This window comes from Xyrauchen texanus, chromosome 3 (assembly GCF_025860055.1).
Source record: "Xyrauchen texanus isolate HMW12.3.18 chromosome 3, RBS_HiC_50CHRs, whole genome shotgun sequence".
NCBI classification, from domain to species: domain Eukaryota; kingdom Metazoa; phylum Chordata; class Actinopteri; order Cypriniformes; family Catostomidae; genus Xyrauchen; species Xyrauchen texanus.
Genome location: NC_068278.1, coordinates 49,442,586 through 49,687,783, shown reverse-complemented (window position 1 = coordinate 49,687,783; position 245,198 = coordinate 49,442,586). Strand labels below are relative to the sequence as shown.

Below are 245,198 nucleotides of genomic sequence, written 5' to 3'. Positions count from 1 at the left end.
TCCCTGGAGGGATGGAGTCCGTCTCTCTTTAGCAGGTCAGGTCTACCCCAAAAACTCTTCCAATTGTCTATGAATCCTATTTTATTCTTCAGACACCACTCAGACATCCAGCCATTCAGTGACACTAATCTACTATAAACTTCGTTACCACGACGAGCAGGGAGGGGACCAGAGCATTTTACAGTGTCTGACATCGTTTTTGCAAATTCGCACACCTCTATAACATTATCTTTAGTGATCTCTGACTGGCAAAGCCGGACATCGTTAGTGCCGACATGGATAACAATTTTAGAAAATCTACTTTTAGCATTAGCCAGCACTTGTAAATTTGATTTGATGTCAGACGCTCTGGCCCCTGAAATGCAATTAACAATAGTGGCTGGAGTCTCTATTTCCACGTTCCTTACAATTGACTCACCAATAACAAGGGCTCTTTCAACATGATTCTCAGTGGGTGTATCACTGAGTGGGGAGAATCGATTGGAAACCCTAACAGGAACGGGAGAGCGGTGTCTCTTTGCTGAGCGAGTATGCCGCCAAGACATCACCCAAATGCCCTGCTGCAGGGGCTCTATAGCCGGAACCAAAGTGTGTATGTTGCTCTCTGTACTACTCTCATCCGAAACAGTATCTACCGGCTTCTCTTTCTCACTGAACTCCACTAGCGTTTGGATGTGAGTCTCTAACCCATTAACCTTCTCCATTAGCCTGACTAATTCCTTACATTTATCACATGTGAATCCCTCACTGCTGACGGAGGAGGCTATTGTAAACATGTGACATGCAATGCAGGAAGAAATAACATGAGCGGATGCCATGATTTACCGCAAATTGTTTGTTGTTCCTGAGCGGTGAGGGTTTGAGATTGATGTGAATCCCTCAAAAAATAGTTTGTTGTTGTTGGTTGTTCTTGATAAGTGGTGCTTTGAGATCGATGCAATAATCTGTGTACCGCAGAGGAGGAAAAAAACGGGTTATGATGGGACAAATGATGGCCTAAATAATGCATTTCATTTTTTTTTTTTTTTTAAAATATTATTCATTTTTGAAAAACTTTTGTTTTAAACTCTTATATTTAAATTGTTTTATGAAAGGCACATTTTATTCAGTTCAAATGGAGTAACACTTAGGAGACTTTTTTGATATTCGTGACTCAAAAATTCATTTTTGTAAAAAAAAGTTTTATCTTAAAATATGTTTGAAAACTTTTTTTATTATAAATTATTAAGTTGGGTACTTAACTTGCTTACCTTTAACCTTTTGCATCACGTTACTTTTTTTACCGTATATTTTTTTTATTATTTATAATTTAATTTTTTTAGAAAATGCTTGTAAATGTTTTTCAAAAATGTATGAAACCAACATGGATGTAAATATTACATTCCTACAAACTTAATATATGTTTTAAACTAGATTTTTAAAACATTACTTGTTTTTATCATCTCTGAAACTTTATTTTAAAAACAACACAAGTACACATTTTTAAAGGGCATAACTAAAAACACAATCCTGTTTACTTATAAATTACTGCCTCAAAACAAACAAAACTCTTGAATTGATTTAAAAGTTTCAATGCTTGAACCTCACAAACATATATTACTTCAATCCACCAGTAGAGGGCAGCTATTAAACATTTATGCAGTACTACATTAAAGATCTGTTTGGACATTTATAACATTAATCAAATTAATTGGCAATATATCTTTATCATTCTCAATAATTCAGGTGATCATACAACCATAATCTTATAGTTTTCTCTTTTTTTTTTTTTTTTTTTTTTTATCAGGAAATTCAACCACATATGTGAGCAGACCCGCTTCAAGAACTGAGATTATTGGAACAGTGTTCGATTCGGCAGCAGTTTTTGTGATGTTGAAAAGCTCTGTGGCTTCGTCATTATTCCAGTTTTTCATAAAGTGATGTTTTTTGGGTAACAAACCTGCGGTAAGCAGGTGTTATACCTCTTTTCTCCTCTAGATGGCAGTTTGTTGTCAAGCCGTTTACATATGTAAAGTCAATCAGCTGTAATAACCCAATTATTTTCGAGATAAACAGGTTGAGATATGGTATCAGCATATAGAAATACTTTATCTTGATCAGCACTTTGTTTCATTCCACTATGCTATTGATGTTGTTTCATGTTGCATCTAGTTTTAATTGTGAAGCACGACAAAGCAGGCAATCAACACAGTAGCTGATGCACTGTAAAAAAAAAAAACCTTTCATGCAAAAAGCTGTTTTGGCTTTAACATTGTACAGTATACAATTAAGAAATATTTGAATCAACTAACCTTTGGTGCCTAAGAATTGACTGTCATATAAAACTAGTGCTTCCTTTAATTTCAGGGTTTCACTTTACAGTAAGGTTGTATACATGATCAGTTGTTAATGCAGTAGTTCACATGAAATAACAAAGAATTGTTTACAGCATTTATTAATCTTGGAAAGTAAATTTTTTATAATATGTTCACCCAAGAATAGTTCACCCAAAAAGGATAATTGTCTCATCATTTACTTACTTACCCTTATGCCATCTTAAACTTGTATGACTTTCTTCTGTCTAACACTATTACAAAGACTATTTTGAAGGACATATAACATGTTGTCCATACAATGCAAGTCAATGGGGTCCAAATTTTCAAACTTCTAAAAGGATATAAAGTCTGCATAAAAGTAATCCATATGACTCAGATGGTTTAATCCATGTCTTCTGGAGAGATATGACCCATTTTGGGTGAGAAACTGACCTCTGTGCACACGTGAAGCGCTAGGATGTGTGAACGAGTTTCTCTCGCGATCACTCCAAGGAGACTGTGGATGTCAAGAGTTATTGTAAACTAGGATGTCAATTTTGATCTGTTTCTCACCCAGAAATGATGTTATTGCTTCAGTAGACATAGATTAAACCATTTAATATGGATGACCTTTAGGCAGCCTTTGTTCTTTTTGGAGCATGAAAGTTTTGGACACCATTGACTTGCATTGTATGGACAAACACGTTATCCATCCTTCAAACTATCTTAATTTGTGTTTTGCTGAAGAAAGTAAGTCATACATGTTTGAGACGGCACAAGGGTGAGTAAATGATAAGATAATTATTTGGGTCAATTATTCCTTTAAACAGATGTATATGTTAACATTGCTTATTGTAACATTAACTAATTATGAATAGTTTATGTAAAAACTTTAACCATAATTAAAAAATGCTGTATAAAATTATTAATGGTTAGTTCATGATACCTAATGCATTTACTGTAGTAATTTAAACAAATAGAACCTTAATGTTAAGTCTTTCCATTTTTGGTGTCTCATTGTAACACTATTATAGACTTGTTTTATGCTATTGAGGTGATGTGAGGTTGATGCATGTTATATAAAAGGGATGTTTGTGGTAAAGATATTGACCAGTATCTTTATGACAGTGCACTAAACTATCAATGCTATTTAGTATTCAGCATCACTGGCTGCTTTTTTTTTTCTGGCTTTTTCTTTTCTTCTTCTTTTCCTTTTTTACCATTAAGGGCATAAGCCATGTGAAGTTGGAGAGAGCAGGTGTTTATTTGCAGGGCTGTTCTGAAGGCATATGAACACAGTGCAGAAAGATTGTTATAATGCAAGACTGCATTACACTGCAGGGGATAATCATGTCAAATCTGATTTATAATAAAGTCTTAGATGCTTTCCTACATCCTGTTATGATTATGGCATTTTGCTGTTGGAAAAATACTCTGTGCTCCCCTATTTTGCAAATGGGTGGAAAATTGTTTTTAATTCTTAATGTCGATAAATCCAAAAGAGGCCAGTTAAATAGTCAAACAATTTTTGAGGTTTTTTTACCTGTATGCTTATATTAATAATAGATAATGTTTTCCTTTAATGAGATTTCTTTAGTGTTTTTGCCGGGACTATAGGTAGATTTGGCCATATAATAGCTTTTATTTGTAATATTTTCTAAATAAACTAGAGCTGCAATTCTGACCTACTGACCTCAGTTTGGATGTTTTAAAAAAAAATCTCTTGATTTTGTTAACTTGTAAGCCACATTGGTTGTAGCCATAGTCTTTTTTGTTTTAATTGAAAAAAGTATAGTTGACTTAAGCCATTGTGATCAATTAAACTGATGCCACGACCAGTGTTAAAAACATTTGAGGACTGAGGTGTCAAGCCTACAAATTCTTAAAGTTCAGCAAATTATTATAATTTTTTTGGCTAGTTTAGGAAGGTTTCTTTTAGGGATGGGCATTTCGAGTCATTTTGTAGTACTCTAATACAAAAAAACGAGAAATCAATTACTTGAAATTTAGAATTTAAATGCAACCTTTTATTTGTTATTTATTTTTTAATAAAGAAAATGACCGCTATGCATAAACTACAAAAATGACAAAATAATTACAGAATAAAATTTTTTGGGTAAACTATTCCTTTAACAGATTATTTTGGCAAGATTGAGGTGAGAGAAGCATTTTTATTGTTTACCATGGTAGGTAAAGTCACAAAGGAAAGTCAAATTGCATTTTTGTACTAACATTTAAAGCTCAACGAGTACTCCTTTAATAAAAGGTCATTTTTTCAACTTTAAGAGAGAACACTTCTAAGCTGCTGGCATGGACTAAAAGCCATAAAGCTCAAATGCATTAAAACAAACAAAAACTATTAATGTGTCATTTTTTTCCAAGTATCTAAACATAGCCGCACATACTAGCTCATTACATTGTTGTATTCCAGAAATCTTGGAGGCCAGAGACCTTTCAGGGAGCAAAAATTATGTTGAGAAATGGAGGAAAGCCCTTTGTAATTGCCATTTGCATGTGCGATTTCTAATATGTTGTCCTTCACACAATGGCATTCCTCAGAGGCTCAGATTAGATTTCCACAACCCCAGAGGCCAATCCTCTTCCACCCTTACCCACAGCCTCAACTGCTTTAATGAAGGTGGACACCAGGGCTCAGCGCACTAAAACCTCAGACACTGACCTAATGGCACCTGACAAACAGCCACATTTGCTGGATTTGCTGCACATCATTAGTTTTAGTGTATCTGATTGTACAGTATATGACACATTGTAGTGTTTCCATTTTAGTGCAAAATCCTGCTCTCTAAATTGTAATTTGTCTATACGTTATATAACGTATAGTGTTTTATTGATACATATATCAAGATATGTCAAGGCAAAGGTTATAACGTTTTAAAATGTGTTCTCAACAGTGTTGGGAAAGCTACACAAAAAAGTAATACACTACTAACAATTAATTCTAACATTTTAATTGGAATACTGATTTCTTCCTTAAGGAAGTAATTGCATTAATAATTAAAACAATTCCTAAAACACTTGTTTTTTCCGCTCATCAGATTCAAAATAAGGTCTATTCTTCCTCCTCCATTGTCCACATGTTTTCCGTACAATGACTTGTTAGTGACTCTTTTATCTGTATCAGAAACGTAAACGGATGGTACATTTGTACATAATTCATGCTTAAATTGATCCTGCATAATATTTTAGAAATATGTGAAACCCAGAAAATGTACTTAAAAGTAATTTATTGAAAGTCTTCAACTGTAATCTAATTATAAGAATACAAATTGTAACATACTACTTTTTAAACTAAAAGTACAGTAATTAATGACTTTGGAGTCTTATTACACCAACACTGGTGCTATAAGAGGCTTACTTGTGTTTCACGAGCAGACCAAATTTCTGAGAAATTTGAATGCAACAATTCGATGCAACTCTTTATGCAAGAATGGATTTATACATTTTATTCTGCTCGTGTTTCATGAATTAGGCCCAATAATATTGCTTTAATATCCAGATGTCATCTAAAGTCTGTAAAATACCATTGTGGCATGGGGACGTGGTCATTTGTCGGTCACTCTCTCCCCCTGTAACTCTCTGGCGTGCCTTTTATGTCGCCCTCCGCATCACTATAATGAGAGACAGTTGTTAGGGGTAATTATGAACCAGGTGACAAGCCTTACCGCGCTCTCTCTCTCTCTCTCTCGCAGACTGACAGATGACCACGTCCCTATGCCACAAACATTAATATCGGTTGGCTGAGGTACTCAATGTTTTTTCACAAACCACATACAGGCTCTGGCCTTAAAGGTGATTTTAGGTCACTTGAATGGCTTGAGTTATATGATGTGGCCTAACCTTTAAAGCGGGGCTTGTGTGGTGTTCGTGCTGTGAGTCTAATACAATGAACTCTTAATATCTGCAGCAAAGGGTCAATGGAAGGGTTGAGGGATTTATTCTGGACTGGTCCTGGCTGTTAGATGAGCTTTCGAGGCTGTGTTGCATTTGCTGAATGGGAAATGTTGTACTCCACAGCAAATATTTACTCACCTGGGGTGGGATGGAAATCAGTTTGGAAGGTTTTTTTTTCTTTCTTTTTCAGAAGAGGGGGTGTTTATTCTACCTCATCAAAATTTAAGCTTTAGGGTTTACTAAGTTCTTGAGTAGTTGATAACTATAGGGAAGCACATATAATAGCACTGTTCAAGTTTCATAGAGTTGATTTAGAGCTTGCTGTGTCTCCTTTGTTAGTAATGCTTAAAAATAAATCTGTTGCTCAGACTAAAACCTTGTCTGATTTACTGCACTATTAAAAAAAAGACATGCATCAAATTATCTTTTCATCACTGTCTTTTGTATGTTTTTGTCTGTAATATTTGAGTTTGCATTCATACAGCACCTGAACAATTTCACTAATGTTTATTTGCATAGTGTTAGTTACTGTATTTTAAAGGTCTGTATAGTGATCAGTTCCCTTTATATTCCAAAATCAATAGACAATTGAAACACTGTTGCAGCATATGCAAATGTACACATTATAAAAATATGATTGTATACCCTTTCAATTATTAAGCAGCATAGATTATTGCCACAAGGCACATAGTAATAAGTGAATTACATGTGGAAAAACAGTTGTGATGTCATTGAACAGTTCTATCAAAAACAGTTGGGAAAAATATTTTTAACTGTATAATTAAAAAGCATATTGGACCCATGGTGAATTGCAAAAACACACACACACACACACACACACACACACACACACACACACACACACACACACACACACACACACACACAAAAGAATGGAAGTTGCAAGAGATGCCAAGCATCTTTCTACCAGACCTGCTAATTGGTCTTTTACGTGTTACAAAGAGATTAGGAACAAGCAGTATTGTTCATACAGTCAATCTAAGGAATTTCATAATGAAAGTAACAATGCAGTAAGCCTACAACTTCTTAAACTCCCACTCATGAGAGAAGCATTAAGTGTTCTTGGTTAAACTTTTATCATGTACAAGTTATTTCAAAACAATTGCTAAATATACTGTTAGACGTTATATACTTAAATGAACTGTGCGAATACAAAACCGATGAACAATAACAAGTGCTTTAACAAAACAGAATTTTCATTGATCACGCCAACATTTATAATAAACACCTCAAAAAATCAAACACCTGCTTCATGTCTTGCTATCAGAAGACACTGAGAGCATCTCATAAGTCGAAAGCCAATCAGTTTTCAGTCCTGCTGACATCATCTATTGGCTGAAACGGCTTGACACAGGTTAAAATAGCAAATTGCTTCTCTACATGGCAGACTTTGTATTTCCAAGTCTCTGTTAACACGAGAGAGTGGTACAGCCCTGCTTTTCAAGAGGTAAAGTCCCACCATGGCTTGGGCCTCCTCCACTCACTAATGAGCGATCTGTTGGTTGGATGTTGGGTATCTGGCTTTTTGATAGCAGTGGCATTTTTGGGCCTTCACACGTGTGCCCATTGATTTTCAAAGACTTTTTGTGATGTTCTCCTATTACGAGAGGCTGACGATCTTCCTCTTCTGAAATAGCAAACACTGGGACAGTGACATGGTCATCCTCTGCACTCAATACTTCACCCTGGGCTTGCTGTTGGCCAGAGGCATCGTTGGTGGTCTCAGTGAGCTGGTTTATGGTCTTAATTCCATTCACAATAGTGGACCCTTTTGGCTTGGAGGACTCAGAGGCTCCAGAGAGCAGGCCAAAACATGGTGCGTTGAATCGGGTGCATCTGAGGTTGCTGGTAGAGTTAAGCCGCCGTTGTCGCTGGGCAGGTTGAGTCAGGGGGTACGAGGCATTACTTATGAAGGAGTCAGATTGGCAGCTATGGTCAGGGCTCTGAAGTGGAGCATCAGAAAGGGCCTTTGCCCTTCTACAATTGTGAGCATCGGTAGATGCATTTGGGAGTCCCTGTGGGCATAAAAGTTCACATAGTTACACTAAGACTGAAGCACAATTTGCTCGATGAATAGGTTTAAACTGATCTTTTAAGGGATAGTTTACCCAATAAACATTAAATATAAAACATTGTCATTTTCTCACCCTCAAATTGTTCCTAAGCTGTATGACTTTCTTCTTTCTGTGGAAGAAAGTCATACGACAGTGAGTAAATGATGACAGAATTAAAATTGTGTGAACTATGAACTATGAAATGGTTTTTCGAATGCAAATTTCTGTCCTGTGTTGAAATAATTCCCGTTGAAATAGGAAGCTGACATATTGGGATTTTTTTTTTTTTAGCCCTTTAAAAGTGTTTTTAAAGATTCCCTGTTTCAGTGGCATGCACAAAATGAAAGGTTTATAACTCCAAAGAGAAGTATTTTTTTTTGGTCTAAAAAAATAAATAAAAGTTTTCTTAAAAATGATACCAAACAATTAGCCCTCTATTTTTTTTATGATATATATATGATAAATATATGATAAATTATTAGACTCAGCCTAAGAAACTACTGAAAACAAAAAATAAACACCAAAAAAATTTTTTTATTATTATTTTTCTGATTTTACATTATATACTGTATCTCTGGTTGTAAATAAGGTAGCTCCAAAAATTTGACGCACAAGCTACGTGGACTTCTTAAGTGAGTTACTATCAATTGCCATTGTATTGAAATCAGCTAGCAGGACATTGATTAACATTAATGAATATAAACATAAAAAAGAAAGTCATGAAGGTGAGTAAATTATGACAGAATTGTCATTTTTATGTTTATGTCGATGACATCAAATATCAAACCTAATAGTCATGGACTAAAATCCAGTCCAATTTTGTTTTCATGTTGTCTTTAAATCTCTCACTAGTGAACTTTTAATAGAGATCAAAAGGTCTTGAGAATAAATACTCACATGGTCCACCAGTTTGGTAAAGGGACTGGTGGAGTTCCAGCTGCACCATTTCTTATGGAGTTGAGGAAGGAGATCCTGGAAAGTTCGGACGCTCCACGCTCGTGGTCGTGCACTATTGGCCGATCCAGTGCGACTGGGTCCCGTGTCACTGTGTCTCAAGAAACGCTCACGTTGCTATGAGAGACAACAAATTGAGAGAATAATTTTTTTTTTTTTTAATTGACAAAAAACCCTCAATGGTGGAATAAACTTTCAACTAAACACCTGAATCAATCAATCACACACACACACAAAAAATTTAAGACACCACTTTGGGGGTTGCACTTAACTAATAAAGTTATTTCTCTGTTGTCTGTATTTACACTGCTCTAGCATTGATATAAAATTTGGTATGGTACCACTACTGTTTTCTCTCTTAGATTAAATCGATTCTGCTGGTTTTATTTCATTATTATTCTCAATTGTAAGTCATTTTGGATAAAAATGGTTCTGCATTTTTATAGTTCACTTGCATAATTCTGGTTTCACGGTGTATGGACATTTAGGCTGAATATATGATTAACAACCCTAAAGACTAACATTCTTTTTAAATGGACATAAATCATGTTTCTGCACATGCATCTGCATTTTTCACTATAATTCTACAAAGATTACACCAATCTTAAATAAATTGTGTTTGCCAATTACATCAAGTATAAACATTCACAGGAAATAAATATTTCCAAATATGTGAGAAAAGACATTATTTTGAATGGATTACTATGATACTATTCTAATGAGCTTGATAATACAAAAAAAGTATCTTACAAAGTCCCCACAGTAAACTCATTGAAGAATTCACTGGAACAGGAACCAAAGACTTTGGGGCTTCATAATGGTACATTTACCATTTACATTTACATTTATGCATTTGCAGACGCTTTTATCCAAAGCGACTTACAGTGCACTTATTACAGGGACAATCCCCCTGGAGCAACCTGGAGTTAAGTGCCTTACTCAAGGACACAATGGTGGTGGCTGTGGGGCTTGAACCAGCATCCTTCTGATTACCAGATTACCAGTTATGTGCTTAGACCACTACACCACCCCGTGAGTTTTTGGTACAAATTAAATTGCTTGAAGTAAATATATACCTGCATTAGTGTATATTAACTTCTTAAGTAATGCATGTGGGGCTGAGGCTTGGACCTTAAACTTTCTGTTCAATAATACCCTGCTACTGTAAAGTCAGCGTAGCTGTTCAGAGAGAAAGTTCCTTACAGGGTTGCTTTAGTAGGATTGAAAAGAGTCCCAGACACGATGGAAGAAATTGAAATCTATACGGGTGTCACAACAAGGAAAAACCTCTAAATGTATCAGTCAGCTGTTAATCAGGCATATGCAAAGCGTGTGGGTGAGTATCAGAATGTGTTTTCTCATTGGTTGGAGTTTGACAGTTCTTACTCGTGATCTCTCACAGCTCTGCTTTAGACAAATATTATGAAGAATTTAATCTTGAATTGTTCTGGCATTGTTATACATTTCAGTCAAGACAATACCAAATTGTCTGGCTTTGGCCAGAGGCTAACAAGGATAAAGAAACTCCAGCACCAAACAGTTAGTGGGCACTCAGTTGGACACAACAGAGATGCAGGTTTCTGATTCCTCTAAAGCCTCTTGGCAAATTGTTCATGCCACATTTCAGAGCCAGTTCAGCACAGACCACACGCACATACACTTGCACAGAAAGAGAGTGCTGGAGCTGGGAAATTGGCTACGGGCAGAAAGCATTCATTAGTCAGAGTTATTAGTGGGCCAGCTCCCCCTCTGGCTGCCAGAGTCTCTGCGTCCCTGCAGCCTCTAGTGAAGAGCCGCTTTACACACCACGAAGCTTGACCTCCATCAGCGTACTACACTGCTATTCATGCTGGGAACAATTCAGTTTAATGAAGAATGCTTGAAACTACTGAGCAAAAATAAACAGAGATTACAAAACCTTTAAAGTATAAAGTGATAAATAAATGGTACATTTTTTAAAAACATAAAATTAGATCAGAGTAATACAGTGGCCACAAAAGTGGCAGAAAACAAACAAATACAAAATAAAATACTAGACAATGCAAGATTCTCAAAAATACCGTAAAACTGTAAAGTATTGTTCATTGTTTGTTCATCTTAACTAATGTTAAAGGGGACCTATTATGCAAAATTCACTTTTACATGGTGTTTGAACATAAATGTGTGTTGGCAGTGTGTGTGTGCACACAACCACCCTATAATGATAAAAATCCACCCAGTCCTTTTTTTTTAAAATCCCCATTAATCACAAGCACTGTCTCAGAACAAGCCGTTGGCAGATTCTGTACAAAGTGATGTCACTTTGTACAGGCCCTGCCCACGACTGTTGACGGACACTGCCTACGGACATGTTTGTTTGTGTGTCGTTTCGTTATAGCGCATAGAAAACGTTGTAACAGTATTTGTGTATGTTGCTCGTCCATCGTTGCAAAACTCTACAACAAATAAATACATTTATCAAATAACCATTTGGAAACTTCCTGGTTCATTCTCAAAGTTGTTACTTCTGATGGAGTCTCTCCCTCATCAGTGTCTGACTCCGGTTCAAACATATAGGGCTGAACACCTCTATTTTCATACTGCTTATAATGTCTAGTAATCCGAGGGAGAGATGTCAAAACTCCGCCCTATTCTGGATATGGGACGGGGAGCACCAGCTCATTTGCATTTAAAGACATACACATAAAAACAGCTTGTTTTTACTCACCCAAAATTGGCATTTTCAACATGCTATAATTAATGATCTGTAGGGTATTTTGAGCTGAAATTTCACAGGCACACTCTGGGGACACCAAAGATTTAAATCACATCTTGTGAAAAGTGGCATAATAGGTGCCCTTTAACGAATACAACCTTATTGTAACGCGTTACCATTATCATTTAAAACCCAACAAATTTTTGGGGCATTTTTTGCTTAAAAAGTGTTCTTGTGCTGCCTTTCTTTAAAATAAATGTCAATTGGTTTGATTTTTTTTATCTAATGAAATAACGCAGTTCATTCATTTTAAATGAGGTTTAAAAATTCCAAATACTTTTGGGATCACTGTATACATCAAAGTTGTATATTAAACACAAATATCAGAAACTATTTATAGGGGATATTGTTAATCTTGAAAATACTGAGACCTATCATTAATTCATGTCACGAAAGGTTATCTTAAAAACACAAAATCAATGTTCTAAAAACACCTACATTTACTGTCTACTCACAGTGTGTGGAGAGAAGGGCAGATTAACTGAAGTGGGTGTAGAAGCTATCACAAAAACTTCATCTGTGCCCAGCTCTACTTCTGTCAGGCCACTGGAGAACATCTCTAGAGCAGCTTTCTCTGATACATCGCATGCTCCATTGATTGATGACCCTTCAGAATGACATAGGATGTCATCATATTAAAGAAATGACTGTAAATGCAACAGTTTCAGCAGATGTAAAAGCTGAATAACATTGAAGTTCGCATTTGTGATGGTGTCACACAAAAACTTCAGCTTAGTGACCTGGTGATTAATTGCATGTTAAACGAGAACATTCAATTCTGTAGCCATTATGATTGAGTTAAGACAAAAAGAGGGATTTTACACTTTATCATAATGGGAATTCATCAAATATAAAAGGCTAGTCACTATAATAAAGAGATATAACATATGTGGCTGAATTCAAGGATTTCTTTTTGTCTCATTTCATTTGAAAAGATAAAATATATCTTAATTTACTGGTAAAAAAATCATATTTTAGCCAATCATGCTATATCAGCCAATCATGTGGCAGCAGTGCAATGCAGAAAAGGGTCAGGAGCTTCAGTTAATGTTCACAACAACCATCAGAATGGAGAAAATAATTTGATCTCAGTAACTTTGACCGTAGCATGATTGTTGATGCCAGACGGGCTGGTTTGAGTATTTCTGTAACTGCGGATCTCCTGGGTTTTTCATGCACATCAGTCTCCGGAGTTTACTCAACAAAAACATCCAGTAAGCAGCAGTTCTGCAGATGGAAACTAATTTATGACAGAGGTCAACGGAGAATGGCCAGAATGGTTCGAGCTGACAGAAAGGCTATGATAACCCAGATATCCACGCTCTACAATTGTAGTGAGCAGAATAGCATCTCAGAATGCAAGTTGAACCTTGAGGTGGATGGGCTACAACAGTAGAAGACCACGTCGGGCACTTTATTAGGACCATAGTGTTCCTAATAAAGTGCTAAGTGAGTGTGGATTTTCAATCGGCAATTTTTTAAATATTACACCCAATCAAAAATATGTGGTTACAGCCTTGCAAAGCACCAATAGGTATTTGTCATAACTAACCCCAAGCCTAAACCTAGTGATACATTAAATCATGTCACAGTAAGTGTAAAATTAATATAATTTGAAATGATAGAGAAAAATCTGGTAGTACCACTTTGGGGTTCCTTGAAATAAATCAGGCATTAACCACCAAATTATAACTAAAACTTCAGGGTTGAATGTCAACGCAAAAATGGCTAATGGACTTAACTAGCAAATATCATCACACATTATTCACAGCCAATATGCACTTTATGTCAGTAAAAACAATATGTAAAACTGATCAAAGTTTTGTTTACCCATAACAAAGATGAAATGTTTCACAAGGCCAATTTGGTCAAAAAGACTTTTATCATGTCACACAAACCATTATTTTAAAATGGGGGAAATGTCACAAAAATAAGGGGTTAAGAAGAAAGTGAGGGACAAGGACAAATTCAAAATTTTCAAATACATACATAAAAAAAAAAAAAAAAAGAACGATTTTGAAATGAAAACCGAGTGAATTCTGGGTGTATCAATCAGTTTCAAAGTGCTTTAATAAATCAATCATACTGTATCTACAATTGAGGAGTTGAATTTGGGTTGAAGGTCAATGCAATTATGGCTGATAACAGCCTTAAGCAAATATCGTTGCATTTCATCACCTTAATCGCAGTCAATCGCAGTATAAAACTGATCACTGATCACTGATTTTTGAAGATTAAAAAGACATTTATGATGTCAGACAAACCATTATTTTCAAAGGGGAGTTACAGTTTGTCTGTTTCAACAGAAACATTTGAAACAAATGTCATCATAATGCTTCAGTGTTGATTTTTATTTTTTATTTTTTTGCATCAAACTGTGAACCTATATTCAAACCAGATTCATCAAAAAGATTTTAACTGGCAATGATTATTACATTTTAAAATTATTTCCATGTTGCTTGAATGTATGGGGCAATTACATTTTACACAAGCTTCATCATAATGGAGCTCTTGTAATCTTGTAGCTTTGTTCTTGAATTAATTTAGTCTTTTATTTGTTCCTAGAACAGACTAATGAATCTGAATGTATAGGTTCAGACAGGGGACAAATGAACTCATCAACATATTTACGAAGAGGAACCCAATGTCCCTATTGACTAGGACTATGTCAATGGAGAGAACAATAAATCTGAGAGTGAAGGAGAGGGAGAGGGAGAGGGAGAGAGAGAGAGAGAGAGAGAGAGAGAGAGAGAGAGAGAGATATGCAGGGTTGTGTTCAGGGATTGAGGAAGTGATATGATAGAGAAAAAGAATGAGACCGAGAGTTAGAGAGGGATAAAGAGATATTGAGCACCTGTGTGGGACAGACTGCGGTGGAGGGAATGGTTGTTGTTGTCGTTCAATGTACTATGCTCCAAGTGATTAGAAGAAACCATCTGTAGTTCACAAACATCTGGTGCTGAATTCATCACTCCTTCTGGAACCTACAACACAAAACCTGAGCATGAATTCTACATGAGCTACAGCAGTGAATTTCAACCAGGCATATATGGAGAGTTTTCAGTTTTGCTTTGTTAAACCTATTAAAAATAAATTACAACTTTAAAATGATTCAAAACAAGTTTTCATCTGATTTTTTTTCAGTTACTTGTTAAGAAAAGGAAACATAATAATTAAGGGGTACGTGAGCCTTATTGATGGGGGCTTTGTGAGTATGTAAGACAAAAAAAGGTTTGGGCTACAGTATAAACTCATAAAGGTGAGATACTCCTATCTAATTTTTTGATGGTTTACCTCTGAGCAGATGGATGAGGAAGCATTGACTCCTTTTGCACAAAGTTTAGGTCTGTGAAAACAATAGAGCACAACTAACATCAGTTTGTTTGGATGTATTTATTTTTATAGGTTCATCAAGTGTTCCATTAAATAACTGTTTACTCTCAGCTCAACAACATTCCAATATCTGATATTAAATCTGACACATATCCAAACTCATGTCTGGTGTATTCATAGAACTTGAATTTTGTAGGAGTGAGTTGAGTTGCTTTGTAAAATATGTGCCACATAAAAACATCAAAATACATTCTGTTGGTGAAGGACAATAGATCACTAGCATCCTTAAAGATGATCCTTACAGAAAAACCTCTCAGTAACTTTGGCCATCACAACAAACAGCATTCAGTGCAGGGAGTGTCAAAAGCCACACACTCATTCCAAATGGATCAACAAAGAATGAATCTTACAAGATGGATATTTTGATACGTCATGCTTGTGTTTAAACAATTGAAACAACTTTGTGGACAACAGGTCTCTCCTTTTCTCTGTTCTTCCCTTTCACCCCGCTTCTTATATTTCTTCCTCTGTATTGTGTAGCTGCACTTCAATTCTGTGCATTCAGATTAATGCCAGGTGCGGCAACATGAACATGCTCAGGTATGAATGCGTTTTAACATCAAAGTGTTTACTGTAAATGGAGAAGAAAAACTTGGTTTAAGTAGACAACAATAGGGAAAAAATACATTCAGCTGTGTCAACACCAACTTAACCAAGACTTTCACATATATAAAATAAAAGTACAATTTTCTCCCAAACAGATGAGGATTTTAAGTTACTGTAATGTAGATTTAAATCAACAAATCTACCTCCCTACCCTAAACATTCAACCTAAACCTAACCGATGGTGTCATAAAAAGCAAATGTGGTATGAAAACTGCAATTGCTGAAGTAACATAATTTTTTTTGGTGCTTTTATGACTCTTTCGGAGGCCTCATACCTCAGCCCTTTGCATTAAAAGTGCAACACTCTATCAGTTGAGCTATTGCACAAACCAATTGCATGCAAACAAGCTTATAAATGTAGTTGGCTATGCAATGCAAGCCTTAAAATGTATTGCCTTAGAAGCCATGCACTAGAGTAAAATTGTTTTGATGTCATATGTGTTCATTAACTGCTACTCTGCCCTTTTACTCATGATTTGTGTGAAAGGGAATAAAAGTCATTGTTGTAGCACCTCTAGTGTTCATTTCACCAGATAACAAACAAGCCAGGTAAACATAATTTAGCGCAAATGTAGCTAGTAACGTGATTCTAAGAGTTCAGGTTGGAAATTTAGGGCCCTATGATTTCTGTGATTTGGAATACGTAGACTGAGTCGCAGAATCCAGTCATAAAAAACACGGAATGACCATGTTGAGCAGCTACATCGCCCTGTAGCTCTAGACCGATTGCCCACTAAAGCTAAGCAGAGTTGAGCCTGGTCAGTACCTGGATGAGAGACCTCCAGGGGAAAACTAAAACCTAACTGCCGCAATAAAATCAATAAAATTGGCTATCATGCCAATCTTATACAGGGAACAGGGAGATTAAATTAACCGTCAGTTTAGTTTTACCGTCCGCAATTTATTTGTTTACAAAAGAATGAATGAGTGGGCTTCTCGAAAGAAAAGATGTGGTTATCAGTTATTAAGATGCTGTACACTAGATGTCACATCGTGATGTCACTTTGGTTATTATGATTGTCCCAGGATGTGTGTGATTGCGAGCTTAGATTACGGGAAAGCCCTTGCAGTGTGAATGAACACATTTTGCAGTACCAGAACAATTTTTGCTGGAACGACTTTTCCCAGGTTTATACTGGGATCTGTGTGAAAGGGGCTTAAGGCTGCAGCTGGATGAGGTGTTAGTGAGGCCAGCAGGGGGTGCTTTCCCTACAGTCTTTGTGGGTCCTAAAGCCTCAATATACTGATGGAACAGTACACTGTAAACATTTTCCCCATTGGCCCTTACCAATCATGGCCTTTTAATAAAACCCAACAATGAATTGGCTCTGTCACTCTACTCCTTCCTCTCCACCAATAGCTGGTGTGTGGTGAGCATACTGGTGCACTATGGCTGCCGTCAGATCATCTAGGTGGATGCTGCACACTGTTGGTTGAGGAGAGTCCCCTGTTCCCTATGTATAGTGCTATGAGTATAGTGTTAGAAAAGTGCTACATAAATGTCAAATTAATAATAATCATACTGTAATTCAATTTGACATCTGGGACAAAAATGACTGTATTAATGCTTGAAATTAAAATTGTGATATATTTCATATTGTGATTATTAAACCACAAAAGGCTGAGATTTAATTAAATAAACATACAGTCTGAATGTGCTGCATACTACCAAGGAAATGTGTGAAGTCGGCCGCTCATACACTGAAAACACTTCATAAACATCATAATCATGTAATAGATGACATACAGCAGAGAGTGCATTAACCTTGAAGTGCACAGCGCATGCAGACTATACAGTTATACAATAAAAACACAGCCATTTGCGGTTTAATAAACTCATTAGACCATATAGATGTGAAGTGCCTTAATTATGTAATAATGTGTTTAAAAGTAACTGTTTTGTTTTTAATTTGATTAAAATGTAAATCCTATGAATGATATGACAAACATTTTTTGAGGAAAATATAAAACGGAATTTTGAAAAAACTAAATAGGGCCTTAGAAATGTAGAATACTATAATATCTACTACACTACAGTACATGAACAAAAGTATGTGGACACCAAAACACCACATCCATTGTTGAACTTAATTTAAAAATCAAAAAGCATAAATCCATCCCATTGCTGCTATAATAGAACCACTCTTCTGGGAAGGCTTTCCACTAGATGTTGGAACCTAGGATTTGATAGGATGTTTTAGCTGGGTTTTTAGGGCACCTGCCAAAAAACATTCACCTGTAGAAGAACCTTCTAGTCTTACCTGAAAATCACACAGAGTGTGCCAGCAAGGGCCAGAGAAAACACGACAGCTCCACTTACTGCACAGAGCAACGCACCAGTGCTGCCATCTGAGGTCAACACCGATCTCTGGTGTCCAATTGTGGCCACATGTGTTTTATTCTGGTAATGGAAGAGCAGAGCGAAACCACGACCCAAGTGGGTTGTGGTTATAAACTCCATGATGACCTCCATCATCTCATTGTCTGACCCAAACACCAACTGGCTGCTAGAAGGGCGTCTAGAGCCACAGAATCGGGAGGAGAAGGTGATGAGGTCAGATATATAGAGGACATCATAGGGACAAGCATCAATTAAAGGTTGTTGGGTATCAGGGCTCATAGTTTCATCCATTTCTGTGACTGTACTTGGGCTTGCAGAGACAAAGTGACCCATTTCATCTGTAGGGTCACTACCTGCTCTGGATGCCTGTGGTGATGCAGAATTCCTGACCTTATCGTCCACTGCCTGAGCTCCAGATAATGAGAGAGAAGGTTGTGAATCTAAGGGTACTGCAGATAGGGAAACTGAGAGCATTTTGGCATAATTGGAAACTTTAGTTTTCTCTATTTTTGTGGACTGCTCCGGGACAAACACTTGCTTGACTTCCTCGGCAGAGTGGGGTTCTTTGATTGGACTCCCCATGCTCTGACTAATAGCAAGGCCTTTTGATAGCGGTGTACCTTCATCATTCAGTACCTCTTCCACAATGTCTGCTGATGTGGTAGGACTGTTGTGACTCTCAAAGACATCGAAATCAAACATCTCCATGGTCAGCTGGTGGCCGGCGGGCACAAAAAACTGCCAAACACAGTGAGTGCCAGATGAGTAGTTATACGGGAAGCCGGGTGACAGAATGAGGCCCTGTACATCCACAACATCCACCTTCGCTCCACAGTCAAAGTATACCTAAAGATCAAAGATAAAAGAATTACAGAATGTATTTTAACATGGAAAAAAATGCCCCCAACACATTGAACTATATGGCACAAAGTTTCAAGCTAGCGCAGCCAGTCATTACCAGACTATTTGAATGATGGGCCATGTTGGAGTGAAAATCAAAACAAAATGTAACAATATATGACTTACAATAGATCAAAGTCAAAAGGACATTTGCGTTGTGAGATGCGTTGAAGCCATGAAATAATTTAGCTTTGCATGGGAGCGAAGGAAAGGTATAAAAACTTCCCAAAATGGAAATTTACCAGCCTGATCGCATGAAATTCCAAGACTGTGGTGAAAGTTTTGGAAAATTATATTATGTGGTTCATTACATGTATCGCGGCATTTCCCCGGTGAAATGTCCACTGTGAGGCACTAAAAGATTTTTAAATGTTCTCCCAAATAAAAGATGTTTTTAAGAGAGGTGCTTTAAAACTACAATACATACCTCCCTATCCTAAACCTAATCGATATTCAAAAAGGCGAATGAGAGATAACAAAAAAAAAATGTGAGACAAAAACGCAAGTTGTTGAAGCAACCACAGCATTTTGTAGTGATTCTATGGCACTTTTGGCTTACGTGTCAACTACGACGGTATTCTGAATTCGTACCCATGTTCTTCATGGTCAAGTGCAATGCTCTATTGGTTGAGCTACAGTGAAACTTTAATGCAATTGAATAAGACTGTAAATGTAGTTGGTTATATAATGCAAGTGTTAAATTGTATCGCCTTATAAGTCATGCACTATAGTAAAACATTTTGACATCATAAGATAGCACTGTGTTAAGAACAGGATGAAAGTGTTTATGAACTGATCTGATCTGCCGTTTAAAAAAAACATGCCACTTTTAGTGCCTCTGGTTTTTATTTCACCAGAAAACAGACATACAACCAACCACTTACACTATTTTTGTTCAACAAGTTAGGTATATTAGTAAAGTGGTACTATAAAACCAGGTTGAAATTTAGACAACCCTTAAGTTTAATATGATGAACATGTTCAGCATGTACACAAATTATAAAACACTCATAATCAGTAGGAACACAGCAGATTGTTCAAGGAAAATGTAATTCTTCCCAGTACCTGCACTACAGGGTTTATACGGTTTTAAAACATCTTATTAGCCTGTTGTAGTTCTACCATTGAATGTTCAAGAGGATGGCAGGAGTCCAACAAACCTAGAGGAAAGTCCTTCATGCTGTTCCAGTTCATTGGATGCCACATAAACATAGGTAAACAATTTTGGCAAATGTTACTAGTCTGACGGTAAGTTGCTAGATGCTAGAAAACTGAGTATAGAAAAAGCATTGACCCAATTTCAGCTCAGTAACACCACACAGCTGGAAAGGAAATCCATTTAGCAACAAAACTAAATATTCTGTTGAGAAAATTAGCTTCGTCTGCCTCTTCCAAACCTGAACTATTCAACCTTTCCTTGTTCATTAGGTATCAAAGCTGGATATGCTGGCTGCTTTGCTAACCCCAGGGAGATATTTCTTCAGACATGCCATTCATAATATCTCGCAGGTGTGCAGGATATGGGGACCTCGATATAATTGGTGGCAGATGGCAATCAGGAGCGGACCACATCGAACCAGACCTTGGCAGGGGCTTGTTTGTTTATTTGGCCTCCTGTTGGCACTGGTTCTGGACTGTGGGAAGGAACAAAAGACCTGCAAGACCTCGACAATGCCAGACAGGTAACAACCCTAGCCCCAAGTGATGGCATTATGATACAGAGCAAGTGAAATTAAAGCCAACTTAATTTAAGAATTGACCCAATTTGCTCTCTTAAACGAATAGTTGATCCAAAGAAAATGGAAATTCTGTCTAATGTCGCTATAAAACAGTATGACTTTTTCTTCCGTGGAAAATGCAATTTTAAAAAGTCTTCACAGGACTTATTAATGTAATGTAAGTGAATAGTGGCTTAGGTTGAATAGTGTCAAGTTCAGGAGAGAAAAAAAAGCACAGTATAAGTAATCGATACCACTCATGCACTGTATTCCAAGTGTTCTGAAGCAAAACAATTACTTTTTGCCACGAACAAAACGAAATGCCATTATTTACTTTCAAACCATATTAATAAAGTAATCTAATCTAATCCATTTAGATTAGATTAGATTAGATTATATTGTGCACAATTCCACATTAAACATTCCAAAATAAGGGTGAAAAGGAAAAAAACAAAAACCATGCTTGTCTTCGTAATCTTTTATTGAAGTTTAATAACTTGCTCAACCCTTGAAAAAAACATTCCTTTCTTACTGGCAACTATAGCCAATAGCGAAATAGCCATTTAGGCATTGTTTTTAAGTTACTGTTGTACGTAATCAGAGACTATTTAGCAGTTATTATTGACTATTAAAATGAACAGGCAAAATTTGAACAGCCAAAGGTCAATGGGTGTAGAAAAGGAAGATCCGCCTTACAGGTAAAAAGAGCCACATGTCAATCAACTCCAGAACGTGCATGTGCAAAATCTAGACAAGCCGGGAATTTTTTGTTTTTCGTAATCAGAGCTAAAAGCAGCACAATTTATGATTACAGTGTTGTCAGATTTTACTGCTGATTTGAAATATGTTTTTTGATCATAATCTTGACAAACTGTTTTGGAGATTTCTGTCTTTTTCCATTCAAGTATATCGGAGCTGAACTTGTATGCCGCTTGTTTACATAGAAAAATAGCTGCCCAGCCAAACCGAGGGTTCCAAAGATGGCCGCCAAGTGGACTGACTTGCTAAAAAGACTTCGGAGTGGAATGGAGTCTCTCTAACATCTTGACAATAGATAAAGCAATAATTAAGTAATAAAGGTTACAGCAGCAATAGCAAATAAAAATGTATTTAAAGAAGAAACTTTAGCATTGGGATTAGCTGAGAAGGGGTAATTTGAAGTTCAGCCTTTATGTCCCTGTCACCATCTTGTTTCCCAGGAGGCAGAGTCTCAAATAAATATGGCCTGACTTCTACAACAAATTTTAACCTCTCCACAATTGACTGCAAACTTGCAACTACCCAACTTCTGGTAAAAAAATAAAAAAAATAAATAAAAATTCACGATCCAATGACTTCCTAATTTTGTCCCAAACATTTTTGTTTCTCATTTTATAGAAGTAAATTGGGTTGCAGATGCTGTTTAATGTTGGTTTCTCAAAGAAATTTGCCACAAAAATATCTGCAAAAAAAAAAAAAGTCTGCATGAGGAAAAGTTTTCTGCTTTGATTGTATTGCCCACCTGTAACATTCCATAGACCGTTTATTTTAGCAACATTGTTGGTCTGCTGATACCCAAAAAAAACAACTTCAAAAACATATCAGTTTTTAGGGCAAAATCAGTGCAAAAGCCCCAATAATGAAAAAAATTAAACATGTAAAAAAATACATCAGATCAACATGGCCCAAAAAAAAAATTCTTCTCTGTTACGCTTCAACTCTTTAGTCTCGCCCCATGTTTTTTCCCCACTCAGTTTGTTTATCAAACGCAGCTAACAGAGATCAGTTGCCCAAAGTCTCAGGTTGTCCAGGATTTACCTCATGCTCATTTGCTATAACACTAGTAATTGCATGGTCGGTCAAATGCCACTCAATGCATGTATGCATGGGGGATGTAAATTAAACAGATTTCATGGTAACACTAAAGGAAAATTGAGCAATGCACACTTGTCGCAATTGGTCACAAGACACACGACAGCCAATGGCAACTGACATCAATGACGTAGAAATTGTCAAAATGCTTGTTGAGCGGTAAGTTCTGACAGTTTAAATGAGTGTGAGATTTAAGCGTTATGGCAGAAGGGATGATTATCAGTGAATAAAGACTTACATTTAGGTCTGTTCCTAACACAAAGTATTGCATGGCTACAGAAGACTTGGACCAAAGAGCATGATAAGTATGGGTAACTTACATTCTGGAAAACAAAAACAAACAAGCAAACAAAAAAATGTAACTTTCTTTTGTGTTCCACAGAAAACAAAGTTACAATTTAAAATTAAAACAAAATAAAAATAATTAAGTAATCAATAAATGATAGCAGACTATTCAGTCATTTGTTTATTTGCTTTTTATCCCCTTTTTTTCCCAATATGGAATGCCCAATTCCAACTACTTAGTAGGTCCTCGTGGTGGCGCGTTTACTCACCTCAATCCAGGTGGCGAAGGACAAGTCTATCTGTCAATCCACACATCTTATCATGTGACTCGTTGTGCATGACACCGCAGAGACTACACATGTGGAGGCTCATGCTATTCTCCGCGATCCACGCACATCTCACCACGTGCTCCATTGAGAGCGAAAACCACTAATTGCGACCACGAGGAGGTTACCCCATGTGACCCTCTCTAGCAACCAGGCCAATTTGGTTGCTTAAGAGACCTGGCTGGAGTCACTCAGCACGCCCTGGATTCAGGGTCTAGGGGTGGTAGCGAGTGTAAATACTAAAACTTTCAGTAATTTTATACGTTTAGTCTTGGGTAAAATTATTGCAATCCTCAGAAATAGTTGAATATGACATCAGAAATATGTTACAAGAGTGTTGTTTAGAAAATGCTATTGGCTAAGTAAGGATGTTTATGTTCTCTCCATTTATAGTGTGCTGAACCCATTTGTGATTCAGCTCAACTACCCATCTACAAAGATCTGTGCTTTGGAAAACCATTTGGTTCAATAAGTCCAACACAATCGCTTTTAATTCCAAAAGACAACAAAAAAGAAAAGTTTGGCAGTGATTTGCGCAGAGATTTTTTAGGTACCTCCCTCTCTGAACGAAAGGAATTGGCTCATTACTGTGGCTCCACCATAATACTGGACTATCTGCTGGTACCATGCATGGTAGACTTCACATGAATGGTGTACAAAGTACCACAGTGTGGACAAGGAAATTGGACATTCTTATAATGCCAAACATCCCAGCGTTGTTACATCATAGTCCTGCACTGGCATGGCGTAATTAGTAAAGCTGTTTTTTCTCTCATAGGGGACATTGGAAGGTTTTGGCGTTTGGATAGATAGCATTTTAATGAAACAGGCTTAATAAGTAGAAGACATTTACATAAGGTTCCTCTGTTTTTTGTGCCCCACGTGGTATATCAAAAGAGATTTGATATACACTTCTCCACATGGAATATTTTGACAAGTCATTGGGTATCATAACATGTTTTCACTGCCAACTAAATGTTGATTACTAATAGCCAGAACTCAAATTGCTTTTATATGAAAATTAGGAGTTACTAGCTGAAGTTAAAAGGGCTTCACTTGTGTTGCTTTGAAATAATGGTCAAATTGTATCAGTCTAAAACTAAGCTCAAACAAGCCTACAGTTTGTGACCACGTAATATACGTCTAGGGATGTCCTTGCACAATTTACCGCACTATATCAATACTAGTTCATATAGCACAACATAATTCAGGTGTGAAAAAAAAAAAAAAGAATCTCACCTTGATATATTTGAGTTTATAATGCTTAAAATATAAGCTTGACAAATGATACCACATAAAAACACATAAAACTATAGTTTAGACTGTAGTGTTGTCACCTACCAAAATGTAGATACCAGTGAAATTTCACGGTTATCAATACCAATTTTGGTGCCACAGCAAAAATATGCTAATGTGATAATGTGCTATTGAAAACACTAGTTTAGTTATTTTTTTATAATTTAATAATTATTTTAATATGTTTTAAAGTTTAATTTAATTTAATAATCAAAATGTTGCCTAATCATTTAATTCTTAAAAAGTATTATTTTATATTACTTTTTAACATGTCACTGCATTGTCATGTCTTGCTTGTGATAAATACATTATTATTATTATTATTATTATTATTATTATTACAGAGAAAATTACATTTTACTAGTTGTAATATAGTTTGTTGTAAATAATTTTGAATCGTGCTTTTATTATGACATGAGTTTTTTTGCCAGAATCTTTGCTTTTCTGGATAATCAGTTTGTGGGCCAGTGTGATCATTGAAGACTTTTAAATCACGTATGAAGTATCATCTCTTTACACTGCCCTTTGAGTCTGACAAATGAAATGTAGGACACAGTTTTGGAGTGTTTGTATTTTAGACTACTGGTGTTTGTGTAAGTGGTAATTTTGAAATGTTATGTTTTAAATTGTACTACCGTGAAGCACTTTGGTCAACTCTGTTGTTTTAAATGCTATACACGTTGAGTTGAGATTAAAGCGCAAATGCAGTGATTTAATTATATAAATAGATAGTTTACATTTTTCTAAAAAATTTTTATAGATAGATTGTTTCACTTTTAATTGACTATATCACGATTCCATTGGGTCAAAAGTTTAAATATACCAAGTTAACTGTGCCTTTAAGCAGCTTGGAAAATTCCAGAAAATGTTGTCAAGCCTTTAGGCAATTGGCTACTGATAGGCTAATTGGCTAACTGGAGTCAATTGGAGGTGTACATGTGGATGTATTTTAAGGCCTACATTCAAACTCAGTGCCTCTTTGCTTGACATCATGAGAAAATCTAAAGATATCAGCCAAGACCTCAGAAAAATTATTGTGGACCTCCATAAGTCTGGTTCATCCTTGGGAGCAATTTCCAAATGCCTGATGTTACCACTGTACAAACAATAGTAAGCAGCATCATACCGCTCAGGAAGGAGACACATTCGGTCTCATAGAGATGAATGTAATTTGGTGCGAAAAGTTCAAATCAATCCCAGAACAACAGCAAAGGGCATTGTGAAGATGCTGGAGGAAACAGGTAGACAAGTATCTATATCCACAGTAAAACAAATCCTATATCTACATAACCTGAAAGGCTGATCAGCAAGGAAGAAGCCACTGCTCCAAAACCACCATAAAAAAACAGACTACAGTTTGCAAGTGCACATGGGGACAAAGATTTTACTTTTTGGAGAAATGTCCTCTGGTCTGATGAAATAAAAATTTTACTGTTTGGCAATAATAACCATTGTTATGTTTGGAAGAAAAAGGGTGAGGCTTGCAAGCCGAAGAACACCATCCCAACCATGAAGCCTGGGGGTGGCAGCATCATGATGTGGGGGTGCCTTGCTGCAAGAGGTACTGGTGCTCGTCACAAAATAGATGGCATCATGAGGAAGGAAAATTATGTGGATATATTGAGGCAACATCTCAAGACATCATCCAGGAAGTTAAAACTCACAAATAACCCAATCATATAGAGCAAATATAGAGAGTGAAAGAGTGAAATAGAGAAAGATAGAAAGAGAAAAAGAAAAAGCAAAAGTGAAATAAAGAGAGAAAGAAATGTTTTAGGGTATGTTCCAATATAAACCATCTAATTTATGTTTTGTATATTTATTTACTTAAATACATATATATATATATATTTATATATAAACCAAACAAACTTTTGTGTTGTTTTATTCAATTTGAATGACAGAATCTATTCATGCTTTATATATTCCTGCTTTAAACTGCTGGTACAAAAAACAGCTCTTAAAAAACAAGCCTCCTAACAAACTGTAGCCAACACATTGCATGAGTGTGAGTAAAACAGTGCCAAATAAACTCACAGCTGTTGCTGGTAACAACAGATTTCACAGTAAGGGCTGCAATGTGACAAAAACACCACGCTGAAACTTCCACCCGCATTTGATTTGTTATGCACATCTGTCTCTTCTTTCCCCCTTTAAGTAAACATGGTACTTCAAAATCCTTCCTACTTCCATTTTTACAGAAATCATTCTCATCTTTTCTTCTAAACATTATTTACCCTCAGAGGCTTTAAACAACAGAAATATGTGACTCAATACATAACGTGAGAAGTCAAATAACCTAATAAACTGAAAGTTTATAGTGACTCCCTTCCTGGTCTTTTTTGTGCTTCATATTACTTTCACAACTGAAAATGCTGAGAAAATATGAGCTGACAATATGACTACCAAAATTGAACGAGCAGAAAGCTAAAGCCCCTTTACCACACACACACACACACACACACACACACACACACAAACACGCTCAAATGCACAAACACCCCTGTGAGTCCCTCATAAACATGCTATGGGCCCCTGTAAGGGGGCTGGGAGAGGAGTATTAGTTGTGTAAAGTGAGACTGTTCCAAGCATTATTGAGCCCAGAGAGCCCACGATGATGTTACAACCAGTTTCATCAGTCATAATCTTCAACTGCAGTGAGCTAGCAGGACAGGAAGATGACAAACACACCAATATTTCAACTTTGAAATTTGATGAAGAGACCAATGCTAGCTGTTGTGCAATAACTGACACAGCCCAAAGAAACCGCCTTTCTTCAAACCCATAAAGATTTATTGAGACAAGTAATAACTGAATATTGATGGATTAATATGATTTTGCTTTAAGTCACCTCCTCAAAAGTAATGGAAAGCTGGGTAAGCAGTATAGGCTAAGTGAACAAGTAGTTCTCTTAAGACAGGAAACCTTTTTATAAATCAGCTATACACAAGTACAATATGCTGAAATACTCCATATGCCACTAAGTTTAATTAACCGTATATAATATAATTTAAGATGCCCACCATTTCATAAACACTGCTTTTTGTTGTTTCTTATCTCTGTCTAGCACTGTAAAATCTAATTATGGTAGCAGACCTTACTTAGATTTTTTTAGGGCAATCGGTTTGCATGCCGGTAAGCATACTTACTTAATTATACTGAACTTAATTTTTAAGTAAAACGTTTTAAAAGTAACTAACTAGTTACAAGTAGATTTAACTCATCTGTGATTAAAGTATAATTGTTTTTATATAAATATAAAAAATTTAAAAGCACATTTTATGCATTATAAGGAAAATTGTGACTGGACTCTTGGTTAGCTAAAAATGAGCTCTATTGCCAGGTATGCTTACACATACAAGGAATTTGTCTTGGTGACAGGAGCTTCCAGTGCACAAAAATACAAAACAGCAACAAGACATAGATGATAATACAAAATAATTCGACATTGAATAAAAATTAATAAATACAAATTTAATAGAAAAAGTATATATAGAATACACAATAAGACAATTACACAATAATATATATACATATAAACAAATGGCACATTGGATATTAGTACTTCCTAGTGCACATAAATCTACACTTTCATAAAGTACAATTGAGTAAAGTAGAATGGCTTAAATTGAACAGGCTTCAAGTTCACCAAGTTCGAGGAAACACTAATCACCCTCATGGTGACTTCACACAAATCAGAACTATTAACCAGCTACAACAAAACAACGACAACAACAACAAAACAGTCATAAGAATGAAAGCTATATACAGTACATTTTTAAATAACAATCATTACTTTTCTACACAAGTTCCCTTGTTTTGACCAAACATACATCATTTATTGAAGCGCAAGGGCTTTTGAGTATTCCACACAGCTGCGATTTTGTACTTGATCATTTTGAGTTAGTAGTACTTGAAGCCAAAGTTTAAAGAGCATACAATGTATACTTGAGCTATGATTTCAAAATGACATTTCAAGTACAGTTCAGTTAGAAGCACTTAAATATTTTATTAATGACAACTTTAGGATTTAGAGAGTAACGGTAACTTAATTAAAACTAGTAAGAAGAGTAAAAACATAAGCTTAAGTTGTGTGAACTACTTTTTTACTATTTAAGATAACTATTAGTGTTTAGGTTTTTCATTAATAATGCAACGCAAATGTGTCCTGAATACTACAAAAAGGCAAAATAACATTATAAAATTGTAAATTAAATGGTAAGACTCTTCTGAGAAATGCATTTGAAAGCATAATAGATTAAAGGGATATTCCAATTACAATAAGATAAATCGACAGTATTTGTAGCTTACTGTTACCACACAAAAAATTAAATAAATACAAATTCTACAAATTCTAAAATCTTTTCTTAAAAAAAGCAAAATTCTGAGTAACAGTGAGGCACTTACAATGGAAGTGAATGAGGCCAATCGTTAAAAATACTCAGTGTTTCAAAAAGTAGTTTTAACAGAAGAATTGAATTCAAGTGGTTTATAAACTGATAAGCTTCAGATTTCTGCCTTTAAATGCTCCACAAATTGGCCCAATTCACTTGTAAGTGCCTCACTGTAACCTTGATTTTTGCTTTTTTTTTTATAAGAAAATAGGGATGAGGTGAAAATATATTTGTGGTAATAAACGTTATGCAAAAAATGCTGTTAATTGTGCTTAAATTTTATTAATCTCAGAATATTCCTTTAGTCAGTTTTCATCAGGGTGACTGAGAATAATATTTTAATAATAGTTAAACAATTAATAATAATAATAATAATAATAATAATAATAGACAATAATAAACAATGACAGTTTTCAAGAGAGATCCTAACAATAATATTTCATTTTCATAATCATTCACACTCAGATCAGATAAATCATTTGACAATTTCTGCAGCATTTCTGAGGGTTGTCTCAACAAATCATTTAAAATTGGTTACTGTGAAATTCTTATTTCCAAATTCAAACAAAATGTGCTTTGTTGGCAGGAAATGCACAGTGGTTGTTAGTTCCCATTTAAACTAAGTGAAAATCTCAGAATTGTGTGGATGAGATGCAGCAGTATTTGAGAGCTCAGGTTAAATAATTAAGAATTATTCACGGAGTTGCAAGTTCTTTGCATAGTACACAAATACATGCATACATGCAGCATTTTCCAAATCACAAATGAGAGCAATTCATTCTCCAAAATATTGATAACTAGGCAGTCCTTTACTGCTGCTGACACCAAACCCATGACAAGTATCTCAACCTATCTTATATGAAATGATATGAAGTTTATTAAAAAGTTCCTCTGGTTGGGAGGGGCAAGCAGCAAATTCCAAACTTGATTAGTGCAGTTCCGAAAATCAAGTTAATACAAAAGAGGACAAAGAGAGCATTTAGAGGGGCCAGATAATTGCCGAGACGTTGAGCACCTCTGCATACACTCAGTAAGCTTCGCACATCAACAAAGCAATAAAGCCTTTGTTAGTGGCTCACAATTCTCAGAATTCTGAAAGCTGCCTCATTCACAGAGAGAGTCGTGACTGAATCTGACAGCTTCTCACCTCAGAGAAATAGCCCTTGTCCTCATGTGGCACAACCGTTATAGTGACCACAGATGTCCTGAACTTTCCAGCCCAAAAATAAAAAGACCAGTTTGTGCATCATAGTACAAATGTATTTGAGGTAACATGATAATGATCTACAGTCTCTGCCCATATCTTTGTATGGTTTAAACTCAGCACTGTATCGATCAATACATGATATCCTGCCTTAAGAAAGTAATACGTACTTGTGAAAGAAGGCATGTGGAAATAACCACCAAGCAATGTGTTTAATTGCATAAGTGGAGCATGTCTTCCACAGGAATCTGGTAATCACCTCAAGTATACAGTAAGCCTCCCCTCAACAACATATTTCCCAAACTCTCTGTTTCCAGGCATGCAAGGAGCTATATAAACAGTTTACAGCCTCCATAATGAGGTGATGACAACGATTCTGACCTATATATTGACTTGTGCATGCATTCAAAAATTGCAAATTATTTAATCAACTCCAGGTTATTCAGGTACATTGCCTGCATAGAGTATGCAAAGGAGCTAAACTGGAGATAATACAGCATGCATATTCTGTAGTAAAGAACAGGAATGTTTATAAATTGATCTGAATTAGTACTGGATGGATTTCAAGCTCTGATAACAAGCAAACCTTATTTGTAGACTTCTGTCATATTTCTTTTTAATTGAATTTCTCAAAATGCCAATGTTTACTCACTTAACATAGCTTATGGGTTGGTTTTAGAGGCTTTGGGTCACCAAAATGTATGCAAAATCACTTGGGGTATTCCAGACAGATATGCTCCTTTATAGGGCATATTTCTTAATTATACAGGAATTATCCAGAATAATCCAGTAATGAATGTGCTCAGCCTCAGAGAAATCACATGTAAAGAATTACAAATACATACAAAATGATTTATTTATTTCATTAAAATGTAATCTCATTTAATAATTAAACGTAATGTTATTCCATAATGTATTATTTTATAATAAATATATATTGATACATACATATTAATACATATCTATCATAAATATTACAACATAATATTAAATTGATATTGTATAATACACTTAATAATTGCCTTTTTTCGATTTTTTTAATTGTGAAGAAAAGCATGAATTCAAATATATATTTTGCAGATGTATAACTGTAATATACACGACTGTATTATTGCAATGTATGATATTGCATATATTATAAATATAAAAGTGTTTAGATTTTATTATTTATTTAATTTGTGAAGAAACGTATGAATTCACAAATAAAAAAAATGCAGATGTATAATTATAGGATAATATTTGTGCATAGCTACTTGAACCACAGAGCTAACGGAACCATCTGACGCGGAACCGCTGGCCCGGGCTGAAGTGACTTTCAGCCAGAACCGTGCGGGGACCACACAACAAGCTGCTCCACATTTCACACAAAACACACACCATCCTCGCGCTTCCGAAATAAATACACTTAAAACCAAAGGGGAAAATGTGTATAAAATACTTTTAATTACTATATACTCTGTATTATTTACTATATATTACATTACATTTTGCAACATTTAACAAGCCGAAACAAATCGCAAAAAAACACAAGGGAAAGTGGGCTGCTGCTGCCACAACACTTGTACTCACTTTTTGCGCGAAACATCCAGTCATCCAAAGAAGGCAGACTGTCATGTACATCCACGTTCTAGTTAGTCCGCGAAGCCCCATTGTAATCACTTCAGCTCGGGCAGAGACGCTCTCAGGACTTGTCCTCTCTCCCCATTCACCTGAGGGAGCGCGGAGGCGCGCGTCTACATAAAGCGTGGACACGCGCGCAGCAACCGCGGAGGTCTGGCGGTGCGCGTGCACGACGGCGGTGGTCAAATGGACATCAGCGAAGAGAAAGAGAATGGAAACAATTACTGTCATTGCACAACGCTGCTGGGGGAGGAATTACCTTTAATGTACCCCATAATATCCTAAAATTCAAGAGAGTATGTTTTCATTTTAGGCTACTTAGTTTTGTGAGGCCTTTCTCCGTTTCCCTGATATTAATGACAGAAGTCTTTAGAACCACTTTAAATATTTGTTGAACTTAAAATTGAGTATCCCAAAATTGTTATCTTTTGTTATTTGTACTTGTGATGGATTTATACAATGGTCTGTTTCTGTTTATAACGTTTGTTTACAATGGTGTGCAAAGTGTAATGACATTAACCAAACATTACTATTACTAGTATCACTATGTTTTTTGAACATGGTAATAGCTTGTTTTTTTTTTTTAGCACATGTACCTTTATAATATAAACATAATATCAATAACCAGTAATTTTGGAAATTAATAATTTTGTCTGTCTGTCAATCTACACTGAAAAAAGTAATCTGCTCTACTGAAAATACTAAACCAGCACACTTGAAAACAACTTAATACAATTTATGTTTGAGATGAAAACATAATTATATTGCGTATAGTCAAAGTGATATTCAACACCTTCAATAAAAAGTGATACAATCACATTGCTATAAAATGTTCAAATGGATTCAGACTTCTTATGGATGGTGTTCACTCAACTGATTTTTACTGCTTGCTCAGTTAGCTTATTTAAAGAGGTCATGACATGAGGAATAACATTTTCCTTGATCTTTTAACATATATGAGGTCATTGTACTATAAAAACATACTGTAAGTTTCAGAAATGAAAACTTCCTCCTTGATAGAAAAAAAGCATTTAATTAAACCAAGCTGCAAAAACGTCTCGCTTAGAATTTGTGGAACTTGTGACATCACAAGGACTAAATACTTCTGCAGACGCAACACCTATTTTTCCACCATTGCACCCTTGGCCCACTGGTGCTCAGTCAGTAACACAGGTGAAGATGAGAGAGATGGGGCCTGTTATGGGAGATTGCATCTAAAGCGGACTTATACCAGACACCATGTGCCTCTCTGGATTTAAATGTTTTTCTATATAAACATGTAGAGGCGGACATCTTTGACAGCTTGATACATATCTCGGGCCTCTTTTAAAAGATGCAATGTCAAGTTACAACTCTGAATTGGAGAAGCTCTCTGTCATTCAGCTTGCACTTTTGAGCACAAACATGAACGAGTCTTTCACCCATCTGTGCTATTTTTAGTTGTTGGTGTATTAAAACATTATGGAATGATACTGAAAACTGGATGTGGATGTGTCTTCAGCGTATTTTAGAGTGGATGTATGTTCGGCTCATATCCTACCAGTCATAATACGATTCAAGCTTTGCAAAGGAATTGTTTTTGAAGGATGGGGCAGTTAAAAAACACTTGGATGCGATCGCAAAAACTGTGAGTAAACAGTTTAATTCATGAATATTTCATACGTCATGACAGTGACATCCTGTTTACACCGGTCACATCCGTTAACTCTACTTTATGCAAAAGCTTGAGGCTGTCTACAATGGGCGCATCAACACTAAACCGTTTGTTTTTGATGTTGGCAGTAGTAGCGAACACAGAGTGCAGCACAAAATGGAACATTACATCGGTTTACTGTCGGCGCAACGTGACACGCTGCAACAGACGATTCCATGGTAGACAGCATCATTGATTATAATGGGATCTATTGCTTTTGACAGGACTCTGGCATACAGTGTAAACGGGGTGTGCGTGTTAACAGTTGTTCTTGAGATTAACAGTTCAATATATTTGGATGCAATGTGTTGGATGTGCATAATGTGTAAACGCTGACATTTAGATTTATGTTTTGGTGCTTTGGTTAATTTTATTTCGATTGAGTTTCAAAAATGGCTCTATTCGAGGGCCTGAACGATGTTAGCCAATCAGAACAGTTGGCATTTACATTGACGTTTTAAGAAGGCACTTATGCCAAAACCGAGCATTTCAGACAGAGGGCCAGAGACAGGGTGCAAAATCATCATATATTACAAATTATAACTGTTTAAATGCAAAACAAAAAAACTTTACTAACATTCTAAGTTGACCTCAGGGAAGATAATAAAACTAATATATATATATATATATATATATATATATATATATATATATATATATATATATATATATATATATATATATATATATATATGTATATATATATATATAAAAGAGCATTATATGACCCCTTTCAAATGAGATAATGCAACATAACTCTTTAGCATTTGGTTTCAACTTAATTTCATTGTGTACAGTCCATCTATGTTCACTTAATCCAGTTGTTTTGGGACTATGTGAATAATATTTGTTGCATCAATGATTTGCTGAAGCCAGGCAGGGGATTTCCTGTCTGTCTTTAATGTTCTGTTATGTTGATATTTAGATGAGTTTCTGTCATACTTAATTTTTGGAGGTTACCATTATGGAGAAGAGTGGAGGTAAAGGTAGTGAAGGTTGGGTACATTACTAAACTAATTTTCATTGTGTGGAACCAATGTCTCGTTTTGTCTTGTCTGTCTGTCTACCTACTCCATGTCCTGCTTTTTGTTGTTCAAGGCATTTGACAGATTTAGACTTTGTACACTTTATCTAATAAGCTACAATTGAGAAGTTATAAGTTTGCCCCCCAAAAATAAAATAAATATTAATAAAAAACTCTTAATTGCACAGTTTTAAACATACTGAAACCTTTTTATCTCCTGCCAACAAACTAACTGGTTATGATGGGCAGTGGAATTAATAAAGATAAGGCAAAAGTGAATGTTCAAGTTATATTTATTTTTTCCTTTGATGAACAAAAATAATCAAATGTACTGTACATTGATATGAAACTAGAATGTCTGAATTTCATCTGAACACAATTATTTCATCACACAAAAAAGTCCCGTAGTTGTTCTTTTTCTTAAACTGTACAAAGATGATGACGCTGTGCCAGACAGCGGCAGTGAATGACACAGAGTGATGGTGTTATATGGCCTAACAAAGTAAAACATTCACAGAAATGGAGCCTACCAAACTGTGAAGGCCTTTTCATACCCAAATGAATTGTATGTACAATTTCAAAAAGCTGTAAAAATGGAAAAAATATTATGGCCCTTTTCACATGGATCAAAATCAAGTTTTACAGTCTGTTAGACATCCAAGGCAGATCTGTGAGGAAATCACTGAATTCCTTGAAAAGATTTTTGATGAGCAGCAGAGAACTTTGGGTTGCTCCCATAGTCTGATGCTTTATCAGTCTGCAAGATCACATGGTTCTCTTTCATATATGCTGTCAATAATACATAATAACACTTCACTACAAAATGCTCCTTATAAAATTGTTATGCCTTTATGACCACCTAACATAATGAAACAGGCCACAGTGTTGTTTGTTAAAAAAAAGCCCATTTCACCTGTGCTGCTCATTTTAATGAAACAATAATAATTACATTTGTTGAGTAGTTGGTATCTTCATATATGCCTGTAACTATTAAAATTCTAATCAGAATGTTTTCAAACTCCAAGATCTGTTTATTGAAAAAAAAAAAAAAAAAAACCACACACTTTAAAATCACTCAATCATTTTATGTTGGTTGAAATGTTTGGGGTAACATTTTAATTTTCTGAATTCCCCATTCCATTATATCTTGAATGATTCTTCCCTTGCCTGTTATTATTACAAGAGCATGTTAGATATTGCAAAACTGAATGACATTAAAGGGACATAAGAAGCAATTAGCAATTAATAGCTTTTACTTTTTTTAAGGACCAGTAATCACGTTTAATATGTATTCAATTAAGACAACTTGAAAAAAAGTTTAAAAAAAATATCAAATGGATCCAGCATTTCAAATTTCAAAAAGGTATTTTCACTTCATGTATAATTTTTTTAAACTAATTTTCCAAAACTGTTGTACATATATCAACATTGCTTCATTCTCTTTCATCATTATTTTACTATGATCATAAATCTTAACCAGAAGTACTACTTTCTACAACTCAAAATGGCAATGAATACTAACTAATTTATACATATAAATTATAAAATATGGAAGAAACAAAAATCCACTCAAATTACAAACACCCACTTCTGATATATATATAATTTTTTTAGGATAAAAAAATATTGTAATATACCAAATTATTGAAGGTTGGGTTTTAAAAATATAATAATAATAATAATGCAACTTGGAGACTGTGGACCTTAATTGTAGTACACCTGGATCATTCATCTTTAACTCAGCACTTCCTTTATGTTATAAAAGATTGTTAAAGTGTTTGTTGAAAGACAAAGAATTTAACTGTAAAACATGGCATATGGCTTTAACATGTGGCCAGTACTGATAATAGAGGTGTGTTTCAGTTTTCATATTCACTTCTATATCTTTTCCACTATAAAATACTTTTCCAAAGTAAAACAAAGTTTAAAAGAAAATGTTAACAGACTGGTTATAATGGCCAGTATTCAGTCAACATACTGAACTTTGTCGTCCCCCCCACCCCTTTTTAATATTATATATACACATATATGTTTATTTCTATGGCAGCTTATAGTTTAACATGATCAAATATCTCAATGATCACCATATTGAAAAAATAAAGCTTCTGTAGGTTTTTAAAGTACACAAGTGCTGTTATGGTTGGTTTGGAGTCAGGTAGATTAACTGGCAAATTATTTGAATTGAAATGAGGAAAAACCCTGATTGTTAGATCAGTAAAATTATAGAAATGTAGTTGTAATAGATTTACTGACATCTACAAATACTTTACAACCACATTCAAGTGTGTGGAAAGGTTACTGAGACAAATAGATCAGCATACTGAGCACCTTTGCGTTCAATAAGTGACCTTTGACCTTTTATATACAAACAATTGGCCTGGACACTGTACATATTCAGCCCTTGATGGTGTATTTTCTACATTTCAATATTAGGCTTTAAAACCAGTATTTTATGGAGTGTGTGTGATGTCCTCTGATGACTGATACATACGAAAACACACAATGCTCCTTGGTCAAAACGGCTCCTGTTCTATTTTACATGGGGCCAAACGGAAATTTGCAGGACCATCTCTTTCAGATTAGAAGGGGCCAATGCAAAACGTTCTCTGATCAGACCAGCCAAAGACTGAGGGCCTCCTGATTGGCCAGTTCAAGTATATTAAAGAACAGTAAAAGGAAAGACAAACTCTTTCCTTGAGCACAAGTGGAGGTGGTGTTGCTATGGCAGTGCTTTTCCTCACAGGGAGTGGCTCTTCTACCTGTCCATCAAACGGAAATCTCATATGTAGTTCCACCCACGCCCGTGACCTTTTTGACATTGGTGTGTCTGCTGGGACTCAGTGGAGTACCAGTAGGTGTCCCTAGATGGCAGTCACGTGCTTGGACCTTTAGTTGCCCATTGAGTTTACCTTGACCCAGGTCCTCTCTATGTAGAGAAAATATCAGAAAAGTTTAAGTTCAAGTTCTTTTATTTATATATTTAGAAAAGATGTAAATATATTTGAGGTGTGCATGCAATGGTCTTGGGCCAACAGTTCCAAAATCTAATTCTAATATAGACTGAATTAGTTAAAATAGCTTAGCTTCAAGACTTAAAGAGACAGAACAGAAAAATGTTAGAAAGGGACAGCTATGTTACATTTGGTATACATATTATTAACATTATTATGTCATAGAAAATATAATGATATAGGTATAGTGGTCAAACCATAATACCTAATGTTATTCATTCTTAACAAAACCCTCAACCCAGCTGTTCAGGGATCAATACAAGTTAAGCTCAGTCCACACAGAGTTTGTGGCATAGTGTTGATTACCACAAAAAAAATGTATTTTCTTTAAAAAATTCAAAAATCGAGGTTACAGTGTGGCACTTACAATGGAAGGGAATAGGGCCAATTTTTGGGAGGGTTTAAAGGCAGAAATGTGAAGCTTATAATTTTATAAAAGCACTTACAATATTTTTCTGTTAAATCTCATGCATTATTTGAGCTGTAAAGTTTGAAGCGTTATGACGTCATTGAAATGAGTATTTGAACGTTTACAGATTGGTCCCATTCACTTCCATTGTAAGGGCCTCACTGTAACAGATTTTTGCTCTTTTTATTTTTTTTTTTTAAGAAAAGGACGTACAAGCCAACATTAGCTTTTGTGGTAAACAACATTATGCCACAAATGCTGTCGATAAATCTTCAAGGGGTCATGAAATGGAGAATCTAACATTCCTTGACACTTAGACATACTGTATAAGAGCTAACTGTTATAAAAAAACATAATGTAAATTTCAGAACTCAAAACTTCTTCCCCAGTCTAAAAAGAGCATTTATTGTTATCACCCTGCTGAAACATCTAGTTTATAAATCTGTGTGTTTGTGACGTCACAAGACATTGCTTATTTGTAGTTATACATTCCACACCACGCCCACTAAAGCTCAGTTCGAGAGAGCAGGACAGACAGCCCTAGTGTGGCTAACTATTCCTGAACATACAAGAGGACCCATCTGGACTATTTATGAATTATTTTTGTAAATAAACATGCACTACACAGACGTCTTTGACCACTGTCATGTATCTCGCCTCTTTTAAAAGATGCAGTGTCAATTTACAGTTCTGAAGAATAAATGCCATTCTCTATCATTCAGCTGCTCTGCCTCTTGTTGTTTTAAGCATCATGGACGCATTCTTTCGCACATCTGTGCAAAAGGAACTGTTACTAAAGGATTGGAAAGTTAAAAACACTTGGACCCAGTCACAAAACATTAAGTAAACCATTTCATTAATTAATATTTTAAATGTCATAACTGTTTGATAGTTAATGGAGTGTTAACAGTTGTGCTTGAGATGAACATTTTAATATATTCGGATGTAATGTGTTAGATGTACGTTATGTGTAAACCCTGAAATGTAGTTTTATAATGTTGTGGAGCTTTGTTCATTCTCTTCTGACTGAATTTCAAATGTGGCTGTTTTTGAGCCAATCATTACAGTGGGCGTTTATGTTTTAAGGAGATGCTTATGCCAAAACAGAGCGTTTCAGTCAGAGGACCAGAGACAGTGTAGAAAATGATAGTATATTACTACAAAATGACTGTTCTGGTACAAGAAAACTTGAATAACATTATTAGTGGACCTCAGGGAAGATAAAGAAAAATTATAAAACAAATAGCATTTCATGACCTCTTTAACTTGTATTGAACCCAGAATATTTCTTTAAGTAGAGATAATCATGATGCAATCAAATGTATTGTACCCTAGAAGTAGATGCCATTCAAACAATGTCATAAGAAAGCTCATGAATCTAGATGAACAGGCATTCACAGTGAAAATGAAAAATTAAAATGTATTTTTAAAAGGTCTCTTGACCCAATTGGATCAGAGAATACATAACTCATCTAACTTTATTAGTCTATACACTATGCACCTTTCTTCAGTCTCTGTGCTGATTGGTTAAAGTGGATGCTATGTGTCATACCTTGTACCCAGACGTGGCGAGTCTGCCCTCTCCAGGGCGCTTATGAAGGCGACCTTCTGATGTGTGTATGAGGGAGAACGGGGTACAACTGTCGGTGAGTGATGGGTGTGGTGCACGGGGGAGTAATATTGGTGTTCAACTGTTCTTCCCTGCATGTTTCCCCCATTACCTCCATCAGTGTGGAGGGACGTAGTGGAAGATTTCTGCACTCTTGAGAGCGAGGAAGCTGAAGAACGAAGAACAGGAGTTCGGGGACCATATCCCACCACTCCAACCCCCATCAAGTTATCTCGAGAGCCACACACAGGTGGAGTGGGCTCTCTGGAACCAGGCCCTCTGGGGCCATCAGGGTAGCACACCCCATGTGGGAGTCCATAGGCAGTTCCACTGCAGGTTTCAAACACACCCGAATCATTGCCGTAGGCCACTGGTCGATGCATGAGCTTCTCCCTCTCCTCAAGCTCTTTCCTCTCCTGAATGGAGGCCATAATGGTTTTGGACAGGTTGTCGTAGCGGACGGGTGAGGGGTCTCGCTCATGGTCTCTCAAAAGTGGCGACTGCCGCCCATACATTGCTCCTACATGAACAGGGCTGTAGGAAGGTGGGCCGACATGCCGTTGAAGCTCTGGCCCTCGCACATGGCACATTTTAGTGGGCAGGTAGGGTGAATGGAACCCCATGGAGGGCACTCCTGGGTGGGCAGCACACTCGCCCACAGAGGGAGTTATACTGGTGGTCAGCAAGCTGTCATATGAGAGACTCCCATTGCGGCCGGAAAGTGTTCCAGGGGAAAAGACTCCTTTGTGAGGGGTGGAAGTGACTCTTTCAGATTTGCTGCCCTCTAGTGGTACACGATCAGCCCTGTTTACTCCCTGTTTAAGACTGAATGAGCGAGATGTTGTGCTGAAAGAGTCCAGCTGGAACGGGGAGGACTGGTATGTTCGATGGAGTGGAGTGCTGCGGTAGTCCGGCAGATCCAGATTTGGTTCCGAGCGGTAATCATGACCTCTCTCTTCTAAAACTGCTGAGGGCTTACCATTCTCAGACATTACGATCTGAGGAGAGGGCAAAACATTTTTTGAAAAATGGCAGCAAATATGTACCTGATAGTTGTTGTTTTTTTTTTTTAAATAACAGAAGAAACTTAGTCAATGTGAAAACCTGTTTACAACCCATTTTAAAACAGAGCAACATGCCAGTTTGGTTGTGATAACCGAAAAAAGTCAAAAATCTCTTGCAGTCTTATGGCATGGATATTTTGAGTTGAGTGCACAGCAAATTCTTAAATTCAATTTAATAATAGTTAAATTATTATTGTTTTAGCCCCAAAAGTGCAGTTACCAATATTGCATATTTTGGTTATATGAAATACATTTTCAACAGTAAACATAAATTTTGAATTGGGAAGCAGATGTAAACTTACTGATATTAAGAACAGTTACATCTGTAAAAAGTTAATTAATATATAAACAGGGTTCATAAAGGCATCCCTGAATGAAAATCAAGTCTAGGACTTCCAAGTACTTTTTCCAGCACCAATTTTAAATTTTCAAGGCTTCACAGAAGTAAAAACTAGGAGCTTTCACACACACACACACACACACACACACACACACACACACACACACACACACACTTAGTGTTTCCATGTTTTATGGGGACTTTCCATAGACATAATGGTTTTTATACTGTACAAACTTTATATTCTATCCCCTAAACCTAACCCAACCCCTAAACCTAACCCTCACAGAAAACATTCTGCATTTTTACATTTTCAAAAAACATAATTTAGTATGATTTATAAGCTGTTTTCCTCATGGGGACCGACAAAATGTCCCCACAAGGTCAAAAATTTCGGGTTTTACTATCCCTATATTTGGTCCCCACAAAGTGATAAATACACACACACACACACACACACACACACACACACTATAGTGAAAATGTATAATATATATATATATATATATATATATATATATATATATATATATATATATATACACACTACACACACACACACACACACACACACACAATTTATCTCATCATTATTATAAACACATTTTAGTTTTTTTATTATTATATATTCTGCACTGTACACATCAATTAACATGATGTAATAAAACTACATATTATTAATGATGAGTTGTCACTGTTTGCAATAATATTTACTATTTGCAAATATTTTGCTTTGAGTTTACATTCATTTGTTTGACAAGTACAAAAATGGTACTTCTCTTTAAGAAATCTGGCACTTCTGACAGAAATGTTCTTGGTTGCAAATGAACCCTAACGAGAGAAGAGTTGCACAGTTTGTTTATCGCATCTGCGCTACGTCTGACTAGAATTAATGCTTCTTTTTACTTTAAAAGACATTATTCAATGAAAACTGACTGCTTAGATCTCATCTTTGATGGAGCACTGTCACAATACACTTGTCTTTAGAGGCATATGCGTAAAAAGGGAGAAGAATCTTGAAAAGTCTGGTAAAGATGAATCAAAATCAGAGATGACCTCATTAAATGCAGTGTAAATGTAACTGTCATATCACGCCTCAAACTAAAGAGATGGTGACATTACATGCATCCAATTTAAGGTACAATTCCTTCAGAGTACGCATTCATGCGACACAACACATAATGAAAGTATTTTAGTTGAAGTTCTTTGACACTACACAACTCAATCACTGGCCAGTGGCTAATGACGAGTGGCTAGCGAGTCTGTGTTTCCACATTGATATTTGGCAACAACAAAAAACACTATGGAAAGCTCTTTCATTTTTTCATATTCAGATTTGACTATCCATAATCATATTTTGACTAATCAAAACCTCAATTTCAGAAATCTGTTGTGCATTTTTGACTAGTAGTAATTCGCATTTAAGATATCTACAATGCTTTTTTGACTTTTCATAATTAACATTTAAGATATGTTAAGACTGTGTGAGAGTTTCTAAACTGCATTTACTAAACTCTAAAATTATTTCGTTTATCAGCTGCTTGAGATAGATTGTTGCTCCCACCTTCTCTCCTGTTGCATGATACTGCACTTTGGGCATGGTGCCGAAGGAAGGTCGGTATTTGTACATGGCTGGGGTGGACAGATTGGCAGGTTTGCTGGACAGGGAACTCTCTAGAAAGTGAGACACAAATTAATTAAATGACTCAACAGTGCTGTAATAAGATGCACCACCAGATGGCAGCAGAAGTGCAGTTTATACAAATTCAACAACCAGCTAAAGGTGGCAAGTCTAATATATTTTTTATATTAGAGAACAGAAGTTGTAATTACTGTTTTTAAATGTGGTGCTCACAAACAAAATCTTCTAAATTACATGCAGTAAATGTTAAACGCTTGACCATGACTGACTGCAAAAGTTCTTTAGAGCTACTTGCCTTCGCTCGAGGTAAGTTGACTCTTGAGTTTGTTGTAGCGTTCTGCTTTGGGTGGCAGAGGTGGCTGTGAATCCATAACTTTATCATCCACACCATCCAGGCTTGTCTTAGACTGAGGCAAAAAAAAAAAAAAACGTTTCCATTTACATTAACATTTTAGAAAGCACGTAAACATTCTTAAAACTGTTCCTTTAAAACGGTCGGCAATTAAAATCTTAGTTATGCGCCTGTATGGATGCAATTATGAACTGCAATTATTGCATCCCCTAGTACAATAAATGAAATGATTAAAAACATTGAAATTCCAGGATGTAGGCAGACAGAGAATTAAAAGCTTTTGCGGACTCACTTTGGTTCGTAGGATGTTACTATGGATACCATTATCAGTGACTTTTACACTAATGTGGCAGGTAGAGAGGTCAGGACGGAGGAATGGTGGTTTGATAGTGATGGGAGTTTTTTTCCTGGGATCAGAGATGTACCTGCACAGCAGAGATTCATTGTCAAACAACAGCAGCTGACATGATGCATGTTGAAACCCCAAGCTTTTCTTTGATATCTTCCTTCTAAAACATTACAGCTCGGTTATTTGTTTTATATAAAGCATAAAAGCTGAGTACACCCCTCGGAGCAAAACCATTCATTTTAATACATCTTGTAAGACCAAATCAATGCCACAATCAGACCCCTGCAGGTGGGTTATACAATACTTCAAGGGATAGTTCACCTAAAAATAAAAATTCTTTCATCATTTATTTACCCTCATGCCTTTCTTCTGCAGAACACAAATTAAGATTTTTATAAGAATATCTCAGCTCTGTAGGTATATACAATGCAAGTGAATGGTGGCCACAACTTTGAAGGCCCAAAAAGCACATAAAGGCAGCATAAAAGTAATCCATAATCCATCTCCAGAAGCGATATGATAGATTAGAAAGAGTTTAATATTCAAGTCCTTTTTTACTATAAATTCTCCTCCTTGCCCAGTAGGTGGTGATATACACAAAGAAGGTGAATCACCAAAAACAAAAGAAGAAGAATGTGGAAGTGAAAGTGGATATTAATCGCAAAGAACTTAAATATTGATTTGTTTCTCACCCACCTATCACTTCTGAAGACATGGATTTAACCACTACAGTCGAATGGATAACATTTATGCTGCCTTTATATGCTTTTTGGACCTTTAAAGTTCTGACCACTATTCACTTGCAGTGTATGGACCTACAGAGCTGAAATAGTTTTCAAAAAATCTTCGCTTGTGTTCTGCAGATGTAATAAAGTCATAAACATCTGGGATGGCATGATTTCATTTGTTTTGTGCCTGACCTTAAAAAGATTGTCCTCTGTTTCTTTTTTGAAGATGCCTTTACATGTCATAAATCATTATCCTTGGCTGCGATCTGTGTTTATACGGTAATCACGTTCTCTCCCCATTGTTTCATGAGCTGATTCAAATCTTCACTGCTATATGGTCTCCCTGCTTGAGTTTTTTAGTACAGGCGAGAAAAATCCTTCCCTATGGACCCCTATTCTTCTCAAAACCCCTCAGACTATCCTCTGGATAGTTTGTTTTTGCAGCACTAAGTTATCTGCTGTTAATATTTATTGCAGTACTTTTTAATGGCTTCAGATATAGAATATATTTTTCTTAATCAAATATGTTTGCTACATATGACTAAATATATACATTATATACTGCAAAGAATATTTTCCTCACTCTGTTAGCCCTTATGTTGTTTTTAATGGGATGAACACTCAATTAATTCCCTGTTTTATAGCACTTCCATTAATGTTCCTTACATCCCATCTGTTTTGCAAATGAAAAACAACACAACCTAATGTAAATTCATTTAAAGTGAAATAAAACACCCAACTGTCTGCTCCAATATGACGAGTCGAAGCATCTAGTATCACTACCAACTTTCATACATTTCTGGTATGTGTGCGAGAGTATGACAGTGCTTATATGTATGTGTAGTAGCCAGTATGTGCCAGAATCTCCTTTACCTAGAAGCGAGCGAACTACACAAGATGTATTTCACGTTGCCACAACAACCCCGAGTAAACGGATTCACTCCTCCTCGAAACTTTCCTGTCACCTGAGAACAGAGAGATGGGATTAACTCTTTCAGCATACTGAGGAGAGTGGAAAACAACTAACCTTGACCCACAAGATTATAATGTGTAATAATAATAACAGGCTTTGTAACAAATGTTATGCTCAAACAACAGTAACCAATCCAGTTAGAAAGACATAAAGGTGATACTTAGGGGTGTGAAAACATTTGCTCACGATTCCGCCTCTATTTGTGTCCAAGTTGTATGCAGATTAGCATATTGCAGTGTAAATATGTACATATGTGCTTTACCTGTTCATTTGTGGTGCGTCCTCTGGCAACTAGAACCATGTGGAATCCAGTCAGGCCCATAACTGGGATGAAGAACAGCCCAGTCACACACATAACCACCAGACTGGAGGAAGGAAGAGTCAAGGAGCCATTAACATTAACATCTAGTTCTAACTAGGTATGACACGACAAGTTTTCAGCATCCTCACTGAAAGCAAATTGTAGCTTGAAGCGACAAAGTCATAGCCAATCACAAAATTTTTGATGTTCAATATAGCCATGTGGAAACGTGATTTTGGACCAATGAAATCTCACTGTGGGTGGGGCTACACAGTGCAATGGAAAAATACAGCGATGGGAAGAAGGTGCCTCAGGTTGTTCCTGGCAGGGTACAAGCCTTACAGGCTCCATATGGTTAGGTTTTTGGATTAGGATAAGGTTAGGGTATATGCTGCCTGACAGGAACAAATACAGGCACCTTTGTACACTGCATTACTACACTGCATATTTTAAACTTTTTAGACTAGCCCCATACAGCTTCCATTGTAAGTACCTTACTGTATTCACGATTTCTTCTTTTTTTAAATAAACGAGGGACGAGTTGAATATATATATTTTTTGGTAATCAACATTACACTACAAATACGGTCAATAAAGCTTAACTTGCATTGAACCCGTAATATTCCTTTAAAAGAGCCAATCAACTTTTTGTTACAGACATCACCTGTTTTTTACTCAAGAATGCACTTGAGCATTGGCTGGTCCAGCCTTAAGTTTTTTAGCATGATTAGATCTAAAGAAGCTACATTTATGATACCACTGTGTCTCGTTTTACTGGTGATTTGACAAATGTTATTGAAATGTAATTTTAGCCAACAGTTTTGGAGATTCCCGTCTTAGTAGATAGGTTTGTACTTGCATGATTAGAAAAATACCTGTCTGGGGGCGATGCAGACTAAGTTGACTTCCCATAAAGGGATATTGGTGTAACAGTCTCTTTGAACTTATTCATTTAAAATCTCTGTCAAAAATTTCCAATGACCAAGCTTGTATCATAGTTCTGCTATTTGTTTGTCTTTGCCGCAAGGTCTCTTTTTGAATTAGCTTCTCTTTTGGAAGGATACGTCACAGTAGTGTGGAGTGCACTCAGCCTCTCAAGGTGGTGCAACACAAACAGCAAGCCAAAGGAAAATACGCCCACCATGTGAGCACTTAGAGACAGTAGAAACAAGAAGAAATAGCGATAATTCCTCCGGCCAATGCAGTTGTTCACCCATGGGCAGTGATGGTCAAATTCCTGCAATGAGAAAGAAAGTATATGTGTAAGTGCTTGCCATTTTTGTAATCATTTTATATTATTAGCTGGTATGGTGTGTGTGTGCTAGTGTGTCTCACCTCTACGCAGTTGTCACACACACTGCAGTGAGAGCAGCGTGGAGGTCTGTAGAAGTGGCATGTGGCGCACCACTTCATCCGCACCTGAATTCCCTTTATCTCCACGTTTTTATAGAGCGGAGCTCGGAAATCATCGTCTTTATCCTCGTCCTCGTCCGCTGGGATTGGAGGAAAGATGGATATCAACTAGCGAGTGTCTTGCTTAGAAATATACACTCACTGAGCACTTTATTAGCAATACCTGTACACCTACTTATTTATGTGATTATCTAATTAGCCAATCATGTGGCAGCAGTGCAATGCATAAAATCATTCAGATACGGGTCAGGAGCTTCAGTAAATGCTCACATCAACCATCAGAATGGGGAAAAATGTGATCTCAGTGATTTCGACTGTGGCATTATTTTTGGTGTCAGACGGGCTGGTTTGAGTATTTCTGTAACTGCTGTTCTCCTGGGATTTTCACGCACAACAGTTTTTAGTTTACTCAGAATAGTGCCAAAAACAAAAGTGCCAGTTCTGCGGACAGAAACACCTTGTTGATGAGAGAGCTCAATGGAGAATGGCCAGACAGATAACCACTCTGTACAATTGTAGAGCAGAATAGCATCTCAGAATGCACAACACGTTGAACCTGGAGGCAGATGGGCTACAACAGCAAAGACCATGTTGGGCATTATATTAGGACTATAGTGTTCAAAATAAAGTGCTCAGTGAGTGTAGTTTGCCTTAATTTATAACAACACAACCTGCAAAGATACTTTCATCTGTAGGCACCGTACCTCTGGGAAATACTCCTGGATCCATGAAGGTGGCCATGCTGAAGTTTGCCAACACAAAGATAAAGACGATGCCATTGTATAAAGGCACAACAGGGGAGATGGCCTTGGTTAACCACGGACACCTGCGAGGGTACAACACAAAGAGAGGAAGAGAAAAAAATAAGGATTATAAACTAGAATGCTAGTGTTGACAGTTTGAATCACAGCCTGTGATTGTTCATTCTATTCTTCTTCAATAAATCGCTGCATCTCAGCGATGTTCAACTTTATGCTGAGCATCAACAGAATATCAAATAAAGTAAAAACAAATATGTACTCAAACTAATTTCTTAAGCTCAAAAAGCACAATAGGGGAATGCCTTCTGTGTAACCTGCTTTTGCAGGAAAGCAAATGGTACCCAGCACACACAAACAGCTAAAGTGAGAAAATGGTGATTTTTCCAAACCAGGACCAAGGTTATACATTGGACTTCAAGTAGCTACCAAACACAGTACCAAACTGTAACAGGGTTCAAGAAAGGAGGAGGCGGGAACCGGATCAACAATCAACAAGACTTTAATTATAACATAACATCAAACTGGAACATAATAACAGATGTCGACCATGAACACAGCTCCGTGTGTGTGTGTCTCTCTCTCTGGCATGCCCCGGTTCTTCCTCTTATCTCTCTCCCGCTGATTTGGCTACTCAGCGCCAGGTGTGCACCCTCACGGCCCGACCATGCCCTCCTCCCGGCAGACATCAGTGGCTGCTCCACCTCCAGGAGGATGGCGGCGAGCTCCCCCGCCCCCTGGTGAACGGTAGTGGCTCCTCCGCCCTCAAGCGACCGGCAGTGGCTTCTCCTCTTACAGGTGGACGACAGGGAGCTCCCCTGCCCCCCTGGTGGATGGCAGCGGCTCCTTCGTCTCCTGGAGGATGGCAACAGGATCCTCTGCCTTCGGATGAACCGCTCCTGTACCACAGTATTATACCTCCTCGGCGTCACAATCCTCCGCCAGCGGTGGGAGTTCTCTGGCAGCGTGTCTTTCTCCATTCCCGGGTATTGGCACCAGTGTAACGGAGGTTGGGAAAGGAGGAGGCGGGAACTGGATCAACACACTTACAAGACTTTAATTATAACATAACATCAAACTGGACCATAATAACAGACGTCGACCACGGACACACACACAGCTCTGTGTGTGTGTGTGTGTGTGTCTCTTTCTCTCTCTGGCATCCCCGGCTCTTCCTCTTATCTTTCTCCTGCTGATTTGGATACTCAGCGCCAGGCGTGCACCCTCATGGCTTGGCCACGCTCTCCTCCTCGTCACACAAACATAACACGTATAAAATGTAGTCTGGGTTTTTTTTTTTTTACATGGATTTTAATGATGACAACGGCCTACTTTGGCTTGCTTCTAGAAAGTGACAGATGAATTTGTGCCAAAATATACCTTATTTTGGCACAAATATCATCTGATATTAATTGGACCTTGACATAGAACTGTCTTTGATGATGTCAACAACAAAAGATATGGGAAGGGTTTTCTATTCCCTTTTCAAAGCTGATAAGCCGATTTATTTTGCAAATCATAATTATATGCAAGTATATTGGCTGTTGTGTTTTATTATTTGCATAACGCATTTTTCCCCAGCTGTCTATGACCAGAACAGACCACCGATCCATTTTTGGGGTGCGACCCACCAATTGAGAACCACTAGATTCCATGGAGGTTAACAGAACATTTAGCAGCAAGAATACATGTTGTTAGCCAACATTAAGTCCTTTCATAATAACAGCACTCTTGCTGGGCCATGCTCAGGTCTTATTTAAGCTGGGTTAACAGGCAGATCAAAGCTTATATTTGAGCAGTTCTATACTTGGACCTGAGGCAACGAAGTTTATTAAATTTCTGGTAGTCTGCCAGAACCAGAATTTCTTGCCATGAACCACCCGCTTGACAGACATGTGAAACGACTAACCACAATTTTTATGGTAGATGTGCAAAACCTGTCAATAAGGTCCTGGTCCTATTGTCCTCCAAAATCAAAACAAATAAATAATACATTATTTTTGCATGTAGAAAATAAAGCCATTTTAGGGCCTTTAAAAATTTTTACAATGTGATATTATTTTCATGTTAGGTACGAGCTCTTTACCCTTTAATCTCATTACCACAATTCATAAAAAGATGGTCATTATGATATTCTTGTTATTGCAATGTGAAAAAATGATTTATGCATTTATACTAGGGCTGTCAATCGATTAAAATTTTGTATCGGATTAATTACATGGTGTCCCGATTAATTAATCGCGATTAATCACATATACAAATACTTGCAGAGAAAGCCCCTCATATAACAATAATTCAATATATAATGATATTTATATCAATATAGCATTATACATAGTTATCTTTAAATATTAAAAATTATATATATATATATATATATATATATATATATATATATATATAATAAAAACATTCAGAAAATTAAAATGCATTACATTCTTGTAGCAGAAGAGTTAATCATTGATAAGACAATACAAAAAGCGGCTTTAGAATACAATGTATTGTTTACTACCATATTATTGAACATAAGCCAATCATTGGCATACAGTTCACAGCAATCCATTTCACAAGTGAATTTGTCAATCAGTTGGAAATTTATTATGAGGGCTCATTTATTATGAGACAGATGCTTGTGTAGCGTCTCGTGTGCGTCGCATCATAAACACAAAATGTTTAGGTCACTGTGTCAAGTTAAATATAGTTTAATACTCAATCTTTAAAAACATCTTGAGATCCCTTAGTTCGCATGTGCGCTGCTTCAAGTGTTTTGAACGCAAAAATGTAACGCAAGTTTGCGTTGTTCTGCCTACTGAAGTGTTTTCTTCTCTGTATAAACTGTGCATTGCTCATACAGCTGAAATTTCACTTACTGCCCTCTGGAGTAAACAGGTGGTACTACAAGCTTGCATTTCTCAGGAATCTTCCTTATTATGGTGCGATTAATTGCGTAAATTTTTTAATGCGTTATTTTTTGTCAAATTAATCACACTGAATTAATGCGTTAAATCGACAGCCCTAATTTATACATAATAGTAGTAGACCCTGGGTTTTAGAGGTAGACTGATATATCAGTTTTACAGCTTAATCGGTGCCAATAGTTGTTTGATGGAACAATCGGTTACCGGAAAAAATCGATGCCGATAGTTACCAATATCTTTTTATATATATATATATAAACATTAATCTGGTGAAAATATAGGCTATAAAAAACTTAATCTGGTAAATACTTACATATAGAGCAATATAATGCAGCAAAGTCTCTGTCATTTCAAAATAAGAGTCCCAGCTTGTTTATAGTTAAAAGTCCCCGCATTATGCACCAAATTTTAATTTTTCTGGTTATTATTGGGATTTTGCTTTACACAAAAAAATTACTTTTGGGATTTATTTACTTTGGGAATAATGGTGTGGCAGTCTCAATGAATGCTGGTACTGAAAACACAGGGAAGAAATTGCAGAAATATTTGCAGACTAAATGTTTGTATGATCAGCATAACTGTATCTCCAAAAGTAGTAAGTGGTGATTATTTCACCAACAGAAAACAAAGTGGAATTTGCAATACTGCACATGAATATCTATTTTACTTGCTTGGTTATATCAACCCGGTACATTTTAAACACTTTTTTGTTCTTAGGCAGACTGCTAAAAAGTAATTTAGTCCGTTGGTCTAACTGTAGACTTTTTATTGTTTCCAAGCAATTGTTTCCAATTCCTCTGTCTGCACAGGAGGAATGCCAGGCTCTTTGGAGAGGTGAGGTCTATCATCTCACATATACACCTAATCTCTCTAAAGCTATACACTGTGCTCATTCCATTCAGTTTTTCAGTCAGTTCATTTTTTAATGCTTCATTTTATTTGAAGACCTAAAAGTGGGAGTCTTGAGAATACAAAGCACTATTGTAGTATGTTATAGCATTTAGACACAGCAGTAATGAAGTGGAAGATAAGAATGATAAAAGGGCCAGATTCACCACCTTCAGACAGAACAGATCAAAATAAATGCAATAACTACTCCATCATGTATAATCTAATCACGAACAGACGACCTTAGAATCAATCCATGCAGTGGGCTGAAAAATTTAATCTAGTTTTATCGCCCGTGTGAACATCTCCTTGGGGGTAAACAAGAACGTCAAGGAAATTATGGAATAATCACATCACCTGTGAAATGTAATAACCCTTGATCTACGAATATCTGTGAGACAGACAGCAGGAGGCACTCATGAAGCAGTGTGCTGAAAAGCTTGATGCGCCCTGCCACCCTTCATCTGAAAAACAGGGTGGAGATTTTATGAATATGTTCAGCAACTACTTAGTGTGTAGCTTTCTGTTTCTCTATATAAAGAGGACACATTTTCTGCAGAAGGTTATGGGAAATGAAGGCCACCTATTATCCATTTAAGGAATGGGACAGGATGAATAACTAGTACAATAACCAACTCCATTAGTACTTACATTTACATTTATGCATTTGGCAGACGCTTTTATCCAAAGCGACTTACAGTGCACTTATTACAGGGACAATCCCCCCGGAGCAACCTGGAGTTAAGTGCCTTGCTCAATGACACAATGGTGGTGGCCGTGGGGATCGAACCAGCGACCTTCTGATTACTCCTGATTACAAGTTATGTGCTGTAGCCCACTACGCCACCACCACTTGAGTCAAGTCAGTTTGATTTGCCTTAGAGAAAGTAGTGTCATAATCTCAGTTTGGCATTTGGCCTGCGTTACTATGTAACGTTAAAACACTGTTTCAAAAGTATAGCTACAAGACGTCATCAATATGCGTGTTAACATGACTTTAGTGTGATACAATCGCTTACTAACCTTTTCTGTGTTAAATGATATCCAATTTTGCTTTGCAAATTTACTTTGTTGCCATGATGACGTAATAAACCATAAAATCCCCATGTAAACAATAGCTCTTTTCACACATACAGTATTTTCCAGAAAATGTACTGCAATTTTCAGGTTAGAGGTAATGTGTGAACACGACCCTTTTGAAAATATAATTGTGGTGAGCAGTTACTTGTAATGTGGTTTTAGCATGCTTTTATCCACAGTTACTATCATTACACTAACTGCCTTCATGAAACTATCTGGGGTTAAGTGCCTTTTGGTCTGAGCTACAATGCAGATAAAGGATCTTGCCAACTCCCTACTTTATGGGAGATCTAAATAAAGATCCTTGATAGGAGCAGCCCAGATCTTTTACCCTTATGCGCAAAGTATACTTTGGTCAGACGCGAACTCTGAGTGCCAGCATATAGGATGCGTGCTGCAAATTTCGTCAATCACAGAGTGCTCGAGCACTGAACGCATGCACCCCGATTTTTCTAACCGTGCATCTTTGAACGTGTGAATGCGCATCCACATGGAATTATTTGCACTAATTAGTGGGTGACGGTCCACAAGGTGGCGACACTTACAGTCAGGGTTTGGAGGGTTACTTTTTTAATGTAATACATTACATATTACTGATTACTTAATAATAAACGTAATCAGTAACATAATCCAATTACAACAATATGAAAGTAATGTAATCATATTACTTTCCATTACTTTTGGATTACCACAAGGTCATATATGTAAATAAAGTCAAGATAAAATCAATATGATCTCTAAAACTTTAAATTATGCCTTAGTTATGAAACAGAACATGTTTGAGGAAAACTATGAGTACTATTGTTGCTGTTATTAAAAAGAAACATGCACACTGTACCCTGAAATTGAGCTGTTAATGTAGAACAACTCAGTATTTTTTTTTAAATCAGGTGAGTTCTCTGTTTTCTACAGAAAAAAAACCTTTCTCATAAAGCAAATATAATCAGAACAGATGCACTGAATTACAGTATGTCTTGGTTAATATTAAACTAAATCTGATATACCTCAGTTAGAAAAAAATTTGCAAAGTGTAATTCTACCATGTATTGCAGTTAGTGTGTATAGGCACATGTATTTACACTATTCTTTAACATCAGACTGTATTCAATAGGTAGATTACACAATATCATCATCATTATTATTGTTGTCATAATCATAGGCGGAAATTGCGGGGGGGTCAGGACCCCCCCTATCTGAGGGTTGTCCCCCCCCTAAAATATCATTCAAATATGTGTATTGTAAATAATATAATGATATATTCTTAAAATAATTGTTTAAGAAATAAAATAATACAAATGCAAATGGGGCAACAACAAAAAACCCATTGGTGTCCCCTTGAAAAACATTTTCGCCCCTGGTCATAATTAAATGCTGGAGAGTGTCTTTCCTCTGCTTGCTCATGATCTAAAGTCACCAGCTAACAGTTTATGGCTGACTTATATTTTTATGTTTCTGTTTAAGGAGGATTTTAAAGGAGCCAAAAAGTGTTGATTCCAAAAATCTAGTTTTAAAGAATAGGTCAAAACAGATTTAAACTGTTTAAACTGTTAAAGTGTGTCTTTTCAATGACTTATTTCTAATTAAGTGTTGAACATGTTACATTTGCCAGAATGTCTCCCTCACCCAGACATTTGAACTGTTAAATGATCAAAACCAGATAAATTCTTTATTGAACTTTCTTTCCTAAGAACTTAAAACACATTTTCAATGAATTTGGTATTTATATGTACAATTTGGATTTGTTAATAATGATCAGGGATGCAAAATCACGAGAGGTGAAAAAGGAGAGAAAGCCATTGCTGGTTTTCCAGGGGTATTTTTTTCAGTTGATTTTTGTATTGTTGTTGTATTCAAAACATTTGTTTTCCTAAATGATGAAGGTTAAAGTACTGTTCACCTGGGGGAGGGGTCATTATTTCAACTTCAATACGGAACAACATACAGGACATCCTGGCTAATATAGTACAGTTCGCATTTGCAACCATGCAAACCATGGATTTCTATGCCGTACCAGCAATGGTGCGCAAATCGTGTAAGTATTGGTAGCTACTACTGCTCCAGCCAAATGATGATTCTTTGAGCACTAACGCTAACTCATTTTAACACATTTTAATACTAAATAATTTTAACTAACCTAGCTAATGTGATTTCTGTGTGGCTCTTATTACCTTCAAATTCTCAGGTCCTTGGATGATGAGAGCATCTTCACAGCTGGAAGGCATAAATTCCACTGAACTTTAATGTTGTTTAGTTTTTCTCTTTTAAAGAGCGAATAATGCATGTTCTTCTTTAGCCATCACAGTGAAGCATCTGTTTGCCTCGAGAGCAGAGTGCTGATGTGAGACGGCTGTTATTTGTGCGTGTGATAGTAGGAGGTGCTCCTGACTCATGAATGAGTCATGAGAGAGAACCTGAAGAGAATGCGAATCTAAACCATCTCTCACTCTAAACAAACAGCTGTCTGTATCATTTTAAGTCATTCTCTCGTCGGAAATTAAAACTTGTAATCCTAACCGTAACCCCAATATTTTTAAAATATGACTAATCTGATTACAATGGGGTTTGTTTGTAACTGTAATGGATTACAGTTAGCTAATTTCTGTATCCTGATTACCAAACACAATTAAAAGTAATCCATTCCTCCCCAAGCTTGCTTACAGTTAAACTGTTGCTGTCACAAAGAAGCACACCCGTAAACAATAGGAGACAAATGTGGAAACAATAACAACAGTGGATGTGCACATCACAAACACTCTATGAGGAGGTCAGGAGATACCTGCATTTGTATATCTCCAGTCTGAAGGACTGTAAAGACATCTTTGTGTCTCAACTCCTGAGGAGAAAAAGTCCAGTATCTCATAGCAATCGTTGGGAGCATACGCCAACTACCTGTGGATGCGTCCACAGTTAAAGTAAGTATAATCCGACTGTATGCAGACGCTAAGCGTTAGCGTCAAAACCTAAGTATGTTTTGGGCATTAGTCTACGTCCACTCATCTACAATAAGCCCACCATTTTTGTAAAAGACCACACTGCCATTTTAACAGCCAAAGGGCTTTACTGGAAGTGTGTATTAGGTTTAATACAGTAGGTTATGACTTGCAGGGTGTCTAACGCCTAGCTGCTACCATTATTAGCATATCTGTGTCGGAGGCAGCTGTTCTAAGGAGCCATCTATTCATGAGGATTATGATATGTCAGTAAGAACAATATAAATAACAAAAATGACATTGTCGACAACAGCTTTTAGAAAGCTTTTAAACTGGGGCTAGTTAATTCACAACACAGTGATTCTTGGATAAAAAGAGAAACAGCTTCAAATAGGTTCTCCTGGAGGTTTGTTCAAATCCCCAACCAACCAATAAATCCTTAAAAGCACAACTAATAAAAATGTAGGCTACCAATAAACATTTCATGTATTTATTTTTTTTTTGCTAGGATCTGTCAGTGTGTCATAAGATATCAAACTCATTTTCCCTGTATGGGAGTGTGGCATCATTGATATGCAGCATACATACCCAACGATACACACCTCACTGGTCTGATGGATGTATTTCAGCAATCCACATCCCATTTGACTACACAAATATTACATCTCTTTTCCAGCTCTTTATTTTCAATCCAGAATAGAGGCTTTTGAAGCTTTTGAAGTCCAACCATAGCTGCCAGTGTGTGTCTGTGCTGAAAATTAAACCCCAATGCTTGGCTTATGTGTAGTACACATTATGGATGTATGCCAACTTAGGTATTTAGAGATAACAACACCTCCATTCGTTCCCTTTTCTACACTGCTGCTTGAGTTATTACAAAGCACTCTAGACCAATTAGTGAACCTTAGGAGTTCTGTGTCTACAATAAACAACATTCCATTAATCAACATGTGCGAAATCTCCATGATATATAATGGAGCTGATGTGCTGAGTCCAGAAAAAGAGAAAGATGGTGACAGGTTTGAATGCAGAAGATTATTAATCAATCAGACAGGTTCTTATTGATGATGCAAAAGAGGGAATGCTGAGGTGCTAATGTCGTGCGGTGAACAGATCCACCCTGGAGCGACCGAAATCATTCTCATTTTTCATTAGGAACATGTCCTGCATTCTGTACAGCCACACTAAAAGAAAAGTGTTTGGCCTACATCTGCTTCATTAGAATCTTATAACACTAAATTACTATTTTTCAGCCTATGTAAGGCTCATTTTAATTACCACAGAAGCACGTCAATTCTTAACTATAAGCAAAATGCAGAATGAGACATTCTGTGTGCAAGCGCTCTTTATGTGTAGTTCAAAGTGCCGCTGGCGTTGATGCCCTGACGTGAATCATGAACACGGCTTCACGATTGCTGTAGGAAAGCAGATAGCCACAGTCTACTGGCAAATAGTGGAGGAATTGAGTTTAAGAGATTTAATGCCCATGTGGGAAATATTTCTTTCAATTAGTTAAACTCCCAGTTAGACTTTGGGAATCGTTTAATGTTGAATTGGTGCTATTTTAGTACATTTCTATCTTTATACTGTGGAAGGCTTTGTTTGAAAAATGTTAATAAAGCATTATATTGTTAGATATTACTTTATTTCCTTTCCTAAAAGGGAAATAAATGCATTTTCACAGGAAATGAAGTATATACAGTGTCAAATTTCAGCATTTTCAAAACTTCTGGTTTTGAATAATGTACAGTATAACATTTTATTATCAATAGTCAGGAACTTATTCAAACAATGATTTGTTTATAATATTTGAATTTTTTTGCTGAACTGCATTTTGTTCTGGACACCTGAGACATAGCAGTGGAATATTTACCCAGACAAAGCTGAGAGACAACCTAAGGTAAGAGCTGATAGAGTTTGTGGCTATTTAGGGCTTATAGAATTATTGATCGGTGCAAAAGTTTGATTTTTTAATTCTCTTTTTTTATTCTCAATTTCACTTTCAAACTCTTTTGATGATTATTTGAACAAAATAATCCAATGACTAATAACTTTAATTTGCATTTATTCCACTTTTTTAAAAGGTGTTTACTTGTTCATCATATCTCTTTTGAACATGTCGAACAGTTAATTAACATTTAACGAACACTGAATTAACAGTAAGATTACTTGTGAAGAAATTTATATATATATATAAACATTATATACTGTATATACACTCACCTAAAGGATTATTAGGAACACCATACTAATACTGTGTTTGACCCCCTTTCGCCTTCAGAACTGCCTTAATTCTACGTGGCATTGATTCAACAAGGTGCTGAAAGCATTCTTTAGAAATGTTGGCCCATATTGATAGGATAGCATCTTGCAGTTGATGGAGATTTGTGGGATGCACATCCAGGGCACGAAGCTCCTGTTCCACCACATCCCAAAGATGCTCTATTGGGTTGAGATCTGGTGACTGTGGGGGCCATTTTAGTACAGTGAACTCATTGTCATGTTCAAGAAACCAATTTGAAATGATTCGAGCTTTGTGACATGGTGCATTATCCTGCTGGAAGTAGCCATCAGAGGATGGGTACATGGTGGCCATAAAGGGATGGACATGGTCAGAAACAATGCTCAGGTAGGCCGTGGCATTTAAACGATGCCCAATTGGCACTAAGGGGCCTAAAGTGTGCCAAGAAAACATCCCCCACACCATTACACCACCACCAGCAGCCTGCACAGTGGTAACAAGGCATGATGGATCCATGTTCTCATTCTGTTTATGGCAAATTCTGACTCTACCATCTGAATGTCTCAACAGAAATCGAGACTCATCAGACCAGGCAACATTTTTCCAGTCTTCAGCTGTCCAATTTTGGTGAGCTCTTGCAAATTGTAGCCTCTTTTTCCTATTTGTAGTGGAGATGAGTGGTACCCAGTGGGGTCTTCTGCTGTTGTAGCCCATCCGCCTCAAGGTTGTGCGTGTTGTGGCTTCACAAATGCTTTGCTGCATACCTCGGTTGTAACGAGTGGTTATTTCAGGCAAAGTTGCTCTTCTATCAGCTTGAATCAGTCGGCCCATTCTCCTCTGACCTCTAGCATCAACAAGGCATTTTCGCCCACAGGACTGCCGCATACTGGATGTTTTTCCCTTTTCACACCATTCTTTGTAAACCCTAGAAATGGTTGTACGTGAAAATCCCAGTAACTGAGCAGATTGTAAAATACTCAGACCGGCCCGTCTGGCACCAACAACCATGCCACGCTTTAAATCACCTTTCTTTCCCATTCTGACATTCAGTTTGGAGTTCAGGAGATTGTCTTGACCAGGACCACACCCCTAAATGCATTGAAGCAACTGCCATGTGATTGGTTGATTAGATAATTGCATTAATGAGAAATTGAACAGGTGTTCCTAATAATCCTTTAGGTGAGTGTATATATATTGATGAGACTGTACTGATGAGACAAAACTGATGCACTGTGGGAAGATGACAATCCGGTGAAGGAAGTGTAATGCTCTGGGCAATGTTCTGCTGGGAAACCCTGGGTCCGACCATTCATGTGGAGGTAAATTTGACATGTGCCACCTACCTAAAAATAGATGCATACCATGTACACCCCTCCTTGGCAATGGTATTCCTTTCAGCAGGATAATGCGCCCTGCCACACTGCACACATTGTTCGAGAATGGTTTGAGAAACATGATGAAGAGATCAAGGTGCTGCACTGGCCTCCAAATTCCACACATCTCAATCCAATTGAGCATCTGTGGGATGTGCTGGACCAACAAGTCCAATCCACGGCAGCTCCACCTCGCAACTTACAGATCTGCTGCTAATGTCTTGGTGCTAGATACCAGTTTTGTTGAGTCCATGCCTCGGAGGGTTGGTGCTGTTTTGGCGGCACACGGAGGACCAACAGCATTTTAGACATGCGGTCATAATGTTTTGGCTCATCTGTGTATATATTTATTTACGGTATACAGTATACAGAAAAGCAATGTAAATAGGGTCACAGACCCCCACACAGACAGTTTATTAATCAAGCTTAAAAAGGACAATAAAAGCAATGCCATACTCTTTCCTCATATAGATCTGCTAAAAACAGTAGAATAGCCCCAACAACAAGGGCTCAAATGGATTGGAGCTAAACAGAGGGCTGAACTTGAACACTAAGCGATCTTGAGCTGGATAAATATGACCATGTGGCCAGGTCAGATTTAGAGCAGAGAGAATCTGTCCTCAAACACCTTCAGAGCTGTTCGCAAGAAGTTTCTGTAAATATCTCGACACATCATATCCTGGTAGACTCAAAGCAAGTTTACACATACATCCACAGGTGCGTCCACAAAACACACAAATATATGACCAGCCACATTTACGTTCGGTCCTGACAGTGCATATCTGAGTGACAGTTGTTGGCTAACCACTCATTGCATTCTTTACCATGCCTATTTTAAGGCCAGACTGCAGCAGCTGCTGTGGTTAAATGCGTGGCAAATATCTAATAACCAAAACCAGGCCTAACATACAGCACAGAGCAAATTCATGTAAAAACTGGGAAATAAAGAATCTCTGCATAATCTAGAAGCACTATCATACTCGTTTTTGAGTTGGTATTATTTATTTACGTACTCTAAAAATAAATGTTCATTAGTGCAGGTTATTCTAAAGGAGGAAAAAATGATTTGTCTTTCACCAAATTGATGTCCACTGGAAAAAAATGGCTTTTTGATTTCACAAATTGTTTTTATGGTAAGTGGTTGCACGAAACTGAATTATCTACTTTTAAGGTATTGATTAAGATATAGGCTATCATGACTCATGAGTAATTTTTTTTAGATTATAACAGCTCAATTGTATTATGTGACGTGAATAAATTCAACCAGATATAATAATGTTCATTCTACTTTGAGCGATAGTTCAACCAAAAATGAAAATTCCCTTATTTACTCACCCTCATGCCATCAGAGATGTGTAGGACTTTCTTTCTTCGGCAGAACACATATGAAGATTTTTATAAGAATATCTCAGCTCTGTAGTCCATACAATGCAACTGAATGGTGGCCAGAACTTTGAAGGTCCAAAAAGCATACAAAGGCAGCATCAAAGTAATCCATATGACTCCAATGGATAAATTTATGTCTTCAGAAGACATTTTTTACTATAAATCTCTACTTTCACTTTCACGTTTGTTTTAGGCGATTTACATTCTTCCTGCAAATCACCACCTACAGGGCAGGGAGGACAATTTATATATATTATATATTATATTTGTCTTCATTTGTGTTCTGCAGAAGAAAGAAAGTCATATACATCTGGGAAGGATTTTCATTTTGGGTGAACTATCCCTTTAATTAAAATACACACAAGGCTCCAAATACATTTTTTGAGGTAAACTCCGTAATTTCCAATCTGCCTTCATGACTGCATCCCATTTTGCATTTCATTCGTCCTACATTTATTCATTTAATAATAATAATATTTTTTTTGCTGTTGTTTAACTGCACTTTGTGGGTCTAAAATATATCCTTCTCAGGATAATTTCCTAAAAGCAGTGATGCTATAGAATTTATCAGCTTAATGCACGACAAGCCAGTGATAAGATGAAGTACCATTCATTCTTCTGACACCAAGGCATTTAGATGGGCTTGGAGAGTGACTAAGCTACACTTTAAGCAGTTGCCAAGTACTGGGACTATATAATATCAACCTTTTCCTTGAGCTTAGGAGACACCAGAGATGTTCAAAAGTCTCTCATCGGAAGTCTGAGACAAGTCTGAAGTCTTTAGGTTGGAGTCCGAGTCAAGTCTGAAGACTCCGATTGACAAGTCTGAGTCAAGTCTCGAGTCTTTTATCACGAATCGAGTCTTGAGTCACCAAACATTACATCTTTCATTCAATCTTTAAGTATTTATTTATTTTATTTTACATAAAAATCCTATTTGCAAAAATGCACTGCACAGCCAAGAGTAAATACTGGACTTTCTGAGAAACTTCTGAGAAACCACAATAATTCTATCAACAATCCACTGAGAGCATCATTGTAAATAATAAGAAGGGCTTTTATAGGTAATTGTGTTTCCTACCAGTAAAAGTGATTGATTGTGAGTCTGAAAGCTTGTCAAAAAGCATTTTTTTTAGTTTTTTTGTAAAATAGGACTATGCATCAGGAATACTATGTCAAGGTGATTCAGAGATTATACATGATTCCCATTAAGTGACCTTCCAACAGCACTAATGACTTCTATTATCATTATATTTATTACTATTTATTATTTTTAAGCTTGTTATACTTACTAGTACCCTATTGATTAAATTCTGTAACACCTTGTATTATTATTATTATTAGTATTATTATTAGTAGTAGTAGTAGTAGTAGTCATAATATATTGCAGATTATAGTTGTTGTTTTTTTTTAGTTTTTTTTTTACAATAAATATATATTTCTGTCCCTGATTTCATCACTCCATGCGCATTGTTTTTATTTAATTTGACTAAAGATCATGGCTTATAAAAGCATTGTTACCTTGTTTTTCATTTACTTGTATTTGGTATAACGCAAATGTGTAAATAATGTAGCACAGTGTATTTCATGATCAGATTTTCATGGACTAAAAGATCTCCTGAAAAGTCGTACATCATTTACGAGTTGGCCATTTCATATGGTCTCGCAGGATGTTGTTTGCTTAAATTCATATGACTTAATCAAATACAAATTCCTGGATGTGTAATGCAGAAGTAAGTGCGAGTTCCGCTCACGAGGCGTTAAGGACATACTTATTAATATTATGCCCAAACCCCTTATCTAAACTTAACCAATCAGTAGAGTAAGTAAACATGATAGGAATCTGTTGTTTGTGACAGAAGCAAGTAATTGTTACGTATTAGATGCCATTGGCTGTAGTGAAACTCGTAGGAATTCAATCAAGTGCAAATTTAGAGTAGTCGTACGAATCCTGATGATTTCACGGTGAGTGTGTTGGACTAAAACCGACTGAGATCAGAGGGGCATTCAGTGAACCACCGCAAACAGCGTGCGGACCTCAAGGCTCGTAGTCACGACAATCAGGACGCCTCTGATGATTCTCGGTTCTCATCTCGCACCTGATCTGCACCAAAAATCGCACGAGATATGCAACTACCGAACGCAATACAGATGTGCAAAAACTCAACAATAAAACAACTTAAGCCACACTTCATGGACGTATATGAAGTTATGTATAGATGACGGTGGCAGGAAAGTGCCCTGCTGTTCGTGTTTCTATAGATTCCACTATTAAAAGAGAGTAGCTTGATTGTAGTTTAACTACTTTAAGATGTGAGTAGCTTGTAGCTTGGAAAGATTCTGTTTCAAAGTAGCTTTCCCACCAACCATTAGTCCACAGGCCTTTTACTAGCTCAGTTTCCACAGTCATGTTTCAGTCTAGCAGTTCTTTTCCTTTGCCTCTGTTTTACATTCCAGCTCGGCATAGCTTCACATGTATTAAAAGCACATTATGCCCACTTTACACACACATAGCACACACATACACACACTCCACACGTACAAGCAAACACAGTGGGAACCCAATCATTTAAAGCATGTCGAATGCATGAGCCTGATTTGTTTGACACGGGTCATTTCAATGGCCCGAAAACAGCACGATATCATGACTCTGGGTGGGTTATGGGAATTTGTACCATTATATTACTGACACTGCATAAGGAAAACAAATGTGACAGAACAATATACCTATTGATAAATATGTTTGTAATGTCAAATATAACATGCTCATATAGAGGAAACACATACACTGAAAAGAACCACAAGTTATAAAGATGGCAAGTTGAGGATCAAAGCAAAATCATGTGACTTTGGGTAATATTACCTTCCTATTCCATCATCTCAGACTGATCACTCGCAAACAAGACCCAAAATTATATATAACAATGTAACACAGTTGAAGGATGGGCAAGGAGGAGGCGAGAACCGGCTTGTCAACATAAATTATATTTTAATGAGAAACTTAAACTCAAAAACACATAAACAAACACACATGACGGACATGTCCGTAATTCTCTCTCTCTCTCGAACCATCGTCACCGGCCGCCTTTATCCCTCGCGCGCCTCATCAGGCTGATTGGGGACCGGGCGCGCGATATTCCGACCGGCCCCGCCCCCCTCCGCTCCACACTCCTCCCGGCGTTATCTCAGGCCGGGGTGCCACCGGCATGACGTACACCCCCCCTATCCCTGGGGCGGGGTGTATCTTGCGTCCCCGTGGTCATCCCCGCCTTCCTCGCCCTGGGAGGAGACAGGAGGGGAAGACAACAACAACAAAAAATAGGTGCGGGAAAAGGCCAACACGGTGCGACAGGGAGAGAGAGAGGAGAGAGAGAAAAAGGTCACTCACCGGTTCTCTGATGTACCGTCGCGTGGTCCTCGAACACTCCTCCACACTCAGGCGGACGACAGCCGCTCCAACACCGGGCGAACCGGAGTGAAACCGCCGACCCCCAGCGGGCAGAACGCGCCTCCGCTTTTCTGGCGGCAAATGGGGACACTCCTCCGCCCCTGGCAGCGGCTCTACCACTCCGGGCGGTCGGAGAGTTTCTTCCCTCCTCCCTCGCGGACGGCGGTCTTCCCTCGACCCCTCCGCGTCTCTGGGGACGGCAGGGCACTCCTCCGCCCCGGCAGCGGCTCCCTCGCTCCAGGCGGTCGGGGTATCCAGTCCCCACTTGCCCCGCGGACGACGGCCGTACCCCGCATCCGGGCGGTCGGGCTACTCCGTCACCCGGCAGATGGCAGCGGCGCTCCCCTGGGTGGACGGCAGTGTCGAGGACTCTGCGACGGGCATCCCTCCTCCCTCCCGGGTTTTGGCACCAATGTAACACAGTTGAAGGATGGGCAAGGAGGAGGCGAGAACCGGCTTGTCAACATAAATTATATTTTAATGAGAAACTTAAACTCAAAAACACATAAACAAACACACATGACGGACATGTCCGTAATTCTCTCTCTCTCGAACCATCGTCACCGGCCGCCTTTATCCCTCGCGCGCCTCATCAGGCTGATTGGGGACCGGGCGCGCAATATTCCGACCGGCCCCGCCCCCCCCTCCGCTCCACAGACAATATAGAAGCTAGGATGTTTCCGTGTATAATGAAAAGAGTCCAGAAAGATATTGCCAGTCATGGGCTGCATTATCACAGCAGAGCGAACCGTTGGGCAGAGAGAGACCCTGAGAACAGTGTGAGGCTTTCACAGGCTGAGGGTTGCAAAAAGATACAACAAAAACTCCCTTTAGCAATCAGAAATGAACCACAATAGACAATCTATCTATCATGAACTGCAGAAGGATGGAGAGGGTAAATGTCAGAGATTAAGAGAGAGAGAGAGAGAGAGAGAGAGAGAGAGTTGAGTACAAAAACAGAACTGTCTGTGTTTGAATACACATTGAATTTGACTGTAAGCTGAACCCCCCCAAAAAACACTTAGTTATATTATTGGTGCTGGTCTAACAGATTCGTCATCCCACCAGAAACACCAAATAAAAACAAAGCATAAAATGCGATTTCCTATGTGATTTTCTAAAGCAAATTTGTTGTTGTTTTAGGAATTAAAGTTCATTTACACTCATGTCAGCCCAAACCTGCACTTTCTTTGCTCCGTGAAACACAAAAGTAAATGTTAGGTAGAATGTTGGTGCAGCTCTTTCCGTTACAACTCAAGTAAACAGTGACCGGAGGATGTCGAGCTCCAAAGACGACAACTCGCACAACTTGAGCCGCATCTTTTGAAGCCATTCAATAACTTTGTGTGAGTAACAAATATAAATTTTGCAATTAAAATAAAAGTGTTCCTCTCTGCAATAGCACTGAAATGTCATTATCGCACACACATTTTCCAAATTGTCATGTTCAGTTACAAGTTCACGTCTTCATGAAACAAGTTTGTATTAGAATTAAGAGCTACAGTGGAGGGGAACACTCAATCGAAATGGACTTGAATCCAGTCTGTTCCTCACACAAAGCTAATATATGGCTTCAGAAGACTTGAAATCTAGCACACAAGTGGAGGAAAGCAGACAGTCATTTCAGATGAGCAGGTAAGAATTATAATTTTCTGAAAGCGTTAATGTTTTTCTGAAATATTAACCCTAATGCTTATTCTGAATGTTATACATAGCATACAAAATATTTAAGAGTAATGAATACAATTTTCTATTTATCCTATTTGACTTTATTCTTTAGGTTAAATCAGTTTGTGCTTACCAAAATGTAAAACACTGCCACTAGCGGCCAAAGCAGTAAGTGTTGTTGGACCAATGGGCACTTGTGAGCTCTATTTTCAGAGTGGTGCCTCAAGAGAGTTGTAAAGCAAATTTTTTCAGCATTACAGGCTGGATTACAGGCAGGCAAATTTTATAAACTGCACACCCCAACCCAAACCTAAACCTAGCACTCAGTGGAGTAAAAATGTTATGCTAGAGGGAAAAATGCAACCTCTGAATTTCGCTCGTCACCGATTATGCAAACACGCTTACTTCTTGGTTTCACCTTGGGATTCGAACCGGTGTCTCCCACACTACTGACGCAACATGCTTCCAGTCGTGCCAGAAGGGAAGGAGATGCTGCTTGTCAGTGGCTGAACCTCCATTGGCTCATTGGAGTTTAAAATCCAAATGTAAAAATAAAAACACGTTATATGCATTTAAGCAGGAGGGACCGACTATTGGCAGTGCACTATTGTGGTTTGGAAAGATATTTTAAGGGTTAATTCACTCACAAATTCTGTCATATTTACCCACCCTTATGTTGTTCCAAAGCTATATACATTTCTTTTCTCCTTGTAACACAAAAGGAGAATGTTAGGCAGAATATACAGGCTGTTCTTTTACATACAATTTAAATAAAACATAAAATGACTGGGGACTATGGGTTTCCTGATAGGACAAAAGGAAAACCACCATAAAAGATGTGAATGGAAATCCTCTTCTGCACATCTATAAAAGCATTTTTAAAAATCCTCATCCAGTAATAATACACTACTGTGATTGGCCCATCCTAGCCAGTGCAGAGAAAAGTAACATGTACCACGTGACACCACCTACCATGTTAGAATGGGATTTTGCGACAATAGTTTGACGATACCAACTTGTACAATGGAGGGGGGACTTCAATTTTTTGCGTGATTATGACAGGACTCGCAGTCACGCAATTACAAGGTATCTCATACTGTCTACTGTCATCCCACCACCATCCCCAATTCTATGCTAATGGCTATAAACTGCAAAAAGCCAAAAGAAACCCTTTACACATTTACACATCCTCTTATTAAAAGGTATATGTCCAGTGGCTTTAGATTTAAAGCCAATTATTTTAGGTAATTGATAAATAGCTTCTTAGATCCTGTTCAACATTATTTAAACTCTAATACTAGCAACAATATACTATGCCAGAGAGAAAGACAGTGTGAGAATGGCATAAACATTTTTTATCCATAGCAATAAAACTCAAATTATCCTGAGATAAATAACTTCTCTCGTAAAGCGATGTACAATCCACTCTTATAATAATATTCAATATAGTTTTGTTAAACAATCACTGAGTACAAATGCAATGTGCTAGCTATGTGCTTGAATAGTTAAAAAAGCTACAGAATAAATGGGATAAAAGGGAGTTTTCTAGAAACCTTAATACAATTATAACCATATGAAGTTCAAAATTCAGTCTCAGATGTATTAAATGAGTTTTTAAAAGCCTGGTGGCATGGTTCCTTATTAAACTGAATACAGTGTGGTGTGTAAGTGTCTGAAACAATAAGACAAAAACCCAGACTAAGCAATGTTGACCAAGAGCAAGAGCGAATGAGAGAGAAAGAGGGCAAGTGTGTGTGTGTGCATGCTCAAACCAGCTTGATATTATTAATGAAAGACTGAGGCATTGCTGCATGTCTGCAGTGTGATATTTGAGACCTGATGCTTTTTTTCCTAACTTTCTGACAGTTTAAATGTGTTGGATCAACAGTCCAGCAATACCTCTATAAATGCTCTAACAACCACAGATTATAACACTCAAAAATGTGAACTTGGTCCTGTAGGTGGTAAGGCTTGCAAATGGCTCAACTCAAGTGCAAGCCATGAGCTGAGTAACTAGCAGAGAACTGTTACACTAAATGGTTAAATAGATCACCACACGTGCCTTTTCAGACACAGACTTTTACATGATAGTGTGCCGAACACAATGTGAGTTTCACAAATGTGTGAAACTCAAAAGGTCCAAAATATGAGATCCCCTTTCACCTAAATTGTCACACTAGATTTCTAGAATTAATCACATTACATGTTTTAAGGATTGTATCAATGGCCATACTCAACCATTTAAACATATGTCCACCGTCTGGCATCAATAAATGGCTACAGTCACATTATGATGCTCTTTTAATGTACAAAACCTCCCCATGTGTGCTCTCCTGTAAGTACAGAGACATGGAGTCTCTCCCAACCACTCTGATCTTCTAACCTCTAACCTGTTCCAATTCCAGGCAGAACACACACACACACACACACACACGCACACACACACACACACACACACACACACACACACACGTTGTGTTTCCATGTTTTATGGGGACTTTCCATAGACATAATGGTTTTTATACTGTACAAACTTTATATTCTATCCCCTAAACCTAACCCTACCCCTAAACCTAACCCTCACAGAAAACTTTCTGCATTTTTACATTTTCAAAAAACATAATTTAGTATGATTTATAAGCTGTTTTCCTCATGGGGACCGACAAAATGTCCCCACAAGGTCAAAAATTTCAGGTTTTACTATCCTTATGGGGACATTTGGTCCCCACAAAGTGATAAATACACGCTCACACACACACACACACACACACACACACACACACACACACACACACACACACACACACACACACACACACACACACACAGAGAGAGACAGACAGAGACAGACAGACAGATGACACCTCCTTATGCCCATAATAACCCTTTGCTTCCTGTTAATCTCTGCTGAACATGTCCTGCTATTTACAGCACACAAATCCATTTAGTCCAACAGAGGAATAAGGGATAGAGACAGATAAATGTTGTGAAAGATGAACAAAGCAAAAGAGGGAAAGTCCTGTAACTGACTATGGAAATAGACAAAACATTCATCACTCTAGCCCTCATGGCATTAAACTATGCACTTCAAACAGAACAGAATGGAGGTGAGAGTCAAACATAAAGAAACAAAGACCGTTCCCACTGTAAATAAGAATGAAACGTGTATATGAATGTGTAAAATTTGAATGGGGTATGTCCTTAAACACATACAAAAGCAACACGTGCCACTCAGAAGAGTGAATTAATTTAGCTAAGACCATGTCCACACTAATATATTTAAATTTACACATATTTTTCTCAATGTTTTGGCCTTACATAGAGAAAAAGACAGCATTTTTTTCTCACATTTTGAGACGCTCTCACAAGCGGATACATTCGAAAACGATATCTTCACATGGTAGTGTGGACAGGGGAAACGGAGATATATGAAAACAATGATGTACATGTATTTGTTGTCATGTGACATAGTTATGTGATCCATTCAACCCAAAACAATCAAGATGGTGGCCCATGTTGTAGCGGCGTTGTTGGGCCTGCTCTTTGATAACGTTGTCAAAGATAAATGTTATTTTGTACAACCTTCACATTGCATTCCTTCCAAAGCGATGGAACGTTTACTCAGAATTGCTATAACCACTATTTGAATACCACTACACTGAATTTTGAACTTCAAATGGTTATAATAGTGTTTCAGACCATACATGGAACAGTGATTAAAGAGTTTTCATAGGTTTTAGTGTGGATGAGCAACTTTTGGAAAACGCTTGAAAACGGCAGTGAGGACAGAGTGTGTTTCGAAAACAGCATTTTCAAATGTATCCTGATTAATCTGGTAAAATTATATCATGGTAGTCAATTTTACACCGGTGATCTAAAAGTGTTTCTAAGCCTTAAGGCTTGGCCTGTATGACTCAGTGAGAGATTGACTATTATGCGAAATAATCTAACTTGATGCTGGGTAATGTACATAGGATGAAAACTTAAAACAAAACAAAAAACTAATATCAAGCACCAGTAGTTACACATAGGTCATATACATATCAAAGTATGTACCAGAATTTTTTTCTAATATATTATTAATATAATCTTCATATTGCAAGATTTTAATAAGAAGAACATCTAGATAGAGGAAGTACTTCCCTTTGAAGTTTTTGTTTTTAATTTAAATTTGCATTTAAAACCAACGCTGCCAGGATATCATTTTGCATGATAAACCCATATTCTCATTAAACAAACCCCAAACACACCAGCCAATCTAACAATGCATAACAAAAGCATATAAACAGGCCCACTGCAATTAGTACAGAATACGAACTGATTGCCTCTTGTAGGGCGAGAGAATAAAGCCAGAGATGAGAATGAATGGATGAGGAATAGACATAATCTCTATCTTCCTTCCTTTCTCTATATCTAATCTAATCATTAAAAAGTGTCAGACATTTCCCAACATAAGAAAGGTGGGGAATCAGTTAGACTGCCAAGTGGAATTCTCTCTAAACTTTACTGCCTCTGTTTCATGAGGAGTTGTTGAGAGATGAAAGTGTGTGTGAGAGAGAGAGAGCGAGAGAGAGAGAGAGAGAGAGAGAGAGAGAGAGAGAGAGAGAGAGACAGAAAATATTGTTTACTTTAGCCCTCATGATATCACCTCCCTTCTCTCCAGCAGACAATGACTGACATCTCCTTGAGAGCAATGACGAACAACTAAAAAAATGTATAACTCATGTTAAGGACAGCTGGGCACAATAAACTCTGTTTAACTTAAAAAGTGTGGAATAACATCAGAATACTATCAACAGCAAGTTATAGGATTTGAAACAAAGAAACATGATGACATAACATGGTAGGTTCCATTTGATAACATGAGTTAACAACATAAGTTAACATGAAGTAACAAAAGTTTCATATGCTTCTGTTGAAGGCATCATTGCAACTTTAAAAAATTATGTTTAATAGTGGAATTCCTGGTTAAGAACTACACTATCTACAATGCTGAAGAGAAAAGATCCATCAATCAGTATAATGTCAAAAATAAAAACAGCGGTAAATGAGCTGCACAGAGATCGCCCACTCCTATGAGACACTGTTTAGTTGGTCTCAAACTACTTCTACTGTACACTCACCCACCACTTTATTAGGAACTGTACCTGTACACCTGCTTATTCATGCAATTATCTAATCAGCCAATCGATTGGTAGCAGTGCAATGCATAAAATCATGCAGATTTGGGTCAGGACCTTCAGTTTATGTTCACATCAACCATCAGAATGGGGGATAAATGCGATCTCAGTGATTTCGACCGTGGCATTATTTTTGGTGCCAGAAGTTTTCTGTAACTGTTGATCTCCTGGGATTTTCACATAATGGCCAGACTGATTTGAGCTGACAGAAAGGCTATGATAACTCAGATAACCACTCTGTACAATTGCAGTGAGCAGAAATGCAGCTGGTTGGTTGGGATTATGGCTTAAAATTGTATTATTATTATTATTTTTAGAAACCTGTAGGTAAAAGCCACAAAATTCAGTTTTCCAAAAGCTGTACTGTAATAATTAAATGCCACGTGAATATCGCCACTGGTCCAAGAGTAGGACTGCAAAATCTCCCATAATCTCTCTTTGCCCGTGGCATCAGTCCAATTTGTCTCAATTCTGACATTCTGTAAAGTTCTCCGCTGCATAAAGAGCGGCCTCAGTGCTGCTCAATAAAACATGATGAAAATTACAACACCCCCTCTGTGAGAGAAGAAAATGACATTTCATGCTTTGGTTTGCCTCTTTTTTTCAGTTTGTGACAGGATCAGTTTTGGATCAGAGGACAAATGGCAATAAAATTCATTTCTGCTGCCACACAACAGACATTCTGACACTAGCAAAAGGGCCAGCATTTCATTCAGGATCACTAGAGCTGAATTCATTTACAAAGAGTACATTTCAAAATACAACTATAAACACACACACACAATCTGTTTTAATCAAACCATACAGAATATATATATATCTCATCTAATCAATTGTCATTCCAAAATAGCACATTACAGATATGAGTCATATGAGATAAAATATTAAAGCATTATTTAAAATCTCTATTCAGCTTTGGCGCCTGGTATCTTTCCATTACTCACTAATCGCTGCTGTGCTTTTCTTTGAACAAATGCAAATATATTGCCATAATTAAGAGCCAGATTTAGCAACACCTATACTGAGGGATAAGATACAATCTCAGGAATAGAATCAATATCTCAGACACACTCTCCTCATGGGTTTGCTTCAAAATACTTTGTCTGTGCATTAGTACTGCAAAAGTAAACATTGAGCCTCTCGGACATAAGTGAGCAATTTTCCACCACATTCAACAGTGTGCAAAGACCAACCAACCTATTAAGTGTCTGCATTCTACACTTTTGTAGCCTTTTATTAAGTGCATTTATAAGTTTCTTGCAAAAAAAAAATCCCAATCATATATCACTTATGCTATCATGAGTTCAGAATCAAAGTGAGATGTCATTATGGACCTAAGCAGATGCAAAATGTTCAAAAATGTCTTTCAAAAATGACAACTGCTGCAAAAGAAAGTCTTTGGCATTGTGCTGATGCTTCAGTCATTATGGTAACAACCAGTGTAGATACCAGATATTGACTATCTTGTCTAAATAACTGTATTCGCTTATAACACACAACACAGTCAAAAGCAAAGAAAGAACAAGGAAAATACTGTTTTACATAATTTGACCCTTTTAAAAAACCCAAGATGGTAACTCTTGATAAAACTAACACACTTCCTATCCAAAATAAATAGAAATTCTAATAATTCTTTCATTTAAATTTTTAAAGCGCACACTTTCAAAAATATATGTCTCAAAGACACACATAATTGTGTAATGAATTAAAAAACAAATAGTTATGAATTAAAAAAAGAATAGTTAACCCAAAAATACAAATTCTAGAATTTACACACCTTAGAGGCCCAGATATACTTCATTCGAAAATGAAGAACGAATGTATATGACGACATTTAGAACCAAATTTGGCCAAAAAGAAAGATATGCCTCTCTTATCATCCATCTTAGCAGTTATATCAGTGTCATCATAAATACAATATACCTCATACACTAACTGCATCATTAACATCACGTGCGCTCTGTGTGAATATTAATGACAAAGAGCAAAGCGCTTTATTCACTGTGATGTGCATAGAATGTGCAGCACATGCAGGCTATATATTTATCTAATCATAGATAAATTATATATTTATCATAGCCTTTTGCAGTTTAATAAGCACATTAGACCATATAGCTAACTGCTTTTCCAGAGGTAAGAAGCAAGAAGAAAAAACATCTATTTAACTAGGCACGCGAAATTGAAAAAATGCGACAGAAATATATTACTTTTGTATAGTAAAATGTAATATTCATTTAAGAAGTAAAAGTAATAATAATAATAATAATATTAAAAATAATTACATGATATAAATCAACAAGCAAGAGTTTCATCACTGCTTAAATGAAAACTGTGATGCTCTACTACAAAAATAAAATAAAAAAAATTTTATTTTGGGTTTTGGATTGTGCTGTGAGGATCAGTTTTGAAGCACATAATTTGATAAAAATAAAGCAATGATATGCTGACAAGTAATTGTTCTGTTCATAGGGTTCATAGGGCCCTACAATCACTTCCATTGTAAGTCAGTGTGACGAGGCAGGCGAGGAATGAGGATCTATGTGCAGCTTTATAAAATAAACAAGAAAACTCAGAGTAAAGAAAAACACAGGGAACCTAGCACAGAGCATAACAAAACATGCAAGAACTGACAAACTAAACTGGGGGAAACAAGGGCTTCAATACACAAGGGAAAACAAGGAACACCTGGGGAAACAATAAGGGAATGAGAAACAATCAGGGAGAACCAATCAAGGAATAGAACTACAAAGAACTACAAAACTAACAGGAAACAGGAACTAAACAAGAATTTCAACATAAAAGCACAAAAACAAAAGACAACAGGGAATGTGACAGTCAGTTCCTATTATTCTGCATAATAACTCCTTTTGTGTTTCACGAAGGAAAGAAAGTGATACAGGTTTGGAGCGGCATGAGGGTGAGTAAGTGATTTACATTTTTGTGTGAACTATTCCTTTAAATTTAAAACTAAAATCAAAAGTTTTAAAGTTTTAGACTACTACGAAATAGGCATTCCATTGGGAACTACAGATCTGTGTATAAAAGCAGAGTATACGTTCATCAAAATGCTCCCACCCTCATAGAGCAATAGAAAGCCCACTAGACACTCAACACTCAATGCTTGAAGTTAACATACACAACTCAAACTGAGAGAGACGGATACTATGAACAGAACAACATTATGCAAGCTAGTGAAGGGTTTGAAACATGCCTGAGAACAGAAAAAGGAACGGAGACATTGAAATACGTCTATGTTGGGAGAGAAAACAGGAGAATAAGAAGGTAAAAAGGGATGACGGAAGTATTCCTCTGTGAGGGACAGGCAGGATGGAAAATAATGTCTTCCCATGAGAGGAGATGAATTAGGTGTTTGTCGAAGCAGCTCTCTGCTTTCTCTCCCCACAGACACACAAAAATGGGATGCAAATTCTGAGCACTTTTTCTGTTTGGTCTGCAGAAATTTCAGTGAATGCTGAGGTGCAGAAACAGAGAAACAGTAACAATGTTTGTTCACACAGCTTAATTTGCACAAAATCTGAGCGAGACAAAGAAGAAAACTTTCTTTTCTCTTTTAAACAGAATTTTACAGAGTTGAAAACTATGTCAGTGTTCGACTGCAGTACAAGAATCAAGAAAATCAGCAACATTCTGATGGAAATGTATCTAACCAGGTTTAAATGCCACTATTACATATTTATTATCAACATAATGGGATAGAAAATTATGAGAAGAAGGACCACAAGGATTCTGCATTTTTGGGGGAGTATCTGAGCAATTCTGTGGAATGGATTTAAATATGGTAAATTGTGTTAAAGGAATATTACGAGTTCAATAAACATTAAGCTCAATTGCCTCATCCATCAGTTTTTCAAGAAATTTGTGTATATTTAAGCTGTAAAGCTGGTCACATGGTCGTTGTAGGGTTTACGGTATTACGTTTTCATGGCAACAAATTTGTAAAATTAGTTAGTAAGCAATATTATTACACTGAAATCATGTTAACATGCATTTTTATGTCTTGTGGCTATACATTTGAAACAGTTGAGTATTTTAACATTTATAAATTGGCTCCATTCGCTTCTATTGCAAGTGCTTCACTGTAACCATGATTTTTGTTGGAGGGGCAAGTCAAATGTATTTTTGAGGTAATCAACAGTATGCCATATATGCTGTTAAATTAGCTTAACTTGTATTGAAGCCAGAATATTCTTTAAATAGGGACAAGATTGCTACACTCTTATTGGTAGCTGAAAGTATTATCAAATTAGTCGGCATATTTAATAAAGAAACACGCAAGGGATGTTTACATTGATTTTTTTAATGAATGACTGGCTTTCGAAATCTGTGGAAATCTGCTGAGCTTTCTACAGAGATTCCATGCTGGTCTATGGTGCAGGTGATCTATGGACAATGGATTGCTTACATGTAAACAAAACCACGATATTCTGTGCTTGAAGAAGTCGTCTAACATTCAGATAGTGTCTCACTAAGCACAAATAATTGAATCGGTTCCACGTTGGCTAATGATAAAAGATGACATTTAAAAAGCCTATTTTCTCTTGCTTTAATTTCAGACATGGTAAAACAAATAAACCTACACAAAACTGGCAAAATCTTGTGTCTACTCTTGATTTGAAAAAATCTGGTCCCACTTTATGCTAGTCTATTACTGTCTATTACTGCTATGTACTACCATTAAAATGCATACAACACGATGTACTAATTGTGTTACTACATGTTGTTCTGCAAAATTCTCAACACATTCACATTTGCTGCTACTGAGATTAAGGTACGGGTAGGCACTTTTACAGTGTAGATGGAGGAGATTACTAAAGCATTTGTAGGGATCGTGGGACCACGGCTTGTAGAACAATCCCTCTTCTGCATGGGCACAATGGGAGGCAAAGACTACTCACAAACAAAAGAACAAACATTTATTGTTAAAAACAAATCTGCCCATGCTGTCAGTCCAATTTCCCAAACTACATGTGGTCCAAACCTACTGCACTTCGCAAAAAATATTACAAAATGCCTTATATCCTCATCTAAAAATCAAAACATTTTGTTTCTCTTCATTTTCGACGTGCCTCCAAAATCCAAGTGTGACATAGGAGTACTATTTGCCAAGAATACACTATTTCACATGTACAGTTCATTGGCAAATGATATGAATTTCATATTTGTATTACAAAAATAATGCACCATGAGTCAACCATTATTCTGTGACTTTCTGAGGATCTTTGAATTCCTACAGTTGAATTCCTACAGTATCCACCTGGTGTTAATAATATCAATAGGTTGTGGCAGGTACTATTTACAAGAACCCTGATTGACAGCTGCAAAACACAACAACATGGTTACATACATAAGACAAATCACAGAGTAAATGACAGGGATCAGAGACACAGGGGTCTATCCTACCTACCCTAACCTGCAAACAATGAACACTAATCTATAAGCATTTAACATTGTCAGAGCTCGAACCTCTCTCTCCCTTTCACCGCAGAAATGTTTAGTGTATACTCACAAGCAGGGACTCCACTTAGAGTCATGCAAACAACAAGGTACAAACAGTTATAGTGTAGTGAGGGCATAACTGTGCTACTTATAAAATGAACAACGAAACCAGGGTTCAGATCTTGCCCACACACAGCATGTGGATGAATACAGTGATAAGGGTTTAATTAGGGTTTAATTATCATGTCCAAAAAAGATCCAAGGCCAATGGGAGCAATACAATAGCATTCCGATCAACATGCACAAATGATCCAAAGATCAACTAATTTATAATTTAGGCTTTTAGAATTGGAAATACTCCAGTGCACCTGCAAGCATAATGCCCAGTGAGTGACTTGCACTCTCTGCTTCAATTCCTTCAACAACTCTGCTTTCAGCAGAACCAGGACACTTAGATGATTACTTTTCTTATTTAGTAAAGCTCAGCAGATGTTCAGGAGAGTGACATAGAATAAAGCTGTCTTGAGATGAAAGGGGGATGGATGGATGGACAGACAGACATAAGGGGAGACAGTCAGAAAGAAGCAGACAAATGGATAAATTGAATCAGGATCTATCCAGCATGGTAGAACTGACAGACAGAAACACAGACAAATGGATAGATGGGATAGGATGGAATCAGAAACTGTTCATCCAGGATCGATGGATGGATGGATGGATGGATGGATGGACTGAAACAGACAAAATGGATGGTCAGACATAAATGCAGACAATCAGATATAGGATGGAAGAATGGATGGATGGACTATCAAATGGATGGATGGATGGACAGACTGAAACACACAAATGGATATGATTGAATCAGAATCTATCCATCCTGGTAGAATGGAGACAGAAACATAGACAAATGGATAGATAGATGGGGATGAATTAAATCAGAAACTGTCCATCCAAGTGGATGGATAAAATAGAGAGATAGAAATGGATGGATGGATGGATGGATGGATGGATGGATGGATGGATGGATGGATAGGTGAAGAAATACTCGTTTTGAAGATGCCATAGTATACCATTTTTCAGACACAAAAAATTCCATTCCAAACCATTAATCATAAAACCATCAGGTGAAGAGCAAAGGCACACTGCACTTAAACACGCTTCAGAGACCATTTACTGCTGAAATACAATGTTGTCCATTACAGAACCTGTGCAGTGTATGACAACAAAACTGCTGCTGGTCAGCCAACTCGCCTCAAACTGAAGTATAAAGATTTATAGCCAATATCATTTTGAAATATAAAGGAAATGTATGATCTCTGAATGAAACTTTTATGAGATTGAATTCTGATTACAGTGGGGAAAACATCACTCAATGTGAGCATTCAATCATTCATGTTATCTCACAAAGGGGCCCACACTGCATTTTAACACCCTTCTTATCTCTCAAAGTAAAGACTGCACAGCTAACACAAACCTCCCTACATCCGTCTCAAAAGGGATAGCATGAATAAGGTTCTTTTGAGTGAGACAGCATGTGGAAACTATGACAGGCAAGAGCTAACAGCAAGTAGGAGGCTAGCTTGGAGCCAGTTAGCCTCCCCAGTGATTACATGTTGAAATAACCTTTTGGCTGTTTTCATACTAAATAAGAACTGCAGTAAGGAGAAGGAGGAGAGGTCAAAGATTAAAATGTTTAACACTGTGATTAATATCATACTGGTTATGATTTAGGGCTGTGGGTGAACATGGCAGGTTATACAGTATATTGCATGTTACGAATGTTTAAAAGGAAAGAAAAACATGATCTAAAGTTCTTGAGGTCATTATGGCATATAAGCAGCAGGGTTGTGACTTTTGAGTAGGTCCTTGTTTAGGGTCAAGTCTAAAGGCAGACTTAATTTATATATATATAAAATATATATATATATAAAAAGACATACATACAATTTTACATTGAAGTACACTGTAGAGGCCTGTTTCGGAGAGCTGCACAGGAATCCAAGTTTAAACCTGATATTAAGTCATCTCTGAATCACTGCCTTTAGTGCCCCATACTAGTAGCATCTGTTATTAAATAAAAGGACAGCCATCCATGTGACGAACATAAAAGCAGGGCTGGAAATGGGTAGAACGTGGGGGAATGGAGTTCCAGGAGTGAATTTCATGGGGGAATGGTGTTCCCATTCAAACTGGCTACATTTGTTAGGGGAATAAACAGTATTTCTTTTCTCCACTAAATAGCCTATGAAAGCTTTGCCGGTTCCGCACATAAATAAGTGGGATCTTCTGTGTCTGTGGTTGCGCAGTGTTGACTATCGTGAGTGGCCAGAACACATTCACGCAACAGATCAACAGATGAACACGGGAATCCACTGGCAACAGATCCACACGTGCTCAATTTACAAATCCACACACCAGAAGAATGCACAAATATACAGGTTTCTTTGCTCAGAATATCATCCACAAGTACATAAGTGTATGAATAATTTATTGCACAAATAAATGCTGAGCCCTTTGTATTGGTATTCTTCTTCGAGGATGTCTGTTCTGCAGTCAGATATATACAAACGCGCAATGCTGGGGCCGTGGTTTAGCGAGGCTGACAGCAAATACCCATTCATTAAAATAAAGGGAATTATCCAGTAGATTTGTCTATTTGAAAAAAAATTCATTTTTCAAGTGTAATGTGGGTAAAGATTAAAGGGCGGCACGGTGGCTCAGTGGTTAGCACTGTCGCTTTACAGAAAGAAGGTCTTCATGTTCTCCCTGTGTTCGTGTGGGTTTCCCAGGGGGTGCTCCGGTTTCCCCACAAGTCCAAAAACATGCAGGTTATGTGAATTGGAGACTCTATATTGCCCCATAGGTGTGAGTGAGAGTACCCCAGCCACTGGGGGTTGCATCAGTAAGGGCATCCAGTGTAAGCTCTGTGCCAAGTCAAATGTGTGGATCACGGATGGTCTGTTGTGGTGACCCCTAACGGGAGCAGACGAAAGAAGAAGAAGAATGTAGTTATAGGTTACAGAGATATAATCTCTGTAATCTATATATATAAATATTATTCTCATAGTCCAAGAGAGGGAAGAGTCTCCATAAAAATGCACTAAAATTCTCCCTTGCCTCTCTCCATTCAAATCTGATCTAAACTATTCTTAGAGCAGACCACTATTAAAGCACTACACCCAGTTTTATATTTAAGTTTTGGGAGTCATGCCTTCCCATGTGACCACGCTCCCAATGCAAACAAAACTGGTCAATTTTTAGGAATGACAAGCAAGGGAAAAAATGCACACCCTTCAAACATATTAAAAACCTTCAAAATACACAGCCTATACAGTTCAGTGCATAAGTTTGCATCCCCCTTGTCTTATAAGTTTACACACCCCTTTCAGGATTTCCCCAAATCAAATTTTTTTTTATTTAGTACTGCCCTTCAGAAGTTAAAAAACAGATATTTGTAACCTAATCTCAAAGAATGAATGTAACTATAACTAGGCCTACATTTGAATGTAGTTTCCTGGTGAAATTAACACTAGAGGCGCAACAACAACCCACTTACACACAAATAACGGGTACTATGGCTGTTTTATTCTATCACTCTATTACTCACACCCTGCTATCTTATTACATCAAAACACTTTTACTCTAACACATAAATTGGATTCGGAGACCGGAGACCGAAACCAAGCCCAGCCAAGTACGCTCGAAGCTAAACTGAAGTGAAAGCCCCAAAGAAGCGACATGCTGGATGTGGTTGCATCAGTAAATGTGCTTTTCATGTCAAATGAGCTTTTAAAACACTATTGGTTAGGGTTACGCGTTAGTTAAGGGTAAGATGAAGGTCTATTCACCTCTTATTTATCTTTTAGGACACTATTGGTTAGGTTTAGGTTAAAGTTTTAGGTTAGGGAGGTAAATTTTACTCACTAAAATGTCCATCTAATATTCACCTTAAAACCCTCGACTGATTACATCAGCATTTCACTCACTTTTGGTTCCCCCTGCTGGACACTTCACTGAGAAACTGCAGAAAAACATGTGATGGAGCACATTATTTAGGTTTGCAAAAATGTTGCAATTGCCACGTAAATTTCATATTATCAGGCTGGATATTTACACTTATCCCATAACAATAATAACAATTTTATCCTGCTTAAATCATCCTGTTTAAAGTTCATATACCATTGTTTCTTAATGTTGTGTGTTGCCTTACTGATTACAAATGAATGTTTGCACCTTAGTAATATTTGTATACAAGTTCCTCAACTGTTGGACTAAGTGCCAAAAGCTGGATCGCAACATCATATAAGGCCCTTTCCCACTGCAGGTACTAAAGCCCATTTTAATTACCTTTCCCTGGGACTAGTAATTGTCTTCGATTTCACCCCTAAGGAACTAGAGTTCCACGGAAACGTTATATGGGGATTTTTATCTCCTACTCCAGAGTAGGTACTTTCAGACTTTGGGAGACTGTGGGACGTGCTGCAGCCTGTGACTGGTCAACGACCTATGACACACAAAGCATTGAGAAAGGTTTGTAAACAACTAGCCTCTAGCCTGCTTCTCAGAGGACAGCACTAATTTTACAATCCCCCTAACAGAAATAAAATAAAACCAACATAGTATTCAAAGAGGATCACCCATTTCACCCATTTGTGTGTGTGTATAACTTCATCGGGAGGCACGATTTGAGTTTTCATCACACTGTTTGTACTATGTGTCTATACAGAAAATAAAGTGATTTCTGGATTAGCACATCTAATTTTTCCTGGGATGATGGATATAAATAATCAGATGTTTATTGAGAATGGGCAATTGAACTCTATTATACACTAAAACGCCATCATGAAATCTAGTTTACATGGGGGAAGTATTGGGTGCCTGTTACTGTGTGGTAACTTGCATCAAAATGTATTTTGTCAATTAGTGAGTATTTTATAAAAGTCATAAAAGCTTGTATTGTAAAAGATTGTGTTGATAAATAGGTTTATAGTGCATTTTCAACATGTTGTCCACTAAATTCAGTGTGTGCTGCATGGTAGTCTGACCATTTGTCTCTCCTCTCACTCCGTCTGCAGCAGCATGGTGCTCCACATGCACAGCTCTCTCAGCCAGTTAAAACTATAACCTGAAGACACAGACTACTTTGGAAAATGGGAAAATGTTGCCTTCGGGGGCTATATAAGGAGGTAGGATGAAATAAAGTGCTCTTTAAACTGTTCAGAGACCAGTTTTCTTAAGATATCCTTTCATACAAAAACACTGTCGTTTAAACCATTAACTGATTATACAGCTGCCTACATTTTTGGATGCAGCCAAAGCTTGTGTAAAACAGGCCTAACACAAGTGTAACTCAGATGTTGATTTCATTGTTGTTGTTACTATTGAATCACATGTTCCATACATTTAATTTACATTTACGCATTTGGCAGACGCTTTTATTCAAAGCGACTTACATTGCACTTATTACAGGGACAATCCCCCAAGAGCAGCCTGGAGTTAAGTGCCTTGCTCAAGGACACAATGGTGGTGGCCGTGGGGATCGAACCAGCGACCTTCTGATTAACAGTTATGTGGTTTAGCCCACTACACCACCACCACTCCATTTCAGAAGAAAAATGGTCAATACTAGATGACGTCATAGGCGGAAATTGCGGGGGGTCAGGACCCCCTCCATCTGAGGGTTGTCCCCCCCCTAAAATATCATTAAAATATGTGTATTGTAAATAATATAATGATATATTCTTAAAATAATTGTTTAAGAAATAAAATAATACAAATGCAAACGGGGCAACAACAAAAAACCCCTTGGTGTCCCTCTTCAAAAATTGCTCTTGAGAATTGTTATGTTTATTGTCCCCCCCAACATTTTGATGAAATTTTCGCCCCTGGATGACGTCACTATGGTGGTAACGTTTGGGAATGCGAATGCAACTGTCGAAAAGTCTCCTTGTGTGTTCCGTTCCTAGTAAGAGTTCTCATCTAGAAAGTTACTAAAGGGAAAGTACCAGGTCTATAGGTAGAAAATGGACTATAGTCACTGTTGCAAAGAACTCCAATATGCAGAAGATGATGGAAAACCAAACATTGTGCAGTACCTGGAGGATTTAATACTGCTCTGGTTTAAGTAGGAACTCATGCACAACTATAACAAAAGACAAAATAATGAACTGATCATCGAGAAAACAACACACCATATTAAGAACCAAGGGGATGCAATCTTTTGATCAGGACCATTTGTGAAAATTCTGTTATTATTTTGTGTTGTGGAATATATGTAAATATATATTATGTAAAATAGCTTAATCAGAGCAGTACTAAATTAAAAAAAACATGCAATTCAGTGTTTCCCCTAGGATGTTTTTCATGTGCGCGCATCCACAAGCCTGCAAAGCCTGACCCATATTTACGCACGTCAGTGGAGTAATAGCTTAAAAGGACCTTAGAATCATTATACATTGGTTATTCATGTTCACCTTGACATGTGTGTGCTTATCATTTTACTGGGAGCTTTTGACACTTGAAGTGCTCGAAAATCACTTTCACTATTTGTATTAAAATGAAACACCAATTGAAAATATAATCCTATCTAACAAAACATACATGACACCACAGGGCTCCAGACTAACATATGACAGTGATGGCACAGGTGCCAACAAGGTCTATATTTTGTCCTTAATTAAAAAAAATTAAAATAATAATTAATGATAAAACTAATAAAAATAGAGTCATTATTATATATTTTATATTATTTTGTGCTGAAATGCACATTGGACAGTATAGCATTGATTTTGACTTGATGCAACAGTAACATCTGTATTTATATATAGGCCTACCTTATTTACATGGAGCTAAATTGAAATATTCTGTGTGCGATCTTACTGATTAAGAGTAATCATCTCTTTGAATTTCTTAAGGAAAACATAGCCATTTACTTTTTCCTACAATCAAAGAGCAGATTCTAGAACAGATTTTACACCGAAGAAAAACTGATTGCTTGGTCCATAATAATTATGAAAAGTTGCCATAGTTCCTTCATTATTGTCCATAGTTTTAAGATTAACTAGATCACAGTTAATCACTGGTAAAATCAAGCACGTCTCCTTACTACGATAGTAAGTAACTTCAACAAAACAAACCATGGCTTTAATGACATGACTAAAATGAAACTATACATTTAGAAACTATGAAAACAAAATAGAAACTTTTTGAAACAGAAATTAATTATTTAATAGGACTATATAAATAATATAGAAATATTTAGCATGAATATAACACATTGCACATCTGCCAAAATCCCATTGTTAACACAGTAAAGCTGCTTACACACTGCCAGCGACTTTGTCGCTGCAGGTCGCCAGTGGCTGGCGGTGAAGTCGCTAGTGGGCGTTCCCACTACTGGTTGCCTAGTAACGTTTATAAATGACATTCACAGATGCCATTCCATTGCTGTTGACAGCGAATCGCTTTTCTTGCCACTAAAAAACAAACATTTTGGAGGGAAAAGACTAAATATAAATGGAATCAGTACATAAAATGCTTTATATCAAAGATGAAGGAGAAAGAAGGCATGCTCTTTGCCATAGAGGCTGTTTATCTGCGGCAAAAACGCAAACCCATATCATAGAGCACTGGAAAATTGCTAACAGCAAGAATTAGCCTTTCATCCATCTTTCCGTTACTGCAGGAGCTGAGAGAGAGAGAAGGATCACGTGAGCTCTCCCGTCTTCTCTCCTATTGGCTGTCGCTTCTGTTAGTCGTTCTTCACGCCCACATCTAGTTGCCAACGGTCACGAAAGCTCGTGTCGCCGGAAGTCGCTGTGCTCTCATTGAAAATGAATGGGATGTTGTCGCTGACAGTGTGTACGCAGCTTAAGTGTTCCTGTAGTAAATCCAAGGTACAATTTTGTTACAGTGGTGATATGGATTGTACAGCCTTATAATTTATGTTCTGGTCAGTGTTGTTTATAATGGTGTGCCGTTAAATATGGTTTTAAACTCGTTAAATCACCAAGGCAAGAGACACTAAGGGTTTTCATAGGGTTTATCCACAGTTAAATTCAAATGATCGTGCCACGATTCTCACAGTGCTGTTTATAATGATTTCATATGCACCATCTATTTATTTATTTCCAAAGGTGAAGTTTCATAAGCCATGCTGAATGCGAGATCTGCGTGTCTGTTTACAATGTACCGCTAAGAAAGAGAGAATGCTCTCTGACAAGAACGGAGAGACTAATATATTTATCATTTTGTCAAGATGCATGGAAAGTAGACGCAGCATTTTCCCGGTATCTTCTCTCTGTTGGTTGTGTAAAGTTTGTGGAGGGCGGCGTGTCAGACGGCTCGGAGGACAGTCCATGTCAGCGCCTGGTTTGATTCATTCTGCCAGTGCAACAGTGTGTGATTAAATGATGGTAAAATGTGATACTATATGCTATGCATATATATACTATATGTGCTCAAAACCAATGAGTTAATGAAAATCTTTATTAATGATAATAATATGTTGACATTTATTGCCAGCCTGTAATATAAAGCAGCATAATGTAGTATTTTTGTATAGCTAATATAGCTGGAAGTGGCTAATACTGGAAGTGGTCCAAATTCAATGTTGATAATGCCAGCGCCCTGGTTTTGATGAAAAATAAGGTGGATATGGTCAGGTCCCTTTGCTTCATACAGGTGTCCAATTTGACTGCACGCATTATAAGCATGCAACTGACTGGTGCTAGCAAGTGCTATATTGCATCATGGATATTAATGAACCATGTGAAATGTCAATAGATAATAGCGGCGCTCATAATGCAGCGCCACTCCTGAATGCATACAGGAGAAACAATGCAATTTTTTATTGTTTTTTTTAATTTTTTTTTAATGATAAACATCTAAACATTCTGCAAGGGGGTGCAAACTTATGCACTTAATGGTCAACAGCTTATATTGGTTTTGTAGAAAAATGTTTATGTTTGATTTAAGTCACAGAACGATTTATTTTAAAATAAATGTACTAACTTTAAAAAAAGAGCTGGATTAAATGAAGTTATTTTTTTGTCACTACATAGTTCTCTCATAATTCCATTTGTGTTATTTCATAGCTTTTATGCCTCAGTGTGGAAAATAGTACAAGTAAAGGAATGAGTAAGCATGTCCAAACATTTCAGAGGTGCTAAATGGAATCTTTTAATATCTGTATTTTATCACCTATACAGAAATAAAAATGAAATTTGAGAACTTTAACACTTTAGCACTTCATATTTCATGTTGGGATCTGGGCCTTATATAAGGAGATAAGTAATATATTTAATATAATTAAAACTTTTACACAAGGAGTGTTATTTTAGCTAAATCTGCTCATGTATGTAATTTCCAGAGCCCTAAGCACATTCTGCTTGATAAGGCTATGTCTTGATGCTAATTAAAGATGTGAATTTTCATTCTCTACCTTCTGTCTTTCCTCATTCACAGATTACTAACCATCTCTCGCTCTGTGGTCTCGTTTCAAGGGGATAACATTACACTACCCATAACATAATTAATCATTATGTGACGTTGCTTTGTTTGAGTACTTGTGTTTTGTTAACACACCTGATAAGGGTCACATATGATTATGACTTGTCCACAAGTATTGCAGTAAGAGCAGTATGGTAGAATGATATTCCAAACATACTGCAGCCTTCAGTATTGATGCAGTTTTTTAATCAAATTCAAGACTTTAATAACTGTTTTTAAGACCTTAACAAATACAATTAATACCGAATGTCCATACAGAACAAACTCACACAATCTGAAAGTAAATAATGTACTTTTACTTTGTTAGGGAACACATTTAGCAAGGCTTTAGAACTCATAACAGTGCTCATCAGCGAAACAGGTTTCTACTAGTTTAAAATACTCAAGACATGTTTTCCCCACTTACAGTTTTTCACAAAGTTCATAGTAGAATTACATTTAATCATATATCATATTAAAAATGGTTTTGTACCAATATATCAATACATTAGAATTAGAGGTTGACCAATACTGGATTTTGCTGATACCATAATAATGTGTTGAAAAAGAAAATGAAATTTTTAAAATCGATATTTATATGGAATGTGTTAAAATTTTCCTTCCTATGTGAGGTCGGCCCAGACAGATGCTACCAGAAGAGTCAACTTTTGTTAAATCCCTGATGCAGATTACTGTGCATCCAACACTCCAACAATAACCAGAAAATAAAATATTTTATGCATGAAGTGGGACTTTTAACTATATAAAAGCCAGAAATACACCAGGGACTCAATATGAAATATCTGTGCTGCTTCTAGCTACTAATTAAAACACATAAGGGAAATTAAATATGCAGTCTTACATAATTCATCAACAGTAGACCATTAGCGATCGCTTGCCATAAATGTCCAGTACTCACTGATTGCGAACCACTCTGAAACCACTGGAAATACTGTATCACGAGCCCCCGCATGCTTGGGGAATATATGCAGTGTTGCTTATTCACTTTGAACCCTGCAGCGCACAAAACAATGTTTATTTAATTAAATAGTATTTTTTATTAAGTTTAATAATCCCATTAGGACATATTGCAATTCCTGTCTTTACATCCCCAAATGTAAGACCTCTTTAAAGGTGCACTCGGGCATTTTTTCCTCATTAAAAAACGTTTTTTTGCAATATAGGAAATCATGACCACTCACATTAAAATGAAGACTCCAGTCATATCAGTAAACGTATAAAAGGTGTTTAATTCTACATGGAGTTGGTCCGCACATGGGGGCTGCCATGTTAAAATCACATTACCAGCTGCTTAATCTCAGTAACCACCCTGTTATTTGACACTTTTATTCATTGATTAGTAATCATGGCTGACTGAAAACAAAATTTCTACAATCTGAAACTGAAAAATACTGATTTTAAATGATGCTGCATCCAAGCCGCTAGGTGTCAAAATCACACCAAGACAAAAGTTACTGAGTGCACCTTTAAATGATAATACAGGCATAATTAAGCTAAACCATATAAGACCTTACATTTTATAAAACCGAATACAAGACATTTTAAGACTTTAAGGACCAACGGGATCCCTTAGTCTGAGTCTGGAATGGCATACTAATATACTACTCTTACCATATTTGCCATACAGTATATAAAGATATGGCAGAAATGGGCCACATCCACACTAATACATTTTCGGTTGAAAGCATTTTCCGTTTCCTAACATCATTGCTTTCCAAAATATGTGGCACTAGGGAGTGTTTTCAAAAGTCTTATTTTTTTGTTGGAAGATGCCATTCAGGGATGAGAGGCATAACATAGAAAATCAATGCATTTCAACCAAAAATGTCAGTGTAGATGTGGCCTTAAGGTTTGGTAATATTGACCTTTGCACTGTTACATTCTGCAGATGAAATACAGTCATCTCAATGGGAATACGCACAATCATGAATTTCGCATGATGGACTTCCGGTGGCAAAGAATTTCTCAATATATGCACATGCCTTCTTCGCCCGGGGAATTTCGCCATGCAATGGTAAATGTGAACGCTCATTTAGTCTTTACTGCAGAACAACTCAATAAATTAGACAAGCCATGAGATGAATTGAACCAATTAACACTGAGCAAATTATGGAGGTACAACATGAATAACCAATCAGAAGACCCAACTGTTTTTCCAGCAATATCGGCAGTAAACCCCAGTCTGCGGTTTTCTATGGAATCCTGTCATCAAGCAACTGCTCTATTTGTAGAAACATGTCATATTTAGTTTCATTTTAACTTTCCATGTCATACATTAATCTTCAAATCATTCAGCCAGCTGAGATGAATTATCTAAAGAAGTGGTATAATCACTCCTACACACGTAGCCTTCTAAAAGCATTAATTCATGTCATTGTTAAGCATACAAGCAAAATATGCATAATATGTTTAGATATAGGCCTATTAATACATAGTAAATCTACATGTAAACGTAGGTCACCACTGCTACCCAGTAATGTTGTAGGTAATGGAAAAACTAGAAGACAGAAAATGAGGGTGAAGAAAACATGAAAAAGCTGATAAAATCTGTTCACTCACTGCATCTGGTTTTCATTATAGATAGAAAATAAAAAAACAAAGGACCCCCTATACACACAAACACAAAGAAACGACATGAGATTGCATCTGTGACCATTCTTTATCATATGTAGGAGGTTTGACACAATGATGAATGTAAACTAAGACTTTCAAGGGGCTGTCTAGAGATTTTAATTAGTGACCCAAAAGCCTTGCACTCCACTTCCGTTCTGAATTCATCCATCATCAGGATAGAAAAAGGGAGAGAGAGAGAGAGACATAGAGAGAAATAAGAGACATGATTGAGGGGATCTGTATTTAAACCAGCAGCATGAATGAGCAGTAAGCATTATAAATAAAAAGGGTCTTAAAGGTGGTCTAATTTTTTTATGTTTAAAAATGTTCCTATTTCAACTTAATACCTGTGTGTAGAGACAACTACAGTACATATAAGCCATTCTTATGTGCTATAAAAAATTGCACTTTAAGCCTTCAATAATTTTTCATATATTTTAACCTCTCTGGGAACCAGCACCTTAACGTGGTGGAGAGGTTTGTGTGCCCTTATGATCCTGAGGGTTGTGTTGTCTGGAGCCATGTGCTCCTGGTAGGGTCTCCCAAGGCAAAGTGGTCTCAGGTGAGGGGCCAGACTAAGAATGGTTCACAATGACTCATGGATAAAACGGCAAGAGGAGGAGTTACCCTGCCCGGAGGAAGCCCGGGGCCCCCGTCTGGAGCCAGGCCCAGATGGAGGGCTCGTCGGCGAGCGCCTGGTGGCCGGGCTTGTCACGGAGCCCAGCCGGGCACAGCCCGAAGAAGCGAAGTGGAACCCCCCTCTACATCCCTTGGGCCCACCACCCATTGGAGGAACCACAGGAGTCGGGTGCGCTGCCATATGGGCGGCAGTGAAGGCCGTGGGCCTCGACGGACCAGACCCGGGCAGCAAAGGCTTGCTCTGGGGACGTGGAATGTCACCTCACTGGGGGGGAAGGAGCCGGAACTAGTGAGGGAGGTGGAGCGTTACCAGTTGGATCTGGTGGGGCTTACATCGACGCACAGTTTTGGCTCTGGATCCGTACTCCTGGATAGGGGATGGACTCTATTGTTCTCTGGAGTTTCCCAGGGTGTGAGGCGACGGGCGCGTGTGGGGATACTCACGAGTCCCCAGCTGAGCGCCACTACGTTGGAGTTTACCCCGGTGGACGAGAGGGTCGCCTCCCTACGCCTACGGGTTGTGGGGGGGAAAACTCTGACTGTTGTCTGTGCATATGCACCGAACAGCAGTTCAGAGTATTCGGCCTTCTTGGAGACCCTGAATGGAGTCCTGAATAGGGCCCCAATAGGGGACTCCATAGTGATGCTGGGTGACTTCAACGCACACGTGGGAAATGACAGGGACACCTGGAAAGGCGTGATTGGGAGGAACGCCTCCCTGATCTGAACTCAAGTGGATGTTTGTTATTAGACTTCTGTGCTAGTCATGGATTATCTATAACAAACACCATGTTCGAACATAAGGATGCTCATAAGTGTACGTGGTACCAGAGCACCCTAGGACGAAGGTCGATGATCGATTTTGTAATCGTGTCGTCGGATCTGAGGCCATATGTTTTGGACACTCGGGTAAAGAGAGGGGCAGAGCTGTCAACCGATCACCATCTGGTGGTGAGTTGGGTCAGGGAGTGGGGAAAGACTCTGGACAGACCTGGGAAGCCCAAGCGAGTAGTGCGGGTGAACTGGGAACATTTGGAGGAGGTCCCTGTCCGCGAGATCTTCAACTCACACCTCCGGCGGAGTTTTTCAGGCATCCCTGCGGAGGTTGGGGACATTGAACCGGAGTGGGCAATGTTCAAAGCTTCCATTGCCGAAGCCGCGGTGGAAAGCTGTGGCCTCAAGGTTTTAGGTGCCGCAAGGGGTGGTAACCCTTGAACACCGTGGTGGACACTGGTGGTCAGGGAAGCCGTCCGACTGAAGAAAGAGGCCTTCCGGGATTTGTTGTCCCGGAGGTCTCCGGAGGCAGTTGCAAGGTACCGACAGGCCCGAAGGGCTGCGGCCTCGGCCGTGAGGGAGGCAAAGCAGTGGGTGTGGGAAAAGTTTGGAGAAGCCATGGAGAAGGACTTTCGGTCCGCACCAAAGTGCTTCTGGAAAACCGTCCACCACCTTAGGAGGGGGAAACGGGGAACCATTCAAGCTGTATACAGCAAAGATGGGACGCTGTTGACCTCAACCGAGGAGGTTATTGGGTGGTGGAAGGAACACTTTGAAGAACTCCTAAATCCCAACACGCCCTCTATGGTAGAGGCAGAGCCGGAGGATGATGGGGGATCAGATTCTATTTCCCTGGGGGAGGTCACTGAGGTAGTCAAACAACTCTGCAGTGGCAAAGCCCCGGGGATTGATGAGATCCGACCAGAAATGATGAAAGCTTTGGATGTGGAGGGGGTGTCATGGATGACACGCCTCTTCAACATTGCGTGGAAATCTGGGACAGTGCCTAAGGAGTGGCAGAACTGGGTGGTGGTTCCCCTCTTCAAAAAGGGGGATCAGAGAGTGTGTGCCAACTACAGGGGTATCACACTTCTCAGCCTCCCTGGTAAAGTTTACTCCAAGGTGCTGGAGAGGAGGGTTCGGCCGATTGTCGAACCTTGGATTGAAGAGGAACAATGCGGTTTTCGTCCTGGCCGTGGAACGACGGACCAGATCTTTACTCTCGCAAGGATCCTGGAGGGGGCCTGGGAGTATGCCCATCCGGTCTACATGTGTTTTGTGGATCTGGAGAAGGCGTATGACCGGGTCCCCCGGGAGAGACTGTGGGAGGTGCTGCGGGAGTACGGGGTGGGGGGATCCCTTCTTAGGGCAATCCAATCCCTGTACGTCCAAAGCGAGAGCTGTGTCCGGGTCCTCGGCACGAAGTCAAGTTCATTCCATGTGGGGGTTGGTCTCCGCCAAGGCTGCGCTTTGTCACCAATCCTGTTTGTGATATTCATGGACAGGATATCGAGGCGTAGTCGGGGTGGGGAAGGTGTGCGGTTCGGTGGACTGGGGATCTCATCGCTGCTTTTTGCAGATGATGTTGTCTTCATGTCATCATCGGTCCGTGACCTTCAGCTCTCACTGGATCGCTTGGCAGTTGAGTGTGAAGCAGCTGGGATGAGGATTAGCACCTCTAAATCTGAGGCCATGGTTCTCAGCAGGAAACCGATGGAGTGCGTACTCCAGGTAGGGAATGAGGTTTTGCCCCAAGTGAAGGAGTTCAAGTACCTGGGGGTCTTGTTCACGAGTGAGGGGACAATGGAGCGGGAGGTTGGCCGGAGAATCGGGGCAGCGGGGGCGGTATTGCACTCGCTCTATCGCACCGTTGTCACGAAAAGAGAGCTGAGCCGAAAGGCAAAGCTCTCGATCTACCGGTCAATTTTTGTTCCTACCCTCACCTATGGTCATGAAGGTTGGGTCATGAACTAGGTCGCGAGTACAAGCGGCCGAAATGGGCTTCCTCAGAAGGGTGGCGGGCTTCTCCCTTAGAGATAGGGTGAGGAGCTCAGTCATCCGTGAGGAGCTCGGAGTAGAGCCGCTGCTCCTTTGCGTTGAAAGGAGTCAGTTGAGGTGGTTTGGGCATCTGGTAAGGATGCCCCCTGGCCGCCTCCCTAGGGAGGTGTTTCAGGCACGTCCAGCTGGAAGGAGGCCTCGGGGAAGACCCAGGACTAGGTGGAGAGATTACATCTCCACACTGGCCTGGGAACGCCTCGGGGTCCCCCAGTCAGAGTTGGTTAATGTGGCTCGGGATAGGGAAGTTTGGGGCCCCCTGCTGAAGCAGCTGCCCCCGCGACCCGACTTCGGATAAGCGGTTGAAGAAGAGAGAGAGAGAGAGAGAGAGAGATATTTTAATCTTTACCACATGACCAGAACCAGTGAAACTTGTTTCCTTTCACTTTATATTGCCAAAGAACGGCCATGAACATATTACAGGAACAAGTTCCCTGGAGCTACCTGGGGTTAAGTGCCTTGCTCAAGGAAACAATGGTGATAGCTCATGGCTACTTGAGGGAACAAACCATGGTAACCTTCTGGTTGCCAGCCCTGAGCTTTAACCTCTACACAACACCACCCACGCTACTTTTACCAAAATGATGACGAGACCATGAATGAGGCAGTAAAGTAAAAGTTCATGTAAAACATTTGCACTTGCTATCAATCGGCCGCAATCGGTCCCATGACATGCAAGAACCAATTGCATTCAGCATCAATGACATAAAACATGGCACAATGCGTCTTTATGTGACATAACTGTGGCAGATGGAAAGATTTTCAGTTAATGACAGCTTAAATTTTAGTCTGTTTCTCAAATAAAGCTATTGTATGGCCTGTTTTAATGGTGCTTTTTTGTTCTTTTTGGAGCTTGACAGTCCCTGGTCACTGAATGCTTTTATTGTAGGGCATTGTTGGGCACTTTCCTGACCCTGTTACACCTCAGGAGTTTTTTCTGACCATAGACAACCAAAACACACATACCCTGTGGTGAATTTTGACAACCGCCAGCCCTTGACCCTTTGAATAGAGGTCAAACATCATGGCATAAACATAGTAGAACAGAATTAGAACATAAACAACAGAAAAGAGGAGAAAGCACTTTCCATTTTCGGGCTGCCTTTATTCTGCCATTATAGCTCTGAACTCATGTCACCGGAGGGCCTAGTCAAGCTTGTTTGATGTAAGAAAACTCACTCTATGAAAAGTGCTGACATGGGAGTTAAATTACAAGAGGGCAGCAAACATAACATATTAACCATTAGACATGAACAAGATTTGCAAACTGTTGCAAAATGACAATCAAGTAGTAATAAAACAATACTAGATGATGAACTATAGTGAAAAGTTGGACAAAAGCAAATCAGACCAGAAAATACTGTAGAACAAATCCCAGTAAACCTATATTACCTCTGTGTGAACTGTGTGTTTTTCTGTTTCAGAAGTTCTGCAGCCTCCGTTCCAAAAGGTTGCCGGTTTAACTGTTAAACAAGCAGTTCATTGACAGTTAAAGCTACACTATGTAACTTTTTTCTTTTTTTAAAAAAAGAAAACTGCATGCATCTTGCGGAAGAACATTGTTTTGGTTGTGCTTCGGCTCTGCACCTCTGTGCGGATGAATGTGGTTCGAGGCACCAGTGAACACATGAATACAGTACATCTTATCAGAGCAAATGGAAAAATAAATAACAAAAGAATGGAAAAGTCGGATATCCGAAAACATGTCATCTGAGCAGGTAAGTGCCATATCTTATGCTGTTGTTTTGACTTTTGAAATAAATTACGTTACAAAAGTTAGGCAAAGTTCGTTAACATGAGACATATCGATTGCTAGTCTGATAAGGTCAAACATTGTACGTTTTTATAACTCCAGGATATTCTGACCAAATAGACCACGGTAGTAACTAATTCATAGATTCTCATTGTTACCAACCAGTAATCAACATAATTTCAAGACTCACATGTCCTTGGCAAGACTAGGACAAAAGTATTTATTTATATAAATGATTGCCAATATAAAGAAAAATACACACGTATGCTAGCAAGTTCTGCACCTATTACAGTATATTGTATTTCACTACACACACAGACGTGTGTAATTTGTTTACACAAACCATATCAATAAAAATATCTTACCTGACCTTACTCTGGTCGCTTTTAAATCCTTTCAGATCTCGGAGTTGTCACCACCTCTGAAAAGCCAAGCCGATGTTGATTCGAGTTTTATTACGGACTCTGTCACTTTCCCTTTTTGTTTGTTGACTGTGCTCTGTTCTGGGGTTTCTTTGTTTTTACAACCGCTGATTCCCCCGAGGTTTACCATTTTGAATGATCAATGGTCAATTTTCTCATTCATTGTGACAACAAATTTTCATCTTCAGCTACTCCCACACCATACATGCGCTACAGTAGCCGGAGCTTATTTTCCCTGTGTACGATATGACGTCAACACGCACGGGCGAATGACATATGTATGTATTTTCCTGCTAAATCCATCCCAACAGCTCTAAAATAGAAATCATTATTATAGGTTTATCAAAGGTTTTCAATCGAAAATGACTTTGTTCCAATTTTGGTTACGTTTTGCTAAACATTACATTTGTTTTTGGTTTTCATTTTCCTCCCTTGAACTGTTTTTAATCCCTGGTTGAAAAGACTCCTTAATCTTGAAGGATTGGTACTATTAAATTGTCAGAGGCTGCATGATTGTGAAACTCTTAATGAAAACAGTTGAAGCAAACTGACTAGAGTCTCATACTCATGGTCCACACATGCTACTTTTTTATGCCCACATCTGCAATTTAGGTGGTGGTGGTGTAGTGATCCAAGCACATAACTGGTAATCTGGTAATCTGTTGATCAGAAGGATGCTGGTTCGAGCCCCCACAGCCACCACCATTGTGTCCTTGAGCAAGGCACTTAACTCCAGGTTGCTCCAGGGGGATTGTCCCTGTAATAAGTGCACTGTAAGTCGCTTTGGATAAAAGCGTCTGCCAAATGCATAAATGTAAATGTAAATGTAAATGTAGATGTAGGTAAAAAGATAATTAGCATATTAGAGCCTTAAACTATATATACTTTTTTAATCTAAAAGAAGAGCTTTTTATCTATATTTTAGGATTGCCTATTTGAAAAAGGTGTATATTGTTTGATAATGCATTGTCTAAGGCAATCTAGTGGTCAACACAAAGGGTTCGCCACATCAGCACAAACCTTCAGGTTTACCATGGGAAAAAGAAACAACAGGTGTGTTTCTGATGGAGCAGCTAAAATCCCATTCCCATCTGCTTCATTCATTAGTCAGTAAGGCTCATAAGGCACACAGAGGCATTTCTGAATGTTGTTTTGACAGCAGGTGCTGTGACATATGTGGCGGACTGGAAAAAGTCCCATCTCCAAGGGAGAAGCTCAAGAGGTGTAGCAGCTGCCTCAAAACCACACACACTTCACCCAAGACATGTGCCTGTGCATGTGTGTATGTTTCTACTACGAGTACATTTTCTAATCTCAAAATGGGCTATCAGACTCCAAAATCAGAGAACATTAAAAAGGCCTGTTTGCACCACATCGGTGACAAATTTGTGAAATGAAATGCAGATGAAGGTCTAAAAATGAAAATGAAAACAATTTCACCAATGTACAGTAGGTGGTACTGTTCTACAAACATATTTATTCTGATTTCCTACACAGACCTTTAAGCGTTCAGCAGTGGTTGCTTGAGATCAATATATTTAAGGCTGTTAAGGCATTTATTTACTTAGATAAATTTTTAGGAATATAGAATCTAATTTTTGTGTGCAAGTGAGATGAGTAAAGAGCACTGTTGCATACATCCCGTGTACTTATATTTATGCATATATTTTGCTACGAGTATATTCCAAACAGACTCTTGAACCCAGCTTTTCTTTTTTAAAGCCTGAATAATATAACACAAGATATGAAAACAAATCGAAACACATGGAATAATATACATTAGGTAAAACAGGTAAAGCACAACAAAATAATGCATCAGCCTACATTAAAGTAATATAAAAGAAAAAACAGCCTCGGTGGCATGGATCCATCTAACCCGCCTGCCACTTTCACTCAACCCTCTCACTAACCCTGAATACTGATCACCCACATCTGCCTCCAAACACTGCATCAATCAGCTCCTCTATTTAAACCTCGCTCCTCATCCATTCGTGTGTTTGGTCACAACTTTGAATACGGACTCACTTTCCTATATCTACAAACGTCTGCTCCTAGCGATTCCATTACAGCGATCCCAGTTATCCTTCTCCTCAACGTAAGCGTCATTGTTGTGTACCCACCACCTCTAGGAAAATCATCACCAAAGTCAGCACCTGTCTTCATCACGTTATTGATCTTCACATCAGCCCTGTACTGTTACCCTGTACTGTTTCGTTTTGTTTCAATAAACACCTGCACTTGGTTCAACACCATCATCGAGTCTGGGTATTCGTAACAGTCACGGTCTTTATTTAATTATTGCATATTTGCATTGAATTCAAGGTTTCTTGTGCATGGTGATATTTCCGTTTTTGACGGTAGTTTCTCAACTCCAGATAAGCAGTTTCCTCCATGGCCCAGTGCGATTATTAATCCCCATAAACTGTGATTCAATTATATAATTACATAGTCTGTATGTGCTCATGTCATTTCACACACAAGACAATCATGATAAGGTGTTTTCAGTGTATGAACAACCGTCTATACACATTCATTTTGAAGCAAGCATCACTTGCAGATTATTGATTCAATTAATTTAGAGACTTTTTTAGTTTAATTATCACACTAGGACATATCACAATTTTAATTTGACTAATTGTACATTCAAACATTCATTTGTCCAAATAGGTCACATTCTACGACATTATGCTTTTTATTGGTAATGTCATTTATATGACTAGATTCCATGTTTTCCACATTCTACATGTGGTAACCGCAGTATAAGCTGACTCTGATTGTTGAATTATTGAAAATCTATTCACATCCCGAGGTATTAAGGCTGAATCCCCATGCTCACCAAATTCATGAGCGTCGAAAAAGTTGAGACAATCACTGATCCATGTGATTCCAGGGTTATTTATTTATTTTTGAATAAGTTAAAAGCACCAACTTAAGCTATTTTAAGTATAGAAAATGCAGAATTGGCTGCAAAAATAAAGGGTATTTTGGTGTGGCTTGCTTCTGTTTCACAAATTTGGGCAGCAGAATATTTTGAAACTGAATTTACAGAACGCTTACAGTCAAAATGCTATTTTTAGAAGAAAACCAGCTTGCAAGTTTAAACAAATGAATATGTAAATACAGACAAATTTTCATAAAAGTTATTCGCATATGTTTAGCAGACTATAAAGTGCACAGCATCACTCGTGTGATTGAATGAGAGCGAGAGAGCCTTCCTCTGCCAGGCATGGGTAGGGAGATAAGAGTTGGCAGACTGCTGACAAAAAAGTAGCGACAATCTAATTCATGCAGAGTCATCTATACACCATACTATGTTTGGGGGTTTGCTGGTGTGTTTGTGTAACACTCTGATAAACTCCTCTTGTTTGATCAGTGTTACTTCTGTGAGACATTATAAATTACCTGACATATTTCTACATTTTGTACCCTATGAATTTCAGATCAGCAAGAAAGAAAGAGATGATCATTAGCTGACAGAGAAGAGACATTGCACAGGAAACATTGAAGGCAGTTAAGGTGTCCCATGGATGACCGTTGTCAGCAGGCCTGGTTGCTCCTATATATTTTAAAATGGAAACGTGTCTTGCTCCCATTCTGTGAGGCTTAAACATAGTGTGCGCTCAACCAGCCACACAACTACCATGGTGTTCCAAAACTAAACTCCTGAATGGTCTCCAAGGGTATGACTGTCCTTGTCATGCATCCAAGTAAACACCTTTGTCCAATGCCTCTGTTAGACCTTGGGTTAAACCCTCACTCTTCACTGTGGGAGGTATTGAGTCACTAATGTTTAATCAGGTTTGCAGAAAAAAAAGACATTGGCACTCTTCAGGTAGAACAAGGACACAGTAGGCAGTAAGAATGTATTATTTGCAGTGTTATAGAGTAGTCTACCCAGCAAGACAAACTGAGAACAGTGGCCTATTTTCCTCCTCGCTGCAAGAATATTAATGCCAGAGATGCATCTAAAAATCAAAGACTATGTTGTACATACACAACAATCAGAGATAATATGTGGCATATATTTTCTAGTCAGTATTCTAGTTTCTAGTGTAGCATCATAATAAGAGATTATGGTGTGTATATTCAATAATCAGAGATTATATAGGAGCATATACCTTCATAAAAGTCTACAGGGAATATATACTATAATCTGTGATTAAAAGTGCATATATACCATAATCGGAGAAACCACATATTATTTACCTTAATCAGAGACTATTGGAGAGTATGTGCTATAACATGAGATTAAAGGGGTATAAATACCACAATCAGAGACTATATAGGTTTATATGTTAATAAGACCCTATAGTGATGACATAATCAGAGACTACTACTGTATGGTATATGTCTTATTCAGACACAACAGGGCTGTATACACACTTAGGTCCCATACAGGCCATTTCACTTTACTCTAGGGGGCCTGTATGTCTCCTTAAATTATTTTAGCGTTGGCATAAATAATGAGGAAAAATCTGTAGAGCTGAATGGGATTTTTGTTTGACGTGATTACAACTGGGCGGCAGTAAAGAGTCCATAAATTGTTTAAATCTATCCTAGCAGTTTTGACATTCACATTCATGAGTGGATGTGTTCCTCAGAGATGAGAGAAATGTCTCATACATCTGCATACATAGTGTGACAGCTTAAAGCTATAGCTATATGGAATAGAGGCAGCCATTTAATCAATTTTTGTCACACATACTTGTGTTGCAGTGCATGCAACAATGAATATATAGACAGATAAAAATAGTGTTTTTATGTTTTAATTCAGGATTGCTATAGGGCCATTGTGTACCAAAACTGCACAAAAAACTGTAACTCACTGCTTTAGAACAACTGCTTTTCCTAACTGGTTAATCCTTCAAATAAAACAATATAATAGGAAAAACAAAAAGATAATACTCGTGATGACATGCTAACCAGCACTATATGCTTAAGAAATGCCAGGGTCAAGGATAAGCACAAGCATAACAGATTACACAGTGTGACAGACAGAATAACAAGAAATTAATATCTGGAAAAATTACATTAGATCGTGTTGTGAGAATAAAAGTAATAAATTACTTACAGAAGTGTTGTACCGATTATACAAGGTTCTGGGTTTTGTTTATTTGGTTCATATGATTCAGGCAATGAGTTAATAATCAATAATAATCTCTCTCTCTCTCTCTCTCTCTCTCTCTCTCTCTCAAACATATCTGATTTTAATTAGCATTAATTAATTTAATTAATCTATCCATATCCATAACCTAATTCATAATGAGGAAATCAACACACACAAAAAAGAACACGTTTCATTTTTTCCACTCAAAGGAACACCACTTTTTCATCCTGAGCCAGCCCTCCTATTAAATCTCATTAAAACACCAGCATTTAAGCTCAAATGCTGCGAGGGGCTTTTCTAACTAGTGACCATAAATTGACTAAAATTAGAATAGAATGACCTCATAGTGAAATCGGAAACAGAAGGTTGACTTTTCCTAAGGTAAAATCAGTCTGTGCTTCCCGAGACTAGAAACACTATCGCCAGTGGCCAAAACAGTAAGTGTTGTAGGACTTATGGTCAAGTGTAAGCTCCATTTTCTGGGTGAAATGTCCACAGACTGGCACAAAAAGCAGTTGTGAAGCAGGGTTTTTTTTTTTTTCAGCTGTAAACTTTGTAATGCAGTGAAGAGGAATGCATATTTTATAAACTCTACCCCCCAACCCAAACCGAAACCTAACCATCAGGGTCCAGTTGCACCAGCTGTACGTAAGTTACAACTTCACCTAGTTGTGGCGTAAATGGGCTCTAAGTCACAATTTATGCACAACTAAATATTTGAGCATTGCACTATAAAACTTAGGTAAACCTACATATAAACTTAATATTTACGGAAGCCTCCGACCAGGAGTAACAGATGGAATAAAAAAAGCAGACTCAAAAGCAGATTTAATGACATCATTGAGCTCATGTTTTGGTTGACAGGTTCCAGTACTTTTGACATACATGATGATGTTGACATTTACACTCGTTCACATTTAGGGGAGAAAACGTTATGTAAAAACTTACTTCTTCAGCATGAAACCGATCTAACGGTGCACTTTCCTGTGTACGCCGCACGGTGTCAAGTTTCAACATGTACGAAATGTATAAAATATTCAAATGAATAAATGTATATTTTTCCAGCCTGTTGTATAAGTAATTCTATTATTATTGTCCTTTATTCGTTTCAGATACAGCTATTAAATATTGTTATTTACATAAATATACCATTAATGAAATACGTTTCGTATTTTAATGGGGGATTACATTTTTTACAGCTGACAGATACATGAGCAAACAAGGTTTGAACATCAATAAAACTTAAATTCACAGCTTTTTAACACTTCTGTGTCAAATTTGAAGGCTATTTATTGGATCAATGCAAGTAAACATCATATTATGCGACTACGCATTACTTCACAGTGAGCTTACGACCTCCTAGCTAAGTCTTGCCTTAAGAACAGTTGGTGCAACCAAATTAAGCACAGATTTAGTTACAAACCAACTAGTTACTAGGTACTAAGCCCTTAGTGTGAACTTATGCACAGCTGGTGCAACCCTGCCCAGAGGAGTAAAAATGTAAAGGGAGAGAAAAACACAACACCTGAACTGTGCTTGTCACTGATTATGCAAACACAACTACTTCCTGGTTTCAACGTTGGATCAGAACATGGGTCTCTCACGCTGCTGGCATAATATGCTTCCAAACGTGCCACAAGGAAAGGGAAACACACAGGAGCTGATGCAAGAATGTCTGATAGGAAAACTCGCCTAGACACTTCATTAATTGATTACATCAATGCCATCTCAATTAACAATCAAAAGCTTCCACTTTAAAATACAAATAAAAGGGCTAAACCCAAGCAATGATGACCCTCTCACTCTTGTCTAAATAAAGCAAAGTGCAGTGTTTATTTTCTATTATCAGGTTATGGAAGGTAAACACATTATTGTGTTGTCCTATATAGAAAGGCCAATAGCAGGACTCTTGAATATATCTGACGTTTGATTATCTTTTGACAGTTCTGTCAGCAACACTATGAGTCTCCTCTATTTGTTGCAGTGAACAACTACAAAAACAACCACACACGACTGCAGATTCGGTCTGTTTCTTTAGCTGTTGTTTATACTTATTTAGAGCAATCTTAACACTCATCCACCACAGGGGTCAGCTGTCAACACTATCCTTTTCCCACCAAAATGATCTCTTTTTGAATTTGGAAACAGTAGGTTGACTTTTCTTGAGCTAAACTCAGCCTGTGCAAACCGAAATGCAAAGCAGTGCCCCCGGTGGCACTTGTGAGCTCCAGTTTCCAGATGAATTGCCCACAGAGGGGCACCAAAAGCAAGTTGTTTTAAGCTGTAAAGAATGTAATATAGTGAAGAGAAATGTTTATTGTATTAACTCTACCCTGAAACCTAAACCTCGAGCCTAAACCTAATTGACAGTGGAGTAAAACATTTTATGGAAAATAGAACCTATTGAACACGGTTGTCATTCATTATGCAAACACGATTACTTCCTGGATTTAACGCAGGATAAGAACCTGGGTCTTCCGCACTGTTGACGCAACATGCTTCCAGTTGTGCCACAGAAGAAGGTAAACACACTTGAACTGCTGCAAAAATGTCTGATGGGAGATGTTGCTTGTCAGTAACTCGGCATGATGTGGCAGGTGGCAGAGTGACACACACTCAAACACAAACAAACAGAAAGTACTTGTTTAACACCTTGAAACCTTCAAGCCTCTTTACATAACACACAATATTTATTTTACATAATAAATATGCCATAACAACAACAACCCCATACAGTCAGAACTTAGAGCAGGTCTGGTTATCAAAGTAAATTAGTGTAGAAGAGGTAAAGAGAGGAATGTCATATAAGGACAAGAACAGTGATAAGCTCTATATTGCAGGCGGGGGTGCATAAGTGCTGAGCAAATATCATGTAGACACTTGAAACCAGATAAGACCAGTGACGTGCGGTGATGTCTTAAAGAGGCTAGGCACTGAGTTATGAAAGCCAGATTACCTGATTTATTGTTTAAGCTAATAATACGTAATAACAGTGAACGTTACGCACAAGCACGGCTATCAAGAAATGTACAAATCAGGATGTTTATCGTGTGTACTCTCTCTCTCTCTCTCTCTCTCTCTCTCTCTCTCTCTCACACACACACACACACACACACGCGCACGTAAACAGTGAACGTTACGCACAAGCGCGGCACATCATCGGCAATATCCCGCTGAAGTCCAAACAGTCTGACTGGTTGAAAAAAAGCAGGCAGGGATAGCAGTACAGCCGCTGATTGTTAGAACAGCCACATAGCCAATCTTTTCTTACATACCAATCAGTTTGAAATGATCGGATACTTTTTAGGCCCTTTTGCTGTACTAGTCCATCTAAGGCTGGCGTAGACCTCCCTCTTGCAATTAACTCATATTTGGAATTAAAATCGAGCTTGGAAAAATTTCTTAATTCCGTGATTACGGCCGGTGCTGTCATTTTGATTTTGAATTTGCGGGGATTAGGCATGTACGCTAGCTGTGGTGTAATGACGTTACCTACGCAAATGTCCAGGAATATCTCGATTTTAATTGGTCTATGTCTGATACGTAACGGAGATGATTACGGGCATAACATATTTACGTCAAAAGGTTGTGCTTTTTGCCGTACATGTTAAAGAATACAGGATCGAAGTGTGCATGCGCAACATGGGTTTTCCGCTTGTCGTCTGTAATGAATGGACCTTAAAGCACTGCTTATTCTACCATTTGTTTTTAGTTGATTATGCGTAACTGCTACATTTGTCATCATAACATCTAAACAACTGGAATAACACACATATTGCATATATAAATCACAAGAATAAAAAGTAAAAATACAAATACAAGTTTATTATATATTAAACATTTTTATTTTTGAATTTTGGCAGGGTAGGCAGTGCCTAGTTTGCCTACCCAGACCGCACGTCAGTGGATAAGACATGAGTGGAACTGAATCAATTAATTATGCACAAACAGAGTCAAGCTCTCTGAACTCTGATAGCGACTTTCTAAAGATTAGCCCAATATAAAACACAAGCACATAAACACAGAGACATAGATGGAAAAATCAATCAAATCAATCCAGTCAGACATGTATAAAGTGCCACTTAACCCAGGACCTGCTCATCAATTCAGCAGACCTTGAAAATATTATGGCATGACAGACATCTTCCAAACATCTGCCTTCAGATGTTGGATGTTGGCCACTACAAATGGATGTTGGCCACTATAAAGCCTAAATTATACATCGGTCAGATGCTAATGCTAGGCGTCTGCGTACAAGACACGTGACGCAAACTTCTTCATTAGCACCGAACCCAATTTTTATAACCACTCATACGCTGAGAGTGCCATATGCGCATACACCTGGAAATATTTGCACTAATCAATGGCTCCACAAGGTGGCAACACTCACAGTTGAGCCGTTGCTACCAAAAAGAAGCACTAGAACAGGGGTTTTCAAAGACTTAAACAGTTATCAACCCCTCTGACAAAATGTACAGGACCGCTCCCATCCTAACACCCCCTTATTTGTTGTTGTTGCAGATTTATATACATACAATAATGTTATATATAGGCCTATACAATAGCCTATAAGTAAATAATAAATACAGTGGGTACGGAAAGTATTCAGAACCCCTTAAATTTTTCACTCTTTGTTATATTGCAGCCATTTGCTAAAATCATTTAAGTTCATTTTTTTTCCTCATTATTGTACACACAGCACCCCATATTGACAGAAAAACACAGAATTGTTGACATTTTTGCACATTTATTAAAAAAGAAAAACTGAAATATCACATGGTCCTAAGTATTCAGACCCTTTGCTGTGACACTCATATATTTAACTCAGGTGCTGTCCATTTCTTCTGATCATCCTTGAGATGGTTCTACACCTTCAATTGAGTCCAGCTGTGTTTGATTATACTGATTGGACTTCATTAGGAAAGCCACACACCTGTCTATATAAGACCTTACAGCTCACAGTGCATGTCAGAGCAAATGAGAATCATGAGGTCAAAGGAACTGCCTGAAGAGCTCAGAGACTTGAGAATTGTGGCAAGGCACAGATCTGGCCAAGGTTACAAAAATATTTCTGCTGCCCTTAAGGTTCATAAGAGCACAGTGGCCTCCATAATCCTTAAATGGAAGACGTTTGGGACGACCAGAACCCTTCCTAGACCTGGCCGTCCGGCCAAACTGAGCTATCGGGGGAGAAGAGCCTTGGTGAGAGAGGTAAAGAAGAACCCAAAGATCACTGTGGCTGAGCTCCAGAGATGCAGTCAGGAGATGGGAGAAAGTTGCAGTAAGTCAACCATCACTGCAGCCATCCACCAGTCGGGGCTTTATGGCAGAGTGGCCCGACGGAAGCCTCTCCTCAGTGCAAGACACATGAAAGCCTGCATGGACTCCAAGATGGTGATAAATAAGATTCTCTGGTCTGATGAGACCAAGATAGAACTTTTTGGCCTTAATTCTAAGCGGTATGTGTGGAGAAAACCAGGCACTGCTCATCACCTGTCCAATACAGTCTCAACAGTGAAGCATGGTGGTGGCAGCATCATGCTGTGGGGGTGTTTTTCAGCTGCAGGGACAGGACGACTGGTTGCAATCGAGGGAAAGATGAATGCGGCCAAGTACAGGGATATCCTGGACGAAAACCTTCTCCAGAGTGCTCTGGACCTCAGACTGGGCCGAAGGTTCACCTTCCAACAAGACAATGACCCTAAGCACACCGCTAAAATAATGAAGGAGTGGCTTCACAACAACTCCGTGACTGTTCTTGAATGGCCCAGCCAGAGCCCTGACTTAAACCCAATTGAGCATCTCTGGAGAGACCTGAAAATGGCTGTCCACCAACGTTTACCATCCAACCTGACAGAACTGGAGAGGATCTGCAAGGAGGAATGGCAGAGGATACCCAAATCCAGATGTGAAAAACTTGTTGCATCTTTCCCAAAAAGACTCATGGCTGTATTAGATCAAAAGGGTGCTTCTAATAAATACTGAACAAAGGGTCTGAATACTTAGGACCATGTGATATTTCAGTTTTTCTTTTTTAATAAATGTGCAAAAATGTCAACAATTCTGTGTTTTTCTGTCAATATGGGGTGCTGTGCGTACAATAATGAGGAAAAAAATGAACTTAAATGATTTTAGCAAATGGCTGCAATATAACAAAGAGTGAAAAATTTAAGGGGGTCTGAATACTTTACGTACCCACTGTAAAACATAAAAAAAAATATTTCTTCCACTAAAAACAGCTATTACTTAACTTTTATATTTGTGATAAACTCGCATCACATGACTGTCTCTATTGAAAACAGCATCGAATGATATCATGTTGAACTTGTAACAATGGACATGTCGCGATGGATGAACAGAGGCAGAGCTACATGGCATTATAATAGATTCGCGAGTGCACAGGACACGTTTTGAGTGTGCACACGCACTCCATGAGTGAGAGCAGGGAGATTTCATAGAGCAGTATTTATTTGAAAGCACCCGTTCAGTGTTGTGTAAGAATGAAGTAAATCTGTGTGAAGCCAGCGGAGAGATTTGCGCTTGCGCAACCGGTACATGGATGCGCTCTCGAAAGATATGCATCTGTTCACAAAATGTAATAGTATTAAAACACCATAAGGCTACAGTCTACTAAGCTGGACTATGGTTAATTAAGTTATTCATTTTAATTTATCTTGACAATAAATTTGTATTGTATTTATGTATCTTTTGATTTTTCTTGGTGAATTTATCATCAATCTCCACACACCCCGACAAGCTCTGGTGCCCCCCAGGGGAGACGCGCCTCCCAGTTTGAAAACCGTGGCGAAAAACATGTTATCACTGCTAAACAACAGGAGACGAATGTGGAAACAACAACAGTGAATTTACATAAACAGCATTGCGCATAACATGATTTTGAGGAATATAAAGACTTTATGGCTATAAACACTTGAAGATAAGTAGTCCAGTCTCTCATAGCAGTCGTAGAGCGTATGCACCAACTGCCTGCGTATGCTCAAATAGTCAAACAAAGTATTCTTTGAAAGTCTAGCGTTCCACTATACAGATGCTAAGCGTTCACGTCCAAACCATAGTATACTTTGGGCTTAAAGCTTCTCCAGCTTATGCTGGCCAGAATACTGGATCATAAATGTATACATGTAATGTTTAGACTGAAGTTGTCAATAAGACCCACCCCAATGGGACGTTTATAATTAAGGGAGAGAGCAAGAAACTAAGGATAACTGTAAGGACCTGAACAGGGCTAGGCGATATATTGAATATTCACTATATTTTGGCAATGACTTAAAATTGATATAAAATTAAGCAATATCATGAATTTCTCAATGATTGTTGCGTGCTTTTTATCTGGCCACTATGTCTCCTATAGAGTGCATCATTAGACTAATTTAACTAACCTTCATGGCTTGCATAATCAAAATCTCACTATTATCTGTGATTTAATTTAATGAATACATGATCAGTGTGAACAGGTGACACACTGTTCTGTGTGCGTGTGCAGGGATCACGATACGCTCTTTTAAGCGGTCTAAAAGCAATTTGCGTGCATGGTAAAAACTAAGCACGGCATGTTCAAACATTCACGCAAATCCAAACATTTGTAACCACTATAATTTATTATACAAACACAGTTTCACAGAAAAGGTGACAACATTTCACCAGATTTGTAATTTCCAATTTGTAAAAATATATGTAGGTAAATATTGCTTTTTTTCACCGTATTGTTGTATTGGTGCATTTACATGAATGATTAGATTAGAATGATTACATTTTGTTCTTCCTTATGATCATTTAGTGAAAAACTTTGAAATGATGTTTAGATTTTATTCAACACATTAAACATTTTGAGTGGCTACAATGGATGTTTGGTTGAAATGATGGTGCCTCTGATAAAAATCGAAATCGAATATCGTCAATAAGATGAAAAATATTGAGATATAATTTTTTTCAGCTCTAGATCTGAAAGAAAAATAAGTGCTCTTTCAAGTTTCAGCCAACCTCTCCTACAATGATGTTCCAGAAGAGAGAAAAGTAAACAAACCAGGCCCAGATAAGACAAGATACTCCTTGTATCTGACCCCTTCCACCTATAGAACACAACCCTTGCTGTAATAGCAGAGACAAGCTCATGGCAAAAGATGCCTATTACACTCCATATAAAACCAAAAAAGTGCACGGAAAATCTATACCAGAGAAAAGACTGCCCTCACTTACATGCAAAGAGAGAAAGTCCTCAAACGAACCTTTTGTGACTGAGAATTAATGGGGTTCAGCTTGTGGCTGTGACAAGTGTGCATGGCTATGTGTGCATAGCTCAGAGCATCCAAACTGTTCTGGAGCAGGCGGTAAGATGTGGCCCTAGGCTTTTTCTAAGATAAGCATTCCTCATGTAGAAGGTAAATACAGGCTTCTATTCTTTTTATTGCCTGCATTTTCTATTGAAAGGAAAACACAAAAAATGTGTGTCATGATGTAGTGTGTTTTGACAGTGCCACAGAATCTGATTCTAGTGTGCCACATACAGTGCCCATCAAGGCCCAAAATATCCACTGTAAGTAAAGAACAAAAGGGGGATAAATCGGTCTACGTGTTACTATAGTTTCTGCAGTCCAATTCAATACAGTTCAATCCAATTGCAATAATGACACTAGACTACTGTACACTAAACCATACATTCAGAAATAATCTTTTCATTGTATGCTTTACATTCTGATTATAAAGTGTGTCAAACCAGTATGACTTCATGGAACACTAAAGGAGATATTTATCAGAATTTTCACACTGCTCCTTTTATATACAATAAAATGTTTAGGGACTGGGGCTGTCAAGTTCTAAAAAGGAAATAAATAAAAAAATGGATATCAAATCTCTCATGACATTCAAAACTTGCATGTCAAGATGTGTCATGCCAGTTTTGATCCAAGATGTGTGAGAGCCAATGAGGTTTAATTTCACTGACCCAATACTGCAGTGATGCTGTGATAAAAAAGCATTTATTGAAACTAAGCTGCAAAAACACCTCGCTCTCTACTTCCTACTAGGGGCCCCAATAATTCATGTCCGCCTCTACAGCGGAAAAAAAAGCCAACTTCACATAATCACATCTCTGGCCCGCCCATTGTTGTTCAGTTCATTCACAGAGAGAGAGAGCGGGACAAACAGGCCTAGTGTGTCCTAACTATTCCTGAACACCAAAGGGGACCCATCTGGACTATTTTGAATTATTTTTGAATATAAACACACTACACAGACGTCAAGTTACAACTTTGAAAAGACACCTTTACAGGCCCAGCTGCAAACACTGGAATCACGGGCGAGTCTCCAGACACAGAGCAGATGCTTACCAGTCCCGTTACCACGTGAGGACTGTCTGCTCAGCGTGCACGAAAGAGAGGCAGCCAAGTACGAGCAGCTCATTGGCCAGCACAGAAGGGCAGCCAGAAAACTACCTCAAGCACTGGAGAACAAGTTACTTTACAATACTCTCTCTCTAACCGCTCCTTAGTGCACCGCTTTGGACTTTGTGTGTGCGTTTTTTGGCACATATAAGCATGGATTGCTTGTGAACTAGTCATAATAAGATTCAAGCTTTGCAAAAGAACTGAAGGACAGGGCAGTTAAAAACACTTGGACGCAATCACAAAAAAATTTCTTTCATGACAGTTTGATAGTTTATGGTGCTGTGTTAACAGTTGTGCTTGAGAGGAACAATTTAATATATTCGGACGCAACATGTTGGATGTGTGTCAGGTGCAAACCTTGAAATTTAGTTTTATAAATGTTCATTCTCTTCTGATCGAGTTTCAAATATGGCTGTATTTGAGTGGCTGCACGATGTTAGCCAATCATGACAGAGGGCGTTTACGTTGACGTTTTAAGGAGAACTGAGTGCTCGAGCACTGAATGCGTGCGGCACATTTTTATCACAAAACCACACATACTCAGAACGTGAAGTATGCACATGCGCCTGGAATTATTTGCACTAAACAATGGGTGCACAAGGTGGCAACACTCACAGTTGAGCTGTTACTAAAATTTGTTTTGGTGCAAAAAAAACTAAATTCTTTAAAAACATTATCACTGGATTAGAAAAAAAGGCCATTTCATGACCCCTTTAAATGTCTTATCACAAAGCCATCGTTTGGCTTTAGAAGACTTGGAATATAGTGCACAAGTTTTATGGACTATAACTTAACTCATGCTTTTTTTTAAGCTTGTTGTGCAGATTTAACATTGCACTGTTAAATCTGTTTTGAAAGAAAAGACCAAACTCTGACTCATGATGCCATTCTCTGTTGGTCAGGAAAAATCTCGTTGGTGTCTTTACGAATTTTACAGTCAAATTAAATGTATTTGCACTGGTGGTTTAATTCCCTTAAAGCACTGGGCTAACAGAGAGCAGCACACTCTACTCTAGGTTCACTTCTCATTTTGGTGCAGAAGGTTTCCCTTTTTCCTTGGCTTCAAACTGGCTTGATTGAAAATGGCATAACATTGCAAGGTGACGAATACAGATGAGCCGATCAAAAAGGATATCTTACACAATCATAGATACACACGCACACTTCAAATATTTTTTTCCTTCAAACAAGACCAGATTTAAGAACAGATTTAGGGAGAAGATCAATGTGATTTCAAATCAAATCAGCTACTGCTCAATTTGAACATGCTTGAACAAGCTTGTAAATTTAGTAACACAAATGTTAATATGCATTGCCTTATAAGTCATGCTCTATAGTAAAAGTTTTTGATGTCATAAAATAGCATTGTGTGAGGTATAGGGTGAAAAGTTTATGAACTGATAACTGCCCTTTTATTCGTGACTTGTGTGAAAGTGTCATAGTTGTAGCGCCTCAAGTGTTTGTCACTAGGAAACTGCTGTGGTATGTACAACGAACCGCATAAAAATTATTTAGCAAATTTAGGTATAATAGCGTGATTCTGAGACAAGGTTGGAAACACATATATGGGCCGAGCTGGCCTTAACATCTCTGTCATCGAAGCACCAGAGACCAGCAGCACCTCTGACCTGCTTTCAACAGTTTTAAGTGACAGTACTATCTATCTGATGTGACTGTCTCCATATGGATACATCAACTGCTGGGTTTGTATTATCATGCTAAAACCATGCAGACCAAATGCAACAGATCTCTCAAAAACCACACAGACGTATGCATGTGCGTTGCTCTGATACCAAAATTTTTGCTTTGGTACGATACCAGCCCTGGTATCAATACTAGTTCAATACTATAATCAACAACTAAAAAGCCTCAGATTTTTTATGAAATTACACAGAAAATGGCCTGCTTAAAAGAACTGCATAGAGATATTGAGATATTAAAGACACTAATTATGCACTTTCTGTTTACTGGATTCCAGTTAAATGTTTCAATTCAATGTTATGATCAAATGGTGTTTAATCAAATTGATACATTCAGTTTTAATAATAAAGCTGTTTATTAATGGAAAAAAAAATCTGATTACCTGTGGCACAAGGCTCCTTGCGTTTGTGATATTGCTTACAGATAATAATAATAATAAACTTTTGAGACACCTGGAGTGGTGGTGGCGTAGTGGGCTAAAGCACATAACTGTTAATCAGAACTGTTCAGAAGTTTGCTGGTTCAGTCCCCACAGCCGACACCATTGTGTCCTTGAGCAAGGCACAAGGGGGGATTGTCCCTGTAATAAGTGCACTGTAAGTCGTGTGGGAATTATATGACAAAGCAGAGCGGCACCTATTGTTTATTCTGTGGTGTGCAGCTCATGTGACTATTTTATTTAAGTTAAATTACATCCTTCTGCTGTTTATTGATCACATTTGGCCATATCCAGAGGTTTTTTTAATTTTATTTTCAAATAGTCATTGATTTAATCTCAAATTTGTCACATCTCATATCATTTTGCTATGACAGCATACTGTAATATGGTTCCCGAAATCAGCAACAAGATGATATCATACCGTTTAAATTTTTTTGGTATCACGATACTTCATTAGTACCAGTAAACCACGCAACCCTAGTGCACATCATGCATTCTTTAGAGCTGTCGATTGAGAAAGAGTGTGAGCAAGTGAAGGACAATGAACGTTATGTATTTTAGACATAAAAATACTGACAAAAAAGACTGTATAAAAGACAAAAAAGCATTCAAATCGATACTTCAGAAAGCCAGCAAAACACAAGAGGTCTATCTATACCAGTGTCTCTAATTTATGGTACATTTTTGTCAGTGCTTTGAAATAGAGCAAACGGCAAAAGTCATGGCATACTCCTTTATTAATCAATCAATCCAAAAAAACGCAATACTGCAAATGCTGAGCAAAAGAGAAGTGCAAAGAGTGTGCAAGGGAGTGCAGAACGAGTGGAAAAAAGCGAGAGAAAAGAGGGTGGAGACAGCTCGGGTGGGTGCAGCTGAGGTGGTTAAATGTGTTCCACATGTTCTTGAAAGAGATGGAGGCTTTTCCAGCCAGTGGGCAGATGAATGGTTGGAAAGGGGGATAAGAAAAAGGAGTAGCCCTCCTCACTCAGCTCCCTCCCTGCCTGCCATCTTTCTCTCCTGCACCACTTCCTCCCCTGCTCCTCCATTGCTGCCCTTTTCACCTCAGAGATAAGCAACACACACACACACACACACACACACACACACACACACAGAAGGAGCTCCAGTTACCCCAGCCGGTCTGCACAGGCAGCCTCTGTGTTTTAGGAAGGTTTCCAGGCAGGCTATGATTACGAAAGCCAAACGAGGTGCGGCAGAATATTATTCCTGTGAACCGTATTTTTAGCTCTTGTGTGGGGGTCACCTAAGAACAGCAGGAGAATTAAGGAAGAGCTCACGCAAAATCAATAATTCTCTTATCATTTACTCACCCACATGTTGTTCCAAACCCAAATTACTCACTTTCATGAACCACAAAAGTAGATGTTAGGCAGAATTTTAGCCTCAGACACCATTCACTGTTATGTGAATGGTGACTTATTCTGACACTCTGGGTTTGGAACGATATGAGGGTGAACTATCCTATTAAGTTCAATATGAGGCACTGTACAGCAGGGATCTCCTACCTTTAATGAGAAGGAAAGCTAATGTGGGGAGATACTTGCCTGAAATTCCCTATAAATATCTTGTTACTGTCTTGTTATCTTCAAATTATGCACACAGTAATACAGAACATTACAACCTGCTGTAAATGTACAAATGTAATGTCACAATCATATTGGTAAATAATCTGTCCTTCAGATGAGATGTTAAACTGAGGTTCTGACTCTCTGTGGTCATTAAAATCTTAGGGCACTTCTCGTAAAGACCCTGGTGTCCTGGCCAAATTTCCCTATTGGCCCTTCTCAATCAACTCAATCTCTATACCTCTACTCTCCTCTCCACCAATAGCTAGTGTGTGGGGACCGTACTGGCGCACTATGGCTGCTGTCGCATCAAACAGATGGATGCTGCACACTGATGGAGGTTGAGGAGAGTCCCACGTTCACTGTGTAAAGTGCACTGAGTGTAGTGTCTGAAAAAGCACTATATAAATGTAACATTCATTCATTCATTCATATTTATGTCCAAGTCACAAGTTTCGAAAAACGAATATACTTTTTTTAACACCAGGGCTGTATTTGAAAACAGGAAAATGCTACTGTTGGAGGCTGAATTATTTAGGATAAATGCGGCCATGTCTTCTGACGTTATTCAATTAATACATAAACTAGTTAGTCCACTCCAGCCTACTCCCATTCCACCCGTCACTCATTCTCACCACTTCCAGTTAAAAAAAATGTGGAAGGGCTAGGTTTATAGAACCTTCTATGCTTGATAAACTCAGAATGCTGCATTGCATTCTTTAGAGCTGTTGATTGAGAAAGAGTGTGAGTAAGTGAAGGACAATGAACGGTATATATTTTAGCAGACGACAGCATACGTCAGAGTAGCATGAATGGCAAAGACAAAAAAGTATTGAAATCGCCAGCAAAACACAAGAGCTCTTTACCAGTGTCTCTAATTTATGCTAGTTTTTGTCAGTCCTTTGAAATAGAGCAAATGGCAAAAGTCGTGGCATACTCCTTTATTAATCAATCAAAACAAAAGAGCAAAAGAGAAGTGCAAGGAGCAATCAAGGGAGTGCAGAACCAGTGGGAAAAAAGCGACAGGAAAGAGGGTGGAAACAGCTCGGGTGGGTGCAGCTGAGGTGGTTAAATGTGTTCCACGTGTCCTTGAAAGAGCTGGAGGATTTTCCAGCCAGTGGGCAGATGAATGGTTGGAAAGGGGGATGGAGAAAAAGGAGTAGCCCTTCTCACTCACTGGCTTGATGAACTCAGAATCCAATGCTGCATTATTTAAAATGTAAACAATAAGGCGGTACCACAATATATCCTCCAGTGCATCTGCTGTGAAGTGTAAGGTAAGATTTTCATTATTTACAGCATGCATTAAAGAACTCAAGCTGGGGGATCCGTCACTGCAGAAAAAACATTTAACCCTGCAAAAGGGTTAAAAGTTGACAAATACAGCACATACCCTCCCAAGTGGTTCCCCCTTGAATGATTTTGCCATCCGACCAAGGTCCGTCTGGGCCTGGCTTAAAAACTAAGGGACAAATCGTGTCCCATATTGGTCCAACTTGGGACGCATAATTTCATCTTTAAATACGGGATGATCCCATATTGTATGGGAAGGGTGGCAACCGTACTCTCAAAATGGACCACTTATGTAAATGAACATACAAATTTAATCAGAAAATGCAGATTTATATCACATCAGCAATGCAAACACAAGTATTTTTCTGAGTCAACAAGGCTTCAAAATGATGGCCATTTTGACAGGCCATGATATGAATGTTTGTGGTCAAACATATTTGTGGTAAATAGCTCAACATATTTTATTCACAGCTGTCAAGGGTCCCAAATGCCAGATGCTAAGCACTGATGTGGACTCCAATATCACTTTGATATAATCCAAAAGTGATCAAATCTGTTACAAAATTGTTCTTCCGTTGAGCCATCAGTCTTCCGTGTGAAGTGATAGGTCCCTACGGTCAGCTGACTGCGCTTAAAGTATCTTGAACAACCTGTGCTTGGGAGCAGATGCTGTTTATAATTTTAACAACTGGTGTCAAGATGTGATCTAACCCTAATAAATGTCCTGCTGGTTTATGATACAACAGGAATGCAGAAACAGAGAAGTTAGCCTCCTTTACTATGCTTAGTCATAGTGGGGGGTCAGTCTGTCACAAATACTTTTGCAGTGGCATTTATTACAGATGTCAACACATTACACTGTTGTCTTCAAGAGCATAAAAAGTTGTTAGGCCATGGTAATAAAACCATTATGACACTAATTGGTCATACTGGATGGTGAACCATTTGAATGCACATGATCTCTTCTAAGCTGTTCCTTTAATTTCAGAGACACAGTTGAGATCTGTCCCTGTTATAGCACGCTTTACAGTTGTGCCATGTGAAAAAGACTATTTTTTTTTCACCAAATAAAGCTGTTCTGTAAGAAGATTCACTTTCAGCTTGAGTCTTTGTGTTTACTTTCAGCCTGCAGCTACTGCTACTTACACTATACACCTGGAGTAGGAGCAAACTCAAACACACTTTTAACTTTTATTTTACTAAACAGAAACTGTATAAAAACCCAAAAATAGAACATTTTAAAGAGAGAGAATTTAAACATGACTGGTATTTTTTTTATTATTATTTCTTTGATAATAGTTTCTTGAACTATTAGGGGCTGTTCACATCGAAGGAGTTTTTGCATTCATCCATGTGGTTTTTCAATTGTTTTCCTATGTAAGCCACTGATATATATATATATATATATATATATATATATATATACACAAATACGGAAATGCAACTGTCGTGTCCGCAGGTCAGATATGGTGAAATGGGGGTGTTTTCCCTGTCAGTCATTGGTGCTCTATGACAGTTTGGGCATACAAAGATGGCCGCTCAAACACTTACGGTGGATTCACCTCCTGCAGTCAGTTTACCTTTGCATCAGCGATCCAGTTTTGTGACGTAAACATGTGCTAGACGGATGTTTTAGACTGTTACGCCACATCTCGAAGGAATGCCACAATTTACGATGTGTTAAGGTAAAATAACTTTACCTGTTAAAAAGGCATCTCAAGACACCTGCGTTCAACTAGCTCTTTTTTTTTTAGCTTAAAGTATGCATTCTGTGTAAATGGCTCCTAAGATGTAAGTGTTATGTAAAAATGATTTAACAATGTGCACTCTCCAAAGTTTTCCTGAGCAACCACAGGGCGGTGCCATGATGATTCTAATTGCCTGTTTTCTGATTCTGGTCTTGAGACACAATGCAAATCTAACTAAAACGAGCGATCTAGACAAAGAACAATAACCATTCAAGTATTATTTGGAGTCAAAATTTATTTCAGGCTCAACTTCTGCAGTTGTTGGCTATCAAAGCATGCAAAATTAGGGTAATAGGCAAAAACCTATGTGTGCTGATCATTTATTTGCTGAATCCATTTATGACCTTAGCCTGATTAAGGAAAGGCGTTTAAGGCATATACATGACCTTACACATTGTTGACTTTTTAACCTAATTGGTGTAAGATTGTGCATGTAAACTCATTAATTGACAGGGATTTAGTAGCTAAAGGTTGTCAAGTTAGTACAGTAGGTCTTCCTACTTGACAGCAGAATCCAAATACTATACACTGACATGTACAGTAAAAAGTAAAAAGTTGCCATTTGGAATTAAAGGAATAGTTCACCCAAAAAGGAAAATTTGCTGATAATTTACTCACTGAGTCGGAGGCGTGTTTCCCCAGCCTCACATGCTGCTTCCTGTCAGACAGGAAGTCAGTGATCCACCTGCAGGTGGAGTCAGGCACCCTTAGCTTGGAGAGCTTCTCCTGGAGCAGAGCCGGGATGATGTGTTAAAGGCAGCTCTCATGAGAGTGATGATGCAAGCTTATTGGTAAGGTCACGTGGAGGAGGAAGCAAAAGCGCGTCATTGATTTCAAGAGAAACTTGCACAGACCACAGACCAAGCGCCGTTCACAAATCAAAACAGTCAAAAACAATTTCAAAACAATATAAAATAAAATAATGACATCGCTGCAGTAAATAGCATCCTTAATTTGGGAACAATGCCATTACGTTATCTACATGTGCTTGAACATTCACTTGCATTGTTTAAAGGAGGAGGCCTGAAATGAAATCCTAAAAATCTTAAATTCTGTTTTGATGAAGAAAGAAACGCCTATACATCTTGGATGGCCTGAGGGTGAGTAAATTATCAGCTAATTAAATTTTTGGGAGGACTATTCCTTTAAATTTGCAGATACTTAAGAGCCTATGATTTGATCATTATTGCAGTGATTCATGTGTTTCAGCTGGCAACAATTATTAATCTCTAACTGATGCAATGTGTAGTTTAGCGCTGGGCGATATGACGATATATATCACGTATATCGCGATATGTACAGTAAATATCCATTTGTGCAGCTTGGGCTGATCTATCAGTGGGCAGGGCTTCACGTGAGACAGAGTATTAAAGAGACATGAACAGGGTTTTTCCCAGCATTGAAAATTTTTCTGTGGCCACCCAAGCAAATTTAATGACCTTCATTGTGCTCTCATCTGACATGCGAATGTTTCACGTGATTGTGGCGCATGCTCCGACATGCACACGAATCCAGCAGGCTTTGCGATATTTGTGCTCCAGAGAAGGGAGAGCTCAGAGCAGGATCACTCGCGCTACTCAGTCATTTTGACCTAGGAAAACCCCTAATGGAGAAAGAAATCTCCACAGATCAGGAGGACTCCCAAACAAGTCAAGAAAATGAAGAGGAGCCAGTTATTAAAACAGGTGTGACATGGTGTACAGAGCAGTAAAAATGTATCTGTAAACTGTTTTGCATGATGATAATCACCCGTAATACAAGTGATCTGGTTTACCACCTCAAAATGAAGTAGGGGAGGGTAAAAATATTGTTTTTCCGATTAATCGCGATCTTCATTTGAACATATCTCGATACCGATTCTTTAGTCCCAAGATCTATCTTTCACACAGTGCACAACTCTCTGCTACAATGAAAGAAAATCGCTTGTATTTGCAACCAAATTTTGTGCTAGGAGACTAAAGTGTATATATTTGACAACTGGCTGGTAAATGTTTACATTTCACTCACCAGTAATTGTGTAGTTTAGTCATGAAGTGTTCAGCAGCGAGATCCTTTCACAGCGTGTTGGGAGTAAAAGTTGTTTTGTGTAATGTGTGTTCAAGGATAAGATCCACCCAACACATTTGTCATTGAATACGGTCTCTCTTAATACCCTTTCTCTTCTTTACAGTCAGTTGTTGATCAAAAACAACTAAATTGTTTTAATTCTAATCATGCATCACATAGATGAGATGAAGCCATTCGAATCCTCTCTAGTTAACATGTGCTCATTTAAAGGTGCCATTTACAGAAATGCCGTTTTTTTGTAAACAACACATTACCAGTTTTAGGGTGTGTTCAACAAATCAATTTAAATTGTAAATAGTACAAATTATGCAATTTAACAATACATTTTTTTAAATAATATATGAAATATAATATCTTATTTATTGATTGAATACATTTATTTGTTCATTTTTCTTTTATAGATGCCTAGAACGTAAGGCAGGCTGTTCCTTCAGCATTACCAGAACTCGAGAGTGGCATGATGACAGGGAAGTCTGGCTGAGATGAGATTAAATGACCTTTATTCATTGGTCTCATTCTCACAGTAATATACACAAAAATTGTGCTGTCTGTTACAGCGCATTCCTGATGGACTGGTTGAAAGTTACATCAAACTGCGATCAATGAAAACTGACTGTTCAGCCATGAATACAGAATCAACAGTTTTGCGATTGCCAGCCTCATTAGTAAAACAATTAAACTAATTAGGAAGCTGTACTCATACTGGATGGACCTATTAGCTAAGGAGAGTAAAAAGGCCCAACCATTCATCTATCAACAAGAAGCCAACAGCTGTGAGTGTCAAGATGTTACGATACAGATTTATGGTGACATATTGCTGTAACTGATAAAGTGGTATAATTAAATATCTCGAAGGGAGGAGAGACTGCTTTAAGCCTCAAACAATCTTCTTTCACCAATTTAACACTGCAATTTTTATCAATCTTGATGATCCCCTTTACTTAATGTCAACTAACCAGGGAAGATAGATTTGATCCCATTACTGTCATGTAGCCTCTGGCTAAGAATACATGAGCTATGACGTCCAAAATTAGATTTCCACATCCATTCAAAAATGAGTCCCACATAGGGTGAGAGTGAGTCATAGTTTTCTCTATTGTTTGAAACAAGAGGTCTAAAGGGGTATGATTTAAATTTTAGGTTTTGCAGTGTTTGAAATTAAGCAGCATTAATCATTTATATGAATAAAGCCTAAATAAATTAATGATCACAGTATGTTTGTGAGCCATGTAGGAACTGAATAGCTGTCAGACCAATTAATTGACATTTCATATGGATTAACTTGCACCTTAAAAGTGTAATATTAAATGCAGTTCTTGCACTCAGTAAACAGATAATGTCGCCACACAATGCATTGAACAGAAACTGCACAGATAAAATATATATTTCAGCCAAGAAAATGTTTTAACAGTTTAACAATCATCTTGCATAGTATGGAATGCAAAGAAATAATGAGACATAGAAAGTACGTAGCCAAATTCACAGACTGCTCATGGTTATAATTAAAATTTATGGCCTGTATTTACAGAGCTTTTATGAACTGTTACACATCTGATGTCAAGTTTTTCACTTTCTCTGACTTTCTGTGCAATTATATGATGAGAAATGCAACAATAACCACTATTACTGGCACCTGGCCTAATTCTTGAAAGTAACCTATATTCTTATCGAATAATTAGGCCTGCTAAAGCCCAAACACAAACTATACTTCGGTCAGACATACAGCATGCATGATGCAAATCTCTAACCACGCGTCTTTGAACCTACGAGTTATTTGCACTAATTAGTGGGTCCACAAGATGACAACACTTATATTTTGAGCGGTTGCTGTCAAAAAAAAGCACTAAAAGGAAATGTAATCACCGCTAATCATCAGGAGATGATGGTAAAACAACAACAATGGATGTGCAATTCAAGAGCGCGTGTGTGAGGAGGTCTAGAGATACCTATAACTTGAGTCTGAAGGAATATAAAGACATCTTTATGGGTCTAAACTACTGGGTAGGGGTGCACCAGCTATGCGTAAGGTCTCACTTAAGTTGAGACATAAAGTTGAGACATAAAGTTCACACTAACGGCTTAGTAACTACTAGTTAATTGGTAACTAAGTCAGTGCTTACTTTGGTTGCACCACCTGTTCGTAAGGCAAGACTAAACTAGTAGGTCATAAGCTCTTCATAAAGTAATGCCTAGTCGCATAATATGACGTTTACTTGTATTGATCCGATAAGCAGCCTTCTCATTTGTATACAGAAGTGTTAAAAAGTAATAAATCTTGTAACGTCGATGTTCAAACCTTGTTTGCTCACGTAACTGTCTGCTGTAATAAATGATATCACCATTGAAATACGATACGTAATAAACAAGATTTAATTAAAGGTATATTATGTAAACAACAATATTCAATAACTGTATCTAAAATGAATAAGGGGCAATAAATAGGCTGGAAAAAATAGACATTTATTCATTGTAATATCTTAGATATTTCGTAAATGTTGAAACTTGACATCATGCGGCGTACACAGGAAAGTGCACCGTTAGATCGGATTCATGCTGAAGAAGTACGTTTTTTACATAACGTTTTCTCCTGTAAATTTAAACAAGTGTAATTCAACATCATCATGTAGGCTATGTGGAAAGGACTGAAGCCTGTCAACGAAAACATGAGCTCAATGATGTCATTAAATTAGTCTTTTTTATTTCATCCATTACTCCTGGTCTGAGGCTTCTGTAAATATTTAGTTTAAACGTAGGGTTACGTTCTAACTAAGTGTAATGTTGCAACACTCACATATTTAGTAGTGTGTAAATTGTGACTTAGTACCCATTTACGCCACAACTAGGCTAAGTTGTAACTTATGTATAGCTGGTGCAAAATCATGTTTAAATACTTTCTCTTTTCTCAGTTTAATGTGCAGATTGTAAAGCACTAGGTATACAGTATGTCCATTTTGACGTGAATGCTCAGCTTCTGCATACAGTCTGTCAAAGTATACTCCATATAACTGTGCGTGCATTCCAAAGGTGCCGATTTATGTTTCTGCCCATGGATGCCCTAAAGCCCCATTCACACCGCCAGCGACATCATCCCATTCACATACATGAGCTTTCACGACCGCTGGTGACAGAGATCGCCGTGGGGAGCGACAAGACAAGTTGAGAAAATTCAACTTTTTGCAAATGACGAGCAACATTCGCGAGCATCTACCAATAAGAGTGAAGACAGACGTACATAGTTATGGCCTAATAACTATTCGCCTAATGGTCTTCCCTCTCATTGGTAGTCGCTCGTCATTTGCATAGTTTACATTTTCTCAACTTGTCTCTTGCCACAGCGATCTCGGTCTCTGTAAAGAGACATTGAAAATTATTTTTTAATCTTATATTCCCGTGGGTGCTTGAGCGCCCAAACTTTCTCTTCAAAAATGTAAACTCATAAAGCTGTCTTTATATTCCTTCAGACATGAGTTATACAAATGTGGGTATCTCCACACCTCTTCACACACGTGCTCTTGACTTGCACATCCACTGTTGTTGTTTTTCCCTTCATCTCCTGACGTTTAGCGGTGATTACATCCTCTATTACTTCATCGTGACAGCAACAGCTCAAAATGTAAGCGTTGCCACCTTGTGGACCCACTAATTAATGCAAATAACTTAAGGCCCATGAGCATTCTATGCATTCAAAGACACCCGGTAGGAAAAATCAGGCTGTTTGTCTTCAGTGCTCGCAAATGATAGTGATTATGAGATTTGCCTCACGTGTCCTTATAGGATACTTTGGGCTTAAGCCATACTGTGGCTCTGTGGCACTTTAAAAACGTAGGCATTTTTCTACACAATTGTGGAACTAGTACCTGAACTAAAATCAGTTTGTTGTGAAATTATACCCATTCCAATTATATTCTAAGTGCCGTTTATCCACCAGGGACCCAAAAGCAGGAACTATATTTAAATTAACTTTGACATAAGCATGCAATGCTGTTGTGGTGGCAACACCTGAACTTGAAAGAGCAGAGAAGAGATGGCTTTAATGCTACCTTCATCTGTAGTCAACTGCATTTTGTTTGTTGCTTTTTTTTTAATGATTTGTATGATCATACAGTATGTGTGCTTCCAATAAACAATGCCTCTTGAAACTATTGTGTTGTTTTCTAACTATTTTCTAACAACTGATTTCAACTAGCTTCCTATTCAATCAACTCTGTGATTCGTAGGATAATACTATGTACACATGGTGAGCATAAAAAAGTTCACTTATACCCTTGAGGTAAATAAAACATCTTGATTAGTGCACGAAGAAAGAAGTAAAGCCTTTAAAAGGTGATTTTATGATCCTTTATTCTCTTAATTTTCAATCTACAAAGTTTAATGCCATCAAAGCCTAACTGCACAAGGCAATCAGATTATTTGTACACCTCATTTCTGGTCAATATTTCAAACTCGTGCAGCATTTTTTCTTCTCCATAAATACTTAGCAGATCCTGCACAGCAGCGTATTTCCATATATCCATTTTTATTTTAAAATGACAGCTACAGCTCAGAAGGCTGATGGCGTATTTTTCTTGACCAACAAGCGTTTGATGTTCTGACTCCACCCATATAGTTCCACTTTGCACGGAAAGTACCATCTCAGGAGCAGGTACTAAAAAGGTTCCTGGTTTGGTTCAGGTTTTAGCTCCATGTGGAACTAACCACAAGAGCCTGAAATAGTTCCAGGAACTAGGAAAAGTTTCTGCACGTTTGTTTAAGTAGTCAGACAAGCAAACTTCTGGCTCAACTAATGGCAGTTGAGGATGGGGAGGGACCACCTGTTCGGGCAAACAATAGAAGACGAAGGGTTTTGAAAAAAAATTACAAATCCAGAGATTATCCAGTGTTAATTAAGTAGTTGTATTATTATTATTTGGCTCCTATGAATAGTTAGCCTACTTAATGTCCAAATATTTTATATGCCAAATCTTCTCTGTGATAAACTGTCCAATATCTCCATCCTCTAGTACACACTGAAAATCTCTGTAGTTTTACTCTGTTTGCATTACAAAAAACTAAACAAATGTTTGTGTGCATGCTTATAAGTGTGTAACATGAAACAATAAAAAAAAGTTTATTACAGGCCCACTAAAACTAAGCAAGCACAGCAGAGAATAAAGAATAATATGAATGGAGATAAGCATTTCATAAGTCTTTAAATTCAAAATATGGTCCATTATGTCATTATAATGTTTAGAAATACTACAGACCACAGTACATCTGCACACACACTAGTATTAATCCAATCTGTCCACCAACAAAGGGAAAGAGGTTTGACACATATTAAAATGGGGTCACTAGCTCAACAGTTCACACTGGATAACTGTAACACCAACTATGAAAAAACAGATTTTGAAATTACATACAGTATATATTAGGCCTATTACTTGGGGGTCATGACATGCCTTTTTAATTATTTTAATGTGTTTCCCTGAGGTTCACTTATAATATTATTCAAGTTGTTTGCACAAAAAACATATATTTATCATACAGTATATTTATAAAAAAACATAATTTTCTACCCTTATTCTGACCCCTTCACAGAAATGCTCGGTTTTGGTGCTGCCTTTCCTGTAAGATTGACAGTAAACACCTACTGTTATGATTGTCTCTCTGCTCTTGACTGACCTGCTTTGTTCTTGCTAACTCACTGCTCACCGTGCTCGATGTGTTGTTGAGGAGGCGTTCAGATGCAAATGTCTACCACAGTGTGACAACACAAAGCAGAGGAAGTAGCGAACGAGTCATTTGGCAGCTTGGTTTCAACAAATGCTCTTTTTGCACTGAGAAAGAAGTTTTGAGTTCTGAAGCATACATTATGTTTTTATAGTAAAGTAACCTCTTATACTGTATGTCAAAAGATGAAGGAAAATTAGACCTCGTTAATACATGTGTAACTCACATGTATTAACTCAGAAGCTCAGAAAGCATGACAAATTGTACACCATAGAGACAGATAACATCTGAACATTTCTTTCGTACTCAAGGTCACAATGCTAGAATACTATTTCCAGAAATTATATCAGCAGTGAGCATAGACCTTAAGACTAGGGATAAACAGACATTTCGGCAGCTGAAAATGGCATAAAATGCTATTTTCAGTTTTCAGCCAAACGAGAAAAAAAAAACTAAAATCATGACCAAAAATGTAAACACAAACCGTGGCTGATATATGATACATTGACGATAAAAGGTTCATGCTAACAGCTGAGACATGCACACATCTATACAGTATTTTGAATTATCCTTTATTTAGCCAGGAAAGTCCCATTGAGATGCTAGGTCTGGTAGTATATGTGTGTGGTATGACTATCGCAGAGAAATCCATTAGAATGAGCGCACCAGCATAAAAAAACTCACTAAAGTTCATGAATGCAGAATGTTGTATGCATTCCGTTAGTATTTGCATTTCATAAGTAGCACATTACCCCCTCTCTGACAGCAATAATAAATGGTGGACAGATACAATTAAAATATTAGAAATGTAAATATTTGTCCTTTGTTGTGCACTTTATTAGCACTTTGTAAATATGTGCTTAATTTATATTTGCCAAAAGTCCGTTTTTACATCTATAGTTGAGCAATATTTAATAAATATTATACAATATGTGAAAAGTTGTTTGGGCCTAAATTGTATGGTACTATAATGTGTGTTTGGCATGATTGTTGGTGCCGGACAGGCTGGTTTGCCTGTAACTGCTTATCTTCTGGGATTTTCATGCACAACAGTCTCTAGAGTTTACTCAGTATGGGGCCAAAACAAAAAACATCCGGTTCTGTGGTCAGAAACACCTTCTTGATGAGAGGTCAACGGAGTTGCCAGAATTAAAAAAAAAAACTACCCATGAAAGTAGACTATTTCAATTTTCCTGAACTGAAGCTGATGAAGACACAAAAGGATACATGCATAAGATCAAAAGGTCTAGGTCACATGTAAATTACAACACTACACAAAGCTGCCCTTGACACAAGAAGCAGTGATAAACTGAGGATATCTGGGGAAACCCACAAGGAAGCAACTTGTTCCTTGAACTGTGAAAATGCCCGACAACACCCAGATCCCTCATCACTTCTCACATTCATACAGGAGAGAAGGTCATCACACAGTCTCTGTTGCCTCAAAGGTCTACAAACTGTTCTCTAGCAAGCAGTCAGTGACCAAGGTGGCCATATGTAATGACATAAGCTAACAATGCTGTATATCTGATGGCATTGTGGTTTTTGAGGTCTGAGGTTGGACCTTCCCAATGACTTCCAGAGGAAAGGGACACCCAGCCTGTTCCATTATTTGCATAAGGCATTTAAGCCAGAGTATCAAAAAGTTGGTAGAGCTCATAATCAAGATATCCATCTGTTCAGGGCTCATACTCCTCAACCAGGCCCTCAAGAATAGTAAAGAGAGTTTGCTACAAAGTGTATAAGGGTAGGAAATAAATAAATCAACAAATGCAATTCACACAAAATCAATTTCTGGGCCTTAAATGTATAGCAATTCATCAGCCAATGCCAAGTATTATTTTCCCTCTAACAGTGTGCTAAACAATAGAAGCAATGAACACACACATATATGTACGTCTATGTGTATTACCAAAAACTCACAGTTGAAGTCAGAAGTTTACATACACCTTTGCCAACTACATTAAAACTAACTTTTTCACAATTCCTGACATTTAATCATTGAAAACATTCCCTGTCTTAGGTCAGTTAGGATCACTACTTTATTTTAAGAATGTGAAATGTCAGAATAATAGTAGAGAGAACTATATATTTCCACTTTTATTTCTTTCATCACATTCCCAGTTGGTCAGCTGTTTACATACACTTTGTTCGTTTTTGGTAGCACTGCCATTAAATTGTTTAACTTGGGTCAAACTCTTTGGGTAGCCTTCCACAAGCTTCTCTCAATAAGTTGCTGGAATTTTGGCCCATTCCTCCAGACAGAACTGGTTGAGATGTTGCTTCAATATATCCTTATAATTTTCCTTCCTCTTGATGCAATCTAGTTTGTGAAGTGCACCAGTCCCTCTTGCAGCCAAGCACCCCCACGACATGATGCTGCCACCCCAATGCTTCACGGTTGGAATGGTGTTCTTTGGCTTGCAAGCCTCACCCTTTTTCCTCCAAACAGAACAATGGTCATTATGGCCAAACAGTTACATTTTTGTTTCATCAGACCAGAGGACATTTCTCCAAAAAGTATGATCTTTGTCCCCATGTGCACTTGAAACAGTAGTCTGGCTTTTTTTATGGCGGTTTTGGAGAAATGGCTTCTTCCTTGCTGAGCAGCCTTTCAGGTTATGCCGATATAGGACTTGTTTTACTGTGGATATAGATATGTGTCTACCTGTTTCCTCCAGCATCTTTACAATGTTGTTCTGGGATTGATTTGCACTTTTCGCATCTCTTGGAGACAGAATGCATCTACTTCCTGAGTGGTTTGATGGGTTCGTGGTCCCATGGGGTTTATACTAGTATACTATTGTTTGTACAAATGAACGTGGTACCTTCAGGCATTTAGGAATTTCTCCAAAGGATGAACCAGACTTGTGAACCACAATATTCTTTCTGAGGTCTTGGCTGATTTCTTTTGATTTTCCAATGATGTCAAGTAAAGAGGCATGGAGTTTGAAGTTAGGCCTTAAAATACATCCACAGGTACACCTCCAACTCAGTACACCTCCTATCAGAAGCTAACTGGCTAATTGTCTAAAGGCTTGACACAATTTTCTGGAATTTTCCAACCTGCTTAAAGGCAGAGTTAACTTAGTGTTCTGACCCACTGGAATTGTGATAGTCAATTAAATGTGAAACAATCTGTCTGTAAACAATTGTTAGAAAAATTACTTGTGTCATGCACAAAGTTGATGTCCTAAACAACTTGCCAAAACTATAGTTTGCTAATGTTAAATCTGTGGAGTGGTTAAAAAATGGGTTTAATGACATCATCCTAAATGTATGTAAACTTCTGACTTCAACTGTATGCATAAAAAACATTTAAAGATTTACTTGTGAAACAAAAACAAATAGTCTCCACAAGAACATTAAAATACTCAATTTGCAAGTAGACTATATTTTGTGTGCATGCTTATAAGTATGTATCATGAACCTTAATAGAACAGCATAAGAATATTACAGGCCCACTAACATGAAGCAAGCACAGCAGGGAATTAAGATTAATATGAGTGGAGATCAGCAGGCTTTAAATTCAAACTATCGCCCATTATGTCATCATAATGTTTAGAAATACTACAGACCACAGTACATCTGCACACACACCATCCAATCTGTCCACCAACAAAGGGGGTCACTATCTTACAGTTCACAATGGATAACTGTAACATACCAACTATGAAAATAACAGATTTCAAATCACATACAGTATGTATTTTTACTATTTTGCTTTAAAATTAAAGGGGTCATGACATTTTTTTATTATTTTGATATGTTCCTTAAGGTTCACTTAAACTAAGTTTTTTTTTTTGTTGTTGTTGCACAAAACAAACAAACATATATTTGTCATATGTTTTAAAGCATAATAATTTTCCACCATTATTCTGACCCTCTGTCAGAAAGATTTATGGGTCTATAACGTAACGCTCGTTATTTTTTTCTCTAGATCTATTAAAATATTCAAAAATACATTACAAATGCAATTCACACAAACCAATTCCATTAATACATTGCTTCTATGACAAACACATTTTCAATTACTGTGTAATTGATATTACACAGTAATTTTGATATTTTTTTCTGGGGCTCAAATAAATAAATAAATAAATATAATGTTTTAACCACCTGGAGCGAAGAAAAAAGGCCCCTGTGGTATAGCCTAACCAACATGTAGGCAGCAATTTTGCTGTCATGTGACAACAACAAAAAAAACATAAAACAGAGAGGACCCCTTTAGAGCTTCAAGACTGGTTAAAAAAATTTTTTAGCATATAACTAAATATCAATATTTTGCTCATTTTGCTTGACATTTGCTCATTTGGTGTAAAATTGGGAAAACATCTTGATGTTCTAAAAATAAAAAAATATTTTTTCATGTGTTTGAATGCTTTTTTTAAACAAATGATTAAATTGCATACACTTTTATGTAAGATGCAAGGAATAAGTATTTTAATGCATTTTAATCGATGGTTACACCGCATGACATTTTATAACATTTTTAAATAATTTTTGTTGAAATTTCTATAAATGTTTTTCAAAACTTTGTGAAATCAACATGGAAACAAAGATTACATTTCTCATTTTAATCTTATTGGTCATTAACCCTTAGATGTCACAAATTAATCGAGAAATCTCTCCATAAAACCTATGAATGTCTATAATCATCTCTAAAATAAAACAGAACCATTTCATCAAGGTTACTGTCAATTTCCATAAGAGGGCATAAGACAAATACTTCCTTAAATGCATAGTTAATCCAAAATGAAAATTCTGTCATCATTTATTCGACCTTATGTTATTCCAAACCCTTATGACTTAGGCTACTTTCTTCCTTGGAACACAAAAGGAGACGAAAGGCAGAGGCTTGAGTTTCAGTCAAGTCTGAAGTTTTAGTTTTAGATTTTAAACATATGCAATGTGAACGGTGACTGAGGCTAGCATTTCATTTTTGTGGGAACTATCCCTTTAAAACTATTTAATATATATTTAAACAATGTAAGGAAGGAGGTATAATCTATCAGCCATGATTTAAAAAACAAAATGGTGACAGTCTTTTTTGAGAGACACTACTGGTGTATTTTAAAGAAAGAGTATGTGAATTTATGCCTAAAAGCTGATCAAATAAAGTGTACTCTGGAATCTAATCTGAAAGGGAATAGCTAAAACACTGTCTCTCATCTTCTCGTTCTTTGAACAACTGCTCGAGTAAATCAAAGCTTGACAAAGTCCGCACTTCTCACATCATTACGCACTGCTTGATGAACGGCACCATCTTAAAGCACTTTTCTAGTTATACAAAAATCTCTTTAGGGTGATCTTTTGAAATGATTTCAGACTTGCATACAGTGAGAAAACAAAACCAAAAGCATATGGAGCGAAAAAATATAACAGATGCCATTCTACTTGATGCAACACATTAAAGTAATCAAACACATGTACAAAATCATATGCATCTCTTTCTGTGATGATACAGTGTACAGTAACTTTGTGAATGCTCAGGCCAATCTGTGTGCATAAAACTCATAACATTTAAAGTAAATGAAGAGAACAGAGATCATGGGAATTTGGGCTTCCACTAAAAGGAAGCATACTGAAGTTCAGATCAGTACATAATGTACAGTTGTGGCCAAAAATATTGGCACCCTTGGTAAATATGAGAAAAGTAGGGTGTGAAAAATGTATACTTAATGTTTATCCTTTTGGTCTTTCATTCAAAATATTCACAAAATTCTATCCACAAATAGAAATCAAACAATTCCAAACACAAGTTTTATAAAATAAAATCTATATCTTTTTCTTATATATATATATATATATATATATATATATATATATATATATATATATATGTGTGTAGCACAATTATTGGTACCCTTGTATTCAATACATTGTGCAATCTTCCTTTGTCAAGATAACATCTCGGAGTCCTCTCCTATAATGCCTAATGAGGTTGGAGAACACATGGCAAAAGATCTGAGACTATTTCTCCATTCAGAATCTCTCGCTGGTGGACTCTTCTGTTCACCCCACAGGTTTTCGATGAGGTTCAGGTCAGAAGACTGGGATGGCCATGGCAGAACCTTGATTTTGTGGTCAGTGAACAATTTTTGTGTTGATTTTTATTTTGAATCATTGTCCTGCTGGAATATCCAACCACAGCCCATTTTAAGCTTTATGGCAGAGGCAATCAGGTTTCGAGTCCATGATGCCATGGATCTGAACAAGATGTCCAGGACCTCTTGCATAAAATCATCCCCACAACGTTAAAGATACACCACCATATTTAACCGTGGGCATGAGGTACTTTTCCATATGGCTACCTCTCTGTGTGCACCAAACTCATCTCTGGTGTTTTACTGCCAAAAAGCTCTATTTTTGTTTTATCTGACCAAAGAACCCAGTCCCATTTGAAGTTCCAGTAGTGTCTGGCAAACTGAAGACACTTGAGTTTGTTGTTGGATGAGAGCAGAGGCTTTTTTTCTTGAAACCCTCCCAAACAACTTGTTGTGATGTAGGTGACATCTGATTGCAGTTTTAGAGACTTTCTTACCCCAAGACCCAACTAATTCCTGCAATTCTACAGCTGTGATCCCTGGAGAATGTTTGGCCACTTGAACCATCCTCCTCACCGTGGGTGGAGACAATATAGACACATGTCCTCTTTTAGGCCAATTTGTAACATCTCCAGTTGATTGGCACTTCTTAATTATTGCCCTGATGGTGGAAATGGGTATTTTCAATGCTTTAGCTATTTTCCCATTTTGTTCACCGTCGTTCTCAACAACCTTTTGCTGCACATCATAGCTTTATTCTTGGGTCTTACCCATTGTGATGGATGACTAAGAGAATGTGGCCTGTGTGTTACCTCATATTTATACCCATGTGAAACAGGAAGTCATGGCTGAACAATTGCATGTTCCTTGTCACCCAGGTGTACTAAAATTTTTCAAATATGAATGGGAATATATTTCAGATATATTTTACTCATAAGAATTGATAGGGGTGCCAATAATTGTGGCATAAATATTTATTTGTATATTTTTGGCCACAGGGAATCAGTATTCTAAGATAACCACACTTTCCTGCTTAACTCTTGACTACACACTTAAAAGCGAAATCTCTATAGATCAATTGCATCTATTTAAGGACTGCACAATTTAAATAAATGCCCATAACTGTCTATGAATGAACGGATCAGGGAAATAGTTCAAGGCGTTTAGATAGACAGAGACCACTAGAGGCCTTGAGGCTATTATGACTGTCAAGAAACTTATTCCAATGATCCAAATACAGCTTAAACCAACAGCCAGCGTTTTACTAAATAGGGAATTGAAAATCCCCTCAAACTTACGTGAAAACGAAGAATAAAGTAGTGGATCCCACCAGCAGTGTGGCTGCAGTGGACACCGGGATGTATTTGGTGGGTTTAAATCTTTTTCCAACGCTGTTGGGCATTCTGTAAATCCCACATTCCTCGTTTATTTGATCCCTATCGTTAGACGCATGCAAACCCGAACACGATCCAGCACCGTTCAGCGCACAACCGGCAAAACGCGTTCTCTTATTCGCCCCTTCACGTACAACGTTAAATCGTGATCCTTGCATGAGCGCTCATTCAGAGCCCGAAAATCCCATCCAGCTCAATTCAGCCCACTGCTTAGGTCACTGCAATGCATTAAAGGTGGAGCCTCCGCTACGCAAAAAGAGGAGGCGACAACACACTCCATCAGTGGGGCCTTCTTGTGTCTTTAGGTTTAAGCGGCATAGAGACTTTGGGCATCGTGCTTGAATACTTCGCTGTGATAGAGATATCACATACGGAATAGAGTTGAAACACAAGTCTCTTTTTATTCCAGTGGATATCAGTGCATTTATATGTTCTAAAATAAACTCTTAGACCAATCTCACCAATAATATATGGGAATTCACTATGAAAGTTTGTAAAGCATTTTGGAAGCAAGGAGAACCCAATACAAATGCAAACTTCCAATATGTTGTAGGTTTGTGATGGGAGCACTAGCAGCGTGTGACCTCTGGTGGCAGCTTTGGAGAACTACGTTAGCCAGTGTGCTTAAAGGAACAGTACACCCAAAAATGAAAATTATATCTTTATTTACTCACTCTCATGCCGTCCTAGATGTGTATGACTTTCTTTCTTATGCTGAACACAAACAAAGATTTTTAGAAAAATATTTCACCTCTGTAGGTCCTCACAATGCAAGTGAATGGGTACCAACCTTTTGAAGTACCAAAGCAAATAAAGGCAGCAAAAAAGTTATCCATAAAAGTCCAGTGGTTAAATCCATAGCTGCGTCGAAACCCTGTAATGTCACTGTACTTGATGAAGGATGCACTTATCTGCCGGCAAAACAGTACATTCTTTTAGGTATGCATGTGAGTAGTTTGAATACATTTCAGACATACTTCACCCGAGCAGGGCCAGATTAGCCATATGGGAAATTGGGCACGTGCCCAGGGGCACCACGTCCAGGAGGGCACCAAGCAACGCATTTGTAAAATTGGTCCGTTTTTAATTGAATGGTTATTAAAGTTTTTCAATATAATAAATCAAGTGTTAATTATTATCCAGATATGCGGACCACTACCAAAACAGAGCATAGATGGCATTGTCATGTGGTACATGTTCCGTTTGTCAGCGCTGGAAAGGATGGACCAATCACAGCACGTTTATTAATACTTTTAGGCAAATTTACATTCACAGGTATTAATCCTTGCAATTATCAGTTTTATTGAAAAATACTATCCAGTGTAAAAATATCTCCAATGAGATATAGAAATCTGTATTATGAGCCGCAGAGCGCCCCCTGCAGGAATTAAGCTTTGTGTCTCATAAACAAGTGTATGAATTTAGAAAGCATAGAATGACATTTGGAGATAGGAATAAAGATGAGTAATTATGTCAACATTTGTGGTGAGGGGGGGGACACTACATTAATTTATACCCAGGGGCACTCATGATTCAGGGCACGTTGGCATCATATCTTGACCCGAATATATGATGTAAAAACAACAACTGCAAAAGCCATCTGCTTTGGTTTTGTTAAACAAGCACCATTCAAGCACAAGGAACAAATATCTTGTTATGTATAGCACTTAATGTTGAGAAGATTTGTCCGCCTCTCGATTCACCGTCGTTCGTTTAAATCCAGTGTTTTGAACATGACGTCGCCTCAGCTTGTTAATGTCCAGTTAATCAACACTTCAAAATCTCGCCGGAAATAGTAGGACATCTGGGTATTTCTTGCTTACTGCTTCATGTTTTTCGGCATACTATATAGTAGAGAAGTATGGATAGTCAGACGCAGCGCATGTCTTTTGAAGTGCTATGATAATTATTTTTTTTATTATTAAATAATTAATAAACAATGTACTTGAATTCTTATTTTATCGTGTCGCAATCTCTGGAGGTTTGTATTTTGGCGCCTATAGCTGTTGCTTGTGGTTGCCAGACTACCAGAAATGTTTTGGGTTTATTCATCATATTTTTATGACAAGTATGTATCTTAATTTTAAGTTTCTGTGATATATTTGTGACATGTACAGTTACAATAAAGTGAAAAACAATGACAGTGCTTATCTTTTGACGAGGTACCCGTCAGGTGTATACGCGCTCACAATCTAACTTTTTTGATTACTGTGAGTTAATAATTTTCTACATTTTATGCTGCTTCTATATATAGCAATTTTCAGCAAAAAGCTTGTTTTGCATATTAAAATAAGTTTTCCTTAAATTATTTTTGAACTTGCACTAAGATTATTTTACTTTATATTAGAATAAATTCACGTTTAGCTTAAAATATTGTTATTTTACTTTATTTTATTTCATTTCAAATCTCTGCAAAACTTGAACATTTTATGTTGAATTAGATAGGAATGTCTATCGATTCCATCCTGTTTTGATTGTCTTTTATTTTGAAAAATATTAAGCACGGATACACCGGATATCCACGCAGGTGGACTGGATGTCTAGTGTTTGGGCTTTTACTCATCTGTTTTGTATAAATTATGTAAGATTTTTTTTTATCATTTGACTTTTGGAAAGTTAATCACTGCTGTATTTACAGATAATTCTATTCATTATTGTAATTTAAACGTATAGAAGCTAACGTTTTGGAAGGATTTTCCTGTTGTGTTTCTTTGACAGTTTCAGAAGCAGAATTCGGCTGTGTATATATATATATATATATATATATATATATATATATATATATATATATATATATATATACATATATATATCGACAATATCAGTGAGCTCAGCAACATTAATAAAATGAAAAAGTTGCTTTTATTATCAACATATTATTTTAGTTTTATATATATATATATATATATATATATATATATATATATATATATATATATATATATATAAAACTAAAATAATATGTTGATAATAAAAGCAACTTTTTTCATTTTATTAATGTTGCTGAGCTCACTGATATTGTCGGAATTAGCTAACGCTATAGCCATTCTGTCTCATACACAGCTAACAGCCACAACATTAAATAAACAAGCGCAATGCGAGATGCTACTGGTTTTAGAATGTCTATCCCGTGTAAAAGTAGGTTTCTGGTGTTGTCAACCTTTCTGTTAAATGTGGATGTCAGTTCTTGTGTTGTCAACTCATTAGCTGGTGTTTTACTGTATAACTGACCGTCTATAGACAGTTAATATGCCAAAATAATCACAAATCAGAACACTTTGTTAGGTGCCTTCGATTGAGGTCCACGAATTAACGTGAACCAGCTCTTATCACGTCTCGTGAACAGACATTAAAATCCCGGTTAATCATTTACCATGCTGCTGACAGTATAAAAGAGTAAATCTTGCAATGACGAATTTAAAATCTAGTGTATTCAGAGATCAGACCTCATGTGGTTCTTTTCAGTCCGTCTGTGGCAGGTGGAAGTGGCAGGTGGAAATGGCATGCGCAAAAGTGCCTTTAGATGAACTGCATGTAACTGAGGCCTCTGGACCACAAAGCAGAGAACGCACCTTACCAGCACTGGTGAGAGAATGCATTCATTTACATCAATAATTTTATAGTATCTCTGAAGTAGCTTTGGGGGGGAAAACATACTATAATGGGGTGGCTGTGGCTCAGGTGGTAGAGCGGGTTGGCTGCCAATCGCAGGGTTGGCAGTTCGATTCCCAGCCCACATGACTCCACATGCCGAAGTGTCCTTGGGCAAAACACAGAACCTCAAGTTGCTCCCAATGACAGGCTAGCTCTGCTGCCATTGGTGTATGAGAATGAATGTGTGTGTGAATGGGACACAGTGTAAAGTGCTTTGGTAACCTCCAAGTTTAAAAAAGTGCTATATAAGTGCAGACCATGGTCCTGTTTTTGTGTCAACTGAAATGTGCCTGCACCTCTCCCATCAGCATCCTGACCGTAAAGAGGAGAGATGTTTCTTAACTTATAAACCTCCACCTGAAGATGGCACACCTGCGCTAGTGGAGGAGTTCCTTGAGCTTGGTCAGTTCATGTCTGAGGACCTGGAGTGGTTGCTTGCATTACCTCATGACAAGTTCTGGTGTCAGGTCAGAATATCTAAAATGAATTATTTCTGAAAACGTGGAAGAATTTTTTTATTTATTTATCTTACACAACATGTGACTAAGACAGACATATATTATGCTATTTTTAAAAAATCCTTTAATATTAAACATTTTAGTACAGTGCATGGTAACCCTGGGTGAGAATTTATGTTAATGTGGCCAGACAGCTGCTGTATTTCCTTTTTTCTTTCTCTCTCTCTTTAGGTGGTATTTGATGAATCATTACAGATGTTTTTGGAATCTTATTTGAGAGACACTCCCCGTGGTCTGGACCCGTCTGGTCTCTCATGCACCTCAGCTGTAGCCGACATGCAGAGGAACATTCACCGCTCTGTTTTCATGATCTTCCTCAGGATGGATACACACAAAGAAACTAAGGTGCCTAAACCCTCGCAGATGTTTTTTTTTTTTTTTTTTTTTATACAGAATGTGGCATTTAGGTATAGTACATGTATTAAACCAGCAGCATATCACCCGGCAAAACTTGCCTGGTTACCCACCATCGTAGCTAAGCAGAGTTTTAGCCTGGCTCATACCTGGATGGTGGGTGAGACCAGCAGGGGGTGCTCACCCTGCAGTCTGTGTGGGTCGTAATTCCTTAGTATAGTTATGGGGACATAAAAAGGCACCATCTTTTAAGATGAGATGTTAAACCAAGGAACTGACACACTGTGGCCATTAAAAATCTCAGGGCATTTCTTAGGGTCCATCATGTCTTCCTAATATAACCCTATATACACTCACTGAGCACTTTCTTAGGAACATTATACTAATACTAGGAAGGGCCTCCCTTTGCTCTCAAAACAGTCCTTATTCTTCATGGCATGGATCCACAAGATGTTGGAAACATTCCTTTGAGATACTGGTCCCTGTTTACATGACCGCATCATGTAATTTCTGAAGATTTGTCAGCTGCACATTCATGCTTCTAATGTCCCATTCTACCATATCCCAAAAGTCTTATATTGAATTCCGATCTGGTGACTGGGAAGGCCACTGAAGAACAGTACATTCATTGTCATGTTCATCAAACCAGTTTGAGATGACATTTTCTTTGTGACATGGTGCATTATCATGCTGGAAGTGGCCATTTGAAGATGGGTAAATTGTGGCATGAAGGTTGCACATGGTTAGCAAAAGTACTCAAATAGGCTGTGGCATTCAAGCGATGATTGATTGGTATTGACTGGCCCAAAGTGTGCCCACACCATGGCTGTGTCTCGTTTGGAAGGCTGCATGCTGGGTAGGATGCGTCCTTTGAGGGTTGCAGTATACAGAGTGTCCTCCTTTAAACAAGCCTCATTTAAACGAGACTGCGTTCATAGGACAAATGTAAACAGAACGTAACATGGTTGCTATGACAGCACGCCTCTCTTTAACAAGTGGGAGCACTTTGAGAAGGGAACAAAGTCCCTTTTGTAGGGAATGTACAAGGTACATTTTAGGAGAGTTATATTGATATAAAAAGAAAAGAAAATATATTTTACAGGTGAAATTTATTAATATATTAATATAATTATACATGTTATATACTCTGCACCCATCTACTGAGGTACTTCAACTTGGGAAGTAACATTCCTTACGTTAAAACATCATATTTGCGGGCAAATTGGCATAATTGTTTTTAGACATTTCCATTGAAGCAAAGAATTGTGGGTTGTGAGTGCCCACGATGGATATACCTCATGCATCCTCTAAATTCCTGTGAAAGAAGGTCACATTCGAAGGCTGCATTCGAAGTGTCCTACTGGCTTTTCTGAAATGAGACAGCATTTATGACGGATGCGGCCAACAAATGCAACCTCTGGAGGACGCATCCTTCCAAACGAGAGACAGCCCATTACACCACTGCCACTGGCCTGAACTGTTGACACAAGACGGGTTGAGTCCATGGATTCATGCTGTTGGTTCCAAATTCTGACCCTACTGACTGTGTGCTTCAGCAGAAATCAAGATTAATCAGACCAGGCTATGTTTTTCCAGTCTCAAACTGTCCAGTTTTGGTGAGCCTGTCCCCACTGCAGCCTCAGTTTTCTGTTCTTGGCTGACAGAAGTGGAACCTGTCATGGTCTTCTGCTGTTGTAGCTCATCTGCCTCAATTTTCAAACTGTTGAGCATTATGAGATGCTATTCTGCTCACTACAATTGTACAGAGTGGTTATCTGAGTTACATATCCTTTCTGTCAGCTCGAACAATTCTGGCCATTCTCTGTTGACCTCTCTCATCAACAAGGTGTTTCCAAATTGCCACTCACTGGATGTTTTTTATTTTTGTCACCATTGTGAGTAAAAACTAGGGCAGTGGTTCCAAACCCTGTTCCTGGAGGCCCCAACGTTACACATTTTGGATATCTCCTTAATCCAAAACACCTGATTCAACTCATCAGCTCATTAGTAGAGACTCCCAAGACTGATTTGTGTGTGTCAGATAAGGGAGATATTCAAACTGTGCAGTGTTGGGGACCCTCCAGGAACAGGGTTGGGAACCAATGCTCTAGAGACCATTGTGCATGATAATCCCAGGAGATCAGCAGTTAAAGAAATACTCAAACCAGCCCGTCTGGCACCAACAATAACGTCACGGTTGAAATCACTGATTTCCCCCGTTCTAGAGGTTGATGTGAACATTAACTGAAGCTTCTGACCTGTATCTGTATGATTTTATGCACTGCTGCTATACGATTGGCTGATCAGATAATTGCATGAATAAGTAGGTGTAAAGGTTTTCCTAATAAAGTTCTCAGTGAGTGTATATAAATTAGCTATATCCCCTCCTATATACACCGATAGCTGGTGTGAGGTGGGAGTTCTGGCACACTATGGCTACTTTCGCATCATCAGGGTGGATGCTGAACACTGGTGGTGGTCGATGGTCCTTTGCTACTATGTAAAGTGCTTTGAGTGAATAGAAATATGCTATATAAATGTAAGGAATTATAATAATTAATTATTTATTACTATTAATTACAGCCTTTAGTGTGGAATGTGGGTTTGGACACGTTCTAATCAGAAGAACAAGTCTGCCTCAAAATGAATGAGATAAATGTGTTTTTAATTTTGTATAAACATTTAAATAATGTTTATTTTCCCTCTTCAGGAAAACTTTATAACTCCTGCAGTATTTGCAGAGATTATTTACAATAACTACTTATTTGACATTCCCAAAATCCTGGATCTTTGTGTGCTGTTTGGGAAAGGAAATTCACAACTGCTTCATAAAATGATCGGTACGTTCAGAAATATCAAAAACATGCGTGCTTCCACATTAAAATTTTTAATATTTTGTATTTTATGAAGTTTCCTTTTTTTCTTCAGAGAACATTTTCTCATAACAGCCCAGTTATTATGGAGACCTAAATGAGACTATACCGTCCATAATCCACGTAGGTTGTGATGTCATCAGTATTTCTAAGTGTTTATTTGCCTGTTGAAAAAGTTCAAATGTGTATGTGTGCAATCTAGGTGTTCGATACCATTTTACAGAATTGTGGAATTCAATTAGAGGCAGGTGCAAGTCAACCCCTCAAACTGAATGCAAACAAATGCTCAACTGCCGTGACCATGCCAGAAGAGGTAAGCAAATCCTCTTATTTCACTCTCTCTCTGTCTTTGTCTCTGTCCACACTTTCTTTTCTTTTCTGAATCACCCTCTACTAACTAGTGTCCTCAGTTGAGTCTGGCTTAAAGGGATTATCATTACTTGATTGCATAGTGTTATTGTCCAGGTATGTTGTTTTTGCATGCATGCGTGCGTGCGTGTGTGTGTGTATATATATATATATATATATATATATATATATATATATATATATATACAGTATTGTGCAAAAGTTTTAGGCACTTTTTAGGAAAAATATTGCATAATGAGGATGTCTATAAAAATAATTACATAAACAGTTTTCAATTATCACTTAATATCATACCAAGTCCAGTAAACATAAAAAAGCTAAATCAATATTTGGTGTGACCACATTTACCTTTAAAAAAGCACCAATCCTCCACGGTACACCTGGACACAGTTTTTCTTGGTTGTTGGCAGATAGTATGTTCCAAGCTTCTTGGAGAATTCTCTTCAGTTCTTCTATCTATTTAGGTTGTCTCAATTGCTTCTGTCTCTTTATATACCGGTAATCACCGACTGACACAATGTTCATTGGGGGGCTTTGTGGGGGCCATGAAATCTGTTGCAGGGCTCCCCATTCTTCTCTTCTCTTTGCAAAAGTAATGTTTGGGAGTCTAACATTTATATTTCCTAATGACACACTAAAGCTGAAGATATAAATAACCATCTTAAGACAAATGCTTTTGTGAAACATCTTATGTGCCTAAGAATTTTGCACAGTACTGTATATATTGTGTGTATCTGTCTCATAGGAGCTTGCAGACCTGGTGTTTTACATGTGTGACACCTGCACCTCTATCCACTCTTTCTTGGACATCTTCCCTAAGGCTTGTTCTACCTTTAAACAGCACAATATTCTTAACAGGTGTCACAAATACATCTACAGTACATACTGTCTCTACTTTTATTTCATACAGTGTTAAGGGCAGAAACTCATCCCTGATATTACTGACACAAACAATATTAGAAGAAATTCATAGAGCTTCTCTCAATGCAGATTATCATCATTCTATGAGATGGCCATTCCAGACCTGGAGAAAGCAGTGAAGAAGAGAAATTTCAATAAATGGTTTGAATGGCAAACATATGCCTTGCCCTTTCTCACACATTCCTTTAGGAACGTGTACATGTTAGTGTAACTAGTTGCAATTTGTCTCAGTTTGCAGGAGGACATGTGGGAACGAGTGTCTCATTCCAGAAAGAAAATAGTGGAAATCACTTATCTGCTGCTCCAGAACACATGTTTACAGCCCATATTGGAGGGGTGAGGAAAACTCACACACTAATGGACCTCATTATTTGGAAGCAAAATATCCTTGTTCCTTTTGCATACTTTTTCAAAGTTGCATTCATTTTCACAGCTCTGAAAACATGCCATCCTTTGTAGAAGATCTTCTACAGACCTTCACAGCTTTCCTTCAAGAGAAAAGGTGAATTTGCAGAGATGTCTCACCAAATGTATGAATGTACTGTATACAGTTGAAGTCAGAAGTTTACATGCACCTTAGCTAAGTACATTTAAACTCTGTTTTTCACAATTCCTGACATTTAATTGTAGAAAACCCTGACATATATCAATTATATTTTTGTCTATACCCTGTCTTAGGTCAGTTAGGATCACTACTTTATTTTAAGAATGTGAAATGTCAGAAATTCTCAGAATAATGGTAGAGAGAATTATTTATTTCAGCTTTTATTTCACATTCCCAGTGGGTCAGAATACACTTTGTTTGTATTTGGTAGCATTGCCTTTAAATAGTTTAACTTAGGTCATACATTTTGGGTAGCCTTCCACAAGTTTATCACAATAAGTTGCTGGAATTCTGGCCCATTCCTTCAGACAGAACTGGTGTAATTGAGTCAGTTTGTAGGCCTCAAATCAAATCAAATCACTTTATTGTCACACTACCATGTACACAAGTGCAACAGTAGGTGAAATTCTTGTGTGCAGTTCCGAGCAACATAGCAGTCATGACAGTGACGAGACATATACCAATTACAGTAAACAACATACTTACACAAAACAATTTACAAATCAAATGTACACATACACAACACAATAATTATATACAATGTACAGTAAACAATACACACAATATACAATATACAATACAATAAGTAAAGAGTATATGAAATATACATATATATATATATATATATATATATATATATATATATATATATATATATATATATATATATGAAGTAGTATATTGAGGAGAATATGTTGACAGTCCAGTGTGAGATTATAGATGAATAAAGTGCAGTGCTAATTATTGATCGTGATAGATCAAGTGTTCAACAGTGTGACTGCTTGGGGAAAGAAGCTGTCATGTAGTCGGCTGGTGCGGGTCTTGATGCTGCGATACCGCCTGCCTGATGGTAGCAGTGAGAACAGCCCATGACTCGGGTGGCTGGAGTCTCTGATGATCCTCCGAGCTTTTTTCACACACCGCCTAGTGTATATGTCCTGGAGGGAGGGAAGCTCACCTCCGATGATGTTTCTGGCAGTTCGCACCACCCTTTGCAGGGCTTTGCGGTTGTGGGCGGTGCTATTGCCATACCAGGCAGTGATGCAGCCAGTCAGGATGCTCTCTACAGTGCTGGTGTAGAACCGTGTGAGGATGTGTTGGTTCATTCCAAACTTCCTCAGCCGTCTCAGGAAGAAGAGGCGCTGGTGAGCCTTCTTCACAATGCCCTCAGTGTGGACGGACCATGTGAGTTCTTCAGTGATGTGGACACCGAGGAACTTGAAACTGCCGACTCTCTCTACTGGTGCTTATTGATGGTGATGGGGCTGTGTTCTCCGTCTTTCCTCCTGAAATCCACCACAAGCTCCTTGGTTTTACTGAGGTTGAGGGAGAGGTTGTGCTCCTGACACCAGCGTGTCAGGAGCACAACCTTGCTCCTTGCTCACACACACTTTTTCAGTTCTGCCCTTAAATTTTCTATCGGATTGAGGTCAGTGCTTTGTGATGGTCACTACAATGGTACAACCGTTTTTTCACTCAGGCTATCCATCTCATGAACAGTTAAATTGCCCCATTGAGCAATAATTATGTGCAACACAGTTAAGTCTATTTATATTATCCAACGTATCCACTTCTGCCACTACATACATTGCACTGTACATAATATACTGTATTTCTGTTCTTTATATAATGGATTTGTAATAGATTTGCACTACGTGTGTGTATGTGGGTATGTATGAAGGTGAGTGTATGTACGTATATGTATAATGATGTGAAGTGCACCACTCCCTCCTGCAGCAAAGCACCCCCACAACATGATGCTGCCACCCCATGCCTCACGGTTGGGCTGGTGTTCTTTGGCTTGCAAGCCTCACCCTTTTTCCTCCAAACAGAACAATGGTCATTATTGCCAAACAGTTACATTTTTGTTTCATTAGAACAGATGACATTTCTCAGAAACAGTAAGATCTTTGTCCCCATGTGCACTTGAAACAGTAGTCTGGCTTTTTTTATGGCGGTTTTGAAGCAATGGCTTCTTCCTTGCTGAGCAGCCTTTCAGGTTATGCCGATATAGGACTTGTTTTACTGTGGATATAGATACTTGTCTACCTCTTTCGTCCAGCATCTTCACAAGGTCCTTAGTTGTTGTTCTGGGATTGATTTTTTATGAGGTTTTGGCTGATTTCTTTTGATTTTCCCATGATGTCAAGCAAAGAGGCACTGAGTTTGAAGGTAGGCCTTAAAATACATCCACAGGTACACCTCCAATTCAGAACACCACCTATCAGTTGCTACTTTTCTAAAGGCTTGACATCATTTTCTGGAATTTTCCAAGCTGCTTAAAGGCACAGTTAACTTATGGCACTATTCCACTGCACGTTATGGTTCTACTCGCTTTACTTTTCTGATCTTGCAGTTTAGTGCCGTGACATCATCTTAAATGCGACACGAACATTACTGACCATAAACAATAACATGACCGCTAGCTGTTGGCTTCTAGCTCATTGTGATGCATAACCAGTTGTTGGATGGTGATTTTACACAAGTGTAACAGTTAAATTGGCCTGGTTGTTTTAGAAGCAAGCTTTCAAGTAGCTGGTCAACTAAATAAAGTGAAGCTTTCAAGTAGAGTATAGAGTTAACCTACCATCCTCCACAACAATGTCATGGCTGTGTCCAGGGCACTCTCCCTCCCATTGCTCACCAGTCTAGATAGCGTCCATTTAGTCGAACCACTTCCACTTTTCCTTGATGGTTCTGTAGTCACTTTAAAAAAATGTTTACTTTTCCCTACATTGTTGGTAGGTCCGGTGCTAGCCGTGTGTGGCCAAAAGCTGAGAAAGCTGTTGCCAACAAGAGGAACGTCTGCACCTTGTTTACTGACCACGGCGTGTTTTTGCCCACAGCCATTTCTTTTTACAATTCGAAAGTCGCGTGAACAAATGATACTGCTATAGCTGTTGCTAATTTTAAAACTAGCAGGTTGATGTCCCATGTCGCAATTACATTGATGCTGGTAGTGACGATTCTGTTTAAACAATCGGTGATCTGCAGGGTTTTGATGTCACATTTAGTATCTGCTCAGCTTGCTTGGAACCTCGACAGAGGTGGTATAAAAAAAATTACCAGGTACTATCCACATTGGAAAACCCTCAAAAAGCGAGCAGAGTCGAGTTGAGTTGTACCGTGCAGTGGAAAAGCCCCATTAGTGTATGTAAACTTCTGACCCACTGAAATTGTGATATAGTCAATTCAATTGAAACAATCTGTTTGTAAACAATTGTTGGAAAAATTACTTGTGTCATGCACAAAGTAGATGTCCTAAACAACTTGCCAAAAAACTACAGTTTTCTAATATTACATCTGTGGGATGGTTAAAACATTTGTTTTAAATGTATGTAAACTTTTGACTTCAACTGTATGTAAACCATTGTGGCATATGACTAAAATATACTTTCAATGCATTGATTGTCTTTTTATACCTCAGATTCCTGGCAGATTATGATGAACAGTTTCCTATAGCTGATGACATCAGTCTCCTTCAGCAGGCCTTTCCTCATTTGTATCCTTTATTTTGGCCAAGGGGATCTCTGAGGCTGATTTTGGAATTCAAGAATTAAAATGGGAAGCAAAACATCTGCACAGTTTCAATAAATTATATCTTTGAGGCTGATACTTCAGAGAAAATTACCTAAATGATTCCAGTCATAACAATGAGAAATTTGCACAGTTCTTTCTACATGCTTCATAATTGGGGACTGATACCAATGCTCATGTTCTAGTAAAAATATCAAATTCCTAAAATTTTACATTGTCATTAATTAGACACTTTTATCAAACCGACTTACAAATGAGGAACATAAGCAATTCATTATTCAAAAAGAAGAGAACAATGTCTCTGGCTAAATGTCCATGCATGCCAATTCAGGACCTAAACTGACACATTTTCGGTGCCTCTTCGGTGCATTGGAATCAGAATTTTCATAATTTTTACATTTCTATGATTTTGCTTTATTTTCCTTGATCGGTCCTCTCAGAGATGACACTAGGACATCCTACCTCTTGAAAGGAGTTGAGTCTGCCTGGGAGAGTGTGGGGAAGAAGAAAAGCTTACCCTCTGCAATCTCATCAGCCAATCACAGAGCAGGGGCCAAAAGTAAGTCTGGCCAAGATGAGGGAGCTTCCCAGAAGGTAGAAGAAGGAGCAATGGGAGAAGAGTTGAGAGGAGAGGAAGCTATCCCTGACATTCCTCGTAAGGGAGAAAATGTGAGTTCAGCTGCTAAAACCTTATTAAATACACTCATTGAGCACTTTATAAGGAACATCTGTACACCCATTTATGTATGCGATTATCTAATCAGCCAGTCGTGTGGCTGCAGTGCAATTAATAAAATCATGCAGATATGGGTCAGGAGCTTCAAGTAAATGTTCACCAGAAAGGGGAAAAAATTTAATCTAAGTGATTTCGATTGTAGCATGATTGTTGGTGCCAGACAGGCTGGCTTGAGTATTTCTGTAACTGCTGATCTCCTGGACTTTTCATGCACAACAGTCTCTATAGTTTACTCAGAATGGTGCCAAAAAAAAAAAAAAACATCCATTGAGCAGCAGTTCTGTGGATGGAAATACCTTGATGCGAGAGGTCAACAGAGAATGGCCAGACTGGTTCGAGCTGACAGAAAGGCTACGGTAACTCAGATAACCACTCTGTACAATTGAGAACGCACAACACGTTGAACCTTGAGGTGAATGGGCTACACTTGCAGAATACCACATCAGGCACTATTAGGACCAAAGTTTTCCTAATAAAGTGCTCAGTGAGTGTATTTATAAAATAAAAACTTGCTTTGGAATTTTTCTACTTTATTTACACTACCGTACTTTTTCTACTTTATTTACACTACCACAGTTTTGAAACTTACTCATTCTTTTTCACGTTTTAGAATAATAGTAAAGTCCTCAAAACTAAAGATCAAAACTGTGTTATATTTTAGCATCTTCAAAGTAGTCACCCTTTGCCTAGAATTTGCAGAAATGTACTCTTAACATTTTCTCAACCAACTTCTTGAGGTATCACCCTGGAATGCTTTTTAAACAGTATTGAAGTTTTGGTTGGTCACTTATTGGCTGCTTTTCTTTATTATTTTGTCCAAGTCATCAATTTAAATGTTTTATTTTTTTATTATTACATTTTTGTTTTATAATGTAATAAATGAATATGGTGGCACAATTATATTTTTGTCTACAAAACTAATTTCAAACATTTAAGCCTACGCCTTCAGATCAAAATATTTTTAAGATCATGAGAAACATTTTAATTAAGTGTTTCAAAACTTTTGACCAGTAGCGTAGATCAAACATACACACTTTTATGACTCATCTTGCTCCATTTAGATGACTACATTTGATTTGCTCTGAAATTGAAATAAATTATTTTTTCCTCTTTATTTCCTTTGGACCTATAGGGGTCCGTGTGCACAGTGAGTGCTGGAGAATTGGAGTCTCTGTTGTCTCATATTCGAGAGCTGCTCCCAGATTTGGGAGAGGGTTTCATAATGGCATGTTTGGAGGAGTACAGATACAACTCTGAACTTGTCATCAACAATGTCCTGGACGACAAACTGTCTCCATCACTTGTCAAACTGGACAGGGCAATGGCCAGGTAAGCTCTAACCAAAGTATTTGTGGTTTAACTAAACTCTACTTCATTATTGTCTTGTGGTTCTGTAATCTTTCCCTATAGGCCTTTGAAGGAGCCTCTTTCAGTTTTAAGCTCCAGATCAAATGTGTTTGACGATGACGAGTTTGATGTGTTTAACCGTGACCAACTGGACATGAGTCGTGTATGGAAAGGCCGGAGGTTAGTTGTATGTGCCTATGTTAAAATTCATTACCAACTCTTCCCACTTAGAAAAACATTACCCAATTCACCCTGTTTGCAGTAAATTAACCTGTGTTTTAAGTTCAGATTGTTTAGTTAAATATTCATGCAAATTCTGCTGAAGAAGAAAAATTGCCTTTGACAAGTCCAACATAAACTGACATCAGAGCACCACTTGAAAGTGTGCTTATTAAATATGCAGCTTAAGCTGTACAAGATGGTTTGTGTCAGTTAGAAATTAAAATCTATGTGTATTTCAGACAGGGGGAAAGTGTGCATGCCACTCTCAATGACAAAGAGCACATTGAAGAGCAGAGAGCGAGATATCAATCATACCAGACAGTGGTGGAAGAGATTCCCATCGCGACAGACCCCTCTAGGAACCCTGATAATATTTTCGCCATGGACAATTACGATGACGAATATGATGACACATATGATGTCAACCAAATAGGAGCCAATGATCTGGATGAGGAGGATGAGTTGTTGAACCGCAGGTATGAGCTGATAACAAACCAAGCCTTTTCAACTTCCTGAGAGAGAGAACATTTTTAATTATGGATTTAAATTGTGTATCACCATTATTTTTCCAAGTTCACACAGATGATCTTCATCTTTTAAATTCCTTTAGGCCTTTCACAATCCCACAAGTGCTCAGAACTGGCAAACAGGCTCAGGCAGTAGAGGAAGAGGAAGACGAGGAAGAGTACAAGGTGCAAATTAATCTCTCTCTCTCTCTCGCTCTCCAATTTTTATTTTAAAACCTTTCTGCCATGCAAAGGCTAAATGCAGTAACTACACATTTTGTCAAAATGGGGTCTGTTATACTATAATTTGTCCTGTGGTAGATGGGTTTGGCTATGCTATCTCAGTTTATGTATTGGCATAGCTACTGCCTTTGACTTTGTAGGTCAGCACTGTGATCCTTTCCATAGGTTGAGTGTGATAAGGTTTGACTATTGTAGATAATATGGAATATTGATGGTCTTCTACCTTCCTTTCGCTTTCATTTTAATCAGAATGTAGGCGTAGTCACTAGACTTTGTGTTCCATTGCCTTCCATTCATATGCATGCTAATGCACAAAAGCGGGAACGCAAGCTTAAATGCATAGTTGTTTAGTCTTTCGCTGCATACCAAAGTTCAAGTTTGGTAAACTGACATGGACATTCATACAGTAAATAGACTTCTGGCCAATAGAGGATCTAAATGTCACAGAGTACATGGTGTATTTTTTCATATTTTTAAGTAATGATTATATTTGTATATTAAATATTATTACATGTACAATTTTTTTTATTTATTTTTTTATTAGAAACAGAAGGCCTGTTGCCTATATTTGTTGTGCTGTCTGAAAGTTTGCATGCTTAAAATGTAGTGTGACTGTCCATTATGATTGACAATAATTTATGGATGTACCTAGTCCTCGTAGATCACTATGGGATCGCCATGGGATCCCTCTGGAATTTCCTAGGGGTTTCTCAACTTGAGGAAAAAAAAAGGTTTGATGAACATTATTTGTCGATATGTGGACGTTTTGTTCTTCAACCTAAATTACACACTTTCATACCTTCAAGCATATTTTGAAGTCGTATTGAATTGCATCCTTGTTTTCTTATAACACACGACAGCTTCAAAATTCAGGTTTGAAGTATGAAAGTGTGTAATTTCTGTTGTTGAACAAAACGTCCATTTATCGTCAAGTAACAAACCCCATTCTAAAAATCCAGAGGGAACCCATGGCGAATTAGACTACCGGGTTTGCCTACAAATTGACGACACCGCTAAACAGCTCTGTAGCAGCTTAAATTGACCAAGAAACACCCACTTAGACTGGAAAAGAACTTTAACTGACATATGTCATTGTAAAGCTATCAATCACAGTTGGTTTTGTCATCATGTACTTTATAGCTGCGAGGTTATTCAAGATATATCATACCACAAGAAAAGGCCGTCACAGCGAAATAATTTATATAATAACCTGGCAGTCTCTGTGAGCAATTGCACTGAAAACACATGGAAAAATTCAGAGACATAACTATGTCAATACAATAACTAACTGAGTCAATACAAGGAATTTGTCTTGGTGACAGGAGCTTCCAGTCTACAACAATACAAACAATACCAAAAACAGCAGCAAGACATAGGTAATTAAAAACAAAAAAAGAACACAATATAAATGATTATACATATACGTACATACACTCACCTTCATACATACCCACATACACACACGTAGTGCAAATCTAATACAATCTGTTATATAAAGAACAAAAAACAGTATATTATGTACAGAGCAATGTAAGTAATGGCAGAAGTGGATATGTTGGATAATATAAATTAAAATTAAAATTAAACTGTATTGCACATCATTATTGCTCAATGGGGCAATTTAATTGTTCATTAGATGGATGGCCTGAGGGAAAAAACTGTTCCTGTGTCTGACGGTTCTGGTGTTCAGAGCTCTGAAGCGCCGGCCAGAAGGCAACAGTTCAAAAACGTAGTGGGCAGGGTGAGTGGTGTCCAGAGTGATTTTACCAGCCTTTTTCCTCACTCTGGAAGTGTATAGTTCTTGAAGGGGGGGCAGGGGGCAACCAATAATCCTCTCATCAGACCGAACTGTCCTTTGTAGTCTTCTGATGTCTGATTTCGTAGCTGCAACAAACCAGACAGTTATTGAAGTGCAGAGGACAGACTCAATGACTGCTGAGTAGAACTGTTTCAGCAGCACTGGTGGCAGGTTGAACTTCCTCAGCTGGCGAAGGAAGTACAACCTCTGCTGGGCCTTTTTCACAATGGAGTCAATGTGTATCTCCCACTTCAGGTCCTGTGAGATGGTAGTGCCCAGGAACCTGAATGACTCCACTGCTATATATCTGCTTCTGCTATGTACCCTAAATGAAATTCTAAATATCTTTTAAAAGATTTGATGTCACTAATCTTGCAAACTTGGACAAATATGGTGATTTCATCCTCATAATTGCTCATTGAATCAGCGTGGAACCTTGTGAACAGGACTCATCCTAGGCAAACTGATGAAAAGTCTTGTGTGCTTCTACTGGCAGAAGATCTATCAAACCAGCCAATGAAATTTGCGCTGAGTGATTCGAGAAAACGTTTTCCAATTTTGTGGGCTATGTGCATCAGGTGGTTAGAGTATGGTCTGTGGGTGTGTTGTCTGAGGCTGAGACGAAGATGTACTCACAGCACGTGTGATGCCATTGATTCCCAATTGATCTCAATGTTCTATGTGGTTTTGATTAGAATGAAGCCATGAAGAGGGATCACTTCATCCAGGACCCTGCTGTTCTAAGAGAGAGAGCAGAGGCCAGAAGAGCTGCCATGCACAGCAGAAAAAGGTAAATCTGAAGTGATGCATCTGAAGTTTGAGGATGTTGCGTAACTGGAATCACTTTTGCTATTATTTGACTAACCTAGACAACAATTATCAGTGAGTCACCAGTTGATTTTATTTTATTTTTCCTTGAAGCTACAGACCTCCTCCACAAAGTCATGTGGTAGGTGGTCCAAAGGGGCAGGGCCAGGCACAGGAGACTGTCTTGGACAGGCGCAGGAAAGAGATGAACAAGAGCCGAGGTGCCAATCATAATCGCAGGACGATGGCTGACAGGAAGAGGAACAAGGGCATGATCCCTTCCTGATACACTGCCTTTACATCAACAACAACAGAAAAGCACGGACACATAATGGTCTCTGTGAACTGAAGAACAAAGGCAAAGTATCTGAGATTAAATTTGGCTTCTCATTCATATAAGTTCTGAGGAGCATCAAATTGACACTGCAGTCTCTTACACAGGCCTTTTATTTCTTTCAGATTGAAACATTAAATGCAGATCTTAATTTTTGAAGTCTAAAGTGACAGGCTGGTTTTGAGTTTGTGAAGGGCTTAGTAAAATCCAAAGTGTGTCTATAAGGGAACAAAATAATCATATATATATTCAAAGAAATTTGATGATGACAGTCAACATATGACAAGAAACCAAAGTGCTTAAAGGCAAAGGTCTTTTGCCATGTAACATACGTTTATTGAACAGAGGAGAGGTACAAACGGTTATTGCACTAAGTATAATTCAATAAATAAAGGAACACTGACTGAGATGTAGACTCAACAAAAGATGTGCTACATAACACTATTGAAGCAAAAATAAAGCTACACATTGCTCATAAGATTTAAATCTGAGCCAGGATAGTTCCTTAAAGGTTCAGAAAACAATTAAGACTTATGTGTAGTCCTTCACAAACCTCACAATCTCAGGCTGTACATCATGGCTGCAGATTCTGATTTCAACAAATTAGTTATGATGTGCCAAAGGTAGGGCTGGGTATCGAGTTTGATACATTTTAGGCACCGACAGAATTGCCTCTAATCAATTGAGTTTCGAAAAATGTCTTTGGTACCAAATGTCTGTTCGGTACCCATTTTCGATACCTAAGGGGTTAATCTCGTCACCGTCAGTAATACGCATGTAGCGTGCTAGATGTGCCCAAATCTAAAAGTGCTGGTGATTGGTTGTATTTAGGCATGAAGGAAAAATACTAGTATCAGAAAATGGTTCCAGGGCTGAGAAAGAATGTTAAAAGCAGCATTGCTAACACTGTTCTACATTACAGAGAAATACTAAACCGTAATAAAGCCTTTAAAATATATTTTTTACAAGCGCATGCATGAAGCGAGCCGCAGCAGTAATGATTCTGAATGTGTCGGAAAAAACAGCAAGAGACTGTCTGAACATTTTGTTAATTTATAGAGAAATGCACATTTGTGTTGAGCAAACAGACGATGATCTCAGGATCCAATGATGGTCAGAGTGATCGCCAATAGCTGATGCCTTTGACCATGTCATGACGATATTTGGCCCGTTTCCCATTAATCTATTAAATTATTATTAGACTATTATTATTATCAAATTAATATTACAAATAATTTGTCCGTAGACACAAAGATACGTGTTTGAAGAAACACTCTTACATTATAAAGTACAAATGACAGAAAAGCCGTATATGGTCGTGCAGTCTCGTGGAAGACGCCCATCTAATAAGGATCTCACACTTTGTTTCTGCCTTCTGATTCTTTTCTTTTTTTTTTATGACTGCTGCAAATGACCTCAGACATCTCAGTTCAGGAGGTGCTCTGAGTTCAGTTCACTTTATTTCCACAGAGCAGTTTATTGTGAACGCAACTCTGCAGCCTGTAAAATAATACAAACTATATAAAATAATACAAAATCACGTTCATCTCGAACCATGATTTATATTGATTATTATTATCATCATTATAATTATTATGTCTTCATTTGTGTGAGTAATTTTACGCCTGCATGTTTAGATGGATTCTTGCCTGACGGTAAATGGAAAGGTGGTTGTGTGTGTGTGTGTGTGTGTGTGTGTGTGTGTATATATATTAATTAATTATTTGCTTTTTCATTTAGTTTGGAGTGCAATTTGAATTTAGAAATGTATTTGATTTATTTTTTTTAATTTTTTATAAATTATAAAATTTTCAATGCAAAATCAATAAAGCAAGAATATTCACAATCCCTCAGCCCCGAGGTTTCTGATGTAATTTGATAAATTTGTCATATTCCTGCAGTTTTTTTTTTCTCCGACCAAAGTATCGAAAAAAGTATCTATCGATACCGAAATTTTTTAAACGATACCCAGCCCTAGCCAAAGGCTGTAAGCGTATGACACCCTGGTTACACTTTGAACTTCAGGCAATGTTCTCTTGCCATGTAGAGCAGCATATTTTCTACTTTTCTAACAGAAAGCATATTTATGAATGCTTTTGGAATAAAAAATGTAAAAACTAGAATGATAAAACATGAATAAATGCTGTTCTTAAGACTGTTTCTTAGTTGTTCCTCTGTGTGTGAGTGTTTAATGAGATTTTAAATACATCGGCTGTTTGACAAATACTCCTGAAAAAAGACTCATGTATCATGATACTTGGGAAGGTGGAAATTCTTTAGATTTGGCATAAACAGATTATGCTGCCATATTTCATTCATATTCCATGTTTCATTTAACTGGAAGTTCATACATACGGACAGTGATTAAATCAATGGATTTTGCCAAGTCACTGAACTGTTGTTTGCTATTAGGTATTCTTACTCAACTGCAAAATCCAAAGGTATTCAGTGGTTCTTCACTGTCTTGCACAGTTATGTAAAGTTGAACAATGCTCATCATTGTAGCATTGCCAACAATTTCTGTCACTCTGATCATTAATGACTTCTGGTCTTTTTGTTGCTGAAAATCACTGTAAGAGTGAACGCCCCCTGAATGTTCAGTTTTGCTGCCTTGTGGTTCCATTTTACTATGTCCCTGTAGATCCTCTTCACAAGGAAGAGTAACATGGTGAAAGTCACTCTAGTTGCTGCAGAAAAGCACAGAGCTTCCCTTCAGTTCTTATTATAGTTTTTATCAATAGTTTATAATTTGTTAAACTACTGATGCTTATCCTTAAGTGTAGTTTTCATCTTACAAAGTGTGAAGTGCTTGTTTAAAGGAATGCTCCGTGTTCAATACAAGTTACACTAAATTGACAGCATTTGTGGCATAATGTTCAACATTATGCGGCATAATGCTGATTACCACAAAAATGTATTTCGACTCGAAGAAAAAAAAAGAAGCAAAAATCGAGGTTACAGTGAGGCACTTACGGGTGAATGGGGGGCTATTTTTTTTACATTAAAAATCGCCACAAGACATAAAGGATTTGCTTGTAAACATGATTTCAGTGTGATAAAATCACTTACAAACCTTTTCTGTGTAAAGTTATAGACAATTCTCATGACAACTTCGTTACCATGATGATGTTATGTCAACAAACCCTAAAATGACAGTAAATATGATTTGAAGAACTTTACTGTTCAAATATTACACAAGTTTTAACATAAGACTTAATGTAAGTGTTTTTACAAAATTATAAGCTTAAAATTTCTGTTTAATCGCTCCAAAAATTGTCCACATTCACTTTCATTGTACCCATTTACTTCCTTTGTAAGTGCCTCACTGTAATCTCGATTTGTTATTTATTTATTTTTTTTAAAGAAAAGGAGGAACGAGTCTAAATTATTTTTTGTGGAAATCAACATTATGCCACAAATGCATTCGATTGAGCTTAACTTGTGTTGAACCCGGAACATTACTTAAAGTGATAGTTCACCCGAAAATGAACATTTTGTCATTATTTACTCACCATGATGTATTTCCAAACACATTTGACTTTCTTTCTTACATGGAACACAAAAGAGATGGTATGCTGAATATCAGTCACCATTCACTTTTATTATATGGGGGAAAAATTCAATGAAAGTGAATGGTGACTAGCAATTACATTCTTCCTTAAACTTCCTTTTGTGTTTAATGGAAGAAATTCAAGCAGATTTATAAACAAAATTAGGTAATTATGACAATTTTCATTTTTAAGTGAAATATTCTTTAATTAAACAGACTCATCCCATCTCCTAACCCTTGTTTAAACATACATTTGAGAGTATGTATGATTCCTTCTTAATCTGAAGAGATCTTCTGGAACCCCCCCATTCATATAACTTTAGAGTCAGTGTAGGATCAGAGAATTGCAGAGCTGGTTAAAGAAATGTAACTGCAGTATTATACTGAGGACAAAAAATCTGATCCCACGTACAAGGACCTACCTTCAAACAACTAATCAGACCAGGGTCTAGTCCTGCCTCTTGGGGTCATTTTACAAGTAAAAGTTCATAGTCTTCAGAGTGGTCAAAGATCATTACTATGGAGGCATCCTGACCTTACAGTACAAAGGAGGTGTTTAGTTGCCACGAACATCTGAACCACTTAATTTCACTAATCCCTAGTCCAGAATCCATCCAGGTGCAGCTCAATAAAAATTACCTGGGAGGTAGAGAAAGAGGGCAGGTGTTCAGATTCATGGTTATTCACATAATGTTGGCTTAAGTTGACAGGAACAGCATGCTGTTAATTGAAATTCATAAATGTGCATCAGAGGGGGAGACAAATTTTGGGGCTAATTCTCACACATCAGTGGTACTTCTCAGTGTAGGGATATTTTTTGAAAGTCAGTTACTGCACTGACCGATTCTTAAGATAAAACATCTATACATAAATACAGTATATTAGAAAATACAGTATGGTAACTCTTTAAAATAAGGTTACATTTGTTAACATTAGTTAATGCATTAGGTATAATGAACTAAAACTAATATATTTTTAAACAGCTTTGATAAATATTTGTTAACGGCATTTGATAAAAACTAGTTTATGCCAGTTCATATGAACTAATATTAAAGGTGCAGTCAGTAACTTTTGCGTTTGTTATCTTGAACCTACAGTGACACCTAGCGGCGTGGATGCTGTATCATTCAAAATCAATAGTTTTTAGTTACAGGTGCCTTTGTAGATCTATTATCTATACACAGTCAGCCATGATTAATCCAAGAGTGAAAGTGTCCAATATCAAGGCAGTTACTGATATTTAGCTATTAGTATTTGGCTTGTCATGTGATTCTAACATGGCAGCCCCCATGAGGAGACCCTCTCCATGTAGAACAAAACAGTTACAGGTTACAGATATGACTGAAGTCTTCATTGTATGTGATTGATCATGATTTTATACCTTTGATTCAAAATCACTATTAATTTCTTTAGGAGTAAAACGTTTGCAATGAGGAAAAGAAGAAAAAAGTGCACCTTTAACATGTACAAAATCAAATATTAACTTATGTTGAAATTAACAGTAACCAATATTAATAAATGCTGTATAAATAATGTTCATTGTTAGTCATGTTAACAAATGTAGTTAAATAATGTATAATAGAACCTTATTGTAAAGTGTTTCTGTATATTATTTTTGCTAATTTCCATATTTAGGTACTTGAAACTAACATATAGAGATAACAAGCAGTAGGAATAGTTCACACAAAAATGTAAATTTTGTATGTAACAAGTAGCCCCAGTCATCCTTGTAAATAGGGCTAAAACAATTAGTTGACAAACAATTGTCGACAAAAGTTTACGTTGTAGAATAGTCGTTTGATCTAATTTACTCTAACATGAGATCACTTTAAACTCTACTGATGAGAGCAGCGCTGCAGCTCACACCTGACTGAGGAGAGGAAGAATTACACACCTCACAGTCCAGATGCACTCTAAACATTCCAAACAGATTCAGCTGATGTAGATCACAAATTATGAGGGAATTATAATACAAATATACAAAATAAGAAGCACTCTCGTTGTGGAATAAGCGGAGTTGGAGCTGCCGCTCCGCTCAAGCAAAACTTGCATGTCGAGCGTCTTTAAAAGGAAGCACCCAAAATCTTAAATGCAGTGATATTTAATGTGTTATAGCTTTATTAAAGTTAATATATGTTGCTTCTCAATTAAATGTATCTTGTTTTAAGGATTTGTAGAAATTTTTAAATGGAAAACAAGACAAAAACACTTAATAACAATAGGACTTTTTTTTAAGTGAATTTCTTTGCTGAATTAAACCTAATAAAAAGTATTTTTTCCCCTTTAATTCAGTGAATGTCATTTAGAGGTGTTTTTAAAAGATGATTATACCCTCTTTATTGTTAGTAAGCACGTTTAATACAACCTTTTAAGTCGGGACACAAGCAGAATAATCGGTTAAGAGCTAATGATTAATCGGTGCAACAATCGCTGAATAGTCGAATAATCATTCTAATAATCGTTAGATTAATCGATAATCAAAATAATCGTTAGTTGCAGCCCTACTTGTAAATGGAAAATAGTAATCTTTCCAATGTAAATAATATTACAATTGTGTGTAGGAGAGATGGACGTGTGTTACTGACCAAACACACTGCGTTTGCAGAGAGGACAGGTTTGCTGCAGGAGTAGCCAGGGATCAACACAATCTCTATGGAACTCATGGAGGCATGGCAACACCCTCAAACACTAAAACACACCCGCACAGAGCCAGAAGTTGCTGTATTAGTCACATATTTATGCTTCTAAATAAATCAATAATACATATCCAAAGCAACAGAATAAGAATGAGCAGAGGATATATCACCTGGTTGTTGTTGTACTGCTCCAGACAAACTGCACAATTGTCCGTCTCTACAGGCGGTGTCTGAATTGGGTCACACCTCAGTTTAGGCTTCCGGTACGTCCTGGTTTTCAGTGCTGATAATCTCTTTAAAATGTCCTGCTTGAGGTGTGACTGTAAGACAAAGGGTTTATTTCCTTATTTCTTATATTATTTACACTACCAGTCAAAGGTGCGTTTGATTGAACTTGGGTTTCTCAAGATATGATGTTTAAAAGCTTGAAATTAGATTTGTAGATGATGCCAATGTTTGAATATCTTTGCAAAACAGACATTTTAAATGATGATTATTATTATTATTATTTGGAGTGGGATGGAATACTAAAGGACAAGCAACCAAACAGTGACCAACAAATATAGGAATTCCTTCAGTACTGTTTAAAAAGCATCCCAGAAAGCGCCTCGTGAAGTTGGTTGAGAGAATGTCCAGAGTGTGCAGAGCTGTAATCTTGCCAAAGGGTGGCTATTTTGAAGAATCTAAAATATAAGATATGTTTTGATTTGTTCAACAATTTTTGGCCATAACATAATACCCATACTTCCACTTATGTTATTTCAGAGATTTGAAACTATTATTCTAAAATGTGGAAACATGGTAATAATAAATAATCAGTAGGTGTGTCCAAACATTTATTAGTGTATGTAATAAACAATAAATATGCTTGTGACTAGATTTCCTACCTGTGTCCACCTAATATTGCTCATTCACATCTGAAATTTTGAAACTTTACCTTTAAGTCATAAGTTGAACTCATAATAAACTTGTAATAAATACAGGCCACAGTGTTCACCTCTGAATCATCATTAAACTGGTTGTCCTGGTACTGCCAGCGTGCTTGAACCATGACCCCCGTTAAGAGGACGAGGGCCACCAGAACGACAGTGTTCCACAGCTGCTGGAGCTATTTCTGGACACACAATGGACAGTAGGGAAAAACGGACAATTACTGAGTGCACCATGAAAACAGATAACAGACCCAAAAATGAAAATTCTCTTATCATTTGATCATCCTCATGCCATCCCAGATGTGTATGACTTTCTTTCTTTTGTTGAACACAAATGAAGATTTTTAAAGAATATTTTAGCTCTGTAGGTCCATACAATGCAATTGAATGGTGGACAGACCTTTAAAGCTCCAAAAGGACATTAGGGCAGTAATCCATACGACTCCAGTGGTTAAATCCATGTCTACCTAAGAATATGATAGGTGTGGGTGACTTAAATATATAAGTCCTTTTTTTTTTTACTATAAATTCTCCTCCCTGCCCAGTATGTAGCAATATGCACAAAGAATTAATTTGCCAAAAACAAAAGAACAATGTGAAAGAAAACGTGAAAGTGGAGATCGATTGTAAAAAAGGACTTAAATATTGATCTGTTTCTCACCCACACTTTTCATATCACTTCTGAAAATATGGATTTAACCAATGGAGCAATATGGATTACTTTTAAGCTGCCTTTATGTGCTTTTTGGACCTTAAAAGTTCTGGCCATTATTCACTTGCATTGTACGGATCTACAGAGTAGATATTCTTGAAAAAACCTTCATTCATGTTCAGCAGAAGAAAGGAAGTCATACACATCTGGGATGGAATGTGGGTGAGTACATGATAAGAGAATTTTCACTTTTGAGTGAACCATCTCTTTAAAAATATTTTTAAGTGTAAGACAGTAATCCTGGATCATATGAGACGTCTTTATAGTTTTCATACGTGAACCTGAGAGTTGGTCTCCCCGGTGCAAATGACCCCCTGCCACTCTCCATACAGCCCACTTCTTGATCGCCCACAACTGGACCAAAGGGTCAGGGTGGCCCCCTGTGACACCACATATAGAAATGTCACACTTTTACACTAATAAGCCACGTACCAAGTTGCAACATTCACAAAGTTAAAATGAGCAAAAAGGGATATTATTTTCAGCAGAAAATCTTACCAGGCTTTCCTCTAGACAAGTTTTGTAAGTGATTTTTGCAGTTGCATGAAGGCCCCTAATTGAATAAAAGGCATGTTTCTAAATTCAGTAAATGCAAAAAGGTAGTAATAGCAAAAGGCAACAAATAACAGGCCCAACAAAATATCAGTAGATTTCATTCAACAGGTTTTAATGTAGTTGAAATCTGCTTACATGAGGAGTGCTCCAATGAGCTTGGTGACATTTTCTGATGTCTGAATAACAATAATTGGCTTAGAGAGGACCTGAGAGAGGTCCATCTGTCGAGGAAGAACAGTTTGACTTTAATTTTTCCTTTCTCTTTTCTAACAACCATCATTGCACCATCTAAAAGTTTATGGGACAGGACAGCAGAGCTCTTACCTCTCGGATAGTATTCTGGTTTATAGCCAGTATGATCAAAGCAGATGCACCCAAAAAAAGGGCACGCTTCATCTATGGAGGAGAGAGCTGTCAGTTTGATCGGTACCTAATCACCATGTTTTAGTGTTCACAATGTAATTGTGAACACTAAAATTGTTAATGACCTTATTAACCACAGAGGCAGCAAAGGATTCCTGGTTACTGTTACTAGAAACTGTGCCTTCCTCCATTTGGACAGGTACCACTCCAATCCAGGGGTTCTGATTACTTTTTTCAGTATTAGTTTCAGACGCTTCATCTTTTATCTGCATAGAAAAATAAACATGCATGTTTCTGCTATACAGTGAGGTCCAAAAGTCTGAGACCGCATTGCAAAGGTGGATATTTGAAACATTTTGGAAGTTCAAGCTGTCAACAAGCAAAAAGGCTACTTACCAAATATTTTGACATTGTGAAATTCCTGTTCATCTTTCAATTCAGCTTTTAACTCAAATTGTTATGCTAATAATATAAATATATATATATATATATTTTTTAACTATAATCTTCCTGTTAACTGCTCACATTTTTAACCACTCAGGCTACACCACCACAGGTTTCAGACATAGAAACCATAACATCATATGAAGAAAATGTTAAAATTGCAACTACAGCAAATTATGCTGACTGACAACAATTTTAAAGCCAAAACAATAAACACACAATGAAAACAATGAAATAAACATATGCAGTATCAATGTGTGCGTGCGTTGATCACTTACTAATTTGAAGTCTCCCTCGAGGTCATGTTTCTTTTTGCTGTGGTTTTCTGTGGGGTCGTTCTCCAAACTGCCCTGGACCAACTCACCCTGTAAAACATCCTGCTGGTCTTCCAGAAACACCTCTACAAATGCCATCTGTTTACTGAACACCAGTGGGCAAAACAACATCCAGAGCATTACAGAGAGACCAGCTAATGCGCTCATGGCTCCTGCTCAGTTGATGTCATAAGTCATAGTAAGTCATAGACTGAAAGTTTGAGCCATACTGAAAGGACAGGCTCAATTCTGTCAACTCCTTCGGATGTAAACAAGCAGACGTCAACGTGAGTTCTTCTGCGGCTCGTTTTGCTGTAGTGAAACCGAAAAAACCTAGAAGGGAAAGGTTTTATATACTGTAGTAAGTCTATATATTTCCTCTAGGGGCGCTGTGTGGTCATTCATTCTGACAAATTAAGTTCCGCCCACTTAGGTACTTAAAAAAAAAAATCTATTTCATAAACTTTTTCTTTTCTTTTTCTCAAATAACAACATACCTCTTTCCTAATGTTTCCCAATTACACACCTTACAAAAAAGTACTCTGGTGGTATCATACTGGGAATATTAATTATTCAAATTATTACATCACGTTATTACAATTATTGACATTTAATATTCTTTTTTCATTTTTAGTATATATCTTTTAATAACTCTAGTTTAATGTTACTGATTATGTTGTTTTAATTGTTGTAAATCATTCTTGTTCAACTTAACACTAAAGTTGTATTTCTTTACATTAGTTAACACATTAGATAACATAAAATGACAATGAGCATTTATTAATCTTGGTTAATGTTCATTTCAACATATAATTTCTTTAACTTTACAGGCTGTATACATTATAAACTAACAATTACCAATTTTAGAAATATGACAAATTTACAACGATTAATTAAGGCTAAACATTTGTGTTAATTGTTAGTTCATGATACCTGATTTACTAATGTTAACAAGCACATTTGTTACATTTGGCGATATTAACCCTTAAACACATACCTCGGTTCTTTAGAGACCTGGGACCTCATTTCACCCCCTGTACCGCATCAATTTTTTTGGAGTTGTGCCCAAACCTCTTTAGTATTCCTCTTATAAATATTGTAACACAAAACAAAAAAAGTCAAAATTGCAACCATTTTTTTTTTAATAGTGGTTTAACTATATCTAGTGGAGACCCGAGGTATGTAAGAGCGTCGTTTTTTTCGCACTTCCATAAATGTAATTTTTTATGATTATTTCATATATATTGAAGTTTAAAAAACAGGATAGAAAATTAACAATTATTTCTAAATGGTGACTATTTTTGATGAATAAATCTTACTAACATTAAGTGGACCTCAGTGAGCGTTAAAAAATAAAATAAAAAAATGAATATACGACACCTTTAAATCATAATTTACAGTCGTTTTAGGGTTTTGGGGTTTGTTGACTACCATGTCATGACAACGATGTTGTAAAATTGGCTATAACTTTGCACAGAAAGGTTAGTAAGCGATTTTATCAAACTAAAATCATGTTAACACGCATATTGTTTATGTCTGGGGGCTATAATTTTGAAACAGTGAGAAGTTTAACCCCCCGCCCGTATAATACGGGATCGTCCAGTATTTAAAGATAAAACGAAGCATCCCGTATTGAATTCATACGGGACGTGATTTGTCCCGTTTTTACGCTGAACAGATGGCGTCAATGTGTAATTGTTCCAGATCGCCCATGTAACATTGATATAAGTTGGAAAATTTGCCTACGGTGGGTAAGGGACCGTCTGAAAAGTCCATGCATTGTGCTAAAACGTCCTTATACTGTGGAGGACGTCTGAAAAGTCCACAAATGGTGGTAAAACAGTTTTTTCTATATAAATTAAAAGATATGTATAAACCATCCAACATTTATACATAAAGAATGATAAAGAAGACAAATAATCGAAAAGATTTATATAGACGTATTTAAAGATATAAATTAAATTATAATATATGATATTATTGTGATATAAATTATTAGGATATAAATATATAGATATAGATATATAACTATGACCGATGTCATAGGTCAGGAAAGTTTTAATTTTAGCATATGAGAAAGGATATATAATTTTTTGTTTTTATAATAACGCATATTAAATCTGGAGGATGTGGCCGTGACCTTAACCACTAGTTTACTAGTTTATTATTTTACTTATTTTGCAGTGTTAATTTTTGTTATGCCAATAAATAACACTCAATTAAAATTGACAATTATTTTCATATTGTGGAGTTCTAAATTTATGTAATCCGGCACTACCAATATGATTGGATGATGTAATCACTTGTGTTTGTATTTTTCCTCATTCATAAGTCGCTTTGGATAAAACCGTCCGTTAAATTAATGCATGTAAACAAGGAACACACAAGTTCATTTTGTGTTTCCAAGGGAACTTCGGAGGACACGGTGAACTTCCGGCGTGAGTTTTGTTGCTGCTGCTTCACGTTCGAAGAGTGATGAGAGAAAGACGCACACACACAGGGAGAGAGAGAGAGAGAGAGAGACAGAAATGGAGTTCAACTGAGCAACAAAGTAACGAATGAGCCGCAGCACTTAAGAGGCCGGGCGGGCGGGCAGGATTCTCATCAGAAGAAAAGAAGAAGATCACGGGTAGTTTTATTATAGATCAGCTTTGATCAGCCTGGAGATGAAGCTCTTGAAGCCGAGTTGGGTCAATCACAATGGTGAGATCCACAGTAGCTCTGCTGTGTATGTATGTATGTATGTATGTATGTATGTATGTATGAATGTATGCAATCATGTATGTATGTATGTATGTATGTATGTATGTATGTATGTATGTGTGTATGTATGTGTGTGTTTATGCAGGAATCCGTGGCTTCAACTTGCGCTTTTGTTATGTATTGGGTCTCTTCTGCAGGGCTCTGCTTGCACTCCCATAGTCCGATGCACAATTTGGCGCTAAAGAGTTGTAAAACCGGGCATTTTTGAGTTTGGCTGATTTTTTAGGAAGCCATCCATGAATAGTATGATGTGCACAGCACCCATTTTGAAGTTGCTTAAGACAGGCAGACATCTGACATGGGTCGATGAAGCTGGGGCTGATGAGTTTAAAGGCTGAAATGTTTGGACAGTTGAAATTTTAAGTAATTTATGTAATTTAAGAGATTCATTATGATGAAACATGTGGCATTGTTTAAACATGTACTCATTTAGAGGTTTGTAGTTAATTTGACCTCATTCTTATTTTATTCTTAAACAATTACGACATTATGTTGTATTTGAATATGATACATTTCCCTCAGATTGATGAATTCAGTTTTATTTCTCGGGTATTATCATATTTATAAACTTTGACAATGGTAAACTAACTCTCTTCTACACATGGACAAACTATATAATTTTCTTCCTTTGTTTTTTTTTTTTTTAAGGTAAACCAATATTCTCAGTTGATATCCATCCAGATGGAACTAAGTTTGCCACAGGTGGTCAAGGTGAATATTCAAATTCTAATGCTTTTAAAATCTTCTGTCAATATTTAGCTACTTGGAAATTAGGCTTTTAGAACTAATTATGACACACATCTTCATTTAGAGTCAAGTCAAAATATCTTCGAGAGAATTAAAAAAAAAATTGTGATTGACAGGTGAGGACTCTGGGAAGGTGGTCATCTGGAACATGGCCCCGGTTATCCGAGAGGAGGACGAGAAGAATGAGAATATTCCCAAATTGCTTTGCCAGATGGACAATCACTTAGGTATTTTCCTAAATTTGCATTTCACCTGTCTGCATCGAACAATATGGCAATAATTGGGTGAATAAAATTAAAATTTGTGATAACAAGATAACATTTTTGACTTTGGCACACGTAGCTTGACCACTTATTATGTGCAAAAAAAAAAATTCCATGCATTTAAGCTGCAATTCATAAAACCAGAGAGCTCACTAAAAAGGAAAATATCATAATAAATCTGTGTCGTAGATTATTATTTCTTCCTTTTCAAACTCTTTGGATATCTGTCAAATGAACCGCATTACCGGAATGCAAGGCAGAATGTGCAAGACTGTTGAATATTCAGTATCTGATCAAATGTTTATGTAACTGTGCATTTCAGCTTGTGTGAATTGTGTGCGATGGTCAAATAATGGATTGTACCTGGCATCAGGAGGCGATGACAAACTCGTCATGGTGTGGAAGAGAGCTGCGTGAGTAAAACGGACCCATTCTTTGTATCCCTCTCTTTTTAATTAATACACGCATGTACTATTTATTTTCATATGCCTGGATACAGATAAGTCTTTTATTGTGACACAAAAACACACCGTACATGCATCCACAGACAGACCTTTGAGGCATTATGTGCTATTTTCTTTGTTAAACAGTTTAATTGGTCCAAGCACAGTGTTTGGATCCAGCAGTAAACTAGCTAATGTGGAACAATGGAGGTGTGTCACCATTCTGAGGAGCCACACAGGAGGTGAGGAAATAATGCTGCCCATGTGGATTTATATTTGCCATTGTGTGCACCACATGTTTTATTCTGTTTAAATGTGATTTCAGATGTAATGGATGTCGCCTGGTCGCCTCACGATGTCTGGCTCGCATCATGCAGTGTAGATAACACCATTGTTGTCTGGAACGCCAGAAAATTCCCGGGTGGGCCAAGAGTTAAAGATTAGTTGATTTAGTTTTAAAGACAAGGGATGTGTACGAGTAATCGATTAATCGAGTACTCATTTAGCTTTAAATATTCGACTAGTAAAAACACTACTCTAATATTGCAATTTGAAAAAAATAAACTGCTTCTCGCACCTAAATCTTGCCCTTACAACTCAATGCATTGGTTGGCGCTTTAGATGCATGACATTAGTAATGGAATAGTTCACCTAAAAAGAAAACACATTTTTTTAACTGATAATTAAATTAAATTTCTATGTATTCATTTTTTGTCATTTTTGAATCTAGATGTTGTTGTTTATGCATAGTGCTCATTTTTTTATTAGAAAAAAAGGTTTAAAGGTTGAAGGTAGGGATGGGCATGTAGACTCATTTTGTAGTCGAGTACTCTAGTTTAACTTGATTACTTGAAATTTTGAATTTAAGTTAAACCTTCAACTTTTGAACCTGTTTTTGATATGAGCACTATGCATAAACAAGAATATCTAGATTTAAAAATACAGTACAAAACAAAAATATATAATTTGCACTTACACAGAAACATGCATTCCATGTCTTCTGAAGTGATACAAACACTTCTAATACTGGAAGAATTTTGTTTTTGGGAGAATTAACGGCAAGATTTAGGGGAGAGAAGCCGTTTTAATGTTGCCCACAGCAGGCAAAGGCACAAAGAAAAATCAAATTGCAGTGTTCGAGCAGTGGTTTTACTAGACAAATATTTTAAGCTGAATGAGTACTCGATTAATCGATTACTTTTGCACATCCCTACTTGAAGTTTAAACTTAAATACAGTAATCGATTCCTCTTTTTTCTTTTTTCTTTTTTTTTAATTCTCCACTACAAAATAAATCAAAATGCCCAATCCTATTAAAGAAGTTTTAAAAAGTTTATTTTTAAGGGTTTAGTATTAAGGTTTTGTCAGGGCAATTTACAGAGATCGTGTTTCTCTGGAATTCTACATTAAAGAAATAGTTCACCCAAAAATTATAATTCTTACATCTTTTACTCACCCTTATGCTGTCTCAAACTCCTATGACTTTCTTTCTTCCCTGAAACACAAAGCGAGATATCTTAATGGAGATAAGATATGTTGACCAAATGTTCAAGATCCAAAAAGGTGCTAAAGGCAGCATAAAAGTAATCCATAAGACTCCAGTGGTTTAATCCATGTCTTTTAAAGCAATCCAGTCGGTTTAGGGTGAGAACAGACCAAAATGTAACTCCTTTTTTTACTATAATTATTGACATCAGCAGTCTCCTTGGCGATCATGATATATCGATTACACTTCCTTGCACCGCTTTGCAAATGTGTCAAGCGCTAGGAAGTCTATACAAGTTTGAGACATTATCATTATTATTATTATCGTTTATCATTTTTAGGTTAACTATTCCTTAATCTTTGGCAACTCTAAATAGTGTATCCATAGTTGCATCTCCAGCATCAAAGATTTTTCTTTGTTTATTCTTTTGTTTGTACATACTGTAGAGATTGTGATGACTTTAAAGGGACACACAGGGCTGGTGAAAGGCCTGACGTGGGACCCTGTGGGCAAATATATTGCCTCGCAGGCAGATGACCACAGCCTGAAGGTCTGGAGGACCATTGACTGGCAACTCGAGACAAACATCACTAAACCTTTCAATGAGGTAATGTAGGACCATATAACTATCCAAACTTGATTTGTTCACATTCTGTTGGCTAGAATTTCTAGTTTGTGATTGCATTTACTGGGGTTTGTCTGTATTTTTCTAAAAAAAAAATAGTATGCTTTTTATTTTTTTGGGCTTTCTTTGAATTGTTTACATGGGACTGACTTTGCTTTTGTTTAGTGTGGTGGCACCACACATGTCCTGAGGCTGAGCTGGTCTCCAGATGGTCAGTACCTGGTCTCAGCCCACGCCATGAATAATTCTGGGCCCACAGCTCAGATCATAGAACGTGATGGCTGGAAAACCAACATGGACTTTGTGGGTCATCGAAAAGCTGTTACTGTAGTGGTTAGTATTGGAACCTGTTACATTTGACTGAGAAGATTTGATTTATTTCTGTAGCTTGGCGTGCATTGAAGTTTCCACCATAGTTTCACTTGGTCTGGGCAGCAGTATCTTTGATTTTGATATACTTGTGGAAAATCATGTTTTGGTAAGTGACTAAGCTTTTTGATTCTGTTCTGGAATGGTTTATGAATTCCTCTCCTTTGTCCATTTGCAGAAGTTCAACCCTAAGATCTTTAAAAAGAAACAGAAGAATGGCAGCACGCCCAAACCCAGCTGCCCGTACTGCTGCTGTGCTGTGGGCAGTAAGGACCGCTCGCTCTCTGTATGGGTACGACACTTTTCTTCACTGCCCATTGTTAGTGTCATTCCTTGATTGTTTTTTATGATCATGTTGTGTCTTGCAAGACTTGCAAGGGGAGGTCTAACAGATGGCCATTTGTTGAAAGGTTGATAAAATAAGTGAAATGTACAATCTCTTCCATTTTCATCTGAGGTGTTCCATCCATCCATCCATCTTCAACCGCTTATCCGAAGTCGGGTCGCGGGGGCAGCTGCTCCAGCAGGGGGCCCCAAACTCCCCTATCCCGAGCCACATTAACCAGCTCTGACTGGGCGACCCCGAGGCGTTCCCAGGCCAGTGTGGAGATGTAATCTCTCCACCTAGTCCTGGGTCTTCCCCGAGGCCTCCTCCCAGCTGGACGTGCCTGAAACACCTCCCTAGGGAGGCGGCCAGGGGGCATCCTTACCAGATGCCCAAACCACCTCAACTGACTCCTTTCAACACAAAGGAGCAGCGGCTGTACTCCGAGCTCCTCACGGATGACTGAGCTCCTCACCCTATCTCTAAGGGAGAAGCCCGCCAGCCTTCTGAGGAAGCCCATTTCGGCCGCTTGTACTCGCGACCTAGTTCTTTCGGTCATGACCCAACCTTCATGACCATAGGTGAGGGTAGGAACAAAAATTGACCGGTAGATCGAGAGCTTTGCCTTTCGGCTCAGCTCTCTTTTCGTGACAACGGTGCGATAGACCGCCCCTGCTGCCCCGACTCTCCAGCCAACCTCCCGCTCCATTGTCCCCTCACTCATGAACAAGACCCCGAGGTACTTGAACTCCTTCACTTGGGGCAAAACTTCATTCCCTACCTGGAGTACGCACTCCATCGGTTTCCTGCTGAGAACCATGGCCTCAGATTTAGAGGTGCTAATCCTCATCCCAGCTGCTTCACACTCGACTGCCAAGCGATCCAGTGAGAGCTGAAGGTCACGGACCGATGATGACATGAAGACAACATCATCTGCAAAAAGCAGCGATGAGATCCCCAGCCCACCGAACCGCACACCTTCCCCACCCGACTACGCCTCGATATCCTGTCCATGAATATCACAAACAGGATTGGTGACAAAGCGCAGCCTTGGCGGAGACCAACCCCACATGGAATGAACTCGACTTTGTGCCGAGGACCCGGACACAGCCCTCGCTTTGGACGTACAGGGATTGGATCAGCCCTAAGAAGGACCCCCCACCCCGTACTCCGCAGCACCTCCCACAGTCTCTCCGGGGACCCGGTCATACGCCTTCTCCAGATCCACAAAACACATGTAGACCGGATGGGCATACTCCCAGGCCCCCTCCAGGATCCTTGCGAGAGTAAAGATCTGGTCCGTCGTTCCACGGCCAGGGCCGAAAACCGCATTGTTCCTCTTCAATCTGAGGTTCGACAATCGGCCGAACCCTCCTCTCCAGCACCTTGGAGTAAACTTTACCAGGGAGGCTGAGAAGTGTGATACCCCTGTAGTTGGCACACACTCTCTGATCCCCCTTTTGAAGAGGGAACCACCACCCCGTTCTGCCACTCCTTGCTCTGCCAATCTGTCCCAGATTTCCACGCCAATGTTGAAGAGGCGTGTCATCCATGACACCCCTCCACATCCAGAGCTTTCAGCATTTCTGGTCGGATCTCATCAATCCCGGGGCTTTGCCACTGCGGAGTTGTTTGACTACCTCAGTGACCTCCCCAGGGAAATAGAATCTGATCCCCATCATCCTCCGGCTCTGCCTCTACCATAGAGGCGTGTTGGGATTTAGGAGTTCTTCAAAGTGTTCCTTCCACCGCCCAATAACCTCCTCGGTTGAGGTCAACAGCGTCCCATCTTTGCTGTATACAGCTTGAATGGTTCCCCGTTTCCCCCTCCTAAGGTGGCGGACGGTTTTCCAGAAGCACTTTGGTGCGGACCGAAAGTCCTTCTCCAAACTTTTCCCACACCCACTGCTTTGCCTCCCTCACGGCCGAGGCCGCAGCCCTTCGGGCCTGTCGGTACCTTGCAACTGCCTCCGGAGACCTCCGGGACAACAAATCCGGAAGGCCTCTTTCTTCAGTCGGACGGCTTCCTGACCACCAGTGTCCACCACGGTGTTCGAGGGTTACCACCCCTTGCGGCACCTAAAACCTTGAGGCCGCAGCTCTCCACCGCGGCTTCGGCAATGGAAGCTTTGAACATTGCCCACTCCGGTTCAATGTCCCCAACCTCCACAGGGATGCCTGAAAAGCTCCGCCGGAGGTGTGTGTTGAAGATCTCGCGGACAGGGACCTCCTCCAAACGTTCCCAGTTCACCCACACTACTCGCTTGGGCTTCCCAGGTCTGTCCAGAGTCTTTCCCCACCCCCTGACCCAACTCACCACCAGATGGTGATCGGTTGACAGCTCTGCCCCACTCTTTACCCGAGTGTCCAAAACATATGGCCTCAGATCCGACGACACGATTACAAAATCAATCATCGACCTTCAGCCTAGGGTGCTGTGGTACCACGTACACTTATGAGCATCCATATGTTCGAACATGGTGTTTGTTATAGATAATCCATGACTAGCACAGAAATCCAATAACAAACATCCACTTGAGTTCAGATCAGGGAGGCCGTTCCTCCCAATCACGCCTTTCCAGGTGTCCCTGTCATTTCCCACGTGTGCGTTGAAGTCACCCAGCATCACTATGGAGTCCCCTACTGGGGCCCTATTCAGGACTCCATTCAGGGTCTCCAAGAAGGCCGAATACTCTGAACTGCTGTTCGGTGCATATGCACAGACAACAGTCAGAGTTTTCCCCACAACCCGTAGGCGTAGGGAGGCTGACCCTCTCGATCCACGGGGTAAACTCCAGCGTAGTGGCTCAGCCGTGGACTCGTGAGTATCCCCACACCGCCCGTCGCCTCACACCCTGGGAAACTCCAGAGAAGAATAGAGTCCATCCCCTATCCAGGAGTACGGATCCAGAGCCAAAACTGTGCGTTGATGTAAGCCCCACCAGATCCAACTGGTAACGCTCCACCTCCCTCACTAGTTCCGGCTCCTTCCCCCCCAGTGAGGTGACATTCCACGTCCCCAGAGCAAGCCTTTGCTGCCCGGGTCTGGTCCGTCGAGGCCCACGGCCTTCACTGCCGCCCATATGGCAGCGCACCCGACTCCTGCGGTTCCTCCAATGGGTGGTGGGCCCAAGGGATATCTGAGGTGTTGTCCTTGCCAATTGTGGCAAACAACACTATACTAGGAAATTATGTCGGTTTCATGGTTTATGTTTTGTTAGGACTGGGTAAACATATAGATTTTCCAATGTATTGCAATCCTCATTTGAATGATCTCTATATTGATTCTTAAATCCCAAGGTCAGTCTTTTACTATATGTGCAACTCTCTACAAATTACTCGCAGTTGAGATACAATTTTGCCCTCTGCGACTAAAAATGTGTGATTTATCTAATAGCTGGTAAATGTTTAGATTTTACTCACCAGTGATTGAGTAGTATATTGGCCAAGAAGTTGAGCATTCTTTCTCTGCGTGTTGACAGGAAAAGTTTGGTTTATCTCGTTCCGTCTAATGTGTGTCCAAATATCGATTTAATAATCCATTTGTTATGAAGAAAGTCCCTTTTTAATACCCTTTCTTTACAGTCAATTATTGGTTTAAAAACAACCAAACATAAAGATTTAATTGTAAAGACGTATAGCATGGATGAGGTAACGAAGCCATTCAAGTCCTCTCTTGTTAATAAACGCTCATTTACAGATGAGTTCCGGTTTTCTTAGAGACAGAAACTATTTTTAACAAGTGTTGTAAAAAAAACAATGTATTTGCTTATAAATCGTATAAATGATGCAATAATCAATTAACATGTTTTAAAATAGAATATATGCAGGATAATATATTTATTGATTTCATTTTTTTAAGAGCTAAAATGTGACCTGATGGAAAAACAAAGAAAATATAATTTCTAAAATTAGTTAGGTCCCCCTGTATGATTAACATAATTAGCTGGGAGAGAATTTCTTTCATATGTAAGCAAATTAAACATTATAACTGAAGCCTATATGAATCGAATCGGGGAGTCTGTATTAATACCCACCCCTATATTTTTTGCATCACAGTGAAATCCTCATTAGTCCAAAATCCTACAGTCATCGAAAACTTGGAAATATCAGGGAATTGTTTTTTTCCCATTATAGAAATTAATAATATTAAAAGTCATGGGTATATCTATAGTGTGTGTATATACAGTATATATTCTAGTTTTTCTCTTCTCTAAACTATTTCAAGAGCTAAAAATATTGCATTGAGTAAAACTTCTCCCAATCCTAATTATTCTCAGGGGTTAGTTTAGTTCAATTAATTAGTTGAAACTGTTAGTAAATCGGTCATAATGATTTAATTGCAAATCGGTCTGAATCAAAATTATTACAAAAAAATCTGCACCCTGTAATCACAAATAAAGGCCAAAAAGTGTGGGAACCCCTTTATACAGTTGCTGTATATGTACTGTGTACACACACTGTGCACTTTATTAGGAACACCTGTACACCTACTTATTCATGCGATTATCAAATAAGCTAATTATGTGGCTGCAGTCCAGTGAATAAAATCATGCAGATATGGGTCAGGTGCTTCAGTAAATGTTCGTATCAACCATCAGAATGGGGAAAACAATGTGATCTCAGTGATTTAGCCCGTAGCATGATTTTTGGTGCCAGATGGGCTGGTTTGATTATTTCTGTAACTGCTGATCTCCTGGGATTTTCATGCACAACAGGCAGATGGGCTACAACAGCAGAAGACAATGTTGGGCACTTTATTAGGACCATAGTGTTCCTAAAAATGTGCTCCGTGAGAATATATTTAGTCATATATTAAGTATCAAATATGTTCTAATTGGCTGTAATTTTGTTGCACCCCACAGAATTGCATTTTATTTCAAATTACTTTGCACAGGTGGCCTGGGTAGATCAGCATGTAAACACGCTGACTACCACTCCTGGAGTCGCGAGTTTGAATCCCAGGGCATGCTGAGTGACTCAAGCCAGGTCTCCGTAGCAACCAAATTGGCCCGGTTGCTAGAGAGGGTAGAGTCACATGAGGTAACCTCCTTGTGGTCGCTATAATGTAGTTCGCTCTTGGTGGGGCGCTCGGTGAGTTGTGCGTGGATGCCGCGGTGGATGGTGTGAAGCCTCCACACATGCTATGTCTCCGCGGTAAGGCGCTCAACAAGCCACGTTATAAGATGTGTGGGTTGATGTCTCGGACACGGAGGCAAATGAGATTTGTCCTCCGCCACCCGGATTGAGGCGAGTCACTACGCCAACACAAGGACTTAGAGCGCATTGGCAATTGAGGAGAAAAAGGGGATACATTTTTTTTTACTTTGCACAGAAAACCTGTCACATCGTACTTTGAATGGATTGTACACAATGTGTATATCTGAAGTAAGACTGTAAATTCAGAATTTTAAGGTTATACACCTCAGATATGTTTTGCTGTTGTTTTTCAGCTTACCTCACTCAAACGTCCCCTGGTGGTCATTCATGACCTTTTTGATAAGTCCATCATGGACATTACATGGTAAGACAACAGTTTTTCTATTTTCCAAGCTTTGTAAAGCACTGTTATCTCTGTAGTGTGGTAATAATGAACTGCACCTGATAATGCTGATATTATTATGAATGGTTTGTATCCGTCAGGACTCTGAATGGGTTGGGACTCTTGGTGTGCTCTATGGATGGAACTGTGGCATTTCTAGACTTCTCCCAAGATGAGCTGGGGGATCCCTTGAATGAAGAGGAAAAGGTAGATGTGCACATTCTAGAGACACACACAGGTGGTTAAAGATTTGAGCTGATACCTGAAAGGTTGCAGTTTCAAACCCCTGGGCAATCCATGAGCTCACACCATTGGTTTCTCCAGATTTAGATCTCTCTCTATGTTTCCCTGCAGAATGCTATACATCAGAACATCTATGGAAAGAGTCTGGCAATCACGATGGAGTCACAGCTTTCTAGTACAATCATTGAGAACCCAGAAATGCTCAAGTACCAACAGGAGCGCCAAAGATACCAGAATCCTAATGGAGCCCAGGGAAGCGGTCCTGAGAACCAGACACCCAAACTCACCAATGTGCTCAACGGAGAGTCCCTGGAGGACATCAGGAAGGTTAGAAGGAAGTATATGTAATAGAAATACACACACTACACATAATGTGGGGGAATGAAATGTTAAATCATTTGCATACACATTACATGACTTTTCAACTCACCAAGTAACAAATGTATGTGTACATGTAATATGAGAGAGAGTGAGTGACAGCCATGTATATTTCACTTTGTTTGCTTTGTTAATCAAATCACTAAAATACCTTTGCTTTGACAGAACCTTTTAAAGAAGCAGGTGGAGACCAGAACTGCGGACGGGAGGCGAAGAATCACACCTCTCTGTATTGCACAGCTCGACACAGGGTAAAACACAACAACATATCTAAAATTACCTCTCACTTTTATTACTGCATGCATTCCGTGGTTGAATTCTCTTTGTTTTTATCCAGGGATTTCTCGGCAGCATTGTTTAACAGCGTGCCGATCTTGCCGGGGTCGTCTGCGTCAAACCAGCTGACCCCTCAGATTTCTTCTGATTCCAGCACAGCCAACTCACTGGGCCTACGACCCTCCCTCGACCCCTCCGCAACCTCTCATAACAAAACTACTGAAGACAATAAGGAAGGGTAAATATGTACATGTACAAGAGTAGTGGTACCGTTTCGAAACCATAATCGGTCACTTTTGTGATTGTGAAGAGCAATGATTAATGTGCAGAAGTGAGTGATATTCATACACGGTAAGGGTATGTCAACGCTGCAGAATACATTGAAGTCTAGGAAGTGACGCCATTTTACACCAAAGTGTTTTTCACACACATTTTTGCTTCACCAATAATGTCTTTGAGAGTACTAAGAAACTATGAATATTTAAAAACAAGGACGTTATTGAAATTCACTGTTATTAGGCTATTATTGTTGTCTTTTTGGATGAACAATAATGCTCTGACTGAAGGAAGACTATAGGTCTGCTTTGTTCTTTTAATGCTTAAAAACTATAAAGTCTCTTTGTAGATTTCAGTCATAAACAACTCAAAATTATTCACTGACTCACTCATAGCACATAAGACGCTCGTTTGTCGCCACCTAGAGTCAGCTAATTCTGCACAATTGTAAACTTCAATCACAAATAGCTGGAATTGGTGCTTTTAGCTTAATTCTTTAAAAAAAATATCCCCAGAAAAACATTTTGTGGACCAGTGATTGTCTTACCTTTTTCACCACTCATGAGTTTGCATCCCTGTAATTTGTTGTGGCATTGCAAGAACAAATCTACAAATTCTAAAAGAAGCAAATTTGTTGTTTTTTTTTCATTAACCATTTAGTGCTTTTTCCACCTGTGACCTCACAGCATAGCCTACCTATGTGACTTATTTTTAATTTTTTTGCATAGCCGAATTTCAAACATTACAAGTAAACACGTTACTAAGACGGACAGAAAACATGGACAAGTTCTTAGGAAAAATACTGACGATGGTTAGCCCATGTGGGAAAGTAGTGTGCTGTAGAATTGTCTTGTCGTAAAAAGTGTGCTGTGGCAAAAAAAAGGTTGGGAAACACTGCCTAGGGGTTAGTGCACATGCTTATGACACGTTGAGCTGTGGTGATCATGAGGGATACACAAGTTCTAATCTGGCTTGCATTGTGTCCCGATCGCATTACATGCTAAGAACCACTCCGAACACCTCCTAGTAACTGGAAGGCAGCACCCGGGTATCCTGGCAGCGTGTTTTGCATGGGCAAGTGGCACTCACATTTTTTTCTGGTCTTTCTCTTTCAGTGTCGCTCCACCTGTAAACTCTGTTGTTATGAAATCGAATCTGCTGTTGACGTCCGCCTCCAAGATCGAGCCAATGAAGGCACTGGACTCACGATTCACTGAGAGGTCAAAGGCCACACCAGGGGTCACTAGCGCACCAGCAACTATGGGCATCACCCCACTTGACAAGTAATAAAGTCTTTGTGATACACAGTGTTTTTTTTCTGTTGTGGGAATGTTTTGTGAAGAATCAGTTCTGTCGGATGATTCTGAATCCAAAAGGCAAACTTAATTTGTTTTGTGCTTCTCTTCAGGATAAAAGACAGCAACTCTGTGAAGGACCCGAGAGGGAAAGATGAGACCAGCAGTGACAGTGAGGACAAAATCATGGTGAAAACACTCTCGATGGTGAAGAGGAAGGTAGAGATGGAGGGAGGAGAGGTGGTAGAGAAGAGAAAGAAGGGAAGGCCGAGGAAAGATGCCAAAATGATGCCCATATCACAGCCCTTGCCACTGGTGATATTTCCTTCTTTGTACTCTTTCCATAAATTAAATGGCAAAGGCACACAAGTATTTAAAGTGCAAGTGTATAAAGACATGCAGATGTGTTGTTTTGTAACTTTTAGTGTTTGTGAGAGCTTTGAATTCTTTTTTTTTTTGCTAAATAATTTCTTACCTGTCTGTTCATTTTATAGACTGCAGTTTTAGTGGAAAAGGAGCCAGCTCGATTAGTAACACCTGTTGTGGCATTAAAACTTCCCACCCCATCCATGCAGAAATCATTTAGTACTCAGGTATGACACATGATGCATAACACACACACACACACACACACACACACACAAGTACATGGCTGCAAACCTCCCTACGCCCAGGATATCAATCCTGCATTTACATTTGTGCCCTTGGCAGAGCATATTGTGTATTCAGAAAGCTTGCATTACAAGTCAAGTACTAAGTCATTAAGAATGCTAATACAATATAACGTAAACAGAGAGCTGATACCATAGCAACTCTAGATACAAGAAGTGTCAGTGTAATGACTTTGGTAGAAAAAGGTTTAAAACCTTATAATGCTTATAATAAAAGAAAAATGTGGTATCAATGAACTGTGTAAATTTAAAAAAATTGGCAAATTCACCTTTTGTTAACATTTCATATTGAAACAAGTTGGGTCAGGACATATTGCTTTGGAACAAAAGTGAAACCACAATTTACTACTTGCTATTGCAAGTCTGTGGAAGAATTTTGGGGGGAGGGGCCATTATATTTCTTAGGGCTAGGTAGTGTTGTCAAAATTACCAGTACTTCGGTACCAAGTCGGTACTAAAATAAAATAATGTTACATTATCAGTGTTTCTGTAGTACCGACCAACGACTTAATCTGATACCCGCACACTGTCTGACTGACTGCTTATTTGAGCGTGTAGCCTGTTTCTCCTTTTAAACTGAAATGTACAATTAATCAAATTAAAATCATGTTATATCCTAGTGTGATTATTATACGGCAAAAGGCTGCAATCTTAGTCTGCTTGATCTGTATGCTTTAAATAATTGTGTTTGGCCAACTGCTCATACACTGGAGACTCCACAGACATTGAGAATCATTCGCATTGTACGAGATGGCAAAGCAGAACACTAATCCACTGTGAAGCGCGCCGCACATGTAGACAATAGCTGAGTCTCGTTTCGAAGGGTGCGCGCTAGGTAGGATGCATCCTTTGAAGGCTGCAGTATACCTTTAAACAAGCCTCATTTAAATGAGACGACCTTCGCAGAACAAACGGAAACCAAACTAAACATGGTTGCTAAGACAGCAAGCCACACTTTTAACAAGCTTTGAGTGAGAAGGGAAAAAGTCCCTTTGGAAGGGAATGTATGAGGTAAATTTTCGGAGATATGAAATGGAGAGAAAAGAAAATGGATTTTACAGGTGTAATTTTAGTCTATAATACTTTTAAGTATATAGGTACTTCAACTTGGGAATTAACATTACTTGCATTTAAACATCATATTTTCGAGCAAATTGGCATCATTTTATTAAGACAAATTATGTTAATTTCTGTTGAAATTTTGGGTTGTGAGAGCCCATGAAGGATACACCTCATGCGTTCTCCGAATTCCCATGAAAGAAGGTCATATTTGAAGGTTGCATTCGGCGTGTCCTACTCACTTTTCTGAAATGAGCCTCGATGACTTTTGCGGCTGACAAATGCGACCTCCGGAGGATGCAGCCTTCGAAGCAAGACACCGTGTATATATTTATGTAATTAAATCACAGCATTGGGTGCCTGGGTAGCTCAGCGAGTATTGATGCTGACTACCACCCCTGGAGTCACGATTTCGAATCCAGGGTGTGCTGAGTGACTCCAGCCAGGTCCCCTAAACAACCAAATTGGCCTGGTTGCTAGGGAGGGTAGAGTCACATGGGGCAACCTTCTCGTGGTCACGAATAGTGGTTTTTGCTCTCAATGGGGCGCGTGGCTAGTTGTGCGTGGATCGTGGAAAGTAGCATGAGCCTCCACATGCGGAGTCTCCATGGTGTCTTGCACAACAAGCCACTTGATAAGATACATGGATTGACGGTCTCAAAAGCGGAGGCAACTGCGACTTGTCCTCCACCTGGATTGAGGTGAGTAACCGCACCACCACCAGGACCTACTAAGTAGTGCGAATTGGACTTTCCAAATTTTGAGAAAGGGGATAGATTTAAAAAAATACAAATAATAAAATCACAGCATTTGTGTTTTACCGATCACACTGTGCCATGTAGTGAACTGTTTATCCGTCAGAAAAAGTTAAACTTGCATCAAAACCACACGTCAAAATAAAAGCTAGATGCCTTAAATTGAAGAAATTGCAACAGAAACATTAAAACTTTAAAGTAAAATGTAATATTCGATGTAGTAATATTAATAAAAATAATATATGATTAATTAATAATAATAGTAATAATAATAACAATTTAACAACATATGACAAGTAAAATTGCTGTTGAACTGAATAAGTGTTAAAATGCAATGGTATGTTGAAAAGTAATTGTTCTTTAAAAGTGCAAAAAGGTTTTTAAAAAGTTAACGATTCAATTGATTAGACACACTTTTGATGATGAAATAAAATTAAACTTTAAAACATGGAATTCTGGGAAGAAAAAAAAAGGATTTGGCAAAAAATAAAACAGATTTCAGTAGGGCCCTACTTAAGTCACTTAAGCAATGCACACTTAATTGAGAAACACTTGATGGAAAAGGTCTTGAAATTGCATATACTATATTGCACATTTTGTTATTGCACGTTTGTTGTTTACGTGCATCATTTTTACTATTTACAAATATTTATCGGTATTATCCCTTTAAGACTACTGGCATCAGCCAGTGAGCACATATTAATGAGAGAGGATGCGCATGGTTTAAGAATCGTTATCGAGATTCCGATGTAATGTAAAATCTGTATTTTTCCGCAGTCCTAATTATTCTATAGAACATTTTATTTGACAAAACAAACTGTACATGCCTCTGAGCAGATGGTGTTATTAAAAATGTTCCTGTTTTCCTAGAAGAGAGTTTTTATATTTTAAATGTATGCACCTCCAAAAAGTTATTTTTTATAGTATGCTAGCAGATAGATTGCCTCAAATTTACTTTTACTTACTTTTTACTAAAAGACAAGAAACTACTTTTTTATTTGTATTTATTTCAAACTTTAACCTGTGTGTTTAGGTGGGCACTGATGCCATTACATATCTAGAGGTGGAAAATGAGGTCTCGGTGGTGTCTGGGGCCCGTCTCAGTCAGCTCAAATGGAGCAGAGAGGGTCGAGAATGGAATACACTTTTACCCAGTCGTATCATCATTGCCACTGGGAGCAGGTGTGCATACACACATATTACATCAAAAAGGTTTTCTCATTTGATCACTCAACTAAACATTTTTTTTCTGCGATCATAGTGATGTTGTTGCTGTAGCATGCGAGGACCGTACGCTGTCTGTCTTCTCGGCATGTGGGCGGAGACTGATTCCCTCAATCGTGCTGCCAGCACCCATGTCAATATTGCATTGCTCGGGCCACTTCGTCATGGCGCTGATGGCATCAGCCACATTGTCCGTCTGGTATGGACCCTCACTCTTTCTTAACAGCAAAGTCATTCAAATACAGTTATTTTTGAAAGATTTAGATCTTACATGATGTGAAATTGTTATTGTGTCTCCCACAGGGATGTTCAGAAAAGGAAAGCTCTAGTCAAAAATGAATCTTTGAACTCTATCTTATCAGGTATAACTTTTTTTTTAGTTAGCAATACATCTTCTTTATTGATATCTTTTTATTGACCTTATTAATTGTTGATTGTTTACCTTAAATCAATTTAAATCTCTCTCTCTCTTTCTCTGCACATTCCAGGCACAGATGCCACAGTAAGCCAGTCTTTTGTGACCCTACAAGGTGTAGCTGTGGTGGGGTTGTCAAATGGCAAAACCTACTGCTTCAACTCATCATTGGAGACTTGGTGAGACTTCACAATTGACACACTTTTGCCTCCAAAGTGTTTGAATAATTTAGGGATGTACTGTATATTTGTTGCTGTTTAAGTTTTGGTTATAAAAGGAAACTATATTTTACAGATGTACAATACAATTCAGGTTTGGACACACCTACTCATGACTATTTTCCACATTTTAGAATAATAGCAAAGTCACCAAAACGAGGAATTGGCACAATTGGAAGTATGGCAATTAAGCAGTGATCAAAAATGTTAAATAGATTAAAATATATTTTAGCTTCTTAAAAGTATCCCGTCTGGTCCGAACTGACAGAAGGTCTACTGTGGCAGTAGTCACAGAAATGTTTTAATGATGGTTATGGGAGAAATGTGTCACAACACCTGCAGCATATGTGGCTGCGTAGCCGCATACTGGTCAGAGTTCCCATGATGACCCCCATCCATCATAGATAGCACCTACAATGGGCAAGGCGAGCGTCCGAACTGGACCTTGGAGCAGTGGAAGAAGGCTGCTTGGTCCGTCCTGTTTAATTTTGCATCACGTGAATTACCTGGGGAAGTGATGGCACCAGGATGCACTATGGGAAGACAACAAGCTGGTGGAGGGAGGGTGATGCACTGGGCAGTGTTCTACTGGGAAACCCTGGGTTTACCCCATTCATGTGGTAAATTTTACCTGTGCCACCTACTTAAACATCGTTGTAGACCAGGTACACTCCTTCGTGGTTATGGTATTCCCTGATGGCAGTGGCCTCTTTCAGCAGGTGGCCGCTTGCCACACTATACACATTGTTCGGGAATGGTTTTAGGAACATGAGAGTTCAAGGTGTTGCCCTGGCCTCCAAATTCCTTGGATCTCAATCCAATTGAGCATCTGTGGGATGTGCTCGACCAACAAGTCCGATCCACGGCAGCTCCACCTCGCAACTTGCATAACATAACTTAGATATACTGCTAATGTCTTTGAGCCAGGTACCTCATGACACCTTCAGCGGTCTTGTAGAGTCCATGCTTCAGTGTGTCGGCACTATTTTGGTGGCACGCGGAGGACCAGCGGCATATTAGGCAGGTGGTCATAATGTTTTGGCTCATCAGTGTATGCTATTTAAATTCTATTGGAGTTCCCATGTATGTTGGACACTTGTTGGCTCCTTTTCCCTCACTATTCAGACCAACCAAAACATTTCAGTTTTGCAAAAAGTCATACAAGGTCACAATTTATATTTGTCTACAAGACTAAATTCAAAAACTAAAGCATAGGACTTTAGATCAAAAGTTTTTAGTTAAAATCTTGAGAAGCAAACTTTCAGTCAGATGCATCCAAACGTTTGACTGGTTCTCAATGTGGTGACAAGAACGGGATTGATAGAACTCCTTAAATCTAAATAGATATGTTTGTTCTCTCTCATGTTTTGTCTCTGTTCTTTTCCGATCGTATATTAGGAATTTAATTGCAGATAAGCAGGACTCTCTGGTGCAGTGTGCAGACTTCAGGAATTGCTTGTCTGCTCAGGATGCTCTGGGGTCGATGGGGCCACTCGCCCTGACACAGGGCAGAAATCTGAGGTAACGGCTGAACTGTGCTCTGATTGGTTAATATCTGCTAGAGCAGTGGCAAAATCTGCAAGCTGATTAGAGTGTGTTGCCTTTTAGAAGCTCTTCCAGTAAGTGATAATGTCTCTCTGTCTCTTTCAGTGCGGGGCAGTTAGCATCTCGTCTGTCATCTACTCCTCACCAGTTGCAGCAGGGAATGACTCTGGCCTTCCTAGAAAACCAGCTCTCGTCCGCTCTCATCCTCCTCTCAGCAAACGAGTACAGACACTGGCTCCTTATCTACGCACGGTTCCTGGTGAACGAGGGTGAGTGAGATGGCGAGGCTAGATTGAATTTTTACTCGCATTTGTTGCTTGGAGAGTGTTCATTTTGGACCTGGAAATAACTGTTTGCATGTCTACAGGTTATGAGCAGAGGTTGAGGGAATTATGTCAGGATCTTTTGGGACCAGTTCACAAATCCAGTAGCAGCTCCTGGGAGCCAACAGTTCTGGTATGGATTTCCAGTTATTTTTTGGACACCTTAATTAAAGATTAAAAGACAGCATGAAATCAATATCTACCTTTTTTTTTTTTGCACCTAGTTCACCCAAAAATTGTAATTCTCTCATTTACTCACCCTCATGCCATCCCAGATGTGTATGACTTTCTTTTGCTGAAGACAAACGATGATTTTTAGAAGGATATATCACCTCTGTAGATCCATACAAAATCTGCTGTTTCACTTGGAAATGCATCTTATTACAGAAGTAAAATGGGATGCAATGCTTTTTTGAAGTTGACTTTAATTTCCCAGAATTAATGTAGTGTTGCACCTTATAGCACAATTTAACTACTTAGATGTTGCATTTTCAAAGTAAACCAAGTGTCTATGGTCTTACAACCACCCATCTCTATTTCAGGGTCTGAGAAAGAGGGATCTGTTGGCGGAGGTGCTGCCTGTAATTGGTCAGAACTTGCGGTTCCAGCGACTCTTCACAGAATACCAGGATCAGCTTGAATTGCTGCGTCTGAAATAGCACTTCACCTTAGACCTTTTGATGTTGTACATGAGTTAATTGTCTGCCTTAGCTTTCCCTGGGAGCACTGTTTATACTGCAGACATGGACACTAATTAAAATGGACACAATAATGATGTTTTTAAGAATGAATTTGTTAAATAACCGTTATTAATTATGTATGTAAACTATGTGCCAGTGGTATGGAGGAAAGGTTGGGATATTGTCTAAAAAATGTGAGGAGAATTTGATCAAGCACAAAGTTTTCATGGAAGTCATCATAAAACTGGACGTTTGTAAGCTGATGAGAGTATTGATCCAAACACTTTCTCCCTCCTTTACATAATTTTCCTTCAGTTCCAATTTGTACAGCCATTTGTCATTTATTTGTAAATGTTTGTAAAAGGCTATTTCTTTTTTCTCTGTTTTCTATAAAATTAAGGAAATGGTAAACTTTCAATTAAATAAGGAATAAACAATTTACTAGTTCTCGCTCCATTCTCTCGCCCTTGCATTTAAATAAGATAATATACATACACTATATACTACACTCATTTGGCATTATATAAGGAACACTATGGTCCTAATAAAGTGCCGACGTGGTTTTCTGCTGTTGTAGCACATCCGCTTTAAGGTTCGACGTGTTGTGCATTCTGAGATGCTATTCTGCTCTCTACAATTGTACAGACTGGTTATCTGAGTTACGTAGCCTTTCTGTCAGCTTGAACCAGTCTGACCATTCTCTGATGACTGCTCTCATCATCAAGGTGTTTTTGTCTGCAGATCTGCTGCTCATGGGAAGATTTTTGTTTTTGGCACCACTGAGTAAATTCTAGAGACTGTTGTGCGTGAAAATCCCAGGAGATCAGCAGTTACAGAAATACTCAAACCAGCCCATCTGGCACCAACAATCATGCCATAGTGGATTTCTATTTGTATCTCAGGAAGGAATACTTATATAGAAGAAATAATATCTTAAAATGATTACACTTATTACTTTGTGTACAGATATCACCAGTATGATTGAAAAGACACATTTTTCCCATAGAAAATGGTTATTGGCTAGTAACATCTGTAATCTGATTTGCACCATGAATGATGGATTGAATAAAAACATTGAAAAATGAAATCTGGACTTGCAAAGCTTAACTTTGCTTTTTATTAGCTTCCAAGATTTTATTAATTTCCATGACTTGGAAATCACAGTTTTAAATGCTTAAAATATGTATTTACCTGTTTGGTAATATTTCTGAATTCCTTGTCAGTCAAAACATTACCTTGTTTTGGGCAGTTGGTGGCAGTATAGCGCTTTGATGTTGGGTGTGCGTAAGTTCCAACTAAGTAAAAGGTAAGCAAGATCTGACCCACCTGTCAATTTTATGGTAGTGTGTGTACTATGTGTTTGTTTTATATCACATGTTGTGAGTGGCTGTCTTTAAAATACTTGTCTGTAAATCAGTGCCAGAAATCAGTCAAAAGCCTCTTTGTCCTTAGTGAGGCACACTGTCGCATCAAATTTATATCTGGACTTGTTGTGTCTGACAGTGTGTTGCTCTAAGTGTATAGTTTCTATATGTGCATGGCTATCCGGACTGGTCACTGGCAGTTCAAATTGAAAGGTTCTATGAGATTAATATCGCATACTCTGGGCTCGAGTTGAGGGGGGACAAGAGGTGATGCCACACCCCTTGTTGCAAGAAATACCAAATACCATCCCCTTTGTAAAACCACCATCCCCCTTTACAATTCCCTTTAGATCAGTTGTGTCATGTATTACATAGAACTAATAATGCTATTAAAATATTTAATTCTCTACGTTTGATACAGAACAGACTTTAAATATTGGCGATTAATCGACCACAATTAGATTTCGACATGATTGGCGTTGCCAGATTTCAAGAGGTGAAATCCCCCAATCAGATCACACACACAGTTTGGAAATATTCTGCCAGATCGACGCTTTAGTTGTGCAATCTGGCAACCATGAGCTGGCGAGCTGTCTAGCCACAGCAAAAAGGTACAAGTTTTCTGAAAACACCGGCAAACAGGTATGTCTGAATTTAGCAACGATGGGTTAACTTTACTCTCAGTATTCATATGAAACTTACGCCACTGAAGGTAATGCAAGTTTTCCAACGTTTTGCGGACTTGCAGAAATGGCGCGAGCGCGCGCGCGTCTGTTTCTTTCACGGTCATAACATGGATTTTATTCACAAAATGAATCATAAAATACAATAACAGAGGGTAACAGGTGTATATTATTGCCATGTTTAAGGGTCAATGACGTCACGCTAATCCCCTCCCACCCCCCAGATCTATTAAACAAAAAATATATAAAAATGCAATTCACACTAAACATTTAATTGAGTACACCTCTTGAACATATTTTAAATGTTTAAAAAGCTAAAAAATCTTGAAATAAGAAATGTTAGCATGACTACTGCAGAATAATCTTTTATTATTATTTCTTAAAAAAAAAATAAGCAGTGAAACTAAAAACACTTTTGTCTGGGTGCCTTTGTAGCTCAGCGAGTATTGATGCTGACTACCACTCCTGGAGTCACAAGTTCAAATCCAGGGCATGCTGAGTAACTCCAGCCAGGTCTCCTAAGCAACCAAATTGGCCCAGTTGCTAGGGAGGGTAAAGTCACCTCCTCATGGTCGCTATAATGTGGTTCTCGCTCTCGTTGGGGCACGTGGTGAGTTGTGCGTGGATGCTGCGGAGACAATCGTGAAGCCTCCACATGTGCTATGTCTCCCCGGTAACTTGCTCAACAAGCCACGTGATAAGATGCGTGGATTGACAGTCCCAGACCTGGAGGCAACTGAGATTAATGCTCTGCCACCCAGATTGAGGTGAGTCACTATGCCACCATGAGGAATTAGCACTGGCAATTGGGCATTCCAAATTGGGGAGAAAAGGGGAGGAACACACCCCACAAAATCAAAGTAATGTGGTGTAACCAACACGTATTTGTTTATGTTGACCATAAAACAGATTGGACACCTTGAGACCCTCAAGACAGCGTGTAGTTTTTAAAAAACGTATTTTTTTACGAAAAGCAATTTTTTTTAAATTATAGATTAAGTTGTTTATCCTCTCATGTATTCTAGGTGCAAATAAAGGATTCTATTACATTTTGCTCAATGGTTAGACCACATGAGATTTTTTAAATTGTAATTTTTTTTGTAGAAAATGCTGTAAACATTTATGAGACCAGATTGAACACAAAGATTACATTTCTAAGAACTTGACAGGTTAAAAGTGATTAAAACTCTTTTAATTTAAACTAGATTTTTCATAAAGATTTCTTATTTTTAACTCCTCAGACAACCTTATTTGTCAATGTGCAATATGCATTAACACAAATAGTATTAGAATACTGTAACGGGTTAAGATGGGCAAGGAGGAGGTGAGAACCGGCTTGTCAATATAAATAATAATTTAATGAAAACTTAAACCAAAACACACAAACATAAACACACACATGACGGACATGCCCGTAATTCTCTCTCTCTCGAACCGTCGTCACCGGCCGCCTTTATCCCTCGCGTGCCCCATCAGGCCGATTGGGGACCGGGCGTGTGACATTCTAGCCCGGCCCTGCACCCCTCCGCTCCACAAATACTACTTATATACTATACATTTTTGTACTTAAAATGTATTTAAAAAAAAAATAAAAATAACCCTCATCTGCCTAAGGGTTATTACCAGGGGTGTTTGTAGTCTTTAATCAGTGGTGGGGCACAGGCCCCCAAAGAATACATTAAGTGTCCCCTTTTTTTGGAGGGGGTCTGTGGTCTGAGGGCTGATGAGAAAAAATGTTTACTTCTAAATGTGCCACAATTTAAACAGTTCAGGGTAAATGGTTCATCCTCATGATTTATCGGGAAAATTTTATTAGGGCACATCAGAACTTTACTGGGGCTCGTGCTCACCCCAACTCTAACCCAAATAATAAAAATATTCCTAACCCAACGCTAATGCTAATCCTAACCTTAATTTTCATATCAGACACGTATTTCCTTTTCAGATGCCTTTCAGTTATGACCTTATTTAAATTGAGTGGCTGGTTTAACATCATGCAAATGACGGAAAGGTCTCATAAACAGGAACAGCTGAGGTTTAACACTGGAGGATAAACACCTGAGATCTTCACATTAACACATGCATACTAATACACAAAGAGACCTCTAGCATGAACAATATGCCTCTTATGTAATCCTGAAGTGTTCAGTGTTTAGAAGAAGCCTTCATTTGTAATTCACATTTCTCTGCTCAGTAAATCAGTCCAGAAGCCTTGCCTGAGGGGTTTAAGTGTCAGCTCTCTGGGGCTCAACTGCCTTCCAATGTTCTTTTGTTGTGTAGTTCAGAGCAATGCCTTCTTTCTGATAGAGACACAGCTGTAATGTCTCCATCTGGTTGATCTGAACATTTACAAAAATGTTAAAACATGCAAAAATGCCATTTTAAGATGGTGCACATCTTTTTGTTGTGCAGTTACACATTTTTAAATAAATAGTTCACCCAAAAATTTACAGTAGTTATCACTTACCCTCATGTCATTTTGACCCCACATTATTTAATTTTTTTCTGTGGTAACTCAAAAGAAGAGGTTTCTCTGAATGTCTGAGTTATTTTCCATTCAACAAAAAGCACCATAAAAAAAAATCACATAAGTAGTCCTTATGACTCATAAACTACATTTTGAATCCATACAAAAGCTTTTATGCATTAATTTTTTTCTTTGACAATTTAACATCAAAGACAACATAAAGGAATATGTTATTGGTTTGACCATATTAAATAAGAAATAAAGCAATCCAGCTCTGAACACAACAGTCCAACAGTATAGAGTTAAAATTCTGTACCTTTAAATTGAGAGAGACGGGACAGAAAAAAGTGAGAAGAGAGCGAGAGGGACAGGAGGATGAGTGGAACTGACACATGTGCTGCCTACATTTCACAAGGTTTGGCTCTGAGCTAAACACAATTTTAAAGGTGTCCCCTCAAAAACCCCACAGCCAGAAAAGCCCACACACAGCAAATTTCATGATTTACACACTCTTACTCTTTCAACTCTCGAAGACTGAAAGCTCACTACTTTGGCTGACTGTGTACAGAGAGAGAGAGAGAGAGAGAGAGAGAGGGGAGAGGGAGGGAGGGAGAAAATGACTGATGGGGAACAAAACATGCTTCTACAGTATTTTAGCTGCTGATTGTTAACTTAATTTCTCCTTACATTTAAAGGAATAACTCAGCCAAAAGTGAAAATTCTGTCATCATTTACTTACAATCTGTCATTTTCTCTTTCGTGGAACACAAAAGGATATATTTAGCAGAATGTCCAGACTGCTCTCTTCCATACAAAAGAAGCAAATGGGGACCAACACATTCAAGCTCTAGAAAGCACCATAAATGTATTCCTTGCAACTTGGGTACTATATTCAAAGTCTTTTTATGAGAAACAGACTGAAATGAAAATAATCACTAAATTGTTACATTAAAAATCTTCCCCTCCACTATAGTTCTCAAAAGTAATATTTGCACTTGCACAATCCTTGCGCCTATGGAGCACTTTAATAATTTGCTTTGTGACAACCTTAAAGGGTTAGTTCACCCAAAAATGAAAATTATCCCATAATTTACTCACCCTCAAGCAGGTCTGGACTGGTAATCTGGCATACTGGGATTTTTCCCAGTGGGCCGACGCACTTTGGGGCTGGTGGGTCGGCCACGAAACGTGCAGAATGGGCAGCGATAAGCAAAAATGAGCCACCCTGTTATGCAGAACAGACCCCCCCTCTATCAAAAAAGTAATCCATACAGCTCCAGGGGGTTAGTAAAGGCCTTCTGAAGTGAAGCGGTGCATTTTTGTAAGGATCACATGACCAGTCGAATAATACTCGCTTAAGCTTAGTAACAGCCCTGTTATTGAAAACTTTAACTCATGGATTAAATTAATCATGGCTGACTATGAATAGCACATTTCTACAATGGCACTGGTTACTGAAAACTATTGTGTTTCAATGATGCTGCATCCATGCCACTAGGTGTCAGTATACATTTTAGATGACATAAGCACAAAAATTACAGAGTTTACCTTTAAAGGAATGTTTTAGGCTCAATACAAGTTAAGCTCAATTGACAGCATTTGTGGCATGAATTTGATTTCCACAAAACATAATTTTGACTCATTTTACAACGAGTCAAAAATGGGACAAAATATTAGTTTTTTCCTTTGGTATTTACAATGGAAGTGATTGGGGCCAGTCCATAAATGTAAAAAATTGACCTTGTTTTAAAAGTATAGCCACAAGACGTAAACATTACATGTTAACATGATTTTACTGTGATAAAATTGCTTACTAATCTTATATGTGTAAAGTTAAATCCAATTTGACAACTTTCTTGTCATCATGACTACGTAACTGCGGTAAACACTGATGAATGCCATAATGCTGGTAATGCCGGTAAAAAATAATGCCATAATGCCGGTAAATAACTAGAATCATATTAACAGGCATAATGTTTTCATTTTACTTTGCTTACTTTTGAAAAAGTGTGTATTTTTATGTTTATATATTGGCCCAATTAACTTCAATTGTAGGTGCCAAACTGTTACCGCAGGGTAATCATTAATTTGTGGTAATTATACATATTAAAAAAATCTCATACATTTCACAGTCATAAACATTATGCCACAAATGCTGTCGATTAAGTTGAATTTGTATTGAACCATGGAACATACCTTTGAATAGTTATAGTAAACTCTTACAGTTGCTTCTGGTGGCCTTTTTAACGACTTGACATTTAACGGTTAACTTGGTATTGGTGGAGCACTGTATCAGACTAAATTCATGTTATCTCTTTGTGTTTTAATTAGATGAATGGTAGGCCTGCCACTCATGTAATACACATTTTCTGTGCTCTGAAGACTCTTGCTTTGAGGCTGTTCATTGTGCACAAGCTGACAATATTTCAATTAGTCATCTCATCAAATAGACAGACATTGTCACCCATCAGTTATCATGGTAAAACTCCAAAATGCTTTCAGACTTTGAAATGAAGATGGATACTTTGTTGGTGATAAAAGTCCATCTCTGTCAAAGATTAATTAAAATAAGATTTATATGCTCATATGAGTCTACATGAATTATGAATGGACAGGTGACATTTGGGCCATGCTGCCTTTAGCAAAGCTGACAGAGGAGGTCAACAAGTGGTCCATCTGTCAGAGTGGAAGCCTCATGGGAGATCTCAGCACAGAGAGGCTGTCCAGGGCCAAGTCTCTTACCATCTCAACCTGTCGACAGCTTTGATGGATATGACATCCGAGCACTGTACTGAAGCAGCAAAGGGTTTAGCTTAAATCTATTTGAGCACTCACTGGAAAATACGTTTTGAAGCTATGAATTCCACTCCCATTTTTCCAATTGGACTCCTACTTCAAAAATGTTTACTCCAAACTGCGAAAAAGCTGGCTTTGGGTCAGTTTTGTCTGTTTCTGCAGATGCAACAGACAACAGAGCCACATGATGGCAGTCCATCTACACCCCTCATACCTATTTTTTATGTCCTCTATTTTTCTTGTAACCCCCGAGAGAGTTGTGAGAGCGGGACGATGCCATTGATCTCAAGGTTGAAGCGTGGACAGAAGCAACCTCAGTGTGTCAGTACTGCCTTTAATACAATATAAATCCTGCTGCTGAAAAGGCTTAGAGTAAAATATATTAACAGTGTCCCTCAGACTGCCAAACACAATGACACTGGCCTCTGGCCCCTGTCCTTCTTGACTTAGATAGCTGACTTAGAGAGCTATGATGTCTCAGAGATTCTACAGTTTATGGGGACTTTATTAACAATAATACTGTACACATAACATGTTTATTCATTAGAAAAACAGAGCAGACCTAAACGTTATAAGTTTCATACAGTCTCACCTATATTATTAAAATATTCTGGTTATAAAAATCACATATTTTTACATTACATTTCTAGTAGTCAAAGATCATATTATTTTTTGTTATAATTTTTTTTTTTTTTTTGCAATTGAGTTCAACTATATAACTTAATAATATAATAGATTATTCTGTGTAGGTTTATTTAGCGGTAAGCAAGGTGAGATTTCTCAGGTCAGCTATTTAAGATTGGTGGACATCTGTTTGGTAGTAAGGACACTTTATGAGTTTTTTTCTACCCAAACATTGTTGTTTCGAATAATGTTTTGAATCAAGTTACAATTTTGAAACTATTATTAATGATTAACATTTCATATGTTAACTGACATTAATATACTATAACTGGTTTAATAAATTAGAATAGGATTCTTTATTTTGGTCACACATTATACACACAGTGAAATGTATTAGTTTTCACATATCCCAGCTAAGCTGAGGTCAGAGTGCAGGGTCAGCCATTATATAGCACCCCTGGAACAGATAGGGTTAAGGGCCTTGCTCAAGGGCCCAACAGTGGCATCTTGGTGGTGCTGGGGCTTGAACCCCCAACCTTCTGTTCAGTAACCCTGAGCCTCAACCGCTGAGCTGAAAGTAGTTATATTTACAGTTAAGAATAAAAACATTTGCAATTCAAGACCAGAAATTTCAGTTAATGGATAAAAAATGATACAGGTTTCATCTACTACATTTCTTGGAGTTTTTGTAGATGAAAATTTGCCCTGGAAAGACCAATTACATTTCATTACTAATACTAAAATCAGTAAAAGAAAAATAAGAGGCTTGGCTCCTCAAGGGTGCCTTTCAACTTTGTATTACAGACTAATTTATCCATATCTAATTTATAGCAATATTGTTTGGGCAAGAAATTACCCTTGAACATGATATTGCTCAATATGCAAAATAAGTTTATAAAAATTGCTACTTTTTCTAGTAGATTTGCACCATCTGCTCCTTGCCCATATCTTTTAATATTAGTTTTTTTTAAATGCCTAAATCCATTCATATTATAGAAATTCCAATGCCCTTTCATCCTCCCCTGTATCGCACTACACATCGTCAATTCTCTATCAAATACAGAGGTTCATTACTTTGAAATACATACTTCCACACTGCTAAAACTTCAACCTCCATAAATAACTTCAAATACAGATTGAGGATCACACTGATGAATCCATGCAGTCACTCTGTATATCTTAATTATTCACACTCAAACTCTCTGAATTCCTGTTTAAGTTGTTTTGTTTTCTTTACATTTCATGACTATGTCTTCACAATTTAACTTTTTTTCCTTAGTATGTTGTGATAAGGTGAGGTATATACTCTAGTGCATATATATCTCTTTTCTATTTTTTTTCTTGCTTTGTTCTTTATCGTAAAGATGCCAAATAAAAAAATAATAATACTGTTCATGTGTTGTACTTGCTATAGTTTATTTTGATATTGTTTATTCATGAAATAGCAATGTCAAATGTAAATCAAGTCAATCACTGAAACTGCAGCATCACCTTGAGTAAGAAATAGCATAATATTTATGTGTGCATGCATGCATATGAGATACAGATAATTCACCATTGTTGCACAAACAATCATCGTGATATAGTATTTATTTGTATGAATATAGTACTTATTTCTATTGAAATAAACAAAGAAATAGATTTCCTGTGATAGGAAACTTGAATAGATATGAAACAACAAAAGGTGTCAACAAAATGATGTCTATATTTCCTCCATTGTTGCACACCCTTCAGCTGTTACAGAAACAGATGTACATGTACAAATTCATATTTTAGTGTATAATACATAACAGAATTTTACAAATATGTGTAACGACAATAATGTACTTCTAATTAATCACCTTAACTGAAAGTCAGTAACTGTAATCTGATTTTAACTAAAAGTAATTAAAGTAACTAATTAATTGTAGGTCAGATTACACCCACTGCTTATTGCTTTATTTTACTATACTTACTAGAGACTTTGCTGCTTGCTATTATTTATTAATTTTTATGTTGTCAGGTGTAGGGGTTAAAGAGGCGAGGACTAAAATGTCAGGATCCTGACACATGTGTTAGTCTATTATAATGCTGTACTGTTCTATGCTTACTGCCTCATCTGAGAGTCCTGTCTAATTTAGGCATCAAGGTGTGACTGTACCAATTGGTATGTGTCAAAATCATTCGCCTGAAATAGAATAGAACAATTTTAATACAATCATATACAGACTCTTGATTGGCCTTTCATAATTTCATTTATCAGCTGCATTCGAAAACTGCCTAATCACTTAAATAGAAAACCTACCTTCTTATACAGCCAGAAGGCTGCATTTTCCAGCTTTCAATGCAGATATTAAGCATGGATTGTAAATAAGTAACTACAGGTATAATATCACATTAGTGGCTGTTGCACTTAACTTTTTCACCTGTTGATTATAATTGTATGGTTTGTCATATTTGCAATTATGAACAATACCTAAATAATAGATTGCTTTTGGCTACTGAAGGAGCGGTATGTGAATGTTGCTTTGATTAAATTTGACAGAGATAGAATATTGTTTTGTTGGACAGAGCTGGAGCAGACTACTGGCATCCTTTCAAACGGAACATGATTTACCCTCAGAGAACTCCAGAACTTCCCTGAGGAACCTTTAGAAGCCCTTTGAGGGCTAACTCTCAAAACTTTCATGTAGAGATCTTTACTATTTTTAAAGTAACACAAACCATAGGTTTGGGAGGGTTACTTTTGAAATGTTTTCCACTACAGATTACAAAATACATGCTGTTAAATGTAATTTGTAATGTATTCCATTAGATTATGTAGAATATATTTTATAAAGTTGAATATAAATTAATCAAGTATAATCAATGTAAATATAGCCATTTTATTCTACAATTATTTCTGATGGTCAAGGATGTATCTTACTGTGTGTGTCTGTGTAGAGGCCTGTTTAGGAATAGAATGTTCTCACATATGGTCCACAGATAATGGCTTTGCTGCACACCCCTAATATATATATATATATATATATATATATATATATATATATATATATATATACTCTACTGGTCAAAAGTCACTTATTCATTATAATTATTATTTTTCACATTTAAGGATAATAGTAAAGTCATCAAAACTATGGAAGAACAGAAATGGATCTATAGGAATTGTGTTGTGACTAAAGAAAATCATAAATAAACCAAAACTATGTTGTATTTTAGCATCTTCATAGTAGCCAGCCTTTGCCTAGAATTTGAAGACATTTTCTCATCCATCTTCTTGAGGTATCCCATCAATACTGGGCACATATTAACAGCTTTCTAATTATTCTGTCCAAGTCATCCATTTCAAAACCTTTTTTTTTTAAATATAAAATTATAGTTTTGTAATGAAATAAATTAATATGTAGGCACAATTATATATTGACAACAAAACAAATTTCAAACATTTACGCATCAAATCAAAAGGATTTTAAGATAATTTCAGGAACAGTGACCCCAAACTTTAGAATGGCTGTATGTATGTATATATATATATATATATATATATATATATATATATATATATATATATATACTGTGCATCCGGAAAATATTCACAGCACTTTACTTTTATTATTTAATTTTGTTATTTTACAGCCTTATTCCAAAATGGATTAAATTCATTATTTTCCTCAAAATTCTACAAACAATACTCCATAAAGTTAACGTGAAAGAAGTTTGTTTGTCATCTTTGCAAATTTATTAAAAATAAAAAAACTAAACAAATCACATGTACATAAGTATTCACAGCCTTTGCTCAATACTTTGTTGAAGCATCTTTGGCACCAATTACAGCCTCAAGTATTTTTATGTATGATGCTACAAGCTTGGTACACCTATTTTTGGGCAGTTTCTCCCATTCTTCTTAGCAGGACCTCTCAAGCTCCATCAGGTTGGATGGGGAGCGTCGGTGCACAGCAATTTTCAGATCTCTCCAGAGATGTTCAATCGGGTTCATTTCTGGGCTCTGGCTGGGCCACTCAAAGACATTCACAGAGTTGTCCCGTAGCCACTCCTTTGTTATCTTGGCTGTGTGATGTGTGCTTAGTGTTGTTGTCCTGTTGGAAGATGAACCTTCGCCCCAGTCTGAGGTGCAGAGCGCTCTGGAGTAGGTTTTCATCAAGGATGTCTCTGTACATTGCTGCATTCATCTTTCCCTCGATCCTGACTAGTCTCCCAGTTCCTGCTGCTGAAAAACATCCCCACAGCATGATTCTGCCACCACCATGTTTCACTGTAGGGATGGTATTGATCCAGACATGATGCTTGTCATTCAGTCCAAAGAGATCAATCTTTGTTTCATCAGACCAGAGAATTTTGTTTCTCATGGTTTGAGAGTCCTCAGACTTTCTCCATGCAGAGTCTAGCATTTCTAACAGCCAGATGGCTGTGTTTTTTGAAGAATTGTCCAACAATCCTTTGATTGCTCCATTTTTGTCTTTTGGCAGAGTGGCTGTCAATGTGTATATATATATATATATATATATATATATATATATATATATATATATATTGATTTCTCCTGGTATCCTGTATAGCATACAAGCACTTGACTTCTCCTTTAGAGTGTAAAGGCCTGTCAGCACTAATCTGAAATGTCTATATCTCTTATCTTGACTTAAAAGTGTGTACGATTCAAACATTTGATAAGATGGATCTGAGAGACAGACAGGGGGAAGGTGGATGCAATTCCCTGGAGTCGAACGTATATAAATACACAACAGTCTGTGAAGACTGACTGTTTGCTGAGCACCTGTTTGACTGCCTGGTAGCTTTCAGACATGGCTGATATCCTGCTGATTCATCAGGAAAGGACCAACATGTATTTTGACAGCGCCACTTTGCCAAAAGACAAAAATGGAGCAATCAATCAAAGGATTGTTGGACAATTCCTCAAAACACAGTCATCTGGCTGTTAGAAATGCTAGACTCTGTTTATGAACTTCTCTAGACAAACCAACCAAGCTCAGGTTCAAATTCTCACTTAAAAAGAATCAACTTAAATATAGTTATAGCTAATACACAACACACATAAAAGTGAAGACATTGAAGAACAAACCCCACTGCCAGACACAACAAACAACTAACCTCCAGGTCTCCTCTTTGGCGCCCTCCCAGCAGGTGTTTGCCTAGAAATGGCCCTGTTAGTGTGGATTTGACATGAGACAATACAGTTTAAAATAAAGGTTCCAAAAAGATTTTTACAGCTTTGTGCCATAGAAGTTCCTATGATGCACTATTCCCTGCAGTTTCCAGGTGAAATTAACACTAGAGGCGCTACAACAACTTTTATAGAGCTGTTCAGCCATGACGTCAATTTCACTCAAATCATGACTTTTTCTCTCTATTACTCAGACCCTGTGATGTTGTGATATCAAGACACTTTAAATCTAATGCATCTTTTGAAAAATTATAAATTTTAATGCTTGTATTACAGACCCATCTACATATTTGCATTGGACTAGGAGGACAGTGGTTCAAAACCAGACAAGAACTCAAGCTGACAGGCAACATGACAGAGACAAAGAAGCGACACAAACTGATTTGGTAGCTTTCGAAAATTCTCTTTTCATTTTGCTTCTGCATTTTAAAACACTATCGGTTAAGTGTAGGTGATGGGTAAGGGTAAAGATGTCTGTTTTGTTTAACTCTCATTTCTCTTGGTTTAGGGTAAAGTTTTAGGTTAGGGAAGTACATTTTATTAAAACCTCCATCTAAAAACCCTGCATGAGTACAACCTCATTTTGCTTGGCATTGGAGCCCCCTGCTGGACATTTCACCTGAAAAGTGCAGCCAAATGTGGTAAGAGGCATGTAACTTCAGTTTTGCAAAAACGTTGCAATACTCAAGTAAATGTTATGAGACCAATTTTTTTTCCACATAATTACCTGTTTTTGTGTATTTAAAGCCTGCTATCTTCTAAAGCAGTGTTTCTCAACCACTGGGTAGCGACCCAAAAGTGGGTCACAGAACATTGTCTGCTAGGACTTGATATCTTTTCTGTCACGAGTACAAATTATTAATTAGAAAGATAGAACTGTACATTTGCAATGTTTGGGGCAACAGTGACCTCTATTGTCGAATCGTGTTAATAGCTCCAGGTTTACATCAACAACCTTAAGTAAGAGGCTACATTTCTCTTAAGTTAATTATTAGCTGTCCAATTTCAATAAACCATTAATGCTACGAATCGTTCTTTTTGGACAAGGTCTCTTTATGTAGTGTAACGTGCTAGATCCTTGCATTACCGTGCTAATGTCTGAACGTCTGAATGAAATCCAATCTCTGAACATCATAATTTCAGAGCGGCAGTCCCAAGTAGGGTTGCCACCTGTCCCGTAAAATATGGATTGCCCTGTATTTAAACATAAAATGATGCATCCCGTATATAATCTGATAATTATTTTACGTATCCACAGAGGTCTGGGCTAAGCCCCGAATACTGACCCTAGAACTGCATGCATGCATATACAGCTTCGCAATTGTTCAGGCCCCAGACTCTCTCTCTCGACTGCTGGTGGCGTGGGTCGTTAAGCTCACGTGTAAGTGCCCTTACCGATTCTGTCTCTCCGGACGGGCACTTGACCACGCCCGCTGCCATATATATATATATATATATATATATATATATATATATATATATATATATATATATATATATATATATATATACTGTATATAAAAGCAGAGGAAGGATTCACTTATTGGTAGATGAGATCATATTTATGCAAACACTTCAGCCACAAAACCCAACATTTCAAGCTACTTAGAAAGCAACCTTGTATACTCCATTGAAATAAGAAGAGTTTAGCAATCATGTGTGTTAGCTGATAAAAAAAGAAAGAAAAAAAAAAGATTAAAGGGACGGGGGTCTATTAAACTATCTGCAACAGTCTGGATGTGTATGGTGTCTTCTCAGGGGAAAGGATGACACTAAAATCAAACTTTATTTTGAAAAGCCTTGTCCATATTGATTTTCACTGCAGATAATTAACAAAGTGGGAATGATGCAAAAGACATGATGATGTGATGTTAGTGCAGGACTGATGAGTAAATTACCTGCTGATTTGATTAACTTTGCTGTTTAATATTCCTCGAATGCAGAATGTGTTTTAAATTGAAGTGTATCTGCTGGATCCCCAAAAAGGATATGGACACTTGAGGCACACTTAAAGGAATAGTTCACCCATAAATTATAATTCTCTTATTGCTCACTCACTGTTATGCTGTCTCAAATTGCATTACTTTTTCTGCGGAACACAAATAAAATATTTTTTAAGGATATACAATGTGTTTTTCCATGCAATCCAAGTGAATGGGAATGAAAACTTCGAAGCTCCAAAAAGATGATTAAGGCTGCATAAAATAATCCATACGATTTGAGTGGTTTAATCCATGTCTTCTGAAGTGATACAATCGGTTTGTGCATGTACTGTACATGCAACTGCAGATGATAAGACATGTAGTGAAAAAGGAGTTACATTTTGGTTAGTTTCTCACCCAAAACTGATCGTACCTTTTAGAAAACATGGATTAAACCATCCGAGTCTTATGAATTACCTTTATGCCTTAATGTCCTTTTTGGAGCTAGAAAGTTTTGGACCCTACTGACTTCTGCAGATAAAAGAAAGTCAAGTGAGTTTGAGACAGAATAATGTTGAGTAAATTATGAGAGAATTATAATTTTTGGGTGAACTATACTTTAAAAAAAAAAGTTTTTTTACTGCATTGGAAAACAAAATATCAAACCAAGTGTCACCTGCAAACAAACTATGAACTTTTAAAAGAGGCTTTAGTGTCCAAATACTTTTTGGAGACGGTATGCTTTGTGATGGTTGCATTTCTTAAGTGTTCTTTAGAAAAGAGTGTGATTGCCTCATTTCACCCATATCACATATGAGTCAGGCATTCTGTTTTCATTACTTTTTAGCTGCCTATTTCCTCTCATACCTCAAACCAGTGAATCTGTCATTTCAAAACCTCTTTCTAAATAATCAGACATGCAATAGCCCCAACCAGTCCCCCCACACACTCTCTTCTCTCTACCCCATCTCTGTCCAATTCCCATCATGCATTATTCCCTCCTCTCCTGCTATTTGCATTGTTGAATGCAGAGAAATCATCCACACACATGGATGGAATTATAATTAAATCCATCAGTCTGTTCTCTGCTGATTGTTAAGTGTGTGTGTGTGTGTGTGTGTGTGTGTGTGTGTGTGTGTGTGTGTGTGTGTGTGTGTGTGTCAAGAGTGAAGTACAGAGAAACAAACACAACACAACACTTCTTTTGTGTTGATTGTTTCTTTTGATGACGTATCAAAATGCTACAGCATATGTAGGATAAGGCCTTCAACAGTGAAAAAGAGATTACTGATTTCAAAAAGAGCATCTGAAAAACAGCATTATAATACCATATATGCAGGTATGCAAGGAAAAAACTTAACAGTGGTTCCCTCACTAGCATGAGCCAGTTTTCTCCTCTTTAGATGTATAGTGCATCCGGAAAGTATACCACACCTGTGGTAAATTCAGTTGATTGGACATGATTTGGAAAGGCACACACCTGTCTATATAAGGTCCCACAGTTAACAGTGCATGTCAGAGCAAAAACCAAGCCATGAAGTCCAAGGAATTGTCTGTAGACCTCCGAGACAGGATTGTATCGAGGCACAGATCTGGTGAAGGGTACAGAAAAATGTCTGCAGCATTGAAGGTCCCATTGAGCACAGTGGCCTCCATCATCCATAAATGGAAGAAGTTTGGAACCACCAGGACTCTTCCTAGAGCTGGTCACCCAGCCAATCTGAGCGATCAGGGGAGAAGGGTCAGGGAGGTGACCAAGAACCCGATGGTCACTCTTACAGAGCTTCAGTGTTTCTCTGTGGATAGAGGAGAACTTTCCAGAAGAACAACCATCTCTGCAGCACTCCACCAATCAGGCCTGTATGGTAGAGTGGCCAGACAGAAGCAACTCCTCAGTAAAAAGGCACATGACAGCCCGTCTGGAGTTTGCCAAAATGCACCTGAAGGACTCCCTGACCATGAGAAACAAATTTCTCTGGTCTGATGAAACAAGGATTTAACTCTTTGGCCTGAATGGCAAGCATCATATCTGGAGGATACCAGGCACCGCTCATCAACTGGCCAATACCATCCCTACAGTGAAGCATGGTGGTGGCAGCATCATGCTGTGGGGATGTTTTTCAGCAGCAGGAACATGGACACTAGTCAGAATCGAGGGAAAGATGAATGCAGCAATGTACAGAGACATCCTTGATGAAAACCTACTCCAGAGCGCTCTGGACCTCAGACTGGGCCGAAGGTTCATCTTCTGACAGGACAACGACCCTAAGCACACAGCCAAGATAACGAAAGAGTGGCTTCGGCACAACTCTGTGAATGTCCTTGAGTGGCCCAGCCAGAGCCCAGACTTGGACCCGATTGAACATCTCTGGAGAGATCTGAAAATGGCTGTACACTGACGCTCCCCATCCAACCTGATGGAGCTTGAGAGGTCCTACAAAGAAGAATGGGAGAAACTGCCCAAAAATAGGTGTACCAAGCTTGTAGCATCATACATAAAAAGACTTGAGGCTGTAATTGGTGCCAAAGGTACTTCAACAAAGCATTGAGCAAAGGCTGTGAATACTTATGTACATGTGATTTTTTTTTGTTGTGGCAGGGTGGAGGGCGGGGCCGGGTTGTGATCATACACACCCGGTCCCGTATTAGGCTAATCAAGCCTCTGAGGTTTAAAGGTTGGCTGCAGGGGATCGTGCGGGAGAGAGAAATCGTTAGCGGACATGTCCGTCGTGTGTGTTCGTGTCTTCTTTTAAGTTTATCATTAAACTATTATTTATATTGAAAAGCCGGTTCTCGCCTCCTTTCCATTGATCCGTTTCCATTAATTTTTTATTTTTTTTAAATTCGCAAAGATTTCAAACAAACTTCTTTCAAGTTGTCAATATGGGGTATTGTTTGTAGAATTTTGAGGAAAATAATGAATTTAATCAATTTTGGAATAAGGCTGCAACAAAACAAAATGTGGAAAAAGTGAAGTGCTGTGAATACTTTCCGGAGAAACGGTATGTTGTTGAATAAAAAAGACCTTTAATGGAGGCACAATCACTTCTTAAGTTCAAACTTCATAAATAAAGCTCCAACTCTGAGAGCTTGCTTTGATGGATTTGAAAGAGTTTGGGTTTGGTTTTCCTTCTCTCCAGAAGCCACAAGGTCCTTGTTTTTGCTATGCATTATGAGAGAACACACAAATTGACTCTGAATGTAATTTCTAAAAATAAAAATGTTTGTGTGGTTTAGGGGCAGGGGTCTGGTTTAGCTATGTGGGACCAGATTTCTTAAAAATTATAGCTGAATCATGTCACTAAGTCATGTAAGACTTTAACATTTTAATGTGGGCATAACATACTGATAGGATATTGATATTGGTGGACTAGATCTGCTTCACTGCTGCTGCTTTCGCTGCAGAGCAAGTATGGAGACTTGCTACTATAAGAACATACACAGACATCAAAGTTAAGCATGTTGACATGCTGCTGCTGCACAATTAGACAAAATGCAAGACATGCTGTATTGAGCATGTAGGACATACTGCTGCACAAATAGAAATGCATACAATCTACATATAGCAGAACTAGACAAGTGAAGCTGGGGTGGAGGTGGGTTTCAGAGAAAAACTCTCGCAGTGTGCTGCAGTTAAACTGGCTTATCTGCTAAACTGAGCCATTTAAATGTCAGACAAAGAGAGAGACACAAGGTGATTGGCTACCCTAATACATGCTTACACCATACAAGCCAACTGGCATAACATGTCACATGTGAGTGAGCTGATTCGCTAACAGACAAAAACTTCACATAGGGTCACATTAAAATCTGAAAGAAAAAAAACTAAAAAAACTAAATCGTGGTTCCCAAAACCATGCTAAAAAAAAGGCTAAATGGGAAAAGGGGCTAATAAATAATGCTTAATCACATACCTTCCAAAAGATGTTATGGCTAAGGTTGGGCATAGGATGCAGATATTAAAATTTGCTTAATTTAGCAAGTCTACCTTACCTCAATACAAAAATTAATAGAGTATGTCAATGGAAAGTACCCTTCATGATATACATTTTTTTGTTTATTCAACTGTGTTTAAAGACTGTCTGGTTCCCAACCGGACCTGACAAACTGTTGGGTTTTGGCCAGGTTCAGGTTAGTTTTGAAAACTGGGTTTAAATCAGGTTTAAGTATTGAAAAAAACCAAAAACTATTTTTATAAATATTTTATGTTTCATTTTAACTTAACTCATTTTGTGTGCACTCGCACATTGTATATATCCGACATTTTTAATTTGGTTTGGTCTTAAAATTTGAAATTATTGGTTGGGTCAGGTTTGGCCACAGTGTCTAGTTTATGGGCTGGTTCACACTTTAATTTAATGCCTGTGCAGACATCTAGTGTGTGTTTGTGTTTGTGTGTGCCCAATTCCTCATGCTTGCCTGTCTCTTAAATCTGAAGGCAAGATCAACCATATCATAACACTGGTGTACAGTATATGTTCTTAAAGAGTATTATAGGACAAGGTAAGAATGAACAGTATCATCTAACTTACTCAGCAAACCCAGAACCTGTGGTGTTGTAATTTGTCTGACTGCTGGCACACGTGTCCCAGCTTGCTCTGTGGGGGAAAAAAGAAAGAGAGAGACAGAAAACAATTGAGAAAGAATGAAAAATAGAAAGAGAAAAAAAGAGGAATTGTCAAAGAGTGTGTGTCAGTGAGTATTCAAATGCAATCATTTTAAATTATACCCTCTGCTGGGCTGCTGATGCACTCAGACTATACAGCCCACAACAAACAAACAGAGCCATGCACATACACATAATCAGAGTGTAAAGGAAATGTCATGTTCTACACCATATTCATTTTGTACTGCCTCATCTGTTAAAAACATTGGCTGCAGGGCCTTAATCTGGCAGCAGTCAGACTGGATCAGTGCTATTATACATCACATACAGATAGCCAGAATGAACCACACCAGCTCTTTCTGTTGTTTTTAAAGAGGTCATATAATTCTTTTTTTTTTTTCTTCTTACATAATATTTATTTTCCCTTTGGTCCATTTATAATAAAAATCATAGACTAACTGGTAACACTTTACAATAAGGTTCCATTCATTAACATTAGTTAATGCATTAGGTGTCATGAAATAATAATGAACATTATACTGTATATATTTTTTACTGCATTTATTAATCTTTGTTAATGCTAGTTAATAAAAGTTAAATTATTCATTATTAGTTCATGTTAGTTCATAGTGCATTAACTGATGTTAACATATGCAACTTTTGATTTTAAAAATGTATTACTATATATTGTAATTTAACATTAACCAAGATTAATAAAAGCATTGTTCATTGTTAGTTCATTTTAACTAATGCTAACAAATGGAACCTTATTGAAAAAGTGCTCCCGACCAACTTTATAAGACCATTTCCCACCCTCTCTCTGACCTTTATAAATGGCTTGTTTTTTGAAGCTGTGCCTTTAAGACTTTTATGTAAAAATCCCTTTTCACATGTAAAATGAGAAACATTGCTTTGATGCACTTTTACTTGCAAACTGCATATATGCTCATCCTTTCCTAGTGGGTGGTGATATGCACGAAGAATGTGAATCGCCAAAAACAAAAGAAATCTTAGGAGAGATGAGCGCTAAGGAGGGCTGTTTGAATGTGGAGATTTATAGTGAAAAAGGACTAAAATATTGATCTGTTTCTCACCCACACCTATCATAGCACTTCTGAAAACATGGATTTAAACTCTGGATTCGTATGGATAACTTTTATGCTGCCAAAGCTTTAGTCACCATTCACTTGCATTATATGGACCTACAGGGCTGAGATATCTTCTCAAAATTTTCGTTTTTGTTCTGCAGAAAAATAAAGTCATACACATGGCATGAGGGCAAGTAAATGATAAGAGAATTTTCATTTTTGGGTGAACTATTCCTTTAAATCCAATATACAAAAGTTTTTAAATTGCAACAAAAAGAAGTTTACAAATCAATAAGTGCTGAAATGTGCTGCAAAAACTGTTCAAATTGGACTGAAATGATAGTTACCTCTCCATGACTGGGCAGGCCAAGTAGGCATAGCAAAAATGCCCAATAGGAATTGTTAATGTGTATATGTGTTCATATATTGTGGAAGTTCAGAATGATCGTTTATTGCAGCTGAATGTCAATAAAATGAGTTTTTAAATTTATAGTATTTTTTCATAGTACGATGAACTCTTTTATCTTTATCTTTTTATGAGATGGGCTGATGCAGTGGGAGTTTGCACAGTAGTTTTTGTCTCAATTTGTTAATCCACGATAAAACACAACTACAAATTACAAGATAATCTGTCTTCTTGCTACTTCTATCTCTCTTGCAACCAGGTAGAGTGAAGAGGTGACCCAACTCAAACAGTAAATGTGGTGTATAATCAGGCTGTTAGCTTGCTAATATGAGCAGGGGGAATTCTCCTCCATTTGGCCCCCCGCAAATCCTCTCTCATTACACAATCCCCATGGGAGAACTTCAGCCCTAATGCTCACACCTAGCAATGAAAACATCCTGTCTTCTCTATTTTCATCCCTGATTTGAGACCAGTGCCTTAATATTGCACCACAGCATGTCTCAGCTTTGATTTTTCAGACAGGGGAAAGGGAATGCTGATCTGAAAACAGTGCTATGGAGGTTTTCCTTATCTAGCCAAGACCAGTTAATGCCCTTGAGAAATACAGTGGGAAGCAAGTTTGAGTTTACTAATGAAAATGGCTCTATTGTGCACTCTTTTATAATTGACTACAAATTGTTTTAATTTATGCATAAAATCATTCAGATACGGGTCAGGAGCTTCAGTTAATGTTCACATCAACTATTAGAGTGGGGAAAATGTGATCTCAGTGATTTCGACTGTGGCATGATTGTTGGTGCCAGATGGGCTGGTTTGAGTATTTCTGTAACTGCTGATCTCCTGGGATTTTCAGACACAACAGCCTCTAGAGTTTACTCAGAATGGTGCCAAAAACAAAAAAACATACAGTGAGTGGCAGTTCTGTGGACTGAAACGCCTTGTTGATGAGGGAGGTCAACAGAGAATTGCCAGATTGGTTTGAGCTGACAGAACAGTAACTCAGATAACCACTCTGTACTATTGTAGTGAGCAGAATAGCATCTCAGAATGCACAACAAATCAAACCTTGAGGATGATGGGCTACACAAGCAGAAGACCGTGTCGGGCACTTTATTAGGACTATTGTTGTCCTAATAAGTGCTCAGTGTTTAATGTGTGCTTCAATGGAAGCAAATAAAACTTACCTTTAGCACAAAGGAGTTAACATGGTCAAAGTCACAAATGCTTAACAAACAAACTTAATTCAAAGGGAAAACAAATTGTTGTTGTTTTTTTCTTTTATGCTAATAAAAGCTTCTGGTTTGAAGTCTGAAGTTCACAAAATTGTCAGATTTATCTTAAAACAAGATTTAATATCTAATCCCGTTTTGCTTGACCAATAAATATATCATGTTTTAAGAAATTTTAGATAATATTAAAGGAAAACAAGACAAAAATACTTTTTTTGCAGTGTGACTAACCTCTTTATACAAATGGCTAGATTTTTTTGCTTCCATTGAAACACAGTCCAGTTCGAGCCTAAGCTGTCATAAAAACAAATAAGTACAATACTAAAGTAAATACTAAAAAATATATATATTCTCAGATTTCTGTAAATTTCCCAAACTTTTATTCCAATTGTTATGTTGATAATTTAATTTGTAATTAATTTACTTTGTATTCAAGTATGCAAAAGTGCAAAATAAAAACATTTAGAAACATTTTACACATCAGTGTACCCACTGTATTTTTCATATGTTAATGCTGATTTGTATTTGATATGGTACATGTCAAGTCAACTTAAGTCATTTGTATAAGTATAGCACTTTTCAAAGCAGCTTTACAGAACACCATGCATTAATGTCTTAATGTCCCTAGTGAACAGCTTTATAAAAAATCATGCCTTAATGTCTTAATGTCCTTAGTGAACAGCTTTATAGGAAAGCATGCCTTAATGTCTTTAATCCGCAGTGAGCAAGACAAATATGTCTGTGAAAAGGCAAAAATACTTCATAAGATTTTTAGTTAGAGAAGAGGAAATACCTTTAGAGGAACCAGACTCAGCTGGGGAACCAGTCCTCCTCTCTACATCAATACTGCTATTTGAAATTGTTATTCATATGTTTAACAACCCTTGAGAATGAAATATAAATTGCAGTTCACAAAAATCTATTATTTGAATACATTTTGCACATTGTTATGTACAAACAATTATTGTGTATATGTTGATCTGCATATTATTAGCATATAAACATATTTCAGTTAGTGCATAACGCACTAATTGCAGCAAGCAGCTGTGATTGGCAGTCTAAACACGCTACACACTTGCAACTTTAAAATGTATTTATTATAGATGGTAAATCTGTATACCATAGCTCAGGCCATATGTCTGAGGGTCTCAGCTGTGTAAGAATATCACTGGTCGTTTAAGTGATCAGAGAAGGGGTTTATGGGTAAAAGCATATGTAAGGGAACAGGATAATTTATCTCATCCTGATGACTTGTTAAGCTGTACTATCTGCCTCGTATAAATAATTAGTGGCTGTTTCAAATCCATTGCCACATCATAAATAATGTATGAGGAAGGTGGAAAAGGGCGGGTACCAGTATAGAAGATCAGTTGATTGACAGTGTGAGACAGTGCGGCCAATGTCACCTCTGTGTCTGAAGGGAAATGCATTGCTCTCTTCTCTATTCTTTTATCAAGAGCAACCAATCCTGCTAACTCTTCAACCTGAGTCATCACTGGGTAGCTAAAGGTACAAAAAACACCCACTTTAATGCTGAAGTGTGCATTTTTTTGATGAAGAGACAATAAAGGTTCGGACACACAAGTCTTTTAGCCAGACTGATAGCACTGTAAATTCAGCAACAGTAGGCCAAAAGTTCTGCTGCTGTAATCGGTCAGTGCTTACTGAAATTCAAATCACTGCCCCCCAGTAGCCGAAGCTGGAAGTATGGGCACATTTGATCATCAGTCTCCAGGTGAATGTGCATAGAGTGGTGCCTTGTATTTTCAGTTGTAAATAAGGACTGTATTATGTTTTCAAACAGGTTTCATGAGCACTACCCCCATCTGCCATTGGCCAGAAACAGATAGTCCCACACCAAAGTCAAGTGTTTGAGCCAATGTTGATGTGTCGAGCTGATCGGGACGCTCAGATCAATGTTTTGACAGTGCCACATAGATATATTATTTACACTTTTCAGGCAAATCATCCTATGCATTTCTTACATATAGCTGTCTCTGCAAAATAAGCTGGGAAAAGAGAAACTATTTTAACATAGAAAAAAACACACTTCATCTTTACACAAGTAAACTTCATAGTAAACAGTTCCATGTTAATACAACAGGATTGAAACCTTAAGGCTGAAACATACACTACGCAAGTATGTGAATGCAGAATCATCTTGCAACGAAGCTCGAATTCAAGCGTTGTTACGTTCTGAAATGCGGCAGACTGCAATTCAGAACCTATCGCTTTACATTCTCAACATTGCAGCAAGGGGTGGTATAGAGAGCTAGTGTGAACTGTCCACTTCTATGGTGATTTTTCTCTTTCAACATCATCTGTCATGGCAGAGCAATTTGAAGAGAAAATTGCTGAGCAAGTAAGTTAAAGTCAATATATTTAAAGTAACTTGCCTGAATAATAAGACATCTAGTTTCAAATTGCACAGACATTTGAAGGTAACTCTATCACCCCCCCTTGAGGACTGAAATTTGTTCCTAACATGGTAATGCAAGAACACACGTTAAGCATGTTCATCCAGGCCATGCGTTGGCAATGTGGTGGCCAAGCACTTGGAGCTGTGTTCACGCACTTTCTAGAGTATGTTTCAGCCTTAAATCTCGCCTAGGTGCATATATTTTGTCTGTGTTTCATCAATGTCTCATTCAGTTCACACAGAGAATGGTGAACAGAATGTAATATAAAAGCATGTTTTTGATAAAGGACAGCAGAAATATCTTGCACATAGTATAAATGTCAGCGTTAAGTTCTGAACAGGAAACGCATGAAAATTCACACTCTTCAGAAACCATTGTGATCAGTCAGAAGGAATGAAGGCCAGTGCGGCCACAAATTACCTGTAGAGTGTTCGGTCTAAACTCAACAAAACCCTCAAAGCAATTAGAGAGGGTCTAACAATGGCCTGTACAAATGGAGGCCTTGCTTGAAACTGAACAACAGAATGAACAATGCAGTTGTTTATGCAATCCCAGAGGAAAAATACTGTATATTACTAAAGTGGTTGCTCTTTCATTGCTTAAAAGACATAATGGAGTTCTCAGATAAAAAGTAGAAACAAACGAGACAGTTGTTAACATACAATATGAGTGTTGATCTATAACATCAATGGGGAAATTATTGGCTCAGATAATTTGGTCTTGGACGAATTTGATGACAACCTTTTGAGTTCATATGAAATCTTTTATTTTTAATTTCAGACTTTGATATCTGGTAAATCTTAGCACATACTGAGACATTGTTGAGAAATCTTCTGAAGCGCTAGAGGAGGCGCATGTCAGGTTACCGAGGTCACAGAAAATAAATCTGAAAAATGGGAGTTTAGCTAAATTCTTTATTTGTGATCCATTTTATCTCACGGATAGGAGAAACAATTGAAGTAGCATGTACAAGGAGATCTTCTTCATGACTTTTCTCTACTATCATAAAAACCATATTTTTAATTTACACTTTCATAAAAAAGGTACTGTTTAAGGTACATGGCCGTCACTGGGGTAGTACCGCTGTTTTGGGTATTTGCACATATTTGTACTTTTAGAGAGACAAAAATAATAACATATAAATGGGTCCTTAGGGTTCAATAATGTATTCCAAAAAATTTTCCAGCCTGATTTCATGAACATTACCAGACCGTGGCATAGGGCTGGGTGATATGGCCAAAACAATTTATCACAATAATTTTTCATATGGTTCGATATCGATATTTATCACAATATACATTTCATACCATTAATGGGAGCGTAACTGCATTCCACAAGTTTGACCTCAAGAACGAATTAAACATAACTTTTTTGTTTACAAGTATACTCCAGAGGGTAAGCTACCTTTAAAGTACACTCAGTTTAGTATTAATCCACCAATGGCCACTAACATACAAACAGTCCTGTAAATCTAGCAGGAATTTGTTGCCGTCCTTTTCTGCATATCGCTGCCCCCTTCCGCAAATGGCGGTGCCATTTTGTGGCACATTCTGCATAATGCAGCGGCCCATGCGGTCCCATTTCATGGCCGGACCACCGGGAAAAGTCCTGGTTCTACCAATGGCCAGTCCGCGCATGCCGCTCAGGTTTAGGTTATAAATAAATACAGTGCATCTGGAAAGTATTCACAGCACTTCACTTTTTCCACATTTTGTTATGTTACAGCCTATTTCCAAAATCCTCAAAATTCTACAAACAATACCCCATAATGACAAAGTGAAAGAAATCTGTTTGAAATCTTTTAAATTTTTAAATTTATTAAAAATAAAAAACTAAAAGAAAAAAAAAACCCACATGTACATAAGTATTCACAGCCTTTGCTTTACTTTGTTGAAGCACCTTTGGCACCAATTACAGCCTTTTTGTGTATGATTCTACATGCTTGGCACACCTATTTTTGGGCAGTTTCTCCCATTCTTCTTTGCAGGACCTCTCAAGCTCCATCAGGTCGGATGGGAAGCGCCAGCCATTTTCAGATCTCTCCAGAGATGTTCAATCGGGTTCAAGTCTGGGCTCTGGCTGGGCCACTCAAGGACATTCACAGAGTTGTCCCATAGCCACTCCTTTGTTTTCTTGGCTGTGTGCTTAGGGTCATTGTCCTGTTGTAAGATGAACCTTCACCAGAGGTCCAGAGCGCTCTGGAGCAGGTTTTCATCAAGGATGTCTTTGTACATTGCTGCATTCATTTTTCCCTCGATCCTGACTAGTCTCCCAGTTCCTGCCGCTGAAAAACATCCCCACAGCATGATGCTGTTTTGTTTTGAATTTTGTTTCTCATGGTCAGAGAGTCCTTCCTGTCATGTGCCTTTTTACTGAGGAGTTGCTTCCGTCTGGCCACTCTACCATTCGGGCCTGATTGGTGGAGTGCTGCAGAGATAGTTGTTCTTCTGGAAGGTTCTCCTCTCTCCACAGAGAAATGCTGGAGCTCTGTCAGAGTGACAATCAGGTTTTTAGTCACCTCCCTGACTAAGGCCCTTCTCCCCTGATTGCTCAGATTGGCTGGGTGACCAGCTCTAGGAAGGGTCCTGGTGGTTCCAAACTTCTTCCATTTACGGATGATGGAGGCCACTGTGCTCATTGGGACCTTCAATGCTGCAGAAATGTTTCTTTACCCTTCCCCAGATCTGTGCCTGGATACAATCCTGTCTCGGAGGTCTACAGACAATTCCTTGGACTTCATGGCTTGTGCTCTGACATGCACTGCTAACTGTGGGACCTTATATAGACAGGTGTGTGCCTTTCCAAATCATGTCCAATCAACTGAATTTACCACAGATGGACTCCAATCAAGTTGTAGAAACATTTCAAGGATGATCAGTGGAAACAGGATGCACCTGAGCTCAATTTTGAGTGTCATGGCAAAGGCTGTGAATACTTATGTACATGTGATTTTTTTACATGTGGTGGCGGAAGGTGTGGGGCATTAGCTTTTGCTTTACGCAGATTATATTTTATTATTTGTCTCTGACCCCACTAGATTTATGCCTTACCTCCACAGAATTATTAATTCCATTAAAGTTCTACTAAAGAGTAAATTGGTCTAAATCTGAAGCTTTAGCTCTGACAGCGTACTGCCCAGTAACGGCTTTTCACCTGGGCACCTTCCAGTGAACCAATCAAGGCATTAAGTATTTGGCCATTTTATTCCCTGAAAATTTGTCTGATTTAATTATTTAATTTTGACCCCTTAATAAAAAGGTTTTCGAGCGATGTGGGCATTACATTTATCTGTGATTGAAGGTTATTTATGAAGGGGAGGTTAATGTTATTAAAATGAATTGTATTCCAAAACTTTTCTACCTGGGGCAGTCTCTCCCTGTTGATGTCCCACTGTCTTATTTCAAGCAATTTTATAGCAGAGCGAAGCCCTTCATTTGGAATGGTAACCTTCCCAGTTCACATTTCAATAATTTACATAGGCTGATTGACAAAGGTGGGCTAGGCCTACCCAAGATTTTGTTTTTATTATTATTCATTCAGTCTTAGACATTTGGCTCATTGGTTGCTTCCACCTGAGAGATCCCCTCCCTGATTTTGTATTGAACAGGAAGTTCTTGCCCCTATTTCACATTGCAAAGCCTTTCAATCAAACTACCCGGAGAAGTAAAGGTACACCCCGTTATATCGCATTTGCACTCAGAATGGAAAAAAAGTGTCCAGAGTGTTAAATTCAATAAATTAAATTTTATTTAAATATTGCCTCAAGCATATAGCTGTGCCTCAAATTATGTATTAATGAGTCCCCTTTTTGCTGGTGAGAGTGGATCGTGATGGGGGTTACTACACTCGGTGACCTATATGAGAGTGGAGTGTTGAGATCCTTTGAAAATATGGTTCAACATTTTGGGATTCCCATATCTCAGTTCTATAAATATTTACAGCTGCACCACCTGCTCTGTATTGTTTTTGGGAGTAGTTTACACCCCCCTAAAATGGAAGATACTCTGGGAGAGGTGATTACTGCTTTTAGAAAAGGTCATGAGGCATCAGTGTATTACTCCCTCCTAATTCAGAGTCTGGGGTACAGAGCTTTAACTTCTTTCAAGAGAGTATGGGTGAAAGATTTAAACTTGGTATTGGAGTGTGGGCTAGGATTTTAATATGCTTTTCTTATATGTTTTCTTCTGCAAATAGAAAAATGTGTGTGAGCCGTTCTTTCATGTTTTTTGAAAGAGGAGAGCAAGATTTGGGTTGCAGGAGACAAACTTATTAGAAAATAAAATGAAAAATCATCCACATCTCCCTAAACCGCTGTCATTATTATTATTTTTTATTTTATATTTTTTTCCTTTGCAAATGGTGCCAATAAATCACTAATATGGACGAGAAAAAAATTAACTGCACGAGTTTGTAAATTAATTTCGTTATTTTAAGATGCATTTTGGCGGTCCGTTTGAAACGGGACAGCACTCAGGGCAGCTGAAATGGACGGTTTTTCCAACTTGATCTCATGAAAAGTCATACATAATTTATGAGTTGGCTATTTTGTATGATCTCACATGATGTTGTTTGCATAAACTCGTACGACGTCATTACGTGCAAATTCCCGGATGTCTAATGCAGAAGTGCGAGTTTCCTGCATGAGGCTTTAAGGACATATTTATTAATATTATGCCCTTACCCAAACCACTTATCTAAATGTAACCAATCAGTAGAGCCTGTAAACATAATAGGAAGCTGTTGTGTGTGACAGAAGCAAGTAATTGTCACAATTTGATGGAAATTATGTCCAGGCTGTAGTGAAAGTTGTGTGAATTCAAACGAGTGCAATCTCACGATGCCATACGAATTTGGCAAATTTAGAAAGTCGGATGAATACTGGCGATTTTGCTGTGAGAGCGTGTTGGTTTTTCACCGGTTCCATAAAGATTTTAAGGGAATAAGTTTACAATCAGAAATGTTAAAGCAAATGCATGAACATGAACAATAAGGACACAAATATGATCAGCACCTACACTAAAAGCTCAGGTACTGCAGTAAAAAAAATAGTAATTAAATGTCATTTTTGGGAATATTAAGATAAACTGTGCTCCGGATTTCTGCACTTTCTTCTTTCTTTTATCTTTTTTGCTTTATTATCATTCCAAAAACCACTGACGTAATGATTGATATATGTCCTCATGAAAACAAAGACTCTCCAAAACTCATCTTAATACCAGGTGTACACATGGTCTCAGTTGGGGACGAATGGTTGTGTAGTTGATACACTACAGCCCTGAAATGCTCACACCAGCACAACAAAAAACTGGACTGTGAGTCGCAGGACGCCAACATGCAACTTGCGAAGTATAGGCTATGCTTGGCTTATGTCATTTCATGTGGCTTCTACGACACTTTTAGCTCAAGTGTCAGCTTGTGTGCTTAGCTGGGCTCAAGGCTCTGTCCTCCAAGTCTGAAGTTCAACACTCTATTAGGTGAGTTACCTTGGAAGCTAATCACTTTGGAATATGTGTGTAAATGTAGTTGAGTCTGTAATACAAGTGTTAAAATGTATCGTTTTTCCAAATTTTTAAAAGTCAAACAATTTTACTATAAGATGTGTTAAAGTAAAAGTGTTTTAATATCATAAAACAGCAGTGTGTGATTAAAAGTGTGAAAATAAGTATGTATTAAGTCATAATTAGCCATTGTAGTTGTGATTGGTTTGAAAGTGAATAAAATGGACAGTTGTTGCAGCACCTCTAGTGTTAATTTCCAGAAACTGCAGCAAAATGTAGATCGCTGCACATAAAAGTCAGTTCAAGAAAATTTAGTTATTGTAACATTCAATCTATGAGACTAGGTTGTTTTTTTTCTGAGTACACAGCTTCCAATTCCAATCGTTCTTCCATACTCTTCTCCAATAAACAATTGCTGCTTCCTCCTCCTGCAAAGTTTTGAACTTCTGGCCAACTAGTCAGTTAATTTGCCCTCAACTCTTGAGCACTTGGGACACGCTGGATTTAGCATGTGCCATTTTTCAGTATTGGCTTAGCGCTTATTTGTTATATCCTTGCTTGAATGGATATCTCTCCACATGCTGAGGGACAAATGGAGAGACCAGGTGTGGTGTAAATACTTTCCCTTGTTTTTGACCTCCTTTATCCATCTCTGTTGCTCTTCCCCTTCACTTCGCTTCAGCGTTGTTCATGCTCTGTGGCGTAACTGTAGCCTCTGGTAAAACGCGAATGAGAGGAGGTAAATCATTCAGACTGCATCTGGGCTCAAACTCACCCTGTGGTACTGTATTTCAATGCAAGTCTGACCTGAAGACTAATAGCAATGTTTTAAAACCATAAAGCCGCAAACCACTTTCCGATTACATGTGTAGATTGCTCCAGTGCTTTACTTCCTGAACCGTACAACTTCTTTTTAGATGAATAGATTCCATTGTTTACCTGTGTGTGACTGAGAGACATATTACAAATGCAGTCAACATGCAGCGACAACTACACCAATATCAAAATCCTAAAGCAAGGGAATATGTTTCTTTAAGATAATATTTCATCCTAATAACAGTGCACAAGGTTTTTCTGTATATTTATGCTAACACAACATGCCCGAAGCAGATATTGTTGCAGAGAACTTTCAGATTTAAAAAAAAGCTTTCAAAGATTTGTGGCCGGCATTCAGAGGCGCATTTGATAGCCATCAGCTTGCGTGTCATCATGGAGAGTGATAATATTGTATCATTATTCAAATGCCTTTATCTCATGCAGGGGAAATCAGAACCATTTCAATGTGGAAAATATGGAACAGGGTGAGGGCAGGATATTTTTTCACGGATCAGCAAATGGCAATTGGGTTCGAAATATCTGGATCAAAATTGTGCTCTGCTGAGAGCTGTATGCTTAAAAATGAAGGGGCGTTCACACTGTGAATTATTTGCAGCGACAAAGTGACCAGCAGTCATTCATTCTTAATGAGAGTTGGTCATTTGAAGTTAAATGACCTATAGAGACTTTCGTTGAGTTAACAAAGCTTTACTTTATGCAAATGTACTACTGCAGGCTTCACAAAACCATGGCAAAATAAATAATATTTGAACCTATTTGTGAGTTTTCAGTCTGAATTCAATTTTATGCGATTTGTTTACTGCAAAATAATAATAAGACAATAGACAACGTGTCTTTCTATTGCATTGTTTATGGCAATGTGTAATGTTAAATCCAGAGTCTTTCTAACAGTGTTGTATTTGGTGTTGTTGAAAATAGACCAATTTGGCAATGTCACCACCTATAGTATAGCTAAGAATATTTATTTGTGTCGTACTTTTGATTAATCGGTTATTATAACTAGATGTGTTACCAACAATAGTGCACCCAAACCTAACTTTGTACCTGAAGGCTAATTTTATTCCATATTATCTTTTTAGAGGAGCCAGCAAGCTGTCTAGTCTGTCAAATCTAACACAAATGTTTGTCTGCTTTCTGCCACCACTTACTGCACATGCAATCTAATGTGTCATGGCTCCGGTGAGTTTGCCGGTTTGTTTTGTTGTTTTCTCTCCCTCATGTCTTGCAGGCGCAGCCGGCATGCATGATCCGCGTTTCCATGGGAACATTGATTGTTATAGTATATTATTATGCACCTGATTAGCGTGCTGAGAAACACCTGTTCTCCTCTAATCCACTCCCTTCTTAAGCCCTTCATGTTCTCAGTATATTTGCTAAATTGTTGTTTGTTGTTAAGGAACTAACCTCTCTCTGTCTAGTTGGTCCTGCCTCATGTATCTGTAGGTCGCCCGCATGTCAGGTGTGTGGTTGCCTTCCAGTATGCCAACTGGTCTTACATGGAGGATTCCACAACTCATTGACTGCTCTTATTTATTGTAAATATATACTTTGAACTGTCTCTCTCCATTTGGGTCTGTTTGTCTCACTGTCGCTCGTTACATAATGTTTGCAAACAATGGGATTGGTGTATTTGTCAATGCTACATCAATGAATCCAGAAATGGATACATGTTCACAAAAGAGTTAAGTTATTATTAATTGTGTTTTAATAATATAATAATAATAAAAAAACATCATCAGTCACCATTCACTTTCATTTTATGGCATAAAGACGCACTGGAAGTGAATAGAGTTCCATGAAAAATTAAAGTTATATGGGGTTGGAACGATATGAGGGTGGGAAAATTATGACAACATAATTTTTTGTGTGTGTGGACTATCTCTTTAAATATGCAAAAACAGACTTCTATAGGAAACAACAGAAACTGGAACAGCTTTTGATTCATCACAACTTCCTTGGGCTGAACAGGACTGCTGTAAGACTTCTCCATTCTCCAAAAATCTGACATCTAATGTCACACACCATAGCAAACACACTGCAGAATAAGCAAGGGGAACAAGGTCATGAAGTCGCGGCTATGTAATCTCTGTTTTGTGACTGAATTCTGTGGTTTTGACATAGAGATGAACAGCTGAAAAGGCGATGACTGCAGTGTCCTTATCTGTGGCCGCTCAATAGTCATGGAGTAAATTACCCAGAACGTGAACGTGAGAGTGGCCTCTTACAGATCCATTGTTTTTTAATGGCAGAATAGAATCTTCTCAAGCTCTCAAGGACAGCGGAGAGACGCTTCAACGGACATTCACTAACATCCGTGTTCGCTCTACAGTAACTCACATCCGTGCGGCGACACCTAACGAAAAATCAATGAAACAAGTTTTCTGTAATTGAATGTGGGATTCTCCTGCGGCTGAGAAGCTCCAGAGGAAATATGGCTGTAATCAATGTAAGTGCCGTGATACAAAACCATTTCGGTGTCCATTTGAGGCGCAAAGCCAACAAGCTTGGTACCGGGCAGGGTAAGGAAATGTCAAAATCTGACCCTTGTGTGGTTGGCAAGCGCCTTATAAATTGGCTTGCTGTTTTTAACTGGATTTTAACTGGACTGAGTGGATGGCTATTCAGTCAATTGAAATCATGTAGTTTATAAAAAAGAGAGGAATTCTTGCAACTATGCAGCATTCTAATGTAATGTTATACATGTTGACCATGATTTTGCCAAGGATGTAAACTGAAAACTGCAGTACTGCAATACTGCATCCAAATGACCACAATAGTACTGCCATACTGACTATTTTTTCTGGAGTACAAGTTTAACTGTATAGATTAAAGCAATACTACTATACAATCCACGTAAATGTTGGTCCTGCAATGTAAAAAAATAAAAAAAATAAAAAGACATCTTAAAAAAACAGTGTTAGTGCTGCCTTAAAACGTTAAGTAGTGTCAATGTAAGGGAAAGTTTCTTAAACAAAACATAAGGTTGACTTGAATTAATATAAATTGTTAAATGAGCTTAATGTCTTAAATACATTTCCATCCATCCATCCTCTATAGCCGCTTGTGTTGGTGCCTATCCTAGCTGTATCGGGAGTCGGGCCAAAGGCAGCTAAGTAAACTTGACTTCCTTAGTTCAATCAACTCATTCTAATTCAAACCTGACAATAGAAATTATATTATCATGTTGAAAAATGGCCATTAGATGATCAGAGACCAACATCTGATCCCTCTAACATAGTCAGACTTGAGGATGTCTATGAGACACGATGGATCTCAACACTGTACATGCAAATCACAATGATGTTGATAAACATCAAACACATTATTGAGTAAACCGATAAGCTTTGAATAAAGGGTGCACTGCCCACCTCTGTTCCCGTTAGATCACAAATTAGTGCTCCAAGTGGGAAGAAATGTGTGGTAGCAGCGGCTCTTCTCTTCAAAATTCAAAATGTAACCCCTGGCCGCAGTGCATGCTGGGAATCTGAATATGTGAGCATGACGTGTGTAGTTCTCTTGAATTACATTTTTGAATTACAAGTAGTTTTTCTAAGTTTAGTAACTTCAGTAACATGTTCAGCCAACAAAAACTTGAATAATTTAGTTATCTTAAAAGATCAATCAAGGGTAGTTATTCTAACACTACATTTTATGTTATGATACCTAAAGGGCTTTGGGAACAACCTTCCTGTCAACCTTCCTTTCTCATTCCGTGGTTTCTATTTATTGTGGATTTGTATAACTCCATTCAGGGAAACAAGAACAAATAAGATGAGAGATTATGTTTTTGGTACAAAATGAATAATTCCGGAACAATCGATGAACCAATCAAGAGTTTTTAGAAGTACTTTGTACAGCAGAGCATGAAAGGTCATAGAGGGGAATGAGCAAAGACTGCCGATGAGATTAGAGTGAAATCAGTATTGGATGCGCTTCGCTGATGTGCATCTGTGTTTGCTGGTTTCCACTGGTCTGTGACTGTTTAGGGTTTGTTTAAACACGGCTCTTTCCAATAATCCTGTTATTAAATGTGGGGTGGATGCAAAAAACGAATTCAGCCACTAACCTAACATTAGAATAGAATGAGAATGGCTTTTCAGCACAAACAATAATAATAATAATAATAATAATAATATATTTTTTATATATATATTTTGAGGTGCCCTCAAAATTGAACTGAATCTGATACGTCTGAAATGAACTGCACGGCTAATCCACAAGAGGGCGCAAGAAAGCCACAGAATACACATTAGCGTTATTAAAAAAAAAGAAACGTACTTGGGGCTGTCCAGAGGAAGGTTTTCAATTGGAAAGTTCTTCCACATTCATTTTCAGAAAAGTTTACACAGTCAGAAGCTTATAAAATTGCTGAAGGTGTTTTTTTGTCAGTATTTTTATAGTCTGCTCGGAAAAACCCCAGTATATTCAATCAAATTGCTGAAAAGAGATCTAAAATCTGGTCTGGGTTGCTCCAACTAAACAAGAGACCTCATATCAGGGCATCACGACTTGATTAAATTTAAGAAAACATCAATTGAGAGAGTTCTTTTGAATTTATTTTTAACAGCATCCATTGGTGATGAGGATTTGCGATGTGTTGTTATTTCTCAGAATCTTATTTCTTGCCTTTAGAACCTTTACATACAGTATGCATCAAGTGAAAGTCAAGTTAGGTCAACTGAAACCTAACAGTCTGCATTTCTAACTGTACAGGTATTGTTATACTGGAACAATCCTGAAGATTTGTGTTAAGAACTCAAAACTGCTGAATACCTATCCCTTTGTTATAGTACTGTATGTATAGTAATAACACTCACATTGAATTGCATCTATTGTTTTGTTTACATTTTACACATTGGTAAACAGTTTTCAAGGCTAGCTGTATTGTACAGAAACTTGACCTATTAGCATTGCCAACTCATGCAAACAACTCATCCTTGCATGCACTTCAGTGATGTTTAAGGTCACCAATGGATGACTAGGTAATGAAGATATAGGTATTTTGTATTATTATACCATAAACAGCAACTGGGCATATTTAAATTTTTTATTTTAACCCTGTGCGATCCCACGTAATTCATTTAAACCGAATGATCTCAGTCTCACGCTACTAGCATTATGAAAATGTACAAAAATTGCCAAATAATAATTGTTTTCAAACAGGTTTCCAAAACACTCCTCCCATCTGCCATTGGTTTAATAAACTGATAGTATCAGGCTTTTGCACAGTATTTTTCTGTTAGAGTTGTTAACAGAACAAATAAGCTTTTGCTTATTAAGCTGTAAGGAAAAAGGATTTTCAAAGAATGGTCCACATATCCTTTATTACTAATTCTCGTTCAAAGCAACTGATAGCTGAAAGCTTATTAGACAGAGACTTTGAAAATCTATGCCAAACTCTGCCAGGTTTCCAGATTATAATTCATATTCAGCTGGATCCATGCTGATCGAACGCACTGTATAAGCATGTCGATTACCATGTTGCATGCTCCGTCCTGTTGGACAGTGTTAGTCAAGACAAGCTGTGGGTCTCTGCCTTTGTTAAGACAGAATGGCTCTTGCGTGGTGTGGGTGTGTAATCTATGAATCGGCTTGCTGGCACTGGAAAGATCAAAACTCAATTCAGAATCTCCCTGCCTGTAAGATTTGAGACAGAGAGAGAGGGTGCTCTCAAAATTATATAGGAAATTTAAGCTACTTTAGCAGTCATCCCTTCTACGGTTTGGTAATTGTGTAGGAACATGTTCTGGAAAGTGAATTGGGTGTGTGCCCTGTTCTAAATTAGACACTAAATTGTTCTGTTTGGTTTGTAAGTTTGCTGGTTTTGCTATTGGAGGACCACCAAATGTTCAGAAAGAAATGGAGCCCCGGAGCCTTGAGAGGTTTGTTAATATCTACTGCATTAAAATAATGCTTTTCATCATGGGATTTCATAAGTGCGATTATACTGAATGTAGTCATTGCAGGCCTTTAATCTACTTGCCCCCTGCTGCTTTGTAATCACACAGCTAGAAACAGGCCAAACGTTTTCCATTACAAGTGGAGTGTTTGATACTGATAAATTGTGTAAAAGTCTACATGCAATTGAAATTAATTTTACTTTCTTCATGCACATTCTTGGTCTTACTGCGTACACTGATATTAGGTGAACTATTCCTTTAAAGACCATTCAATAATCTCTGTGAATGATGAAAGTCGACTTGAAATGAAAAAAAAAAAGTATTTTTAGTTGAACAAATTAATACTTTAATTATAAATATAACACTTCTGCTAATATTAGATAGTCAAACTGATAGCAGACTTATCCTACAGCAGATCTATCAGCTGATATTTATTCTGCTTCGCTCTCTGTGCTGATCGAAACTTTAAAGGCTGTGTCCTGCTGCTACGGCTGTTGTCCGTGCTCCTTTATATTGAAGCGCCCTGTCATCTGTGCATATGTAGCGCTCAGTTATCTGGACCCCTATCTCCCCTCACACTGTGCATTTCATTACTCCTACTATCGAGGAGCTGCCCTGCCCCTGGTCACGATTAATGAGCCCAACACCTCCTGGGTTAACAGAAATTAATAGGCAGACAGAGATTTACATTTCTATTTGAGGGCAAGAAAGGAGTGCAGGATTGATGTAGCCCATTACTAAGGCAGCTTAGAAAAAGAGAGAGAAGGATAGAAAGAGAGAGAGAGAGAGAGAAATGGGGACATGCCATAAAAATGTATGAGGTGGATTTACAAATGATCATGTGTGAGACCTGGTGGTCTGGTTATATTAAGATAATCACAAGGCTTGTTAAGGTGTTGACCAGGTGATGACAAGCTGATGTGCGGTTGATGACACTTTCCCGAACTTGAGGTCCTTCATTAAACAGACGGTTTTGAGGTTAATGAATGATTGCTCTCTTCACAGTTTGATTAATTTTCTCATAGGAAGGTGAGAGAGTGTTTAATGTGCCTATTTGAATTAGAGCTGTGGGTTAATTTGTCTTTATTAGCGTGGTCGATATGGCAGAGCAGTGGTTTTGCTTCAGGACCCAGTGCCAAACTCCCAGTCTTCCAATTGTTATTCTATGAACATGCGCTACAAAGATGACTTTCACTATTGAGCTTTGTCTCTGTGTTTATATCAGCATTTCCTGCTGAACGTGTGTTAAATGCACTCCTCACGTGAATGTTGACAGGGGAGAATAGGGTAGTGGATGCCGCGAATGGTCTCCCTGGGAGTCGGAGGCCCCTGCGCTACTGTGCGGATGTCACCTACTCATCCTACTCGACCCTTCCCAAGCAGAATTTGAACCGGCGATCTGCACAGCTATCAAATCAAATCAAATCAAATCAAAATCAAATCACTTTATTGTCACACTACCATGTACACAAGTGCAACAGTAGGTGAAATTCTTGTGACAGTGACGAGACATATACCAATTACAGTAAACAACATACTTACACAACACAAATTACATATCAAATGTACACATACTTACACAACACAATAATTATATACAATGTACAGTAGACCATACACACAATATACAATACACAATATACAATAATTAAGAGTATATGAAATATATATAGTAGTTGTATTGAGGAGAATATGTTGTCACGTACCAGCTGGCTACCATTACACTTACTCCCTTAAACCTCACTCCCATCCGAGTCAGGGCAGTAGTGTCGTCAGTCATACTCGACCCACCCCGAATGGGATTCGAACCAGCGATCCCCTTCATGGGTGTCAAACATATTAGCAAGGAGGCTATGTAAGCCATGGTCTCAAGCCTCGGTCGCTAGTGCGTCTCTTAAGGCCAGGAGAGTGAGGTTTACATACTGCACAGCTATCACGTACCAGTTGCTACCATTACACTTACCCCCCTAAACCTCACTCCCATCCGGGTCAGGGCACCAGTGTCATAAGTCCTACCCGACCCTCCCCGAGCGGGATTCTAACAGGCGATCCCTGGCATGGGAGTCAGCATTTTCTTAAGTGCGCAAAGTGCTAATTAATGCACATTGGTACGCTCTATGACAGTGCGCTACATCTTATCCAATTATTATGTCAGCGTAAAGCGCAAGTGGGTGTGGGTGTTAGTGTTTGAACAAAATGTAGGTGTATTGTCTGTAAATGAAATGGTGCAAAGTGCAATTTGCTTTTTATCCTGAGAAATAAGTCATTGTGCCAAGACGTTTCAATACCACTTCTGTTTTCAGTGCAAAGTCGAAGGTGGTAGTAAAGTTAATTTCCAAACTCTGAAAATATGGAGTAACGTCAAATTATGTCCCTGACAATGTATTTTTATCATTTGTGTTAAACTAATGGTTTATTTTTCAATTATTATTATTATGTTTATATTTACAATTGTATTTGTGATACTAATTTGTATTGGTATTTTTCCACCTGTTGACATAGTGATTTTAAGTCACTGCAATAGTTAACTGCAATTAAAACTCTTCCACAGCTGGTGGAAGAAATTGAAGATGTTTGTTAAAAGTTTTGGATTTTGTATGATTTTAACCACTTCATTATTTTTATTATATTTTTGTTTCTTTTGAAGTGTGATTTGAATTTAGAAATATACACTACCAACTTCTTATGAATGTGTTGTCTTTGTTTATATCCTTGACAGGGAATGGACAATTCTTTCGATCCACTGTATACTTGTATATTGGCTGGAATGACAATAAAACTTGAAACTTGAATCTATATAATAGGATGCAGATGGTGCTGGAGAATAACCTTGCACTTAAATTGCACTTGAACAGATTAGCTCCTTGCACGCGCGATTACTCCAAACCCATTTGCACCTATATTTGGCACATGCTTGCACAAAAATACAAAAACTTCATGGCCATGCCCTTAAGGCATACTTCTGTTCTTAGTGCCAGCGCTCTTCAAATAAGTCTTAGCACAGTACCAAAATTGTTTACAAAGGTAAACAAAAATGTCCATTGAAAGATATTAATATTTTTTAATTATTAATATTACTATGAACTGCATAGGCCCAGCAATATGCAAAATTATTAATGAGACATAGGCTGAAGAGGAAAATTAACAATCTTTGTTTCTAAACATCTCTTGGATTCTGATGGTTCCATGCTTTCGATGGCCAATAATTCACAGCAAAAATTGGGGTCGGTACAAACCGTGTTTATCCTCACTGCAAGTGAACCTGATTGAACCTAATAGTTCTGTTTAGGGCTGGGACGACGCGTCGACGTAATCGATGACGTCGACGCAAAAAATACGTTGACGCAAAATATGCGCGTCGATTCGTCAGACCAAAACAAAGATGGTGGCGCCGGAGAGTAGAAGCAAAACGAGTGGCTCCTCAGACTACCAGAAGTGCAAGGCGGCACGCACTCGTTCATCTAAAGTGTGGGAATTCTTTAATTTAAAAGGAAAAAATTATGTGATATGTCGTCTTTGCAAAATGGAGATGGCTTTCCATTCTAGCACCACGGCAATGCACCAGCACTAGGGCTGGGATGACGCCGACGCAAAAAATACGTCGACGCAAAATATGCGCGTCGAATTGTCAGACCCAAAACAAAGATTGCGGCGCCGGCGCCATCACGAGTGGCTCCTCAGACTATCAGAAGTGCAAGGCGGCATGCACTCGTTCCTCTAAAGTATGGGAATTATTTAATTTAAAAGGAAAAAATTCCGTGATATGTCATCTTTGCAAAATGGAGATGGCCTTCCATTCTAGCGCCACCGGGAGCAGCCGCAGATGACAGAGCACCGTAAGTTTTTTCAACTCCCCACTTTGCACTTCGATGTTGGAGTAGGCTATAATACGTTGTCGACACCTAAAGTTTTCAGCTATAGCTATTAATAATGCGCTTATAGCTATGAATGTCGTGAAAAATACATAGAGGACAACTGACAACGCGCTGACAGACAGGACCAAGCAGGTAACATTTAATAAAGTCTCAACTTTCAAATTTGGTCATTCAAAGAAAATTAAACCATAAATAGGCCTACTATTTTGTGGCTCTTTAATGTGTCGTGACAGATTGCCTCAGTTAAAGCTGCCCGTGAACCGATCATCTTTTCCTTGGTTAATTTATAGCATAAAATAGGCTAAACATGAATGTAGCCTACATCAGAAGGACTGTTGTTTTAACCGCGGAAAGACGTCAGTACAGTAGCCTACAATCCATTATTCAAATTCAAATCCACCGACGTTAATCTTCTCTCTCCTGACTACTTTGTCGGACAAAAATGGCGTATTATGATTGATTGATCAGATCGCCAGTCAATCAAACTCCCGGCAAATGTTTTTTTTTTTTTTTACATTTTATACACCCCTACCCCCGATGAAACAGGTATTACCGGTGTTGTCACAAGTCGATTAATCGAATCGAAATCGAATCGGACTGGACTGGAAAAAATGAATCGTTAGATTAATCGATGCATCGAAAAAATAAACGCTAGATTAATCGTTTTAAAAAATAATCGTTTATCCGAGCCCTAGTTCTGTTCATGAATGTGAATGAATGTGCATTAAAATAAAAAGCATGAGTAAACTCATGGACACTGACTTCAGCCATAAACAATACTGGAAGCATTTTCTCCTCCATTTTAAAGGCGAATAATGCTATTTATTTTACTATCCTAACTATGAATGGTTATATGGTTAGTTGCATTTTATTATTAGCATTTAGCATTATTTTTATTTCACTACTATCAGTGACCCTATGGGGGCAGATCTATGACCCCAGAAATTAGACTGTAATTCAAAAATGTTTTATGTGTTCTCAACATGAAGCAAGAGCCACAGCTTCTTTAAGCTGAAAACACACCCAGTTTCAAAAAGAGAAAGAAAGCTAGATATAGGGTTAAATAATTTGTTCATAGAGAAGTGCTAGATCAGCAAGAATTTAATGGAAAATGTATTAATTGGGTCTTTGCTGTTAATTGACATAACTGAAATGTGTCTGCTCTTCAAAACTACATGCACCTCATCACCATCATCAGAAAGAGGGGCAAAACTCATCATCTTGGTGTCTCTACAGATATTCCTCTTTCTTCAACTCATTTCCTGCTTATCCAATCAGAGCCCCTAGTTTTTCCCATCAAATTTCAGAAAGCAAGGTGACATGCCTCTCTACCTACCAAGCTTTTAATGCTTGTTTTATATAATTCAAACACAAGCAAGATTTTTTTTATATAATTGTTAATGTGCATGGAAACTATAAGCCCAGCTGGAGAACATAATTATATTGCTCCATGTAGCTCTTCCACGACAATTATGGGACATTAATAATTGGGCAAAGGTTTAATGCTCCATTTACATATCAGTGACATTCAATGGTGAGGGAAAACTTTCAATGCTTGACTTGTCAAATGCCCAATCAGGTGAATTATCTGCAGGGGCCAATAACCCCACATTTAAAGTTCTTATGTTCACTGGAAAGGAAATTCACATTCATAACATGAAAAGTGATTAAACATTACTATCAGAGATAGAAAGACCGACCAACTATCAGGGAGTGACCACTCAGACTGTTTCAGATGGAATACTTCTAGCGAATAAAGGCAAAATGGCAATGGTTTCACATGCGCATTTTACTAAATAGACTAACTAAAACATATAGAATGGAAATGGCTCATTTATATGTATTAAATATATATATATATATATATATGTATATATGTATGTAACGGTAGCCAGCTGGTCTGTGATAGCTGTGCAGTGTGTAAACCTCACTCTCCTGGCCTTAAGAAAGGCACTAGCGACTGAGGCTAGAGGCCATTGCTTTTATACCCTCCTTGCTAGCGCATTCAACTCCCATGCTGGGGTCGCCGGTATAAATCCGCTCAGGGCGGGTTGAGTAGGACTGGTGACACTGGTTCTGTGACCCGGATGGGAGTGAGGTTTAGGGGGTTAAGTGTAATGGTATAGCCAGCTGGTACATGAAAGCTGTGCAGTGTGTAAACCTCACTCTCCTGGCCTTAAGAAACACACTAGCAACCAAGGCTAGCGGCCATGGCTTTTATTGCCTCCTTACTAGCATGTCCAACTCCCATGCTGGGGATTGCCAATTTGAATCCCGCTCGGGACAGGTTGAGTAGGTATGGTAACACCAATCCTAGTGAGTTTTTTTTAAAGCACGCTTAAAAAAAGTGGTATCCTGCAATTGTTACCTCAAAGACCTATTTATACTTGATTTAATACATACAAATTACTTAATATATCAGGCTCATTTAGTCAGATTTAATAAAAAAAATGTCTTCAATATAAACAATTGCTTTTGATGTTACCATATAAAATTTATTTTTAGGTAATTTTGCACAACAAAATGTTTTGTCTAATAACCTAAAAATCTACTTATCTAAAGTAACTGGTTTTATTACAATTCAGTTTAATAACGGACTCAAACTGAAAAGTGGTAACCTGCTATTGTAACCTTTGGAGCTATTTCTACCTGATCTTACTCTTAGAATTAGGTTTGTTGGTGTTCAGGTTGATTCAGTGATGTTAAATAATATTTTTTACTTAAACACTTATACACTTTTTATTGTTAGGCTTTTTCCATGTATAAATGAAAGTATTTTTAATAAATATTTTATGAGTCAGATCAGGTAGAAATAAATGTTTAAAAATTACACTGTAGGTGGACTCAGTTCCAGCATCATATGCAATGGTAACAATCATGAAATGCAAACAAACAATATGGCAACCTACTTAGTTTAATAATGCATAATGTGCAGCCCTGTGCAACTCTGTTTTCTTTATAAATGACTCATCTCTTTCTGAAGAATCTTGCATCATGCTGAAAGCACCCTTACTGTTTCTACATCTAACATGCCTCACTAAGTGCCTTGCACACCAGGGAAACTTTCTGTTGTCTCCAAATCTCTCCCAGCAGTGTTAGAAATGAACAGGTATTGTTAAAATAGTGCAATATAGGAAAGCAGTTGAGTGGACCTTTTTCTATTTGTATGCATAGTCATCTCCTCATAGACACAGAACAATACCAAGTGTGTAACTTTGGATTGCGGGTCTTATCTCTTTCGTGTCAGAACTCCATTTCAGCTGAATATTCGGACCAACTCATTACCAGTCTGAGCACTGAAATAATGGAAATGCTTAACTGCAAAGATGCCATCGGTTTAATTGAATTACCTGCCAACAAAGCAATAATATAATTCATAATGACACACAGACGAAGGCTCTTCAGATAAGGACTAACTTTGTGTGAGAGGAGACAAGAAAGATGTCAGATATTTTTTTCTTTTGAGGGACATGAACTAGCATGTCAGCTTAACAAAGTAATTTGTATACAACTCCTGCCTCTACTTCTTTACATTTACATAGAGTTCTCTATTAAGAGCCAAGTGAGGTGTATCCTATTCCAGGATAATTAATGTCTATTAATTTACCTTTGAAGCCTGTTCTGAGTGAGTGATCCCATAGTACAGTACTATTGGCTAAAGGGCTGGTTTTATTGTTCTATACTCTTTTCAAAGTACTGTTAAAACTAACTCTTTTTTCACAAAGGTAACCATTGCTATAATTAAAAATTTTAAACTTCCAAATAACAAATAATACTTTCATTACAATGTTATTACATTGTAATTACATAAATCCTGGTGGTTTCAAATAATCCAATAAAATCATTCTGATATTTTCTTGTTATTAAATTTGTAGAGGAAAAAAAGGGGTGAGCCTCTTGACAATATAATCTTACTCTCAGACTGATTTAGAATATCTCTTTATTTACACCCTCTTGGATGTTACTGTCCCCTTTTACATGGATTACAACAGACTTTGTGATATTCACAACCATGTCTTCTGCATTGTGTCACATTTTCTCATTTTGAGAAAGGCCCCCAGAACTCTGAGAGTGTGACTTAATTGCTCTGCATTAAAAGTGGAGGGAAACGCTTGTCATTTTAGTGGGCTTCATTGCTGATTGGCTGCTGAGCTGTAGCCGTGAATTGGTTGTCTTGCTGTACTGCTTATTGGTTGTGTGTTGTAACAGTAGGTAGCTGATACGTGATAGCTGTGCAGTGTGTAATCCTCACTCTCCTGGCCTTAAGAGATGCACTAGCGACTTAGGCTAGAGATTGAGTGCCACCTTTGACTACAGAAGTATTTGGCATAAGAGGGTCAGTATTCTAAACAATTAACACTAAACAATTCACCAGAATAGTATAGATGAAATTGCCAAGGTCATCTAGTTTACTATAGAAATTCAGCTTGTGTTTTTCCTCATTTGTAAGTTTGTTTGGAAAATAGAATCTGCTAAATGAATAAATAATTGAAATGCAATGTCGTATCACACACAGAAACAGTTGGCATGTTAGCTATGAGAACATGAAAATGCATACTGTTACTCATGTCTCACAAAAAATATTCAACAATTTTTAAATAGGCCTATATATACTCAGTGAGCACTTTATTAAGAACACCTGCAAACCTACTTATTTATGCGATTATCTAATCAGCCAATCATGTGGCAGCAGTGCAATGCATAAATCATTCAGATACAGGTCAGGAACTTCAGTTAATGTTCACATGAACCATCAGAATAGAGGAAAAAAATTGATCTCAGTGATTTCGACCGTTGCATGATTGTTGGTGCCAGACGGGCTGGTTTGAGTATTTCTGCAACTGCTGATCTCCTGGGATTTTCACGCACAAAAGTCTAAAAAAAAATCCAGTGAGTGGCAATTCTGTGGCAGAAATGCCTTGTTGATGAGAGAGGTCAACGGAGAATGGCCAGACTGATTCGAGCTGACAGAAAGTCTACTGTAACTCAGATAACCACTCTGTACAATTGTAATGAGCAGAATAGCATCTCTGAATGCACAACATGTTTAACCTTGAGGCAGATGGGCAAAAATAGCAAAAGACAATGTCGGGCACTTTATTAAATCCATAGTTTTCCTAATAAAGTGCTCAGTGAGTGTTTGTGTGTGTGTGTGTGTGTGTGTGTGTGTGTGTGTGTGTGTGTGTGTGTGTGTGTGTGTGTGTGTGTGTGTTTGTGTATGCACGCTCAGCATAGCTGTAAAGAATGGCACAGTGTTAAGTTTATCTGTGATAATTGCACAGTTTTCAATTGAAACATTTATTGTGTATCTATTTGAATAGGAGTGCTATTGGACACAATGGTGGCAAGTTTCTTTTTGGTCTTTAAGTAAAGGTGATTGACTATCCTGCTCACTTTTTAAAGCCCGTGTTTGGCAAATGTAATTTTGCCCTGTAATTTAGAGTTGTGCTCTGTGTTCAGGTAACAGTAAATTGGAAAACAATCATTGCAGTGAAATACGAAGAGCAACAAAATTGATTCTCCCTTGCATTTTACATTTAAATGTTTTTTCTTTGAAGACGCTTTCTTACCAAAGTGAGTTGGTAAACATAGCCAGCATACATTTCCTTAGAATACTCATTAACTGGAGTGTTCTGCCATTGCTCGTTGTCTGAAACTCAACAAGCAGAATTGCAATTGTTGATATCTGACCTGCGAGATCTCCCGGAAGGAGCAATCATGAAATTTTGTATTGCATCGATTTTTGGGAAAAAGCAGAAGTAGCACTGTTTGTAAAATATTGCCTACCAATTTGTGAAGTGACTGAAGATACTTCCCAGTTTCACCATTGGTGGCCCAAGAAACCTATAATGAAGACACTTGGGCATGTTCTGGTTCACTTCCCTCTGTGGTTCTGATACAACTTCAAATATCAAACCAAGGACTCAATCTTGGGAAGTCTTTGAGATCATGTTTCTCCGAAGTTCATTCTGTTTCTTCATCCCTTACCACAATATCTCTCTCGCTGTGGAGAGTTTCTATGTCATGTTTTTAGGTTTTAGTTACTCACTACAAAGCAGGAGAGCTTCCCTACAGTACATTGCTTAGCCAAGCATCAGGAGGTTAGAGGTGAGTAACATGCCTTTTTGTTTCTAATAAAGGATTACACCGTAGAGTTTAAATTTATTGAGTAAGATATCATTCTTCTTCATAAATAGGTGCCACAAGTATCAGCGCATTATAAACAAAACTACACCTTTCAACAAACTACATTTTTTACACTCTTTTGAATAAACTCAGAGTTGAAGAATCTTGTGAGCTCTGTTTGTGTGATCAGAGACGCTGACTATAACAGCATAAAACTGGGTTGGAGCCTCTGCTAGCTTACCACAAAGCAAACACAAAGCAAGGAAAGTTGCTTGTGGTTTGTATTGAGGCCTTTTCAACATTTTGTTTTCATGCTTTTTAATTGATCAAAAAAAGTGCCAAAATAAACATGACAGTATCTCCATTGGATGGATGGCCACATTGGGTTGTGTGTCCATGTCAGTATTTGACACAAATAAGTCAGAAAATAAAGATGATGACAAAAAAGTCAGCAACAATAATGTTTCTCTATAAACAATATACTGATGAGTTAACCAACATGTAATTTACTCAAATGAAATCATACAGATATGGTAATTAGTAGGGCTGTCAATCGATATAATGTTTTAATCAAATGAATTACATGATGTCCCGATTAATTAATCGCAATTAATCATATTTAATCGCATATACAAATATTTGCTGAGAAAGCCCCTCATATAACAATAATTTAATATATAATGATGAAATAATTATACATAATTATCTTTAAATATTTAAAATTATATATATATATATATATATATATATATATATATATATATATATATATATATATACAATAATATTCAGATAATTAAAATACATAGATGAGTTAATCATTGATAAGACAATACAAAAAAAGCAGCTTTGGAATACAATGTATTTTTTACTACCATATTATATTACATAAGCCAATCATTGGCATACAGTTCACAGCAATCCATTTCGCAAGTGAATTTGTCAATCAGTTGGAGGTTTATTATGAGGGCTTGTTTAAGGACCCGTCAATGTACGCCTGCATCAGACAGAAGCTTGTGTAGCGTCTCAGGTGTGTTACATCACAAGGATAACATTTTTAGGTCACTGTGTCAAGTTAAATATAGTTTAATACTTAGAACACATCTTGAGATCCCTTAGTTCATATTTGCGCTCCATCAAGTGTTTTGAACACAAGAACATAACGAATGTTTGTATAAACAGCGTGTTGCCATACAGCTGAAGTTTCACTTACTGCCCTCTGGAGTAAACAGGTGGTACTACAAGCTTGCATTTCTCAGGAATCTTCCTAATAATGCGTTATTTTTTATAAAATTAATCGCACTGAATTGATGCGTTAAATCGATAGCCTTGGTAATTAGCAAATTTTTAACTCTTCTGCAACAGCAAAGTCTCTATGTCCACTGGTAGAAAGGGTTTAGATGCGTTGCTAGAAATTATAATATGGCCAATCTTCAGCATCCCAACCTAATGTGCCACAAAAACATATACTGAAATATATATACTGGCAAACATTAACACATTTTTTTTATCTATTCAAGGACTATCAAAATAGTCATTTGACAGAGTCTTGAACCCACAACCTCTTGCGCTTAAAAAAAAAAGTCTAGACTGCAACATAACATACTGTAGTCTGATAGGGGCTGAGACCCCCTGAAGTTGAATTCCTAGAATAGCCCCTGGTAACAAAAAGTGAACTGAAATACACTTTATCAACTTAAAAGCCAGGTGGCTCATTGACTGAGTGAATGCATTTGCTTTTACCTGGCCTTTGGCTTTTAACTGTTAGTGTAACAGTATCCAGCTCTTATGTAATAGCTTTGCATTGTGTAAACCTCACTCTCCTGGTCTTAAGAGATGCTCTAGTGACCAAGGCTAGAGGTTACATTTTCTCTCAAAAATTACATTTTAAGGGTTAAGGGATGGGGTTTGGGTTTGGGTCAGGGCAAATTATTAATAAATACAAATCACTTTTGGGTTCTGATCCTGTTGAAACCAAGAAGTAATTGTGTTCACATAAACAATGATGAACATGATTCGGACGTTGCATTTTCTATCAATAATTACAGGGTCAGGGTGAATGATAAAGAAATACCAATCCCTTTTGAATCACTCATGGAGAAGGATATAGCTGCAGGCAGAACTCCAATTTGCCAGCAAAGATGTAGGGAGCCCCTAACCCAACCCTTTTGCCCTAACCCTAACCATTAGTGCATGTGATGCCCCCTTTTAAAGTAGCCCCATCCTCTTCTGGAGTAATTCCACCCTCTTTCAGAGATTCCACCCCCATTTGGAGGTCTCCAGCCTACAGCTATAACTACTTGCACACATGCCCACACGCTCAGCAACATTTCTAGCTTTGGCCACTGGGGTAGTGGTTTTAATTTCAGTAAGCACAGACCAATTTCACCAGCAAAACTTTCAACATACTGTTAACGAATGCACAGTGAGATCAGTCTGGAAACATGGATCTTCAGACTTGATCAGGATTTGTGGAATCCATGCCCCCTCAAATGCATGCTGGCCTTAAAGTAAAGGGGGACATATACCACTTTTCACTAAAACATTTCCCTCAGATTGTTAATAATTCTGTGTTGATAATAATACTATAATCTGTAATGAAAAATTGAGAATTGAGAATGAAAAGTTAGAAGAACAAAGAATAAAATTCACTAGTAATCTCAGATATTTGGACCCCACTGTATCAATGTACAGTGTGTGTGTGTGTGTGTGTGTGTGTGTGTGTGTGTGTGTGTGTGTGTGTGTGTGTGTGTGTGTGTTTGCGTCTATGTGAAGATTAGGGTGGCATTGTACAGACACATATCAGAGACAGAGGGTCATCATAATCTCTGTGGTCTTTAGCTGCTATGTGTGGAGAACTACATTTCTTTTGCATCACAAACACTTTCACTGTGACAAACATATCACACACACAAAACAGCATATGCACTGCGATTAGTTTGAGCGGACATGTGAGAAAGCCAAAGGAAAAACACTCACTGTCACCTTGGTGATTCTCCATATGCCATAGGTACTGAGATTGCCTATCAATCACAGAACAGTTTTCCCTTTCTCTCCCTCTCCTCTCCCTGATCTGCCTATCTGCTCAGGTCCAGTGTACGGGGCAAGTCAGCGGAGACAAATAGGGCGGTATTTAGGGAAACAGAATATCAATAAACAGCAAGGGTAAACGCATCTACATCTCACCGAGAGAAGAGCCACAGGTCTTAAACAACAGCACTGAAAAATGAGCCAGCCATAGACCAAGAGAGTGATTAATCACACACTTGTCTCTCGGCACACACACACACACACACACACACACACACACACACACACACAATGTTACCACAGTGGATGCTAACCAATAAAGGAAGGACATAAAACGCAGTCCTTATAAAGTCAATTTTCATAAACCACATGAAAATGAGGTAAGAGTGTCAAAGATGCAGTGGATGGTTAAAATGTGTGTGTGTGTGTGTGTGAGAGAGAGAGAGAGAGAGATTAAGAGTTGAAAGCCTAAGGCTGGGGAACATAGTCACTGAACAGAAAGTAACAGACATGCTCTCCGCCAACACAGCATAGTTCCCATCGGATTTTGAATGCATCTTTCAATGGGTCTCTTCCAAAACTTAGTGAGCTGCCTTACTGTCTCCTACCTACATACTGAAATAATTCCTCAAAAGAGAGCGATTTGGAATGCTCTACATAGATGGCAGCTCAGCACATCATTCAAATAGCACTTGTCATGCGCAGCACATGCAAGTCTCGACTCGCAACTGATTTCAATAGAGGTGACGCGATAGGAACAACGTGATACTCTAATGAGCATAAATACACCATTTGATGTCTTAAAATGCTGCCTCCAGACGGAGCTCACTAGGTTTTGGAACAGACCCTATATTTTCATTCTTTTACTAGAGCTACTTAAATGTCCAAGCAGCCCATGTTTGTATCTGTGATTTTTACACAGATATTGAAGGTACAAATGTGTTTATCTAAAACAGATAGAGAGTTTTTGAAAATAACCCATTCACACAAATCTGGTAAGTCGAATCGTCTTCCAGAGATAATTTGCTTTAAACTAAAAATTGACATTGTCGGTATCCCCACAGAAGAGTCATCTGTTTGCCTGTCTGTGGAATTTAATTTTAATGACAGTGAAGTAAGCTTAGTCTTGGCGGACTAGATCTGCTTTATGCATGCTGCTGCTTGCTCCATGAGTGAAATTTTGTGCTGCTGTTAGCAGGTAAACATGATGCTGCTGGAAGAGAAGGGACATGCTGCTGCTACTGTACCAACATCAAGATAAAGCACCCCAACCGCTATATTTAAATATAGATAATACAAGCAAACAGCAATGTCTCCCCACCCCCCAGCAGATCAGACCATCAGACGTGGGCTGCAGTCAGGTGGATTTCAGTTGTGTGTAGCTTGCCATGTATCCCTAAATGTGCTCTCAGTAGGTTTATCTAGTGACCTGAAAAACTATGAGTATGAGTGACTTAAACTAAAATATTAGTAACTATGAGCAACAAGCACCATGTGGAGTTTCACAGCTGAACTTAATTGTCTTTTCTGTTCTAGTACAACTAAATTTATCTTTAAGATTTAAGTTGTTGCAAGACAGTGGAGTAGGCTTGGTCTTGATGACTGATCCGCTTTGCGTCTGCTGCTGCTTGACATGAGTCAATATGCTGCTTCTGTTTGCATGAAAACATGATGCTGCTGAGACAGAAGAGTCATGTTGCTGTTACTGTACCGACATCAAAATAAATCCCCCCAACAGTTATATATATAATTTATTTAATAAAAAACGCCTCAGGTGTTTGGGCATTCCCCAATTTGGAATGCCCAATTCCCACTACTTAGTAGGTCCTCGTGGTGGTACGGTTAATCACCTCAATCCGGGAGGTGGAGGACAAGTCTCAGTTGCCTTACATGGCTTGATGTGCACGACACCACAGAGACCCTGCACGTGGAGGCTCATGCTTTTCTCCACGATCCATGCACAACTTACCACGCACCCCATCGATATTGAGAACCACTAATCATGACCACGAAGAGGTTACCCCATGTGACTCTACCCTCCCTAGCAACCAGGCCAAGTTTGGTTGCTTAAGAGACCTGGCTGGAGTCACTCAGCATGCCCTGGATTAAAAAAAGCAAATAGCAATGTCTCTCCTGTCCCCCTTACCCCCAAGCAGATCAGACCAATAGACGTGGGCTGCAAGAGGAGGGGGTTATGGAGGTTTAATCAAAGCCTGTGCACATGGGGGAAGTTGATGGACAAGGCATCCTCAGCTCTTCCCCTACTGTTTGAAGACTGGTTAGCAGGAGAGGAAGACGATGGCGAGGATAAAGTGTTGCAGATACCTTCGAAGAAGACGAAGAAGACAATGAGGGCGCTATTCTACACTGAAATTTGTTGCCACTTCCCCTGTGCATCGCTTCCCCTGTGCAAGTTGATCTGGACCTCATTGAAGACATTCACAGGGCTGCAGCCAGAATATTGCAGAATATGCAGGCCCTCTGAGTAGGACAGTCTGTCTACCAGCCTTCTCATCTGACCCTGCCTCAATAACGGGGTAATAAGGCTCCATAACAGAAACCGGACCACTCTAAACCCAAACAATCATTTTAGGCCGCAGCTGCAAATGACTGTCCCAGTCCTTCATGAGACAGACACCTTTCTTCCTCCTGCAGGGAAACAGAGAAGGGATATATCTACAAACATGGTTCAAACAGCAGAACGTTTGAGTGTTCCACTGCTAACTGGGCACAATTTCCTTTAGTGTCCACTGCAAGTTATTTTCACCCTCCACCCACAGGGTTTGTTCTGAGGGCAAAAGAGGACGTTTTATAAGCAGTCATACAACAATAATAAATTGTTCTTAATTGCATCCAGGCCGAGGGCACGGTGGTGTGTGAAAACAGGAAAAAAAATTACCACACAAAAATAAACCAATGTCGGGTCCGCTCGCTGCTCATGCCGAGGGTTCATCCCTAGGTTTTAAACAGTAGAGAAGGGCTACTGGCTTTAATTCACTTTAAAGCCACCTCTTTTCAATGGAGTGGTTATGCCAGCATCTCAGGGGGAGTCAGCTCGAATATTAGAGGAAGAAATATCCTCTTTACTGAGCAAGGGAGTGAAAAGAATGATACCGCTGGAAGAAAACAATCAGGGTTTTTATTGCCGGTATTTTGTGAACCAAGCAAAAAGCTGTCTTATTCCCTCACAAGAGATAATTTATCTGGGGCTCAGACTGAATTCTTTTCAGCTTCGATTGTTCCTTTCGGGGGAACGCATCGAAGAGTTTCCCACCTGCATCTTCCTTTTTCAACGGTGGAGATCAGTTTGTCTACTGATTTGGGCTAGATGGCCTCAACAGTGGCCATGATTCCCTTGGGGTTATTGCGAATGAGGGAATTTCAGAACTGGACAGCGCCACTGCGCTTTGGGCCAGCACCCACTAATTTGTCATTTTATGAGAGGCACTCGGAGATTACACCCGGTTTCTAGACCGATCGTTCCGCTGTGGGACCTATCAATGGTTCTGAACGCACTGCCTCAGCCCCCTTTAAGCCGCATGTAGCTTGTCATGTATCTCCATATGTGTTCTCAATGGGTTTATCTAGTGACTATTAGTGATTCTCGATTTAGCTTAAGGATTTAAGTTGATGCAAGACTGTGGAGTTGGCTTGTTCTTGTCAACTGATCTGCTTAACGCCTGCTGCTGCTTTACATATTCAATATACTGCTGTGTGAAGCCAAAGCAACCCCCCCAACAGCAGGTCTTACCACCATATATGTGAGCTGCAGTAAGGTGCATTTTAGATGCTTGTAGCTAGCAGTGTATCCCTGAGTGTGTTGGTTATGTGTTCCCGATGGGTTTATCTAGTAACTGAAGACTATTATATTTCTAAAGAGCACAATGGGCCCTGCCAATAGGCAGGGTTAAGTTGATGGACTAGCATGCGTGCTGACAGGACACCCCTGCAACCACCTGAGCAATTGTATAGTGTCTGAGTCAGACTCATAGCTTTAAGCATTACGAATTTATTTGCAACTGGGCATGATGTAAATTTCATAAGCTGTTGAAGATCAGCGTCCAATTTCTTGTAGCCGAGGGAACCTTGGGTGCTGCAGTAGTTGCTGCTCTGATCCAGGAGGAGTGCTGATATATGCTTCTGGATCAATTCTTTGGTTAAACTTGGTTGCTGGAGGACAACCATTAACTTGTAATGGGTTCCCATCGCTGGAAGGAAGAAAGTGTCCAAGGCAAGGTGGAGTACCAGAATCGCAGGTATTGGGACATGGCGAGAGAGGGCAAAATCTGTGTAAGTACGGGCTATGCCAATTGATAAACCATGGCATTTCCGTTTATGAATGCTAAAAGGAAGACAGCACATTAATAGTAGTCAGGAAATCATAGTATGAGGTCTAAAGAAAGCTGAATGAAAGAGTTTACATGTGGATTCTCCAGACCTTAAAACCCATAAAGCTTTGAGGAAAACGAATCCTTGAGCTACTGTGTGATCATCAAAAACCCCAGACCTTGACGATTTGCATCTTACACAGTTACGGTAGTGAGAGAGCTAAATATTTAGCTTTGCCTTTAGGGAATTTTTCCATTAGCCCATTCAGGAATGCCAGATGATGGATGGGCGAACTAATGATGTTGGGATCCTTCAGTCGTAGATGCAAAAGAATGCCTGCTAGGGTGGCTGAAGAGTTGGGTTGCAAATTACAAGTTAAAACAAATGACTAGATGCAAATATAATGACAGTTGTTTGAAGGGCGGTAAAAGACAAAACCAGCACAAAAGATAGGAATAGCTCAGGATGGTCATAATAGGAGAGTGGATTTAGCCATCCCTGACATCATATTTTGGCAGCTGTATTCATGAATAGATTTAGGAGGTGCCAGTGATCTTAATATTATTAACCTGACTTGGTAGATAAAAAAAAAGAAGTTTAAATATGCAGTCAACACTACTATTGATATAGGCAGGGGTGTAGCACCAAATTTTAGGCCCCGGGCACAGAACTATTTTAGGGCCCTCTGACTAATTTGGATTTGTGGTGGGAATAATATCCAGTATAAACATTTTAGATGGATTTTAACAGTGCAAATTCACAACTTTTTATTTTCAAATGCAAATATTATTTGAATTAAGCAAAATATTATAAAAAAAAAGCCTACTAACAAAATAAATTGTACATGTATACATTTATGAGTCAACATAACATTTCTGAAATAAGAAGAGTGCCAGGTTGTTCGGTCTATCCTGAGACATTTCTGCTCTCAGGTAGTTTTAGAAAGACTTAACTTACAATTAGGGCCGGCTTGGGTATTCTTGCAGGTTTCCAGATTCTAGGTATATTTTGTTTAATATTTTTATTCAACTTAAATATAAAATGGAGTGGTGGTGGTGTAGTGGGCTAAAGCACAATGCTGTTAATCAGAAGGTCGCTGGTTCGAGCCCCATTGCCACCACCATTGTGTCCTTGAGCAAGGCACTTAACTCCAGGTTGCTCCGGGGGGGATTGTCCCTGTAATAAGTGCACTGTAAGTCGCTTTGGATAAAAGCGTCTGCCAAATGCATAGATGTAAATGTAAAATAAATTATTTCTCAGTGCATGCTGTTAATTATGAAGGGAACTTCTAACCTTCTGGGTAACCCTTCTAGGTACAATTTGAAAATATGTATTTTACAAATTATATTTTGTCAGTTTTTCTACATATTGGTTGCATTTTAGCTTTTAAAAAAATGTCAAATTAATTATATTCCATCAATAAATGTCTTGAAAATGCATTTATTATTTTGCATATATATTTGTTTCATGTTTATTGTTTACATGCATAAAATGTTGCATTTACAGTTATTTACAGTGATACTCAAGGACAGGTGATTTTGTTCCTCACAAATTTTTGGTGGCTTAATGTGAGAAAAATGTCATATCTCATGGATTTCTGGAAGAAAAAAAAAATAACAGTTAGGCATCATAGATAAACATCTGATGGTAAAGTTTGCACTGAAGTAAAGTATGTTAATACAGTAGATGCGTGAGTGTGGCAGATGTTGACAGTTTGATTTGAATTGTGAACATCACTTTATTAAGCAAGCATCTGGTTGCATCTGTTTAATGATCAGTATGCAATGATGCAGTTGTTAATAATGTTATTTACAACTGGTGAATATTTATTATATTAATAAATAGTTTTATTTTCTCTTCCAAAATTGTTTTTTTTCTCGCATTTGGCACGTGCCAGGTGTTCATTTTGGAACATGTTTACATGAATATCAAACAAATATTCTGGTAGCTACGTTGACATGTATGGCTCACTTTTCTTCTGTAAGAAATTGTCTGCTACCTCCCGCTTTTTCTCCACTCCTTTTTCTTTTCAATGTCCAATTTTGGATTCATTTTAATAGATACATCAATGGATTAAGCAAATTACATCATAACGTGTACTCAATTTGGACCGCGCACCGCTGATGGACAGACCACTTTTACTCTTGTTGAGAGGGGTGGGGGTGAATTTTTTTTTCAGATCATAATTTTAAACCGGTTCCATTGTACGTTAAACAAAACTATAATTTAGACAATTCTGCACTCCACAGGCAATGTGCTGTAAATACAGCAACACTGAAAGTGAGTACAATTGTTTTAAAGTTACTTTGATTTAGTGTAAATCTTGTAGTTTCTGCAATATCACACTCCCAAACCCAACCCGACCCGAGCAATGTTTCACACTTGTAATGTTGAAAGGGAGTTAGCACTGCTTTTAACCCAGGGTTAAAAACCCAGCTCTGGAGCAGGGAGAGCACCGCATCTGTGTGAAACCATGCGGTGTTAGAATGTTTTATGAAGTCGTTTAGCAACACACAACCAATTATATAATGCCTGTGCTTACCTCATTTAATATTCATGTGCTTTGTTCAGTCGCGAATCTTTCCTAAACTTTCATGCACTGTTTTCATTCAAGTGTTGAACAGTTATGGCAAATGCGACAACTGGCATGATGAAGAGACAGTATTCTGTGTTTTTGTGACATATTTCCGAAGGTGAAAAACAAGCAGATCTGATTTGCAAGGTGACATTTCCAGAGAAGAGCAGCTCCACTGTTGCATATCTGTCGCAAGTGGTGGTCATCCAATCATTGTTATCGACGCCGCAAATATGCAACACAGGATGCACAGGATTCATTATTAAACCAGGGTAAAGTATGAACAGTGTGAAACATGAAACAGGATAACCCAGGATTCCGTTTACCCGGGGTCATGTGTGAAAAGCCCTCTGGGGTACTAAGTAAGCCGGGACTGCCAGTGATGCCACCTACAAAAACCTGAGTGAGTTGGCATAAAAACAAGGTAATTTCTACTTGCTCTGCATTTCTTATGCGGTATGTTTATGTAACACACTAGTTTTCGCTCTCTCATATCCCCTGCATCTCAGCATGAAATCTGTGCAGGTATGCATTATAATGAGCACCCTCTGTATACTCACCTGTCAGAGGAGACGACGCCACAGGGCCATTTGATCTCACTGAGTTTAAAGACTTGATTTTATACCGATCCATTTCATTCCTTTCACATGCCCACCTTCACAGCTTGTTTTTCATCTTTGAGTGATGCTGAATAACTTCAACATTAATAAGTGTTAGTAAATTTACATACTCAAAACATTCTTTCTCAAAACATATTAGTAGTGCGAATTGTATTGTGATTCAAAACTTTATATAGCCTACATTATTGCCAGTACTGAAACCTTTACTTGTTTCTTATTTATCTTATTTGGACTTAAGTGCTTTGCACAACAAGTGATGAACTTATAGGCATTATTTCATCATAGAGTGACTGAAAGACAGCATATGCACAGCAGTGTCACTAAAAGATAATGACGTGAGTATATAGAGTACTGTACTATAATTCCAGCATGTTTGTCATTACACAAAAATCCTTGAATCAGAAAGTGTTGAATTTATTTTTCCCCTATCAACTCTAAAAAATCAGACAAAGTATTTGAAAGGGTCTGTATTGTTTCTTAGTGTATAATAAATGTATATTTGTAAATTATCTCAGAGGGGAAACTGTTTAACCAGGGCAAAAATAATAGCAGCTAGAAGAGGAAAAACTGAGAAAAAATGCATTCAAGTTTAAGGAAATTTCTCACTGTCTGGAGAGTCTACTGCAATGAAATGCTTGTTGGACTTACTTCCCAACTCTCTCTAATATGCTGTCTCAGCCAAATCCCAGGAGGATTTGGATTCTCTGACATTTCATGTGCGGTTTTGCTAATGGTTTAGCACAGCCAGTGATTGTAAGTCTTTAAGCTCTCAAAAGGGGTGCAAGTCTTACATTATAGTTTGTACAGGCATGACTTTCTGGGTTTGATGGGTTTTACTGACAAGCCACTCCTCTTTCTGGCAGTTTTTTAATGAGTTTTGTTGTCATGGTGTTCCCTCTACATCGCAGAAATTACCTAATCAAAGCTAGCCATCAAGACAATGAAAACCTTTTTATGTTGTGATATACAGGCATTTAATTCTACCATTGTTTGTAGAGTACTGTAAGCACTCTAATATGTGCATATATATATATATATATATATATATATATATATATATATATATATATATATATATATATATATATAAATATGTGTGTATATCAATCCAGGTGACCTTCTTCCACTGCTCCAAGGTCCAGTTCTGATGCTCATGTGCCCATTGTAGGCAATTCTGATGGTGGACAGGGGTCATCAAGGGTACTCAATGGCTGTGCAGCCTCATAGGCAGCAGGGTGTGATAAAATTTGTGTTGTGACACATTCCTCCCTTAACCATCATTAACATTTTCTGTGACTTGTGCCACAGTAGACCTTCTGTAGGTTCAGACCAGATGGGATAGCCTTCTTTGCCCTCTTGCATCGATGAGCCTTGGGCACTCGGTAGGTACTCGCCACTTCTGACCGGGAGCACCCATCGAGCCTTGCAATTTCAGAGATGCTCTGATCCAGTCATCTGGCCATAACAATTTGGGGCTTGTCAAAGTCAGGTCTTTACTCCTGTGCGTTTTTCCTGCATTCAACACATTGACTATGAGAACTGATTGTTTGCTTACCATCAAATTAACCCAGACCTTGACATGTGGCCTTGTTAGGAGATGATCAATGTTATTCGCTTCACCTGTGAGTGGTCGTAATGTTTTGACTAATCAGTGTGTGTGTGTGTGTGTGCGTATATTGCATGTTTCTTAGGGGCTACTAGTTAGAAATAAAAAAGGGAAATGGAAAATGCACACAGCAGTCATGCTTGGGTCTCATGAGGTTAATGTTAATATATAGTAGTTTAAGACACATAATATAAAGTGGGACCGAAGAAGGAAAGTGATACAGATTTCTAACAACACGATGGTGACTAAACAGAATTTTCATTTTTGCATAAAGTATACTACATATATATAGTTACTACCTTTAAGCATGAATATAACCTTGAGTCAAATGCTTTTGTCAAATTGAAAATGTGACAAAAAACGGCAACCAAAGGAAACTCTGTTCACTTAGTTGAACTTTTTTTGTGGTGCCACCTTTTGGTCAAAATGATGAAATATGTAGTTGAATGTGGTCCATTATTTTCAAAGATCTGTCCAATTTACACTCAAGTTCCTTCAGTAGAACTCATTAATATTGTAATAGGGTGTTGAGTTCAGTTAATACCCTAAACTGGCTCGTTAGTTACTTCAATATAATGATGTGAATTTAAATTAATGCTCACAGCTCGGAATTATCTGTAAAACTTGTCAGAATTCTGTGTTCCAGATGAACAGGATATCAGACAAAGTGTTAATCGTTTGCAAAAGCTCATCAGCACACAACTCACTTCTGCGAAATTAACATTAGATCAACATCGCAACACATATAAAAATAAAATGGTTTTGTTCCTGAATGTGATGATGGATCAGTTGAGGACAGCATAACTGCAATATGTGACACTTTCATTAACAATATATTCTTTGTTCTTAATCAAAAACCAAACATGCATGTAAATGTAATTAGAAAAGAGCATCCTTGGAATTAATTATTTTGAATCTTGGAGTCTTAGTCTCTCTGTGACTTTTGCGTGCTGTGAATACATAGATGGTGACTTTTCTTTACTGGAAGATTTAGGTTGTAGATGTCTAAATACCTCAACCCATCCCAAAATGTAATGCATAAAAAAGGAGTGCCCTTTCAGGGGGATATGTTAGGATGAGTGTTTGTTATGTTATATCTAACGATGAGGAAATCCCTAAGCAACTACAGCTACAACTCAGGGACCTGAATGTGTCAACGAGTGGTAAACTGTCCACCACAACAAATCAAAAGCACATAAACTGAAAACATCTATCTTACATAAATATAACATGTAAAACTACAAAGATTTGGAGAGGAAGGGTGTGTCCCGCCCAATGTTTGGAAGGAAGTAAGTTGTCCACACCTCCCACATGTCCCCCCAAGATTAAAATAAAATCTAAGTCACTGAAATAGAAAGTAACAAATTCACCTATTCTGCCCAAAATGTAATGTATTACTAAGAAAATAACATCAAAATTGAAAGTACATTTGGAACATTTGGAATACTGCATTTGCGACCTTCTTGTCAACAGCTGATAAAAACAAACGTAAAGTCCCTGGTAAAGACATTCAGAGACACTGTGAGGTTTCTATGTGACAGATTGATGATAACAACCAGTGCTGGGTAAAATCTGCTCATTCCCATTGACATTCTCTTTCTCAGTATGTCTAGATGATTAGCTAATTGCTATTTAGTCACCTAATTAGGTTCCTCATCAATCAAATTTCACACTAATTACTTACATACAGTATGTCTTTAGCTCTGCCCAAGATATTAGAGCTTTGAAAATGTTGCTCCTTTTCTACTATGATGATAAAAACATGATCTCTGCTGAACCTTTTATCTTTCATAATCCCAGCTGATTTACATCAACAAAGACATACAAATTAATCAAGTAATTCAACAAGTTACAACTGATTAAATAAGTGACTAAATATTGAAGTAAATAAGCTTTGCATCTATGAAGGTTTACAGTTATCCAAGTCATCTAGTCACAGTCAACATTATTTAAAAGACATTAGTGATACAGTTATAACTAGGTTAACCCTAACTGTGAGTTTACAGAGGTGTAAATAATGAAATTATTTAAGACCAAACCCAGTTTGCCTTGATTGAAATCTTTCTGACTTAAAACAAACTTACCTCTGCTTATTGGGTGAAGAGAATTGCGATCCAATCGGTTTTGGATAAGAACAGACCAAAATGTAACTCATATTTCACTGTACATCTTGCCATTGCAGTCTCTAGGCACGATCATGATTTCAAGCTCAATTACACTTCCTTGCGCTTGACGTGTTCCCAGAGCACTAGATGGCGCTAGGCAGTGTAATCGAGCTTGAAATGAGGATCGCCAAGGAGACTGCTGATGTCAAGATTTATAGTGACAAAGGAGTTATATATGCAACAAAGTTTAATAAAGAGCAAAACTAAGAGTGATGCTTGTCTTAGCAACCGATTATGATAAACGTATTATGCGACTGTGCAGGCACTGCTTGCGGTTTTATCTGTTTAACCTTAAAACATAACAAAACTGTGTTCTTAAACAACACACTCTCCTTGTTTTATGTCTTTCTCTGTTACCATATGTGACAGCACTCTGTCTCCTGTGATTGGTTGGACATCCTTCTCACTGGTAGGTGAGCAAATAAATCTGCTTCCGCCTCACTCCTTTATGGAGATGGAGTGTCCTTGGTTAGAGTTTGTGGCCCATCTTTTATCTTTTACACAGGGTTATTTTTTAAAGACTATGCCCTCCCCTCCATCCCTCTGGATGTCTTACAGGACCAAAGGCAGGTTTTCTATTAGACACAGCATGAAATATGAAACGGATGCAGTCAGGAGGTGATAGACAGTGATTCATAATGCATGTATAACGCTGGTAGGGTCATTGTAGCTGTTTTATTATGTCAAATATGGCTGTAGGCAACCCCCAATGTGCAGACAGAAAATGTTTCTCACAAATAAGAACATCAGACCAGAGCCATGACCATTATTGTCAATCTAGTGTGTGTTCTCAGAATATATATATATATATATATATATATATATATATATATTTTTTTTTTTTTTTGCTCTCTAGTTAATTGCCACTTACATGATATGAGCACTCTCTTGTAAGTCACAGTGGTATAAAAGTGTTATCGAGACAGAGAGTTAAAATGTACATTAACACATCCTGACTGGCTCGCCAAATGTAATATTTTTGTCTAAAATTGGCATACTCTATAAATGGCTCCCTTTTCAACTGAAAACTGTAACAATGCGATCCATAATTCTGAAGCAGTGAAGTAATCACAGCTGACAAAAATCCCTCATATTAACTAACAGTCCATTTAAATTTGTTGTTTGCCTAGTGGAGTGCATTAAAGCAATAAGCCACTAGAGGCATTGTTAGACTGATTCTCGCACGGTTAAAAGGTGTTGTTTGGCACAGAGCAAAGCAGGCTTATCCCTGTAATAGTTTATCACAATAAACTGTTATTCTGCCTACCAATATAGCTAATTAGCTCAGTATTTCCCAAGTAGGGAAATTGCAAGGGCTTTATAAAATACTGCGGCAATGACATTCATTAATAAAGTCATTTCAAGGCAAGCTATTTTTATTTTTAGAGTACTTTTCACAACACACATAATTTCAAAGCAGCTTTAACAGAAAATATTACTGCTTTAACAGAAAGTTCTCTCTCTCTCTCTCTCTCTCTCTCTCTCTCTCTATATATATATATATAAGAATTTTCCCAATATATATAAATATTTATAATTTTCCCATATAAATACAGTACATATATATATATATATATAATTTGTCATTCCACAAATATATTTATGTTATCATATTCTGCTCTTTTTATTCAAATATATAATATATACTTTTTTAATATTTAAAGATAACTACAGTATGTATAATTATTTCATCATTATATACTGAATTATTGTTATATGAGGGGCTTTCTCAGCAAATATTTGTATATGCGAATAAATATATATATAGAATAAATATATTCAGATAATTAAAATGCATTACATTCCTTTAGCAGAAGAGTTAATCATTGATAAGGCAATACAAAATGTGGCTTTAGAATACAATGTATTGTTTACTACCATAATAAGTCAATCATTGACACACAGTTCACAGCAATGCATTTCACAAGTGAATTTGTCTATCTATTATATTGTCAATTTATTATGAGGGCTTGTTTAAGAGCCCGTCAATGTACACCTGCGTCAGACATGCTTGTGTAGCGTCTCGGGTGCGTTGCGTCATAAACATAAAATTTTTAGGTTACTGTGTCAAGTTAAAAGTAGTTTAATACTTAGAACACATCTTGAGATCCCTTAGTTCGAATTTGCGTTCCATCAAGTGTTTTGAACTCAAGAAAGTAACGCATGTTTGTGTTGTGCTGTCTGCTAGAGAGTTGTTTTGTTCTCTGTATAAACTGCACATTGCAATATAGCTGAAGTTTCACTTACTGCCCTCTGGAGTAAACAGGTGGTACTACAAGCTTGCGTTTCTCAGGAATCTTCCTTATTACGGCCCACATTATTTTTAATCAAATTAATCGGACTGAATTAATGCGTTAAATCGACAGCCCAAGTCAAAATACATTACGCTATCCCAGTTTATTGATCATTGACAAATATTAGTAAGCCATTCATGGGTTTACCTCCCCCAAAAGTACCAGACATTATCAAAACATAAAGTTTGGGGCTTTGTTACTTGTAGTAAGCTGTTCAGCCAGGGGAATATGAACATCTATGGCAAACGTGTAAATAGAAAAATAAAATTACCTTCGCCTACAGATTAGAATTAGAATACTTGTTAAAAGACTAAAATTAGAATACTTGCTAAAAGACACAGAGACCGAGAATGGAGTAAAACCAGAGTGAACACTGGTGTCACACTTACAAGGTGGAGGACTATGAGGGAATTTTTGGGGTTCGCTAAAGACGCTAAACTTGCAGAGTTGCTTCTCAACAGGTAAGCTACACAAGGTATTGCCACACAAGTTAGCTCATTACTGTTGAGATTCAAATAATTTTGTAAGATACTCTGAATATGTATCGTTATGCTTACCATTTACCAGAAGAACCATCATGCCTCATGTGCCGGATCCCCAGCACACCCAGCTTCCGTTCAATCCGGTAATGTTATCAGACGACCCAATACCTCTGCCATGCATTCTGTCTGATGTGTATATTTTATAGTGGCCTTATTCATTACAATGTAAACTTTTTATCACCTTTTATTTAATATGGCAAATTCTATGTTGGAGAATCAGTGCAAAAGGGCATGATGAGTCTAAGAGGTGTTGGCAAAGGTTGTTTGAAAGCATAGTTTATTTTTGTAAGTTTGTTTGGTGCCACTAGTAGTGCTGTAATTACACAATTCACCTTTAAATAATG

The 245,198-nt window shown here is 37.9% G+C and overlaps 5 protein-coding genes across 7 annotated transcripts; 2 read left to right on the top strand and 3 right to left on the bottom strand.

Moving 5' to 3' along the window:
* Nucleotides 1–1,643: 1,643 nt before the first annotated feature.
* Nucleotides 1,644–32,075, bottom strand: LOC127626804 (uncharacterized). 2 transcript variants are annotated; one of them, XM_052102868.1, is made up of 8 exons: nucleotides 31,874–32,075; nucleotides 18,251–19,176; nucleotides 15,285–15,336; nucleotides 14,845–14,974; nucleotides 12,446–12,597; nucleotides 9,179–9,352; nucleotides 8,375–8,411; nucleotides 8,102–8,242 (listed from the first exon to the last, which is right to left on the bottom strand). In XM_052102868.1, the coding sequence occupies exons 1-7, from the start codon at nucleotides 31,952–31,954 to the stop codon at nucleotides 8,388–8,390; spliced, it is 1,539 nt and encodes a 512-aa protein (XP_051958828.1). In that variant the 5' UTR covers nucleotides 31,955–32,075; the 3' UTR covers nucleotides 8,102–8,242; nucleotides 8,375–8,387. The 2 variants fall into 2 exon arrangements, with proteins under 2 accessions (XP_051958819.1, XP_051958828.1); XM_052102859.1 differs by lacking the exon at nucleotides 8,375–8,411 and having other exon boundaries at nucleotides 1,644–8,242.
* A 3,609-nt stretch (nucleotides 32,076–35,684) lies between these two features.
* LOC127626887 (palmitoyltransferase ZDHHC8B-like) lies at nucleotides 35,685–130,597 on the bottom strand. Its single transcript, XM_052102994.1, has 11 exons — nucleotides 130,326–130,597; nucleotides 47,537–47,658; nucleotides 46,755–46,912; nucleotides 46,484–46,656; nucleotides 45,381–45,483; nucleotides 45,019–45,110; nucleotides 43,361–43,493; nucleotides 43,012–43,123; nucleotides 42,639–42,748; nucleotides 39,614–40,668; nucleotides 35,685–37,567 (listed from the first exon to the last, which is right to left on the bottom strand). Exons 1-11 carry the CDS (start codon nucleotides 130,577–130,579, stop codon nucleotides 37,408–37,410), a joined length of 2,472 nt encoding a protein of 823 aa, XP_051958954.1. The 5' UTR covers nucleotides 130,580–130,597; the 3' UTR covers nucleotides 35,685–37,407.
* A 2,911-nt stretch (nucleotides 130,598–133,508) lies between these two features.
* Nucleotides 133,509–149,201, top strand: LOC127626795 (activating signal cointegrator 1 complex subunit 2-like). Its single transcript, XM_052102847.1, is given in 19 exon segments — nucleotides 133,509–133,559; nucleotides 133,887–134,006; nucleotides 134,384–134,542; nucleotides 134,765–134,938; nucleotides 137,658–137,787; nucleotides 137,876–137,943; nucleotides 138,023–138,133; nucleotides 138,935–139,047; nucleotides 139,180–139,251; nucleotides 139,342–139,446; nucleotides 139,544–139,612; nucleotides 143,142–143,216; nucleotides 143,692–143,920; nucleotides 145,120–145,316; nucleotides 145,398–145,514; nucleotides 145,796–146,032; nucleotides 146,167–146,248; nucleotides 148,799–148,893; nucleotides 149,025–149,201. Coding segments are annotated over 19 exon segments (2,361 nt in total). The 5' UTR covers nucleotides 133,509–133,523; the 3' UTR covers nucleotides 149,197–149,201.
* Nucleotides 149,202–153,288: 4,087 nt separating this feature from the next.
* Nucleotides 153,289–159,036, bottom strand: LOC127626866 (RING finger protein 215-like). 2 transcript variants are annotated; one of them, XM_052102963.1, is made up of 10 exons: nucleotides 158,715–159,036; nucleotides 158,118–158,258; nucleotides 157,954–158,025; nucleotides 157,765–157,850; nucleotides 157,573–157,627; nucleotides 157,350–157,454; nucleotides 156,428–156,544; nucleotides 155,601–155,750; nucleotides 155,380–155,482; nucleotides 153,289–153,433 (listed from the first exon to the last, which is right to left on the bottom strand). In XM_052102963.1, exons 1-7 carry the CDS (start codon nucleotides 158,916–158,918, stop codon nucleotides 156,539–156,541), a joined length of 669 nt encoding a protein of 222 aa, XP_051958923.1. In that variant the 5' UTR covers nucleotides 158,919–159,036; the 3' UTR covers nucleotides 153,289–153,433; nucleotides 155,380–155,482; nucleotides 155,601–155,750; nucleotides 156,428–156,538. The 2 variants fall into 2 exon arrangements, with proteins under 2 accessions (XP_051958923.1, XP_051958930.1); XM_052102970.1 differs by having other exon boundaries at nucleotides 157,356–157,454.
* A 2,132-nt stretch (nucleotides 159,037–161,168) lies between these two features.
* Nucleotides 161,169–181,641, top strand: LOC127626791 (protein HIRA-like). The gene is made up of 25 exons (XM_052102834.1): nucleotides 161,169–161,453; nucleotides 162,162–162,224; nucleotides 162,377–162,487; nucleotides 162,846–162,936; nucleotides 163,114–163,208; nucleotides 163,292–163,387; nucleotides 164,898–165,058; nucleotides 165,242–165,409; nucleotides 165,624–165,737; nucleotides 171,224–171,294; nucleotides 171,414–171,519; nucleotides 171,667–171,882; nucleotides 172,099–172,184; nucleotides 172,271–172,447; nucleotides 173,601–173,768; nucleotides 173,894–174,095; nucleotides 174,275–174,373; nucleotides 177,299–177,447; nucleotides 177,527–177,688; nucleotides 177,793–177,851; nucleotides 177,978–178,083; nucleotides 179,521–179,643; nucleotides 179,773–179,936; nucleotides 180,035–180,123; nucleotides 180,533–181,641. The coding sequence occupies exons 1-25, from the start codon at nucleotides 161,417–161,419 to the stop codon at nucleotides 180,647–180,649; spliced, it is 3,030 nt and encodes a 1,009-aa protein (XP_051958794.1). The 5' UTR covers nucleotides 161,169–161,416; the 3' UTR covers nucleotides 180,650–181,641.
* The last annotated feature ends 63,557 nt before the right edge of the window (nucleotides 181,642–245,198 follow it).

Excerpts from the sequence above, each read along its gene's own strand:
- LOC127626791 (XM_052102834.1), top strand. The coding sequence starts at position 161,417 with ATGAAGCTCTTGAAGCCGAGTTGGGTCAATCACAATG. Across the intron at positions 162,225-162,376 it reads GTTTGCCACAGGTGGTCAAG|GTGAGGACTCTGGGAAGGTG; the intron begins GTGAATATTCAA and ends TGTGATTGACAG. Across the intron at positions 162,937-163,113 it reads ATGGTGTGGAAGAGAGCTGC|TTTAATTGGTCCAAGCACAG; the intron begins GTGAGTAAAACG and ends TTTGTTAAACAG.
- LOC127626866 (XM_052102963.1), bottom strand. The coding sequence starts at position 158,918 with ATGAGCGCATTAGCTGGTCTCTCTGTAATGCTCTGGATGTTGTTTTGC. Across the intron at positions 158,259-158,714 it reads TCGAGGGAGACTTCAAATTA|ATAAAAGATGAAGCGTCTGA; the intron begins GTAAGTGATCAA and ends TTTTCTATGCAG. Across the intron at positions 157,628-157,764 it reads CTCATTGGAGCACTCCTCAT|GGGCCTTCATGCAACTGCAA; the intron begins GTAAGCAGATTT and ends TTATTCAATTAG.
- LOC127626804 (XM_052102859.1), bottom strand. The coding sequence starts at position 31,954 with ATGGGGCTTCGCGGACTAACTAGAACGTGGATGTACATGACAGTCTGC. Across the intron at positions 12,598-14,844 it reads CCGCAGTCTGTCCCACACAG|GGTCATCAATCAATGGAGCA; the intron begins GTGCTCAATATC and ends GTCATTCTGAAG. Across the intron at positions 9,353-12,445 it reads TGCCCTTCTCTCCACACACT|CAACGTGAGCGTTTCTTGAG; the intron begins GTGAGTAGACAG and ends TGTCTCTCATAG.
- LOC127626887 (XM_052102994.1), bottom strand. The coding sequence starts at position 130,579 with ATGCAAGGATCACGATTTAACGTTGTACGTGAAGGGGCGAATAAGAGA. Across the intron at positions 45,484-46,483 it reads GCACTCCACACTACTGTGAC|TCTGGTGGTTATGTGTGTGA; the intron begins GTATCCTTCCAA and ends TCCTTCCTCCAG. Across the intron at positions 43,124-43,360 it reads GTAACATCCTACGAACCAAA|TCTAAGACAAGCCTGGATGG; the intron begins GTGAGTCCGCAA and ends TTTTTGCCTCAG.